This window comes from Poecilia mexicana, unplaced genomic scaffold, assembly GCF_051168715.1.
Source record: "Poecilia mexicana isolate PSO_F unplaced genomic scaffold, ASM5116871v1 scaffold_12, whole genome shotgun sequence".
Taxonomy (NCBI): domain Eukaryota; kingdom Metazoa; phylum Chordata; class Actinopteri; order Cyprinodontiformes; family Poeciliidae; genus Poecilia; species Poecilia mexicana.
This window is the reverse complement of record NW_028263381.1, coordinates 9,546,078-9,832,669: the sequence shown is the minus strand read 5'-3', so window position 1 is coordinate 9,832,669 and position 286,592 is coordinate 9,546,078. Positions and strand designations below refer to the sequence as shown.

Genomic DNA, 286,592 nt, shown 5'->3' with positions numbered 1-286,592 from the left:
CTGCATCTTATGCTCAAATCCTGATCCTTTTATCAACCTTTCCTTTTAGCGCTCTGGTCAGCAATTTATCCACAATCTTATAGTCTATAAATAAGCCATATCTCCAGACCTAATTTGATTATCCATAGTAAAATGTTGCATTTATATGCACTATCGTTTCTCCACTCAAATATATTTTTATTTAATTTGGGCTTTTGTGACAAAACCAGTGTTTTCCTTTGCTTTGCAGACTGCCCATATGGGACCTATGGGGTTGAGTGCCGCAAGACCTGCAGCTGCAAAGGAGGCATTTGTGACAGGGAAACTGGAGCTTGTCTTACCCTCACATTCTTTGCCAAAATTGCCAGCAAGCTCAAAACTGGACCACAAACAGGTGAGTTTGTGCTTTCCGACAAATTGCTCTCAAATTACATTATATCACATTAGAGCTCAGTATGTGAAAAGAGGAAAGAAAAAATGAACTCCTTCACTTGTTTTCTCAGGGTCTGAAGTGGGATCAGGACAAGTGGTTGCACAGAGCACAGACAGATCCACGGCTCCAAAAAGACTGAACCCTCGCTGACAAAAAGAGAAACAGCCCTCCAAATGTTCAGTCCACATGTAGCATTAATTTATAAATAAACCAAAATGTATGTTTTAACTAAAAACTTTTTGACCAGCATTTGAAAGCTTGTTTCATTTTTTTTCGTCTTTCATATACATATGCAGTGTTATCTCTGCTCTTTAATTATTACTTTTCTTTTTCTTTTCTTTTTTTCTACTATGAAGTTTGACAAAGCCTGTTGTAGTATAAAATTAAATCAAAATGCAAAATGCACATTACAGTTCCTTATATTGCATACTGGCTTGAAGTCGTCAGAATGAGTATAATACATTTACGAAGCCAAATTTCATGACACCAATAAAATGTACATAATTGTAAAAGTAGATTGCTATACTATAACTAACAACTTGATAGTGGAAATGTCCCGAAATTTCCAGGATTACTAGGTTTCCATGTTGCAGATGTAACATTTAGGTCAAAAACAATATGCCTTCAAATCAGAAAGGCTAAACGTGACCTTAGATGAAGCATAAAGTCCATAAAAGCAAAATTGTTAGAAATTTTTACAGGATTTTTACAGGACTTATCTTGTAGAATTAAAACTCTCTTCAGAGATTTAAATCAAAAAGAGAAAAATACATTCTAAATCCTGACATTATGTTGTTAATTTTTTCCTACCACTATTTTAATAACTTTTTAAATGTTGATACATACTGACAACATTTCTTTGTCTGGCAATGTACAGGATGTGTTAAAGCAAATCATTGGTCAGAAGCAGGTGAAATAAGTGCTGCTTCATCCCACAACGTTTTGGTTTCTTTTGGCTTATAACTGATCTTGATGATTTGGTTGTTTCTTTTTGTCACATTCAGCAAATGGCTGAAATAAATATAAATGAAGGAATGTTTGATTCATATTGGCCTTTGTGTTTTCTGCTGATCTCCTGCATTGTATATTGTTTCTGATTAAATGTAACTTACAGCAATATTTTTTGTTCATTTAACACTTATTTCCATGATTATCCAGTTTTTATTGGAAAAAAACATAATATGTAGCTCTCTGTCCTTGTTTGAACTTACTCTACAATAAAAACTTATAACTGACTTGTCACTTGATGTCTTATGTCTTATATATTCCTGGAGCTTCTGGAGTTTGCTGGTTTGCAAGTACCTCACATCCATGAAAACTTTTAGTCAAACATTTTCAAACATTCTTGTAGTATTTCTGAGTTTTCCTGTGCCAAACTTTAGTTTTGAACTCAGATATAGTTGAACAAATGTCACGGGAAAATAATATCTCTGCAGAGAAACTCTAAAGATCTGCTTCACAGGCAAATAAATGATAGAAGCTTTGGATCTTAACAAGCTGTGCAAAAAGATGGCAAAGAAGTGTGCACCCTGAGGAAGAAGAATTTTTTTTTTATCCATCAAATTCTCATGCCATGACACTGAAGCTGGGTTTTTTTTTTCCACATTCTTGACTTTTAAATAGTGATGTGGCCTAACATCCACAAAGGTAGAAAATCAAATAAATTGGTGTTCCCAGCAAAATGTCTCACTAATGTAAAAATCTGCTAAAAGTACTGAAATACAAAGACATTATGAGAGAAGTGTTATGAACTTTTACTTAACCTGGAAAAAGACACATTTCTAAAAAGCTTATATATTCATACAGCATGTTGCCGATATTATAAATGATTGAATAAAATATTTAACAAGCCTTTCATAGTTTTAATACTGTAAATGTTGTTACTTTATAATAAATTGAGGCTTCTCCACTAAAATGAAGTGCAGCATTGTTAAAATAATTCAATTTCAAAAAACTAATTAATAAGTAATACCAGACAAAATTTCACAATAATTCTCCCTTAGCTATAAATAATTCCTATTAACCTCACCTCTCACCCTTTCTGGTAGGAAAATGTTTTCCCGTATTCAGGCTGTTTATTTCCTGTGCTTCCTGACACCTGTGAAAATGGTCCTTCTTCCTGTTGTTGTTGTGTCTGCCCAGGAATTTAAAGCAGGTCTTTTTTTTTTTTTTTTTTTCAAAGTGACACTGCAAGACCCTGGAATTTATCAGTGATGTATGACTGCTACGGCTCAGTCGACTGTTTGAGAGCTAGCTCTTTTTATTGTTATTGCCAAACTGAGAGCTGACATCTCAACATCAAGTGAGCAGATTGCGTCCAAGAGAAATCATTGGCATATCAACATTTATGAGATGTGCAAAATTATATGTAAATTCATGATAAAAAAGAAAATTCCTTTCAGGCGAACCAATGTTGAAAAGTTGAAATGTAAGGTTCTGAAAGAGCAGGAAGTAAAGACTTTCTGATTTTTATGTTTATCATAAACATTTGGTATTTGCTAACCTAATTTTAGGGATTTGTGTGCAAACTGATGATCTGAATTTTAGATTTAAAAACATATAGGAATACCATTGTGAAAGGATGAAAATTTCATCACAAGTGAAAAAAGGAACTGACAAACTAAAAGGACGAGAGTTAAAAAGAATAATGAAATACATTGAAACAGATTGTCATATATTACAATTAAACTCCCTGTAGTGTGTGTTTTTTTATTTTTATTTGGGGTTTTTTTGGGGGGGGGGTGAAAGGGGTCATCAAGGTCACCAAGCACATATTTATATCAGTTAATTAAAATGGAAAAAAGCCAACCCTGTCAGCCTGTTAATTTAGGAATTTTCTTTGGTTGACCACAATGTTTGGAAAGTTGAGTTCAGTTTCACTGGTCACACCCATGTCTGATTGATTATTGACCAGCCCCAATCTGAAAAAAAACAAAACAAAACAAAAACAAACAAAAAGAAGCTCAAAAGCAAAAGAAAATCAAAGCTATTGACATTTCATGGCCTGGGAGGGGTACAATGACATTTCTAAAGCTTTGGATCTTCAAGCACAGTGATAGCCAGGATTCACTGGAGAACAACTTTGAACCCTTTCAACCAAAAATAACTCCAGGAGAGAATCATCCAGGGGCCATAAAAAGACAAGAACATTTAAACCACAGCAAAACTCATAAACCTAATTGTTCATTAGTTATCAAAAAGAAAATACTAATATCTTGAGATTAACTTTAGCTTTGGTGGCTGCTTGTCAAAAATAGAGGAGAGGAGTACTGCAGTGAATTCCAGTGGATTGCAACTGTTATATTTAAAAAAACAAAACAACATTCACCCCAGAGATTTCGTTAATCTTTGAAATTAGATTAGCGTGCTTAGCCGTACCGACAGATATGGTGGTCGTCTATGTGGGGGCAGGAGCGTTCTCAAGTGCTCGGGCTCAAGTGTTCCTCTGACTCCCTTGAGAACCAGCAGGTCGAAGTCCTGCAACCAAAACAAAGGAGCCTTGAAAATAACAGGAAAGCATTGGTGAGAAAACCTCTTTATCTGACTCCCTGAGCACGTCACTGCGGCCGCTGTAAAAACAAAGGTGCGTGAATGAAGTAGTAAATAACACCGATTTACTAATAATAGATGCAAATAGATGTTCTGGTATTTACAGTGTGACCCTAGCCTCAACAGGTTGTTTACCAGAACGGTGGAGTGACAGGATTTATTGGAAACAACACATGCAATGTGCAAACAAGGAAATTAAAGTACGCGATTGATTACATTGATTAGAAACATCAAAACGGAGGCCAGTAAAGAGAAACAGGAAATGCATCATCTCACTGACTGTAATGATGGGAACTCAGGCAGATGGATACATTTTTTTTTTGGCTCCCTCCTTATTTTCTCTCCAACCCTGTTTTTCTTTTTTTTTTTCTGCTTGTGTTTCTCAGAAAACATTTAAGCCAGCAAAAAAAAAAAAAAAAGCCAGATTCTGTAGCTTTGACCTTTGTGACTTTGCAGATTTCTAACCTAAAAGTGACTTTTAATTTTGATTCGATAACACAAGGAGCAACATGTCTCAGTAGAAACATTGAGAGTAACTAGAAAGCAAAATGTTCCAAATCTCGACCCAAGTCTGTGGTGTTTCACGTGTTTAGAGACAATTTTTCTTTGAATTCAAGTTCTTGCATAACTGCAATGCAACAAAGTGAGTAAGCTGCTAACAAGAATATTCCTGTATGTAAGGGTTCGTTGTTGCTGAACAATTTACTTTTTATTTTGCCTTTTGAATGTAGCTGATTGCAGATAACCTCTAAGGTCATAAGAAAGATGAAGTTTGGTAAGAATTAGAAAATGTTACTTTTATTTACTCTTGCCTTCCACATGGTGGCATCGTTTGAAAAGCTGGACAGGTTGCCATTTTGGAAGCTGACGCTGGTTTGTTCGGATTCTGAAAAATAAACGGAGTCTGCGATTTTCCTTAAAGAAATCAACTTATTAATGAACATGCAGACCACAAATACACTTTGGGCACAGCAGGTTCAAACACGTTGCTGCTTTCTTCCTTAGAACTTCCCATGCAAACACAGTGTGAGACGTGCCTGAGAGAACAGCTGAGTTAATGGTTGCCACAAAATGACTACAGCGAGAACTCCCTCGGGATAAGCAGCCTTTTCTGTGAGGAGCATCTACATGTGGAACTTCCCACTTCCTGAATTCCTGAATTACTTCCTATCTGGTATCATTCTGGAGGCGCTATGCTGAAACATTTTCAAAAGTACCACCTATACACATGTGGATGCTTGCAATCATTCTTTATTCAATTCGATGGTATTATGTTTTGTTTTTACTTTAAATTGCAGGGTATGTTTTTCCTGTTTTGTCCTAGTGTCTTAATTGAGTTTTCATAATTCACTTTCTACAACCAAAATGTAATGCTTCTTAACATAAATAAACTGCTCACACATGTTTATTTGGATTATTAGAGAGGTATTGTCAGATGTCAGATCATTGATGGAGTCACATTTTGATCAGATGTCAAAATGTGATCAGAAAAATTGCCACTTTTAAACCTAGAATTGCAAAACTTTGTCAAATATCTTCCTCATTGAAAGAGTGAATGGTTTCCTGCAAAACCTAATGCTAACTGTATTACCTAATCTTAACAAAATTGTAAACTGCACAAATAATAATAAAAAAAATATTTATCATAATTACATGACTGTGAGAATTGCAACTACAAAACCCAGACAGACAACCGCTAACCCTTTTCATATAGATTTTCATATACAATTCTGAGACGACTGTAGTTTATTATGGGACATAAGAGCCACTGCTATATAAACATGTGTGCCAAGGACCGCTGTTGCAAAGACGAACATTCAAACGCAAACTTGAAACGTCTTAATAAATAATTTCATAATTCATCAGCAGAGGGCGCTGTTAAAGCATGCAAAAAGTCAGACGTGACCTTGAACGGAATGACAGCTTACCCTAACTCTGAGAGGATAATGGATCATTATTACATCCACATATAGCTGCTCATAGATTATTCATGTGCCATAATACGGGCATGTGTACACTTTATGCGTACAGAAATCCAAGCGGGTTGGATTTGTAAGTTTAACGCAAAGAAATGGAGAAAGAAATAGATACATTGGGTCAGTGAATGCTTTGATTTACAAAAACTTTCTACTATATATATATATTTCAAATTAAAACTAGGACTGCTTTGTTGGAATGCTCTGTATTAATGCATTTCTTGTTTTGAATCATTGTCTACTCCACTGGCCAGCAAATGTTGAGATTGCTTTGAATGCAGTTCAGCTGAGAGTCATGCAAGTTTTTTTTTTTTTTTTTTTTTAACAGCCTGAAATGTATTTAGATTCTGATTATGCCGACCAGACTGCAAGCAGAAATCCCAAGGCAAGCGTCTTTGAAGGTGTGGTGACTTTAGGGATAAAATTAGGTTTAGTTTATGTCAGTGGTCTGCAGAAAATAGGGTGTTTTATAATTGTTCTTGCTTTCTCTCTCTCTCTCTTCCTCTCTCTGTCTTTCTTTGATGATCCAAGAGAGAAGCTTATGTTGAGATACTGACTTTTTCAGCCTTTCTTGACATTTCAGCCTTTCTTGACATCAAATCCAAGTTTAGTCCATTTGGATGCCATGTTATACATGACACATTTTCAGTGTGTGTGTTTTTTTTTCTTTTCATTTTACACATTCAAACGTAAAATGAAAAGGTTTACGTTTGAATGTCATATGTTTACAAAGTAGAGCTTAGTGACACTCTCTAGTTTAGTGTAGTAAAAAAAAAAAAAAAAAAAAAAATCCCAGCTATGCTAAATATGTAGCTTACTACTTTATTCTGCAACATCAACTTCGCAGCGTTCGGTTGCTACGTTGTATTTATACTGGGATGTTATCCTCGGCCCCTCTAAAAATAAAAGAGTGGTGACTTGCAGAAGTCGAAGGTCTCCGAGTTCAGGTTCAGAGAAAGCGTTGTTGTGGTATGTATGAACTCTTGAGCCTTTATTTACAGTGTGAGCATGCTCATTGTCCTTCACAGTTCTTGGGTGTGATGTTACTCCCGCATCTACGCGCCCACTTTCAAAACTAATTAAACAGAGCCTTTGCTGGAAAAGCAGGAAAGCATTAGAATGATTGTTGTGCTTCTCACTGCTATCAACAGTAAATAGAAATAAATAAATGAGTGTATATCACTGAGAAAATATGATTATGTTGATTTTGAAGAACCATGCATGTCTTAGTTTTTGTGTGATAAACTTCCCCCACCCCCAAACTGTAACAATGAATTAAATACACAGCAGCCGATTTGGATGTTGAACTTGGATCAGATAGGGAACTATTAATTTCCCAAGTCTATATTCAGATTTCTCTCAGTTTTATTCCTCTCAACTTGGACCTCAGACTTCATTTGAAGTATAAATAATGTGAGTCATCTAAACATGCTGTGTGAAAGGTACTCCTGCTGTTCAGTGCACATCAAAAGCCTTTTGGGGATGTTCCAGATGAGCATGAATTAAAACAATATTTTAATTATGATTATATATCTCAAATTCTAAAATGATTTAATCAAAATAACTTTATTCCAACCCAACAGGAAAACCCTTTCGTCTGCTTGGATCTCCAAAAAATTCCTGTCATCTCTCCAGAAGTCACCGACTGTCCGAAACCTCTGACTGTAAGGCCATGAGAACCCCGAGACTCATTGGGGGTGGGTGGGGGGGATGCAACTCCCAGAGGCTCATTGTATGAAGATTCACTCATTCTGATCTTATTAGTTGTCCGTCGGACGAATTCTTTCAGAATCCTCACGAGAGAAGTTGCAGCTCCAGTTTGTTTACAGACGACCACTTCCTACGCCAATGAGGTCACAGCGCTTCGTGTTCAACATTCTTTGTGCTGCAAATATAATAAAACGTGCTGAAGGACGACTGAGCACATGTGGTTCTGAAGCCACTGTTGTTTATTCTCAACACTTAATTTGGAGTTAGTATGGGTGGGCTTCTTATAACACCCAGCAGACACACCCTGCGTGGGATAAGCTTGAAATAGTGGAACTATATTCCTGATTAAAATTGTGCAAATGTTAGTATAATGCAGTAACTCAAATCATCACACTCAAGAACCAGACAAGATATGAAAAAAATATAGATACAAATACAACTGATTTCACAAAAGCGAAGAGAAAATTAATAATAAGCTGAAAATGTAAGGTTAAAAATGCTATTTAATCGTATAGAGTTCCATCTATGCTCAGGTCCCATTGACTCAGATCACAAAAGCTCAGGGCTTAGATCTACACTGGCAGCCATCAAAATGTGAATGCGAAACATTTTTTGTGAATTGAAAAAAAAAATCTTTGTGCAGTGAGAGATGGTTGTGCTTGTTCTTAGAAATCAGCACCAAGCTGCAAACAGATGCAATATACAGGCGACCTGTAGGGGCACTGTGGAGGAAATGATCTCAGAACAGGCTTATGTCCTTCATTGAGGATCCACCTGCTGATACTCTTACCAACCACCAACTACAAGTACAAGCAATTGTGATGATTGTTAACAGCTTAGGTACAATGAGAAAGTTATGTTTTTGAAATTGCCTTTCTAATCTTTTCTCCTTTTTTTAATAAAGAAGGAAATGAAGTTACCTATACTAGTTTTTTTTACAGCTTGATGAGTGTAATTTTCCAAACTTGACTGATGTGACCTCTTATCTGCAGAATCTAGAATCTAGATTGAATCCTCAGCATCCGAGGAATCATAAGATGCTGATTCCTCCAGCGAATCATTTGATTTGAGGGTGAATTTATTTGTATTGGTCAACATAAAAAAAAGATTCTGATGCAGGAAATACTGCAACATCTAAATAAATCAGAGGTAAAGATAAAACATATGACTTCAAAATGGAAGATAACTCTAAGGATGCCATAAAAGCTGCTTTTTGTGATGAGCAGCCAACACAAAGAGCTGGTCTCAGTTTCATAGAAAATCTGTGAGCAGAGCACAGAATGTGTGGTTGAGCCAAGAGGAATGGGCCAAACCTGCAGCAAGTCACTGTAAGATAATTGTGCAGCATAACCAAAACGTTTGACCCAAGTCAAAATGTTTGAAAGTTAGGTTTATGGTTAGTTCTTCTGCCAAACACAAAGGAAACTTATGTCAACTTTGCAAGATGAAGAAATTAAAGTAAAAAAAAAAAAAGAAAAGAAAAGAAATCTCAAAAGTATTCTCCCAAAATTCTGGAAATTTACAAATTGACAAAATGTTATTGATCCTAATTTCAACTCTGTATCCTAACCTTTATCTTTTGTATGTATGTATCCAGACGTAAAATGCTGCTCCTCAGTAGAAATGTTCGCGAGAAGGAACCGTTGCATCACTATGGAGCGAGAAAACATTTAGGGTAGTCCCAAATAAACAAGACTGGAGTTTCCGTGGTGTGTATACAGCTGGGTTTTCACCAAAGCGAGGGCCGAGACTAAATAAATGTTTGTTGAGCTGCATTTACACAGCCATTAGTTCATGTCATCATTTTGAAGACACCTTGGAACTGTGCTGACTCCCTCCGTCTCCCTCCACTCTCTGTGTTCGGGGTTAGTGAATGGATGATGAATGGAAAATGGAATTTTTTTTTTTATTCCTCATGATTCATTGGAAAAAGAAAATTCTCGGCTGTTGATTCAGATGTTTAAAATGAGTGGAAGACCGTTTGAAAGGTCAAAAAGCTCCCTTTTCCGTCTGTTCATTGTGGAATACAAGAGAAAGTCAGACGCACTCGGAGCTGGTTTCCAACACAGCTCTCGTTCTAAGACTTCCTCAAACATACTCATGCACTCTTTCCCCCTCCCTCTTCTCCTTCCTCCTCCCTCCTCTTCCTCCTCCTTCTCTCTGTAGCCAACTACACACAGCCTGAGCCTCACCAGGCAGAATGACTGGAGGAGTTGGGGCTGCATTTTGCAGTGCCTGGAGTGAGACTTGTGAGCGTGTTTTTGTGACTGTGCAGGTCTCTGGGTGGACTTCAGCTGTAAGGGTACCGTGCCCCCACCACCCCATCCCCATGTGTGTGTTTGACCGCGACAGTCGTCCTGAGCACAAGGAAGACTTTTCTCAGAATGCAGATGGCGTGAGCAGCCAGGGTAAAAGTTTCTAACAGCTCACGTCTGAGCCTCGGCTAATTCAGTCAGTCCGCTCTGCACAGTCTGACTCAGTCAGGGGAGAAACAGCAGCAGCCGGAGCAGCTGAGAGGGACTCCTACTTGAGCTTGTCTCAGACTTGGATTTCTGTTGTTGATTGATTACCTGTCAGTGGACTGGAGACCCGAGCCGTGCATCACCAGTCAACAGAGCCGAAGGATTCAACAAGGCTGTCTGTGTAAGAAGGTGGGTCTGGCTCTGTTTCGGTGGTGGTTTTGATCTCAATTTCTGTTCTTTGGAGGCGTCAATCTCTACAATTCTACAGCATCGTAAGACTTATTATATGAGTGAGAGAATCCGAAAGGGAAATGTGTCATATTCACCTCCACTTAAAAAAAAAAAACAAAAAGAAAAAAAAAACAGCTGTGACACATTTTGCAGCATTGCAGCATCTGAGAAAACAATTCACTACAATAATTTAGTTGACTGAAAAAAATTGAGCCGTCTGATCAAGAGTTGGCAGTTTAATCGACTGGTCGATCATGTAACGGTTATGTGACATATTATTACAGATTAAAATCGGTGATGCTGCAAAAAGGACAAAAGTTATTAAAATGCACAACACCTGTGGCTTCATTAGACCAGAACTTTACAGGCTTCCAACAGATTTCCATATATTTCTGCTGTTTTACATGCAAGATCCCTACTAGATCCTTCCAAAGCAGTGACGTCTGTCAGGCTTTTGGGTAAGCTGAATATGCTAAAACTCTATTATCTCTGGATTAATGTACCGGTCGTGTACCAAGTGCCAGGATCTCACTGATTGCAAGTGCTGACAGGCTGGACTAGACCAAAGTAAGATGTGGAAAATTGTTGAATGATGTGAAGATGGACTGCAACGGACAGGTCAGAGATGTTGATAAAACGGCTTAAAGGATGGAAAATTCATCTCTGCAGCTTCTGTCCGCCGCCGGCCTCGCGGGTTAATGGAAAAGGGAAGATGTGAAAGCAAACAGGGGGACGGGCTGAGGTAAAAGGAGGGATGACGACCCTCCTGCACTAGGAATGTATGCAGCAGACACAAGCTGTGCTGCTGGAAAGCCACAGGGATCAGGTTCCCTGTGTCAGCTGCTGGGCTCGACTGATCCCTGATCTGACTTTATGATATCTGCTTATCAAGAGACAGAGGGGGAAGACTAGAACTTGAACAACATGGGGGTAGAGATCATTTTGGCGATATGGAAAAATAAACAAAAAAAAAAAACATTTTCGGAAACACTTGTTTGTGTCCTGTTAGGTGAGTGCAGAGGACAAAAAACAAAACCGAGCAACAAACATTCATGAGAAGGAGTTGAAATATGACACACAGGTGCCAGAATTTGAGAGGTCAGTTGATAATGACTGTGTTTCTCGCCTGTGTTTCTTCCTAGAGTGCCTTGCAAAAAGTATTTATAGCGCTTGTGCTGTTCTACATTTTATCACATCAAAAGCACAAACTTGAATGTATCTTATTGAGATTTTTTGTAACACAAAGGAACACATAACTTTGAAGTGGGGGGTAAAATGGCACGTGTTCTCAAAATGCTGCATAAAGTACAGTTTAAAAGATGGGTTTCTTTTAATCTGATACCTTTAAATCAAATGTCAATCAACAAAAGAAACCAACTAACTGATAAACTGAGTCCTCCTGTGTGTAATTTAATGTCACTAAGAAATGAAGCCGTTATGTAGATTTGTGGGAGAATATTAGTGAACAAACAAGATTCATCTAAGAAGTGTAGCCAACAAGTCAGGGAGAAAGTTGTGGAGAAGATGAAAGCAGGTTTAGGTTATAGATTATCATTTCAAGTCCTGGGCATCTCACAAAGTGCCGATCAGTTCATCGTCTGCAAATTGGAGAGAGTGTGTCACAATTGCTAAACCACCAAGACAAGAATTTCCACCTAAAAAGATGAATGGGGAAAGAAGTGACTCTGGAGGAGCTACAGAGATCCACAGCTCAGATGGGATTGTCTGTTGACAGGTGTCAGTGGGGAGGCATTAATTAAAAAAAAAAAAAAAACTAAAAAAAAACATGCCACACTTTTCAGGTTTTAAAAACTTTTAAAAGTTTGTAATGTTTTCTTTATTTTCCGCTCCACAGTGATCCTTTACAATGAGTTGCTCCATCACATAAAACTCCAATAAAATAACGTTTGTGGTTGGTGACAGAATGTGGTGAGGCTTAATGGTTATGAATTACTTTGCAAATCCTCATGTTGTCCATGGATTGTTCTCTTTCTACTTATATAATTGCCTCTGACTTAAGCTACCGTACCTCTTTTCTCAGCATTTGACGTGTATGTCATTGATTTGAGAAAAAGAGTTAAACTGTAATTTAATTTGCATTAGCTGGATTCCAATTGCATGTGTTTATATTTCTACTGGTGCTGGCTGAGAAGCGCGGCTGTAGCAAGGAACGGGATGGCACTAGACTGTTTATAAAATTTAAAAAAAAAAATCACGAGGGATAGTTAACAAAAAATAGCTAAACATTTTACTATATTATCAACAGGAAATGGTTTCATTAAAGCTTGTTTTGCTCTCTTTGCGTCAGTGCACTGTAGGATTCTTTTTTACCCTTTGGCCAAATATCTGATGTGTTTCACCATGTGAACCACTGCTGCCAGATCTCCAGGGGTGGCGGTGGACACATAAAGGCTAAAACTGAAAGGGAGAAAAAAAAAATACCCTGAGTAATTAAGCAGCATGGACAAACAGCGGGGCGTGGAGTCACACAGCTGAGAGAGAGAGAGACACATCCATAGTTTAAAGAAATAAAAACTTGAGTGCAGCAGCAGCACAGAAACCCAAACAGAGCTTAAAGGCAGAATGGCATACAGCATAAACTGTGTTCACATAGTGAGGCACAGCAGAGAAACAGGATGGTGAAGGAGGACAGGAAGAGAAGTGAACAATATTCATCAAAATAAACTGAGACGTGTAACGATGTAAGTCCTTGCAGTTTACTGGTTCCTTTGTTATTACCGCTGATAGATTGGAAGCTGTGGCTTATGTGCGGTTCTGCGCTGAATCAACAGTAAACATCTCTCTAATTTGCATTTTTTTTACAGATTCCCAAATGCCAAGTGAGGCGAAGATGCAGAGGTGCATCTCACAGTTTTAACATGCTTCTGCATTCACTCTGCAATTACTTTGTAAATGAACATCATTATTATTAGTCATGCTCCTAGCAGTCAGAGAGGACATATTATCCTATAAAACATCCCTTAATATAAGCTACTGGTTTTGTATGTGCTGTAATTACTTTGCTTAGCGATGAAAGGACTACCGTGGCTATTGGCACAGTTCTTTGTTGTTGCAAAGTAAACCTAAGATGTGAAAGCGTGAGAACTGTTCAGTGCAAATGCACCTCTATGCTTTGAGACTATTTGCTCTGCTTCACCCGCATCAATATTTGGCTTGCGCGTAATGGTAATGTGTGCTGCGCAGTTCATAACACTTAAAACTTGCCACATTTTAACATGTTATGACCACAAATTTCAATTTGCTTCTCTGACTTTTATGGTAGACTGATTTAAGAATTAAAGAAAATAATTATATATATATATATATATATATATATATATATATATATATATATATATATAGCAACCATGAGACCCAATATCTTAGATTTATGTTTTTGCATCCACCAGAATAATGTGCAGTTGCGCCACTGTGTATATATACAGTTTTGCTGTCTTAAAAACCAAATAACATATTGTTATGTGGGAATATCTTAGAATCACTTTGGTTTCTTACACACAACTGAATGCAATACGATCTCACGCAAAGCCTTTTTTGTTGGAGATTCTTCATACGTTTTTCAGTATTATCGTTTCAAAAGACAGCCACATCAGCAGTAATCTTCATTCACATGTAGAATGAGTCAGCCAGTCGAAGTCAAAGAGTAACCACTGTCTCTCCACAGGCCTGCTGCTCAGTTACCAGACATTCATTGACACATGGCAGGGCAGAAAATGGGAAAGGGTGAGCCGGGGGTGTCAATGTATCACCGCGGAGCTGGAGGAGGGGACACATGTGGCGTAGACAAAATAGACAGTGACTCATCAGTGAGCTTACTGGGAACAACATTCTCTATTGAATTGATCCTTCTGTGCTTGTGATATTAAGCACCTCTCTGCCTCTCATCTCTCTCCATCCGTCTACTTTATCGACTCACAGTGAGCCGTGTGGGTAGCGACTGTTCCTGAACGACATCCTCACCCCTAATGAAGTCCCCTCTCTCAAATCCTGACCTCCTCGTAACCTCCTCTTGTATTAAATAATACTGGACTTCATTTATGTCAGCATTAGGCGAATGTTTGCTTTCAATTGTAAAAAACATTCTCATCTGAGGATGTCCTGAAAGCCCTTCCTCTTTCACGTCCTCCCCCGATGATTAGCGGCAGCAGCAACAACACAGCAAGAAACCTGCTGTCGTCTCACCTCTGTGTCTTTCATGGCAGGAGTCTACCGGCAGCGGACTGTGCTTGAAGTGCAGCAGCTTTGGCAGGCAAGGTTTATATTTGTCTTTGACACATGTGGGTCACAGGGGCCATATTTTGTGCCAGCTCTAAAAGAGGAAGTTACTTGGGGATATTTAAAGCGCTGACAGAACTGACTGACAATGTAAGGATTATGTCTCCACTTGTGGTTTTTTCATGTTTTCTCACAAATGTTTTGCTGGTTTATTCACTTTCCTCTGTAAAATAAGGGAAAATGTAACTATTAAATATAGGCAGGGTCTGTCATTAAGGTGGTTCTGCCAGCTGTAACTTGCTAAGTATCTGAGTAGACTGGGTTTGCAATAGGACATTATTCAAGAAACATAAGGCTGTGTGCATTTGATTACTGAATGTATATGTAATGATAGTAGAAATTAGTTGACACATTTTGATTATTATGTTTTACATTTGGTGTGGACCAGTGTTTGAGCTTATGCAAAGTAGTAGCTTCTGAAATGAAGACAGTATAAGACAAACACTTGTTGCGTAGTTTTAAGCTGCTAAACTGTTTAACATCAATTATTAGAAACATTTTGAGACTATTAGTACGTTTCATGTCTTGGACAACAGAGAAAAACTGATAACTCAGCTGCCAATCAAAACAAGACAAGAAGCAGTGTTTACATCCTGTAAAAATCTGCTGCTGTTTGCTGGTTAGCCAATTCAGCCAGTTCTTACAAATGCCTCTTCCTCTTTATGGCTGAAAGGGGATTGGTGGTCTGTTCCCTTCTTCTCTGTACTCAGTATCCTTGAAAACAGGAAGTGAATGATGTTCCTCAGTCAGCTTTTAGACCGGAATTACTGAAGCATAAATAGTTGCATAAAGCTATGTAGGTGTTGCAAATAAATTGGCTCAATTTCAAAAGCAAACGTAACAAAAATGCAATTTTAAACAATGCAAGTGTTTATGGTGGGTGGTGGTGATGAAGGATGTCAGCTTAGATATATTAATGGTCAAACCAAAGCTTCTTACGTATAAGTATTTTATTTTATTTTATTTTTTTTTTACAAATGAATCCAGAATGAATTGTAAGTTTTCTTTTGAAACTGATACAAGGGCAACGTCATCAGCGTACTGTGGCACCATGAGGCAGATGGTGGAGCTTTAATCCTTGACCCTGAATATATTTATGTTTACAAGTTGTAATTACATTTTTGAATGAATCATGCACTTTCTAAATAAGTACAGCCACAACGGCACAACAGCAGAAGTATTGAAAGGTTGTTAGTTAATATCAGTCATCAGTCATTAAGTTTTACTGCTTCAGTCTGCGATGCGGCATAACCACCAATTCACTTTGCCCTCAGTTGCGCAATGTTTTGCTGTTGTAACCGGCCACTTCGTGTGGTCTCAGAAATTCCCAGCTTTGGCCAAACGATTGGAAAACTAACTTTATAGTCTTTTTAAAAAAAATGCTTGCACAAGTTTAATTTCCCAAAGGATGGGCTACTCTCTGCAGAGAGGCCTCAATCTACTTTCTCTCAGAGTCACACAATTCAAACAAAGATGTGTCAAACAGCAGGCTTTTGTGTGCTTCGGGCCACAGGACTTTCCCATATAGAGAACAAACAGTCTGTGTAAGCACTCAAACATAGCATTCTCTAGATGCTGCCTTTTTGCATGATCCTGTTGAATTATTACTGAAAGATCTCATTTCTGTGATCCATAATGCAGCTAACATCTGGCGCATATGATAATTGTGAACGTAGTACCTGCTTAATGGATGCTATTGCTTTCATTAAACACCATTTGTTACATCACAGATCGTTTTATAATCATCAACTGTAGAAGTCAAATATAGGATCTTTTATCATTACCTCAAAGTGCAGCTGTCATAATTACATAAGAGTTATTAAATCTCTCTATTTATGATTTCACAGACAGACGGTTATTTTTAAATCAGCATGCAGCAGACGTCCCCAGAGTCTGACACCAACCGTCCGCTCAAGCGCTGCCGGTTGACACGGTTAGACATAGACTTGGTCTTAATCCTGTTGCGCACAAATAGAAACAAAATGACGATGACTCGAAAGACATGTTGCTCTCAAAGAAAATGCTCTCCATTCTCTTCTCTTGCACTTGAGGATTTTGAATACGTCGGGTTTAATGTGACTACCGCCAAGCCACAAACTAGGGTGCACCCTGCAAAGAAATTGCATGCCACAACTCCTCAGAGGTCTGATTTGCAGCTAACTTTGTGCTGTCCTGCCGGACGCACAGTGTTTATGGATGCATTGGTCTCTGCTGTATACTGAGCTGTTGTTGTTTACAGAGAAGGTCAGAGTGGCTCTTCCCACAGACTTCTCGGAATGGTGAAAGTTCGGAGGCATGCTGTGAGAACATCCTGGAGCATGCTTTGACTCAAGATGTCACTGGATGCTGTTTCAAAGCTGCAACAGGGGAAAAAAAAAAAAAGAAAGAAAAAAGTCAAAGATGCTATCCAGTCGTGTAAAAGGAAACATGGATCTCCAATGCAAAATTTTGTAAAATGCAAAGTTGTTAATTTTTAAAAATTGCTGATTGTGTTTTGCTGGCGTTTGGGCCAATGATATATCCAAGGGACTGAAGAATCAATGACATGCTTTGATTTTTCAGCTTATCAGTGATAAGTTGATATTGATGAAAACTATACCAGATGACCAAATTTTGACTTAGATTGAAGTATGTGAGCTGATGTATTTAACCCAAAGTTTAATTTGGATAATCTTCTCCCATGCTCCCAAACTCTGAATTGCAAAGCTGAAGCAAAACAGTAATGATGACAGTAAGTTGGTTCAGATATTTTGCACAAATCTGTTTATGTCCCTGTTAAAAATATTTTCATCTGATTGGCATATGTCACCTTCAATAGTTATGGGATTTACCAGCAAAGTTGCACCTCATGCTGTCTGAACTGTACTCTCTAGAGTTCCCAAATCTTTTGGCTTCGGACCCAATAAATAACAGTGGAGAAGACAGTCTCGACTTGTTGAATTGCAGCCCAAGTGGGGTTCCAACCTCAACAGTGGGAACCACTCGTTTAGCTTATTGGAGCTATTGGAGCAATCTCTCTGTTTGAACGATGGCATTGTTTCTGCCTTTCACTTACCAAGGCTGTCTGCAATTAGATGAAAATATAGACTGTGCAGTAGGTATGTGTGTGGCGATGCTAACTGGTGGGATTTCGCTCATTAAATGTCTGCCTGTCAAGTTTGGTTTTTAAAGTTGTTTTAAAGTTCTGCAGGAAAAAAAAAATGTTGGTAGTTGCAAATCCTCTTTATGGAAAGCAGTGAACAGCGGAAATGATTTTATAAGAAGCTGATTTGAAAGTATTGCGGAAAATAAGTTTTCTGAAACCCCTGCAGTGTTCTAACATACGATTCAAAGGTTTTGCTGCAGCAATAAGAATACAAGTAAACAACTCTGAAAGAGAGAATTTGATTAAAAAAGTGTATTTATAAAGACAGCGCAGAACAAGTAAAAATGCATATGGACATACTAAAAATATGTGATATGTGTGCAATATATTGTGTTTCCAAAGATACGTGCATGTGGAAGGTTTGATCTTAAACTTAGAACACAATAACAAAACAAACAGAAAACTGACTGTGTTGCTGAACATGTGATAAAACACAGTGATTGATGGATGGATGGATGGATGGATGGATGGATGGATGGATGGATGGATGGATGGATGGATGGATTTTGAACACAAAAGCTTATGATTAAATATCTCATATTTGCCTGGTTAAGATATTCTCTTTCTGCTTTTCCAGTCTTGTAGCTTTACCACAAGACTTATTTTAAACTATCTTGTTTCACTGCTTATTTTGGAGACTGTGACTCGAGGGGGAAAACGCTGCCATAAATAGGCTGCACATACATCTACACACAGGTGTCTCACAGGGACGCAGCAGACGTCTCCAGCACGCTGGTTTCAATCTGCTGAGTGGACACAACAGTCAGGCCATTTTGGGTTTTTTGCAATTGTTTCATAAAAATGCTCAGAGCCACATCTGGCACCTTTAGGACGGTTCACTGGAACAAAGACTGGCTTTGTATAAATTAGTGTTTTGTAAATAGATCAGCCATCTTATCTTTTGAGTCTGTTAATTTGTAAACAAGACAAGATGATGTTTTTTAATTAATTGACTCGGGTAGTTAGTTATAAGCCCATGATTTGCAGACTAACTGATTTTCTGTCCTCAAAATATGTGTATGTGATTGTCCTGATCAAAATGCATACATTTCTTTCCACTGATTCCATTTATGCTGTTATTTATGCGCTCAACATGCCCACAGAAAATTTATGAGAATGTATTTCCTGCAAACAAAGCCTCAGTGTGATGTAAATTTGAACTTATATTGCTACTGTCAACCACCTAACAGTTATTTACACCAAGAGACGCAGGAGTTATTTATGGCTTCAATTCATACTGCAACACAGATCAGTCCCAGCAGAGCTGTTGCAAAGTCCTGTGCAGAAAACATGACGTTGTGGAGCTAAATGCTATACCTTCACCCACACATTGAAAATTCATATAAAATTGTTTACCTGATTTCTGTGAAGGTATGTATCTGTTTGTCTGGCATTTATAATGTAGTGGAAACAGGTGAGTTCCTCTGGTGCATGTTGGGTAATCCTATGAAATAAGGAATCATTTCTTCCACGAACTTATCCTACTTTTGGAAGAAGATTCCACCCTGCTTTGTACCCAACATATTTAAAGATTTCAAAAGAGAGGAATGGAAGATAATCTGTAGATTAAAACTCCACAATGTTGTCTTGGAGCAAATATTTCTTGGAGAAATTCAGAGGAGTGAACATACAGGAACATGTGATTCCCATTATCCTTCTACAGGGAATTATGAAAGTATTCCCTCCCCTTGACCGTTTGAAATTTTCCAAAATTTGGTCACATTAAAACTACAAACTTTGGTGTGTTTTACTGGGATTTCATGTCACAGAGAAACAAAAAGCAGTGGATATTCCTAATCACGCAACTAGATGCAACTCGATCCAGCCAATTGCCTTCTGAAGTCAAGTAATTGGCGAAAAAAAGTTCAACTGTATGAAATTTCACTTTGGTGCATTTCCAGCTTTACAGTAAAAGACTTAGAGGTTTGTGGGAGATCATCATGAACCAAGACACAAAGCTAACAGGTTATAGCTAAAGCTGTGGATGAATTTAGAGCAGGGTAAGGCTATAAACTGCTTTTCTTAGGCTTTATTCAGTGAAGAGTATAAAGAGTATAAAACAAATTCAAACCTACCAAGACATGACAAGGCACCTAAACCCACAGGCCAAGAAGTCCTTGACAACTGGAGTAACTAGAGAGATCTGCAGCTCAGGTGGGGGAATCTATTTTCAGGACAGCTGTCATTTATAGATGACGCCCACAGCTACTCTTTATTCAATTGCTCAACTAAGCTTGAGCAATTTTGGACAGGGGAAGCAAAAGTTTCAGGCTCTGGAAACATAGTCAAAAACTATAGCAAAAGGTACTTCTGCAGAACAAAAACACACTTTTCACACACTTTTCACACACTTTTCAGGTTATGTGTAAAAAGAAAAGAACACCTTTTCCTTTCACCTCACAAATATAAGCTACGTATTGTTGATCTGTCCCATTGAATCCCATCAATACACATTGGAGTCTGTGGCTGTAACATAACTGTACAATGGGACTCTCCATGACCACAGAGAGTTATGATTGCACCACAGCAGACGTGTCGCACTTGCTCCACTTCTGCGGAGCGGCATCTGGTCCTCATCTGGACCTGGGGGCTGGCTGGACATCCCCCAAGCCAAGCACAATGAGCGCCACTGACAACATGGCAACGCTCAGAGCTGACAGCAGCAAAACTCAGCACATGTCACTGACTAAAGCAGAGGTATGTGTGTTGATATGGAAACAAGATGTGCAGAATGCTTTTTTTTTTACTCAGTACGTGAAGGGCAATGTATCATAATTGCAGATGTGAAAAAGGTTAACTGTACCTAAATTATGCTAAGGTGAAAACAAGAACAAAACGTCATCCCCAGCTTGCTACATCTTGTACTTGCAAAGTAGAAATTGTATTTGTTTCTACTGACACTAATTTGAAGAGCTAAAATAATGTTAAAGCGTCCCAGTAAAGTTTGAGACTCTTGTGGTTGTCTGTTTCTTTCACTTTTTAAGCTTTTTGTTGCTTTAATATTACATTTTTTATTCAGTAACCAGAGTCACTTGAAGTATTTACAAAGTCCTGTCACAACCATAAGTACTTGATTCACCTTTTGGATAAAAAAAAAACTGCTATAATGGTGATTTTGAAGAATACAACCGTTTGTACTGAAAAGTTAGTAGACAGAGTTTAAGACACTTAGAGAAAAATAGATAAGCCAAAACAAAGAAGCCTGACAGGCCCAGCAATTCATGGGAAGAAAAAAACGGAAGGAGAGGCTTGGTCTGTGCACTTATTTGCTTTTAGTTTTTCCTCCTCCCACAAGTTCATGTCTGCCTTTGTGTCATCGTGTCTCTCAACCCACACTGGTTCAGCCTCCATAAAATGAAAACACACAATTAGACTTGCACAAAAGTTTGTGTCATTAACAAGCAACATTCAGAAGACAAACCCTTCAGCCTCTGCAAGTCGGATAACTTCTATTTGTTTTTAGATTGAAGCTGCCGCGATGGATGACCGGAGCGTGTCCCACAACAGCAGTCCTCAGCGCTCCGGAGGTCAGTCCAGCTCTGAGGGTCAGAGGTCAAACGTGATCAGGTGCGGTTGGCTCAGGAAGCAAGGAGGTTTCGTGAAGACGTGGCACAGTCGCTGGTTTGTTCTCAGAGGGGAGCTGCTCTACTACTACAAAGATGAGGAGGAGACCAAACCCCTGGTAAGACTCTGAAATTATGTCAGAGATGCTCACTGAAACTTTCTTATTTTGAGTTTTAAACAAGCAAATCAAAAAAAAAAAAAAAAAAAAGAGAGAGAGAGAAATATAACCCCACCAATGTTATCCATGACCTACTGTATCAGCTGTGCATATTTTGGCAAACCCATCCATCCAATAGGAAATGATTCAGGCGTTGTTAAATCAGTAACTAGATGTGAATACATAAAAAGGGTAAATGCTTAGAATGCATTTAAAAGCTTAATTCCTCTAAGCTTTCATTGACTAAGGTGAAAATGTAAGGACGGTTTGTTGCACGTTAGAGTCTGCATTCTTCTAATGCCACAACATAAAAGGTGTCAGGTGAGCTCTAAGAACTAACACACACACCCACGTCTAAACTGGTGGTTCCAGATACACTGAAAAACAATAACACACAGAAGGGCGAGCAGCAGCATATTTTTGTGTAGTAGTTTCTTTGCTTTTATCACACTGCAAATGAGAAAAACACTACACTTATTGCTATCTTCACTTAAAAAATAGTCATAATATTCAGCTCTTTATTGAGTTAGAATAATCTCACATTGAAATGTTTTGAAAAATACAATATTTACTTTTACGTGGCAAAACAATCTAACATTTTATCAAACACCATTTGTACAGTTACAGAGAGTTGCATCTTGCGGGTCATCAAGTCTCCATGACAACAATTAGCAACCTACATAGCAACCAGGAATGGCAGAAATAAATTTAAAAAAAAAACTATTTTGCGGCAACCTGTTGTAGAGTTACATAAGGAAGCAACGTGTTTGACATGTTTCCACAGTTGCAGCTCCAGTTAACTCAAATGTTGCAACCTACCATAATAAAAGCTTAAAAAGTTATCATTTAAGCTTGGGCAGTAGTGGTGATTTATGAGGTAAAAGCAAAAATAAAAATGTATCTTTTTACTTTGAGCATTAAACTAATTATTGACCAAATTATTTTAACAATTCTAACTGGCCTAAAAAAAAAAAAAAAAACATTCAAAATGGTAGCATGTCTGTCTGCACAGTAGCCTACGAGTAAATATCTGATTTCATGGGTGCAGTTGTGACTCTTCTATCTACATTCTCGTGCATAAAGACTGAAATTGTCCAAGGATATCCCAATTACGTCACATGTTGGCATCGTGTTGCACATTCGGCAGCATTTCAGCTGTCATTGGAATTCAATTGTAAAACCAGCCCTTCATTTATACCTTTAGCCTGCTTTTGTCTTTTCACACTCACTAACTCTTACTTATTCGTTAGGTGCTCAACGAGGGCTGTTACCAATTTGTATTTCCAACAGGCAGAATAACAGAACAGAAGCTCTTCACAAATACACAAGAGACCTCATCTTTCTCTCTTAGCTTTTCCATCCAAACAGTATGCTCCCTCTTCTAGAGGAAACTCGAGCGCAATTGAAACTTTCACGTTGCTCATCCGGACACACTCTTCTTTGGCTGATTTCCTAGCGTGAAGTTCGGCCAAGCCGAAGCCACATCGGCAGTAAAAGTCTCAGAAGGTTGAATCTGCAGACCTGAAGGCGGGCTGCTGGCCAGACAGGAGGGAGAGTTATTCTTCACTGTTAGTTACAGGAGCTCTGGGTCTCGGGGCGTTCATTTATAGTGGAAGGTGACTTTATACGAGGTCTTGGTGAGGTCACTGTCCCAACGCTGTCGCCAAAGTCGCTTCTAATGAACGCTAAAGCGAAATTGCAAAACTGCTTTTGTAGCCCATCTTCCGGTTTACTCTTAGCAGATTTATTACTGCACCTGCTCGCTTTACCACCTGGAAAACATGGTTTGCTGCTTTCCTCCTCTGCCCTACTTCTCAGCCAAAACCACATTGAGCACCTGAAACTGCTACGTTTTTGCAGCGAATAGAGGTTTGTACTGAAACTGGGTCAGGTGTTGAGGTAGAGGAGCGTTGAACATTCTGATACCAATGTGTCTTTGACCTCCAACTCAGAGCAGCATGGAAGGTAATAAAAGTCACATTTCTCACCCAAGCATAGTATTAACCCTTGTGTTTACAAATGGGGTCCAACCGACCCCACACACGTAAAATGTGTATCATTTGCCACAGTCCTCCACGTTTGCCTCTGTCCTCGCACGCACAAGGGTTAAAACAAATGCGAGAAAAGTAATCCAGCGTCATTACTTAAGAGAAAACACGTGTAGGGCAAAGAGGAGTCTGAGCAGCACCGACTGAAAAGTGTCCCATCATTTAACTTCCCAAGATCAGGGAGAGGGCAGGTCAAACCCACACGCACGAGCGCCGAAATCCGCCAAGACACACTTAATGATGGGCCTGTCACGAGCTACGAACTTGATAAAACGGAGGTGTGAAGCCATATCTAGATCAGCTATTAATTAAGTCTCTCCCCCGCTGTGACGTCTCTATTTGTTCTGCTTCACATTGCCCTAATTGCTGCCTCCCCCGGTCGGGGAAAGAGCAGCTGCCCTTTTCTGTTGCCATGTGGAAACACAAAAACATGAAAACTGCAGGTACTATCTGTTCTGCACTAATCTGATAATTTTTTTTTTAACTAGGGGAAAACAGCGCAGAGTCATAGAAGCTACTTCAGTGATTTATAATAATAATTTTGTTTTTATTTTTGTCAAAATGCTTTGAAATCCACTAAAATGACAACTGAAGTACTAAACTGTTTTAAAACTAAGGAGATAGTCTGTATCCCTATAGGAATGGTATTGCGGATTTTTCGGGGAGGATGTCAAAACGGCAACTCTTTAAAACCGGGGAGGAATCCATACCAACTCTACACTCAGCTAAATTAGCATAAACTTTCAAGAGCCACTTGGAGATTTAAATAGGAATTCAAATTCTTTTTAAAAAGACATGTACAATTACTCAGCTAATAAAACGACTCTAAGAAATAATAGCATTAGGCCTAAAACTGGTGGGTTAATAAATTCAAAACGAAATTCTGGGACAACTCGAGCTTCTTTGAGAGAAAAAAAAGAAAAAAAGAAAAAGAAATCAGCCTCTTCTCCGGTTTTATCTCAAAGGTATTTTCTTATTCAATATCATTAACATATTCATTGCAGCCTTACTGCGTCCAGGGATGATTCCTCTGAGGAATTCAGATCTGCGTGGATAAGGTTATTTGAGAAGATGTGTCCTTTTGACCGCTGTGGGCCGGCGCACCGGGGTCCTTTACAGTGGGGCCAAACCTCTCGGAGCAACGTGAGGAATCTGAAGAATGGAAGTCAGATGGAGGTGAAGGGTCACTGAAAAGCACGCAGAGGGCAGGAGCACGTGTAGGCTCAGCATCAACATGCCATCTGCCTGCCCTCACTCGTCCGTGGAGACGACGTATGCACGCTCAAGCAGGCCGCGCGTGCTCACTGGAGATCGCGAGGCGCGCACTCGCACGCGTGCACTCGCGTTTCATCTGGCTCGAGCACACAAACAAAGACAACCACTCACGCAGCAGCAGAAATGAGATGATTATTGTAATTTAAGCCACTCAGGATTGGACCCGGGTATGCCAGCGAAGCAAGAGGGGAGTTAGACGACATTATGACGGAACAGAAGAACTCTGGGTGAATACATTAAAACAATTTAATGGAATAAGGAATCAGAGACAAGTTAAAATTTTATTAAGATATTATAATTCCAGCCACAACAAGTCTGGGGATGGATAAATAATTAAAATTCACAGGACTGAGGAGTCACATTGAACTCAGACAAAATGAAAAGTAGCGACTTCTTATAATGAATCGGATCAAATCAATAATTCAGCAGCACGATGAAGCTCTGAAAGTGTTTTGCTTTCTCTGCATAAAATGGAAACTGCTTGACCTTGGCATTTAGCTGGGGGTAAATAAAATGCCACTGGAGTTGTAGGATCGTGAGTTGTGCAACAGTTCGTCTTTTCTCGCATTTGTCCGTATTAAAACAGTAACTCTGTTGTCACTTTGATGTTGACAGTCACAGAAGGCTATCCGCAAAATTTGACAGCAACATAACAAAGGCCAAGTGAAATGCTAAGAAACGAACATCCCCCGATCTGATCTGATTTTGAGCCACAGACTAAATTACTAAGTTACTAAATTCTCTTTAATTTAGTAACTGAATTCATTTTCCGCAGCAGCCTAAATACACTGTTGTTGGAAAGCCTTTTATTATCACCGAGAGACACTTCGCTTTCTTGCTGTCCATGTTTGTAGAACAGACCCTGAAGTATAATTACTGTTTTCAAAGAAACGTTGTCGGGGGACAGCTTTGTTTGTCACGCTCTGCATTTTTGTGTTGGAAGGAAACTCGCAGCAAGTTTGTGCAAGTTCTGCTTTGTCCAAAAGATGACGTGGCAAACAGTGTCAAATACACAGCCAGGTGTAGCATTTTTTTTTTTTTTCAGACGACGTGAATCTTATCCAAGTTATGTAACGTTGAATTCTGCGTGATATTCATCCTGCATTCCACCGGAGACATTTAAGTCACATCTTTCTGGTGGCGGCTGCTGACAATAACATATCAGCGGTGAAAGTGGGATCTTGCTTCTTCTATTCATATAGTGGAGCTATTTTTATTGGGAATATCATCAGATTATTAATTGAGCGGGACTGACTGGTCATTGATTTTAGCAAACCAATGATTTTGTTATTTTTAGTTTGAATTACAGTTGAACTCCTGCTATATATATAAAAAAAGTAACTTCACAAGATTCCAAGAAGAACAAGCAATTTCCATGGATTTATTTTGGTTCTATCCTTGTTGTACATTGCAGTATCAACTGTATAATAATATTTCAAATATATTTCATCCATATTTGGTCTTCCTTTTTTTGATTAAATAGAAAAAGAATAGACAGAAAGAACAATATGAAAGTCTTAGACAACAGGTTACATCAGTGGAGTTAAGGAGAAGCATTTATCTCTAAAATGACACAATTAACATATTAAAAATATGCAAACTAACATAAGGCAATAGAAATAGCGCATTAAATCTATGATAAGGTTTTGTTTTTGGTATTTTTGGCCGAAAAGCTGACTCGTGCAAGATATCAGACAGTAAAAAAAAAATGTCTTCAAGACATAAAGTGGGTATAAAAGTGGCGATTATTGCCAGGTAGCATTTGCACTGATACACAAGATCCCATGAAATTAATACTGTGCTGACAGGGTGGAATAAGAGCTCTTATGAAAGCTATAAATTTTCATTCTCTTTAAAACTCTGATATTTCTCTGGACCTAAACTGATCCATCACATGGCACTGCAAAAGGTGGCAGTCACTTTATGTTCCCCGGAGGTATTTACTGTCCCCAGATGAATCTTCTCACTGTAATAAAACCACACCTGACATGCAAATGTCTCAGAGTGCTGTAGAGCTAAGCTGTAGTCTCCTATATTTGTATAACCGTTTGGTATTTTTAGTATCTGAATGCGATTGATATTTGCAGTGTATGTACGTTCCATTTGAAATGTTTCCATTCGGCTTATGACGGTTGTTAGTGTGATAAGCGTAAAGCCTAATGATGCGGAGAATTACTTGTAGCAATCGCTGACTTTAGCGATTACACTCGGCCATTCCATTGTTGTGTCTGGACACATTTTTAACAGAAGGAAGAGTCTGGATCACTTTCATTTTTCCATTGCACAAACAAGTCATATTTAAGGGTTGAGTTGCACAGGGATCCATAGTGACTTTAGTATTTGATTATCACAGCAACATTGTCTTACAGGAGACGTATTTCGGTCTTTACTACGTTTTATTGACCTGTATATTTGCTACAGGTTAAGGCTACTACGAGGGACTCATATGATCATCTATTATTCAGTGATTTGGTATTTGTATCCGATCACAAAGAACAGTCTAATATCTTGCAGAGTATAAAATCCTCTTGTAAATCTATGGTACTGCTAGATTGAAGCAGAAAACTAATTTGTCCAGAAAACTATTGATGAGCAAGATCGCATTTCATTTAGCCAGTGCACTTGGTCATTCGGAAAGCCATACGTCATCCTGCAAGTGTTGTCTTACCGAATATGGAAACAGGAAATGCATTGACGAAAGTCTAAGTTTTACTTTGCAAACATTTTGATTTCATTCTCAGATCTAAGCAAATAGATTACACCAATAGTTTTAAGAAAATGGCTGGATGGGGGGGAGGGGGCGGCGGCACCATGAATGAGTTCTCCATCAGTATTCAGTTTCATTAACATTCTGTCCCTGCAAAGTGAACAACTCCAAGATATCAAGTCGAAAGAACTCTTTGACTCTAACAGGAGTAGAATAAATTATCAATTTCATGGCATTACACACTATTTAAGAAACTTCTGTGCTGTAGCGGGACCATTTATTTGTCCCCTTTTCTGTCTGTTTTCAATTTAATCATTAAATAAATCTTCAAAGGAGATTTTCTCTTATAGTGGAAGAACTGCAAACCCTTCAGATAATGTCCTTTTGTTTTATTCAAGGTTGCAATAATTGCTTTGGCTCAGTCACTGTTTTATAGAGTAAAATAGACTAATTTCCTATTTTGTGTGGCTCAGTATTTCCTTTTTATTTTAGGCTTCAAAAACTCTCCAGCTCTTTCTTGCAGAGACTTTTTCTTGGGATGCATATTGCTCTTCTGCACCATTATAGAAATCAATTATCTTACAACTGAATGGCAATTTGAAATAGTAAAATGAGAAACAACCGAAAGTGGGTAGAATAAGCAAAAAATGTGACTCAATTAAGAGGAGCACTACTTCAACATCTTCCTACTCAAGTAAAAGTAAATAGTAGAAATTCAAGAGTAGGAGTAAAAAAGTATTTCTTAAAAAGGCTACTCATTACCGAGTAACGAATCAGAACATCATTAAATGTTACAAGGATCAGGCAGACAGAGAAAAAAAAGTAATGTGCAAATTCTGGTACAAATAAATAATATTGTTACAAAATAACAGAATAAGGCAGAATAAACACTTTTCCAGTCAATATTTCAAAATATAATACTTATAAAGCTAATACTTAAGCACGTGTTAGAACAGGATATGGTACTTCTATAAACAATAAATAGTGTTGATTGTATCGTCTCGACCTCCAAATGGCTCGAAAGGCACAGCAGACAAAAAAATGACATTAGAGCAACAAAGCTTGGCTACAAACAAGACGCTGTAGGTTTGTGTCTACCTCTGGTGCATGTTTGTTTTTTAGCGACGTCACTCGCGGTGAGTGGAGTGTCCAGCAACGTGACTCAAGTAGGAAAAGCGATACTTCATAATAATACTCAACTAAATCTAAAAAAAAAAAAGAAGATGGTATGTAGTAAAATTGTACTCTTAAAAGGTTTTATGTTGTTGTTTTTTTAAGGTACTCAAGTGAAGGTCTCTGAGAAAAAGTTAAGAGAAACTACCCACCTCTGGAAACAACATATAGGTCAAGCACAATTGCAGTCCTTTAGTTTGCGGTAAGGAAACTAAAGAACTGAGATTCCTGCTGCTCTTGGTGACGATCTGAAAGGTCACGAATGCAAAAGAACAGTGATTACTGGATTAAAAAGACAGCTGATCAATGAACACTCAAATTACTTGTTACAGCCGAGGTTTGTGGTGTATTGACTTCAGCTGGAGATTTGATCTATTCGCAGTATAAATCTGGTTTCGCCTATAAAATAAACCTGTGCTTTTCTGTTTACTGCGTCTCTTCATTGGGGTCAAACCTTTAAATAAACTGAGGCTATCTCCACTTCTTATCATGACACACAGACGGTAAAAGAAAAACACACATGTCCATATCTCGATTATAATGATTGCCGTGATATATCACTTGATTACGTGAATTATCCACTGATGATGCAGCTTTAGTTTCACTGTCACCACTTTCAGGAATCAGGATCTTCTTTTTTTAGTGTAAAATATTAGTTTCACACCTGCTCTGAATCACCAAACAGACTGAGAAAGATAATATGTTGGGGACGGGTTGGGATAGAAATAATGGAGTATTTAACATATCCTACACAGCAGAGTCAACATTCGATTTTAAAAGGGAAATTGAGTCTTTTGAAATGTCAGTCCTACATCCTATTGGATTCCTGAACTTTAATGTATTGTTTATTTTCTATTGTCACTGTAAATATAGAACTTCCTGTTCTTTTTTATTATTATTATAATTACACAGTATATGAAGCCACAATATTCATTGCATTCATTGCAGCCCTTTGCAATACTGCAAAGGGCTGCTTGGATGGATTATTTGGGTGATAAAGTGGTATTTAAATTCTTTATGCCAACATAATATCTGAGCAGATGGATAGACTCGCCATAATTGATGCTCACAGTTTAAATATATCCATTTAGATTAGAGTGAGAAAACCATCATCTCAATATTTAACAGCAATATTATATAAATGTTTTCCTAACATTGTGCTGTAACATTTCAGATGAACCTGTAATATGTTTATTTTAATGTTAGAAACATGCCACAAACCTGTTTTAAATAGTTAAGATTTCCTCATTTCATCATCTAATTTGAAACAGGAAATTTCAAATAAATGTTTATCAAACTGCTGTGACTGACTTAAAAGAAGGAAATATTGGTCCAATAGAAGGACCGACCAAAAGTCACCTGGACAAAATTCATTAATCAAAAATCATCAGGCGATATCTTCATGCAGACTGTTGATCAGCTTCAGACAACAAAAGGCTCTAAATGTGACTAAATTGCACGTGTAGATGATGCGTGAACTCCAAAGCGCTTGTTTCGAGAATGCCAGGGAACGATTTAAACAAGACTGCTGCATTTTAACTCCACAATTATAAAGTCAGGGAAGAACTTCCTGCGCCTTCCAGAAGAATTCATATCTCATAAACTTTTTTTTTTTTTTTGCACATTGGCAACTTGCAATTACAAATGTGGCATGGCAGGGGAGAAGGATACATTGTTTCCCAAAGTGTTTACACATAAAAAATCTAAACTATGCTCCGGGCATTTTTGTTCAGCCCACTTTTCTCTAATCCCCTAAAAGATTCAGCTTAGATTAAGCGGTTCAGTGGATATTAAAAACTTACTAATTTAAGACAAATTCAGATCTTTTTTTTTTTTTTAATATTGAAAATTGTATTACTTCTCTATAATCATTTGAGTTCATCACATGAAACCTCAATGAAATACATTAAAATGTCTAATTTGATCAAAGGTAAATTGTTTTAAGATGACAGGTGTTGTAGATTAGTGCTTTGTAAACAGACTGATTTGGATTTAATCAATTCAAGGGGAATTCATATGTAGTGCCCTAAACAGAGGATTGGATTAGACCATGTTGAGGGTAGTTTCACCTAAAACATGTTTTATATGACATCTGCTGGTGAGGTGAAACAAAAGGCTTTATTCTTAAAATACATGAAATCAACCTATCAGTAACAGAGCTTTGAAAATTAGAAAAAGACATGGGGATAATAGCGCCATAATTTGCCAACAACATAAAACTTTTCATTCATTAAAAACAAAAACAAAAAGTTGTATTTGTTGTCAAGCAGTGCAGAGGCAAGGGGGATTTTGCAACAAGTGGTTACTTCAGCGCTAAAAGTTTTGTTTTCTCTTGTTTTATATATATATATGTACATCTAATTGCTCCAGTTTGAGCAGGACAGTCAGTTAAACTCGTGAACATGTCGTTAAAAGAACAAAGTCGCAGTCAGCATCCCGCATTAGCATACTTGGTTGCGGTCTGAAGAAAACACTGGATTTGTCAAAATGTGGAGCGAGCACGGTGCTGGACGCAGCCTCAGAGACAGCTTCCTGACGAGCTTTCAAGCCTCAGCCTCCTTTTTACGCAACATATTTCTCTGATCCTCATGTGACTGCTGTGCATGCGTCTGAAGTTTCTTTCTATTTCTTTTTTGTCTGAATATAAAAGATAATGAGTTTTGTGTCACTACACAGACTCACAAGATGATCTCATTCTACTTAACAACTTTTCAAAATGCACACACAAAAAAATAAAAGATAAACAGTTGGTTTGAGCTCTTTAATGAGTAAATATCACTCTGCCTGCGGTCGCAAACAAGAGGCCACCGGGTACGACGTATGGAAAGTGTGGCGGTGGCTTAAAGCAGAATGTTTGTGGTATTGTCGTTTTAAGGTTTTGGAGGGACGACAGACAGACATTTGTAAAAATCAGAGTCCCAACGTAAAAACGCTGCATTGAAGTTATCTCCTGTTTCCTCCCAATCGATTCAACGTGCGCAGTGAAAAGATCTGTGTTCAATGGAAGCCGGCCCTGCAAGCTCCTTTTTAATCCAGAGTTATTGAAGCAGAGCAGATTCTCTTCCCGGCTGCCACTTCAAACGGGTCTTTTCCCTCTTCTCTCCTCCACTCCGGAGCACGCCGGGCTCGTCTTTATGACAGCCTTTAAAGCACTTCATCTGGGGCCTCAGGTAGGGTTTCTACTTCCTGGTTGTCACAGTTATGGCTCATTAAAAAGGAAACTGACTCTCTCTCAGATCTTTATAATGTGTGTAAGTCCTCAGTACTGAAGTTGTCACCCAAGCACATCTTGTCTGAATTAGCATTAACCCTGATAGAGGTCAGTGTAATCACAGTCAGATGCTGCACTCACGGACTGAGGTTGTTAATAAAACTAAATTTCTGAGGGATTCTTCAGTAAAGGGTCAGGGGAAGAAAATGTTAAGAGGACGGAGCGAAATAATAAAAAAAAACAAGTTGCATCAGTGAGACAAACCTCATTTACATTGTTGTAAAGAACAATTTACGCAGTTCTGTAATTCAGTTGAAGTCGAAGAAAGCTGAAAAAGAATACAGACATTTTAAAAAGTCTGTTATTAGTCATTGTGATCCCCTTTCACACATTTGAACTTCTGTCTTTTGCACGTAAGTTCGGCGTGAACAAAACCATGGTTCGGCGTTGGAGATGGAGGACTGCGTCCTTAATAAATCCAGCAGATTTATAGGAAGCAGATGGAAAGCCGAGAGCAGCGGAGATACCAGCGGCTTATATGTATATGTACGTTTTCATTTATTTATCCCCCCCCACTGCAAAAAAAAAAAAAAAAAATTGTAGGTGCAGCTTATAGCATGGTGTGCTACGGTAATGTTTTTAAAGGAATAATATAAACAGCTGCGTTTGAAATCTTATATATTTAAGTAAACGCAACTAAAAATGTGAGACTGAATAATTATGCACTGATGATTTAAAACACACTTTCTGATTTGTGAAGCATTCACTGTGTGCGTGTGTGTGTGTGTGTGTGTGTGTGTGTGTGCGTGTGCGTGTGTAAGAAATGGATTCTAAGCATCCAGTCTGTTGAACTATTTGTATCAGGCAATACGAGATATTTATTTTGTTAGTCGCAAAGTAAGTTTAAGTAGCTACACCTTATCAGAGGACAGGGCATGTGTGTTTGTTTGTGAGATAGCAGAAGCAGGAGCTGCCCCAGAGAGAAATTTATGAAAAAACCACCACTGTTAGGTATAATAAAAGCTGGAACAGGTGCAACAAAAGATTAAAAATATATTTGAACTGATCTCAGATCTGGTATCACTGTTGAGTAATAGACCATTTATCATTCAGTTTTTTTTTTAATTATAAAACAATTGTCTTAAAGTATCCCCTTGCATGACTTTTTAGTGAAACTTTGTTTATAATTGTGGTTATTAGAAATCGAGATTGATAGATTCATGAAAATGAAGCAAAGAAATGATTTAACTTAAGGGGAGCTGACATGTTTTGACCAAGAGAGAAACAGATATAACTAATTAGATTAATCCCTTCAACATCAAGCTTTGTCACAAGAAGAGAGACCAAATTTGGTCATTTTTGAAATCTGCAATTCAAATTCGCTATTTGGTTGAACATGTAATGTTGCTGGATGTGTCCATTTCACACCCAGCAACCTTTATATCAGTACAGACTTTAAAACAACGTGACTCCCTCTCTCAAACACACACTCGGTTTCTAAATACAAAGAGAAAACTTCCTGCATAAAGCCAGCGGTAACCACATTTGCATTAGTCACCAAAACTGAGTTGTGCTGCAGAAAGCTGCTGATGCTCTTGTTATTTAAATTGTGTGATGCATCATTTTGGACAGAGCCGAAGCAGAGAGACGCATCCGTAACCACTTAAACCGATCATCCTGGGACGCCCCCAGAGGATCAATACAACCTGTACAGTGGAAAGAAATGTACATTTTTAAACCGAATTCCAGTGAGATGGGAGCTGAAAGCTCAGGAACTCCGGTTACTCACTGAAACAGCTGGATAACTCAAACAGTATGCGTGATTCAATTCGCGCAAGTCAAGTTGAAGGTGTCAAAATTGAAACCCCTGCAGTGGGACCGGAGGCAGGACTTCATCAATGAGCAATCAAGGGCAAACAGGGAAGTGTTGCTGATGAGTCTGTGCTTTGTTTTCCGCAGGGTGTCATCTCTTTACCTGGAAACAAAGTCTCAGAACATCCAACCAGCGGAGATGAAGGGGGGAAATTTCTTTTCGAGGTCATTCCAGGTAAGATCAAAGCTCACTTAATGCCTTTCGGGTTTCACTGAGCGGTGACGGTGATGCCTCGTCGAGCTGTACGACGCCCACACTGGGCGGGTGGGTAAACCCAAATGAGTACTGGAGCGTCACGCCGGTGCTATGACAAAAGTGACGACTCTACTATGTCTTGTGCTTACTGCAAACTGTGATGTTTATCTGTCTCTTAATTAACTGCGCGGTGTGAGGCCAGTAGCTCCACAGTAACCATACTCTGCCACTGATTGACACTGATGACCAAACCAATATAGTAATCAGAGCTACAGAGCCTTGCGAAAACTATTCATATGTTTATGAATAACACTTGAAGGCAGTTGGTTGCACTGGAATATATTTAATCCCTGATCCTAACATGCACCATTTTAGTTAAGAAGGAAACAAGGTGCATTTGCAATTATATACATGCCTCTGTGTTGATTTATCAAATAAAATCCCATTAGATTCACAGTCGTGACATTGCAAAGCCTGAAAATACTTTTGCAAGGCGACACAGACAACTCTGAAAAGTGGGTAGATTGCACCATAAACGAAAGTTGGCCTGCCCCACTGAGGGCAAGAAAAAGAAACTTTGTAAGGTAAAAAATAAATAAAAAATGTCAGAAACGTTTGTAGATGCGGCAGAAACAGACACGGCTGCCGCTGTCGGAGAGCAAAGCTGTGCGAAAGCCCAGCAGAATACACAGGATGTGAGCACCAACCACTTGTTCTTTTTTTGTATCAGTCTGTCCCCTCGGGTGTAGCCAAGCGAATACGTCTTAGATGACACTGACATGCATGTAGCAAGATGACTTCTCACATCATTCGTGACCAAACATGTGGTGTGGAAGTGAAAGGGGGCTAATCAGAACCGATGCAAACATAGTTCAGGTGTGCGTAGTGTTTTTTTTTTTTTTTTTTTGTCTATGGCAGTGGAAAGAAGGTTCATTTTCCACAGAAATATGAATAATTTCCTGTCGAACTTTCATCCTAAAATTCAAGCTTTTGTTTCTGATGCTCACACAGAAGGAGTTCTGAAGATGCTAGAAACTATGTTTCGAGGAATCAACGGATCATTTCTAAAGATAAGGACTCAAATAAAGATTAAAACATCAAATACAGTGGATTTAAAAAAAAATGTTCAGGTTCTTTTGTGTACAAAATTAGATCAATAGTAAGCAATTTAACAACTTTTTCTACATATATTGTAACAGACTCACTTTATTGACCCATTTGATTTGAATTTAATTGAAAACTCCATTTATTTCAAGGACTTCATCAAATTTCTGTAAACAATATAAAGAGGGTCTATAGATAGAAACGTCATTCATCCCTTTGGGATTTACCCTCAGGGAAATATCCATCTAAATCAACTATGGAATTATTTTGCCTGAAAATTTTGATTATAGACAGAAATGCACGAGTTTCTGCTGAGTAGATATTGTAAAGTCAGGATGTGGAATGGTGATAGACTTCTACAAAAGCAGATCTACTGTAACATGTATTGGTTTAGGGACTTAACGTGGTTTTACGCATGCAACATGTTTGCTTTTCAAGTGAGTTGTAGAATTTCAGCAAAGGTGTTTTGAGAGTCACGGTGCTTTAATGCCATTTTCTAATTCCTGTGAAAAATGTGGCATTTACTGTTGATAACACCGACTGTTTGTAAGCTGCTTTAAATCGCTGTTCACGAGATTAAGTGTTGCTAGCCATGGAAACTTTTGCTGAAAAAAATAGAGGTGAAAATGAAGCTTTTTCAAAACAAAACCTGATATTTTCACTTCTTCTGATTACCAGTTAAAAAATGACCCAGCTTTAATAAACCCTCTGAGCCATCGCAGGTGCAGCACTGACATGTTTCAGGCGAAGAAGTGAAACTCCACATGTAACTATTATGAAACCAGCTATATTAGGCAAAGAATAGGGCACAGAGTAATGAGTTCAAATGAGAAGCAACCTTGTGTTTGAAATTATTATAAGAGCCAACCCGATGTATGTTTTTAATCATCCTCTTAATTACAGCACACAAAGAGTACTAGCCTCGTTCACTTACTCTGATTTTTTTTTTTCTCAGTCTGGTTTTCAAACAGACTTTTTCAAAGGATTCATTTATTTTCTAAAGTGAAACATAATTTCTTTGTACATTAAGTCCAAAATGAAAATAAATGTCTTTGTCTCCTTTATGTAAAGTGGGGATATCTTACTTCAATGACATAAAGAACAAGGAAGTACATTTTTGTGTGTGTTTATATTTTGTAAAGATATGTCTTGTAAATAAATTAAAGATACATTTAGAGTGCAAATTATAAACGCAAAACATTTCTCTTGAGCTAAATTGACCACATTTCAATTTGTTTTTGACTTTATTGCTAGAGGGAAATTACTAAAATATGTTTCTGATCAATAGGAACCTGATTATTAGATGTTTCACAGTTTGTTTTTAAGGAATCTGGATTGCAGTTGGTCAAAATTTAAGATGGTTTGACCGGTCAAACCTGGACTGGATTATTTTACACACGCTAAAGACTCTTTATAACGCAATTTGTGGCTTCCAAATTTTACATTTTAAACAATTTTGGCACCTCAGAGTTTTGCTTGGAGCCTGGAAGAGAAAAGGCCGTGAATAACTAGAATCCAATCACTTTAAGTTCACTTCTAATATATATATTTTTTACATTTAAACCCTGGCATGTCTGTTTTTGCACAATCCCACACGTACCATTTACTCAAAGTGACATGTCTACATCGGATTGATCGTTCGCGCCAACGGATCGTGTTGAATACCTGCCCGTTAAAAAACTTCGCTCTTCCACAGACGTAAAGAGAGGCAGAGCAGCTTCCCCCCAGTTCGCGCCGTCTTCTGCTTCCCTCACACTGATGAGAATACAAGTGCATGACTTGTTATGAGACAGCTCATAAAAGGGTTTAAGAGACTCAAAGACAGCTAATGAAAGGAAAACGCCACACATTTATTCCACTGCTCTAAATGTGGTGCAGCATTTGGGACAAAACTCATACAGACGGGAAGTGGGAGCGGTCGATGGGGAGGATGGGGGGGGGGGTGACGCTAGAGATCCACAGAGAAGTCCGTTGTCTTTTAGTCAGTTTGGTGGGGATAAATATGAGCTGGGTGTCTGCTTGCTGCTTCAGGATGACTGCTCCTCAGATTAAAAACACGGCTCTGAATTCTCAGCTGCACCGGAAAGTCTTACCCCGCTCTCCTCTGTGCACTGGAGAGAAGCGGGAAAAAGTTTCGACAAAGCTCACCGAAAACATCTCTGCTACTTTCACTCACCTGCATCGAGAGCTCTCTCAGAAGCTATTTTTATTGCTTCCCCTTATTCACGGCTCTCCTGTTCCACATCTGGTTGATGTGTGTTAAACCTGCAGAAATGCACACTGGAAACAATGTTTAGACTGGAAGCATAGTGTCTTTTTTTATTTTTAGCTGTGTAACAAAACACCACAGGCACAACGGCTCTTTTATTCGCTCACCTAAAGTAAAACTTGTTTGTTTTTCAGCTATTGTCTTTTTTTTTCTCCTTTTTCTCTATGCCAACATGCTCAAAAAGTAAAATGCGAGGATATTCCTGCCATGGGTGATGTTTTTGTCAGAAAATGTATGCTTTTAAGATGAGGTTTACGTTTTAGAAAAAAAAAAACAAAAAACTATATTGATTTATAAATGAACCATCCACTTGATTACCCTCTTAGAAACTCATGTTCTAATAGGATTTTAGGGGAAACAAAATAGACTTCTTTGTAGAGTCTTTAATAAACAGGAAACAGGCCTAGGAAAACATTAGATATTTTGCTTATCTGAAATTCAGATCACAACTTCCTGCCACTCAGGTTCACTGTGCGCTTTCATCTTCAGCTTAATCCTCTGAAGAATGCCAGGACACATCAAGAAGAGGAACCTAAAATGAACTCCGAACGCCACATTGAGCAAATAAGGAATTCAGACACATGATTCAAACCTTTTTATTTCTATCATGCCACCAAATATAAGTAAGTAATGCTTATTTTCTGCATCCAGTGGTGACCTGAACCATCTTAATGTTGGCAATCAGCTGCTGCTGTGTTTTTAATGAAGAAACGGAGTGCTTGCTTTTACCCAAGCCTAAGTAAACTCTATGCTTTTGCTGTATTATGAGTTTCTTTCTGTTAGCCTCAGGCACAGTGTTTGGTTATACATCTCTTGGAAAGGATAGCTGGTGGAATAAAATAAAGTAAAATAGTGCAGTCTTTTCCATCTCATAATGCTGGCCTTCGTCATTTGATTAGTAGAAAAATAAAATCAGTTCTTAAAAAACAAAACAAAACAAAACAAAAAAAAAAAACCAAGAGACGTTGCTGTGTACCAGCAGCTGAAACATTGTTTGGCTCCAGAACATTGCAATAAACATAGAACAATACTTTTACCCATTTTGAAATTGAAGTCAGTGATGATTTGAAGTGAAAGGTTATACTGCCCTCATGTGTCTGTTTAGCATGTAGCAGCTCTAGTAGTTATTTCTGCTACAGATCTAACAGATCACCGCAAAGGCACAGCAGCAGCAACTTTCAACTCTGTCAGGTTTAAGTAAACAACAAAACAAACATTTACAGTAACTGCTAAATTTCATTTTATGGATTTAAGACAAATATAACCCCTCATTTGGCTTTCATTCAGAACTACTGCAAAATCCTGATGGTTCTCTCAAGACAACATTCGTGACCAAAGTGATAAACTTGGCTTCCTAAGATGAAATTTTGTACAATCAAATTTTAATGCAAATTTAACATGCAATCCCTGAACCCATCTAACACTAATCACTAAAGAATACTGAGTCTTGGTGACTGAATGACAGGTTAATGCAACAGATAACTATTGGAGACTGAAGACAGACATGCAATTTTCTAACCACAGACAAGGCTACTGTTTTTAGCAACAAGGTAATTTATAGCCTGGCTAAGCTGGCAGGATGTCTGAAAGCACCAGAAGCCGATGATTAAATGATGGATGGAAGAATTTAAATTAAACAAACCAGCAGGGGAGACCTCTAATTCTCAGAGCAATTATTCATCTTGTTCAGTGAGAAATATGACAGACTGAGAATACTGCCCTGCAGACGCCAGTGTGTTAGGTGAAGGAAGCCCCATGTGGAGTCGTGAAGAAAACATGAATCTGTCACGCTGACATTTAACTGTAGGGATATATCGAGGTGTTTTTCAAATCAACCCGTGTGTCATATTAGTTGTGGACAATGTGCATTGCTGACACTTACTGCACGGATGTAAATGTGTCTGTGTGTGGCCTTCGAGTTTAGCTTCCATAAAAAAGCAAGTACAGCTTAAATTTTTTTACCATCACTTATTTATACATTCCTCCACAACCCTCTACTGCACCGTCCTGCAGAGTGGAAACTCTGATTTTAACTACCTGGTTGAACTTTCTTTTTTTAATTTGCCTATGCCATGTTGAATAAGCACAATTGCCCCGGCATACCTGTATCATTTTGTTTTCACTTAACAGCTATGAGCGACATTGGTCAATCTCCTAAAATACTATAAAATCAAATTAAGTTGATTGTTGTAAAGTGTCAAGATCTGGACATTTGAAAGCCTCGCCGTATGCTATTGTATTTCAAGGAGAAATATGGTGAATAACATGTTTTAATAATAATCATCATAATGTAGTTTACAACAGCCACATCTTTTAAGATAAAAAATAATAATCAACTACAGTCTGAAAAAAAATACATTTTGAAAATGTTGTTTAATGTACACACACCCATTTATAATTTGAGAATGATTGATTTTAGAACAGTTATTAATCTACTATTGTGATTGTGATTTTACAGTTATGAAACAACAGAAATGTTCTTTATGTTAGATTTTATGACACAGTTACATGTGAGAGTAAGTTGTTCAAATAATTTTCAATAAGAAAAAAAATTATTAAGTGTTTTTAAATCCCACTCAAAACACAATCAGCTTCGATTAAATCAGTCTAACAAAAAATACGTACATGAAACAGACAACATGATCCAATGGACTGGATTAATGATCAGCCATATGAGCGACTTATCCACTCAGCTTCTGTTCTTCAGCAATCTAGCAGAGGCAGAAGCATATCTTCATGTGTGACTTGAAAAGCAAAATAATACATTTCTAAAATGAATAAATATTGCATTCCGTTGCTAACTAACTGCAGTTGCATGTCTCCCACTACTCTGTGTCCTTCAAACCTCTGGGATGTCTTTCCGGCTTCATTTTCTATTACCAAGTCCCCTCGAGATTTGACATTTTCCAAAAGGTCGCAAGCTTTTTCATTTTTCTTTTTTTTTTTTTCTCTCACTCTCTCTTCACCCTCTTCAGTGTGTATTATCGTGTGAGTGGACGTGTTTACTCTTATGCACATTTAATGTTTTCCCAGTGGACACGCGAGGTCAACAACCAACAGAGCAGTATTATGCATCCTCCTTGAGTTTGGCCAAGCACACGGTGCCTGACATTTCTCCTACGTGGCTCCTGAGGAGCTTTAAATCTCTCATCACATCTTAAATCTGTGTCCTTCAGCGGGCAGTACTGCAACACATCACATGTCAGTGCCAGGAAAAAGGGGGACACTAGACACATCTGAGCTGCTTTTGGATTTAATATAACCCAGAAGTAACATATGGTGGGATTTAGCTCTTTGTAGACGGCAACATATTTGCTCCTTATTGTAAAATCTACTGTTTTATCACAAAACAAACAAGAAGTGTGATTTATTTTTTTTTTTTCCCAAGCAACCCAGTGTTTCATCAGTGACTTTGTCCGCAGTGGGAGATGTTTGTATTAGCAGCTCACTGATTAGACAAAGCATCTATAGCCTGATATGAGAGGTTTTGAAATGACAGACATCTAAATGAAACATAAACTATAATTGTTAGCAGAAAACACTTATAGATAGCAGTGAAATTCAGATTAAACCAGCAAATAATTATTAGAGAAACACCTTTTAAAGATGACAGCTGAGCCATTCACGCTGAACCATATCGTACCTGCTTTCATCTGCTGGCTCAAAAACCAGACGTATTACCAGATCCTCTTTTTACCACCAAGGGGCGGTTAAAAAAGGATACCATTTGGAAATACCACCTCTCTCTTAATTTTAATCTAGATTCATAATCTCAGTATTATTTGAAGCTTCATTTTAGCAAATAATGTGGAATCCTTTAAAAAAAGACATTCGCTACCTTCACCACAATTACAGGTCAAAATATCCTTTGGGGCATGGCTTGGCCACATATTTCAACTTTGTTATGAATCACAGTATTAACTTTTGAGGTTGTACATGGAAAGTGTTTCCTGCAGAATGCGTAAGCGTGGTAAACAGAGTAACATATTAATTAGGACAGTAGTAGCATGTAAACATAGCAACATAACTTCATAGCCTCAAAGTCAGAAATTAAATTGATCTCCCTAAAAGCTGGGAAACATCTAAACAGAGGTAAACAACAGCTGTGGTTTATGGTCAAACAGATTTATGTTCAGATTCAAACTGAAGCTTGTCCAGATCTCTGCCATACATAAAGGGTTAATTAGGGGTGAAAAGCTTGTCAGCATTTGAAGCTAAAACTCCTGCTGTCGGCGTACTAGGTGCTGTCAGTTTAAATTACGAGCCTCTGAATCTATATAGTTCTGCTTACCGTAAGGGCTATTTGCAGGCCTTGTTGCCAAGCATGGGTTCAAACCAGAAACTGGAGACAGAGGGAAAAGATTTGGATTTCTATGGACAATTAAATATTTGCAGAGAGTGGTTTTGTGGTCTTTGACTTGAAACCTAGTTTGAAGTGACAAAGATCAAATATTGTAAGTTCAGAAAATATTTACTAATGATTTATGTATTAAAGGATTGGCGTTTGATCAGTTGCCTGAAAGGATTGTCATTTTTTTTTTTTTTTTGATGAAAAGCGTCTTTGAATATTCACAGCAGATGAACTTCAGACAGTCTATTGACCAATTAGATTGGTGGGAAGTGCAACAAGCATGTGGCTGTAAGCCAACAGATACTGTATGTCTGCAAGGGATCTTAGCAGACTTACTGTAAGTGAGGGGGACTCGATAAAATCCAGCAGTAGCATTATGTGACACATTTTCCCTTGTAAATGAAGCCAAAGTTAGCAGTCTAAAATGTCCCAGAAAGCCAGGTGCTGGGTCCAAAGGGAGACTCCGGTGTTTGGGTTTGTGGCTTTGCTTGGCTTTGGACTCTCAGGCTGGTTTTACTTGATGTGGGTTTTTTTTTTAAAAGCTGGTTTAGTATGAGCAATCCATCATGAGAAGAAAAAAAGCTTATAATACATACTTTTAATTATCAGGGTAAAATCGACACATTTTTGTTCTGTAACAAAAAAACAAAGTTGATTCAAAAGGCAGCGACATAATAATCTTAACTTCATTTGGTTGTGGTGGGTTAGATAAAGACCAGGCCCAGGTGTCTCACAGAAGGGGCTTTGAATATTTGGTCTGCCGTTGCTGCAGCTAGCTGTTAGTCATCATAGTCTGAACGTAGCTGGCATGCTTTTAATGAGCAGGTTGACTAAAGGGTGCGCTGGTCTCCATGATAAGGACAGCTTGTGTGTGGGGAATGTTCACACACTGCTCATTAAAGTCGAATATGAAGAGTGTTCAGTTGACTGTAACTACACTTACCTGCAGAAGAGTCAGGGACTGACCAGGAAAAAAAAAAAAAACACACTTATTTTACTTTTCATTTTATGTAGGTTATTTCATTAGCTGCATGGTGGCACAGATGTTAGCACTGTTACTTTGCAGCACAAAGGTCCAGTAGGTTTGAATCCTGGCCAGGGTCCATGTGGAGTTTGCATATAATCTTTTAATTTTACCAAAATGTGCTTTTTATGACTGAAGTAAATATCAATATTTTGGAAAGGCCCAGCCAAAGTTCAACAAACTTGGATCTCATTACAAAATATAAATTCTCAAAAATACCAACGAAAGCATGCAAAGAGCTGGTCAGCAATTATAAGAAGGGGGTGATTGCTGCAATGGTAATCAAGGCCACTAAATATTGCACAGAGTGTAAATAACTTTCAACATGCATATTTTAATTTTTATTTTATTTTATTTATTTTTTTGCAACAAATAAAAACTGAAATGTTTCATATGCGCAGTGTGGCTTAAAGGTCCCAGTAGGTTCACTGAGATACTGAGTGACGCTACATAAAACTTTCTGCTGACACCTGCTCTGGCAAAAATAGTTTAATCGTTACGGTAATGGCTTAACTATTTTTGCTTTAAGAGAGTGACTGGGTTAATGTTGTTGCCTCCCATAAAACCACACTGGCGTACTGGCATCAAGCTAAGCTCTCTTTTACCAGCTTGTAATGTGTTCATTAGCGTGTTTCTGCGGTGCCTGATGATCATCAACTCATAAAACACTCTTGGCTCATAGCATTGACACTAACACACATGACAATGCTTGTACTTGTGAAAGATTATCATATTGCAGAAATTCAAACAAGACGTTGAAATAATCTACCCGAGTGATACATCGTTGCGAAATATCTGCACCCTTGAATTTCACAACAGCGTGTCAGGTGACGGCCACAAAGTTGTAGTAGATTCCCCGATGAGCCGAGATGAACATGTCTTTATGACCCTTTGTGCAGAAAGCTGTTGCACGTATGGCATAAACTGAACACTTCACATTATCCTTGAATTTATAAACTCTACTGCAAAACATGGTGGTGGCAGCATTATGCCAGCCAGGCAAAATCAATGGCATACTGAAAAAAATAAATTGTTAGAGAGATCTTACAAAAGAAGCAGCTTCATGTGTAAATACTTAAGTCCAGACCTATGTTCAATTGAGAATTAATGACAAAACTGACTGACTCCAAAACTACTTGCAGAATTTAAGGTCTTCTGCAAATATGTTTCAAAATGTTAGTCTCTGGCTGATAGAGATATAGAAAACTTGCAGGCATAATTAGATGTTTATTCAGATTTTAATTTTTTGCAAAAATGTGCCTCAGCATCAAAATTATTCAATACTTTGTGTTGGTCTGTGACATACAACCTTACCTTAGTTATATTAATTTAAAATTGTTATTGTAACGTAAAAAGGAGAGAAAGGAAAAGGGGCCCTGAATAATTCCATGTGGCACTATCTGTCTACAATAATAATGTCTTTATCAATAGTCTTACAAAGAATTTTTTTTTTTTTCATTGAACCAATCTCACTTTTCAGCAACATTAAAAGGATATTTCCCCTGATGTTGTGTTTTATGTTTGGTGCGAGTTTGATCATTTAGGAGCTCACAGAGTCGAACTCAGTGAGCCATAACCAACTAATGTCTCGTCTAAGACACTCTTCGCTTTGAGTTTGTGTACGTCTAAAATGTGCTACTATTGAAAACGCTTGGTGACAAAAAGCAGATTGTCCATTCTGTCCAGACAATACGCTGCATACCTCTCATATGTTTAAAGTATCCGCCTCATTCTCATGGCGACAGTATTCCAGACTGTCTTCCTCCTTCTGTTTTGTGTCCATGAGTCATTATTGCAGCATGGGAGCCTGAAACACTGGGGGTCTGGAAGCACGGCGGGCCGGAGGGAGTTAAGAACAGGACATGAAGCTCAGAGGCTTTCATAACAGCCTTATTGAGGAGATCGGCATTTGACATGTCGCATTCCAGTCTTCGCTATCAGCCTCCTGCTTAGACCTCCATGCATGACCCCCGACCCCCACATGTATCGAGTTGGCCAAGTCTGGAGAAGAAATGGGTAAGGGAGCCCTCCACTGCTGCAGGGTTTCTGGTTCACAGTCTGTTTGTCTGATGGGAACTCTTGATGTGGACGTCCAGACGTTCGGTATGTAAACAAGTTTTTCTTTTCCTCTCTGGATAAATATTTGGATGTCTCCACATCCAGCTGTTTTGGTTCTCTGCATGAAAACAAAGAACGGCAGTGTTGGTGTTACGTCCTCCCGGGATCAGGCTGTTTAATGGATGCCGGTGATTTGAGGTTCAGATGTAAGACTTTAGAAGGCAGATAAGCAGCTCATTAAAGACCTTTCATCCAAAGAGAAAAGCCAGCGTCTCAGGGCTTCCTGGCCAACGGTAGCAACTGCCTTGCCGACCCCGAACGGCAGTATTTATATAGCACTGCAGATGAGTCATTTGGCTGAGTGCCCTCCCTTCGTTCACCAGATTTACAGATCCCCACTTTGGGGAGGGCGCCTTGATTTATGATACTCCCACCTCCCTCCAACCCCGTTACCTCCCACCCGTCTCGCTTCCTTCAGAAAAGAGCAGACACACCGTCTTTTGCCTTCAGCTTCCACTCGCCGATCCGTCTTTTCTGTGCGCGGCCCAGAAATATGCGTTCTCTGCTTTTTCCTTCAGCAGAAGTTTAGAGGGGACGACTTACCGAGAGGCAGACGGACTACCCTCAGCCTGACCTCTCCTCGCTCCGCTGCTGAGCGACGTATCGCTGTGACCTGCCGTTGACTTGCACAAAAAGAAGTTGTAGGCTTAAATAAAAAAAAAGAGAAAGAGAAAAGAAAAAGTTGCGAGAGCCCGAGGGAGAAGAAGGCAGGGGAGGGGAAGCTTGTGTAGCATTTTAGAATAAAACCAGAGAAGATAAACGTGCAATATTTGTGGCTTAGAACAGGAACAGATGAAGAAGTGGCACCTGGGGGGCAGCGGTCAGCAGCGAGAGCGTGGCTTTTTCTCCCTCAAGCCCAAGCTGAGAAGGGGGCAGGTCCACATATGCTCCCCATGGATGTTAACTCCAATCCAGGTGTGTCCTTTTTTTGCATTGCAGAATACTAAAAAAAAGAAAAAAAAATGCATTTGTTATGGAGTCTTCTATCAAGATGGCTGAATTATTGCTTTCCACTGTTTTTAGAATCGGTTGCAACTAAAGGAAATGAGTTCTTATGGTGTATTTCACAACTGTTTTGATTTTTCTCAGTGGCTAACACAGTCAGCAACTGATGTACCAAGTCTATAACTAAATCATCATTGACCATAAAAAAAAAAACGAAACAAATGATTTTTATTTCTTTATATGCAACACAATAACAAGTGAAGCTGCCAACCAGACTGGTCGCTAACTAATAAACTGTCACTTTTTTTTTTTTTTTTCCATTAGCTATTTACCGTTCAACAACGGTCAGCAAGGCAAAAGTGTAGCAGGCTTCTCATAGCCAGCTGACCGGCAGTGCTGGCTTGGTTATCGCTTCCAAGCCAGACTCTGTCACCTACTTTATTAAAATTAACTCCAAGCCTCAGAAAAATTTTATGTTTGTAAAAGCTTTAAATTGTTAATTAATGTCTTTTTCACTCAACATAACCTATAAACGTGCATTGTCAATGTTTTGCCGACCTAGCCCTGCCAGGGTTTAAACAGCATTCATGCACCATTAAAATTCTCAATTTACTGACATTCTTAAAAGCTGTATTTTTAAGTAGCCTGCTAGCACATCACAGCAATTTAAACACAGGAAGAAAAACAGCAGAAGCTCCTTTAAAGTTTTCACATAATTCAAGTTTCATTCATTTTTGTGGCTCTAAAAATGAACTTAAGTCTGAAATGTCTCCCACTCAAAGAAAGCTTCTGCTCTCCCCAAAACTGCATTCTCATGACGGAGTCGAATTTCACTCTGCTTGGCTGCTCGCGGCAAGATAACAGAACAAACTGCTGAATTCATCGCTCCCAGCCTGCCGGTAAATCCATCCCAGTGGAGATGTTCTCATGCGAAAAATCTGAAGCAACAGACGGGAGAGGAAACGGGCAGGAGTAATTCCGTTTCAGACAGAATGTTGGAGCGGGAACGGGATTTGACGGAGGTGTGGAAAGCAGAGAGAGGGGGAAAGAAAATTGAGGTTGAAAACAGTCTGTTAAATGGCGCAAAATCACTTGCATATAATTTTATAATAACTGAATTTTTATGAATGTCTATTTTTTTTTATGCAAGTCTTCAGAGAATCTGAAAGCATAAAAAAATACCTGTCATCGTCTTTATGTAAAGTCAGAGTTTAAGTTAAGGTCTGCAGAATGAGGCCAGTTGGAAATTTATTTAAATATGTTCTGGAATATATATCCCCTCATGGGAGGAACAACAAATGATGACTTTTTACAGACAATGGCTGGGTTCATAAGGTCAAATTTAACAGAGGAGTTAAAATGTTGGTGACTTTGGGACATTGTTTAAAGCATTTAACAAACCAAACTCCCTGAAAATTGATCAAAATAATATAGCTGGGACAGTTTTACAATAATGTCTCCACAGCATTGACTAGTTGAAGAGATGGTAGTAAAAACCAACTTGATTTTAGTTGGCATTCAGAGCAAGCAGCAATTTGTACATAAAATGAAAAGTACCTCATGCATATTCTGGTACCTCAGCTGCATTGATCCCAGGTTAATATTTTAAAAATCATTTAAAATGTTTAGTTTTTAACTTATTTTATTTTCTAAATGGCATATAAACAAGTTGGCCTCAGTCGATGCTCCCCTCCATCACTCATATCCCATAGATTTCCACATGTAGTTTTGCCACATGTTGGAAATGCTGAATGCTAGTACAGTCCTAAGCAGTTTACCAAGACCTTTTACTCGACATCAATAATATTTCAGTGTGTGAACTGCTTTTGTGATTGGGCAATTAGCTAGTGTGTGGTTAGGGTCAGAATATGAGTAATCAGTAAGTTATCTGCAAAGGATAGTTCTCTGAATGAGGTCAGCCTGGAGAGACAGGAGAGTTTCTCCAGACGATACTCATCAGTCAGAGCGGGGCCAAGACCAAAGTGTATTTCTGTGCTCTTAAAACAACTCCAGTATGAAAAATATCATAGCACTTTTCCATGTGTATATGGGCTCCATCTTGATGTTGCTCAGTACTAAATGGGTACTAAATTCATAACAGGCTCCCAGATTTGGACCTTTTTGCATTAATCATCTAAAACCCATATCAAATCAAGTCATAGTAAGCCTCATGTAGGTGTTTGGTAGGTCTCGAGTGGTTTTTCCCTCGGTTTGTATAAACAATTAATATGGCGTTGCAGATAATCCCACAATAATTTGTAGTCCATGTTTTCACCCCGTTTCCTACCCCATTAGTGAATTCCGCCTTGGCATAAGACTTGACCATACCATCAAATGTATTTTTTAGATAGTGTTTTACGAGACACTGACTGCTTACATACACTCTACAGAACCCCACTTTGAGGTAAAAAAAAAACAACCCCTTTAAGTAAAAGATTTATCTTTTAAAGCTGCAGTTTCCAAGTATTCAGCAATCTGTACTTCAAAGCACACAGAGAAAACGGCACCACTAGCATTTATCTGTCTCTGCTCCACCACCTGAAATCACACTCGCCTTCAACTACCCGCTCTATGCAGCACTCATTTTCGTTCAGCGGCTTTTTGACTGGTGTGGTCACAGAAAATGCTAAGAGGTGGCACCGTGTACAGCGCTGCTACCATGACCAAAATGAAAACATGCTTACTTTGCTTAAGCTAATATCTGCTGGACGTTTTTTTTTTGTTGCTTTGACATTTCACAGAAGCAGACACACAACCGGAGAAATATGAAGGCCTATGCTCTGGAGACACATCCTAATTTAATGTGTCATGTTTTACCTCACCAGTCGCTGCAAGGTGATGTAATGGAAGGCCCATAAACGTTGTGATGATTGATGAACGTCACTGAGACTTAGCTCTACATGTTATCAAAAATAATGCTCCCTCATGACGGGTCTTTCAATCTCCCAAAGCAATAATGCTAATGGAAAAAAGTTGATTAATGCTTCAGTGTCACACGACCGGAGTGAGTTTATTAAGAAAACCAAAAAGAGTGCTTTGACTGGAAATCATGTTTTTCATAGATTTGAAAATGTAGTTCAAGCTAGTTCTGTGTTTTACCCTCTCCGGGGGGGGGGGGGGGGGGGCTGGTTAGTTGTTAGTCACAGCAGACCAGAAGTGAGGTTATCCCTGTATGAGAGGTTCAAAGAGCTTCAGAAAGGGCTGACACAGCCTAGCAATTTGGTTTGTGGAGAGTGCAGGTGTGCATCCACCCTGAAGCTCTCATCAGTGCTGAAAGGCGATATTACAAGGTATTATTAGGCAACGAAGCAGATACTTTTTCAAGTCCTCTTGTTTTATTGTCTGGTGGGAAATAAGAGAGTCCACTCCCTTCTTCACATGCAAGGCTCATCATCTGAGTCTGTTTAATTTACAATCACGCAATGCATCTAAGAAATCCTTTTTGCTCTGTGAGTGTGGATCAAAAAGAAAGCTTATTTTTCTTTTGTTCTTTTTTTTTAATCCTTACGTTGTATACACATAGAATCAAATTTCAAAAGCTCCTTAGGACGATACCTCTCAGCTGTATTGTCTCATTATTTATTGTTACCGTGAAGCATGAGCCCAGGCAGTGTGAGTGTCAATACAAAGCATAGATTTCACCTGTGAATCTAGATTTTCTTGTTTATATTCAGGTTCTGCAACTTTGCAAACTTACTCAGCAGTCGGGTTGGCTTATATTGTAACAATTTCATCTTTTTTCAGCTACCAATGCAGGCAAATGTTCAAATGGCAGCTCCCAGGAATCACCAAGACCTAACTATCTATATGCATTGACAAACAGTCTTTTATTTACTATTCATTTGAGTGTAGTAAAAGTCTGACACAATACGGGCTTTGTATCTAAATTGTAACCCTTCATTTTCTTTTGAATTCAAAACTACTACGGCTATCGTGGAACCAGGAGCACATCTTTGCTTTTTTTATGGCCAATGTTTGTGGCTTTCAAATGTTAAGTGAAAAGTTTGTATAAGTGAGTTTTCATGTTTTAGTATTCATATAGGAGGACTTGTAGAAAAATCGTGAAAACTGGCAGAAGATGGTAAAAACCCGACTGTATAACCATAGTTTTTATCCACAGCTTTATTGTTAGAATGTTATTCATTACTCAGGGAACTTTTGTTATTGTGGCTGAGATTATATAATAGTAAATGTGTGTGCAACTTCCTTAGGAAAACGTTTATTTGTGCTCCTTATACAATCATCTGCCTGTGAACCACAGAAGAAACAAAATCCCTGAATGCTAATAAATAATCGCTGTCTTATTTTTGACACAATGGTCATTATTTCAGCAGCTGCTCTATTTTTTAGTTGGGGCTCTATGTGAATGATATCATACCTAAATTTAATACTGTGTCATCTGCATCCCAGTAAACAAGTACAACGGGTATTTGACAAGCTATGCTGTACATAAAATTGATGTGGAGATTTTGTTTTTATCTGTAATTGTTATTTAATGGTAATATGCTTAATATCATTTTAGAAAGATTTTCCCCAAATAAGAAAATTTAAGATATGTTCTTATGTAGTAAGCTTCTGTTGAGATAAGTTGTAATCCAAGAACTTTAACACAGAGGGGTTTTTTTGTTGTTGTTTCTGTAGCATAATTACTCTCCATTGCAACCCATATATTTTCCTTTTTATTTCATTTGAGTCCTTTTTTGTTTAGGTTGCCCTGCTTTATTTTTTTGCTCTTCATTTGTCTGTCATCTTCAAATACATACATGTTGCTTCCTCGGATCAAATCCTCTTCCATTTTATTAGCAGCCAATAAAACATAAGACGGCCTGTAAAATCCCGTCAGAATGTTGCCCGTTCATCATAGAGCTCGTTTTTATTGCACTTCTGTGACTGTTTTGTGTTTATTGTGCCAACTTAAGTTACAAGTTTGTTGCTTTGGGCCCAGTCTGAGCAGTGGCTTCTCTTTCTAAAGTGGAAATTGAGACCCCTTACATAATGGTATATTTACAGCATCACTGGCAGGACACACAGACATTGCTCTTCGGCTGGCATGAAATCAGAACGGAGACACTTGGCTTTCGGACAACTCTGTGACGGCAATGAACGGACTGACCCGAAGCGTACCCCGCTCGTATTCATGACAATCTACTAAAACGTTCTTAGAGGTAAACACATTTCACTGTTTATGCCAAGGAATGCTTTATACAGATATTAGTACAAATTTACTACCAATTTAGTCTGCTTGAGCTTTGTGGCTACAAATGGTTGAGGGATAATCTAAAACTTTCTGAATACAAATGTGGGGTTAATGTCACCATTCGAATCCATTTTCCTGTGCCATGATTACCTACTTCCCTAAGGGTACCAGTGAGAGACAGACGAGCTGAACGAACCTCATCCTCTTTGACCTCCCCACTGCTATTCACTTTATTTCTCATTCAGCATTGGATGGTAATGGATACCTATTGTAACTCTATGGAGTCTGTGTTCCCCAGCAGATAATGTCTTTGGGGACGCAGGTGGAGGCCGATGTTTTGGTGTCTGTCTTGAGATCATGTCTATTGATGAACAAGGACCACCATGACGCCAGGAAGACAATTAGCCATTGATACCTTACCGGGGGCCGGGTGAAATGGTAGAAGCATCACAGGCACATGGGAAGATGTAGCTGCAGAATGAGTACCAACATCTATATGCAGCAGAATAGGAGGCTTTTGAGTGTGTGTGTGTGTGTGTGTGTGTGTGTGGGTGTGGGTGTGTGTGTGTGTGTGTGTGTGTGTGTGTGTGTGTGTGTCTGTGCACGTGTGCATGTGTAATTCTCTCTTGTGGGAAAGGGCAAGAGAAAATCAATCAAATTTATTTGAATTAGCCTAAAAGCCATCTTTTAAGATGTCATGCATAATGACTTGGAAGTACACATCTTGCAAATCCAATAAAAAATCGGAGCAACATTAATTAAAGTGTCTTTTTCTGATGTCTTTTTATCAGACTGCTAGCTTAGCATCAATCCAATACTACCAATATGATAGTTACAAAGGTGCACCAATTCTTACTAATTTCCTAATGATAAATGTGCATAGGTTATGTAAGACTTCACAGTGACATAAAAATAAAAAGGATACCCTTGTATTTTTTTCATGACAAATACATTTATTTTACAAATTTCCGCTCATAGAAGCTAATGAATGGCTAAGGTGAAGTCAGAGTTGTTACCTTCTCTTTGTCATATCTAGTGCTAAAACAATAAGCTAAAGTGTTTCGGCATTTTCAAACTAACATTGTAAATAATAAATAGTTTTGCTTGGTGAAGTTAGTTTGGTAACATCGGGATCTGAGAGTGACTGAAAATGTGGGAGGTCATGGGCTACAGCACTGAGGGAAAATGGCTAAAAGGCAACCTTGGAAGCCAAGCAGAGCCTGGAAGAATCTACTAAATTAGGACTGTGAGACAATAATAAGAAATGCAGTGAGAAATGATAGAACGTATATGCAATAAGAAGAATACAAACAAAAGCGACGAACCCTGAAGTCCCTAAGATCATCACTATACCATTAGAAAAAATGCAAATAGCTGGTGTAAACTGATAATCTGTCATCCTGCCAATAAATGAAATATAAGCTTATATAAATTTACATATAATCCATGATTATTGTGCTTTTATTCACTCCTAATATTGTATATTTGTTCAATTACATTCAGTCAACTCCATGTTCAAAAGTGTTGACCTTTTTATGCAGCCAACAGTGGAAGTTCTTAACAAAGCACTGCAGTGCGAGTGAGAGATCTCGTGTTTGCTTATGGGGTCATGGCCTGTGTCAAAGCGTGGTGCTCTTAAGCTCAAGCCTTCAGAGAGATCTGCCTATTGTTACCATACAGTACTTCCGTGTGTGCGCGTGTGTATGTGTGTGCGTGCGTGGATACGCACAACCCCCGTTGCAAACCTCTCCTCCCTCCCACCTTCCCTTTCTCTTTCACACCCTCTCAGCTGTGCTCACTCACTCACTCTGAGCCGGGCCAAAAACCGGCAGCACAGATCCTCCACTCAGGACCTCCCGTCCTCAAGTTAACCGGGGCAGACGGGACTTTGTAACCCCATTCAGAGAGCGTCTTTTCTTGGGCGAGCGAGGCATGGAGGTGGTTCCTCAGGCAGTTCATAGTCTACCACAGTATGGAGTAACTGGTTTGCTGCCTTTACATCAAGGTAATGAGTCTTTTGAAAGTCCAGCTTCTCTTTATTATAGTTGAATACGTCAGATTTTTTTGTTAAAACGTATGTTTTTTTTTGTGTGTGTGTGTGTGTTTTTTTTAACAGGAACTGTCTAGTTTTTTAAGTGCAATGGGGTAATATCTGTGAGGATAGCTTCATTTGAAAGCAAGATGATTTAGATCGTAGAGATCTAAATCATCACTTTTGAGAGATCACTTTTGTCTCCAATGTTAATCCTCCTTCCACGTGAATGGACAGACATTCTGCTGTGTAGGGCTGCTTGCTGCTCAGTGAGTGACTTCCTGTTATGTTGGAGGTATTTATGATGCATGGACTTCTGAGAAGACTATCATTAGACACATTATTGAATCCCTACTTGCCCCTGCTTGCAGCAAACCAGACAACTCTTAGAGACAAGAGAGAATCGACCCTTTGTGTTCATTTAATCTCTGACTGCTTAAACATATCCACACTCGGAGAGAATTATGACACAGATTTTGTCATTTCAACAAGGTAGTTACTGGGTCTGCATTGTTTTCTGCGCCAGCTGCAGCTGCTTCCTCCTCTTGGCAGGCAACACAAGCTCAGTCTGGAAGAAGTTAGTCTTTCCACAGTACAAAGTGACTTGCATTTAGCAAATGCATGACATTGTAGGTCAAGTAGTGGTGGTGAAATTATGACTTTTAAACTACACAACACAGTCTCGAATGTTTAAACTACATATTTTGAAGTTAATTTTTTTTTTTTTTTTTTTTACAACTAAATATTAAAGGATTCTGGTTTTGGCTAATAAAAATGGTCAGTTTCTACTTATCAATGTCTTATTCTTTGTTGAGGCCATGACAGATGCTTCACTCAACTTTAACATGCATAACTTCCTTCTCAATTAGTTGGGAAGAAAAATCACATATTGGGAATGGAAGATAAAATTTGATCTACTTTGGGTTTTTACATTATTCTTAGACCGAGTGTGAACTGTAAAGGGGTTTGCAGGTATTTCACAGCACAGTGGGATCCTTTGTGGTCTCCCACCTGTTTTTAGACCATTAGTTAAAGTCTAGTCAGCAGCTGGCCACTTACTCAAGCCGGTGGTCACAACTGGAATGAACAGTTGTTATCTGAAGACAGACGAGCTCAGATAGCAATTATGACATGACGTGACATGATGGAGATAATTTAATTTAATAATGCCAAGTTGTCTGTCATCAGCTACTGGGAATGGAGTTGCTCAGATGCATGCTACATAACATGCTGTTAAATTTACTCGAGTTGTTCAGCTGTCAGATTCATTAAAAAGGTGGATTTGTCCCTGCAGGTCAGGGGCCAGTCTCTGCCTTAAGTACAGGACGTAAAGTACACTGGTGTTTATTTTGTTCACTAGTGATGGTAGGATGGAGCAGAAGATGGACAGAAGAATTAGGGGAGTAATGTTGGTGCCGCCACCATCTCTTGTCCAGAAGACTGAGCATGACCACCAGTGAAGTTCTCAATATACATGAGTACCAACTAGAGATTAACTTATACCTTGGTTGATAGAATGTGGATCAAAACCTGATGCAAGCATTTTATTAGCTTCCTTTGACTGACAAGACTGAGCCTTATAGGCGGAGTGAGGAGCCACAGGGGAGGTTGGAGTAAAAGAGGAAGACAATGGCTGAAATAATATTCAAGTGCAATATCTAGCTATTGTCACCACTGTGTCTGTATCTGTGGAAGTAATAAAAAAAAAGTTGAAGTAGAATGGCGTTCTGTACGTGAGAAACAGACAAGGACCGACTGCTTTTCAACAAGGGTGCGGCGCCTCTTCTTCTCGTTAATGTCCTTTAAGAAGAAAATGCTACAGTTTTTGTATATTGCTGGAACTTTTAATGCTTTTGTAAAGCTGACAATCCTTAACAATTGGATCAAGCTTTTTTTTGAGCAGTCTGTGGAATCATGCCATGTTACATATTGTAACTACTTCACCATTTAGAGAATTGTATGTCAAGATTCTTAACCGTCTGTATTGTTGAACCCATGAAATTTACTGAGTGGAGCATAATAAATGTCGAGGAATCTGTCAAAAACACTGTCCACTCATTTCACAGCGGTAGAAACGATAACCCCAGGCACCAGACTGAAATTTGAACCAAACATTATTCTGCATATATTCTTCACACAGACCTCCACAGCAGTCAGTTATAGACTATACTTTTCTCAGATTCCCTGACAGTGATTTCTAGTACAGACTAAATAAGTAATTGGCACTGACATGTCAGGACAGAGTTGTGAGAGTTCAGCGATCCAAACTGCAGTTTGGGATTTTTTGGTGCTTGCAACAGAAATTGGGTGGCTTCATATAAATGGAAAGTGTTTCCCTCATCTATAGAAACCCAGAGACAAGCTCTCTTAGACAAAAACAAAAAACTGAGCATCAACAGGAAATGGCAGCAGGAACAGAAGTGTGCTGTAATGGCCATGGTATGCCATTTAATCGTTTTGCTCTCTTGCTTAACAGCTTCATAATATTTTTTTTTTCTAGTGGAAATGGTATCTATCAAAGCAAGTAATGTAATTAGTGAGTGAATTTAAATGTGCTCGGAGGCGCACAAAAAACAATGTCTTTGTTTGCCAACTGAAATAAGCAACGCTCGCAGGGTGCGGTGAGAAACTTTCAAGTGAGAAACTTGGAGTTAGAGGTAATTAGTGTAACTGAGTGAAATAACAAATTCCCAGTTGTTGGGGAAACAAATTGTGTTTGCTTTACAGCATTGGGAGCAGAGAGAAATGGAAAACTGTTGTTTCTTCTCCAATAGAGGACAGGAGAGGTGTAAACTTTTCGTAAATGTTATTTACGTCTCTAAAGTCAAGAAGTATGTGAGTGCTACGTTGTTACCGAGCAGAAAAGTTTCAGCTTTCTTTTTTCTTAGACCTTTTAAACATTATTCTCCCATGTAACAGTGCTCTAGACTAAATTATTATGTTTAAAAAGTAAATAATTAAATAAAAAAGGTATGAGCTGATTTTAAAATGGGTAAAAAAAACATATCTATATTATATTAACTTTAACAGGCACATTTATGATTAAAATGTCAAAAAAATATTACTTTTTACAGCGCAACAGGACCCAGATGCAAGTTAGGGTTATGCAGAGCCTGCTTATCAAAGAAAGCATCACACCAACATAATTTTCTGGCTGATTTAAAGTGTAAGAAACATGGAGGGTGTAGATAAAAAAAAAATATTTGACACAAGACAAGAAGATTAATTTGGACTAATTTTATGTTAGACTTTAATTCAGATCTACATCAGTGAACACTGGCAGGTTGAGAACTTTGTCACAATAACAAAAGCCTGTAATTGTTGCTACATGTCTACAGACAGATTTAAACAAGTATGCATGAGGTCCTATGCAAAAAGGGGACTTTTGGAAAAGAGAAAGCTGCTGTAGGTCAGTCAGCTGTCAGCTCACTGTTGACCCACAAATGGTCAGTAAAATGTTGACCATCAAACCGCCAAGCTTTGCACTGGAGGTGATTTTAAAAGTTTTTTTAGTGGCCCACCAAGAACTGTTGCTGGAATCTGAAGGAGAATTTGTGATCATGAAAAGTTGACTTTCTAATCTCAAAGACCTGGGCCTCATCGCAAAAGAAGTGTCAAAAAACAACAGCAAAAAAAAAAAAAAAAAAAAAAAAAAACATGCAACAAACTGGTCAGAATTTAAAAGAAGCGATTGACAGAAAATGTAAAAAATTACATATTATATTTTGTTTTAAAATGCTCTTTTACATTATTTTATTAACATTTAAGGGGAATCATTTTATATTTAAATCTGCCACTGGTTAGAATAATGATTTACTTATCTTTACACAAGGCATTGACACAAGACACTGGATGCACCTCAATTCCATTTTTATTTAAATCCACAAAAAATAGAAACAAACTGCTTTTTTGGTGACAACGATGCTTTATAGCAGTGCAAAAGCATCAAACCACAGCTTTATATATTTGCAAATTTTATATATATATATATATATATATATATATATATATATATATATAGCTATATATATAATAAATATATTTAAACAAGTGAAAATGGATTAGAACAAATGTGGTGTAGCACAGCTTAACAAATTATTATCAATAATAGTAATTGGGGGGAGCTGCGGACACGACTTCTGGGCCCTGGAAAAACTTGCTACGGCCCTTGGTGACTATCTCTCCCGGCAAATCTGACAGTGTGGATGCGCATACTCATCGATACTTGATCGTTTTCTCATTCTACTGAATCCAATAACTGATCTGCCACCTAGCGGCGCTGATCACGCGGTGAACTCCGGGCTAAAGTAAACGCGGAGCTCCGGGTCGCGAACAAAGTAAACCTGGAGCGGCGGAGCTTTGAGAGCAGCTGAAGAAACACTCCCATGTGCGAGCACAAGTGAGCGGCTCTATTACCCGGTTAGTACATGCTTTACTGCGGGTTACTAGTTAAACTGAAACATTGTTCCGTGTCGCTGCTTGGAGGGATATGGAATGAAATGAAACTGTGGATTTGAGGAAGTCAGGAGGTGAGCCGGAGCTGCCTTTTGTTTGTTTTTCACAAATGGACGCGTTCAGTTATTACCGGGAACGGATTTTTATATGTTTAATACAGATAGGATGTCTGCTGGCATTTGGGAGGGTAGAGACAGGCGCCTAGTGAAGTTTAATGCCTCCACTGCAAGGTGTAGGCTAATTAATTAATGAGAGCGCTGAGGACAATCAATAGCTGGGGGCGACTAATCGCTGGACTAGAAGGAGAAACCATTAGACTACTTAGACTTGATTAAATACCTCCATCTTGGACACACAGCCATCAAGAAGAACAGAGCGAAATTGTTTTCAGTATTAAAGTTAATAAACTCGTTTTTTATTGTGAGGTTTGGCTCAAAAATGTTTTTTTAAATAATAGACTATATATATATATATATATATATATATATATATATATATATATATATATATATATATATATATATATATATATACTTTAAAAAAACAAAAACTAAAATATATGCATAAAAATATACATTTACAATAAATCCATTGTTTTTAATTTTATTTGCAAAACTCATGAGTATAGTTATTTTATTATTTGCATATCAATATGTTTGCATGTTAACCAATAAGGTGGTACTATTTTATGAACCATAATAATTAGGAATTTATTTGATATTTATGTGCTATATATGTGTATTTTCATTTCTGGAAATACATTAGAAAGTATTTATTGCATTGTGATTTATTTATTTACACTGATTTTTTTTATGTTTAGCAAAGGTTTCAAAAATGTTATGACCTTTGATCATGGATATCTCACATGGAACTCTTGAAAATGCATTTTAAGTTAAGTAAAAAGAACAACAAATTTCACCTGCCTGACAATGTAAATCAATATTTTATATAATACGCGAAACAGTTTTTACATGTGATAAACAGTAAAGTCTGACTCCAGATTAATTTTGTTTTGTTTTTTTTCTAACCTGGAGGTAATATCACTTTAAGTGTCTTATTTTGAAAGAGCCTAGATTGAGATTGTGAAGGGAGCCCTTGCAGATGTTAAATGCTTCATGCGGAGAACATATGGTCTCTTGAAACCGTTAATGAGATCTCATCAGGGCTGACAGTGAGCGTAAATTTCACGGTCAACGTTTACGTCTAAATTTAGTCTGGCTCTCCAGCCACTCAGGGTCTTTGAACCCCTAAGCTGGTATGGCGTAATGCGTTGTTGTTTTGAACCTATCAAATTAGCGGTATCATTTGCAAACAGGTTTCAACTGCAGAATTAATGACTCATCATGGAAATGTTGAGTTTTGAAGTTGTTGTATTCATTGTAACCCGGTGCCCTTCCCTGTTGTGTTCGTGTCTATAAATAGTTTTTGTTTGGCACCAGCAGACCCCATCCTGGGATACAATCAATGGATCAGGGTCCCTCACAGTCAAAGGCATGATTAATCCAGCTGGTGGTGGGTTGAGTTATTAGTTGATTTCACCTGAAGTGCATTCCTGTAAAAGAGCTGGGGTCCTTTGATTGTTCGCCATCTTGAAAAGCCACAAGTGTGTCTATGCTTTTTTAAAGCACATGTTACAAATGGACAACGTTTTGCAATTTTCTGCAGCCATGGTTGACATATAAAGATCCAAAACAACTTCTATATTTTAGTGGCATGTTCTCCTGTCATTCTCATATTTAAGAGTGGCTAAAATAAACGAGCCTCTGTGTCACATTATAGCCACACTTTAAGGAAACAGGAAGTAATGCATTAAAAATTAAACATTTTATTGGAAATGTTACAAATTGGGGATGTTTGCTCTGTCCCGTAAATCCATTTTGCACAAAGAGATCAACGATGATGATGATAGACACCAGATAATTAAGCTTGTTTCAATAATGTTACATGTTTCTCTCTCTCTCTCTCTCTCTCTCTCTCTCTCTCTCTCTCTCTCTCTCTCTCTCTCTTTTGTTTTTCTTGAACAGGAGGAGATAGAGAGCGGATGACAACCAACCATGAGACCTACCTACTTATGGCCAGCACCCAGAATGACATGGAGGATTGGGTGAAGACGATCCGGAGGGTCATCTGGGCACCTTTTGGTGGAGGTTAGCATGAATGCAGCCCTTTTTTTCCCCCTTTATCCTATCAGCAGTAAGTGAAGTTGGGAGCAACGCTGTGATACACCTGAGTTATACTTTCTGTTTTTGTCCTCACAACAGCTTTTCTTGACAGAAGATTATATGAGTTCAATGTCATGAGGGGGTCAGTCATGCAAATCTTAGTTTTTGTAACTTTTTATGCATATGCACATCACAGGACAGGAATAAAAACACAGGACAAATATCTAATCTGAAGTGTTGCGTACCTAAAGTAAGACTCTCGAGGTTTGTTATTAGTTGCCTATTAGGACTGTACTTTCTCTGTGTAGCTACTATTCAGTAATATTGGATGCGTCCCTTCTCCAACACACCTGAATCATCAAATAATGGCTCATCACCAGACATCTGCAGAGCTTAAAGATTGAAAACTGATGAGGGAATTCAGCTATTTGATTTAGGTGTGTTGGAGCAGGGATGTGCGGTTTCTCTATCTGGATTCTTGGAGATGTGGTTACTGGTAACAATCCTGTATTTTTGTTACAGTTTGGGAAATTGTTATAATTTTTAGCAGGTTACTTTGTATTTTTGGATGTTTGAGATTTGACTTTTTTTTTTATTGAGCGCACCTGAATTTAAGTCTGAATTCTTAACTTTTATTGGGTGAAATGTCATGTTATCTAGTTGAATTTTTACCTTTTGTTGATCATATCCCATTAATTAAAATGGGTTTTTTTTCTAAGATTTGGTTTAAGCATTATGCTTTTCTTTTTTTTTAAGGATTTAGTTCAGGAAGAATTAACTACTTTGTGTTGATGCAGCTAAAGTCCTTGGACATGCTGCTGGGCGTCCTAGGAAAAGAGTAGGATTTCTGCCTGTCTCAGGAGCTGGAAAATGTGCAGCAACTCCCGTTGGAAATCGTAGCGTCATCCATCATATTTGTTGGGTTTTTTTTTTCCTCCATCGTCTCTACCAAACAATCCAATAGGTTTTCAACAAATGTGTGTCAAATAATCAATAAAACCCTGTCACTGACAAAAAAAAAAAAAAAAAAGATGCCGTCCATTGATGCTGTAATTGTTCTGTGACTTTGTTGGAATTATTCTGCTGATTATCGAGTCTCCCGCTGCGTCGCCGTGGTTTGTTATTGACTGTCCTGGCAGACACTGGCCTAGATTGTGCATCAGCGGGGCACAAGTGCAGCGTTTGTAACCAGACAGGCAGTTCAGACGGCCCTTCATTGACCAACAGAATAGATGAGGCGGAGTTGGCCCCTCTGTTTTCAGTGCAGGGAGTTTGATGTCGATTGCAGTTGACTGCTTTTCAAAAGGACGAGCCATTTGTCAAAGATGCCACAGGAAAGGTGGCTCCATGTTTGAGCCTCGTCGGGCTCACACTGGCACGCCCACACACACACACACACACACACACACACACATTTACACGCAGACATCCGCAGAAAGATTACACACATCAGCCGTTAGCCATTTTGCAGCAGCAGCAGTTAACGACTGAGCCCTGATAGGCTGATTATGACTGCTGAAAATTCATGAAAAAGTTTGCTCCAACGAGGCTGCTGGAAAAAGAGAAAGAGACCAAAGTACTGACAGCTGGACAAATGCATTAAGTACTGCTCAAAGTGAGACAAGAAAGGACGTGATTGGGGGAAAATGTGCAGCTGTGGATTCTCTATCTGGATCCTTGGAGATCTATTTCATGGTAACTACCTTTTTGATGATTTGTATTTGGGAATGTTTTTTTGTGAGTTTTTTCAGTTGCAGGTGATTGGGAAAGAGATGTATGATGTTCTTGTCTGAAGCTATGTTTTTAATGTAGCTGAACAGAGAGTGACGGCTCTAATTATCTTTTTTTTGTTTGTTTCTCCCTATTTTTTCTTTGCTTTCGTTGTTTGCTGGTTAAGAAACACACTGCCCCTTGGAGACAATAGAGTTTATCTTATCTCTCCAAAAGAAAATTGTAATTTTCTAAAAAAATACTTTTAAAACAGCATTTGGCTTGAGTTTGCATTCAGTCTTCATCACCAACTTGTAAAAATCCTAAATTTTCATGAGTTGTAGCTGTTCAAGAAATGTAAATTTTAAAAAAAGCACTTAAGTCAGGAAAATTATTACTTTTTCACTTCAGCTCTGTTGCTATGTTGAAAATCAAACTTCAAGGTTCAATGATGTGAGAGCAGCTTGTAATTTCTTGTGTTACCTAATAGCCATCCTGGTCCCTCAACATAACAGGCCGGCTAGTTTCCCCACCTCTAATTGGAGAATAGGTATCGAGATGCTCCCATCTTTCCCAGGTTTGAATTTTAATGCAAATGAAACAAAATATAAGGGCTTCCACTCTTAATGGATATGATTAGGAATACATTATTGTAGAGAGATAGCAAGTAAAGGCTTCAACTCTTTTTCTCTGCTATCAAAGTTAAAACTTATATTCACAAAAGACTGATTTGGCTAGTTTATGCATAACATTGCAAAAATAATACAAAAAAAAAAACTGGCAGGACTCATTTTAGGTCAACATTGGTGTTGATGCTTGCTTCTTTTGTGTGACTGTCGGGGCCTGAGAGGTTTGACGGAAACCCTCGAGGGCTCGCAGGCTGTCTAGAGGTGTCACTCCTCTGTGATGGTCTGCGTTTTAAAGTACAACCTGTCCAGAAGGAACAGCAAACATGCAGGAAAATCACACTCAGAAGCATAAGCTGTTCAGCACACACTGGAAAACATTCCTTCACTCATGACCGGAACGTCTGGAGGGATGATCTCGTTTTCAGTCCCTTTTTCTCTTGCGCGGTTGTCGATACGGGAGGATCTACGATTTATTCCCAGGGTGGACGTTAGCTTATTTTTTTTTTATTTTGAAAGCAGAAACTCAACTTGAAGTAATTCTTTGAGGATATTTTTAGCGTACGTTTCAGCCATTTTTCAGTTAAAAAATAACCTAACGCTGTTTTAGCGTCTGATGGAAAAAGGAAATGGAAGCATTCTTTGCTTCATTGCTGCTTTAGTTTTCTTTCATAACTTTGTAGAAGGATTTTTTTTGGGGGGAGGGGGAATGCAGGTATGCATGCGCCTGAAGATCTGCAACTGTGTTGTCGTACCATAAATTTATTAAGACATTTTTCTCAAGAAACTGACTGGATCTTTAATTTTTAAGAGAGGTGAGTTCAATAACATATGTAATATTGTCAGAGAAAAAGGTGTTTAGTGCAGGATCCAGCACGAATCGACGAGTCTTTGTGATGCAGAGGAAAATCGAAAGGGAAATATGTTTTTAAGTGTTTTCATGAGTTATTCTGCTTTTGTATAGCTTGGGGTGTAAAATGTGTCATGTGTACATTGGCCCCTGATAAGCCTTGTCTAATTTGGTAGTGTGCCTGGTCGTAGCACGTCCACGTGTCTGAATGTGTGCGAGTAGCTTCTGTCTGGAGACTGAAAAATATGCAAATCTAAATCTCTTTGTGAGGCAGCCTTAATCTCCTCCTGTGCTGTGTTTACATGCGGCGGCTGCAAATGGCAGCCTGCCTCAGACAGAGGGGAAGTGGTGTTGATCTGAAAGTTGGACTCAATCCGTCCAGGTGTATGACTGATTTTTTGTTGTTGTTGTTGTTTTAATTCTGTTTGCAAGTTGGAAAGACAACACATGTTTTTGTAGCCATCATCAAGCTTTTGGCATAATTCAGACTGGATATTTGATAGCGCTTCTTGTCTAAATTTGTAGCGCTCATTTTAATTAGATGGTTTCCCGAGGCGGATGGGACTTTTAAGTAAAGTCCAAAAATTTTGATTAAGGCTTTAGTTTGGCTTTTGGAAAACCATTCCACAAACCTGATTTGTCCATTCCAAAACCAGACCAGGGATATATTTGGATTAATTGTCCTGGTGCAATGCTTCATTTATCCGTCTAACCCAAGCTATTAACCTCAGTGGTGGTGGAAAGTGGCTACTTTCTGCTGGAACATCAGTGGCAGCGTCTACTGTGAAGCAGAGTTATATTTGCCGTAAGCTGACCGAGTTCTCGCAAAGAAAGAAGCCTCTGATCCAAAATGGACAATTTGAAGCTTGACTAAGATTTGCAGCCGTTTGCAATGTCAACCCAGTTTCATTTTGGATTAATACTTTATTCTCATCAGATAAACATGAACCCATTTGACCAAAATGGCAAGAAGTATATTTGAATGACCCAAGGTTAGGGTTTCCAACCCAAGGCTGTGTCACAGTTTTCATTGTTGCCATATCTAATAACATATTTTAAAAAAACTCTTGTTGAGTGGGTTTAATTAGAAGACAGTTTCTAAAATGTCAACTCTTGTATCTCTGAAATATGTCTGAATAGTGTGTGAGTTTTAGGCTCAAGAGATCTTAGCCATGTAGTCACTGTCCTTTTTGTTTTTTCCACATTGAGTGATCAATTGCTCATCTCAAAGAGACATTTCACTGTCCTGTGCTTACTTACCCCCAAGTGGTCTGCTGACCATAAACTGGAATAATAACACTGTCATCAGTTTCACATTCAGTTTCAAGCATCCAGCATGTTGAGATGAGTGAAACATCTACTTAAGCGAATCGTGAGATTAAGTTAAGTGGTATTTGAGTCTCAGTTGGATTCTGTAGCATATTCTTCCTATGTATGTCTTTTACCACTGTAGGTTCTTCTCATAGTTTGTTTTTACATTTTAAGTCGCCTGTATTTGTCTTTATGTTGCCCTGTGGATTGACGAGCAACCTGTCCAGGGTGTACCTTTCCACTAAATACTAAATACTACTGATAGGCAGTGATGAATATTAAAAACAATTGTTTTGTTATTCAGCAAATATTTATTATAACAAATACATCTCCGCCACTTCTTCGCATTCTCCAGGGATCTTCGGCCAGAAACTGGAGGACACGGTGCGGTATGAGCGCCGGTTTGGGAACAAACTTGCTCCGATGCTGGTTGAGCAATGTGTGGACTTCATTCGCCAGTGGGGTCTTCAGGAAGAGGGTCTTTTCAGACTGCCTGGACAGGCCAATCTGGTCAAAGAGCTTCAGGACGCCTTCGACTGCGGGGAGAAGCCCTCGTTTGATTGGTAAGAGAAGAACATGAACGCAACTGACTACACTAAGACTTTCATTTAGTCTACACTGCTGTGACAGCATACTCATATTCCCAGTTTGAGTACAGAAGCATGGGCACTGGTCATTTTACGCTAAAGAGAAGTGGTTTAATTAAATGCACTTGCTAGCATAATCCTCCTTTGTGTAATAACTAAAAAACAAGCACACTTAAAAGTGCCTGATCATAATATGCACATTAATTTTCTTTAACCTGATAATCATCCATGCATCTTTCAGGGTGGTGGCTGAAGCACCTTTCATGTAAAATCCTTTATTGCATTTCAGTGGCAATGACTCCATCCATCTCTCCCCTGATTAGCCTCTCTAACCCCCTGCTGGCCTCGCCACCTGTCGCCTGTTGGATCGTTATCATCTCTAAACCCAAATCCTTTTCTTTTGTAGGATCATCTAAGCTTGCCAACGCAGCCTTCATTTCACCTCTCAGATCCTTTTCTCGTTTCCCTTTTCCCTCTGGTAAAACGCAGGGCTCTTGCATGTGTCCCGGATTCATGCTTTGCTTTTTAATCATTTGAAACTTAGCATGTTGAATGTTATGCTAAGACTGTATGGTGCTTCAATTTCAAGAAAAAGACATACTGTCTTACATTTTTTTCGTGTAGACGTTGCAATAGTCCATTGGCGAATTGAGCAAATTAAATAAAATATTAAATACAAGGGGAAAAAATAAAAACAAGAATAGCTCAAAGTCCCTTTTCAAGCTTCACAGCTTCATGTTCTTCATGCCTTTATTTCAAGTTCTGCACTAAAGGGACACTAAATATAATTCAGAGGTTGTAGTTGCTCTGTTTTAGTAACATTTAGGACAGGCGCATCAAAACAAAGCCAACTATATTGATGCCCAAATGAATTATGCTGGTGTGGCAGTCCATGTGTAAATGATAAATCCCAGGCAACCAAAGAGCACAAAGTGCAATGCTGAGTGTAAGATTTAAATATCTTGTGATAAATCTCTGTGGTCCATGATAAATAGAGTCTAAGATGTGTAAGGTGAGCAAATAGGATCACATACATGAATAATAATTGGCACACATTAACATGGTAAGAAGACACCGATCTTGGGAATCCACATAAGGTCAGTGACTGTATCTTATGTCGACGCAGCAGCAATTTGTTTGAAAACAATAAACCCTTGAATAATCTCAAATGTGACCTGCAACACCAGGAAACAGTGATTGAGTGACAGAAAGCAACTGCACTTAACAACATAGAGACGGAGAGATGCGCCAATACTATAATAAGGTCTACCTCAAAAAGGGGTCATTAATATTGAGCATACTAATTGGAATCCACTAAAAAAAGCACCATCTGGTTCCGTCTAAAAGCCTTTGACACAAGTATCATGATCCACCTTGTCAAATACTTCCGACAAATCTTTAAAAACTGTAGCACAGTAGGCATTAGCGTCCATTTTTCATATAAAATTATATAAAACCCTAGTGCTACGCCATTTGCTAAAAGCAGACTGTTGAGGAAATATAATTAAATAAAAACCACCACCTAAAGACTGGGTTTGACACAATAAGCAAAAACATCTCAGTTAGCAATTTTTTTTTTTTTATCTGTACTTCCTTGTTGTGGATTTAATGCATGTATGAAACAGAAACACGTTGATGTGGTGTTCAACTCTGAAAAGCGTCTTACATCTTTCTAAACAGTTACTTCTGTTTAGAAACATGATACCAAATAGGCCTTATCATAGCTTCAGAGTTACCACCGTCTTGCTTGTTGTCACCACTTTATCTGTCTACAGTAACACAGATGTGCATACGGTAGCGTCTCTGCTGAAGCTGTACCTCAGAGAACTACCCGAGCCTGTCGTCCCCTTCCAGAAATACGAAGAGTTCCTGGCCAATGCCAAACTCCTCGGCAAAGATGATGAAATGGTAGGAAATGAAAAATTATGCTTTTTTTTTTTTCTTTGTATATGTCCTGTCACAGACTTAATCCCCGTGTCCACGCGTAAGGTAGGTTACTGATATAAAGTGAGCTCTGAAAATCCTCGCTTTGGTCCCGTTAAAGCTGATTTATGTCCACCGCAGTCCGTGCACCGCTCTGCCTCACGCAGTGGTGCACTTTCCCTGATGTGGCCCACATAAACTGGATTTCTCTTGCATTGTAAAACACACTTTGTACCAGATGTTCTATGCCGTTCAAAACAGTTTATAAGTAAGTCAACATTTTTGGCTACAACATTTTTGTTTGCAAATCCCAACAACATATCCTGAACAGCTTCCCTCATGTTTTTTAGCCTTCTCCTGACTTTAAAGTTAAAAAGTGATTAAGTGGGGGAAAGCTCTACGTATACTTCAAACGTACTCCTTGAATGTTTTCACATTTTGTGGCGTTACAATCACAAACCTCAGTGTATTCACTGTGTGATTGTATGCAGCAGACTACCAAAAGTTCTTCATTATCCTGAAGTGGAAGGAAACCAGTCAATGCTTTGTTAAATCATATTTTGTTATATTTACACCTAGTAGACCTTTGGCATACACATCTACTAGCTGAGTAAGAGACATCTGTTTGATCATAATTTACATTTCACATATAGTTTTTTTTTTCTTTTTTCTATTTCTTTTTTGTTTGTTTGATATAGAGTTGTGGTTTTTGACATTTTAAGATTTTAACATGATCAACTTCTCTAACCTGCAGGGTACGAAGGAACTGAAAAGGCTTGTGGAAAGTCTACCTCCAGTAAACTATAACCTCCTCAAGTACATCTGCAGGTATGTGTTAACGATAGATGAAATTCAAGCCATTGGAAGTGGTTATGAGGTATATATGTTTGTGTTTTTTCATAGATTTCTTGATGAAGTTCAGTCATACTCAGGAGTGAATAAAATGAGTGTTCAGAACTTGGCGACAGTCTTTGGGCCAAATATCTTAAGGCCAAAGATTGAGGATCCGGTAACAATCATGGAAGGTCGGTGTTAAGAACGTCTGTCTGTTATGGTGTTTCCTTTATATAATGATCTCTTTTTTTTTTCCAGGAACTGTCCTGGTCAAGCAGCTCATGGCTGTTTTGATCGGCCACCACGACGTGCTGTTCCCCAGAGATGAAGACGAGCCCACAGTTCTCGAACTCGCCAACAACAACAACATCGAACCGCTGAAGGGGCAAATCCCCACAACTACCTCGGCCGTCAGCGCCCTGTCTCAGAATGCAGAGAACAACAACACGCAGCTGATGCGGCAGTGTGTTTGGGACACCGAGTCTCGGTCGCACCGCCAACAAGTAGACAACACCGGCTCGCCGCGGTCGGCGAGCCCGAGGACGGTTATCACTGGACGCTTTGAAATGACGCGTAGTCCGCCCCTCATGGTGAAGAAGAACCCAGCTTTCAGTAAAGGTAGTGGCATCGTTACTAACGGTTCCTTCAGCTCCTCGCCCCCAGCAGATTTCGATAAGACCCAGAACCTGACCGGAGGCGGGAGTTTGCCCATGCGTCGAAGCGGGGCGCTTAAAGGCCCGGGCACAAAAATGGGCACCAGCGGGGTGACAAGTGGAGGCAGTCCTGCTGCGAATGGGACGGGTGCTCTTCGACTGGGGATGTCGGGGTCCGACGTAATCACAGGAGGCCCGACCAGCCGCAACGGTCTTTGGGTACAAAACAGCTGCGTTGCACTTCGGGAGAACAAGACGCGTGACGTCTCCAACAACGGGGATCAAACGACCAATCAGAACCGCCTGTCCACGTACGACAACGTCCAGCTGAACCATCAGAACCTGCAGAACCAGATCACCAGCATGTGTCTGAACACCAGCTGCGAGGACAAGCAGAGCGTGGACAGCGCCACCTGGTCCACGTCCTCCTGCGAAATCTCCCTCCCTGACAACTCCACCTCCTGCCGCTCGTCCACCACCACCTGCCCAGAGCAGGACTTCTACAGCGGACAGTTCGGAGACCTGGATGGACCAGCTCAGGAGGGAGCGCCTCTGCAGTCGGGCGGCGGAGGAGGAGGAGGAGGAGGAGGAGGAGTAGGTGGTGGGAGGAACAGCAGCAGGGAAGGGAGCGGAGATGGAGCAGGGGGGAGCAGTCGCGGCACCAGCAGCAGTGATACCAGTGAAGGTTTCACCACTGGGAACGGACCTGGGAACCACAGCGCTCTGCACAGTCTGGTGGCCAGTCTGAAGCAGGAGATGCACAAACAGAAGACAGAGTATGAGGCCAGGATCAAAAGGTGCAGAGTCCATTTGTAACCGTTCTCTTCCATTAGTCGTTCAAATAGCTGCTTCTACAGCTTCATGCTATTTTTGTGATTTAAAATAAAAAATATGACTTTTTCAAAATCACAGAAAAAGAACGTGCAGTAAGCAGGTTCTATAAGTGTACCCTTAAGTTAATACTTTGCTGAAAGGCGTTAGGATTCAGTTTCAACATCGAGTCTTGGGGATCTAATAGGTTTTTGGTTTTCTACAAAATAACAAAAAAAAAAAAAAGTAGCACAGTTATTTAATTTTTTTCGTTGTTTTAAAATCATTGTCATGTTTGGCACAAATGAACTTTGAATCAGTGAAAATCTTACATCTTATCCCATCTGTGTCAAAAATTGCTATATCAAAATGTAATAGTCATGATAAATTAATTATAAAGTCTTTAGATTATAGACATTCCAGCATTTCCATCCATATGTTTACATTTTTCTGGCATTTCTGTTTATGTTGTTACCTTAATACTTATTTTTTGATACTAACTATTTTACAGTAACATCTTTATGAATACTGTTTATTTATTTAATTAGTCACTACTCACTTCACTTTTTTGGATTTTGCTTTTGAATCTTTCAATAAACAGCCTGGCAGTTTTACCTCCTGTCATCAAAAAGGATATAAACCAACATTGGAGGCTTCACAGTGTAAGACTAAAAACCCATGTCAAAGACACTTTGATGTCAAAGTGTGACGGGTGCCCTGATTTATAGAAATAATTAATTTCATGAAGAAAAATAGAATAAGTTCCCGACCCCACTGAGGGACAAGGGTGAAGGAAAATGGATGGATGGATGGAAATAGAATAAGTTGTAGATCACTTTCTTTTTCCACAAGTTTTTTTTTTTTTTTTCCTGTGCCGAGGTGGTTTGTTGATAGAGATTGCTCAGCTATAATTTCTCCCCATGTTATTATTTTTTTTTTTTTTTCCCAGCTTGGAGCAGCGCAACCTGGAGCTGGAGACGGAGATGGTGGGCCTACACGAGGAGCTGGACCAAGAGAGAAAGAAGTACACCATGGTGGAAATCAAGCTGCGCAACGCCGAACGGGCCAAGGAGGACGCCGAGCGGCGAAACCAGATGCTCCAGAAAGAGATGGAGCAGTTTTTCTCCACGTTCAGCGACCTCACGGCGACTGGCAGCAGCGCAGCCGCAGAGCCCCGCCGACCGGACCGAAACAACGCCATCTGGATACAGTGAACGGCAGACTGTGGTTCACTTATTCATTTCGTGGATGTGAATGCCGATGGGACTTGAGACAGGATTAGGATGCTGACTGAAGGATGTTTGGACCCGTTTTATATATTAAAAAATATATATAAAATAAACGTCTACAGCTATAAAAGGGATACCTGTGTAAATACAGACGTCACCTGGAGTGATGTCAGGCTTACCTTATATTTGTACATAGCGTTATTTAAACACCTCATGGACACTTTCTAACCTTCTCAGAAACTGCTGTGGTGCTCACTCACTGGGAAGTGGAATAAAGAAAAGCTTCATCAGTGTGCCAGTAAACTGTACATTTTATGTGGGGAATGTAAAATGTGAAAAAAAAAAAAAACATGGAAAAAAAATAATCTCAATCGTGGACCTAAAAATAATCAAGTGATGCTCCTCACCAGTTTTATTCATTTCTTATTGCCCTGTTGTGTCATTCTGCGTGGGCTCACGTTCATAGGGGGGAAATGACGCAGACGACTGCAGTCAAATGTTTGTAACTGAATCCGTCACTTAAATGTCCGTGATATTTAAGCAAAGTCGTCATGGTGACATGTTTTATATCAGGATTGTTTTTTGTCCTTGCACTTCTATGTTTGTCCAGCCTCCTCCAGTTGGTACTGAATGTTCTGTCAGTCAATCTGCAAACCATGTTAAACTGGTGAGTGTATTGTGTATTTGCTTGTACTTCTGTGTAGTTACATTTACTCATGACCAAAAAGGAAAAAAAAAAGAGAGAACCTTTCTGTAAATTTTATTTTTTATTTTTTTGCTAGGTGGTTGAAGACACTACTTGTTAGTCTGCACTGTGGTTTTGATTGTTGTTTAAATGGCATGATAGCAGTTCAAATGGAGGTTTTGTAGCTTTAAAAGAAAATGCAATTTAAGCCTGGCACAATTGGGTCAGTTGCATAAAGTGCCAGTTAGAAGTTTACTTGCGCTCATCGTTGACCAAGCATGGCATATTCATTTTTGGGCTTTTAATGATGGATTTGAATTAATCCTTCCTCATGGTGGAACGATTATCCAACAAGCCTCGGTAAATTTTTCTGTAGAAAACAAGCTTCTGTCAATGCCTGATTGTTTTATCAGCATTGCTGATAAAACAATGCTTCAACTTGCTTATAGTGGTATATTTCAAAGCTTTTATGTATAATGTTGACATGGAGTGAAGGAAATTCACAATAAATTAAAAGTTGTACATGCACTAGTAGAGTTTCAAGCTAGATAATCATTCCACCTTTGTGACAGAACACTGTAAAAAAAAAAAAAAACATCATTAGGGGCCCCACACTTAATACAAGATGTACGCCCGTAATGAGTGTAAACATCTGACTGGCACTGTCAGACATGTAGGCAATAAAAATTTGTCCAGAATACCGAATTTGAGGAGAAAATATACCTTTTCACTTCAAGAGATATGTAGCAAATTCTGATTTAAACTGATTGACTAAGATGCCAGTTGTAAAAGACGATTGTATATAAACATCCGTCAGGTGATTTTTATCCTAACCTACAGCACAAGCGCAAAAGGTGCAGCTGGATAATTAGCAACACAACTGTTTTTAACTGTGAAAAATAAAAAAAAATCTGACTGGAGCAAGAATTTCATCAGCACCAACGACATTAAATCTACTGGCAGGTGACGAACGCATGAAGGTGCATGGGGTTCACCAGGGGTTTGTGTACAATAACCGAATATGCGTCTAGTGACTTTTTCTATTCACCAAGTGTAATGTATGTAGCTTCAAACCAAACGTCTGCACACGGTGTGGATTTGCTAATGGGTACAAGTCCGGTCGTGTGAGTCGTGAACGCGCTTAACGCTTCTCCACCAGAGGTTGTTCCCCATTTTAAACCTGCTGCTGGTCATTGCAGGACATCCAGAATGTGTGCACAGAGAAAAGAAAGTGCCTGGACAACCAAATAAAGAGAGGGGACTCTACGCTTCTCACTTCACACTCTTCGCCGGGAAATAATAGGCTTTAGCCCAGCTGACTGGTGCCACCTCACTCTGTGAATTCCATGCAAAGAGCAGATAATGGACTGAGGTGATGGCGGATACTGAAACTCATGCAAGAAGTGATACTTGATGTTCAAAAGAACCTTGAAAAGACATGACATTATAAATAAAAATGCATTTCCTGTGAGTCTTGTGTCACTTCTGGGTGTCTTTCAAAGAATAAATGTGGACTTTTTTATAACTAGAAGACTTAGAGTTGGATGCTACTTATATATATATATATATATATATATATATATATATATATATATATATATATATATATTATAGTGAAATTTGAAAAATGGTGCTGTGTCACAAAGGCAGAAGCTCTAAAATGTCAAAAGGATGCAGTGCACACCTTATTATTTTTATGTAACTTCACTAATAAAACAAAAGCAGGACATTAGCTATTTACAGAACTATTAATCAAGCAACACAGGAAGCACATTTATTGCATATACATTTTTATCACCAATACTAAAGATTCTTATTAGATTTTGACATGAGGGATTGAAGCAAATAATAATAAAAATGTACATAAAGATTTTACACAGTAAAAATATTTTCTCACCATAATCCATTTCTCACAAATCCTTCACACCCTCAAGGGTAATGTGACTCAATATGTCTATTCCATTCCAAGGTGATGTACATGCTTTTCTTTTAAAAGTTATTGCACTTGCCTTGATGATATGATACGCTAACTGAAAACTAATTCCCAATATAAATATTGAAAATTGGCACCCCATTATGCTTGCTAATCACCAATGCAGCACTGTTTGATGCTGAGGAAGTGAAAACGATTGCATGTGGCACTTCTAACAACTTTACACTATATTGACTTTTCCAGGAATCCCAGGAGACGGCATGGAAACTTGTCTGCTAACTTAATAAGAGACACTAGAAGACTAAGGAATAAAATCCCTTTGCTTTGTGTATTTATTGTGCAATAACAGTTTAGGAGATTCTGCCGGACAACATGCATGATACTACCTTTCATATGAAAGACTTAAACTAAAGAACAACAACAAAAAATCAACCATAGTCCAAGATCAAAGGTTTTCTTTATTTTCAATCACATACATATACTATTTGTACATACACAGTTCCTTTAAAATGTTGTGTTTACAGTAACAGCTTTCAATATTTTTTTTTCATATTTTTTTGTTTGTTTTGTTCTGTTTTCATTTGCGTTAATTTTGACTTTTACTCGAAACGCTATATTCTGAAGCTTTGAGATCGGCGTGAAACAGATACAGTTTCTTTTCGTCTTTTTTTTTTTTTTTTTTTTTTTTTTTTTTTTTTACCTGACAATGTCAAAAAGAATGACTTGTTTAAAACAGCACGGAGCAAAAAGAATCAAAAGAGAAGGAGTCGGAAAAGAACCGAAGAACAACATCACCTGATTCAGATGAGCTATACAGGGTTTTCATTGTTGGAGACACTTCGCCTGACCCTCGCAGTAGCTTGCCTCCCTGTTTGAGTGCAATAAAAATGTTTATTGCATTTTTTTATTTTTGTTTTATTTTTTGGAGTGTTATTATTTACAGTTGAGCTTGTGAGAAAGAAAATCAGTAGGTCGGGGATCACTACTACAAGACGTATCCTAACCTGTGACGTGTACTCTTCTTTTTTTTTTTTTTTTTAGTAATTGCAATATTATGGCTAAATGAAAGGTCAGCAATCCTCAGAGTACAGATAGAAATCTGAGAGACATACACGTTGATTGTGAACACACAAGAGATCACTCTGAAATATTTCCGCAAAAATCTGGATCATGATTGACAAGTAAAGTTTTTGAATCCGTTGGTTGATGTGACTGAACACCAAGAGACGCACAAACAACTTCCCAAACACACAGCTGAGCTCGTCTTTGACATTCTCGAAACAGCTGCAGTAGAAGTCCAGATCAGGTCACAACTTTAAATTGTTCCTAATTTTTTATTTATTTATTTATTTTTTTGCTGGTCAAATTTTAGGACAATGACATGCATGCTTGTGAAACTCTGTTTCTACATTCGGTGTTGGGGGGGGGGGGGGGGACCTTCTTCTTCTTCAGGCACATTAACCAGGATCAAAAGCACCTTTAATCACAAGAAAACTGTCCAGAGGGATGTTGAATAAAAAGATGAGCAGTTCACATTCAGAAATGAGGGGGAGGGGAAAAAAAGACATTAAGATGTGTCAATATTTCTATATTCTAAGCAACCGGGAACATGTCAAGATATGGGAAAAAAAAAAAAAAAAAACAAGAGTGTTTTACATGGTTCAAAAATGCCTTGTAGAAAAACTGTAACACTACTGTGTGTATTTGTGGTATAAAGGAGCCAACTCAAGCTGTGGAAACTCCTGTAGGTGAAAAAAAATAATTTATTTGAACATTTTAAAACACAAAACATTTCAAAGTCGCACCCTGTTTTTGAAGGATTGCCCTGACCCCAGACCCTGAACAGAAAGCCAAGCTAGTCGTAGCTTACTCTGGAGACGCCAACCTCAGTCGCCCTCTTCTCTGTGGTGTCTGCACTGCCCTGGCGTCAGGAGTGTTAACAAAGTAGCTGTTCCAAGTCAGGATTTTTGTATGTGCACAATGTTGTGGATTGACTGCAGGAAAACAATTACATGTCGTACTGCTGAGATTGAGACTACACACAGGCAGATGCCACCAACTCAGCAATTCTCCACACCTCTCTGCGGTTACATGTGCAGTTTGTGACGATATGTATAGTGGAGACATCCTGCTGCCTTTTTATCTCGACAATTTATTCAACAAACGACGGCTTGAGCCAGGAGTTTTCAATCGGCTTAGTTCACACCGTGCAGTTCAAACGAGGTTGTGATGAAGAGAGCGTTAACAGTTATCTTGATGGGTCGCTATGCTAGCAGAGAAACAAAATTTCAAAAAGAATCCTAATGTAACCATAGCAACAAACAGCATACTTTTGGGCACATTTAGTTTGTTTGTCTGCATGTTAGGATCTCCATTTGCCTCTGCTGGGACAATATTCAGAACCCATTAAAGTACTGAAGTTAAATAATTTGCCATTTTGCCTCAATATTAAATAAACCCAATTTCATCATTGACACTTTGGATATTTATTCATATTCTTAATATCATAAGAAGCTAAATTCCTGTTAGCCAATTTTGTCTGATTTCATAAAAGTGGAGAGGCTGGTTGATCTTTTGACCTTTAACCTTTCATTAATATCGTCAAAGCCAAAGCAGCACAAACAATTTATTTATTTTTTTTTTTTGCTGCACAAATGTAGTCGAGTTAATCGACACCCATTTCGTCTGATTTGAAGAGGGTGGGGGGGCCAACTTCACTCAGGTAATGAGGTAATGAATGTAGCAGGGTGTGGCTGAACGGTACAGAGCAAGTACTACATCTCTAAAGACTCACGATGCGACAACTGTGCGTGCGTCGGAGACGAAGCTGAAAAAAGAGCTAAAAGAGCTCACAATTTGATTGGCTAAATAACCAGAGGCATCCTGGAAAAAAAAAAAAAAAAAAAGATGGAGGTTAAACAAGGCCTTCCCACATCCTTTCACCAAACTGTGGTTTAGGGACTTTTTTTTTACTTTTCTTCTTTTTTGGTGCAGCTGCAGTCCTTTACTCCAAACTAAACTAGCCATATTCAGATTCCTCCCACTGGTATAAATAAACAGATGAGCCATCCAGCCTAAATACCATCCAGTCAGGAAATATGGCAGTTGAATCCTATCCAGCTGCCTCTTTAAAGTGTGATGGTGTAGCGTGCGGTGACAATAAGAGCCTGTTTATTTGTCAGGTGGAGTCACAGCTTCAAAGTTAACACTCCTCGTTTGCCCATAAACCTCTCCGCTGTTCCACCTTTGTCTCGCTGAATGGTGTTTAAGGAGTCAAATAATTGGAAGAAGCCTTTTTGTGGTTGAACCGCAGTGAAACATTCCCACTTCTTTCAACCGTGATGGTTTACACAGTGACATGCAACGCCGTGGGTCGGCCCACGGGGTGGTGGCGGGACAAGTTGTACGCCGCCAGGGGAAATGGCATGGAGATTACTCACCAGTCTAATTTATTTCTGAGAACACCGACCATTTCAATCCTGATTTTACCATCTTTTCTGTCCTACTGAGACCAGACCCCGCCTCCTAATGTCTGTGGTGGAGTTAGTTTACATAGCACATGAATATAAGTCTCTGTACAGACTGCTTTTTTTTTTCTTCTCTCTCTAGCATACAGTGTGATTTGCGCAGTTTTAATCTAATCATGCACAACTACAGCGTTAGGCAGAGGGGCAACCGAGGTGGAGAGAAGTAATGTGGCAAGGTGAGGGCTAGTCAGACAAAAAAACAAAAACAAAAAAAAAACTCCCGGTGTACTGGCCTTCAGTCCCAAATCTGTCTGCCCTTCAGCTGTACAGAATTACAATATTTACAAGTAGCTGCGGGTGAGAGCGACTGCACATTCCCTGAAGATGTACAAAACCCAGTAAACGGTACAGGCAAAGTTACACTTCAAAACTCATGTTGGGTGGGAGCGACTCAGGAAATGAGTTGAGGTTCAGAGATGAATGCAGGAAAAAAAACAAAAAAACAAAAAAACAAAAGGGAAATTGCTTTTGTAACCAAAAGCGATGAAGACAACGGCAGCCCACCTTGCCACAACGATTAGCCACGGATGCTTGTGGAAGTAATTAGGAGGAACCAGCAGCTGGCCAAAATGCATTTTACAGGAGGCGCAGGGTTTTTTTTGTTTGTTTGTTTGGATGCCATATACAAGATGTGTGTGTGTGTGTGTGTGTGTGTGTGTGTGCGTGTGGGGGTGTGTGTGCGTGTGTGTGTGTGTGTGTTTCCGGGGCGAGGGATTATAAGCAAAGCAACTAGAGGATCAGTAACATATATCTCAGCTCATTATCTTCAGTTTAATGCCACTGCTGCTTTTTGAATGACAATGCACAGGCTTTGGGTTTCATCATGTCAGACTGCGTTTCAATAGCTTATGTTTTTGTTCAGAATATATTCATTTTGATCTTTCTTTTTTTTTCTTTTTTCTTTCTTTTCTTTTTTTTTTTTTCTTCTTTTTTTTTTAAACATCATTTCAATTTCGTCGGTCATATCTGTTGGGTTCTTCACCTCCGGAAGAACATGGGGTTGCGCAGGCAGGCGGATAGTCACCTGCAGCACCCCAGGGGTCCCGCGGAGGTCTCCAGGCTGCTGTCAGTGTCTGAAGCCAGGGTCTGGTCGGTGGACATGGAGGAGATGTCGTTGATAGAGGAGGAGGGAGGGAGGCTCTCGCTGCTGTTCACGGCTGCACCTGTGCTACGGGAATCAACAGCAGCAGGAGGGTTAAAACGTAAAAGAGTTCTGATGGGGGCGGATAAATAAAATATCTATATTTATATGTATATACAGCCATACACAGTTTGCAAGCATGGACAGCACAGGCGGGGGGGGGGTGGATGCTGGCTGCATTGCAGACAGAGATAACGACATTATTAACAGCCGCTAAGGAGGACGGAGTCACAGCTGCAGCTCTGATCAGATGTTACCAAGCAGCCTTTGGAGGCATGAATGTCAAGTTTGTTTTGTTGATGCATTTGAACTGCTGATAAACTCCTGATACAGCAAACAGCATTTTCAACAAGAATGAGGTGCAGAAGTTTAAATCTACTGTGGTGCAAAGTCAAAATGACACATTCAAGTTCAAATATAGACATACAAACAGACGCCCCGTTAATATTTGGTTAGACGTACATTAGCGTGTTTTTCGTCAAACTTTCAAAAATGTTTGAATTGCGTTTCGTTTCGGGCTTAGCAAAAGGCTTTGCCAAAGCTTACTGTATAGCCTGGTCCATCCGTTCTGAACAATGCTTTCATATGTGTCTTTTGCTCACTGTTTGAATGAGCATGTTCAAATTTTATGCCACTTCTTTGCTAGCATAAGCTAATCAGAGAGCTGTTTCAAAATCTTTAGTTATTCCAATATCTCCGCAGGCAGTTATACAAAGTTGCTGATGCTTGCTGATCAAAATAGGTTTTCTTAACACCTGAATTCGGTGACAGGAAAACTGCAAATTGATGAGAATGCAGGTAAAATAATCAACCAGAACAAGGTTATCGATTGCTACAAGTGTGCGTGCGTGCGTGCGTGCGTGCGTGTGTGTGTGTGTGGGGGGGAAGGGTTCTTGCAAGTCTTGAAGAGGCCTCTGGTCCTGCATGGATTTTGAGAAAATCCACATTATACTAAAAATGCTGCACCCAATTCCTGTTTTTAAGGATTACTGGAGTTTTATGTTTTAGCATTATTGCAGAATAGTTCAATCCCTCCCCCACCCCCAAGTTATTATGACATTCATGTCTATAAAGATTGTATCCGAGCATCCGACCAGAAGCATACAGTGAGTGTGATGTGACGAGAGTGATTAAGATTTGGGTTGTGTGGGTTGTAAATGAAAGGCCATTAATGGCTGCAGCTGTTGTAATCATTCACATGATATCAATAAGCTCTTTTATAGTTCTCTCTACGTTTCCATGACTTATGCCATCATAAAACACTCTGCTGCGCTGGCACAATTCATGTCGGTTCATTTGGAAGTCATTAAAGCAGTTTCCCAATTTTCTTTTATTGATCGTTTGTTGAAGTTGGAATCAGTCAGCAGCAAACTTTCAGAGACCTCATCAGAGGACTTTCAGTCTCACCTGCTGTTCTGTCGTTTCGTCATTAACACAGATTAAGTGATGAAGTTAAGGAGATCACGGACTGATCCACTTTCAGAAATGGGAACTAAGTTCACGTCTCGGCACTTGCAGCTCTGCCGGTAATGACGCGACGGGTGAGATAAATCGATTTATTTCCATTAATGACTGATAATATGGAACCGGTAAGCTTTTCTTTTAGACACGCCACCAAACTGTGAGTTTTGGGAAGCTGTTTCTTTCCACATGTATATAAAACAACATGTTTTACAACATGTTAAGTGCAGCATTTCAGAAACACGGTTTCCTGATAGTATTTCTTTCTGTGCCAATGATGGAACAAAATGTTCTACTCTGTTGGCTGTAGTTGACAATTAATACAGATAGAGTCGATTTTCAGTTTCTTGAAGGTGGCCACTAAGACCTTAAAAGGCATAGATCAATATAGTGTAGATTCAGAAAAACAAAAATAATATTTAAATTATGCATTAAAAAAAAAGATTCAGTCTGCTTTTTTTAATCGATTTTACTTCAAAGCACATAGGTCATTTAATAACCTATATGAAACCAGCAACTGGAGCTGTGCCTTCTGGAACCATTATAGTTTTGCACATATGGATGCTGGCGCAGGTTCATCACCTGAAAGCACTCCAGAGTCTATCACCTTAAACAGAAACTGATGTTTTCTTGACAAGAAGGATATTTCAAACAGGAATATGCCAATGGACGTGGAGAAAAACAATTTATAAAGAAAGAACGCTGAAAACATACAGGTGGAAAGTGATTTGAGTATAATTCTGATTTGTGCCATGTCAGCAAAAAAAAAAAAAAAAATTAAAAAATTAAAAATTAAAGCAGTATTAAAGATATTGTGTTTTCAACTTCTGACCATGTGCTTTCTGCTCCTCCACCTTCCTGCTGCAGTGAAATAGTGCTGCCTGCAGTTCCTGCACTGCGTCTGATACGCTCAGCATCAGACACTACGGAGCGGCAAGTCTGCTTAATTACAACAAGCTGCAAACACAGAAAAGCGTGGATATCGTGTGCTTGTGGGGAATAAAGAAAATAAGATACAGAGAGCAAAAAATAAAAAAATAAAGAAAAAAGAATGCAAAATGCTATATCTCTTCCTGCAATGAAAGAATTAAAGATCACAAAATTTAGGTGCTGTTTAAATGACCAAATGCAAATGATGGACAGACTTTATATTTATTTTTTTATAGTCTGAGGAAATTTATTTTACATTACATAAACTTTTTTATTAGTTACCCTTTCTTATCAGCATGCTGCTGTAACCATGATAAAGCTGTTTCTCTGAATTTACATAGGAGTGTGACTGGATTCTAAACATGACTCTTTACTGCCACTCTGTGGTGGAAAATGCAAACAGCACCTGCTCTCATTTCATGAATAACTGACGCTTAAAATATCAGCTGAAAACTGAAATTTGCAAAGGAAAACCACACAGCCCAAACCTTAAATCGTGACACATTTATATGCACAAATACAAACATTCACACATTTTTGTTTTATCAGATATTTTCTGTACCAGAAGGTACATTTAACAGTAGCAGATTTCGTTCTCAAAGTCTATTTATCGAATACACCCAAAAACAAACAAACAAATAAAACAAAACACCCACTATATTAAACAACACTTAATCAGAGATGCAAGAGACATAGACACATGGTCAACAGCACAATGGGAATCTCTATTTACAAGGGGAAACTCCATTAAGGTTATAGTAAATTCACTTACAGAGCGATTAGGCTTATGCACTGAGAGTACCTGAAGGTGAAGGCTGTCCCTTCACAACGCCATTCTTCGTTCTTTCCTCAAAGTTCATCACCTCTTTGTAGATTAGTTCTGGCGAAAAGAGAAGAGTCAGTAAAATGCAAACAGTGGCGAAACTTCACTTTTCGTTATCCGCGTGAGAAACGGCGGACAAAACGGCGGCTTGTGTACTTTGAACCTGCAAAGCAAAAGCACAGGCATTTCCCGACGCACTGCTAAACCCCGCATTTCCTACAGATTGACTTGACTCGTGCATTGTTAACATTTAGCTTTCGGTGATGGTTAAAACAGGCTGTTCTTACCTTTCCACTCATCTATCGAGTGTTCTCGTTCATCCAGCTGCTTGTCGTAAATCTGAGGTGGAGGCTAAAGTAAAAAGCAGGGAGAGCACAGGAAGATCTTTAGATGAACACACATGTGTCACATGTAAAAAGCAAAACTGGGTAGTGATTGACCAAAACACAAATGGACAATTCCGAGTTTCAACTACACACACACACACACGCGCACACACACCGCCTACTCACCGCCTCCACCTCAGCTGGATCGTACCACACGTTGATGTAGGGGTGCTGTAAGGCCTCGTCCACCGATATCCGCTTAGCAGGGTCGATGATCAGCATCTTAGACAGCAGGTCTCTGGCCTGGCTTGCTGAAGTCGGAAAGAGAAAACACAAAAGCGCCGAGCTGATTTCACGCGGACAATAAAATATCGCTCTGCGTTTCATATGTGAAATAAAAACAAATCAGGAGGGGGCAAAAGAAAATGAGATATAATTAAAAACAGAAGGTTATTAGAGGTAATTTTCATCTTACAGAAACTCATCATGTTCTGGATGGTAATGGCAAACACTGCGGCTTCAGACAAATATCAGTATGCAACAACTAAACACAGATGAGAGTTATTTGTTCATTTTACATCCGCCCTTATTTCCTTTGTATTCCAAATATTTACAGTTTTTACAGTGATTCTATGGTGATAATTCTCAGGAAATACTTATGAAACTGAAACCAGGTTGAGTATTTGCTTGTCAAACGCTAACAGGAGAAGGAGGCTGAAGGAGAGCAAATGCAAAAGCTGCCTTTCATAATAAATGTATTAAGATCCATAAATCTAGAGAATATCTCAGTTCCTTTTTGATCAAATCACTTCCTTTTAAATGTACTAAGTGTGCAAAAGCATTTAGCAGATCTTTGTTCTCAAAGCTTGGAGGATGGACTATTTTTTAGGCTTTCAGCTGTTTGGAATAATCAGTGAGGAAATACATAGGGAAATATCCAGATTACTCCACCTTTAATCTCACATTCCTCTGATTTGTTCTCTAATTGCTGCAAAATAAATACATTATTCTTTCCCGTGTGGGTATATTCTTTCAATGCAATCAAGGGGGAAATTTTCCTCCTCTTGTGAAAGTCCCCTTGAACCGATTTATCACTTTTTAACAGCTCCACGGCAGCTACGGAGTAAAGTGACTGCAGTCTGAAAACAGAAATGGAAAAATAGAGAATGGATTCTTCTCTTTATCAGTAACAAAAACAGAGCAACTCTATGGAGCGACTCCTATATGGGTTCCTCTCCTACACATCCTCCTCTCGCACATCGCTGTCACATCACAAATCCAAGATCCAAAGCACAGCAAGTGTTTCCCCTCCTTTCTTCAACCTGCTTTCACACCTTCCCACTGTGCCCCTCTGGGTGATTTTCCTTTAGCTTCGTCACCTCGGCGGCCCGCAACCCGCATACAAAACTGGTTCAAGACAATTTAACATCAAACTGGAGCTTTGATGTGGGAACACGCAAACAGAAAAAAAGTGCGCTGTCTCTTCTAAAACGGATGTTCTGTTTCCTGCTTTCTCAGCTGGGAGAGCAAAAGAAGACGCACAGGGTTGATCGTATCCAGAAGCAGAGTCAAGTGGGAGCTCTGATTGGGATTTCAGGACTCGGCTCTGAATTTTAACAAGGAAGGTAAAAGGCAACGACTCAGTCACTCTAGGAGGGTTGGAAAATCCTGGGGTTGCTTTTGATTTTCATGGGAATTGGGAATTTTTTTAGTTAATAGGATTTTGTTTTTGTTTTTTTGACTGGGTGTTTCGGGGGGTTAATAGGAAACGGGAGTTTCTGCCCAAACAACAAGATGTTTATACCTTTCTTAGAACGTGATACAGTTTGCTTAAATTACCTGATAATTCCTGAATATTAAGAAAAATATATTAAAAAATTTGGTAACACTTTATTTGAAGGGGTGTGCATAAGGCTGACGTTAAACAGTCATAAACATGACATAGCAATAGTCATGAACATGAAGGAGTCTTTATGAATGTCTATGACTGCTGTCATAAAGTGTCATTTGGTAAATAATGACACTTTTAATCAAAATAAGCATTACAAATTGCATTGAAAGTGCATTACAAGTGTCAACTTAGCAACATTTGGTAAATAATTACATTTCTATCCAAAATTGCATTAAAACTTACATTGAAAGTCAATTAAAAGAGTCAACTTTGCATTAAAAGTGTCATTATTTGCCGAGACACTTCATGACAACAGTTGTAAACATTCATAAAGACTCCTTCATGTTTATGACAGTCTTATGCACACCTCTTTAAATTAAGTGTTACCAACTTTTTTTTTAACTTGGACTATTTACAAAGTTCCTAAAAGTCAATGTGGAGATTTAAAGACTCCTTTGTAATTCCTTTATTTCTTATACAAAAAGTTTAGATGTGTGGAACTGTTCTGAAGTCCTTACACTGGCTCCCTGCAGCTTAGAGAACAGACTTTAAATACTTTCATTAGTTTATAAATCACTGAACAGCATAGCACCCGAATCAAAGATCTGTTGTTGTTGTAACAATCTTCCAGACCGCTCAGGTCTTCCGGTTCTACTCTGAATCCTAGAACTAGAACTAGAATCAAACATGGAGAATCATCATTCAGTTTTTATGCTCCACTGATCTGGGACAAGCTTATAGAAAACTGCAAAACAGCCGAAACCTAGAGTTTATTCAAAAACAAAGCAAAAAAAACAACAACAAAAAAAACACAACTGTCTAGAACTGCCTTTGATTAATAAGAACTGGAACAATGAATCAATATATTTAATGAATATTTGCTTCATGATTTTGATGATAGGATGTTTATTGCTTGTTTCAAAGTTGGTTACTGTATTATGTTTTCATGGTGTAAAACACTTTGAACTGCCTTGTTGCTGAAATGTGATATATAAATAAAATTGACTAGAAAACCATTTATGGTAAAATCAGCATTTTATTTATTTATTTATTTATTTTACTGCTCCTGTTAATCATAATATGCCAGGAATAAATGAAGAGTTGGCAAAGATATATCTTTGGAGTTAATGCCTTTTTTTTTGACCCCACATAATAATTCATCCAAATAATCAAGTCAAAATAAATCCAGGTATCGTTGGAGCATCCCGCTGCCAATAATAAAACCTTGACTCTCACCTTTGAGTTTGTTGTGCTCAGAGTCAGCAGGGAAAAGGCAGTCGGGGAAGAGCTTGGGGAAGGTGAGGCCCGCGTACTTTGGCCGGTTCTCCACGTAGTTCCTCACCGTGGGCTGCAGCTTCTTCATGAACTCTGGAGAGGGCGTGCCCAGCTGCTCTATCACCTTGTTCCACTGGTCAATGTCTGGCGTGGCAGGTCAAGGTTAAAGGAAACACACCTGGAATATGTAGCATCGTATCATCTCACAGAATGTTAGGGAGATGTGTCATAATATTCCAGTTTAAAAAAAAAGAAAAAGAAGAAGAAATTCAGTTCCTTATCGTTTATATAGACACAAATCTGCCGAAGAAACTTTCTGATGAGACAGTTGTGGATCATGAGCGGTATTCTTACTGTTTCTTTTCTTTTTTTTTAACCAATAAATATGTTGCATCATCATTTTGCCAGCTAGTGCTTTATTTAGCTGGGAGTCCTCATAGTAATACCTATTCACTGTCACCATTGCACATTGAGTGAGAGCCAGTAAGGTCCCATTTTCCATCTCTCACAGCTTTAATCCATATTCCTCCTCGCTACAGGTTCGGATTTGGTCAAACAGCCTGAGGTGTTTTTTTTTTGTTTTTTTTCCTCAGCTTGTCAAAAATGCTTCCAGGCTTCCATATGAATCAGAGAGAGGTGGTATGAAGAGGGTGGAAGGATACGGTCAGACCCAGGGAAGAGAACTGTCCCTCTCATCACCTCTCCAGAGATGCAGCCCACTGACCACATGTCCACTGGTGTCACACACACACACACGCACACACGCACGCACGCACGCACGTGCACACACACACACACACACACACACAAAATCATGTAAGCTGTGATGTTCTAAGACATCTTTGCTGCTTCCAGTAACTACTGAAGTTGGAAACTACGTAACGTCTCTTGCATTTTGACCATATTTATACTTTTAGAGGGAAAAAAAGAGAAAGATGTCTAGTTTTCAGTAAAAATTGAAGAATTAAAAATATCGGCAGCAGTGTGAGTGATTATTGGTGGGATCGGTCCGATGATGATCCTTGTACATGTGCATTGACAGGTTTAAGCTCGCCCTACGTCCCCTAATCTAAACAGAGAGTGGAGAATAACACAATCAAAAAAATCAATTGATGATCATCTGATGTCTGCCTATAACACAAGTACATAAAGCTGTATTTACCTCTGCAATTAAACACTCTACCCTAAATAATAACCTTCAGATTCTCTTTGACATTGCTAGTGGCCTACAGTACCGTGACCTATCTCAGCGGACAGATTGCTGCACTCCATCGTCATTTATTGGACAAAGCATAGGGTTGACTCAAACCTCAATAAGGTCAGTATACTTTAGGCCAACAGAGTTAAATATGAGGTGCCAATCCACCACTGCCAAACGAGCTAAAAATTAACCACATTTTTGTCTGAGCGCACACTGATTTGCAGTAAAAAGAAAAACTGATGATGGGGGCAGATACAGATGACAACAATTTCTGTAATAGCCGAAACAGAAGGGATGAGAAGGCGCTGAGCTCATTGCAGGGTTTTCTCGCTGTTCAGCTCATTAATCTTCCCGGAGCCGCAAGTACGGAGGCCGTAGAGTGAGGAATACCCCCCCACACACACCCCACTCCCAACACCTGGTGTCTGATCGCTCACTATGGCCATTTAGCTGCAGTAAGTCACCGTTTTAAATAGCAAAGATGGTCTTTTTTTTTGCATGTTGTCAAAATGAGACACAAAAATACAAAACAAATCAACTATTCCTGAAGCATTTCGACATGCTTAATGTATCCACTCACATGTGAGGTCCTGTGCAGGTGACTGAGCTGATTTGATTTACAATCAAACATAATGCTGCGAACACTGCAGCACAACCAGAACCACAATGGTTACTAATCAAACACATCCTAACGTCCTGTATGCTGCAACTGTATATGACATATATGGTTCGTGATTTTCTTCTTTGAGCCGTAATGAATCAGAAAGTTGTCTAACTCATTAGGAGCATATGTTTTGAGCGAAGGCAAAGAGGAGGTTATTTGTCCAAGGCTTCAACAACCTCATGAGCCATTTGTCACAAATGATATTTGAAGCACAAAGATATTTAAACGCCATCTGCAGACATGAAGCTCTTGTTCGGGCAGCATGGCTGCATGTGGAAATAGGCCAACTTCAGAGCAGTTGTTTGTCATATTTGAGTAGCCATGACAAAAAAGAGTAGGGTTGTCCTTTTTGTTGCTGTAGTTACTTTTTGAACTTTAAACATCTTGTCTTTGTAGTGCACTTAACTGAATACATGATTTGCAAATTATGGCATTGAGTTGTCATTTATGTTTTACACGGCGTCCCAACTTCATTGGAGAAATACTGGAATTGTTCAGATGCATGAATCCTCTGTGAAGACATCATAAAATATTCATGTCGTGAACACGCATCCTCTTCACAATGTCACGTAATTTAAACTATGCAATGACTAACAGACACTCAAACTGAGTAAGCAAATGCTGTGACTCTGGTATGTAGGCTCTCATAGATGGCAAGATGTCCTTCAAATGAAAAAAAAAAAACATAACGTTGACTATTTAGCAGAAATACTGACATTCTCACTGCAAGCACACAAACTTAGTTGCACTCGAAAACACACGGCGCACATTTTAAATATTCAGAGACAAGCAGAGAAATATGTATTTGTCAGGAGAGGTTTGAATTAAAAGTCAACACATATATGAAGAGGAAGTGCTACTAAAACAAATGTTGGAACTACAAAGAATAAACATGTTATATATAATGTTGGTCAAATGTGAGTGGTTTTAGTGCACCTCTGTGACATACAGCAGAAATCAGGTCTACTAAAAAAATCATGAAAACTGAAGTATATCTGACAATTTCCATGTAATCACAAAAAAAAAAACAAAAAAAAAAACTGTGATTGTTTTTTGTCTTCTTTTTTTTTCAGTATTATTTTTGGCATATTTGCCTTTAATGAAGTATTTAAAATGTGTTGTACTCTGAAAGAAATTCCTGCATTTCTGTTTGGTTATTTTCAGCCTTTTAAGATTGCTAGTGCTGATTAAACAACAAGAAAAAAAAAAATAATAATTCTATAACTTCTTGTCCAAACTGGACAGGATTATTACAAAACCAAATCAAGACGGTATCAGAGAAAATGTGTTGCAGTTCACTGTTTTTCCAGTACAATACTACAGATTGATGGTTTTTGTTTTCAAGGCACTGTGTCTATTTCAGCTGTGATATTTACTTTTTAAAGCAGTCCTGTCTAAGTGTTTTGAAATTAGGTCAGTTCATTATAAAACCAAATGTGTCAAAGCTACTTTAAAAAAATAAAAAAAAAACTCTACTGGGGGTACCATCACACAATCTCTCTCTCTCTGTATTAGTAAGGATACAGTCCCGGCCAGGGAAAAGGATTTTGTGGCGCACCATTTCTCCCATGATGCACCCCACCGACCAAATGTCCACTGCACGCAAAGAGGTGAAGGTGGCACAAAGAGGGAGCAAAGAGAAAGAGAGAGGGGAAACAAAGGTTAGAGCAGTCTACTGCGATTAGCAAGATTATTCAATATGAGGCATGTTACGACTCAGCGTGCACACACAAGATAAAGAGCTGACGGAGTAACAGTGAAAACGAAAGCAGAGCGTTAGAAGGACTGATTATCTGAGGGAAACTCAAAGCCCACAGGCTGTCATTTTAAGTTAGAAGTGTGACTAATGAGTCATAGCGAGGCTGGCATTCAGTCATGTGTCTTGATGTTCTGAGGGCTTTTAATCAATGACTCACTGCGCCAGCACTTCAGCTCTATTGCAATTCAACCAGAATGGCGTCTTTGCCTTTGCAATGCTTGAGCTCTCCGATCACAGCTGCAGGTGCTGGACTCTCGAAACTTTTCACTTAGAGTTGTCTTTCTGACTCTACAAACACCGGCAAAGCTCACCATTTTCTTTGTATCCCATTCCCAGGATGACCTCTGGGGCTCTGTAGTATCGCGTCACCACATAAGGGGTCATCATGAAACTAGTGCCCGCGGTTCTAGCCAGACCGAAGTCCAGGATCTTCAGGGTGCAATCAGACTTCACCACTATATTGCTTGGTTTGAGATCCTAGAGAGGAAAAAAAAAAAGAAAAGCACGTGCAATCTTAAAATTATTGAACATCATATTTCCTATTGAGGAGGAGCTGCTATGTGAGAGGGACACCAGTCCTCTCTAATCTAAGAGATTGTTTATTCATCTGAACAAATTAAACACAATTTTGTTTGTTTAGATAATGCAAATATGTGAAATTATACAAAAACTACTTGCTTATGTGGATGTATTTTTTGTTGTTGTGAAATACCCTAATTTGTATTATTCTAGTTCTTTAAAGGAAAAAAAAAGCAAATACTGATCTATGCTGGGTCACAACGGGAAGTTTTTTGTCCTTTTAACAGACCAACACAAACCAAGCAAATATATATTCTTTTAAATGTAAAATATATCTTATTTGCAAATCTGAAAATAACATTTTATTAAAGCTACAACAAACTATATTTGTGTTAGTGTTAGCACAACAGATCTTCTGTTATAAAATTGTCATAAATTTTATGTGACAAATTATTAATTTGAACTATTTTTCTATACTTTTGTCTATATTAATAATCCTTATTCTGTTTGGTTTCCCAAAAAGAGTTGGTTGTTTCTTTCACTTTCTTTGTTGAAAACGAGTTGAATATTTTTCCTGTGCGTGTTATTGTGTTAATCGCTACTTCCTGATTTGTGAAACGGTAAAAAGATATGTACAACTTCCGACTTAAAAATTCTAAAACATAAATGTTCAACTTAGCAAATAAATAAAAAGAAATCTCTCATTTACTGTCAAAAATATTGATAATATTTTTCAAGTGTACCTTTATCTATCGGATTTTCTCACAGATCAAATATGGCATCCACATTTCATAGTTAAAACCTATTTTTATATTTAAACCTTCCCATTTAACGTATGCTAACTTTGTAAATTTCCTCCAGTTGGGCTGTCAGAGAAATGCGAAAACAGGAAACACTGGATCCTGCTTGACATTTCACACAACTCGGCTTATTTGTAGAGACTTATCTGCTTCGAAAAGTAAATAGACTCTCATATTACAAACAATATGATCGCTGCCAAAATATTGTGCAAGCAGACTGTAGGCTTTACTACTTTCAACAATTGATCATCTTAACAGATTTGGAAGCACACAATGCAAAGCTAATTTAACAGGTAGAGGTGAAAAACAACACAAAAAAACCCCCTCTCACTGTCTCCTCTTACCCTGTGAATAATACCGGCTGAGTGCAGATGTTTGATACCGCATAGCATCTGGTAGAGCAGATAGGACATTCTCTCGTGGTCAAGCTCCATCTGAATCACCTGGCACAAGTTGGCATCCATAAGCTCCATCACGAGGTACCTGGGAAAATGCCATGACCAATTCAGTAAATGGCGCGACTTGTTTGACGTTTGACTGGTTAGTCGTTAACGTCACGCATTTTAAACGTTTCTGCATGGACTACAAAAAAAAAAAAAATCTGTTGACGCATGAGACGTATAAGTCCCCGAGTAGAGGAACTGTTCTAAAAACAAATGTGCTCTCATTTATGATTCAGTACGAGAACATGACGCCTCTATCGGCTTTCGCTGACTACCCCCGGAGCGGCTCTGCTCTGGCGATTGAGGAACACAGAATGGACACGAAATTTATACAACAAAGACAGACATTTTGCTTTATATCAAAACAAAGATGAATAAAAAATAAATAAATAAATAACAAAAAGGAACTCACACATCTTGGAATTCCTCTAATGATTTCTGTGGCGTGAAGACATTTAATAAGCTGATTATCTGAAAGAGAGAAGACGCAGTCAGAGGGTTATTATACAGGTAATCAAAAAAGGGAAAATAAACTAATTGATTCAAAGCGACTGTGAGAAGTTAATGACTGCTGAGAAGGACTCTGGTGAGAGAGGACAAAATGGACTGAAGAGGTGGAATGGAGGCAAGAGGAGGGGATAAAGGCTGGTGACAGGAAACAAAGAGAGGGAGACAAAGTGTAGCAGTGGGGATTACAGTCATCCCTCCAAGTGCTCTTGGTTTCACTCTCTCTCACCAGTTTGCTGCACTCCTGCGGGCGCAGAGTTTGGCACAGTCACAACATCACACGGGGGCTAGTGTGCACTTTGTAGCAGAGCGATTTGGCCAGAAATAGAATATATATATCTATATATCTATAGATATATATATCAATATATATCAATATATATCAATATATATCAATATATATATATATATATATATATATATATATATATATATATATATATATAAAAAACAAAAAAAACAATAACTTACATTTTTGTGATTGACACATTTCATGAGCACCAACTCCCGGTATGCCCTCTTGGCGTGGGTCTGGTTCTGGAAGGGTCTGCTCAGTTTCTTTATGGCTACATTCCTGTCCAGGACAGCATCATAGCCCGCACTGCAGAGACAGAGAGAGAGAGAGAGAGAGAGAGAGAGAGAGAGAGAGAGAGAGAGAGAGAGAGAGAGAGAGAGAGAGAGAGAGAGAGAGAGAGAGAGAGAGAGAGAGAGAGAAGAAAAACACATAATCATCAGCATTCTTTCAGCATTCATAGCTGGATGGTTATCCGGGTGCATGTGGTTGCACAGTAATTGCAATTTGTAGCACAAGAGCAAATAGAGGATTTTCTGCATGTTGAAGTTATCAATGTAAAGGAGACCTACAGACAGTTTCTTTCAAACATATTTACAGCTGAACCAGATATTTACATAAACTATATCAAAATACAGAAACTTTTTTTTTTTTACTAAATGTTCATCGAAAATATTTAGTCATTTGTACCTCTTTAGAAGGGGCTGTAGGAGGGAGGAACATAACGCCTGGAACAAATTCACAATGAAAAGGTGTAAAAATATTTCTCCATTTTTAGCCTCCAATGAAATAAACCTTAGGGTAATTAAAGGACTGTTTTCACTTCACAAAGCAAGCAGTTTGGCAAAATAAATGTATCCAGTAAGAAAACATGAGTCATAACTGGTTGCTTTGCTAGCACAGTGCAACCCTGACTCTGGAGACCTTTTATATTGGATCTCCTTGCAGTCATTTCTGTTGACTCTCAGAGAACAGGTGTGGAGGAAAAACAAGACATAAAAATGTCATTTAATATTCTGTATCTTTCCATATTGCCCTTCGATGCTGTAAAGGGACTATCAGTGTATTTTTATGTTGTCGTGCAGAAGATGCTGAGTGCAATGCACTGTGGTTTTAAATGCCTCTGTGGAGAATGCATACGATGGATTTATAAGCGCATTTGTCCAACAAGGATTTTAGCAAGTCATCACTTTTCCAGATGAGTGAAAGGTGATGTCATGAATAGCTAAACTACTTAAAACCTTGATCCATCTTTAGGATTCCCATATGAAAGCATGAAAGCTCCCTCTAAATAAACAATGAAAGAGCATTTTGAAGAAAGAAAACAATATTTTCTGTGCATTTTATCACCAACTAATGAACTGGAAACAATGAAACAGAGAGAGAGATGACTGAGAGAGAGAGATGGCTGCCTGTCAGCGCTGATCTTTTTGCTGCGTATAGAGCAGCTGATATATTAGCCTTCAAAGTTTTTGGCGTTCAAACTAAAAGTCTACGTTTATAAAGTAAGTTTTTTTTTTTTTTTAGCCAAATTTTTAATTGGAACTGCAACGACGTTTGTTGCAAGGTGAAAAATGTCAAATGTCATCAATTTAAATAAGCACGCTAGAGTTAGCTTAGCACTTTAGCAAACTGCTCTACATGTGTGGAAGACTAGATGTACATATGTCCCAAAAATATCTGTCAATGTACAGAAAAATGTACGCTACGCATCTACTACATCATTGGTGAGTAAATTAACAGGGATAAAATATTGGTGAAATATAGTATGCTAAAAGTAGCTTCAAATTGAAGCTACTGACTTTTCAGACATTACATAGCATATCACACTGTAACTCAGCATCAGCAAACACCTGATTATAACACCAATACATGAGTGTTTGTATGTTCTGGCATAATTACTGGCAACAACACTGGCAAAATAAATCTTGACAGAAAGCAAGTTTTTCCTTATTTGCATGTTCTCCGGCTAAACTAGGATAAATCCTAGTTTTTTGATTGCATAAGCAAAGCAGAATGTGTCCTCGCTGACTTAGGCATAATCTTTTAAATCTATCTGCTTGTGTGCATGTTGCTTATTTGAGGCTAGCTGTTGGAACTGAGTCACACAGATGTTTATGTAAATGTGATTATGTCACCCATCCGAGGTTCGCACCGAAGATAGCCAGCAATCTTTTTTTAAAATGTTTTATCACCATGTTGAGAGCAAACAGTTATTTCAACTTATACAAAAACACATTTTTCATAATATGTGTCAATGCATCTGTAAACATCTGAAAAAGATCAGTTTTCATGCTTGATGTTTCAAATCAGACTGTTTCTTTTTTTTTTTTTTTTTTTTTTTTGTCTGCTGTTACCACCAGATAACACCAGATGCTATCTGGGGGCAAAATCAAGAAATATACAGCTGGGAAGATACAGTTTGATCTCCTCTCTGCAATTGGTCTCTAAAAACATTCTCCAAACCTGCCCTCAAGCCAACCTGCAGCCACTAAGAATTGGTTTTGCTACCTTTTGGACCGAAGTAGCAAAAGGCAGAGTTTATGAGAGGGCACATGGAGAGCAAAGGTGTTGAGACGCATCCTAACGCGAAACACGTCAACTTGGATCATCGGTGCGGAGGATTCTGAGAGGTTGTATATTAGCACAATGACACAGCATTAGCATGAGCATGAGCATGAGTTATGAATGTGTTTGGTGGATCGACAGAGACGGTAAGAGGCATTTCTTTAAGTGGAGCTTTGGCAGTCGTTCCACTGCATTCTGACAGGGAAGGCGTGAGGTGAATTACAATGAAAGCTGCCTCCCTCTGCAATCTAGATTAAGGATTCATAAGAAGACTGTGGTGACAGACCCTTAAAATCCATTTATCTACAATGCAAATAGAAGATGTGATATCAGCTCACACCTGAGGAAAAAAAAAAAAATATCACAAATACTGACCTTGATCCCTCTAAGGAATGTCTTGTTTGTTTATATAGATATATAGTCATAAAAATACTCTATATTGTCATAAAGAACATTATGACAATGTAGAAGTGGCTGAAAATCAGCTGATGATTTTAAGACATCAGCTGCAACTTCATTTTAGCAGCGTTTTTATTACTTGAAATAGGAATTCATAAACTCTTGCTGCTGTCACATTAAAAAGTTCCATATCAGAAGTTTTGCTCAGATAATCAGACTATGAAATGAGCTTGTTTTTCTTATTCTTAAAAGAACAAAATGAATCAGAGAGCATTGAACATTCGGTTGAATCGGCTGCATAAGATGTTAAAAACCCTTGAAAAGAATTATAAATGCTTACTAAAAACAAAAGTTTGTCTGAATTACTAATAAATGCCTTAAAAAGCATGCTTTTATGCAGTTTCTAGATCAGAAGGCTGGAAGTAGAGTTTGTAAATGCTCTCTTTGGCCAAATGTGAAACCAATGACTATATGTCACAGATCTTATCAACATTTGAAGCAATAAACCACAGAACAAGGAGACCCAACAGTAAAACTGAGACAACCCAAACATTAAACACAACAAAGAGCCTCATCAAGCAGCTTGACGCTATTTAAGCCAGCGCATTAATAAAAAAAAAAAAAAAAAGGCGCGGCTGTGAACTTACCAGACAATTCCCTGAGCTCCAGAACCAATGGGCTTTAAATTCTGGTAGCGCTTTAGAACTGTGAAGGTGGAGTCTCCCACTTCCACACTGTAGAACTGGTTGTCCACTTTGCTTTTGCTCATGTTGTAATGTTTGGCAATATATGACACATCCACTTGTTTGCCAAAACCCTGCGCGAGTCAAATACAGCACAGTAGTGGAGTTAGTGTTGCTGAAAGAGAAAAGCATGGTGTACATTTACAGCAGGAAACCCCAATTACTATGTCCAATAAAAGGAGATATAACATGTATAATATATAGCATATATAATATGTGTATTTTTTCTTTCTTTTTTTTTACCATTTAACAATCAGCATTTAAATTGTTTCTCCACCTGATTACTTGTTTTAATTCTATGTTATACCATGTATTTCTGTTTATAGGCACACCAAAGGTAGCATTTGATAAAATAAATGTCTGATGTTGGAGCTCCTGTCTGAGAAAGAACTTTTTAATAGTCTCTCTTTTTTTTTAATAGTACTTTTTTAAGTACTTTAGATGTTTTATGGTTTTCTTAAGTATGGTACATTTTAAATCCCCTGAGCAGTTCAGTGGGATTCAATTCTAGGCTTTTACTCAAGTCTTTTTATTACTCAATTTTCTGCTATACTGCCGAGGTTTATTATTCTGTTGAAAGGTTCACTGTCAGTTTAACTTTTGCTTTTTCCTAGATGGCAGCACGTTGTCATCATGTGGTGCTTAACATCATTAAAAAGAGAAAAACGTAAAAGTTGTTACTCTTAAAAAAAAGCCTCAGCTTCGTCTGACAATATCGTTCCAAAACGGTCTGGCCTTTATTTGTCTGTTTTAGATCCTAAGAAGGTACAAGGTTACATCGCTTCACACTTATTGATGTTCATAAACTATATAACACAGAAGTAAATGATGCACATTTAAAAGATGTACTTCTGTTCTGTAGACACAACACTTTGACACCGATAGTTACAAAATTCACTCTCACAGGAGCTCTCTTCACTACCACGATCAACAACAAATCCTTAACCAGAGGATTATGTGTTAAGACTCAAAACGTTTGCAACGACGTTGCAATCGATCCCAGCACCCTGGGATTTGTGTGCAAGGATTTAAAGGTACACTTTGTGCAAAATCGGTTGTCGCCTTGCAGAAACATAAATCCTGTTTTTTTCTAACTGAAAATACAGGCAGCAGAATAAATACTGGGCATGTTATTACATCAGGGCCACTAATTGCTTCCCTCAGATGAAGACATTATTACATCTTTGTGCACACAATATTTAAGCTGCAATTGCGGGCATGGAAATAGTGGCACGACGAAATAATAATTACGTTAATTACGGAGTGTAATTACTCAGCAGTTCACAAACCAAATAAAGCCGCACTGTTGGGGCACGACTGTGTAAGTTCAGCCTTAAAGCTACGTCAGTCAGGAACCAGGAAAATGTACATTATGACATGAATACACATAACCTGCGATTTGATTCATTTTTAATGTTTGGCTTTATAGGAGTACCAACAGTGGCTGTTAAACATTAACATAAGATGCATGTGCAATCCAACAGAGCATGCAAAGCTCCTGAGTACTCTGAGCCGCAGCGAAAAGGTCCAACGCAGCTCTCACACACATACTACACGTATGGATTTTATGCATATGTGAAATGAGTTTGGCATTTCAGCTATACGAGGTCAACGGGAGGCGGGCAACTAAGCCCCGCTTTAGCCAAATGTCTCAGATACAGATAAGCACTTGAGGTATTGAACTTCAGCAGGAAACTAGGTCTGCACTGGAAATAGTTTTGCATACTTAATTGTTCACGGTGAGGTTAAAAGCTCTTCATTCGCTTTCATCTACTTTTGGAATTCCCACAGGAAATATACAGCGATTCCAGACCGTTATGCAGGATTTGGGTTTTTTTTTTTTTTTTTTTTACATGAAATGAGAGGTTTTGTGAGCACCGGTCGCTGCAGAAGCCTATCAGAAACACAGCAAACACAGCAAAAACACACATAGAAAATACGGGGAAATGGAAAGGATTGAATACTGTACCTTCTTTACCTGTAAGGAACACACACCTGACAAAAGGCTATCTTTACATCCAGGACTGGTTGGCTGCAGTTATATAAGAAATGTCTGCTCATAAATACCTGGAAGACACAAACAGGGGAGAAGGGGAGTCAGAGAGTGATTGCAAGGGGGCCCCGAGAGGCAGGGAAGTGCAAATATACCTTTGCTGAAATTATTCACATGAGTGATGGCCTCAAAATATGATCTGCACCTTTATGGAAAAAAGAAAAATAGCTGCACCTTCATCTGCATCAGCTTTATCTTAATATGCAAAAGAGCAGCTTAACTTATGATGGAGCGTCTCAGAAACTAGTTCTGTGGAAATTTGCAGTCTCTCTCGCTCTCTCTCTCTCTCTCTGTCTCTCTCTCTATTTCTCTCTCTCTATCTCTCTCACACACACACACACACTCTCTCTCTCTCTCTGTCTGTCTTTGCTGTGGTTCTGAATCCTCCAGGAACATTCACAGCTCTCCCCCTCCCGTTCCCATCTTTCTCAATAAAAATGAGAAAAACAGCAAGTCACCGCTACCCACACCTCTATAAATATAAACTGACCAATATATCAATTCCTCATCAGAGAGCAGCACAGCAGGACGACAGAGATCAATGTCTTATCAGCCTGCAGACGGAGATATAAGCAAACCTGGGGCTATTAGAGACAAGTACGGTTTATTAATGACTTGTTTCAAGTGCACAGAGACTGATTCAGTGATTAAATAAGAATATCTTTATATCTCATTACTTCTCGGTTTTTCTGCTTACTTTCATCTCTATTGTAAATCTTTTGAAAAAATAAATGACAAAGCAGGGCTTGCAGTGCTTTCAGAGCCAAGGCATGTTTTTACTCATTGCACAATTTATTTTGGAACAAAGACGAGGTACAAACCTAACTAAAGCAGACACATTTAAAGCAAAAATAAAACTCTAGAGTCGTTTTTTTTTTTTACAACATATTTATACAAATTTCAACTATTTTCTACATATTTAATTTATAATATCAACAACTACACGACCATGAAATCTTGTAAAAGTAGACCACAATCTAGTTCTTTTGGCTTCAGTATGCAATCAAGGAGAAATGTATTAAATGACGCAAGAATTATTTTTGTTTTTAAAATGCTTGTACCATTACCTTTAACTGCAGTATATTAGTTTGCCTTGGTAGGAAATGAAATGAAAAATATCTTGCCAAAATCTGCTAACCTGAACGAGTTGAATACACTGTATGATTTTTTTTTTTTTAATTTATTGTTCCAGCTGAGGTAGGATTAGACTAAATTATTTTCAATGTGTGGGGAAAAAAAATCACAATCCTGGTAGTTTCAAGACAGAATGCCCTTACATATTTTGGAAAGAGAAGAAAACATAAAGCAATTTTGGCAGAATAATGCCATAACTACGGCTGCGGAATCAAATTAAAACTTAATTGTTAAAACTAAATGTCCCAACGCAAAATACGTTGCATTGCTATAACCCTTCAAGAAGTCTAGGAAACTCCTGTGCATCATTCAGAGGCCTTAAAGGTAGATAGGAACAACCCTGTGCCTCCTAAATGTGATCCCTAATCATCAGCTGTACACTTCTGTCAAGAAAATTGCCAAAAAGAAACCTTGAGAGTATGAAAAGTCCCTTTGTCAGCTTCAAAACAGTAAAGCCACCAAGATCTGCCAGAGGCCCTGTGGCCATCTGATGCTTTAACATCATCCACAGCCTTTAGAAACCCAGGATATCTAAACAAGAATATCTGTCATATTTCGGCTTCGACAACACATTTATGCTAGTCGCTTAATTCACATATGCATTTGTGTTAGCTTGTCAAATTCATGAAACAGTAAGCAAACAAAAATGGCAACAAATATCCTGTTTAACATCAAGCTATGTTGACTTTTTGGTGTTACACTACGAGGCTTTAAGGAGACAATTTGTGTTGAGAGAGAGACCAACAAATACTTTGTCATGATTTCTAACAGTATTATATTAGCATTACTATCGAGTACAAAACGAGCTTCACAGCATCAGCGACAGCACTGACATTGTGATGACATAAACGTCAGAGGCTTTTGCAGTGAAAGAAAGAAAAATGAGTCAATTTGCCTAACAAGCAGTTTTTGCCATTTGTTTGCTTTTTTCATGCAAAGGAAACTAGATACAAAAAGTGCATACATTCATAGAAGAAGAAAAAAGTCTGTCCAGAGGGGAAGCAATGAAATATATATATATATATATATATATATATATATATATATGACGCAAGACACACATATATATATATATATATATATATATATATATATATATATATATATATATATATATATATATATATATATATATATATATATATGTATATATATATATATATATATATATATATATATATATATATATATAATTTTTTTTTTACTTTCAAATGAGAGGATGTACTTTCTGAACTTTCTGTATCACCTCGCTCCACCAGCGCCGTATTACAGTTGCTGCTCGTGCTTTTGATGTCTGTACTCAAAATGGAACAGAGCAGCTTTAAAAGAGGAAATGTGGGCCACAGAGGTTGAAGATTTATGCTGTGGCTTAATTTTCTGACCTTTAAAAAAGTGGCCCATTTATTTTATCCGGGTCTCACAAGGGGTAAAAATGTAGCATACTATGACGTAGAAAAGGAGAAAGGGAGGGCAAAAAGGAGTAAATAAAGCATGCAGGTGAAAGCATGAGGCTTTAAGGACACCTAGTCAATAAATCATTCACAATCTATCACTTGTTTATAATGATTTCACAAGCCAGTTGTCACCATGGTCGTATATCTGCTGATAATCTGACTGATCAATATTAAATCAGTTTTAGTAGCAAGACGAGGCAACAATCTTTAACCATCTGTGTGCCCCCCAAAAGATGAAAGATACAAAGGATGGCTGCATGGATGTACTGAATTGTCCTTTTCAATGTTCAGCACATTCCAAGGGAAATTTATACTGATTAGCACTCATGGTAAAAAAAAAAAAAAAAAATGCTTTAAAAGTAACTTCATTTAGCACAGCCTCACAGAAATACATTTATTAAATGATGGCTGGGGAGAGTTTTTAAGTCATTAAGAAAAATAATGTTTGGTTAATGAACAGTGCATGTAACTGAATTTACTTTTTTATGTTTAAAGCTAATCAGAGCGTCTAAGGACTTTTGATTAGTAGGGTATGACTTTTCATAACTAAAGGGTTGTGAAAATGTAATAAAGAGGCTGATTTTTCTCTCTCTCACTCTACAAAATAGGGAAAACAAAATAGTAAGTTGGGAAGGGCTACAAGAAAACAGAAAAATGTCTAAATTTGACCTTGTCTACAGTCAAAATGATAAATAAAAAGTTAAAAACGTCTGGAACTGTTGCAAGAAAACAAAAAAGTCTGGATGCGGAAGCAAGTTGTTCTTGCTTGTCAGAAATTCTTGAACAGTGTGGAGTGGTGTAAGGGAGGTCAAACTGCAGCAAAGAATGGCATCATGGGGTCACCAGCTCTTCACACCAACAATTTATGTTAAGGTTTTTGTTCAAATTTTGGTGCCAAAGTCTTTCAGTTTCTGTTCATCAGTGATGAACCGAATATTATCTTGATGTGTATATGAATGTCAGGGTCACTGCACTCAAAACGATTCCAGTTCTTTTCTTGGTTAAATTTGAGCAACTTGTTTTATTTAGCGTCTACTTTTAGCTTTGGAGTGCCTCAGAGGTCTATTTTTCGCTCACATCCTATGTTTACTAAATTCAGTTGCTCTATTATCTTTATTGTTTATAGATTTATTTGGTCATTCAAGCTCTCAGTTCTGCTTCAGCGATGTAAATACGGAAAAGTCGTAAAGACAAATCGTCTTGGATGGGGAGCAATTATTAAGGAAAATCTACGTAGCTTATTGCTAGGAAACTGCTCAAAATAGAAGGCATCCTGGATTCTCCATAACAAACATTTAGTGTATCTTTTATTTATTCCTTGTCCTTAAAGGTGTCATTAATTGTAGAAGGAGCTTGCAAGGACAATGTATGGTAAATATGCGCTTTCATTAAAATAAATTAAAGACTGTCAATATCTTTTAGAAACTGTGAATGAGTAAGGACAACTTACCTTGCTATTTTACTTTTTTACATAAATCACACAACTTGACATAATGAGAAAACAAAGTGGGTGACTGCTATGTCACTGGAAATGGGTCAAACAAATCTGAGCAATAATCAAGAGGAATTAATCACTGAAAAGACAAAACAAAAAGTTATGTCAAATCTTTCCTCCATAAAGTCGGACCTGAAGTGGACTCACTGAGCAAAATGAAAGCAGCCGATTCTGAGCTTGCTAATTCATTGCTCTCATTCTGCTGATGGTGGTTATGAGTAAAGTGCTGTTCTCATGTCGCTAAGGTTAGACTCAGCAGCCTTCTTCAAAATACCAATTTATCACTCCGGCTACATACACCTGTCCACGGAAGCTGAGTGAGAGATGAGATCAAAAATGCTTAGAGTTGTTTGTTTTTTTAAGCTCGGTTTAATACACAACAACGTTATGTTGCATACGCCATATATTTGCATATTTTTGCTAAATAATTTGCCTCTCATGATTAAACAAACATTTTTAAAAAAATCATTGGAGAATAATTACGCCTCTTTTATGGTTTAAAAGTGTCCGTGCCTTTCCCAATTGCTTTAATTGCTCACAAGCAATAAGTTAATCAAAGTTAATTTACTAAGTTGTCAAGTTAAACAAATGTAAAATAATTACGATGGAGAAAAGCGATTTATTTAAGTTGGAGCTGCATTCTTTTTTTTTCTGTGCATAGAGTAGCTGGCTACAGACTATACTGTTGTGCTGGAAACCCTACTGGAATGGCACAGTCAAACTTTCAAAATAATTGGGAAATGTTGCAAGATTTTGAAACAAAAAACATACTTGAGAAAATTTTCTATGTAGACTTAGAAATAGTTTCTGGATGTGCAAAACTTGTAGAGAAGTCCCCCAAAAGATTTTCAGCTGAAACATTCATGGGGGATGAATACATAAGTATCCACACTTTTCAGATGTTTCTTTAAAAAAAAAAAAAAAACCTTTGAAACCACACAAAATTTAATTCCTGTTCTTAATTATGCTCTACTTTGTATTGCATTAAAACTCGACAAAAATGCATAGAAGCTTTTAGCTGTGACATGACAAAATGCTGAAAGGCTTAATGAGTCTGAATACATTTGCAACCTTCTACAATCATTTTCCTAGCAGAGAAGCATTTACAGATTTTAGTCAATGCATCCATGACGTTACTATAAAGAATTACTCCTTGAACCAGTTTGTCACCAGTTACTGAGAATGGAGGATTCTCATGAAATCTAAGCATAAATCTCAGGATATTGAACAGAAATTTAGTAATTAAGCATGTTTGTGTTATTCGCAAACTTAAAAAAAAAAAATCAGCTCATCAGCAACAACAAACAACAACAAAAAAAACCAACAACAATCTCTTAAGTTGTAGGGACATTGGTATCTGATAGTTTTATATCTGCTTTTGGCCAAGATAACCAAAAAAAAAAAAAAAACCCTGTTCATCCCTGAAATGTGAATATTTTCAGACACCCTGCCAGAGGAGCTTTGCTAAATGATCCAAACTGAGATAAACTGCCAGCAACAGTGACAGTTTTACAGGAAGTGTTGGGAGTGGTGGGAGTGAGTTGGCAGATGTAGAAACCATTAGCTGGAGTGTGATAAATGCTCTTGATGCAGCATTCATATTAGATTTAACGGCATGGCAACAAATCAGAAAACTGTAGCACAATTATTCATATACGCAAACACAAAACTTTGCATCACACCTGGTTTTGAAAATTAAAGAAAATATAATGTTTTATAATGTTTTTGTTTTTTTACACAACCCAACTGTAAGTTCTGTAACTTCTCACTGCTGCTTCTCTTGGTTACACTAGGAAGACATTGGCAGAGAAGCTCTGCATGGCAAGAGCTCAGATTTACTTTGATTTTAAAAGTTACGGACTGTTGCATCAGAGTTTAAAAAACTGTGTACTGTAAGATGAAGAGGATTCAGGTTCAGCAGTATAGATTATATATAAAAGTGCCAATTTGTAGCTGAGGGAGAGAAAGGGGGGCTCAGCTGCATTGCCACTCCCTGTTTAGTGGAATTAACAGCAGATGTCAATTCTCCAGCAGACTCAAAGACTGAGTCATTTTGAGGCCAATTAGGAAGCCCCCTTCAAACCCACCCTGAGACCATGAAACTGCTGTGCCATCCATTGACAGGAATCAAGAACATCTGGGCCATGAAGTCTATTTCTGGATCAGACTGATGAGTGACAAGACACAGAAACAAACTAAAACATAAAACGTTACCTCCTATGAATGTGGACTCAAAAACATTAAAAGCTGTTGTGAAAAAGATATGCAAAATCAAACATAACCCAAATTAGTTCAGAAATTCTGACCTAAATCTTTCACAGATTCAGATATATATCATTATCACAATAAAGATTGAATTGGGTGAGGTTCTAACGACTTACTTAGAGCGAAATCAAAAAGCTAGTGGAATAAAAAAAATAAGAGGAAGTGAATAAGGAAGTAATTAGGCTCTCTCAAATAAACTAAACCATAAAATGACATCCACGTTTTGGCACCTTGATAGCGATGTGTAAAAATCCTTAAAACATGTTGCTAGTGAGCGTGACAGAGTTGACATCAAGAAATTAGTTCCAACACACAATCAAGAAGAGTCTTCCTGCAAACAAATTTCTACAGAGTGGGAAAAAAATGTCACCTTAGGAAAAAAAAATTTTTAATACAAATTTCTGGTGCTGTTAATATTGAAAAACTGAAAATTCCTCTAAAAAAGATTTATTATATATGGGAACTTGTTGAATATTAATCCATAGATTCTTCTTTCCCCATGGTATAAATATTTTGTACATACATTGTGTCTTTTTGCCTCATGTTATTCAAGTGTGGTAAATAAGTTGATATTTACATGTATGGAAATGGCCACAAGAAAATAGGTGTTTGCATGAGCTTGAGAATATCAACAGGCAAAGCAATAATATACTGAACTATGGGAAACAAGGCTGGGAGTAAACCCAGATGTGGTCCATCTTGCAACCACATAGAGGAGGAATGGAGTGGAGGCACAGAAAAATATTCCAAGCTCAATGATGGAGAATTTCAGGATAGAAAGGCATCTTAGGCACTCCAAATCTCCATGACAACCATTAGGCACTATTATTCTCAAGTGGTTACTTGGGAGTGAATCTATAAAAAGCTTCAACAGTGTTCTAAAATAACAAATCTAAGCTTACAGAGTTTGCTTAGCTCCTGGTGGATCTGGCATGAAATAAATGATGAATTTGTATAACGGTACCTAATGCCACTGCTGGGAATGACAGGGTCTCGAAGTCTCCATAACAATGATTTATTTCAATGGTTTTGTTGCTGCACAGTGGCACGGTAGAGCTGTTGCCTTGCAGCAAGAAGGTTCTGGGTTCGATTCCCAGCCCCAGTCTTTCTGCATGGAGTTTGCATGTTCTCCCTGTGCATGAGTTGGTTTTCTCCGGGTACTCCAGTTTCCTCCCACTGTCAGGTTAATTGGCCTCTCCACATTGTCCCTATGTGTGAATGTGTGTGTGTATGGTTGTGTGTCCTGTCTGTCTCTGTGTTGCCCTGCGACAGACTGGCGACCTGTCCAGGGTGAACCCCGCCTCTCGCCCGGAACGTTAGCTGGATATAGGCACCAGCAACCCTCCCGACCTCACTAAGGGACAAAGGTGGAAAGAAAATGGATGGTTTTGTTGTTGTTGCTGTTTATACATGTGCCAATAATTGTGGCACATGTATAAACTACTGCATAATGGTACTGTTGATAATTATTAAAGTCACCCTGGTGAAGTTCAGGTGGAAGAACAAACAACCTAAAAGTGTATTCCAACATTTTTATGCATTTCTTTAATGTTTTTTTTCACAATGCTTTCCAAAATTTCATTTGTCACATAAGCAGTATATAAATTAACTGTTCTTGACATTCAGCTTTGCAGATGTTCTCATTTGCACTGTCAACTTTTAAAAGCATCTCCAATACGACCAGTTGAAATTGTATCCATATAGCCAGTAATAGTATCATTGTATTGTTATATTGTATTTGATGAATAAATATCAGCTTTTGATCATAAGAGCATTTGACAGTGTAAGTATAATGTTATTTTTAGATGTTTTACTCCCGCACACCTCCTCCATACCAAGCCACAAAACAACACGTGTCCAAACTTTTAGAGAAGATCATCAGACCAGATTTTCTCCTTCTCCAGGACTTGTACAGTTCTTTGGGGTTAGGAAAAGGGCAGCTACCCTCTCTGCAGAACCCACACATCCTGGACATAAGCTGTTTCAAGTTTTACTTTCAGCACTATTTGCAAAAACTGGCCACCACAGAGAAGGTTTCTGCCCCCCGGCTGTCTCTTTGACAAAGATAACCAAAACCGTGCACCCTGAGTATTCAGCTATTCAGGAAAATAATAATAATTGCACAACCACAAGCTACCTTTTTTAAAATAAATGTCTATACACACACATATAAATACTGTTCCTATTGTTCTTTATGTTTTTTTCCCTCTAAGGTTTAAATGTTTACACACTCAATGTCTGTGCACTGTGAACAAGTCAAAGTCCTTGATGGTGCCTCCAGTTTTGGGTGATTAAGATTCTTTTATTTTGTTAGAATATGACCTTTTGCAGTAGGATCACAGCTTCAATAAAGAAAAATAAACGTATAACAGAAAGGTAGCTAACTAGATTTAAAATGTAAAGTTTGTTTATTTGAATCCGAGGTGCTATTATGAAAACATATTACACTCCAATGTATGAGGAAAATGTAAAGATGTAAATAAAAAGAAACGTTTTTCCACATGGTTATGTTTAGCTGTTTTTTATTTTTGTGAATCACTCAACAGAGAAATAAAGAAGCGTATTTTAATCTCATATACTTCAGGATGCTTTAAAATTCCCTAAACAGATCAGAATGCAAATGAGATACTTTTAAAAGATCATTTTTTGCATTGCGCGAACCATTTTTGGTCACATATTAATGGAAGCTAATGTTCTGGAAACCAACTATATAAATATTGTATAATTCCATGTTTGCATAACAAACTTGTGGTTCTGTGACTGTGTTCAGTAACAACACTGTGACAGTGGTTGAAAAATAGGGCAATCTGGGGATGTAGATGATTTGTGCAGGATTTCGAATATATTTAAGCTACAAGTATTTCGGATTTCTGGGTCAGCTTACACAAACTTTGCAAAATAATCGAGCCTTTCCTGTGTGGGAAGCACCTGGATTTTTATGGGAGGACATGCAGTCTCCTTTGAGTCATGAGACCACTTCATCACCAGTTGGAGAAGTGTAGCCAAGGGATGTAAGGTCAGTTTATTCTGCACAGTAATTCAGTACAAAATGTACTTGACTGCAGCACAATGGCACAGTGGTGGTCCTCCTCATGAGGTAAGCGCAACATTATTTTTTGGAAAACAAAGCAGCAAAGCCAAAACAAGGAATATGTAATGTAATGTAGTTTGTAGGGTGAATCAAAATGCAGAAAGGAGCTGGGAGCATGGATCATATTGATAATTGTTTAATGAAATAGTGACAGGGAAAAAAATTACAAAAAAAAATCACAAGGAGCACAGGGAGCCAGAGCAGAACAAAAAAAAATCAAAGGGACCACACAGAAGTAACAAGATTAGACAAGAAGAATGGAGAATGAGTTGTATATAAACTGGAAAAGTTGATTATTGAACAAGAAACAGATGACTAATTAGAAATGGGTTGCAGGTGTGTAGAAGGCAGGCTGAGGAGAGAGAGAAAAAGTGGCAGGGGGCGAGGGAGAGAACACAGGAGACTAGGAAATAAATCTAACACTGAGGAATAACTAGAAACATACCGGTAATTAAATTAGAGTAACAAAGAATAACTAGATACAAGACACAGACATAGCAGACTAGAATCACTAAGAAGGACTGAACTAAAATAAATCAGAAACAAGACTCATCAAAGAAAGAGACTAAGGGACACTAAATACTCAAACCACCAAACCAATCTAAGATCCTAACAGAGTAAAAGAAAACAAAACAGTACTTCTTGTTTGAACAAAGCATCTTTCATATTTCATCAAATTAAACTGAATCAAACTTCTCATAGTTATCTATCTTCGCAATTCATTGAAAAACTTAACTACTAAGAGAAACATACTGCTACGTAATTCTTTCAGTGCAAGAAAAAGGAAATACTTATTTATGGCCCAGTTTAGAAAAATAAATAAGAAGGGATGGAATGGCAACATGTGGATGCAAAATGGCAGATTAAATTGGTGGAGTGATTTGGGTTTTCAGATTATGCCATGCTTGTGCTGTGTATTCTCAAAAGCATAAAAAACTTTTTAATTTTTGTCTTGGTACATTTTCCCAAATGTTAATGAGTTTGTTGGAATAATATGTTGTGTGTAATTCCAAAAGAGGATCAGCACACAGTAATAAACTTCAAATAAGAAACCTTTAAAATGAGTGCAGCTATAGTATGATGACATTCAGATGAGTGAGTTTGATTTTATTCTAACCACCTGGGACAAATTTCTTACAAATTTGCATAAGCATTAATCAATCAATAAGTTGATGAATAATTTGAAAACAGCTCTAGCGTTGCATGGCTCATGGTGGCAGCATGTTGGAGAAGCTCTGTAACATGAGTTCTGATTTGTTCTTTTAGTAGTGCTATGTTCATATTCTTTTGGCTGAGGCATTGCATATTTGGATAATTACTCCCTCTGTTTTTGGATGCTGTCCAGCTGGAACTGGAAAGGATTTTTACTCAAACTTGTGTTTACTTTCGACAATTTTTATGATGCTTCAAAGGAGCCTTCCTGGATGGAGATTAGTATCAAACAGTGTTTCACTGCTTGGGTACCATCTTGGAAATAATCTATTTCAGGACTACTCATATTAATGTGCATCTTTTTATGATGGAGCTGAACAGGCGTTATCAGACTGTGCTGTCTTTTAAGAAAACGGACATATTTCCACCTAATGTGTATGTTCTCTCAATTTTCAGAAGCAGCATTCAAAATTGACTGGATTTGCAGAAATGGACGCTGCATGCTGTGATGATTACTGAATTTAGTAAAACTCCACAAACAAGGTCCTTGTTACGGATGAAGTGTGAGGTGATTGCATATTTTGTATGAAAACAAAAAAATGTGTTAGACACTTCCTATTTATGTAAGCATGTAAATATCCCAAAGAGAAATAATAAACACCATGGCATTACTTGATATCTGTAAAGGGGGGCTTTTAGGTTTTAATGAGCCAGCTAACTCAATGAAACATCCTCTGGCCTTTCGCCTGCTTGAGCTACTTTTGCTGTATCTCTCAGTTATTCTCACTGGCAATCTTTTTTTGATGTGATCACACAGAGTTTAATCTGTCCATCTTTTTTTGCTGACGGACGGCTTTAGTTGCAATGATGAAACACAATGTACTGGTCCGAATGTCCACAGCAGCCACTGTTATCATTGGCTCTTGTATCCATCATCTCTTCCTCTCCCCTCGTCGCTCTTCCTCCTCCTGCCAAAGGCCTGAAAGCTACACTCTTTGTGAATGTCACACAATGCACACCGCAGCATTGTCCGTATCCATCCATGTCTTCGCTCTCCCCTCCATCCTCGCCGATCAGGAGAACCTCCCTTTCCTGCCTCCCTTCTTTTGTCCCTCCCTCACTCCCACCACTCCCGCTACTAGACTCCCAGGTTGCATTGCATGCGCCTCCCCTCCCCCTCCCTCGGCGCTCCATTGTGAGTGCTCGGTTCAGCAGCCTCAGCCTCGCTTCTTCTGCAGTATGCAGCTCTGCCTCGCTGTTGAGACTGTGCAGCCCGAGCCAAGCGTGGCACGGCCTCCTATTTGGGCTCAGGGGAGGGGAAGGGAAGGGAAGGGAAGGGAAGCACATCTATAGCTGCAGGAAAACAAGACAGAGGCAGGACTCCGGAGCTCATCTACAGACAGAGAGACCCTGAATATTTACTGGCGTCTATTGATTTGTTTGGTTAGAGCTTCAAAAATGTCTTACTATTTACTGAATTCATCAGATCTAAGAGCTCCCATCATTTTCTGTCCAGAAATGCATTACCTAACATGAACTATATGGTGCACTTCTGTGAGTTTAATAATAATTAAACTCACAGAAGGGATAACCCTGTAAACGGTTAATTTTCCGTTGGAATCAAAAAGTACTATTTCTGTCTAAAATCCTGCAGCACTTTTTTTTTGTCTTTTTAATTTTTTTTTATAAAAAAATAAAAGAAAGAAAAATATAAATCAATCAAAATGGAATTGGCATGTCAGATTTTGAGGAAAAGAGAAAAACTCTGATGGTCAGAAAAATAATGATCTAAACATTTTTAAAAAGAGGACAAAAATTTACTTTATTTGACAAATATTTAGATTTAGATTTTAGACTTCCCTAAACAAAACCAGCAGTTAATGAGTCTGTATTTTATTTACAATTTAAGCTCTGGCTGCCGAAATCCAACATATATCCTAAAAACAAAGTGTCAACATACCTGTCGACATCTTGCATAAAACACTGTATATCAATAAGAAATATGAAAGGCTGAGAGAACATTTGGTAGTATGTTGTTGTTTCCTAGCGCTGTCATTTGTCTGGATTTAATGCCCCTCCTCTAAAATCCATCCAATGGGCCCTGAGCTCCTACAATCTGTGACCTTTGGCGACTCGTAATTCTCTCTGCAGATGTGCCCTTGGAGGATTGGAACAAAATCTGACACGGCTTTTAAGTGTTGCATTCAACCACCTGTAAAATCACACAAATACATGACGAAAAATAAAGCTGCATGTTTGGCAGACCAGATCTTTTTATGTAACTGTCCATTTCACTCCACTGGCATGTCCCTCTGTCCTTTTATTTTTTTTCATGTTTCTATCTACAGAAATGTAGAAAGACAAACTAACTCTCGTGCAAAGTTTAATATTTAAGTCTTTGGAAAGTAAGATTGTACAGAAATATATTGATTTATTAATTTCCTCAGTAAACATCATTGATCCAATTGTGTATGTACATCATCTTCAAAATAAAAAATACTCCTAGACCAACAATTTCATGCTTTCTGGTTGCTGCTCTATCATCTCAACCAACAGTCGGTTGTGTTAGATGGGGACTCCTGCTAAACCTGGTTCTGCTTGTAAAGGATGGTTCCTCTCCACTGTCGCCCAATACTTGGATGAGGGATTACTGCAAAGTCAATGAATCAACGAAACTGGCAGGTAGGTAAAACACGTTTTTGCTAACTGTGGCAATATATAATCAACTTAGAAATGGTGAGAAAATTTAAAACATTGAAAATCAATCTTCCTTGAATGATTTTAAAATATATTTGTTAAATATCGATACTGATACATTATAAAATATTGTAAAATATTGACTATTTGCGATATTTCTAGTAGAAATGTATAACTTCCAGTACATCACAATCAGAATACTTTTATTGTTAATTTAATTTCAATGCAGCTCATCCAAAGAAGACAAGGTATCTGGTCCTGCAGCCATTGAAGGCGCTGATCTTTATTTATTTGAGTCTTAATGAATATATTTCAGTTTTTCTGACACTGAATCTATCAATCCCTAATCAATATACATATTTTTTCCACTTTGTTCCATAAAATCTTTAACAATATTTAAATCTGAATTTTTCTGTATGACTCAAATATTTGTTTTAAATTAGCTTTATATATTTTATTTTTATTTACACTGTGGAACCACACTAAAGTACATCTTCATAAAAAATAGACAGGATTGCATTACAACTGAATTTAACTGGATTTAATTTTATTAAAAATTGGCAGGGCTAATGCCACCCATCATTACTGATCCCTAATCATCCTTCGTTTCATACAGCTTTGACCTAATGAATATCTTAAGGAGGAATAAACCCCAACAAGTGACAAATATAGGGAAAAAATGTCTTTGATCTTGACTACTATAGTTTTTAGTTGTTTTTTAGTTGCTCTTAGTGGTAATCTTATGTTGTTTGAGGTTTGGGAGAGCATGTTTTTCTAGTCTTTATCTGTTTTGAACTTTTTGAACTGGAGAAACCTTGCAATGCCTTTGATAATAAACATTTACAAGTAATTGGCTCCATTGCATGCATATTTGCAATTGTGATCTTTTCAAACCTGACTTTTCAGGTTCAAAATGGACCAACCTCCCTGCCTTGTCACATTATTGTCCACAAGTCAGTTTCTACTTATCTTAGGAATGCTACATTCTCACTTTGATGAGATTTAAAGTAAGGAACCAGGGTCTTATTGCTTCGGTAAATAATATTTATCAGCAATCACAGACTTTTTTAAATCTGTTTTTAATCTTTTCAAACAACAATAAAAAAAAACATCATAAATGGAAAAAGAGTGTGATGCAAAGTTTTAAGGAAATTATCCAAATCTGCTATTTGGATTGAGAAGACAGACAATTATTTTGGTATATTATAAGTTGTACAAATGTTACTGTATATTTCAGCCCATGTCTGAATAAGTTACAGATTAATATTGTTTATTTTGCTACCATCACCTATTATCATTCTATAACTAAGGATGGACATTCTGGTGTTCCTAAATCTGAAAAACAAAATGAAAATTAAACACAAGTTTTAAAGCACAGCATAACATTCCTTTGCTTGTGGCTGTTTCCATTAACGATTCAGCATTGCATAAACAAGCTATCTCTTCAGAAATCAATGCCATTAATTGCCAGTTTGAGCAGACCTGCAAAGGCAACTTAAAAAAAAATTAACATCAATTTATATTCACAAGAAATAGCTAGTTTCCAATATTTGGAAAGCACTATTCTTCATACACTTTAAGTAGGCCAAGCACAAAAATGACAGATAGACGTCATTCTGGTCAGCTGCTGCAGAAACAAACCATGTAAAGCTTTGGTGAATCTAGATCCGTTCCCTGCAGCTCTTTCCCAAGCCTGCCTTCTGAATAATTCAGCAGCCAAGGTCATGGCGCTAAAAACCCGCTCTTATCTGTCTTTAATGCAGTTTGTTTTGACACCTTTAAATCTTTATCAATATCCCAGCAAGCCTCCAATAATGACCACAATGAGAATCTTTCCCCAAACAATAACCATTTAAGAGCAGGTTTAATGATGCAGCTGCAATGATATGCTCTATTTCTGTACACACGTGCAATCAGTGTACTATATCAAATGATTTTTTAATTTTTTTAAGGTGCAAAGGCACCTTATTACACTCACAGTGATGTGCAATAAAATTCCCCAAACAAAGGTAATTCACACAACACTATGTAGAACACAACACAAGACTATGGTTAAAAAATGTCCTATCCATTTTACATGTCAAGTTTTCATAACAAGGCCAAAGAAATTCACATAAACCGCGAACAGTAACAGCTGCAGCATCCAAACCGCAGCAGAGAAGGAGAATACCAAAATAAAATGTCCCAAATCAATCTTTTTTCCATTTAACCCAACTGTTTGACTGAAAGCACTACACTTGTACTATCTATAGTTTTCTGAGACTTATGAAAGATCCAAAGCTGGTCCGGCATCCTGGAGAGGTAGTGATGCTCTCTGCATAATGCACAAGGTGCGCAGCTGACTTCTGAGGGGGTGGAGAGACAAGCAAGCCCTGCATGATGGCCTACAGTACTTAGACTTGTGTTATGAAGAAGATTAGTCATCCAACGGTGCCTAATCAAAAATGCAAATTGTGCCTTTTATGTTCAAATATTGCAATTTTGTAAAAGGTTTTGAGTTATATATCTATAGATCATGACTAACTGCAGTATTTTGTATTTTGTCTGCTTCTTAAAAGGATAAATTTTTACCCCATTAGGTGATGTTCCTTTTTTTTTTTTGTCTTTGTTTGCAAGTAGAGTTCAGCCAATGAAGGAGCTCTGTGATGTTTTAGGCATTTCCATAGAGACGCTTGTAAAACAATGTCTATGGGCGGATTTCTGCTTATTATTAAATCCCCTCACCAAGACAACACTACAGTGGACTTCATTAACCTTCCATTTGCAATCAATATTCATCACTCCACCTTCCTGGCGACTATAATGCGGTGGAGGTGGAGGTGGGGGGGATTCACAATTTGCAGCGGCCTTACCATTCCGTGCCAGCTGATGACGATCCCAGTCCGGAGCCAGTCCCTTTCAAAACATCCCGACGAGAAACAGTGCAGTGACCATCGCTGGAGGCGTAATAAACACGTTCATGCGGATGAGCAAAAGGCGTTTTTCCCCCCTCTTTTCTTTTCTTAAAGACGAAGGAGCGATGAAGAAAGAAAACCAACTAAAAAAAAAAAAAAAAAAAGCAGGGATGGACGGAAACTGAGGTTTGCTGATGCTGAATCACTCTTCCCTCCCAGCTCACCACCTTGCAACCATTGTGCTGCAAGATGCTGGCCGTACCATTGTAAGCCTACCAGAGCTCGGAGGACGGAGAGGGAGGGATGAGAGAGAAAAAAAAGGGGGGGAGCGGGGAAATATGTTGCCATAGCAACCGCCCAGGAGCACGTCTGACGTCAAAGCCTCGGCAGAGGGAGAGAGACGGTGCGGAGAGGAAGAGATCACATGGAGGCTGCCCCTCCAGATGGGAGGGGTGAAGAATCTCCTCTGTTCTCACTCTGCGCCGTCCAGCCATTCAATTAGGAATTTGGAGTTGGGTGGTGCAGCTGGTAGTGGGGCGGGTGTGTCCAAATGTTGATCAAGAAACAGCAAAATCTTTGTTGTACAAAGAAGCAAAGTCCTTCATTGGAGGAAAAATGACATTTCATAGCATAAAATATATTATTATCATCAATATTTTTGTTGTTTTTGTTTTTTTGTTGTTAGTTTAATTGCATAGTTTTTAAAAGGCAATATAATGGGATGACTATAGTATTCCAGTCAAAAGGCAAGAAAAGAAAAATATTTTGAGCAGAACTTTAAAAGAATTAAATTGCATCCAGAACATTGGAAAGTGTCGATAAACATGCCGAAATAAATTTGCTATATTATAAACTTGCATGCAGCACTTAAATGAAGATTACAAAAACATTCCTATTAGAAATCTTTTTTTTAATAGATGCTTATTAGAAAATATCAAATTGTGCTATTACAGTCCCCTTTTACAAATCACAGTGTAAATCAGTTACTGCCTTATGTAAGACTTGAACGGTCTAGGTGACTAGTACAATAATTACCCAGGTGAAAACTGAACCCACACATGCAATAATAAGTGTGATGTCAGTTTTTTATCCCTGCAGAATGATTTATGTAGATAGGCTGTTATTTCGGGGAAGGCTTGATATTTACTCCATTTACCATGCATGGGCAGGGTCAGCTAACTCCAAAACGATGTGAAGGGCCATGTAATAATGACTAATAATCACTAGATGGCGATAGACAGATCATAAACAAACTCAACTTTGAAGTACTACGCGGGAAGGAAATACTCAGCTGTGGATTGCTTCCTGAGTGTGCCGAAAATGAATCACTTTGATGCTGTGGGAAGCCCACAGTCTCGATTTTCACTGACTTTCAAAGAAATATCGGCTTCCACAACCACAGGATGAAAAGAGATAAAAGCATGTTTTCATAGAATAATATATCTCAACATGAACAGAAAGTGGTGATCAGATCTTGAACTATTACAAGAATAAGTTGGTGAAAGGCATATATACACCACCAACTGAGAGAAATATCTTTTTATTCAATTTATATATTCAATTTATATAGACCATATTTTTTCTTTACAGGCACCAGATGGATGGATTAATATTTTTATTTATTTATACTAAAGAGGCAAACATAAAAACATACACGTACCACATACAATACCACTCGAGTGTAGCTATGTATATTTGTTTGCTTCCACTGAGAAAAAATGAACTTAATATTGAATGTATACAAAATAAAAATCATTAAACAGACAATGAGTAAATGATTTTTTAGATAAATAGGTGAACATAATGTGACTACATCGCTTAAGGTACTTGCTGAAATAGTAATGATAGTTTCGACAAAGAAATCTGTGATAAAAAATACTCTAGCTCTATATTCTAAGTGTATGATAACCTTTCTGGTGATATGAATAGTTTAATAATTGTGGCATCTGTAATGACTTTCAAAAAGGCATCTTTCTGAGTAAGGAAAATCTTTAGAAGCCTTTCTTCTAGGCTGTCAAGAATGGTGCAACAACAGGTGTAGAGGTGGTATGTTGTGTTACTATATGTAATATAATCCCCAGGAAAATTGAGGAGTTTTCTTTCTTTTTTTTTGCTGCAATTTTGTTTTTATAAATCTGTATACAACTTGTAAAATGTTGCCTGTTGATGTTGTTGATATGATCCTTTCTGATGTTTGTCTGAATACTATGAAGATATGAAGATACTTGTTTGCTTACAATATTTATAATTAAACCAAAAAATATGAATCACTTCAAGGTAAAAATACCTCCCCCCGCTACCCCCATCCAAAACAAACAAACAAACAAACAAACAAACGAAAACAAAACATTTAAATTTCGTACATAAGCTAGAACGCTGCCAACAAACGTTCCCATCTGTTGCTACTTCTTTTGTGTTTGTATACGTTTTATTATTTTGTCTCATGTCATGCTACATTTATGGTAATTAAAGGGAGGGGATTTGTAGACCACAGAAAATTTAATAAACCAGATTCTGCTCAACATTTCCCTCCCGGTTTTGTGTTGCCATGGCAGTGGTTAAAATGACAGTCCCCCAGGAGCGAGCCAATCAGCGGCCAGTCTTAGGTGTCCGGTTACTCCCAGTCAGCCCACGCTAAGCTGGCAGAGGGAGGGCTTATTCCGCTGCTCCGCAGAAATGGTAACTTTGTTTCGCTGGAGGAGAGCTCGTAACTGTGCCGAAGCGAATAGACTGGATTCCCAAAGAAATAGAAAAATATTTTAATGTAACTTTTTTTTTTCTTTTACTTTTGGCTGAAGTTAATTCCACGTAGAGGACCATTAACGTGGAATGAGTAGCATGACCTGTTGCCTGTCTTCTTCGCCGTGTAGTTAACTACAATCCAAGATGTTGCTTTGTGGATGGGATGGCGTCTGGTGCAGTTTGTGTGCGGACTCGTAGCTTCGTCGGAGTACGAACATTTGCCCCTGAATTAATTGTCTGACTCTTCTTTCCTGGTAAGCTTCGTTTTAAACCCACTTAATTTTCTCTCTATTTTATTTACGTGTGTTTTGGCTAACTTTAGCCCAGCTGTGAAACCTGAAGGATTGAGTCAGCTGGAGTGAGACTTAAGTCTTTCTTCAGTACGTTGACTAGGCAGGTAGCTTACCTACTATCCTTTAGATTGTTAGAATCACTTTAAAGTTTCTTGTTAAATGCAACGTTATGTGTATATTGTTGGCTGCCCCACATCACTAAAGTAACAGCATTTTAATTGGGAGGGAGGGAACACTACTATAAAAATAACATGCCATGTAACTGTTTCTAACATCTATCACTTATGTAGCTTGGCTAATGTTGATAAAATAAACCACAAGTTTAATGTTTTAGCACGCATTCTGTCCCTGTTACCAAAGCATTTAGAGCCATATAATCATTATTGACTAAAGGTTTTATGGATTGGCATGTGAGAAGGTAGTTTAGACCCCCTCCCCCTTCATTAACATCGAAGTATACTGAAGTTAACTCAAAGTGAAAGGTCAAGGAAAGCTAAGCGAAAGAAGACTCTGAGGCTGGGTGAACATTCTCATCTAAGCTGTCATGGAGAAGGTGATGTGAGCATCATTCATAGGAAAAAATGAGCAAAATAGTTAAAGGGTAGGGTTTGTGTGTCGGGCAGAAGGCAGGCTAGAGTGAAGTTTTGCTTAAACAAAGAAAAAAGAATGCTCTCCATGTCACAGTTCTCATAGCAAACCTGTGATTAACAAAACTGGAGCGGATGAGGTCCAGACCAAAATGAGAAATAAGGCTCTGTTGGTCCAGAGCTGGGCTGATAACCAAGGAAATAGTCATAGCACTTCAAGACAGGCTTCACTGAAAAACAAAAACACTGAGTGGAGCCCACTGGTTTGTGAAGAAGGAAAACAACCCCCTATCTAGAATGTGCAATGTTCATCGCTGTATTGGCCTGTGTTTTGTGTAATCTGGAAAAGTACATCCGCTAGATGGTATGTAGATCACAAAGAATGTGAACTCACCACTGGGTTTTCCCTTTTATTTAGGTGAGTCACTGCTGATGCTAAATCCCTACTACTGTTTTGTTCACATGAAACACATTTAAGACCCAGCTGGGAAACGTCAATTCTATTTTTGTAACATAATATTAGAGTAAGAAAGAACTTGCTGTATGCAGAGCCAAATTATTCTTGACTTTAAGCAAAAGGTTCCTCTAATTGGCTACAGCTCTGATCATGGAGTGTGTGTGTGTTTTTTTGTTTATCGTTTTGTTGTTAATTACATATAAACATTTTTAAAAATTCCACCATAGCCTGGTCTAATGTACACCAATTGCTCTTTTACTTTAATAAAAATTAGACAAATGTTAGTGGCAGTTCTGACATAAATATGAAAATTTTATGATCACATTGTTTTTTTCTTTTTTGTCATCAGAAATATTTTGCACATATTTTTGCTCCTTTTGATATAGTGGTTTTTAAAAAAGGGTCAAAGTCAGAATTGGCAGTGCAAATTAAAAAAAAAAAAAAACATAAATCGTTTTTAACTAAAGAAATTTCCTAACTGGTCCGACTCCAAAGTAATTAACAAAAAATAACAAATAAAAGCATACAAACATTAGAACAGATCTTGGTTGTATTTGATGATGTGTGTGTTGTCATTTTACCCCTATTTTTATTGACTTATAATAATGCTCATATCTTCTCAGTTGATACTCACAAGCCTCTTTTACTCTGAATAACAGACCTTGTAAATAATCTGAAGTGCCCACAGTTTGATAAACCACATTTTATAACGTTGATCTTTCATCTCGGCAACATCCAGTTGTTTTGCTTTATGATGCCACATCAGACACAAGCAGCTAGAAAAAGAGACACGTTTGAGATTTGCCTTTTACTCGGATCTATAAAAAAGTTAATATAAATTAAAACTAAAACTCTCTTGCTGCAATTAACACACACTTCGGTAGATGTGGTGAAAACAATATTTGAGGAACCAAGACAATAATGCATTGCATCTCATTTGTTTGCTTTTGCAAGGGATTATAATCATAGAGACTTAATTCCTTTTAGCCAGCTATTTGTTGAAAAAAAGGTTTGCTGCTAACTTGACTCGTGTTGCCGAGGCTATAAAAAAAAAACAATAACAAAATTGATGCACTGTTTGCGTTTATGTAACAATATTTCTATGCAAATGTAGAGCTGCAATATGACAAATGGATTGTGGTCCTTTTTGTCCCTCTTTTGAGTACAAAAAGAAACCGTCTGTCAACAGTCACTATATCAGGCCTATGGTTCGCACCGGTTGCTTTGTGCCCGCTGTAATATCTAAAAAAGTCTCCTTTTACATTTTACTAATAATATTTTATTTTATGTCAATCAGCTGGCTGAAACATGGATCAGAACCAAAGTCATGGGAAATAATATGGGTGATTTTTTTTTTTTTTTTTTTTTTAGCATTTCTTGTGTGTTACATAAGATTCCCATCATGTACTAATGTGGGAGTGCTCATACAAATCTTTGTGTTTGATACTATGATGCAACATGCAAACACGGAAAATACAGTTTTTATATCTGTTATAAATTATAAGATTTAATTTCAGTGTTACATAATTTGTAGCATTTGATTGTTTGCATTTCTCCGTTGTGATGTTAACATTTCTTACCCAAAATTGTGAAGAAGGCGAAAGTCACTTTTTACCCAAAGCGACTTTCTTTGAATTTTATTCCAAGAAAAGACTACAATGCATATATACACAACATCACTTCACTGTAATTGTCAGTGGACATTCCAGATGTGGCTCTCCTTCAGGTTGCATGATAGATATAATAGTCCTGTGTTCCCATTGCAGTAGTTCAGTGATGTTCAACCTGCTTTTGATTTGGTATGAATATGAAATATTACCCTTATACATCTCCCAGATATGTTGGCTAAGATCACAACCTTATGAAGGCCACATGTGCCCACCGTCTTTCTAATTCTAAGAATAGTTGGAAGTAATGGCAATAGTTCATTTTAAGAATAACCTTAGGAGCATTTTTTTAACCTCTCTGTTGGCACACTTCGCTGCTTCTGCTTTTTCCCTCCAGATGCGCTTGCCAGCTCAGAGTACAGTTCTGACCTTTGGACGATATCAAATTCATTCTCATGGCATGTATGCTGCATTTCCCAAAATTAAAAGCTGAATCTCATGTAACTTCTGTGGGCTTGTCTCTTTTAAGAGTTTTAATGGAGGGAATTTTTTTTTTCTGTTTCTTGAAAGTACGAACTGAATAACTGACTTATGTAGCACTATGAAGTCGAAGGACATTTTTAGGAAACTGTTTTCAAATCCATCCAATGGGTTGTAACTCCAATGGGTTCTGTCACACACAGGAAAGTGGGTGGAAGTGCCTAGTAAAGATCTCTGTCACGTTTCCAGGCTTATTTCTTTAAAATCCTTGTGACTGTAGTCAAAACTCTGAAACTCTAACCAGCAACAGCAGTAGTCTGATCTTTAGTTGGTGTTTTTCTTGTTTGTTTTTTGAAGGCAGGATGTTTTAATATACAGAGAGACCCGGGAACAAAAAAATCCAGATAGTTGGCAAACCTGAAAGAGCAAGAGGCTCTGCAGTGGCGAGGGCTTTCTGCTTTTAGATTGCCGAACACCCTCCGTAATGAGCAGAACCAATGAGAGTAGTTGGCCTGTACGGCGGTCTCAGCACGGATAAAAAACATTCCACTGTAGGTCTCTGCTGAAATAACAAGGGTCACAAAACAATCAGCCCTCACAGCACCCGCTCTCCTCTTTCTCATGGGTAATGAAGTAGATGGTTGGTGTATCCCACTTGTCCTCAAACTTCACGCCTCCCATTTACTAGAATGGTTAACCTGCATTCCTGCATAAACATTTCGGCTCGTGACAGGTTTACTCATTAGCTCTCTTCTGAAAACTCCAATTCATAGAAAGGACATTGTTTCGCATGTTGCTTTCAGAAAAGCAAAACAAAACGGGGGGGAAAAAATTTGACTAATTAGTTCACTGGCCCAGTTTACGGCAAGGATTTCTGGATGAATGATATGCACACATTTAGCCTGTATGTCGGATGCAGAAAAAGTGTTTGATCGCCTCGCTTTGTGATGGATTTTCAGGAGACAGCAGGGATTGTTTGAGCCAGACTGAAGTATGTGTGCATTGATTTGATGGATTTTCATGCAATATCTGGAGACATTTACAGTCCTTGGAGATCTCAAAGCGGTTCTGATTCACCTAAATACAGTGCATGTTCACATGATTACTTGATTACACTTTAACGTTGCTGACGTCTAACTTTTTTACTCTTCATATTAGACTCTGAAGCTTAAAAAGTAAGTTGAATTTGGGGTTTTGCAAACCAATATCCATGTAGCGCTCAGAAGATTGGTTTAGAACAGGGGTGTCCTCTTTAAGAACAAGCCTGACATTTACATTTCGATCTGACAGAAAATTCCAACATCGCTGTTCACAGCGTCAATTTACAGTTTTGGCTTTTTATGCTTGTGTGACCCATTAGATGTAACAAAATCTGTATTTGTTGCTTCGGATGTGCAACTTTACCGTGGCTTGGATAGTTTCTGCACAGCCTGTTTGCAAAACTGGTTTGCTTACATTGGTGTCATGCCATTGATGAATTGGGAAGATTAGAAACCATTGTCACCACTGCAGAGCAGCGGCTGGAGTACAGACAGAAACTGTGACACATCGGGAACAACTTTGCATGCGTCTTTTATCTCATTCACGTCCCTCCGTGAATGACGTGACTGGGACATAGAGCGAAGCACACACATCCTGTTTTAAATGGGGGCGAGGGGCATTGGTTGGATTACCATACAAATAAATTAAAGGCATGTTGAGTTTCCTAATGTAACAGTGACATGTTGTGTTTTGTCAGCCGTTGAGGGACTGGTTTTGTTCTGAGCCTGACCCAGTTTCAGGCTTTACAACATGTAATCGGAAAACAGAAGTTTACATAAGACACAGCAAAAAAACAGCTTTAAGATCGCAGTAAAAAGAAAAAGTCATTTATATGACCTGATCAGGTTTATTTTTGAGCATGCAACCGATCTTTGTCTTATCTGCAGCACTTCAGTGGCACAGATAAACTTCAGATTATAAAATATAAAGGACAATATATGCATACATGTGTAAACTTCCACATTAATATGCCCAAGTTTTCTGAGCTCACGGTATTATTAATTGGTGCCTTTACCAATAAGGTTTGGACTTTAAGAGTTGGAGGGATGTGTTGATCACTTGCTTAAAGGAAACCTCTTGAAAATTGATTTTAATTTATGGTTGTAAGGCAATAAAAGAAGAAAACTTCAAAAAGGATTTTCCAGAGGCCGTAGTTGCTGACATGAACAGAACTGTGACTCGGAGGTGCTGCCTTTGCATTTTCTGTGCTGCGCTGATCTGCTTCGAGGTTTCCTTCCCAGTGCTCTGAGGGGTTTTCCTTTTCTTCGAACAAGGCAAAAGTCAAAATTATATATATATTTTTTTCTGCTTGGTGCTGCTTATTAAGGTAACAGGACAAAATGTCAACTAACTTGGAAGGAAGAAAATAATCAATGGCATTTTAAACGAGAAAACAAAAACTGTGCACGTTGAAGAATGTTTGTGTTAATGTGTTTGTAGGTGATAACTGTGTGTTTCGCTGCCTGTGCAGGGAAGATGCATGTGTCTCTGGCAGAAGCCCTGGAAGTTCGAGGGGGGCCGCTCCAGGAGGAGGAGGTATGGGCGCTGCTCAGTCAGAGTGCAGAAAGCCTCCAAGAACTTTTTAACAAAGGTATGATGTGCAAAGACAATTATCATTTTTTCCTTATTTCTTTCTGTTGCGTGGGCCAACTTTATTTTTCATGCATAATTACTTGTAAAGAAAAAATAACACTGAAAAGCCTTTTTCTGAGAGTTTTATACTGAAGCAAAGCTAGTAAATCGTTGTAAATCAGAAACAGAAAATGCAAACTTACATGTCATGTATTTTTTAAATTTTATTCTGATGTCTTCATTTGCTCATTTTTAATGCCTGGTAGACTGTGAGGTAGCCCTGGGCATTTTAATCTTTCTTGTCACTGCCGTGAGGCTATCTTAGTTGTTCTTGGAGGCACAGGCAGATAAGGTTTTCAGCTTCCAGAAACACTTTGTTTTTTGAGAAAACTCAAGCGGTGGGTGACCGAGGCAAGTTTAACCTTAGAGATGCTGAAGAGGATGCGAGCCTGCAGAAATCTTGTCACTTTGAAAACACTTTAGGGGGCTCCTGGTTTCACTCATCATTCCAGTACACCTGATTACACAAACTGAAAGTATTGTCTAAACAGTTGACCATTAAAATTTTCCACTAAGCATTAACTTGTTTCCAAGTCTCTGTTTCTGGGGAAAACCAGCTTGGCTTCACTTTCTGGTTTTGCTTAGTGAAGCTTGGTGATGCATATCCTATCATGCTGCAGAAAAGCTTCCTTATCAGTGAACGCTTCCAAATATTCCTCAGCAGCCGAGGTCACATTTATGATGAAGGGATTTTGCAGAAATGATCTTGAATAGTGTCTTTCTGAAGGCTTCTTACATAAACCAAGGAGCAAAGCTGGATACTTGAAGGTTTTCTTCATTATTTTGTCTTATGTTTGCTGCATTCTCCGTTGTATTTAAAGCACAATTTTATCCTTTCAGTGTGTAGTTGTACTGTGTAACTTGTGGCTGCTGGTGTGTGGAGCTTTAAACTGCTGAGTGAAGCTAAAATTTGAATAGCAGATGTTGGACCCAGTAATTATAGCTACTGAAAGTCTGTTTGGAACAAGAATGTGTTATTAATGACAAATATTCTAACTTTAAATTTAGCCTTTCTTCTGTTTTCTTGTCATCTGTTTACACAGTGAAGGTGAGCATAAAGATTAGGAGATAATCTTCAAATATGAAACTAGTTGATTTTTCAAGTGCAAACTGCAGTGGCTACTGTGTTTTTTCTTAAGAAGGATTTGTTTTAGTGGTTGATATGAGTTTGTCTGATTAGTGAAAGGATTTTCCCAGTATGCTTCCATGTTTTGTTTGAGTATGTGGTTACATTTGTCTGCTTGAGTGTTCTTATAGTAGCTTGCAAAGCCACTTATGTCTTTTGCAATTTTACGTTTTGTCACATGCAAACCACAAATGTCATGTATTTTATGTGACAGAAGGAGGACGATGCATAGTTTGAAAAATATATTTGTACACACACCTTTTTGCTGCAATCAAAGCTGAAAGATTTTCAGGTTTTGTTTTTGTCAGCTCTGTGCTTCTTTGCAAAAAAAAGTTCAGTTCAGATTATATGGAGATGGAATGTAATGGCACATAGTGTTTAAAAGTACCCAGATCATTAGCAACTTCTTTAACTTTTTCTGCTATTTCTACAGATTTCCATGTGAATTTATGTCTGGATCAACTCATTACATGAATATTATTTGATCTAACCATTTTGTTGCAGCTGTGAACATGTTTTTAAAGCTTCTGTCCTGATGGAAGGCAAACTTTTGGATTATAACTTCATAAACGGAAGTTATAATCCGTTTATGATTTTTGTCGCTTAAGTTCTAACGAGTTTTCCTCCAGGATTTCAATGTATTTAGTGATTTCCCAGCTGATAAAAGGGATCCCCACAGCATAATGCTTCTACCTCTGTGTACACAGTGTGGACAGTCTGTGTGCCTTCCTTTTTTTATGGACTATTTTGCATGCAGACCAAGAAGTTTAATTTTAGTCCATCCACTTTACAGTTGTGCAAACGGTCCATGAAATCCCAATAAAACACATAGAAATGTTTTATTGTGTGGTTGCGTTGTGTAGAAACTCTAGGGGTGTGAATACTTTTGTAGGGCACTGAAAGTCTGTCCAGATCTTTAATTACTCTCCAGATGCGCTGTTGCTTGTCAGTGTAGCAGTAAAAATGACCTAGAATGTGTGAACACTCAATTTTATAGAGCAGCGATTCAGAATAACTTCCTGTCAGTAATACTTTAGTTGCTCGTCAAACAGCAACAGCATATTTTTATCACAATTATCATGGTAATTTATCAAAAATCATGATTACTTTCTCAGAAAATCTTTGTATTTGATACTTACCCATGTCAAATATACAGTAAGATCTTTGAATGATCAGATGGGTTTTAAACAGGAAACCTATATTTACTTAGTAAATTCCAGCTTTTGAAAGCAATTTTTTTCCCCCCAGTTCTTCAGATTGAGCTCCCCTTTTCCTCTGCTCTTCTCAGACTAAAGTACGAGTTGAAGAAAAGAATTTTGCAGCACTGCTCAAGCATTCCTCTGTATATTTTTAAAACGGTCTCTAACCAAAGCACTGCCTGTGGCTTCGTAGGAAACGAGAATTGTGCTGTGTAGTCATTCCTTTTTGCTTCCATGCTTCAAGATTTTATTTTATTTAATTTTTTTAAATGCAGGCCAGGAAAGCAACATGTGTTTGTGTTTACTTCAGTCAGCTCGAATATCAATAAATGCCGAAGCCCTTTGCAAGAAACGGCCCCTGTGGTTGGATATGTCTAAGTGTGAGGCATTTGGGCTTTAAATGTCTGGACAGAATACGATACTAACATTGAGTTCTAGAGCATTGTTTTTTAATGCTGTGGGTCTCTGAGCTTGTTTGGCACCATCTAAAAGTTTATCTGAAGAAAGCCAAGTTCCCTTTCTGTCTTACATCCATGCTCATGTTTTGAATTGTCTGTTTCCATCTCCAGACCCAGCAGCCATGGGCTTCATCATCTCACCCTGGTCCCTCCTGCTCATGCCCTCTGGCAACATTTCATTTACAGACGAGTATGTCACCCAGGAGGACTTAAGAGCTTTCACAGCCCCAGAGGTCATGGAAGGCAACCCCTTGAATTCAGTTTCTGACATTGAAAAGGTATTTCATGCTTAGATCGTTCACACTGGGACAGAAACATTTAACATTCTTTGTTATATCTTTGTCTCGATGCATTTCTAGCCAAGGTCTTTGGTGCTCTCCCTTAAATCAACCAGAGCAGAGATGTACCAATCAAAGCTTTCTGAGCCATGTCATTCTCTTTTACCTTGAGAACAAAGATTCTTGAGATTCCCAACATTTCCAAACCCTGCATAATTCACAAAGGTCGAAAGCTTAAAAGGATAAAACAGAGCAATGCTGCTGTGAAGTTTTCATCGTTCTGTTATCTGCTGAACATTTTCCTCCTTTAAGCAGTAACATAATTCAATGGCCACCATACCTCTGTAGAAAATGTGGTTTCTTTTTAAACAGCCTCTGACATCTTTGTTCTTCCTTTTACTTTATTCATTAAAAACATCACAGATATTGAATTTAGTAAATACCCAGTAACACCTTCCACTTCAAGGTGTATTGTCATTAATGCTTTTGCTGACTCGAAAAAGGATGGGAATTTTGTGCGTCTGACTGGCAGGATCCGTTAAGCAATCAGCTGATTCCGGTCACCTGGTGATTCCTCGTGCATAAAGTCAGAGGAATCCTATGCAGTTGTAGGATGTAAAACATGATTTTGCCAGCTTTTAAAGTCAGGGAAATTTCAATTTTAGGTATTTTATTTGTTTGTTTCTTCAAATATCTTTATATACATCTTCTGTCTTAATTTTATATGCTTGTTAATTTGTTGCATATTGTGTTAATCCTTTTTCCACTTTAAGCCAGCTACTTCTGAACTGTTCTCAGCATATATTTGGGCATTTATAATAAAAACATTTGTTACATTATCCACTTTTTTATAAAAGGTCGCATGTAATAAGGTTTGTTATAGAAAATGGGGATTTCAGCTATTGGCAGAAACCTGTAGTTACTGGTTACTTGAAGACGGGTTTTAAGTTTGGTAATCTAGGTATAAAAGTACTTGACTTAAATGTCATATATAAAGCTACCAATTTAATTTGCTCAAGTTAGTTTGTTTAGACTTTTAGTGGGAAAATTGGTCTTAAAAAGGACTCAACATTTCTTTTAAAGAAATGTGTGGTAACTCTTTAAAGAGAGCGCTGGAACATCTCATTCTTTCTTTGACCTATGAGCTGGCCATGATGTGGATTTAAAATGTAAATTAACCCTAGCGTTTGTCAACAGAAAGTAAAGCTGTAAATGACTCTCAGTTGTGCATCTATTTTTAGTGGTGTGCGTGTGTATGCAAATGATAGACGGTGTAGTTTGGTTGAACTTGTCCTGACGTAACGTGCCAAACTGACACGTTGGCAGAAGCCGGAGTTCTGAGGAAGCACGCCTCATGTCTGTAGTTAAAAGACTCACTGCAGCCCTCCCGCTTCAAATCTGCCACTCTGGTAGAATAACTGAAAGCTTGCATGACTGAAAACCCATCTTTGGCTCAGCCCCACAAACCTCAAACAGCTTTGTGCTGAGTCAGTTTTCCAAGGCTGGATCTGCCTCTCCAGCTGAGTTATTTCAGTGCAGAAGTTATAATCTGTTTCCTTCATTTTAAGACTGAGTGTAAATACATGTCAGCTGCAAGAGCCAAAGCTTTCTTTTGCTGTTTTCAACCTGGTGTTCTGTGCTCGCTTTAATTCCTCACTGTCTCATCTTGCAGATTTTCTGAAAGTGTTAGTGTGTCTTTAAATTTGCACTCTGTCTATTCCTGAAGGACCTCAAAGGGTACGGTGCATTCTTTGGCAATCCCTGAATTATTCTTTCCTCTACCAAGCCCAACATTCGGGGGAAGTAATTTCTCTCCAAAGCAATGAGTATATGGTAATAACAGGAAAATGGAAAAAGATTTTGGAATTTAACGTGAAAGACCTCATCTATGTTCTGTGTGGAAAATTAAACTTTAATCCTCTTTGTTTGTTTGGCCTATTTCTCCTAAATTTAACCTTGTTTTTGTCTACAGCCATCAACCTTAAGTATTTTTTTTTCCATTTTCACCAGATTGTTTTGTCTTTGTTTTTTGTTTTTCTTTTTTTCTTTGCACAGATAGATTTATTACTAGTTTTTTTTTTTCCTTCCACAGATGCATATGTATTCACTGGGAATGACATTATTTTGGGGAGCAGACTATCAGATCCCTCAAAGTCAGGTAAATGTCATAAGTCAAATAAACACAAAAAAGGCTTCTGTCAATATTTAAAAACCTCTTTTATTATTTTTTCAAAGACTTTAGAATCTAATATCTGCCGTTTGTCAGCAAAACTATTGTAGTTCTATTTCCTTTGGTTAATATTTTTGCAACTCCAGCCTAAACTTGTTGCTTGCCTGATCACACTGTCACAAATACAGCGAGTAAAAACTTCAAAACAGTCCAGATGCTTCATAACGACGTGTACCAATATTTATTTTTGTTCCCCTATGACGCTATCTTAAAGTCTAATCTTGACGAGAAAAAAATGCTGCCTGGAAATAATGTCTGGAATGTACTTGCAAAATGAAGATGGTCAGGTTTTTCCCCGCATCTTCATGACATGTCAGTCAAGTGCGAAACACGTCAACATTTATGAGGAAATGCCTCCCATGACCAGCACTGAGGTTGACTTCATTGCAACTGCAATACGTGTCATGAAACAAACGCAGCGTCTACTTTTGTCACCATTTAGTTTACCTAAAAGCAATCTGATCCAATTTGCTTAAACGAGAACTAAATGACAACTGTTTTGTTGGAATGCCCTCCATCTGTTACCTTGAAACTAAAACTAAAAATATCAGGAAAAGGAATTTGAACATTACTCTGATGCGTCGTTTATTCTGGGAAAAGGCATCCTGTGAAATACCTGCCTTAATTGAAATAGTTGCATCTTATTTCATATGGTAGAATTATAACACAGATGATGTGAATGTCATAAGCTTTCAAGCAAACAGTTGTTACTGAAACCTTTGATTCTGAAGACAAATGAAGTGCTTTTACAAAATGATGAGTTTATACCTCCTATAAAGACCTTTTGGGTTTGCAGTCCTTTATGATCAGTTTGGGAGAAAAAAAATACTTTTTTGTCACCAGAGTTATGCTTATAATTTTAGTTGTTTTTTTTTTATTTTTATTATTATCTAAAATGCATTTTAGATTACTCTTTATATGTAAGGTACATTTAGTCATGCGTACAAGATGATTTAGAAAATGAATGCTGATTTACACTATCAGATCAGATAAAAGTCCTGCCTTTGATAATGGTTTCATTCTTCGTTGGGTTTCCTGTGCAGCCCATGAAGCTGGGGGAACACCTCAACGGCCTACTGCTCAACATGTCCGATGACATTACGTTGAGTCGGATGTCGCTTCGCACGGTGCTGGACATCTGCAGCAAGCACATCAGGAACTCCACCTGTGACCCTCCTTTCTCCTACATTAGAAAACTGGTCCGGCTGGTGCTTGGCAGTCTCTCTCAGGTACACACTTCAGTTTAAATCGTGAGGACGATTTGTGTGTCAGCTGCAGAAAAATGGGTCTCTCAGTCATGAAAAGATTCATTTTTCTCCACCAGTTCCACCATGTTATCATTATATTGTTTCTTCAACTCTTCTTTTCTTAGCTGGATGGTCTGGTGACAGACAGAGAATCTCTTCCAGAGCGGAGCAAGGAGATTCGAGAGAGGTTGAGAGGCAAAGGCTTGCCATCCGGTAAAATGAGCTACATTTATACACTATGAACACAAATTAGCTAAAGTCTTCTGTGCCGTTTGAGTTGCCTAAGTCACATTGCAGTGGCATTTGGAGTTATAATCGAGGTCTTTTTGCTTGTACAGAGGTCCTTCTGTTGTATTTGGCATTGTTGGCCATAAAAACTTACCATTATGCAGTCAGATAGGTATGACGCATGATATGTTTTAAGTTTAAGCTGTACTTTACGTTGTTGGATGGTTGCAATAATGTTATTTGCGTGGCAGACTGTCTTACAGTCGTACCTCAAGGCTAAGCACTAGAGGCCTTTCCTGAAGATGGGCTTTAATGGAGTGAAACTAATAACTTCATGATCTGTTTTCTTTTCATTGAGTTACGAACGGGAGTATTTTTCCCTTCAAGAGCTTAGTTTAGCTCAACAGATCTGTAGCAACAAAGCAAATAAATGCAGCTTCCACGACTTATATTCTGAGGAATGACTTTTAGAATAGAAAAGACCTACGAGGAAACACCAAAACCTCTAATTTAAACTAAGTTCAGGAAAATATGACTGAACCTCCTCGGTGGTTTTTGAGCATTCCGGCATTTCTCCAGGCCATGGAAAGGACAGCCAGAGCGCACTCCAGATTATGTAAGCACTGGATGATATTGATTAGATTCATATTCTTGAGTCACCAGTGAAGCTGCTGGTCTGCTGTTTGTATCAGCGCTTTGTTTGTCTGGTTGAACAAAATGCAGCCTCAGGAAAAGAACATGCAAAAGAGGATCACTCCATTCCTTAGCATCTTTCTTTTAATGGAGCAGATCACTCCCTCCTGCATCCTAGTTGTTTCAAGTTGTAGCTGCTGCTCAGGTTTCTGATTATTATTTTTTTTTTTTGCCCAGATAGACACTGTATGTCTGCTTTAAAAAAGTTTTGATACCCCTTGAACTTCTCTAAAGGTTCTTAACTTAGAGACACGCACCTTTTTTAATATAAAAAAAGTATCACAAACATTTGTATTCTGTCACTTTTGCTCTGACACCAAAAAATAAATTCCAGAGCAACAAACTGTCCCAATATAAATACAGGTGTCTCTGTGAAGAGCACAGGCAGGACAGGAGTAAAGTTGTCTAGAAGTTTTATAGGAGAGTTAGGTTATGAAACATTATTCCTAAAGTTAAACATCTCACAGAGCAATGCTCGGTCTTTCTTCTGAAAATAGGAGTAAGGCACATCAGCAATTAGGACTGATAAGAAAAGCACTAATCAGAAAACCAGCAAAGAAGATAACCGAAAGCTGCAGAGATCCACTGCTCAGTCTGTTAGCAGGGCAATTATTAGTTGTGTACTCCACAGTTCTGACCTGAAATGAAGGAGTGATGAGAAGAACGAATTTGTTCAATAGAGACCTAAAAAGTTGTTTTTAGTCAGGTCATAATCAGAGAAACACACTGAAGCACACTGAACACACCGTCCTCACAGTGAAACATGGTGGCTGTAACAGCATCAGAGTTGGTAGGAAGACAGAAATGAATAGCCAGCGAGAGTGGAAAAACAAACAACGTGCTGGAGACTTGAGGTTAGGATGGAGGTTCACCCTCTAGCAGGACAGCGACCCTAAACAAACAGCCAGAGCTACAATGGAATGGATTAGATCATTGCATATTCTTGTTAGAGTGGCACAATTGTAGCAGGGCTTGAAATATGTCGGTATGAAGACGTATGAATACTTTGGCAAGGCATTGTCTTAAAAGCCATATGGCAGTGACATCTGAGTGGTGCAACTGAACAGCCATTGATGGAAAATAGACGTCCGAATCAATTCAGCTTAAAACAGCAACCTGCCTTGAGCATCCCTACCTTTTAGACCGGAGCATAAGGCTCCCATCCACAAATTTATGGATGAAAAATATATGGAAGCTAATAATCACTTTTTCCTGAGTTCACTTCTCCATGTAGACATAGTCTAACTTCCTTTACTTACTTCTAGCTTTGGTTATAAGACCAACATCTGGAGCAAGTTTACAAGGTTGTTCTGATTGCTACATTTATTGCCTTGTCTTTGCATTTACATCATCTAGAATATCAGATTTAAAAATTGGGAACATTTAACTGGTTTTACATTTTAAATTAATGTAAAGTAATTAATAGCAGAGCTAAGTACTCATTGTGAATATATCTGTGTTTTTTTATTTATATCCGTCTGTTGGTTGTCATCGATGCTTAAAGAATGAGTAATTCAGCGTTTTAGAAATGTGACTAATTTGTGTTCTTCAAAAGTTAACGACATTTTCTTTCTCAGGGAGGAGTGCCGCGCCCAGAGTTTTGGAGCGCTACAAAGCCAGAACTCAGGAGCAAGCGGCTCTCAACCGGGGCCTCAGTCGATCTATGGGCTCGCTGCCGATACAGGACTTACTGAAGGGAGACGAGGGTGCAGCTCCCCACAGTTCCCTGTCCGACTATCACACAAACTCTGACTCTTCCACAGATCTCTACCCCAGAGCCCCCTCACTCCAGCACCAGCTTTCTTACCCCTATCTGCACCCGCTGCACCCCCAGATGAAGGGCCGGCCTGTGGAGCTGGACCGTAGGTCTTTACCTTACCAAGTCACAGACAGAGGGCCGAGTCAGCCCAGAAAGACCTGGGCTTCCTCTGTGGACTTGGCTTACATTGACCCAGAAGCTCTTCGTTTTGGAGCTTTGGAAGATGCCCGGAGAGGAAGCAGCGTCTTAAGCACGCATTCTGTGGGGAGGCGGAAATCACCTTTGTCTGTGGCCAAGGAGGTGGATTATCGGTACTCTGAGTTTGGTGAGCTGAAGGGCAGAATGCCTCATCACTTCTCTGCCCTGTCTGTCGGCTCTGGGCTCCCTGCCGCATATGACAGGATCAAGGAAAGACAGAGGAAACTCCAGGCACTACAACAGGCGGTAAACGGTGAGTAATGCTGTCATGAATGAAATATATATGTACTGTGCTCTGCACAACTGTGAATCTTCTGCTGTCACACTGTTTGATTCAGTCCAGATCCTTGAGTTCAGCTCTAGAGAGGGAGATTTTCATAACTCCTTCATGTTAAGAGGGTTTTCAAAAATGCAGAAGTGAGTCATTTTAGTAGTTATTCATATTTTTAAATTGTTTGCAAATTACTAGTGAAGTATTTACCCGGGTTATTCCATGACCAAGTACCGATAAGACTGTTGTCAAAAATGTGTGCTACTGCTCCTTTTCTGCAGAATAGCTTTATTTAAACCAGGCTTTCGTCATCATGTGATTAAAAACAATCACTCTTTTTGCCAAAGGGTCATTTATAAAGTTACAATATACTGTTAGAATCTCAGCCAACTTGTGAGACTTTGTGTCTGAGTCTCATCTTTTTAAATAGATCATCGTCTTGAAACCAAGATGCTCTTAACTTTTACCTGGATAATACAGGTAGTAATAAAACTGTCTATATCCTACCTTTGAACTTTGTCTGTTCTACAGCAGTGTTATTCAAAAGAAACAATTATTTTACTCATTTATGTTTTATTAACTTATTCATGTTCAGGATTCACTGTGTACTGTGACTGTCATTAGTCAGGAGCTGAGCACATGACACATTTTTTGAAATGTATTTTTAAATATGTGGTTTTTATCACTTCTAGTCTCCTATGCTTATACTACATCTGGAAAGTATTCAGTTCTTCACTTTTTCCACATTTCTTCAGTTCATCCTTTTTACGGGTCATGTTAAACAAATCTTCAAACAAATGCCCATTATGGCAATTTAAGATGTTTTTGAGTGTTTTGCAAATTTGTTAAAAAATGTAAAAGTCAGAAAACACATTTGCGTAACTATTCTCAACCTTTGCTTAATACTTTGTTGATGGAGATGAAATTTGAGCTGTTTTCACTGATCATCCTTGAGATGCTTCTGCATCTTAAATAAAGGTCACCTGCAGTAAATTCAGCTGAGTAAATTCAGCGTTCCTCTGGACAGAGAGGAACGCTCTCTGGATTGGTGGATTGGCCTTCCAGAAGGACAAACCACCAATCAGGCCACTCTGTATGGTAGTTTTATCAAATGGTATATGAAGGACTTTAAAACCATGAGAGACAAAATGTTCTGGTCTGATGAGACAAAAATTGAACTCTTTGGTGTGAATGCCTGGGTCATGTTTGGAGGAAACCAGGCACAGCTCATCACCAGGGCCATACCATCCCTACAGTGAAGCAAGGTGGTGACGGCATCACTTCATGGAGATGTTTTGGAGCAGGAACTGACAGACTATTCAGGATAGAGGGAAAGATGAACACAGCAATGTACAAAGACATCCTGGATCAAAACCTGCTCCAGAGAATCTTGACCTCGGATGGATAATTTTTCAGCAGGAAAACGATCCAAAACATATGGTACAGAGCTCAAAAGAGTGGCTTCATAACCACCCTGTGAAATGTCCTGGAGTGACCAAGCCAGAGTCCAGAGTTGAGACTCATTAAACATCTCTGGAGAGATATAAAAATGACTGCACAGACGAATCCACCCAACCTGATGGCGCTAGAGAAGAACTGCAAAGAAGATTGAGCCAAACTTCCTAAAGTTAGGTGAGCTAAGCTGGTTGCATTATATTGAAAAAGACTGGAGGATGGAATTGCTACCAAAGGTGGATCAACTAAGTATTAAGCAAAGGCTTTGAATACTTGCATAAATGTGATTTCTTGGTTTTCTATTTTTAATAACTTTGCAAAAATATTTTACCCACATTGTTTGAATAGGGTATTTTTGTGTAGAATCTGAGGAAAGAGGTTAATTTAATGTTGGAATAAGGCTGCAACATCAGAAAATGTGGAAAAAGTGAAGCAGTGCGAGTACTTTCCAGTTGCACAGTAATCAGTCCCTTGGAGATCTTTCCTGCCTGGAACATTACTCTATCCCAAGTGAAGACAGGATTTCCTTCATTTCCTGTTGTATATTTTATCTATTGATTACCCTCTCTGACTGCTTCTTCTTCCTCTAAATAAAAATCAGTTTTCTTATCTAAAGAAATGAAACAAAACAACTATTTAAATATTAATTGCATAGTTTTTTTGTTTTTTTTTGGAAGATTTCTTTTTTTTTTTTTCTTTTTGTAGCATCTTGTTTCCATTAGACAGTGTCTTTGTATTTCCGAGTGTCTTATTTCACAAAATTTGATGGTCATACACCATCAGTCTCAGACGATAGTCATGGAAGCCTTTGTTTGAATTTTGTGAGGCTCTTAACGTTTGACGGGTCTCCTGCTAAGTCTAAATCAACACACTATTGTTAGCGTTTTCTGAAGGTTGTCACCGGTTACACGCCGCTAAAAATCAGAAAAGGCACAAATGACGTACATTAAGTCTTTCACCACCTACCTTTTGAATACAGGCACTGCATCACATCCCTCATAACAAATGCTTTGTCATTATATTGCACAATATGTGTTTTTTTGTGTGAAACACCGTAGCTAGGTCGTGTTATCATTTTGTAATAAGTGTTTAACAGAACATTGTCTGAACTTGAACTGTGATCCTCAGCATTTCAACCCATAAGCCGTGTGATGTTTTGCTTCAGCCCTGAGACTTAATCTTTTATGTCAGTCTTATTCAGCGTAGGAAAAATGGGAAATTAGACAGTGTAATTAATTGGCAATTTAAAGCTGGTTATATTTGACAGATGGAGAGAAATGTGGACCACAGTGGGATGATGTGAGCAGCCAGGCACTTGGCTACCAGCTGTGTATAGGAGTTGAACTGCTATATGGGTTCAGAGCTGGTTATTGGCTTGAAGGGAGTATCATTAACATTGGCCGCTCAGCGGTGTTTAGACAGAATGAGTCAGTGGCACGAAGGTCACCCGAATTACTGTTCTAATTAAAGAACAGCATAATTCTAGCCTTTACCTTATTGTCACACGTGTTATGTGCAGCTATTCCTTTGATGCACCTCTGTTGCTTACTAACAGAGGTATAGTGGAAAAAACTGTACCGTTGCATGCTTGGGCAAATCACAATTGCTGCAATTGTGTAATTACCTAGTACAAAGCCCCCCAGAGTTTCTGTTTCTCTCAAAAGCTTTTTGTGTTCTTGGTAAAAGCTCCATAGGGAGGCTGCTTTCAGTCACTGACTCACATGTACCTGTGTGGGTTTGAAGGTCATCTGGTGACTATGAAGAAAGGATTAGGGTTCAAACGGGCATAAACTAATCTGCTCTCTTCTATACTTTCCTTTCATTTCCTTATTTTTTCCAGACCCCCACCACTCTTTTTACTGTTTACTTGTAGCCTCCTGACTTTGCCGGCAGCTACTTCTAGCAATACAGCATTATTTTCTATAGATGTGCCTTGGGGCCTTTCTTTTCTCGTCTTCTTGATCGCAATTGAATTCCGCATTGATATGACAAAATGATAAGACACAATTCATTTTTATATACATGATAAAGGAAGCAATCAAACTATGGCTACTATATTTGTCCCGTTTTTAATACAGATTTCAATAAAACCAAATGTTTGCGCTTTACAGTGCTTGTTAAACATCTATCACTCTATTACATGTCGAGCCCCAGCTCGTAATAGTCAACTTTTTACTTGACGTAGGTTCAAGCACTGGTGTTTCTCGGTAAATAATTGAAGATGTTACTAGAAAACTGCAAGACATCAGAATAGAGAAGATTTTTACACTTATTTCAACGAGATTGTATTGGAATACTAAAATCCCTAAGTATCACACTCAGTATTTTATGAATGCTATCTATAACTTATTAAAATTCTTCCATCGCTGCAATGTCACAGCACAGGTTTTATGCAAATGCCGCTCGAATGTTACAGGAATTGGCTAAAATCACTTTGTGTCATCCTGAGCTGTGCAAACACTCGGTTCAGGTCACACGGATGAAAATTTCCTCACCTTGCTTGGTTCAGCTCCTACTGACAGAAGTCCAACTTGCCTTTTGATTAATTCAGCTATTAACTTAACTGGCACATTTAAACACTTATACAAGGTATATAGAGCTTTGAACTTTTATCGCCATTTCCAGAAGTTATCATTAAATTTGAAAAACTAAATAAAGGGTCTGTAACACCATGGCAAAAGTAAAGGCCAAGACTGTTTTCTCTAAGGTGGCAGAAACAAGAATGGTGTTCTTTCTCGTCAGGACATTTCATACTTTACAAGAATTCAAGTGTAGAACTGCTGGGAGGACATTATAGGTCCTGACTACTTGTGCAATATGTCTTAAAATTTGATGTGGTAGTTATTACACTGTGAGTAGCTCAGCATTTGTAGTTCTTCACCATGCAAGAAGAAAATTGTGCTTGCTATTAGGTAAAAAGTGTTGAATATTTTTTTGATACTGTAAAGCATATTAGGTTTCATTTGTAGAGACCAATTGACATTTCTTTTCATAATGCAGGTAATACACAACTTATGTATTTTTATTTTGTGTTTACTGAAATGAAAACAACTGAGCTTCACAGAAACGTCAACCACAATGACTTATTCCATCCCTAATATTACAATTTGATATTTCTGTTTCTATGAGCAATTATTATTATTAAGAGGGAGTCATAGAGATGTACTTTCTAACTTCTAGCAAATCAGAATTTCTCCATATTTTTTATGTACTGTAATAATTTAATTAATTTAAGCACGATATTGTCTGTCCTTTGCGCTGACTCCCATCACTGCTTTTGGAGTAACTTGGCGACTTTTACCAAAAGTGTGTGTTGGATTGGTTACATTTAGTTTTTACTTGGGCAAATTTAAACCACTACTTTCACTTGAACTTGAAAATTGCAACACAGTATTAGTCCGCCTTTGCAAAATGCCTGTGCGTCATTAGGGACACACACCTCATGAACATGATGGGGCACGATATTTTAAAAAAAAAATTTTTCTAAAATTACAGCAGCTTAAGAATACAAGTTGTTCTGTTGAAGGCCACAAAAAAGCATGAGCAAGGTTCCTACAGAGTCTGGAAAAGCATTCAGTTTGATCAAAGTGTTTTCAAGGAGTGCATAAAACAAAAAGGGAGGGGTTGAAAAAAATACTTTTATTTTCTGTCTTTGTTTTTCATCCCCTGGTCAGCATAATACATTTGGACCGTTGTAGGTGGTATAGTTCTTTTTACCTTCAAGCTGCTTTGGGTTCCTGGGCTGTCAGAATGGAAAGAGTTGGTGAAGGATTTGGCACAGGCTCCAAACCAGCCCAGCTAAAACAGCATAGCGCCACAGCCATAGGAGGCGGTGGTGCAGTGTATTAGACAGAGTACCATGACGTTTTTATTTAGTTTTTATTTTCCTCAAAGGAAAGTAGAAATAGTTTTATTTCAAAAAATCAGTTTTCAAAGAAACCCGTTTTATTTTTTGTTTGGAATAAACAAAAGAAGGAAAATTGGAAGGATTAGATGTGTGTATTCAAAACATTTAAGGAGTTGAGGATGTTAACTGGAAGAGTTCCCCATGTTTTTCTTGTTTCTGTTCTTTTCTGCAGTAAAGTGATGGCACAGGCGTTTGTCTGTCTCAGTTTGCACAGAGACTTCCTCAGAGCTTCTTTTCCTCCTCCTTTGCTCAAGTCTTTGTGTTGTCCACTTGCCTGTATGTGCAGAGGCATGTTTCTACCTGGCCACCTCTTTGTCTTCCAGCACCTTGACGACTCCAGCCGCTCCCCCCCTTTTTACCCAAAAATGCTTTAGTCTTCAATGAGTAGAAACTTTTCCTCGCCTACCCTGAAGCTGTAATTGGAGTCATGCATGGCGGATGAGGGAATTCCTAAGATTATTGGACTTTTCCGGCTCTTGGCAGCAGGTTATGCAGCTTTGAGCTGAGGTCAGGTCCAGTATGGAAAATGATAAAAGGAGACTTGTAGATGAAAGAGGCGAGATGGTTGTTCTGAGTCAGTGTAATCACAACACTGCCGTGATTATTTTCCTAGGCCCCTTACTTTGAAGATTGTACTGTGGAAATTGTTTGGAAAAAATAACAGATATTAATAAATGTTTTGTAACTATTTAAGCTAATTTTGTAATCTTAAATCATGCTAAATCTTATTGTAATGCTCTCTACAGCATTCCACAAACATTGTGAATTTTGTGAATAGACATATACTTACTTATGTGATGCTTAAAAGTAAATGTATATAAAACCAAAACTATTTTTTTTTTCTATTCAGCTGAACTTCTTTGGAAGGGTGAGGTTTTCCTTTTTACATTTGTGGAATGAAACTTAAAATAATGCCACAAGGAAGTGCTATTTCATGTAACCTGTTTTAATGCGCTTTAATTAGCAGTTTGCCCTTTCAGCTTTTAACAAGAGCGGAGTAGTTATAAAACAGCACTCACTTAATAAGGGTGAGATGGTTTTTCTGAAAGTCGCAGTATTTCAGCCAGCTGACCAGCAGTAGTTTAGATGAGAAAACTCAGTTTTCTGGTTAATCTGCAATCTGACAACCTTCTGCCCTGACTTGAAGCAGTTCATTAAGCTCAAATTAATTGTTTTTCAGTTGAAATTGAAACATTTTTCTCTTGCATGTGTTTTAAAATCCCCTTTTGGTAGGAGCTAAACGGGTTTAATTCTTTGTCTGCGTTATATTTTTTCTTCACCCATTAGGTTTTTAAAGAACTGCCATATCAGGTTATCTGGGCAAGTGACTGCATGTGTGGGTAACTGCATGAGTTGGTTTTTGGGAAAATGTACATGTTGTTTTTTTTTTTTTTTTTGTCTTAACTGCATGGGAAAAGCGCACAAATGAACCACCCTCTGAACCTTTTCAACTGCGTGATTGTGTAAAGGGAACTCATGATTCACTGCAGTAGAGGACAGGAAAATGATCTTAGGTGACTGTTTGACTTGCTTCTAAGATCAATTCAGCTGCATTTACTTTAAATGCGCTTCCTGAAGCCGTTTGCCGAACTGAACAACCATTGTCGTCATGAAGAGAAGAAAGCTCGGCTGTATTGTGAAACGGAACAGAAATTCTTGAGCAGTGACTGAAGAATGTGGTTTATTCAGGCTGTGCAGCTGACACCGAGGAGCAGGACTTTCAGGTTCTGTGAACTTAGCAGAAAAACACATGACACTTTGGTTAGGGTTCAAAGTTTATTGTTTGTGTTTTCTTCTTACATCTGAGTTACGTTCATTGCAGGGTTTATGAAGCAATACCTTTGCGGAAACATGTGTTGAGCTGGTCTCTGCTTGCTGTGGTTCTACCAGTTAAGCAAGAGAAACGCTAAAACCCTGATTAAAAAACTTGACAAGAGGCACGCCTACACACACGGGGTGAATCCACCTTCCTGTAGAGCTTCATATTCCTTCTTATTAGCAGTGTTTACCAACAGCATGACTAATACCTGTATCTGTTCTTCGTTGTGCTGTCGTGTTCAGTGTTACGGAAAAATCTAAATGTGTTTTCGAATGGCTTCAGGGGATGAAAGCATGAGTCGCTCATCAATTTGTTTGTCAAATTCCCATTATAAAAAGCGACAAGGTTTTTGTTATGGAGTTTCTGTTTGATGTGGAAGTGCAATCGGCTTCATCCTAACATAAAAATGTACCAAACACATCAGTGTAACCATTATGTAGTGTCATATGCATGGTGGTTGTGTTTTTCCCCCCATTTGATTCATGATCATGATTGTTTTATTGTTTCTTATTGAGATAAATGTTCTTTCAGACCCTGTTCACACCCACCAAAGGTACCACAGTGACTACAGCTCATCTAGTGAAAGCCCATCAGTGGCCTCTTCAGATCCAGACTACAGGCTAGGTAAACAATCCTTAAATCTTTCAATGTTTTTGCATCGAACATATAAAGAGGCAAAAATTTATTTTATTTAGCTTTATATACTTACTTTAAACCTATATTGAATTATTAAACTAACAGCTGAGAAGAGTTAAGAAGCAATTCCGAAACCAAACCCTGTTTTAAATTTATTCATTCCCTTTCTATTGAAATATATTTAAAATCATGGCAACCGAGATACGGAAAAGCTTACAGGGTTTAATTTCTCTTAGTGTGCTGCTGTAACGTCATGTCACTTTACTCACACATGTTCAGTGGATGTCAGCAGATTTTATTCATACTCCCGGCTTTGCCTGACTTAAGAGTTCTGAAACCACGATTCTGCTCAGACATGTTGTTGCAAGTTTAATCGCATCACCTTGTGGGTGTCGGAAGAGGTGTGTTAGATTGATAAAACTAAACGTGCTGCTTTGTGCTCGCCTGTGCAGCTAATATTCCCACATCTCTTGCAGCTAAGAAACCCGGCGAGGTGACGAGGTACGGCTCCCAGCTGGCGCTCGCAGAACAAGACGCCCTGTCACTGAGAAGCCACAACTCACAGAGACACAGGTAGTAAACACAGGCCCGGTGCAGCTGTGCATCAGAAGACGTATTGTCCGTCACAAATTGACACCCTGGAAGTTACTGCTGCTTGGTATTCCTGCGCTCAGGGTAACTCAATCCTAGCAGAAGTTGTTTCACGCTGATCCTTGTCAGCAACCCCTCTTTGCTCTCCAAAAGGTATGCGAAGTTCTGTGGGAAACAGACTTCACTGTTTTGTTGAGATTTTCTCTGACAGGTGAACACAAAGTAAAACCTAATTGTTTAGTGGAAGGAACAAGATGCATGCATTGAAACCTGCGGTAAAACAGTTTTCTCCCAGGTTGCCACGTATTTCGCTCCATCCATCTTCCCATGAACTGTGACTAGTTTTCCAGTTTCTGCTGAACTAAAGCATCCAAATTGCATGATGCTGCCACCACCATGTTGATGTGCAAAGTTGACTTTCTGCAAAGCACAGCATTTTTTTTTTTTTTTTAGTCTCACCTGATCAGAGCAGCAGCATTCCTTCACGTTTTCCTGGTCTCCTGCATGGCTGAGCAATCTTAATTGACATTTGTGGTCGTAATATTGCAACATGTGAAAAAGTTTAAAGGGTCTGAATTATTTTCAGTTTATCTTTGTGTAAACCTATTCCTAACTGGGCATACACCTTAAAGCCATATTAGGTTTCATTTTGTCTGAGCATTTGGTTCATCCTGGTTATTCCATAACACTGAGATTCAAAGCCATGCAAACTAATTCATAGGCCAGAATTGAGAATAGCACACAACTTTGAACTTTGCCAGGAAGAAAATCAAATGCAAACACAAGGAGATGCAAATTCCACACACACACCCAGAACCGATTTAGTACGAGCCACTCTGCTCCTGGATGTACTTGGCGTCATCTATTGTTTTTGTTCTTAATGAGTATTGGGAAGTCAGAATTTCCTGAGTAAATGGTAATATTATGAATAGACTGCTTTTTGCACATTCAGGGTTAATTTACTGATTTTTGTGTGAACATCCCTGTCCTGAGAAAACATGATGCGTCTGTGAGTGAGCCTGTGTTGACTAATGAGTCTGTCTGTTGATGATGATGATGATGAGCTGGTATCTGCCCTTCCTACCCTCCAGTCAGCAGAGCAGCATTAGACAAAGCTGTCCCATTTTGGTTCTCTGGGCCACACACAGCTGGTTTGGCACAGCAGGATCGCCTCATGCCTCAACAGTGAGGTCATCTGATGTGACATTTACATTCAGTCCTCTTGATCTCTCTAATCTCTGGCATCACAGGCCTAAACAGCCTGCTGTTGCTATGCCTTCTCCCAAAGAGAAAATCATTTTGATCTGTCCCTCTGTTGCCCCCCGACCCTGTTGGGGTGGGGGGAAAAAAAAAAAAATCCTATATTTTGTGAAGCTTGTGTGCAGTTTGCCACAGACGCCTACAAAGGCATCAATCACACAAGAAACTGCTGAGCTAACCAACTAACATTTGCTTCCCGTAAGGCAAAATGAAGGGCCTGCTGATGAAAGTGCCGAGATGCTCCTCCAGAGGCAAGAGGAGGAGGTGCAGCGGCTGCAGACGCAACTGGCCAATAGGCTTTCCAGGGCCAACTTGTACTCTGCAGACGAGCCCCTGCTCCAACCTCAGGCTTCAGCACTTGACCTTCAGGACCCTCTTTACGCTCCTCTATCGCTCCGCAAAACCAAGGTTTGTATACATTGTGAGTCAGTGCTTAAAGATATGCACCAAAAAAGATAACTGTAATCCATCATGAAGACAGCTTTTAAGATACTAATCCAGAAAGCCCTAAAAGCCATCATTTATACACCTCTCTTTCAGCTTAGCCCCCCTCCCCCTCCCCTACATGCAGGCAGTTTGAGGCTTGTTTATAATGCAGTTTTTGATGATTCGTGTACAAATTTAAATTGCATAAGCTCACTTGCCACAAACTTGTTGACTCCGTGCTTATTTGATGTTTTGCAAAAGCCGCTGACTGCAGTGTATAATTCATTCCGGCCTTTGTGGGGTTAATTGTAAATACATGTGGGAATTTAAGAGTTTGCTCAGATTTATTCCATCAATTATTGCAAATTTAGTAAAAATGTTTGTTGGTAAATGCAAAAACAAATTTGCTGATGTTGGGAACACATCCATGTGTGAGACATTCTTCCTCACATGTTTGTGGTGTGTTTAATTAATGTGATTTAGGATGTCGGAGTTACCAGTTGAAAACTCGAGTTTGTGCACAGCCACGAAAAGCTGCAAAATATAAACTGAGTGAATACGGCTTTCTGTGATTGCTTTTTCTCTGTGCATTACCGACAGAACTATCATGGACCCGAGTTTGTGAAGATGGCCAGCGAGCCATCGGTAACCTTATCTGTGCCTTCGTCACTCATGGTGAGATTTTAACTCTGCTCTTTCTTCAAATAAAAGTTTAACTATCCGTTTTGGTAACTATTGCCGTTTCATCCCTAGCAACCGAAACGAAGCAAGGTGGAAGAAGTGCAGAGGAAGGTGGGTGTTGTGCTCCTGAATGGGCAAAAACTGGAGCTGGGCTGTGACCTGAAGGCAGTTTGCAAAGACGTTTTTGATATGGTGGTGGCTCACATCGGCCTCGTGGAGCACCATCTCTTTGGCCTTGCATACCTCAAAGGTAATTTGGAGATTTTGGGATTTATATATTTGTAGTTGTATAGCTCTTGTCGTTTTAATCACAGTCACCTGTCTTGTGAGATCTATGTTTTTTTTTGTTTGTTTTTTTTTTATCTATCTTGACACTAAATTAATCCTCTCTTTAATACAAATATATGGTGCTTTGGAGAAGTATTCATACCCCTTAAACATTTCCATATTTTGTTACATAAACTGGAAGATGAGTTTATTCTACTGGATTTTTAAGGGATCAACACAAACCAATCATCTGTCCACAAAGGACATGAAATGATTGTCAGCATTTTTATTTATAAAAATCATAAAAGTCTTGTCTGTTGTTGTATTCTGTCCCCTTTTCTTTACCACCTAATCAGGTTATTGTCAGTGATCACAATCAGACACTACTTTGTTTTTTCAGTCTGATTTATTTTCCATTTTCAATCTGTCACCTACTTTAATCCACTTTGTCTCTAAAAAAAAAAAATCCCACACAGAAACTGAGTTTTTCTTCGTCGAACCCGATGCCAAGCTCACCAAAGTAGCTCCTGAAGGATGGAAGGAGCATCCCAAGAAAAGAAGAACCGACGTGCCTTTTAACCTTTTCTTGCGGATCAAATTCTTCCACGATGATGTCAACCTCATACAGTAAGCGTATATTTTTACTCTGAGTAACTCTGCTGCCCAATATATGATTCCCTGGGACAGCACAATTAACATTATATAATATCAAGATCTATTTGACACTTTTTTTCTTAAATCTGTGTGGAAAACAGGCATGCTATGACCAAACATCAGCACTACCTACAACTAAGGAAGGACATCTTGGAGGAAAGGATGCGCTGCAACACAGAAAATGCCTTGCTTCTGGCTTCCCTGGCATTGCAGGCTGAATTTGGTGACTACCAACCTGAGGTAACCAAGATCATGTTTGAGTAGTTGAAATGGAAATGTAAACCGAGTTGGATATATAGAATATACATTTTTACCCTCTTATTCCACGTCACAAATTCACATAGCTACATATCTTTATCTATATGCACCTGGTGATATAAGTATTGAACACATCACCGATTTTCTAAGTAAGTGTATTTCAAAAAGGAGCCATTCACATGATATTATAACCAGGTGTTAATGTCTGTGCTGCAGCTTCATGGGAAGACGTATTTCAGGCTGGAGCACTACCTGCCAGTGTCCATCTTGGATAAGGTGGACCAGACGACTCTCCGGGAAGAACTGCCTAAACTTCACAGTAACTACTATGGCGCATCAGAATCAGAGGCAGAGTTTGAGTTTCTCAAGGTTAGGATCGTTTTATATGAATATATAAAGTGCTCTAACGCATTGAATTTGAAACTTACTGCTATTTGGATTCCATAATGTATAATAAATAAATAAACAAACACAATACTAAGTAAGATAATGATTGTATTTCTTAGTAAATAGCTGATACTATCTCTTAGTAGCTCAGTAAATATTTAAATATATAAATATTTACTAAGAAATACTAAGTACATACATTATAAATGGAGTTTGGTCTATATATAAAATCCAAATTGCTAATTCTTCTCAATATTTGACCTTTTTGTGGATCTTTTATTTGTCTCAATTACTTTATTTATGTATTTATTTAGTGTGTGTGTGTGTGTGTGTGTGTGTGTGTGCGTGTTTTAATTTTGGGGTATTTAACATTTAAGAACCCTCTGTGTTGTTTGCCTTAAAGGCGAGCCAGAAGCTGACTGAGTATGGAGTCCATTTCCATCGAGTCCTTCCAGAGAAGAGGTCTCAGTCAGGCGTCATGTTGGGGATCTACTCCAAAGGCGTGCTCATTTTTGAAGTCCTTAATGGAAATCGCACCCCAGCGCTGAGGTTCCCCTGGAGGGAGACCAAGAAGATTTCCTTTGCAGTGCGCACTTGTCTCTTATTTTGAATCTCTTTAAATAATATCAGTTTTTTTTCTGGAAAGATTAGATTGAATGTTTGTCTATTTCTTTCTTTCTTCCTTAAGAAAAAGAAAATTTGTCTTCAGAACACATCGGATGAGGTCAAACACCTTTTCCAGACCGACAGCAACAGGACGTGTCAGTATCTGCTGCAGCTGTGTTCGGATCAGCACAAGTTCCACCTGCAGTCGAAGGCGCGACAAAACAACCAGGAGCTGCAGGATCTCGGTATGTCTGAAGCAGAGAGTCACAAACATCTAAATGTCAATCTAGATGGAGTTTGCAAATCAATTTGGCTAGCTTATGAACCTGTCGGCTTGTATTTGTGCAGCGGGAATACAGCTATTGTTTTAGCACAACTTTAAAAAACTGTATTTCTGCAGCTTCAGTGATCTGGGGAGAGAGGTCTCTGCCAAAAGCAATGAGAACATTATTTAAAAAGCTGTGAAATCACCTCTTAGTTGTCAACAATCTCAGATGTTGCATATTAAAATAGTTTTGAACATTAATCAATCTTTGTGTGTACCATATTGAATAAAACAGGCTGAGAAAGAAAAATGAGCTCCAGCTAGTGAGGAAAATAAAATGCAGGAATGTTTAGTAATGACTATCAAAACTATGAGCAATAATTGTACTACAATAGCTGTGCCTTATAGCACACCAACTCCATGGAAACAATCACAGAATAAAAGCTGCAAGAGCTGTCATAAAGGAGCACTTATAAAATACAAAATTCTGGGAGTTTGCTCTATTTTTTATTTTTAATTTTAATTTTTAATAAACACAATGTAAAACATGTCCAGTAACATTGCCAGTCTAAATCTCTAGAAAGTGACTTAATCTTTTACTGTCCTCTCTCCAAACCTGAATTAATTCAGACATCCATGCGTCATTTACCATCCACTGATATTCATCATGTTCTACTGGGTTTAAATGTTACACTTGCAAACAAAAACACCACTTAATCCTGACGTATATTTAAATGTTGTCAGAACATATCATCTGCAGAGGAGATTTACTTTAGAAGTAACTGAAATAAAAGGCTGGGAATATTCAACCAGGTAGAAACATCCTCTTATACGGCTTCACCTCGAAGGCTCAGGATACTTTCAAAAGTACAAACCTCCAACGAGCAAATTTCTACCCAAGTAATCCAATTTGGTTCTGAATTCTCCAGTAGAAAATATTTTGCATTTCATCTTCTCGTTCATCAGAGAACTGCCCCTTGAGCAGCATGCAGTACTCCGTAGACTCTCAGGGTGGAGACACATCAGCCCGGATAGCACGGCCCGTCAGCCTGGCCCAGAGCTTATCCACGCGCTCCAACCCGGACCACCTGAAGAGGATCTCCTACTCGGAGGTGGCTCTCAACAAGACGCCGGCCGGCTCTGTATTAGTCCACGACGAGCTCCACCTTCCAGGTTACAACCCGCTGGCCTCCACCGCCTTTACCAATCCACGGTTGATGAGTCGGTCCCACCACAACCTGGCGCAGATGTCGGAGCCGGAGCAGAGCCCGGTGTTGGATTTGCTCCGTTCGCCAAACGCCAGATTGACCCAGCCCCAGTTAAACCAGGCAACTTCCAATTTCCAGCAACGTCAGCGGGCAAACTCAGACACCGACTCAATTTCTCATCTTCAGGACAAGTAAGTAAATAAAATGTAAATGTTAAGAGCTAAATGCTTTTTCTGAACACACAAAAGTGCATATTCTGAGGAGAACCAGTCAGATTTTGGATTTTTACAGCTTTATTTTATGAATCATTTGTCCAAGTTACTTATTTAGATGGGTCTCGAGTAGGGCTGGGCAATAAATACATTTTATCGATTAATCAAATTTTCTATTTGACGATTTATTTTTTGGAAAATGAAGTTTTTGTTTTTTGGTTTGTTTGTTTTTGTTGTGTTTTTTTTATACCAATGCACTCTGAGTTTTTGTAGTTCATAGTGATATCAACCTGCCCTATCATCTTGTTTCACAAGCATATTTCGTAGTTTGTATTTACTTCAACTTTAAATTCAGGTCAACTTCCACAAGAAATAATTGAAATAAAAATTAAGTTAAGTTTCTGTCGTTTGTCATTTATTTCTAAGAAAGAAAGTGAGGGGAAAAAATGATTAGAGTCAGACTTGTTGTGAAAAAAATCCATTCCTCCCAGGCCTAGTCCAGTGTGTGTGTTTGTGGGTTGTTCCTTTAAACCCCTTTGTGCTGACCTTAGCACACAGTAAGATTATTAAGTGAGGATTTGTTTCAGGAACCTAACCTGTGCTTTGACTGTAGAGACACAACAGACGGGTCTCTACCTCTGCCTAATTGGCTCTCTGGGGGGAATCTCTGTGTGTGGGGGTACACAATCCCCTGTGTCCGTGGGAGGCTGTACCTGGCTCTGCGTTTGCTGGTTTATTTAGGGCTTGTCAATTTCACGTTGCCAGGAACTTCTAATGCATTGAGATTGCTTCGAACATTTTAAATAAACAGCTGGACTCTGAGAAACGGTTCGAGTAAAGCACATCGCTTTATATTGCATTTGGTTTCAGTTGTTTAGTTTTGCCTCCCTTGTTCAGTGCTGAGCACAATCAAAGATGATTAACACTGGAAGGTGGAACAACATTCCCTCCCACCACATTTTGTTCCCTCTGGCTTCAAACGGATCTCTGCAGTTGTGAAACCTTCATAGAAACATTTAGCTGAGTTTTATCTCTTCAAATAGAGATTAATATTATTATTATCTGGAGAACGTTATTCATCCCTCTATTACTTCATGCTTGAACTATTTCAATTCCCTACATGCTGGTCTGTACCAGTCTTCCCTCCACCAATTACAAACTTTCCAGAATGCAGCGCTCTCATCTTCTGAAGGCATCATTGCGTCCAGTGCCTCCCAGTCCATTTTAGAATCAATTATAAACTTTTATTGTTGGCTTATAAAGTTTAAAATGGTCTTGTCCCACCATATTTATGTGGCCTTCTAAGCATTTACACTGCAGTCAAACAACCAGTTCCTTTTTAAATTCTTCAAGGTCTAAAGTGAAATAAAAAAAGCACTGAAGCTTCTGTGGAGGCTGAAACAAAACTGTTGAACGGAGTCTGGGATGACGTTCCTTCATTTTCCTTCAAGTATTTTTTGTTAAAATGATTTTTAAAGCACTTTGGCAACCTTTTTTTTAATGTGCTGTATAGATAAACTGGCATCTTTCTGTCTTTCTCAGGTCTTTGGGTTCAGTTCTCCAGAACAGCCCATCATGGCACCTCAGTCAGTCCAAAAAGGAGTCGGACTCATCTTCCATTGAGGACAATGGCCAAGCATATGTAGTTGGTAAGATTCATTTTTAGATGATTGCAAAGAAAACAGAATATGAAGATGTTTTCCTCTAAAGATTTATTGCTCAGTCTGTAGACTGGATCTTAGTCTTACTCCAGCATTTACATGGCTGAAGTAAATTTTTTCCACATTATACTGAGGTAAAACCTACTTAATTGTTTCTTCAGTATCAGAAGAAACAATTCTCTAGACATCAGTTTTTTCTTTTTCTAGTATCCAATAAGAAGAGTGAGCAAATCTACATAAAAATCCTTTATTGCAGCTCTGACGGAGTCCCTCAATTCAATAACAAACTTAATTTACTTAAATTAACTAAAACTAACCAAAAAATAATAATAATAGAGATATATTTATATTTAATATTTCCTGAATGCAAATGTGTTTATATATATATTTTATTTAGAAAAAGCAAGAAAAGTATTGAAATATTTTCCTAGTGCACTGCAGGACTATTTTAAAAGCAACCATAGCCTGATCATCAACAGAAAAACGTATCTCCTGTACAATAAATAAAGAGTGAATCACTAATGGCTGATCTCTTGTTCGCAGGTGTCAGTATGCTCAGTTCCTCTGGAGCTCCTTCAACTCCAGCTTCTGCTAATGGTATGCATGATGTATAAAAAAGGATTTGGGAACCTGCACTAAAACATGACCATTTTCTTCTTCTGTCAGTTGACCGTGCATGACGGTACAATCTGGATACAAACCAAATATAGACGTCTGTAAATCTGACTTATATAATCTAAAATTGAGCCTTTGTTCTGATTCTGCTGCTGGCCTGTGGATCTGACCTTTGGCTACAGTCCCACTATTTAATAGCTTCATGCACGTCTCTCATTTCTTCTTTATTCTACGGTCAGGGTAGCCTGCAGTTGATCTAGCTAATATTAAGAAATGCCTAATTCAGAGAAGAGGAAGTGTCTCCTGACAATGAAATATTTAACTAAAAATGCTAATTTTCATTTTACTTTATTTTATTGTACAGATTCTTTGAAGAAAAAGCTGAACGAGCTGCCATCTCTAGAGAGAGAGATCACAACTGTAAACTTAAAGAAAGATGCGAAATATGGGCTGGGTAAGAATCCATATTCATATTAATTTGTGATGTTTACTTCACCAAAGAGAGAGTTTCTCAGCATACAGATGAGCTCCACTTTTATCACTTTAATTAATGGGTTGAAATAGTTTAAACTCAGTTGGATTGAATGGACTCTGGAAGGCAACATCAATTTTTTTAAGCCTTTTTTAAGTTACAAATGCTTAAGTCTGGACTTTGCTCATTCTTTTACCTGTTTTAGAACATGGCTTGTGGTAAACTTTGTTGAAATGTGTGTGATGTGGGGAAACAAAATAGGAAATATTACTTCTGCAAGTCTATATTTGTGCTTGTGGATGTTGTAGGATTTCAGGTTGTTGGAGGGGAGAACTCTGGCCGTACAAACCTCGGTACTATCATTAGCTCCATCACTCCTGGAGGTCCTGCTGATCTGAACGGACTTCTGAAACCTGGTAGGAGTCTCGTTCATAGAGACCTTATTTTTATACCCTGCTGTAAATTACTCCTTTGCTGTATTACTTTGTTGTTAACACTGACTAATTGTTTCAGGTGACCGGCTGATATCTGTGAATGATATAAACCTGGACGGCTATCCTCACGATGAAACGGTTAACATCCTTCAGAGCGCACCTGATGATGTCACTCTGGTTGTGTCTCAACCAAAAGAGAGGCTCTATCAGGATAAACGTAGGGACATAAATCTGTTTAGGTTGCAAGTAAAATGTCTGATTATTTACGTTCCTCTCAGGTTTACATCACTGCCCTTTTCTCTTCTTTTGTCAGATTCTTCTCCGTTTCTTCCCCAACCACCCAAATCATATTTTAATTCACCTAAACCTGCTCAGAGACCAGAGCGAGAGGCTGACCCGTCATCAGAGGAGCATCATGGCACGGTCAGCTCCGGTCTTCCTCTCCACTGCACCGGCACTCCCACGTCTGCCTCCTCCCCGGCACCTCAGCGCAGCGGCCTCGGCTCTCAGGATTCCAGGATGAGCAGCTCTGCTAAAATCAACCAGCCGCCTCGCGATAGAGTTCAGCAGGCCTTGGAAAGAGTGAAAGCTGCCGCCTCCTCTGAAACCACTACCGAATCTCGAGGAGCGGAGCCAAAGGCTGAACTGAGTCAGTCGCCTCCGGCTCTGCCTCCGAAAACTAGAAAAGTCAAACTTTCAGTAGTTCCTCCGGTTTCTGAGCAGTCCGACAGGGGGGATACGGACATGGATGAAGAGACTTATTCCAGTAGTCAAGAGAAAGTGAAGGCCAAAAAGGTGCGGTCCTTGTTGTTATGAATTTAGTGCTTTTAATAATGTTTGCCCGCCATTTCCCAACATAATAGTCATCTGTTTTGAGAGAACCATAAATCATCTCTTAGTTTTGTTGGAACAAATCCTTCACCCATGAACACAAGCATCACAGATTAGCTGCCTGATGCTTGACACCACTAACTGCCTGTGGTTAACCTTTGACCTGTTGTTTTGGGTGTTAGTGGAAAGCACTTTTTAGTTGTTTTTTTTTTTTTAATCTGTATACTGCATGATATGCATCTGACTCCAGTAACAAATTTATCTTCTTCTCTTGGCCTTGATCACCCTTTCCTCACTGCATGTTCAATTCACCTTGATGCCATGTTCTCTGTTTGCAGGAAAACATCACGGAAAATTTAGATGGTAATGCCCCAGGGGTCAATAGTCTCCGTCCAGGAGATCTATTTGACGTTGAGCTGTCCAAAATAGACAGCAGCCTGGGCATAAATGTCACGGTACTGTTCGACAAGGTTTTCACCCTCTTTGTTTTGGCTCCTTTCTGGCTCGTCCTCCTCACTGTCGCTCTTCTGTGTTTGGTTTGTTTTTGGTTGGTTCTCTTATTGCTTTCGTTTGGAGTAGCTTCTGGTAATATAACTAATTTTGCATGTGTGTTTTTTTTAATCTTTTCATTAAAAAAATGCTAATAAAGTCCTAGTATCTTTTGCACTTTGGCAATAATGACCAACAACTGCATACAAAGAGCTGCTTTGTGGGATTTTCTATGGCTGGCTTCAGTTTATGACTGATTTTTTCTGGAGCGCCATTAATCAAACTTTTCTCTCAGAAAATTCAGAAATTGATTTGCTGGGATTTTTACTTAGAGACGGCAACATTCAATTTACCAGTTACTAGATTATGTATATCCCCATAAGCTGTCCGCTATGCATTATGGTTAGTAATCATTTATTGTCTTAACATTTCTAACACGAATAGTATTTATTTAGGATCTGATTATGCACATCTTGAGCTCATAGTATATTCATCGAAAGGACAAATTGTTACTCGAGTGTTGTTGATCATTTGTGTTTTATATCTCTAATGTAAATTTGTCAATAACATCATGTTGAATAATGTATCATTTTCAGATACATCTTTGCTGAACGATAAATGCTCCAACTGTTGTCTTAGAAAATCAAGACTTATTATTCAGTACCCCAGTAGTTAGTACCGCCCTGCTAAAGCCCTAAAACAATTTGACCCTTTTACTGCAGCACTCCGCAACTTTCTGGCTTTGGAGATTTATTATACAAAGTCGTAAGTTTGGCTTTCGGATTTCTTCTGTTTTTGCTTTAGATTCTCAAATTAATTCAAATGTTAGACAGAGATAATCTGAGTAAATTAACAATGCAGTTATTAAACTGCATTGTTTATTAAACATTGTTTATTAAAGGTGGAAAATCGTCCTGACTGTATATGGCATGTTATTGTCTCCCAAACCTAAAAACTGGCTGTGCCCCACTGGCAGCAACAACTTACAATTTTAAGTCCAAACTTTGACTAGGCCTCTCCAGAACCTTTTATTTTTTTCAGAGGTAAAAGTCGTTTCAACTTCCCAGACTATCACATTACAGCCATGTTTGACAGTTGGTGTAATGTAATTTCTCCAAAACGTTGTTAGTTTGATGCCAGATGTTGCAGGACGCACTCCTTCCAAAAGTCCCTGTTTTGTCTTGTTACTGCAAAGATTATTTTACTTAGAGCTTTACGGATCATGTTTTTCTGCAAATATAGCAAATATATAGCTGGGCCTTTTGTTGTTGTTGCTCAACGGTGGTTTTAGACTTGAATTTCTCTAATGGGTGTCTTTTTTTATTATTATTGCGAACTATGGACAGGAATGCTAACCTAGCAAAGTGAGGCCTGCAGTGTTTTAGATATTGATCTGGTTTCTTTTGTGGCCTCCTGGATGAGTTGTTGTGAGAGGTCATGCACTCTTAGGATCAGTCACAAGTCTGTGTTTCTTCCATGTCTAGATAATGACTCTTATTGGAGTTCATCATAGTTGTAAAATCTAAGCAATTACTTTTTAACCCAGACTTGCAGATGACACTGGGTCTATGTATGATGATTTGAGTTTTCTTAGCTCACATTGTCAGATGGCTTATGGCTAAGTGATTTGTTTTTTCATTCAACCAGTTTGGCAGCCAAAGCTGGGTGTTGATTCATAATTTAGTAACTTATTCACAATGGCTTGTTTTTTTTTTGTTTTTTTTGTTTTTTTTGTTTGTTTTTTGACAGCTGTTTTCACTGAAATAATCCAAAAGCTGTATTTTGTATTTACTCCCATTATCTTTGTCTGATTTAAAAATCTGCCTGCTGTTAAACCTTTATCTTGGTCTAATACTAAAACAAAGCAACAGCAGAAGAAATTTTGAAGGAGTTAAATACTTTTTCCTAGTGCTGTGCCTCCTTTGCCATCCTCCTGACTGTGCATGACAGCTAAATAAACTCTGGTCCTCATCCAGCCTTTTTTTGGCCACAGTTCCAGTTGTTTTAAACTTATTAGCTATTGTTCTGGCTGTACAGGCAAATCTAGGCAAGTAGCTAGAAGTAGCTACAAATGAGCTGATTTAGATCCCCAAACATTTGCTTTACTTTAATAACATTCTCACCCATTTTTAGGAGTGCCAAGTGAACCGTCAATGTCAGCTTTACACCTCGGAGAAAAAGAAAGCCACGGATCACAAATTTATAGTGCTATATATATAGTTCAGGCTAAACACACTGTGATGCCATGATTTTGTTTAAAAAAATCTTTATTTGTGATTTTTTATTTTTTTATGATGGGGGGGAAAAAAAAAACAATTTAAGCAATTTTGACATCTTTACCAGAGGTGTTAATAGTTGCTGGCAGCACTGGAAAAGATCCAAGACTTGTTTAAGATAATTAAAAAACTCAACGTCTAGACATTTTTATTTGATGGAACAATTTTAAGGTAGAATAGTTAAAAAAAAAACTTAACATCAACCATTAACCCAAATAGAAAAATCCTAAAAGTATCAACTTCCTTTGGCTAAAGAGTTTTTTTCATTTCTTAGGGTGGAGCTAACACAACAGTGCGACATGGAGGCATCTATGTCAAAGCCCTTGTACCTAAAGGAGCTGCAGACCTCGATGGGAGAATACAGAAAGGTGAGCGGCTAATAACCGATGCCACATACATTACAGTGGAGATAAATTAACTAATTACGGGTGTGTCATTGGCGCAGGTGATCGAGTATTAGCTGTCAATGGAAAGAGTCTGGAGGGAGCCACTCATCACCAGGCTGTTGATGTCCTCAGAGACACGGGCCAGGTGAGGGCTGGCGCTTACATGGATAACAAGCTGTTCAGCAGTCGTCCAGATGGCTTTGGTCGATATGTAAATCACGTTTTGTGTGTGCAGACGGTTCACTTGCGCCTGGAGAAAGGTCTTTCACCTGAGAACGGCAATCAAGCTCCCCTCACTCCTCAAACCAACACCCGCATCTCTGCCAGTAACCACTCTCAAACCAAGGACAAGGAGCAGCCACCAGAGGCCAAAGAGAAACCCGAGTACAGCTTTGTCACACAAGGTAAGACTTAATGAGGAGGGTTCTCAGCTGGTGTGTAGCTTCACAAGATTTTCCTTGAAAAGCTCATTAGTTTCCACAGACTGAGGTTGTCTTATCTTGAATACCGCTGATTATTTGAGGCAGCAATTTTTCAGAAATATTCACAATTCAACCCTTTGTTCTCACTCCCGGCAAAGTAACTTGCCATAGATAATGTGATTTGAAAGGAAATGAGCATGTCTGAACAAGGCATTAGCTGTGCCCTGGTGCCTATTCAGGGCTGAGCCGGCGGTCAGAACAAGCCGAACTTCCTAGAACCAACCGGAGAAGAAGCCGAACACATTTTCTCCTGGAATGACTTTGATTAAACATTAAAAAAAAATTACACAGTTGTTTTTATATTCACTTCGTTTTTAAGAAAATGTACTAGAAATATATTTTTTATCAAACACGAAACACCACGAATAGTCGCATCAGCAGTTGTGACTATGCCTCCAGTTGTTTCTTAATGGGTTTTACTGAATGCTTCCCATTGTTATATTGCATGTCATTCGTTTATGCTAAATTACATAATGTAGGGCAGCTATATTATCCTAAAATTTCACCATCTCTACCATTTCTTTTTGTTTTGCAAAAAATCATCAGAAAACTCAGGCTGTAAATATGGAAAGCTTGCAGATGTTCCCCAAATGGACTTGCAGCTGCAATTGCACTGAAATGTGTTTTTCATGAAGTACACTGAGGAGGGATTGAATACGAATGCACACTACATTTTTTCAGATTCTTCTATGTAAAAAAGAGGAAAAACTTCTAAGGGTGTAAAAATGAAGGATTCAAATCTTTCACCTCTAAGAGTCGGGTTTAGATGTAAACATGCAGCCTTGAGGCAGGACTTTCAGGGCATAATTGTGATTAATCAGACAAAGATTATCTAGTCATACTTTAACCAGAGAACTGAAATGGCTGAGTAGCTTCTGATTTACTTGATAATCAGATTTGTTTCTCTAAGAACATTGTGCACCCAAATGGAAATTTCGTGTAATATCACAAAGTAAGAAGAAAATCTGATAACAAGTAACTTTCATTCTTTATTAACTGAACCTTAACCCGACACTCGACGTGGTTCTTACTGCAGATTAACATCTTCGTTCCAACAGATAACACGTTTGACGTCCGTCTGCTGAAGAACACTTCTGGACTCGGCTTCAGCTTCAGCCGAGAAGAGCACGCCCCCGGTGAGCCCAACGGCCCCAGCCTGGTGAGGGTGAAGAAGCTTTTCCCGGGCCAGCCGGCCGCAGAGAGTGGCCGCATCAACGTGGGCGATGTCATCTTGCGAGTCAATCAAACCTCGCTGAAAGGACTCTCACAACATGTTTGTACTTTGTTTTTGTTTTTTTTTCTTTTTCTTTTTTTGTGTGTAATTGGAATTCAAATTTCTCTGCAGCGTTATTTTGATCATTATGTTTTTTTGTTTTTTTTTTATCATACATTGTTTGCACCTAGGAGGTGATATCAGCCTTACGAGGAACTGGACAGGAAGTGACGCTGCTGCTCTGTAGGCCTGAAAAAGGTGTTCTTCGAGACATGGACGCCTCAGCTTCGGTGAGCTGCTTTAAAAAAAACCAAAATGGTTTTATAGCTACAGTTTGCTAAATAATTACAAATTAAAAATGACATATTCCTTCTTAGACACCCAAGCCATCACCCAGGAAGGTCCCCATAACCATTACAGAACCCAGTCAGAGCTTGAGCAGGACGGCGACGCCTCCTGAGACGACTCCGAAAACCCCCGTGGAAGAGGCTCTGGCGAGGCTGAACTTCAGGAGCCCCGGCCGACACAACAGCTACAGCGACAGCACCGACGGCGATGAGGAGGTGGAGAAAGCTTTCACCTCCAGTGCCTTTGAACACAGCTTGCAAAGCTGGGACAGGAGTGCCTATCAAACGCCCAGTGGCAACGCAGAACTGGGACGCTTTGACAGCTCTGGTCATCTGGACGGCACCTTCCACTCAGCTTTTTATTCTCCGAACCTCTCAAAGACAAGATTGGACCTCAGCAACAGGTACCTGATCTGTTATGCACTCCCCTACAATTGCAGACAGTTTTCTACATGACCCTCAACATTACTAAAAACGGCATATTTCGTCACAGGTGATAAATGAAACTGAGAAACTTTTCAGTACCTTTCTGTTATCTGCTGAAAGTCTTGCTTTCTCTCGCTCTTAACATTCTGTAGCTTCCTTCGTCTCTGTGCTTCCTTTAACTTTATTTTTAGACACCTCACTGATTTATAATTTCTAACTTATTTTTGTTTGACTGATGAGGGTCAACGTATCTGCACCTGTCATCACGTGTTGTGCATTCTCTGAGCAGGAAGTTATTTAAGACCCGATTTCAGTCACTAGCCAGTTTCTCGATGCATCTTTTTTTTCTTCTTTTTTCAAAAGATATTTCCTTAAATCTTTGCAAATGTTTTGAAAGGAGTTCTTCGTCACCTGTGGAAGTGGATATGGAGTCATCTCCTCTGCCTGTGATATCCTCCGCCTCTGCCCCCAGTCCTGATCCCCTTCCCCCTCCAATGTCGCTGCCCTTAAAATTCAAATTCCCCAGCAATGGACAGGATGTAGAAGAAGTGATCCCGGTAAGGACTTGAGAAAAGAGGAACGGTGTAATTTAAGACAGCTGCGCTAAAATAAGGATCTAGATCTGTCCATACATGGTCATTCCTATAATAGTGTTTTGTTTTTTTTTGTTGTTTTTTTTGTTATTAGGAAGCAGAGCTGATGATTTCTTTGTTGAAGTCAGAAAAAGGCAGCCTTGGTTTCACCCTCACCAAAGGCAACGATCAAGGTTGTTACATCCATGACATTGTCCAGGATCCGGCTAAAGCAGATGGACGGCTCAGGCCTGGCGACCGAATGATCAAAGTATGAATTCACAGCAATGTCTTTTTTTATTTATTTTTTTGTCCATTTGAATTAAAAAAATACTTAAATTTAACTTCTAATTAGTTCAGATTCAGTCGCATCTTTTTTTTTGTTTTGTTTTTGTTTTGTTTTGATCATTGCTGTATCAGTTTTGGATAGATGTTTCAATTTATTTTCAACTATTTCATTTTGTGGATGCATTCTTTTCTTCCAACAGGTTAACAACACAGATGTGAGTTCAATGAACCACACTGAGGTGGTCAGTCTAGTCCGTGCTGCCCCTCCTCTGGTTGATTTGGTGGTGGGAAGGATTCTGGAAGCTCCCAAATTCCCAGTGGAAGCCCACCTGCTCCCTGATATTTGCTTCAGGAGCAGCCAAGAACCACTGGGTAAGAAACGTCCCTCTTTTAGACGTTAAAATATGTTCAATTTGTTGTTGGACTCTTCAAATTTTGTATTCTGAATTACTTCCTGTGTCTAAATTAACTTTTATCTCTTTTTTTTTTGTTTCTTAGGATTGGTCCTAGATGGGGGAAGGGACAGCATTTATGGGGTCTTATTTGTAAAAGATGTCATACCAGGTTCACCAGCCTCAAAAGAGGGAAGCTTGAAACCACTTGACCTTATCCACTACATTAATGGGGCTCCAACCCAGGATCTAACTCTGAGTGAGAGTACCAGACTCCTGGAGCTCTCCCTGAATGACCTTTGTCTGAAGGCCACAAGGTATCACACACTCAACGTTGAATCTATCCAATGTTTAGCTTGTTCTGTTTTATCTTGACAACTTGTGATATCTACAAAATAAATTCAGAAACTACAATTTTTTTTACTTGTTCTGTTCTTTGTCCCTCAGAGATGGAATGCCTGTATCTCCTGAACATAAACATGTCACTTTTCTGGACAACAACCTGTCCAAGCTGTCATCCGGCATGAATGGTTTGTATTGCATGTTGAAGACTTTTATTATTATTATTATTATTATTTGGGACTTCATTTCATCTTGCCTTTTTTTTATGTAACAATAGCAATTTTTTTGTTGTTTTAAGGGTTTCTTAAAAGGAACGGTTCCAGGGACACTGAGGATCTCGCCGGACTTTGTCCTGCAGAGGTGAGCCACGAACCTCATTTTAAGTTTTTGTGGTAAAACTTTAACTTTTGTTATTTATTTGTAAGTAAGCCCACACAATGTCCTTCAAAGTTTTTCAGGCTCCTTGAGCTTTCACTTCTTTATCTTGGTGTATTTAAATGAAACCCAATGAAATTTATTACAGTTTATTGTTTTAATCTGACAAAATATGAAAAAGCTCCAAGGAATAGAAGTGTTTCTGACAAATGGAGTCACAGTGAGTTTCTGTTAAAGGGAACCCCATATGTTTCTTTTTGTGAGTGTAGGAGGAGATTATAACGTTGGATCTGGAGAATCCACCGTCTGGAGGTCTCGGTTTCTCTCTAATTGGAGGGGAGAGGGGGATCTTTGTGAAGTCCATCACTCCAGGTGGCGTCGCAGAGTCCTCAGGACAGCTGCAGGTTGGAGACAGGCTGCTCAAAGTGAGTACTGTTAGACTTTTGTTGTTTCCTATATAATCTTGGCTTGTTTTAATAAAAAAAAAATTTCTCTGAATTTTTGAAAACGTATTTCACACAGAAGCCTCAAACACAACATGCAGCCTTTTTTGATGGTTTTAATATGGCCGACTGTCTTTCATCTTCCAGGTGAATGATGACCTGATGACTAATATCTCCCACACCAAAGCTGTCACTACCATTCGAAAATCTAAAGGCCTGGTGCATCTGATTGTTTCAAGACCACCTGACCAGAACCCAAACACATATCTGGCCTATCTACCTATAAACTCTGACAACTGTAATGGTAACACAGGTACAAGTCAGGGCTTCAGTTCTGCTCTTCAGGTTTTTATTAACAGCTGCTAAACTTGAATTTAAATTTTGTTTTTTTAATCGTTTTTAGATCTGAGTGAGGATAGTGGAGTGACCACTAAGCTTCGGATGTTGGTTGAACAGAAATCCACCAACGTCCCTACTATACCGCCAATAGGTACTGTAGATGAAACAATAGAACAAATGAACTCGGAGGGTAAAAAAACTGAAAATTCCCCTCTTAATGTTTCTAATCTTCCTTGACAGACTACGACGATGGTCCTCTGGAGGAGAAGAAAGACACGGAGCTTTCAGAGGACACGGACTGTGATGGATGCTCTTTACCTGAAGACTCTCCTGTGGTACAAATTCAACATCAAACTTAATAAAACTCAGCCATTAAAATGTTTCTTTATTGTTAAATTGCTCGTTTCTAATTCATGCAGAGTTCTCGGAAAGCAACGTGGCAAGAAGAGAGCGCCGACAACCCAAGGAATGAAAAGTACGAGTTTGGATTTGGATGTAAACTTTAGCAAAATGAAGGTTGTGTTGCCATGTTTTCTGAAATGCGTGCACCGTTTCTGCTCGAAACAGCAGCTACCTGCAGATGAGTGCAGTGCAGCCAGACGATGAAGACTTCACATGGGGAAGTGATGAGCTCCCCATTGAAAAGATCAGCTCCCAGTCAACAGATGGTAGAGTTTAATTTTTTTTTTTAAATAAATGAAACTTGGGATTTGATTGGTTTCAGGAAGGAGAGCTGAATGATTTAGTTTTGGATGTATCTTTTTATTTCGCACAGACAAGTCAATCATCACTAAGGACGAGCTGACCACTTTACCCCTCGTCAGAGTGGTTCCCGGTGGCCAGTACACAGGAACTAATCTCCACTCTAAAGTCCGTGTGATAAAGGGGCTCCTGGACCAGAAAATCCCACTGCAAGAATTTGAAGTAAGTTTGGATCTAAATGCCTGTAGTAGCTGGTACAGGAGCTGTTTTAAGGAATATAGGGGGTTCGTCTATTGGCCGGAAGAATGTGGGATTTCATTCTTTAACACGGTCAGTTATTCTTCTAGTACTTTAATTTCCTCCACCAAACCAGAAATATGTTTCTGTTTATGAAGATCTAACTGCAAATATATTTTTGTCTACTCTAATTTGGAATCCTCTCATTTTCCCAATTATCACACCTCGCAAGTTTAGAGATGTTCACCCCGAGTTTTAGTAAAGCACAACAAATGATTTTTGATTAAAAAAAATAAATAAATGTGAAAACATTAGTTTTTATCTTTCTATCTGTTAGAATCTTCAGAATCTACAGCCGCTTGATGACTGCTTAGTCGGTCAGACCAAGGAGAACAAGAAGAAGAACCGCTACAAGAACATTATTCCATGTAAGAAAAGCATCGCAGCTTTTTCCACTTGTTTTTTTTTTTTTTTTTTTTTTCAATTAAAACTAATAACACTAAACTCGTATCTTCTAGTTGACACAACTCGTGTGGTTATTGGCAAAGATGGCGGATACATCAACGCCAACTTCATCAACATGCAAGTGAAGAACGAGCACTTCAAGTACATCGCCTGTCAGGGACCTCTGCCCACCACGCTGGGCGACTTTTGGCAGATGGTGTGGGAGCAGAATGCCAACGTGATAGCCATGATGACTCAGGAGATCGAGAGCGGCAAAGTGAAATGTCAGCGGTACTGGCCGGACACGCCGAGGACGGCGGAGATGGTGGACGACAGGTTGCAGATAACGCTCGTCAAAGACCAGCACCTGGACCACTTTGTCATTCGCCTCATTGAGGTCAAAGATGTCCAGGTGAGCGTGATTTTTATGCTGATTTACGTCTCAGGCAGATTAAGTGGGACCTTCAACATCCGTGTGTTTCTCTTTTAAGACTAATGAGACGAAGCTTGTAACTCACCTGAACTACACCGGATGGCCTGACCACGGAACGCCCTCTCAACCCGAGCATCTGCTCACATTTATTTCCTACATGAGACACATTCATCGATCAGGACCCATCATCACACACTGCAGCGCAGGCATCGGTCGCTCAGGGGCCCTCATCTGCATCGACGTGGTTCTGGGCCTCATAAGTAAAGACGCAGACGTGAGTGTGCAAAGTTTTGTTCATGGGGCAGGTTTATTTCATTAGTGTAATCTAATAAAAAAAATATTTTTTTTTTCCTTTAGTTTGATATTTCAGATGTTGTGCGAAATATGAGACTTCAGCGACATGGAATGATCCAGACAGAGGTGATTATCTCTGATGTATTTAGTAGCTGAATTTGTTATATTTTTCTCTACGATGTTTAGCTCATCTTTCACTGCTTGTTTTGTTTTTATAGGAGCAGTACATTTTCTGCTATCAAGTGGCTCTCTATGTCCTCAGATGCCTTAAAGCAGAAGAAAACATCTCAGGATAGCAACCATATCTTCTAGATCCTGGGTGACTAGTCGGAGCAAAGCAGAACAAGTCAATACAGGCAAAAATGGCCAAATTACACTACTTTTTAATGCCTTTATCTATTCCCCCTCGCCCCCTTGAGAATAAATCATTTAAGAAGTATATTTTCTATTTTTGCTTTTTGTTCTCTGTAGCTGCTGCTCTTTTTCACTGCATTTATGCAAGCTGCTGATTGTATTTCCTATCAAACAAGAGAACGTTAATGTTTTATTTTTCCTTTAGATTTTTTTTTTATTATTATTGATGATGAAATGATTTTATATTTTATGTGGAACATTTATGTGTATTTTGATGCTTGAACTGGCCTTGACAGAATACTGTGTCAGTATTTGCTATGTAAATCTATTATACAGTTATTACATACTGCCTGAGGCAAATGATAAACTGAAAGTGTACATATTATTAATCTATGGAAAAATTAAACTGGATGTGTTTGAAATATTATGTAGAGGGAAATTTCTTTTAAATAAGATCAAATATTAAAAGTTTTATTTTGTCTTCTCGTATTTTATTGTTGAGCATTTTACAGCTGTTTCGGTTGCATTCATGCCATGTAATACGATTGCAGTCACACTCCAAGCTTCAATCGTTTGATCCTTAAACACGACTCTAGCGGATAGCACGCTCCCAAAATGTCAGAAGAAGAAACGTTGCTGTATTTACTCTGTTTGTTTGCTTCATCTCTGCGACATAGATGCCATAAAAGTGACTGCATTCTAAAAAAAAAAGTGTTATATGGGCTGAACTTGGTATGTTGTGCTCTATTGAAATGTTATTGTTCGACTTCAAGTTTACACAATAAACCTTTTTGAGTCTGAAGACTATGAATGATGCACATTGCGACCTTCACAATGCAACAGACTTTATGCATCATTGAGATGCATTCTACACATATTTCTTTGATCTAGTTTTGTATATTTTAAGGCATTTTAAACCTATATACCAGATTGCAATCATTCGAACATTTTAGTTCAGACAGTAGCTGACGACTTCTACCACTATGTGGTGCCAAAATATGGATTTTTTTAATTTTTTTTTTATCTTTAAGCTAATTGGAAGCATTTATTCTGGCATATTTTGTAATATTTGGAAATTACAGTGCACAGAGTTCCTCTGTAGTCTGGAAATGTATGGAATATAATTTTATTTTCCAAGTGTTCAAATGTGTTGAAAACATTTGTATTTCTTTGCATTATTCTTATTTCTTATTTTGTGGTCTGAAAGTTGTCCTTCCTTTGTTCCTCAGAGTTCCTGTCATTTTTCTTTTCTCCCTTCATTCCTGTCTAGTTCTTTCTGCATTTCTTCCTTGTGTCCTACCCTCTTCTATCCAGTCTTAGTTTCTTCTGTCCTTTTTTGAGCCCTTTGTCCTACTTTCTTTCCTGCCTTGTTTCCTACCTGCTCTCCTTTGTTCCCTCCTTCTATTTTCTTGTTTATTGCATAATGTATATTTCTAGGCCTGTATGTTGTTGGCATATTTACTACAAATTTATAGTGAACTGTAGTATTTCATATAAGTCTATGCAAATGATTTGAAATTGAGAAAATTAGGTCCAGAAAAGTGGATTTTTTTTCATGAAAAGTATGTAGGAATCCTGTATGCTAATGCGTATTAAGAACAATAAAACTTGTTGCTAAAAATGTTGGCTAATATTCACTGATATGGCCATTTGTTGAAGGGTTCCATATAACTCTGCTTTACCTTCAGTTTTCTAATTTATTTTTTCTGTTCAACAATGGAGGACTTACCAGTACATTAAGTCTAAGTTGGGTGTAAAAAAAAATCTGGCTTAGTGTTTTGAAGCTACAAAAGAATGCATAGGGATTCTAATTTTAGCAATATTTATTCAATTCAATTACTACTTTTTGGATGAGTGCAAAAATCAACAATATTGTATCTGCTCAGACTGTAAACTATTTTCTGTTATATATATATATATATATATATATTCTGTTTGAAATACACTCTTGGACACATATTTATGTATGTAGATATGGATATGTAGTACTTTTGCAGAATTGTTACAGAATACTTTAGATCAAAACTTATTCAAAGTCCTAAATCCAATGAAGTCGCTGTGGTGGGCAGGAAATTGCTTTTCAACAAATACCCACCATCCAATTTCAAAAGTCTGAGCTGTTTCAAAATGAGTGGGGCAGAAATGTCAGTATTTATATGTCCAAAGCTGATTGAGATGGAGGTGAAAAGTTTCTTAGACTTAATTGTAAAAATAAATCTTTTACAAAGTTCTCACTCATGCGGGACATTAAAAATATTTGCTTCTGTCTACTGCCTCACTCTAAAAACATTTTATTCAACTGATAAAGATTTTCTCTCTCATTTGTCAACATTTATGGAAACCATATCCTCATCACAATAAAGCCTTGGAGAGATCTGGATAGTCAAAAACTTAGATGCTTATAGTTGAGCCGCATTGCCTCCTTGTGGCTAAATATTTAAATCAGAGCAAAACTAAAACACAGCCTACTTATTTAAATCCTCCTTTGCTTTCATAGTATAATTGATAATTTCATGAGCAGAAGCTACTTTGTAAAACTTTTTAATTTAGCATAAGAAAAAAATGGTTTCATTAAAATGTTTACAGATATGTTTAATTTTGTATGTAAATCCGTCAAATTTGGGCAAGTGAATTTGTAATATAATAGCTTAAAGTAGAAATCCACGCTCCTACTTTTCCTAATTAGACTAAGGAAAAACAACAACAATCACACTAAAATAATATATGGATCATCCATAGATTATGCACAGGCTAGTTTATGGATCAAAATCCATCAGGAAGAATGTATAATGTTGATAGTTAGACTAACTGGAGTCAATAAAATTTTTGTACAACATTCACTATAAAAGAACTTTATTTACTTATGAAAATAAGTACATTTTCATAAGTAAATATGAATGAAAATAAGTAAATAACTCCATGTAAAACATTTAAAACAGTGATTTGGGACTTCACTTTCAACACACTCAAAACACAGAACAGGCAGCAACAATCTCAAGGTTGCAAACACTGTCAATTTGAACGATATATTGAAATCTGATTGTTCTAAAGTTCTCTAAAATATGACACAATGCGAAAAAAAAAAAAAGAATCACTACTGTCCCATTATTTTTTGGAACACGGGTCATTATTTCATTATCTTCTCCATTATCTCATTATCATCTCCATAGCAACACAGTTAGTTTGACTAGAAATAATCTCACTATTGATTTAAAAAAGTTTCGAGGAATGTATTTTCGGTTATGTGATATAACTGTTGTCAATAATCTGTCCAGTAAACGGGAAGCGGAAATGACGAGGGCGTAGACGGACGTGACGTCGGCCCCCGTGTTTTGTATGTAATGGCAGCGTACACATTGGCCACGCTTGCCTCATAAAAATAGTTTTTTTTTCCTCCTCCTTAATTTTTGACGCGTCTTGGTTTGAACAATCTGTGGTCATGCCGGGGAGGCAAAGCAACAAATTACCCAACAACCTGCCGCAACTTCAGAATCTCATAAAGAGAGACCCGCAGTCGTATGTCGATGAGGTAGGTGCTGGGAGAAAGCACACCACCATGGGTTAAAGTTGTGTGGTGATCGCTTTTAATGCTTCTCTTCTGCTCCAGTTTCTCCAGCAGCACCGCCATTATCAGTCCAATGTGGAGATCTTCAGGCTGCAGCCTGACAAAGCCAACAAGGACCTGGCGGAGCTGGTCATGTTCCTGTCTCAGGTATCCCAGCAGCATTCACTGTGAGACAACGTGGACAGCAGAGAGTGGGTAGAAATGTGTTGAAATGTCTCCCTGCTCTTCAGGTGGCTCACTGCTACACGCAGCAGCTGTCCACATTCCCCCGGGACCTGTCTGAGTTATTAAGGAGCTACCACACTATCATAGAGCCAGAACTGCGAATGGTGAGAGGCCTTTAAAAAAAAAAAATAATAATAATAATAATAAAAAACATGATGTGCAGCATCATGGGATTTTAAGATGTACAAAGATTTTAACTTGTTGTTGATGGCGTCCTTTTGCTCTTGTCAGACTTTCTGCAAGGCGCTGATTCTTCTGCGGAATAAGGATCTGATCGACCCCACGATCCTCCTGGAGCTCTTCTTTGAGCTGCTGCGGTGTCATGATAAACTTCTCAGGAAGGTCAGCATGGAAAATATCAACACACCCGTCAAAGCTCTTCACGTTTTTCATTACTGCGACGATGTTGTTTATGTGGTAGACCAACCAGGAGTGGGCAATATGGCCATAAAGTTATAGCCATCCTATTGTGGTACAGTTGTAATAACAACTAGAAAATTCCGCAGAAATTTTGAGGGGCATGCCAAACTGTGCCCGTCGCTTTTTAATCAAGCCTTCTGATGCAAAAAATTAGCATTAATGCTAAAGAAAGCTGCAATGTAGTCAATAACCTGTGGTGAGTCAGAAACATGTTGACTAAACTGCACCTGTACCATTCAGTATGTTGAAATTAATGCATAAGCCAAAATGCTAATATTAGCGTGAAGACTAATATTCATGTAGGATGTGTGGCATCACTAGCATGTTTTCTGTCATTGATTTACTCCATTCAGTATACTGAACATCGCTAATAAGTAAGAAAATTATCTAATAGCTACCTTTAGGGAAAAGGCTAATGCTAATGGGGGCAGTAAAATGCTAAACTTGTGCTAATGTTAATGAACTGCCTTGCGCAGCAAGGCAGTTCACTATCCTGAGGAAAAGAAATTTGAAAAAAGCTGAATATTATTGCAACGCCTATGGCGTTGCACTAGCATGAGAGGAATATGCAGACTTTTATTTTGAAACTTTCAGTAGGCTTCATTTTAACCACCACACCAATTCAATGTGTAACAGTAGTTTGTTTAAACATTTCACATAAAGCCCAAAGCTGATGTGAAAAATATCAAGGCTTTTATTTTGAAATTTTCATTTTAATTGACCACAGCAATAAAACGTGTAACAGTGGTTGGGTTAATCCAACTATATAATGCCCAAAACAGCAAGTAGTTCTAAATGCCAGTTCAGCCCTAATCTGTGGTATCTGAGAGTTCCGCCATGTTGTAGTTCTGACCTTCAGTCATTGTAGTTCTAAAGAGCAGCTCAACTATCATGTTAGTGAGACACACAGGGAGAGACAGAATTCTAACTGTTTGAAGCAGTTAGTTTTTCTGATCAAAGCGGCTTACTGTTCAGCATCCATAAGAGCAATCCGAAAACTTTTTGAAGCATATAAGATGGCAGCGATTTAAATCTGTAGTTCTCTCTGCACTAACCTGAGAGAAAAACATAATAAAGGCCTGAGAGGAATATTCAGGCTTTTATTTTGAAATTTTCAGTAAGCTTCATTTTAAATGGCCACACTAATCCCATGTCTAACAGTGGTTGGGTTAAACCAGTTCATATATAATGCCCAGAACATTCTGCCCTGTCTGTAGTTATAACATTCTGCTCACCTTCTTTCTGTAATAAGTCAGAGTTCCACCATTATTTACTTCTTAACTGCCAGCTCAGCCCTCCTTTGTAATGATTGAGGGTTCCACCATGTTGACCTTCCGACCTTCTGCTCAGGCCTCTGTAGTAAAGTGTTCCATCGTGTTTAGAACTACAAAGATGGTGTTTTTGTAGTCCTAAGGAGCAGCTCTGCTTTTCTGTGTTCTGTTGCTATAGTGATCAAGCCTCCCCCTGTGTTTCTCCAGACAGGGGGAGAAACAATTCTATCTGTTTGAGCCAGCCAGTTTCACTCCCAAAAGCTGTCCGAACAACTCCTTTCCATTCGGGAACCGTGATACGTATTCGAAAAGCGTTTGAAGCATATGAGAGGGCTATTTGTCGTCTCATTTAGTACCGCGATTCATATCTGTAGCTCATTCACAGTAATTGCAATGATGAGAGAAAAATGGTGTGCGCAGAGCTCAGAACTTTTTGCAGAAATGTATCTAAAAAGAGCAATTACATGATGTAAAAATTGTCAAGGCTTTTATTTTGAAAATTTTCAATAAGCTTCATTTGAAATTGCCACACTAATTTCATGTGTAATAGTGATCAGGTTAAATCAGTTATATAATGTTCAAAGCACAAGTAGTTTATAATACCAGCCAACTCCTCCTCTGTAATAATTGAGTGTTCCGCCATGTTGTAGTTCTGACATGCTGCTCAGGCCTCTGTTTTAACTGAGTCTTGGCCATAGATAGAACTACAGTTATGGCAGTTATGGCTGCTGGTTTGTAGTCCAAACCAGCAGATCTGCCTTTCTCTGGATTCTGTTGCTATAGCGATTGGCCCTCAGCCAACTGCTGTGTGTGTGAGACAGAAAGCTGGGGAAGGATTTCAATCTTAGAGACCCATGACATGCTAATGTTAATGAACTGCCTTGCTGCGCAAGGCAGTTCACTATCCTGAGAAAACAAACACAAAAAAAGATTTATATTATTGCACTGCCTATGGCAGTGCACTTTCGTGAGTGGAATTTGCAGAGTCTTATTTTGAAACTTTCAGTAAACGTCATTTTCATAACCAATGTGTAACAGTGGTTTGGTTAATCTACCTGTCTAATGCCAAAAACAGGAGGTAGTTCTAACTGCCAGCTCAGCCCTCCTCTGTTCCACCATGTTGTAGTTCTGACCTTCTGCTCTGCCCTCTGTATTAAAGTGTTCCACCTTATTTAGAACTACAGAGTCTTTGTAGTCCAAACCAGCAGCTGTGCCTTCCACTGTATTCTGTTGCTATAGTGATGAAACTGCCCTGCGTGTGTGTCAGACTTATCTATCTTTATGAGACACCCAGTCAGTTTTAATGAAAAAAGCAGTCCGAACAACTGCTTCCCGTTCAGGATCCGTAAGGCCGATCCAAAAACCGTTTGAAGCATATGAGAGGGCTATTTGTCGTCTCATTTAGTACCGCGATTCATATCTGTAGCTCATTCACAGTAATTGCAGTGATGAGAGAAAAATGGTGTGTGCTGAGCTCAAAACTTTTTCAGAAATGTATGTAAAACCCTGGGGAGGAGCGTCAGTTAGTCCTGTCCCAAAACTTTGCTCCGAAGCACCTGGACCGAAAACCGTAAGCCCTAGGGAAATTTTGAAAACATTTTACCGGAGCAGGCATACGTATCAATGTCATGACCGACTTTAATACCGATAGAGCAATTTTTGCACCCATGAGAGCGATTTCAAAATGATTTTGGGGTCAAAATTCCACTCTTTTTCTCACTCTAAAAAAGCGGCAGTTGGTGTCAGTTACACTCTGCGTTTCGGCAGTTGGAAATTTCGCTCGTTTTTCACTTTTTATGTCGCCGTCGTAACTCCGATCCCCAATAAAAATAATAGCTCCCTTCTCGGCATCAAGCCGCACGATTTGATACCACTTTTGTGGGGGTACACGCAGAGGTACGAGCCGCATTAAAGGTGATGGAAGAAAAATAAATAATCTATAATAAAGAGACATTCTATTAGGTGAAGAACAATAGGTGCCTGCCATGCAATGCATGGAGGCAGTGACTGACCTGCGAGACATTCTATTAGGTGAAGAACAATAGGTGCCTGCCATGCAATGCAGGCACCTATTGCAGGTCAGTCACTGCTCTCCTTATGCATTGCTAATGGCATGCCCCAATAAAAGTAACAGTGATAGCTATATATTACTTCTTTTTTTAGGGAACTGTCTGGCTGTGACTGCATGGCGTAGTGCTTACAGCCCCACAAACACAAATACTACTCTTGAAAAACATACCCATTTGTAATATGCTTCTTTAGGATAGCAGTGATTTTTTAATCATTCAAATTCATTGATTTTTTTTTTTAATACTCCCATTAAATAAACAGTGGGGAAGAAATGTAAAAATAACAACCCCTACAATGGAAAAAAATAAATCTTACGTTTAAAAAAATGTACCACCATAAATGATAAACGATGCGATAGATGCCCACCCCTCAGACTAACATGAGTAATGCATATGTGTGAAATGGAAATGTATATATATTTTTTTTATCCTCAGACTCTTTACACACACATCGTGACAGATATCAAAAACATCAACGCAAAGCACAAAAACAACAAGATCAACACGGTAAGTTGAGTGTATCTGAGTCTGTGTCAATTTTCTCTGATCATCCAGCTTAAAGTGATCATCCCTGTTGTATTGTGCTTCATTACAGACCCTGCAGAACTTTATGTACACAATGCTGAGAGACAGTAACCCCATAGCGGCCAAGATCTCCTTAGACGTCATGGCTGAGCTTTACAAGAGGAACATATGGTGGGTTTCATATAAGATCCGTGAAACCCGGACGTTCCTTGTGAATTGCTGTGTCTCATAACCTGATTGTATTCCTACTCAGGAATGATGCCAAAACGGTTAACGTCATTACAACGGCATGCTTCTCCAAGGTGACAAAGGTAGGCTTTTCATTTAGGGGCAAGGAATACATTTCACAATCTGTACCGAGAAATAAATAAACATGACGTGCCTCTCCGCTAGATTATTGTCGGAGGCCTAAAGTTCTTCCTGGGCAAAGACGAAGATGAAAAAAACGAGAGCGATTCGGAATCCGAGGCAAGTTTGACACACGAGGTGGTCACCTGTGCAGGTGAGACCGTCTCTGAAGCCTCAAAGTAAAAAAAAAAAAAAAAATCTCTTTTTTTCTTTTTTTTTTTTTTTTTTTTTAGAACGAAGGTACATCTGCAAGAGACCTGATGGTGAAATACTCGACAGGCAAAAAAAACACCAAAAACAAGAAGAAGCTGGAAAAAGCGATGAAAGTCCTCAAGGTAGCAGTGTCGTGAAAACACAGAAGCACGTATTATATCTTTGCTCTTCAGTCAGGACAATTCTCATTCAAAATACTCAGCATTGATGTGCACCTTGTGTACTATGCAACTATGAGTGCTTCCATTTTAAGTTGGAATAAACACAGGGGTGTCCTAATTTAATCCTGACCACAAACATGCGTTTCATTTACACATGTTGTTGCCGTTTGACTGTTAATTTGGTGTCATTTTTTTCTAAACTCCCTGCAGAAACATAAGAAAAAGAAGAAGCCCGAAGTCTTCAATTTTTCGGCGATCCACCTCATTCACGATCCTCAAGGTACGCTCGCCTACTGTCTCTGTACTCTTATGCACTGATTGGCGTTCTAGTTTACCGAGCGGCTAACCATCAAGTCAATCTTTTGATCAAGATTTCTCAGAGAAGCTCTTGAAGCAGCTGGAAAGCTCCAAGGAGCGCTTTGAGGTGAAGATTATGATGATGGAGCTCATCTCTCGTCTGGTCGGAATCCATGAGGTCGGTTTCGTTTTCGATTCAGCGCGTCTCCGACATCTTATGAAATGACAAATATCAGTGTAATCACTTTTACTGTTTGGCTTCTGCAGCTCTTCCTCTTCAATTTCTACCCCTTCATCCAGAGGTTTCTGCAGCCGCATCAGAGGGGTAAGTGTCGCTCGGTGTCAAGCTGCGCTTCGTTTTTCGGGGATTTTTCGTAACGGTGCGCTGCGGTCTCTGCAGAGGTTACAAAGATTCTGCTGTGTGCTGCCCAGGCTTCGCACCAGCTGGTTCCACCTGAGGTACGTCCTAATCTCACGCTGCGATTTACAAAGATTACACATCAGGGTGTGAGATTGTTTGTGTGTGCTGCTTCCTGCAGGTCATTGAGCCTGTGATCATGACTATCGCCAACAACTTTGTGACAGACAGGAACTCTGGGGAGGTCATGACTGTCGGGTAAGAAGTTAATAAATGCTCAAATAATGTCCTTTTTCACCTCTTTGTGGACAACTCTGTTAAACTGTCAGGTTTTTGTGATGCAAAAAATAAAATGAATAAATAAAATTAGACGATGTTTAGTCTAATTTCCTCCATATTTATATTTACGTATTTCCTGAACAGTTAGCTAAGTCATAACTAATCCTAAAGGGAAAAATAATTTTAGTTGTTTGGTTTTAGCTTTAAGTATGCACCCCTTAAAGTAAAAGTATGTAACTTATATATATATATATATATATATATATATATATATATATATATATATATATATATATATATATATATATATATATTTTTTTTTTTTTTTTTTTTTTTTTTTTTTTACATATGAGACAGATAATCTGTGAAAAGATTAAGTCCTCTGCCTTCTCCCAGTTCTCCCAGTGCTGTCTAGAAGCAACCAATGAGGTCTTAGCGATGTCAGTCATCTCTGATATGCTTTGCCATAGTTTTAATTTAAGGATGCACACAGTAATGCACCAAGCTTATTGACACATTTGAGAGATGGATCATATTTGCACTTTTTAGCATCAACGCCATCAGAGAGGTGGCAGGCCGCTGCCCTCTCGCCATCAATGAGGATCTGCTGCAGGACTTGGCTCAGTACAAGACCCACAAGGACAAGAGTGAGCAGATTTTCTTCTATTTATTTATGAAATTGTTTTGTTTTGTTTTTTTTAATACAATTTCCTATTCTATTCACACTGTCTTATGCTGCATTTTCAGATGTAATGATGTCTGCCAGAGGATTGATTCAACTGTTCAGAAATCTCAATCCACAGTTGCTGCACAAAAAGGACAGGGTGAGCTCATTAAGTGTGTCAAACCCTGACGCTCATTAGCCCAATACAGTGTACTCAGTAAGGAACAAGAGGGACAACACAACATCACATTGAATTTATAATGCATGCTAAAAAAAAAAAATAAGTTGGAAAACTTGTTCCATTGCTGCTTTTTCAGCTCTTAGCCCTAAAAATAAGTTGAGTATCTATAACAAAATCAAATCTGTTGTGTAGGGGAGGCCAACAGAAGCCTCCACAGAGGCCAAAATAAAAGACTATGGAGAGCTTGAGGCTAAAGACTACATTCCCGGAGCTGAGGTCCTGGAGGTGGAGGAGGAAAACAAAGAGGAAGAGGAAGGTCAGCTGCTGTTGCACTCAGGAACTAGTGGTTAATATAGAAATGGCATCCAGTGTTGTCCTGCACACGCTTGAGAGATTTTTGATTTTACCGGCGATGTTGTTCCCTACAATTCATCAGATGGTTGGGAGAGCGCTAGCATCAGTGACGACGACGAGGACGGAGAGTGGGTTGACGTTCACCACTCATCTGATGAAGACGCAGGAGAAGTGGTGAGAAGTGGGACACACAACCAGTCAGGCTGCAGAAACCTGGCGATTTGAATTCATTTTAAGCACTTCCGACATTTCTCCAAGGCTGAGAAACTCCAGAGTATTCCGGCTGAAGAGAGAAAAGTGAAGGCAGCGGCGGTCAGTGGCAGCCGGCTCCTCACTCAGGACGACTTCAAGAAAATCCGCCTGGCCCAAATGGCAAAGGAGGTCAACGCTGCTCCAGGGAAGGGTCAGAAGAGGAAAATGGCAGACAGTGACAATGAAGAGGATAAGTGAGTAACACAAAGCAGAACAATATTTAAGTTCTGCCTTTTAAAATTTTGTATCTGACTTAAAATCTTTTTTGTTTTTTGACCTTCTGATAACAGATTTTAACCTAGTTCTGTTCAAGAATCTCAATAATATACAAAGAAAATAAACAGCATTCAACAGAGTTCTGTCTAACCTTCTTACTTTGAGTCTTGATCCGTTTTTTTTTTTTTTTTTATATATTAGGATTTTATATTCACACTGTGTGAGAAAACCATTACTGTAAAGCAGGGTTTTATAATAATCTATAAAATGATCTTGATTTTACGTATTGAAGAAAAAAATATTATTTTAGAGTTTATCATCTGTTTGCTGTTAACATGTGGATTTACTAACCTAGATTTGTTTTTGTTTTTTTTGTTTCTTTTTGCAGCTCAGAAAACAACAGAGCAAAAATATTGAAATATTTTTTTTTTCTCTTTTTCGTCAACATTTCAGAGGGGAGCTGCTGACGCTGAGACACATCGAGAAACTGCACAAAAAACCAAAATCAGACAAAGAAACCCGACTTGCAACAGCCATGGTAACGTCTTACGCCTGCTTTCAAATTTTACACCGAATCCGGAGTAACTGGATTACTCCGGATTCAATAAGCAGTTATCGATGACCACTAAAGGTACGTTTGCTGTCTAGGCCGGACGAACGGATCGAAAGGAATTTATGAAGAAGCGGACCAAGCTGAACCCGCATGCCAGCACCAGCAACAAGGAAAAGAGGAGGAAGAAGAACTTCATGATGATGAGACACAGTCAGAACGTCAGAACAAAAGGCAAACGCTCCTTCAGAGAGAAACAGGTAGCTCAAAATATATATAATTTTTTATTTCACTATGGCTAAATCACCTGTTTTGGCTGGAAGGAGAGAAATATTTTGACTTTTGGAATTGCAATTATTATTATTATTTTTTTTTTCATCCAGCTCGCGCTCCAGGCCGCCCTCCTGAAGAAGAAGAAGCAGTACAAGTAGGACAAGCAGGAGGCGCTCATGCTGGCTCCGACGGCCATCACAGAAATGTACCTTCGACTGGGTCAAATAATATTGTACATCCGTTAAATGGCATGTTAACTTTCTATTTTCATGTATTTGTGTGCAAATGTACATTATCTTACACTCTTTTGAAATAAATAACCAAATTGCTGTTGATGTTTTGTGACTTAATTTTTTGAACATCCCAAATTGTAATTATAAAGAAAAAGTTTTTGCAAAGATGTTACATGTACAGAAACAGTAATGATTGTTGCTTCCTTCAGTATCCTCCTTTTCATGCGAGTGTAATTCAGGTTAGTTTCATGACCTCGTTTCAGGTTTCCTCATTTTTACAATCGCTCGCAGGAATTTGCAGACACAACTCGGATATACTGTAAAGACTTATGCCAAGGTGCAAAAATGTTAATGTGTAATTTTATGAGACTTTATTGCGCAAGTCAACTATGTATGTAATTACATTTTAACTTTGGGTTTTAGTGCTCTGTACAGGAAGTCCTGTTAGGCAGACTCAGTTATTTAAATGTCAAGATGAACTACTGACAGAATATAACTGGTACTCTGGTTCAAAGTTGAATTTAGCACCGTTTTATCCACTGATTTCTCAGTGATACCAATTTTGTTTTATATTTCAGAGAGAAACTTAACAATGACAAATTACTTTGGGATTTGGAGATATTCATGGTCCAATAAAATTCAATGAGTTAAAATAAAATGCCTTCAATAAAATGTCAAATAATTATTTTTACTATAATAATTGTCTTGTTAAGCCTTTTTGTGAAATCGGGGGAGGACAGGGAAATTTGAGAAAATACAGTAGCCTTCATAAATCTGAGTCTGGGTAAATGTCTAGTCTGTTACAGATGTCATTTTCTGAACTACAATACCCATGAAGCACTTGCGGTCATAACAGCCGTGCCAAACGTTCCACTCAAAGAAGCCGGCATTTTAAATCGTTCTGCGATATGAGGTATCTAATTTATATATGTTAGATATAACTTAACTTTTTTAGAACAATTTACTGTAATTTCTATCATTCTTCTATGAGTTTTTTGATAAGTTCATGGTTAAATCCTCGCCGTTCCCTGCCAAGCTAGCTGTCATGCCGTTGCTGTTAGCAAACAAGCTAAGTGTCAACATACCGTTAGCCTAGCTAGCTTAATTTATCACGTTAATGATCGTCGAAGCGATTAATTTGATCAGTTGACGAAGAATTACGAAAGCTAATGGTCTAGAAATAGGGCTGTAAACTACGTGGTAACTAGTTTATAACCATACATGACAATCTGTGACGTGCAGTTTAAGCTGTGATTTAATTTTAGCTTTCGTGCCCTGTCTTAACAAACCCTTTATATAGCTGCAGTACCTTTGTATAATATATGATCTATTTTTCCCCCCATGAGTCTTGAATGACAGTCGGGGTCAGATATGCTAAGGATCTTTTTAATCATATTGATTCTTAACATTTATCAGCATTGAATAAATGAAACTAAACAGTTTACTGAATCCCAATGCACACACTAAGCATAAATATGAACTTATAGAAGGAAAAACTATAACTCATCCTGCTAAGCTAGCGACAATGTTTAATGATTATTTCCTTTCTTCAGTTAAAGACTTGGCATCAAAGTTTCTGCCAGCTCCAATGGAAACACACGGTACAAAACCGACCAAAAACTGTTCTGATTTCTTTGAGATTAAGGAAATTCATTACTCTGATGTTCAAAATGCCATTGATAGTTTAAGTAACTCTCACGCAAAGGATATGTATAATTTAGACGCTATGTTTTTAAAGAAATATAGTAACATTTTAGTAGAACCTTTAACTCATATAGTTAACATTTCCATTAGAACAGGGCAATTTCCCGATGCATGGAAAAAATCTTTGGTGAAACCGATTTTTAAATCAGAAAGTCGACATGAAATCAACAACTACAGGCCAATAAGTCTGGTTCCGGTCATGTCAAAAGTGCTGGAGAAAATTATTTTGGAACAACTAATACTGCATTTAGAAAGTAATGATCTTCTGCATCCGCTTCAGTTTGGTTTCAGACGTCAACATTCTACAGAGACCGCTGTAAGTTTGTTGCTTGAAAAGGTTAAACAATCACTTGACAAGGGACAAATTACTGGTGCAGTTTTTCTTGATTGGAAAAAGGCCTTTGATCCGGTGAATCACAATTTACTGATCTCAAGGCTTTCAACATTTAATTTCTCAGAACGGTCATTGTCTTGGTTTAAATCATATTTGGAAGATCGTTGTCATTAATAACAGCAAATCTGTCTTCTGTAAAATTGTAACAGGGATTCCACAAGGAACCATCTTAGGTCCGGTCCTTTTCAGTTTATATGTTAATAGTCTTCCTGAAATTTGTCCTGAAGTCAATCTGCAAATGTATGCTGATGACACCGTTGTTTATACATCGGACCAAAGCGGTATTGTTGTTAGTGAAAAACTTCAGAACAGTCTGCAGATATTATCAACATGGCTAAAGGATTCTTGCTTAACTCTCAATACAACGAAAACAAAGTGTTTTTCAATTAAGAAAACATCATTACAGTCCTTGAATATTCAGATCAATGGGGACCCTATTGAACAAGTATCACAAGAGAAATATTTAGGAATAATTCTGGATGCTCAGTTAAATTTTAGGAGCCATGTTGATAAAATCTGCAAAACTGTTAGATCGAATATAAATTGTTTTAAAATTATTAGACATTGTTTGACACTTCACTGTGCCGAGATATTTTTAAATTCACTGATCCTCTCACATTTTACCTACGGAGCTACTGTCTGGTCTCAGACTAATCAAACTATACTCAAACCACTAGCAAGTCTGTGTAATCGGACCTTAGAGGTTTTATATCAAAAGCCGATTAGATTCCACCACTGTCACATTTTGGTTAAATTTGGCATTTTGGATTTTACAAATTTTCTAAATTATAATGTTTTAAAATTGATTTTTAAGTGTTTAAGTGGACTTGCACCAACACTATTAAACGATTGTATGTAGTCTGCAGGGCAACAGGAGATCTACCAGAGCAGCTTTGGATGGAAATTGTAAGGTTCCCTTTCGAAGAACCACCTTTGCTCAAAGTGCTCTGTCTGTGAGAGGATCTACAACTTGGAACTCACTTCCTGTTTATTTAAAGTCTGTAACCAGTTTTAGAACGTTCAAAAATCAAACAAAACTCTGGTTATGTCAAAAACAGACCTGTACCCATTTTTGATGTTTTACATTTCGCTGTTTGTATATATTATGTTGTGCTATTTTAACTGATTATCATTTCAATTTTTAGAGTTACTTTTTAAAAGCCCATCTAGGGACAAGTGCTGCGAATTAGCTGTTGCTATTGCACCATGATGCAAACATGGGACTACTGTTTGTCTATGTCAATGTGTGTCTGTCCCTATCAAATAAACTTGAAAGAAAGAATATGTCCAATATAGGACATTTGATACTTCTAGCATACTATTTAGAGGAAAGTGTAGAGCACACAGTCTGTAAACAGATAGGTTTGGTTTAAAATGGGTAAAATTTTATCCATTTTATGAATGTTATTTGTGTCACAAGTTATTGAAAAGATGTGAAAAATATGACTCATCCTTGTCAAAAACAGAAATACGTGTAGCTGAAAAAGTATGAAAATCAATTTTAGCATTTCCATAAGTCTGGATTGACATGTAAAAAGAAAACATGGAATGGAAAAATATTTGGATTCTTTATCCAAATATTTTTCATCATCCAGGATAAATATTAAATTTTTAGAAAATAAGCCATTTTGTGGATTTAAAATTGTAGATGGAATAGGAGTGCTATATTCTTCCAAACATCTGCCAGTGTGTCTTTCCATCTCTTAATGTAAACTCTTCATCATTCCATTCCTGTCTCTCCATCCTTTCCTCCATTTTGCATTTCCAAGTCTCCTCTTGGTGTTTTATACATAATTAGGCAGATTTTAAAAGTGGATGTTGAATTTTTGAATAAATTTGAGCATATGTACAACATGAATTATTATTTTTGTTCACACAGCAGGAGTCTTTTGGTTACCTGTGAGGCTGAAAAGTAGATGTAGATGTAACTTAATGCCTCAACATGTCGAGGAACTACAAAGTGAAACAGAGTTGATGGAAGTCTTTTGATCCTCAGTTTGTTTGATGGGTCTTGATGTTTTCTGCTCTCATAGCTGAGAGGACTAGTGATGAGGGGTGGTACACTGAGCCTATTCAGAGTCAGGCGTCTAAAGCTTAAAAGATACAGTACAGCTGCCATGAGGTGTGGGTGAAGTTTCCACATTGTGTTTTGTTCTCTGACTCTCAATGACGAACAAGTCTTAAATGGTTTTGGCTAAAGGCTAAATAGTGTTTTCATCGGATTTATCAGCAGGTAAGATTTTTACGTAATCTTTTGTTGCAAAACAAACAGCTACTGTAATCACTTTTTCTTTTTTTTTTTGCTTTGCCTTTACCACAGGGCATCACACTATAACCCAGTTTCAGTTGCACATAAGTTTACAATATGTTATTGACCTCTTCAAGGTGCAGTTATAAAAACTTTAGTCACATTTAGGATGTTTTGATGACTGCAATGAAATTTAATACTTGTATCAGCAAAGAAAGCCTGTTCAAACTATAGCGCTCACTTTATTCAGATTGTGAGGTGACAAATATTACTCCTATCCATATCCTTCAGCTGCCAAGCTGAAATATTTAGTTTGTTCTCATTATTATGGAAATTCCTCAACCTGACCTCTTCTGTATTTGTGGGGAAATGCAGCAGAAGGTTGCTAGATTTCTTTTATATACAGTGGGGAAAATAAGTATTTAGTCAGTCACCAATTGTGCAAGTTCTCCCACTTAAAAAGATGAGAGAGGCCTGTAATTGACATCATAGGTAGACCTCAACTATGAGGGACAAAATGGGAAAAACTTTTGAGAAAATCATTTTGTCTGACTTTTAAAGAATTTATTTGCAAATAATGGTGGAAAATAAGTATTTGGTCAATAACAAAAGTTCATCTCAATACTTTGTTGTATATCCTTTGTTGGCAATGACAGAGGTCAAATGTTTTCTGTAAGTCTTCACAAGGTTGGCACACACTGTTGCTGGTATGTTGGCCCATTCCTCCATGCAGATCTCCTCTAGAGCAGTGATGTTTTGGGGCTGTCGGCAGGCAACACGGACTTTCAACTCCCTCCAAAGGTTTTCGATGGGGTTGAGATCGGGAGACTGGCCAGGCCACTCCAGGACTTTGAAATGTTTCTTACGAAGCCACTCCTTTGTTGCCCTGGCAGTGTGCTTGGGATCATTGTCATGCTGAAAGACCCAGCCACGTTTCATCTTCATTGCCCTTGCTGATGGAAAGAGGTTTTCACCCAAAATCTCACGATACATGGCCCCATTCATTCTTTCATGTACACGGACCAGTCGTCCTGGTCCCTTTGCAGAGAAACAGCCCCAAAGCATGATGTTGCCACCCCCATGCTTCACAGTTGGTATGGTGTTCTTTGGATGCAACTCCGCATTCACTTTCCTCCAAACACGACGAGTTGTGTTTTTACCAAATAGTTCTACTTTGGTTTCATCTGACCATATGACATTCTCCCAATACTCTTCTGGAACATCCAAATGCTCTCTAGCAAACTTCAGACGTGCCTGGATATGGACTGGCTTAAGCAGGGGGACACGTCTGGCACTGCAAGATCTGAGTCCCTGGCGTCGTAGTGTGTTGCTGATGGTAGCCTTTGTAACATTGGTCCCAGCTTTCTGCAGGTCATTCACTAGATCCCCCCTTGTGGTTCTGGGATTTTTTCTCACCGTTCTTGTGATCATTTTGACCCCACGGGCTGAGATCTTGCGTGGAGCCCCAGATCGAGGGAGATTAGTAGTGGTCTTGTAGGTCTTCCATTTTCTGATTATTGCTCCCACAGTAGATTTCTTCACACCAAGCTGCTTGCCTATTGCAGATTCAGTCTTCCCAGCCTGGTGCAGGTCTACAATTCGGTTTCTGGTGTCCTCCGACAGCTCTTTCGTCTTCACCATAGTGGAGTTTGGAGTGTGACTGTTTGAGGTTGTGGACAGGTGTTTTTTATACTGTTAACTACTTCAAACAGGTGCCATTAATACAGGTAATGAGTGGGGGAAAGAGGAGCCTCTTAAAAAAGAAGTTACAGGTCTGTGACAGCCAGAAATCTTGCTTGTTTGTAGGTGACCAAATACTTATTTTCCACCATTATTTGCAAATAAATTCTTTAAAAGTCAGACAAAATGATTTTCTCAAAAAATTTTTCACATTTTGTCCCTCATAGTTGAGGTCTACCTATGATGTCAATTACAGGCCTCTCTCATCTTTTTAAGTGGGAGAACTTGCACAATTGGTGACTGACTAAATACTTATTTTCCCCACTGTATATATATATACTTTCCTTAGAAAATGGTCAGTGTTGGAGAAAAAAGGGCTGTGGTAACATTGATGCTAAGCAGAGATGTCCCAGTCTGGTCCTCAAGATCTACTATGCTCCAACCTTTAGATGCATTACTGGCTTGTTACCAGGCCTCTGTGGAAGAGAGATTTCAGATGTGTTGGAGAAAGGAAGCAGGGTAATTTCTTGAGAATTGGACATCCCTGTTGTAATGGTGTGAGTTTTTTCTTTTTCTTTTTTTTCTTATTTCTTTATAAATCTCTGGGCAGCTTTGATCATAACAGTCCTCTTTAAACGCAGACTCTAAGGTCCGTCCAGTTGAAGTTTCCCACTCGCCTGCTTTCTCATGCCAGGATCTCTTTATTCGAGCGGTTTATGATGTTTGTCTCTCTTCACCTTCGCAGGTGTCATTTCCTGTAGCCCACCATGGCACCGGGGGATGTGGTGCCAGAGCATGCCAAACAGCAGAAGTCCAAGGAGAAACGTCCAGGAAACAAGGCGCCAAAGTCAGAATGTGAGGCGGACGGATCATTTGTGTTTGAGGCTCACGAAGCCTGGAAGGATTTCCATAACTCTCTCAGGCATTTCTACGAAGTCGGCGAGCTGTGTGACGTCACGCTGAAGGTAGACAGGGACATTTCCTCTGTTTTCTCGCCAGCATTAAGTGAAATGTGCCATGTTTTCTGTGTCATGTATTCTGTGTTTTCTCCTTTTTATAGGTTGGCAGTAGGTTGATACCGTGTCACAAGTTAGTTCTAGCTTGTGTTATCCCCTACTTTCGGTAGGTTTAGTTTTTGTCTTACATACACAAGATATCCTTTGGCTGCTTTTCTGTTTGTTTGAAACATCTGTCAGCATTTCAGTTTTCACGTGGAAACAACGAGCCTGGTCCGTTATGACGTGTGCCATAATAAGTGGTAGTTTTTAATGAGGACAAATTTATGGGTCGTTTTAATGTTTCTGGTTGAACATGGTACCTGAAATCAGTTGCTGCTGTTGTTTTAACTCTGTATTTTCAGTGACTCTGTTGAGTCACTGTTCCACCTTGTGGTATTATGATGGTAAATAAGCAATACTAGCTGGCTACTTATAAACAACATGCGAAATAGCAGTTGCAACTTTCTTTTTTTTTGTTGTTGAGAGGAGTTTCTTTTTTTAATTTTAGGTAATAAAATTACACCACAAAATGAACCATATTGGTCACAGATTAGTTGCTTTTTGCTTTTTGTTTTTTTTCCACATCACGCATATCAAAGTTTTAGGGCTTTGTTTCTCTCCTCAGGGCAATGTTCCTATCAGACATGTCTGAAGCCAAACAGGAGCTTATAGAGATTAAAGACTTTGATGGAGATGCCATCCAGGACCTGGTGCACTTCGCCTACTCCTCCAAACTGACTTTGACCGTCGACAACGTTCAGCCGCTGCTTTATGCCGCCTGCATCCTACAGGTAAGCGGAGAACTCCCTCTCAGTAAGCTCTTGAGTTTAACCGAATGTATGATTTTGAATTTCATGCCACAACGCGTGAATGCCCTTCTCTGCTCGTCTGTGTCAGGTTGAGTTGGTTGCCAGAGCTTGCTGTGAGTACATGAAGGCCCACTTCCACCCCACCAACTGCCTGGCAGTGCGAACCTTCGCAGAGAGTCACAACCGAGTGGACCTGATGGACATGGCTGACCGCTACGCCTGCGAGCACTTCACCGAGGTGGTGGAGTGCGAGGATTTCACATGCGTGTCGCCCCAACACCTGCGCACGCTATTGTCCTCTTGTGACCTCAACATCCACTCAGAGACACAAGTGTACAACGCAGCTGTGAAGTGGCTGAAAGCGAACCCACAGCACCATGAAGCCTGGCTGGACCAGATCATGTCTCAGGTTAGAGGACGGAAGATTTTAGTGGTGTTTTTATGACGGAAAATGTTTATCTTGACTACAGTTACTAATAAAGGTAGGACAGTAAGGAATTTAGTTTAATTTTCTCAATTTGTATGGAAAAGGAATGAATTAAATGATTTTAGACTTTATTTCGCATGTCTAGAAGTTGTTTGTTCTTCATTCTATTCAGTCATCTTTACATTTTTTTTTTGGCTTACTAGTGTCCTTTCTTATCCGTTCTTTCCCTTATTGTGTTTCCTTCTGTCCTTGTGTCTCAACACTTTTCTTTCTGGCCTTTTTTCTTGTTTTCTAGTCCAGTTCACTTTTGTTCATTCTGTGCGTCATTCCATTAAATTGCCTTCCTCCTCATCCTGTGCTAATAAATTATTTTACACATCTCCTACCTACTGTATTTATTTAATAATAATAATAATAATGATATAAAATCTAGCATTTATAGAAATATTTACCACAAATTTAGATAGATTTCTAGTACTTTAGATTTTAAACTGGAAGGAAAAGAACTAACATCTCAAAGCTTGCCTCTCAAGAAGTCGAGGACAATTCACCTTGAAAATCTGTATCAGCTCTACGTGTAGTTTCATTTCTTGACTCAGTCGTTGGATCCACTGCTCTGTCCAGGTGCGGCTCCCGCTGCTGCCCGTGGAGTTTCTGACGGGAACCGTGGCAAAAGAGGAGATGATCAAGGGGAACCTGGACTGCCGTGACCTGATGGATGAGGCCAGGAACTACCACCTCCACCTGAGCAACAAGGTGGTTCCGGACTTCGAGTATTCTGCCCGTACCGTCCCACGGAGGCACACCGCAGGTACCGCTGTCACGGCAACACTCAGTAATTTCTGCCGGGCTAAAAAGACACAGCCACACACGAGAAACGAACCGGGTTTCTTTATGCCTGTGCAACAAATTCAAGGCCATGCCTATAGCGCCTTTAAAAGTTTGATGAATTAAATGTTCTTCTCAGTTTGAAATTTTGGTTTTTTTTGCATATAAAATCTGAAAAGTGTGGCTTGTAATTGCCTTCAAACGTCACTTATTATTTAGGTGGCTTCTGAAGGTAATTTGTTGGACTGAATTTTATTTAAGAATATCAGAGTTTTGTAGATTTTGAAAAGCTCATCAAAGGTTATAATCGTAATGTGACTCGAAAATTTTGTGTTCGTCTTCAAGCTCAAAACTATCGGTTATTTCTGTTTGTTGACATTCGTCTCCTTGTCTAGGGGTTCTGTTCTGCGTCGGGGGACGGGGAGGTTCTGGAGACCCATTTCGCAGCATCGAATGCTACTCCATTACTAAAAACAGCTGGTTCTTTGGCCCTGAAATGAACAGCAGACGCCGTCACGTGGGTGTGATATCTGTCGGAGGTGAGAAGAGATTCTTGTTCCAATGTTTCAGAAAATAAAGCAAAACATGATAAACATTATGTAGCTCATACAATACGGAACTCGGTATTGATAAAGTATTTGTCACAAATTGGAAGAACTCCCATTGATGTTACTTTCTTGCCTGTTTGTTGTGAAGTTCCTCCTGCATGTTGGGTGTTTCTTTCCTACCACAGGTAAAGTGTATGCCGTCGGCGGCCATGATGGCAACGAACATCTGGGGAATATGGAGATGTTTGATCCGCTCACCAACAAGTGGATGATGAAAGCCTCCATGAATACCAAAAGGTACACACACAACCTGACGCATCCCAGAGCGCCGTTTCATTCATTTCCATTTGTTTAACTTAAACGCTCCCTTTTTTTTTTTCAGGAGGGGAATAGCACTGGCAGCTCTCGGCGGTCCCATATACGCCATCGGAGGTCTCGATGACAACTCCTGCTTCAACGACGTAGAACGTTACGACATCGAAAACGACAGCTGGAGCGCCGTGGCTCCGATGAACACGCCCAGAGGAGGAGTTGGATCTGTGGCTTTGGGGGTAAAAGCACGAGGGAAAAAAAAAAAAATCAATCATTTGTTCTGTTTGTTAGATGATTTGATTCTCAGCACGTTGTTTATTTTCTGTAGAACTATGTGTACGCAGTGGGAGGAAATGATGGCGTGGCGTCACTTTCCAGTGTGGAGCGGTTCAATCCCCACCTCAACAAGTGGACGGAGGTGTGCGAGATGGGCCAGCGGCGCGCCGGGAATGGCGTCAGCAAACTCAACGGCTGCCTCTACGTTGTCGGTGAGAGAAGCACGGCGTCTCTTCGATTCTTGTCGGGGTTATGTAACGTCGCTTGCAGCTGTAAACAGCATGTCTTGAGAAATGCAGCTGAGATGTACAGAAAGTTCCCCCGTTTTGATGCACACTCATCACATGCTTTCAAAGGCTTGAATTGAGACAAAAGTTCATGTTTTGTAAAGCTGTTTTGGTCACTTATTCACAGGCTGGGTTTTTTTATTGCAGAGGTTGAAGTTGAAGAGTTTCTTCAGCATTTATGGTGTTAGATTGCAAAGTTAATTACAATGTTATTTTGCTCAGATTCCTACATCAGTTTCGCACATAACTGTTTATGTTATATACACACTCGTTCTACATGAGGGCAACCATCTTTTAATAAATGTATCTTTTCCGGGGACGTTTCTAAGGTGGCTTTGACGACAACTCCCCCCTGAGCTCCGTGGAGCGCTTTGACCCCCGGATGCACCGCTGGGAGTACGTGGCAGAGCTCACCACCCCGCGCGGTGGAGTCGGGGTCGCCACCGTGATGGGCCGAGTGTTTGCAGTCGGGGGGCACAACGGGAACATTTACCTGAACACGGTGGAGGCTTTTGAGCCGAGGATGAACAGGTGAGGAGAGAACATCGCTGCAGCATCCAGAGAGACGTTCTGGATGCTGCAGTATCTGTTTTTCTTTTTTTTATTTTTTTTTTCCCCCCAACAAAAGTTTGTGTAAGATGAAGATTTGTGAAAAACATGTCTGATTCGACACTAACAGCTGAAGTCTCCAATAAGCAGAATGTTTGGAGCGGTTTGGTTGACTGCGTGGCTTAGGCGTGTTTCCTCTCCGATCAGGTGGCTTTTTAATAATTTAGCTTGCTACATATTTCAATGTGCTTCACAAACTTAGCCCTTTGCTTAGATGGTCAAAAAAATGTTTCAGCTTCTCTCAAAGCACAGCATGTGATGTAACAGATGGGTTCAGGAAGACAATTGTTTGCAAAGCAAGTGAAATCCGAAGTATGTCAAGTTATGATCTGTTTACATTAAAACAGGGCAGGACATTATCCTTTTGAAATTTTACTGAGTATATAAAGTGATTTTTTTATTGTAAAAATTATTTTGAGAATCGTATTGTCCTTAAGTGTTTTCTGAGTTTTATTCTTTTTTTTTTTTGACCTCACGTGGATTTGTTCAGCTGCAGACTTTTAACCGGCTCTATAAATTTCATTTTAATTTCAGATGGGAGCTGGTGGGCTCCGTGTCCCACTGCCGAGCCGGAGCCGGAGTGGCCGTGTGCTTGTGTCACGTCAGCCAGATCAGGGACGTCGGCCAGGGCTCCAGCAACGTGGTCAACTGCATGTGACGACCGCCCCGCGTTTGACAAGGTGACCGACCGCAGCGTCACCGTCAGATCCAATCGCAGCACAAAGCACATGGCGAGCGAAGCTACTACTCGCCTTCACACCGAAGGCCGATGTTCGGTCAGCACACCGTATCCGAGGATGATTAGGGAAAAATAACAGACTTGAATTAAAAAAAAAAAAATATATATATATATATATAGATATAGATATATACATATATCTATATCTATATATATATATAGATTTTTTTTTTTTTTTTCACAGACAAAATTTTATGTCTCTAAACTTCTGGTGGTATTTGCAATCTTTAATGAAGTATTTTGTACTTATTTTTTTGTTTGTTTGAGTGGATATTATTTACTGAGCTCTTATTTAAAGGAAGGATTAACGGAGTTGGTTGCTGACCAGAGGATTAATGTATTCAGAATAAAGACTGCAACAAGGGCCAGTATGAAAGGATTTAAAGTTCTCTGAGAAGACGGCCGCTACTTTGCTGCATTTGCTCCGTTTGTCCGGATTCGATGTGACTGATCAGTATCTTACTGGCTCGTTTTTATCAGTTAGGATGTGAAGTTGCTTTCCTTTACTCTCACTCCCAAGTTTTTGTCCCAGCATTTTCAATTTTTTTCACGTTCTCTCTAGTTTTAAGCTGAACCAGCCGACATTTATCCTTTGACTTATCCGATAAGGAACAGTGCCGGTCAGCGAAGCCTAGAAACAAATCAGTCCTCGCTTTCAGGACCTTTTAACGCTCGGGGACTCACACTCCTGCAAGTGCCAAACAGAACAAGCACTGACAAATCCAGTTGAAATCTGCTGAATTAATATTGCTTCTCCATTGCTGACAGAGGCGCCATAAAGAGATCAGAGCAATACGTTTCACCGCTTCAGTTCGACAATATTTCCCTTAAAATTTGAGATTTGTGAATGATGATAGCTGGACTGTCAGAAATCCTAATCGTTTTTGATGTTTTAGACGTGTACGCTGTTCAGACGAGTTTTGTATCTGGAAAACGGTTCCATTATATTTCAATATACATATAAACATTTAATCGAACATTTCCTAACTGTGTAATCCATTGCTGTTCTCTATTTTCCTAGAATAGACGTGAGGTCTGAATATATTTTTGTCCAAATTAGGAAATTTCATGTTATATGTTCATACAAGTATGTCAGTTTAGCCATATGCTAACTTCTGTTAGCATATGGAACTGTTAGTTCTGCCATATGGAAGATTTCAAATATTTATAACCTTTGGCAGAATTTTCATAATAGGACTACAAATGACTCTTTCAGATATGCTGTTTGTACAAGATAAAAATACAAAGTGTTGCACAAATCTTGTGTTAAATTTAACAATCATTTTTCTAGCAAACTTGAAGCCAGTTTTGTGTTTTTAAATGTTAATGTGTGAAATGTGAGGTGTTTGACAATATTGTGCTTTATGAACATAGTGTTGGAATGAAATTATTAAATAAAGTTGTTTGAATATTATTTAATGGGGTCCGAGTTTTCTTTTCTCAGTCTAACTTGCAGTAGTTGTTGGCCATATGCCAGGAATATTTCATAGTGTTTTTTTGTTTTTGTTTGTTTTTAAACTATAAAATGTACTAAAATTTCCCAATAAGATATATTTTTTTTACAAATAATAATAATAATAATAATAATAATAATAATAATTAAAAAACATAGTTCTGGTTATTTTCTCAGACATTCATCAGGGACTTAAACATGACTTAAAAATTTTCAATGTGGATGAAAGAATTTGAATGAACTTTAAAATTAAGAATTAGGTGCACACATTTGATGCAAGTTTTCTCTAATCCACAGGTTTGAAAATGAAACAGGCTTAAATGATACACAGGCTGGCCCTCAGTTAAGCGGCTCTTAGAAGTTATAGAGGAGCCGTGATGCTCTTCTCGCTGTTTTGTGATCTTAACCCCACTGAGAATTTTTTTTTTTTAAATGTACACGGTTTGTTCCAGGAAGTTAGCAAATTTAAATTAGCTCTCCGATTAAGTATCCAGCAAAAGTTATACCACGGGACCTTGCTTGTATATAGTTGTCAGGCTTTTGAATTACAAAAGACACATCATTCAGTGAGTGCTGTCTCTTTGTACAAAAACTGAAAGGAGAAAAATAAATTAGAGACCTGTGTTTTCCGGAAAAGTTCCTCGCTAATAAATTACTAGGCACTTCATCCATGTGAAGTTGTATGAAGAAGAACAAATTACATTTTCATTTTAAATGTTTTGCAGCATTTTATGAAGCCTTGTTAAAAAGTAACAGGTGGAAGCCGATCAGAGCAGTTTAAGTTAATTGGTGTCTGACATGCGGTGGCTTCTGGACTTTTGGGTCATCCTGTCAAAAGTATTATGTTTATTCCTGCAATCATCCTGTAATTACATTATGTAATGTGTTTTTTTAATTTTTTTTTTTTTATTATTTGTTTGCATACAACAAAGGCTTGGGAGTTTTGAGGAAAAAGACTTAGCTGTATTTTACTTCCTGTAGGTTTAAAGTTCCATTTGCAATTTTCTGAAAGAACCATCTGTTGCTCTAATCGAGTTACTTTCTGTCAGCTTTTATCAATTTGCAACAAGGGTGGGCAGAACTGTTTTGGTGAGGTAAGTGTACATTATTCTTCAAAAGTAAGTTTATTTGTAAATGAAACATCAAGTAACACAGAGGAAAGAAGAATATTAAGAAATAAACACAAATTGTTTTATTTCACGTATTAAGTTATTTTTCTTATTCTTTCTTGCTGATTCATGAATTCTAAGGAATTTGTTTGTAGAACAAAATCCATTCTTGGAATTTCAAATCAGGCCATCCTTAATTTGTGAAGTCATGACAGTATGCCTTTGCACACTGCCTTGTTTTTTCGTCTGCTTTATTGCTTTCAGTCTTTGGACTCTGGACAAACGCTGAAAAGAGGAGAACTAAAGAGAAGATGCTCAGAAGTCTGAACACTTAGAGATCCAGCACAACACACACTGATGAGCTCAGGAAGGCTAAAAAAAACAACAACTCAATACTAGGATGTACAGGGAATCACCTTGAAAGCCAAACACAAGAAATTAAACAATGGACGGAAGTATTCTTCTGAAGCTGCTCGTATTTGCTTCGTTTCTTGCTTGTGGTGAGTGTGTGTGTGTGTGTATATATATATATTCATTTCTTTTATAAAATGTGTGAATATATTTAGTTGTTTGAAGTTTTGAATCTGATTCAGTAACTTTCTCAAAACCATACAAATGGAAACAGATTCAGTTGGATCATTTATGTCTGTTTCTGCAGGTTACAAAAATGACAAAAAAGAAAATGAAACACATAAGTAACTGTAATTTGAATAAAGGATATATATTTTTAAATTTTTTTTATATTACAAGAGCAACTTAGTTTATTTCAATTTTTTTCACATAAAATTTTCTCTTTTTTTGTGGCGCATTGTAAATTTTCTCTGATAAAATGTCTTACATGAATGCCTTCTCTTCGATTATTATTCAGAGGGAAATGGTTTCATTCTAAGGAACACAGTTGTTAAATATTTTAGCTTTTATGTGCCTGCAGCGGCGTAGCGCTTAGCTCTGTTGCCTTGCAGCATCTGAGTGGATTCCAAATCCAGCGTTTCTGTTCGGAGTTTCTATGTCCTCCCTGTACATGTGTGTAATCTCTCTGGATACTCCGGCTCCAGAGAGTATCCACACCCCAAAAACATGCATGTTAGCTTAATAAGCCACTCTGAAGTGCTCTTAGATGTGTTTGTGTTACAACTTGTCTAGTATGTGGAATCACTTGAGACATTGACCGTCATGAGGAGTAATTAAAGAAAATTAACGGCTTTTATTGTTCTATAATTTGTACGCAAAACACGAAAAAAAACAAAAACAAGTCATTGTCTCACGATGATAGCCAAAGTAAATGGTCAACAGTAGACTAAAGAAAAAATAAAAATAAATAACTTCTATGAGGTGACTATTTCTATTTTCCTAGGTGGCCTTTCAACCAGTTAAAGTTCTGTGCAAAACATGTGATTCTACTATATTGTCTGTAAATTTGTCAAACATTCACCTAAAGATCTGTGTGGGAATCCAAAGTTGGCTGACAGAGTCTGTAAATGCCAACCGGTCATGAGACTTTTACGACTGATGAGCATTAAAATGATTTACTGGCTTTCTAAAAACTACGATGTGCAGCATGTAGAATAATCAGAGTATTTAGTGAACATTGTTTAAGCCGACCTGTTGGAACGACAGACCTAAAGTTCAAAGGTCAGCAACCTGCAGCTGCAGAGCCACTCTTTTAGGCTCTTAAAAACATTGCTGAAAATTATTGGAAGTGACCAGTGTTTGAAAATAAAGAGAATAGGAAAGACTAGTTTTATTTATATATTTTTTTTAAATCTGGTTTTAAGCAATATCTTTTAACTTTTGACAATATAACAAAAATTACTCTATGTAATTACAGAAAAAAAAGGGAGAATGGAAATGTTTACATTTTCTTCTCATTAAATCTGAAAATCCCAAAGTAAGTTTCTGTAAACAGATAACCTAGGTATTTACTTCCACCTGGGACAAGGGTTACAATAATGTCAAATGTTTCTTGCCTTACTTATACCCTTAAGTTAGGGTATAGCAGTCTAGGATATGTTTCATGGATTAATGAAGACATTGTGACCTCCTCTTTGACTTTTAGGCCATGTGTTATCGACGGGCGGCTCTTTGATGCCACCCTGGCAGAGCACCTTCTTATTATTCACCGTTCCACCTGAAATCACCCAGTCAAACATAAGTTGACAATTGTTTTATCTATATTTTAAATCTGTAGCTCGTGCACTTTCAAGTTTAACATTGCTCTGGGCCGGTGTAAAGTGTTGCAATCGAGTGCAGAAAAAAATTCTTGAACAAAAAAGAAGAAACTTTGATACCAGAAAAAGATGTAAGTCTAAACATGACAGGATGACACTTGAATACAGGAGCTAAGTTGCTGATTGAGTAAAAAAAAAAAAATTCCAATGTCTTATTAAAAGGACTATAAGGAAATAAGTTCCATCACTGCAATGGTTTTCCTTGCTTCTAATTTCAACAAGTTATTTTTTAACATTTTAACTTTATATACATTCAACAGCATGTCTTTACTGGTTTACTGATACTTACAAGGATTTTATTAATCAAAAGAGTGACAGATGCTGCCGCAGCTCCACAACAAAGATCTCGCTTTTCCAATCTATGCTTTAAATCTTTTGCCAACCAAAAATTTAATTCTCCACCTTATATGAAGCTTTTAACTTTCATTAAAACATGGAAATGAAAAGAGGAAAAAACACTTTCAGATAGTCCAATCAATAAAAAATACCTCAAAGTAAAATATGGATTGTGATATCGGCTTGTGAAATTGTGTTGTTTTTAAAAACCAGTGGCCGCGCTGTCTTTTTCCAGATTAATAGTCACTACAAGACTAGACAGTGATCAGAGTGGACCAACATTCAACATTTCTTTCTCTCTCTTTAGCTCACAGCCAGTGTCGGGAAGGTTGGAGAGAGTACGAGAGTAAATGTTACTTCTTCTCCACTGACAACAAGACGTGGACTGAGGCGAATGCCTACTGCATAGAGCAGGGCAGCAACCTGATGAGTATTCAAGACATCCGTGAAAGGGTGAGGGGCTCTGACACACATGATTGTAAAGTTAGTTTCAAGTTCGTTTTTAAGCCATTTTTTTTTTCTGTCTCTTTTTCTAGTTATGGGTGAGAACACAAATTGGCACAGAGATCTTCTGGATCGGTTTGAACGACTTGGTCGTAGAAAACGTCTGGGAGTGGAGTGACGGGAAGCCTTTTATAGAATATTTATCGTACGTGTGCCACTGCTTCAAATTTTGAAGCCCAATCTGTTTAATGGTACTCCTTAAATGAATGAATGAATGAATGGATGAATATACTTTAATAATCCCAGAGGGAAATTCGCAACATCGAGGGTCTAGATTTTATTTGTGAAGCTTTCAAGAAAACAACACCATCCCTGCTTCCTCAGGTACTGGATGTCGGGCCAGCCTGATAACTATAACGAGGTGGAGCACTGCGGTGAGGTGGTGGGATACGACTTTGGACACTGGAACGATGACAACTGCAGCAACAACAGGAAATATATCTGCAAATACATCAATGGTAAGAAAACTTATAATGCCACTTCTACATGGCTTATTTTTATTTTATTTTATTTTATTTTTACCATTCTTTTAATGTTATTTTAGGTGCTCTGTTCTGCAACAGTTTTTACCTGATTACACTTCTTGTGGTGTGATGTTTGAGCTAGATCCAGTGTTTGATGAAGATCTATGATGCAATTGCGCGCAAAACCTAAAATCATCTACGAATATAGTCGAGAATCAGTTTCTTCATTAATTAACATTATTAAATATTTCTGTACTAGATATAAATTCCTCAGCGAATAACAAACATAAATATTTCAAAGATCCCATTTTTTAATCCAACACAGAACCAAGTAATCAAAGATAAAACATTGCTACATTAAAGGGAGCGAAAGCGTCGCTTTCTATATACGCTTTTAACTTTAATGTATCATCTAAATATCATTTGTTTCTGGGTTCTGTAGAAAATTCATTCTCTTATCCTATACTGATGGTGTTTTCAGATGAAGTTTGTAAAAATGCTACAAATGCTAGCACTTTTCCTCTGTTTTGATATGACCTGTTGATATTTTAACTTGTGGCATTTCAGTGCATTTATGTGCAGAGGATATTTACAGGGGGGGGAAAAAAGGATGCTCCCTGCCTCAAAGAGCTTTTCTTTGAAAGATGTAAAATGTAATGACATTTCCCACACCTGAAGCCTTTCCCCCCACCTTTATTCCTGCCTTGCAGCAAACCCAGCCCCCCAGTGTGACTTAGCCAGCGGCTGGAGGCAGCACGGCTCCAACTGCTACAAGTTTAAGTCCGAAACGATGAAGAGCTGGTCGGCAGCCAGGCATGACTGTGTGGAGGAGGGAGGAGATCTGGTTTCCATAACCTCACAGGCAGAAAACACCTACGTGATGGGAACGCTGTCGTCGACACATCTGGATTTCTGGATCGGTCTGTCCACACTGGTGAGAGGAACTTGTCGAGGCAAGGAGAGGCTCGCCTGCCTGTCTGGGAATAGATGACCAACGCAGCGCTACGTGAATGTGAAGATGAACTTTGTCTCTCCAGAAATGCAACAAGATTTCGTGTCAGGTTGACCCCGGGAACAGCCAGTTTGCCTGGTCCGATGCAATGCCGGTGAGCTTCACCAACTGGGCGGTGACCTCTACAGTGTAAGAAGAATAACCCATCTTCACAAATGACATCTTCTATTAGTACAAATGTGATGAATTTAGGATAAAACTGTAGTTGTCTAACAGGGATCCGCAGGTGGGCGGGTGTGCTGCATTGGTCAAAGACTCATCAGAAGCGTTTGGAAAGTGGAGGTCCCATTTGTGCCGATACGAGCGCCCATACGTGTGCAAGCGTCTAATCAGCAGTAAGCCCAGCACTTTGTCATCCCCTGGCGATGATGTTTTTGGAAGTTCACTCGAGCTGTCTGGATTTTCCTGATGTGTCTCGTTCAACCCGCTCTCCTCCCCGCCCAGCCATCTGTCTTCCAGGGTGGCAGAGCTTCAATGGCAGCTGCTACTGGATTGTCAGCAACGTCAATCAGCTGACCACCTGGTACGAAGCGGTCACCAAGTGCTCTGCGATGGGGGCTCACCTGCTGTTCATAAACAGGTAGAGGATGAAGAGCTTGAACAAATGGATGAACAAATGTGCCTGTCGTCTACGCGGGTTAGAATTGCTTGACATGGACGTTATCATCATTGCATGCATGATGAGTTGAAAATGGTCACTGTTAGCTTGGAGACACAAATTAAGTAAAGCAGCTTCGGATACAACTCATTTATTAAACTATATGTATTTTTAAGTTTTTCGTAAATTTCATGCAGCATGATACAAACAAGACATTTGTCTTTTTTGTAAATTAAGCAGCAACCATAAAAGCTCTGATCACTCCGACCCGTTCTCAGCCACCTCACTTAAAGGACTTTAAATTGTCGGAACTGTTGAAGCCGCATTCTTTGAAGATCTGGATGCATGGCTAAGCTAAGCAATTCTAGTTTCACTCGTGCGTTTGCTGAGCATGTAACCTTCTATCTGTTTGTTAATGTTTCAGGTGTGTGCAGAAACTTACTTTATACACGCATGAGCAAAATGAAAAGTCTTATCACTCAGTATTTATGGACTTTGCATAAAATTGTTCTGCTCCTGCAGCATGACATTGTATCTTGTCTCCATGGTGTAAGTGGCAGTTTGCAACTTTTATGCCACTATTTTCCAAAGTAGCATTTGTAACTCATGCAGTTTACATTTTTCTGTTTTTGCTGCTGTTTGCATTTTTATATGGGAGTGGGATGCATCTTCTTGTTTGTCTTTTGCATTATAAAGTCAAGAGGAGCAGTTTTTCATCAATGGGAAACTTCCGGACTTTCACCAAGTGGACATTCCTGATATCTGGATCGGCTTCTCAGGTTAGGACTTTGAGTAAATCCTCTTTTCCTAAACGGATTAAAAAGCCAATTTTTAGGCCATGACATACAGTTCTGATATAACCTTCTGGTTATTTCCCTGCTTTTTCTGCATCCAGACATGTACCAGGACGGAGACTTTAAATGGACGGACAAAAGCAAAATCACGTTTTCAAACTACGGTACTGGCTGGCCCAGAAACACTGAAGACACTTGGGACTGTGGCCAGATCTACACAGGTGGGGTCTTCACTCTGTCACTCCGTTTATAATAAACGGTTCCTCTTGTTAGCTTCTAGAATAAGCCCTTTATTTCAGGGAACTATGAGGGCAAATGGGAAACAACTAACTGCTTCAAGAGCCTGGGTTACATCTGTGAGATGACCGGTGGACTGAACCCTCAACCAACTGCGTCTCCTGGTCAGTTAGTTTTCACGCTCCGTTCCCCGTTCCTATTCGCTGGTTTAATGTTTTAATAGCTCCACCAGTGACCGCGGTGTTGTTTGCTTCAGATGGCCACTGTGACCGTGGATACTTGCTTTATAAGGACTTCTGCTACCACTTTGAGACTGAGCAGGTGAAAAACTGGCAAGATGCCGAGGCTTACTGCGCCGAACAGCAGGGTCATCTGGTCAGCTTTCATTCAGAGGAAGAGCTCAGTTTCCTCACCGGTGAGCAGCTGTGACGTAAAATCACTGCGGTTTAAGAAAACATAGCGGCTTGCACAAATATTCTTACTTACACCTCTTTGAATTTGTTCGAGATACAACTGCAAATCTCAGCTCATCCTGTTGGGATTGTATGTGATTTGATCGACCAACAAAGGGCGGTGCATAATTGTGACGTGGAAGGGAAATTTCGAAATTTGTTACCAAGAAAAATCTAAAAAGTGTGGCGTGCAGCTGTTCTGACAGATTCACAGAAGAGCCGGATAAATTACACTACGACTAAAACTGTTTTTCACTGTTTTTTATTTAGGGATGCTGGAGTAAATAGAGCTGAACACCACACTGTTTATATTTTTATGTGTGAACATTTTAAATGATTTTGATTTCACTTTACAATTTTGAAGAGTCGGAGCCTCTAAAAAATAATAATAAAAAGGAAGAAATCTGACTTTAAACTTTGAATTCTAATTCTGCGTCAATCTACGTCAGAATCCAAAGAAACTTTCAACCTGCAATTGAACCTGTCCCAAATTTACTTGATAGATTTGAGTTTTAAGACTAAATTTGCCTGATGGTGCATTAACAATTCAAACAATTCTGATTGTGGCAAATTATTTTTTTTCTTTTTTAATTTACCCTAATCCTCTTCTATGTTTGTGCTATTATACATTTGAATAAATAACACTTTGCAGTTTGTGGTCTCAGCAGGGTTGAATACTGTCTGTTGACGTACTTGGATGTGCTTTTCTTTTTTTTTTTTTTCTCTCTTTGCAGCTCACATGCCAGGTGAAGCCTGGGTGGGTTTGAATGACATCAATATTGAAAACCAGTTTGTGTACACTGATGGATCAGACGTAGTAAGTAGCACAACCACAAGGAATGTCACCCACCACACTCCCGTTTCCTGCTGAAGATGCTGACTGCCACAGTCAGAGCAGCGTCTCAGTTTGTGCCGCTCTCTGCCGATGATCTCAGGATCTCCTGCCGTGGGCAGAAAACCAGCCAGACAACTGGGAGAACAACGAGGACTGCATTCACCTGACGGGAATGACTCACCCTGACCCTGGGAAGATTAACGACGACAAATGCACTGCCACTAGAGAATTTGTTTGCAAAAAAGGTGAGATGCTCATATACATTTGTACCTCCTCTAGTCTTTCTTCTCCCTTTGCAGTAAATTGTTGCTTTCTGTCATTGTAGCGAAGGGTCAAGGGGCTCTTCCTCAGCCTCCGACGTCTGGACCAGGTTAGCTTGACGTTATTCTCCTCTTAGATCTGAAACGCATAGTAAACGCTTCGGTGTTTCCATGCATGTGAATGTCTGAGTTGTTGTGTTTGCTGCAGGATGGAATGAGAAATGCGGCTCGTGGACCTCTGACCCTTTCAACGACTTCTGCTACCTGTTCAACTACCTGTCGATGAGGACTTGGGCGGAGGCTCGAGCTGACTGTGTGAACCAGGGAGGGGACCTTCTCAGTATCACTGAACCCTTTGAGCAGGCTTTCATACAGGGTATTTAGAGTTTAAAGTCTTTCCCTCCCACCCCCCAAAGTTATTGTCAGTTTGCATTGACAAAAAAAAAACTAGTAAGGCAAATCCCACTTGAAGTCAGGTTCGGATTAGTTTTATTAGGGTTTTTTAAACCACACTTTTAGGACTTTCAGTATAGTATTTCAGTGTGTGGATTCCTTCTTGTTGCTCCACAAACAAGTTGCTAAACTTATTTTTAATGATTTAAAACTTTATGCCATCCTTACAAAGAGATCCAAAGAGGTGTGCTATGCGACGCTCACACACCATCGCTGTCATTGGTTGATCAAATAAAGCACATACTGGGTCCAGAGCGATACAAAAATGAATCGATCGCTGTGAAAAGCAGCCCATTGAAATGTTCTTGTTCAATCCCAGGCCTGATCCAGCAGGCTCCCACTGGGATCTCCCTGTGGATGGGGGGTCATGACTCCATCACGGAGGGCGGCTGGGAGTGGACGGACGGCTCTCCGTTCAGATACATTCGCTGGAACGCAGGTCCATATAAGACTCTGAGGAAACTCTGAGTTACTTCTGAAAAAGAAACAAGACAAAACAAAGCAAAAAAAACACAACGTCAGACAGCAAGATTTGTGTTTCCCCCGCAGGTAGCCCAGATGATTACTTCGGTGAAGACTGCTTGTCGATACTTATTAACGGTGGCTACTGGAACGACGACAACTGCCAGAACAAGAGAGGATATATCTGCAAGCGGAGAGGTGAGGATTGCTGCTTGAAACGTTGCTGATGGTGAACTGCAACCAGATCAAAAGAGAGCTTAAAACGAGCTTCTTCCTTCCAGGGAAAACACCCAAGCCTCCTCCACCACATGACGGTAAAAAAAAGACATCTGTGTACTTTTGCTTTCCAACACGATTCGTCGACAAACCCAATTAAATATCCCGAGTATTAATTCTTGTTACAGGTTTCTTGACGGCAATCGTGTGCCAAGAATCCGCCGCTGTCCTTCACTGCCCTCAGGAAAGCGTGATAAACATCCAGTCTGCTTTCTACGGCCGCAAGAGCGACGACATCTGCCCTCACTTTGAGGGATCAGAAGGTTCTGCTACAAATGAGTTTACAGCAGATGAAAATAGCCGACCACTGCTTCTGCTCGACACACTGTAATCAGTACCATTTAATAAGAAAATATGGATATGATTTTATCTGTTTTACAGGGAGCTGTACAGTCGAAGGAGTTCTTCCCCAGTACAGAAAGGTGTGCGATAACCGTGCTTTTTGCTTCGCGTACGCCCACGTTGAGAATGACCCCTGCCCTACTATCTCAAAATATCTGGAGATAGTATATAGCTGCGAGCAAAAAGGTAATATATTTTGTTCCTCATTTTCATGGGAATGGTCACTCCATATTGACATTTAGAAACAAAATATTAATATCTGTCCAATCCTGACTAAGCGTTGTCCTCTTGAACTTAACCTTAGCTCTACAGACACCATCCTAATCGAAATCCAAAGAACAGGTTGAAATTGTTGATGAAATGAAAATGTTGCATCAATGTACAATATAACACTGCAGTAAAGCCATGTATGCACAAAACGTCCACACAATATTCCTCTGCTTAATGGCTCCACAGAAAAATAAACATGAAGTGAATTTTAGTTGATTTGGATGCATGTCAAATGAAAATGAAACAGATCTAATCTAATGTGAATAGGCATTCACATTAGATTTAAACCACAAAGTATATAAGCCTTCCAAATCAAATGATAACGCACACAAGTTGCTTCAATGATAACAAATAATGTTACTGTGTGACAGTGGTTCTGGAAGAATAAAATGCACAAAAAATACATTAGGGGGTGCAAAAACTGCAGAACAGAAATTGCCTTATTTTCTTCACAATACTTTTGATACATGTTCATTACACAAACTATAACCACAGTGTGTCTGCACGGCCTGGGTGTCGAGGATGGGAACATCACGGACTTCCAGCTCTCTGCTTCTTCTTCCATCGGCGCCTTTACTGCGGACAAAGCCCGTTTGAATGGAAACTCCTGCTGGATGCCCTCAGGAAGTGGTCTGAAATGATTTTTTTCTACATCGTTTCTTCAACGTGACAATAAGGATTGAATTTAGACTTCTGGGGAAGAGCCACTGATAGATTGATTTCCAGGTGAAACATGACCTCTTGTGTGTCCACTTTCAGGATCTTCAAGCTGGATCCAAGCGAATCTGGGTGAGACCAGGAAAGTAACTGGGATTGTAATCCAGGGTTGTCCTCAGAATGACCACTGGGTCACTAAATATAAGTTGCAGCACAGCATGGACGGGGCAAGCTGGACTTACTACACTGCTGATGGAGATGTGAGTAAGACAGGGTTTGTACTCCGTCTGCTGCGAGAAAACATTTGCATTTCCAGAATTGATCTTTTTCTTCATCTGAAAATGACATCCATCAACTGTCCGGTTTTCAGTCTCCCTATGTGAAGCAGGATGACTGTTTGTAATAAATGTATTAACTTTTATGTTTGAGCTTAAAAATGTAATTTTATGGACTGAGATGAGAAAATCTGACTTTTAAATGGAGTGGAAGGAATTGTAATCTGAAAATGTGTATAAACCTTAATCACCATCTGAAAAAAAAACAAAAAAACCCTCAAAGTAATCATGTATTAAAGGCTTTCTAGTTTGGAAGATTTAAAAATGTGCTTTTGCTTTAATCTTTATTATAATCATTCTTTGTTGTACTTTTACTATTTGCAGTTTTTCCCAGGCTCAATAGACAGAAACATCCCTGAAACCCAGCTGCTGGGCACCCCTGTGTCCGCTCGGTATGTCCGCCTCCGTCCACTGGAGTTCAGCGGCCAGGCAGGGCTCCGGTTTGACGTACTGGGTTGCACCCCTGACTGTGAGGAAGTCATAAGACTTTTAATTCCAAAGAACACTGGAAATGTTGTTTTGGTTTCTAACATTTTTATCTAACTCTGGTTTCACAGACGCAATTACATGTGCCAATAAGCCCAACTTCAATTTTTCCACTTCTCAAATGACGTGAGTCAATTCCAAGATATTTCATTGATGCTGCAGCATTTGGCTGACTATACTTTATGCTATAATCTCGCTGTATTTTTAGGGTGCATTGTCCAGCAGGCTGTGCTAACACAGATTACCTGGTGTACGGCACATCGGTATATCGTGGGGTATGTAATTATGTTCCATTACCTGCGTCACTTTAAGATATTTGGCGTATTGGTGTATCTAGATTTTATTTTATTTTTTTCTTATTTGCTTGTTTTCATCTAATTTTGCAACAGGACTCGAACATCTGTGCAGCAGCCATCCATGCTGGAGTTGTTCTCAACGAGAACGGAGGAGACTGCACTTTGTTAAAAGCGCCGGGTCAAAACTTTTATCCCGGCTCCACCAGGAACGGCATCACCTCCAGACAGTGAGTTTTATCCTTTAACTCTCAGGTTTTTTTTTTTTTTTATGTAGCTTGGCGACAGCTAAAATTTTTTTGTCTGCAGGTTTGATGGAGACTATGATGTATCGTATACTTTTTCAGATGGGGGTGAGTGAAGATTTATTCGTAATCAGTTTGATTATGTCCAGCGTCCTTCATTCTTTCTGCTGAATCCTTTTTTTTCCCCCTTCATCCTTCCATCAGAGCTGAGATGCTCCGGGCCTGACTGGTATGAGTTCGGAGACTTCTGCTACAAACCTTTCGGAGACAAAAAGACTTGGCACTCTGCTCGGAGTGTGTGCAGGAGTCTGGGCGCTGAGCTTGTTTCCATTCATTCCATGAAGGAGCAGAGCTGGGTGGAGAGCTACCTCTACATGGGTGTGGATGCAGATTGAAAGAAAAAATAAAATTAAATAAAAAAACATAGAGCTGGAGATCAGAGACCAATCTTTCTAAATGTGTGATTGTTTCGCTCTGCAGCCACCAGTGACGTGTGGACTGGTCTGAACGACCTGGCCGTGCCTGGTATGTTCATGTGGTCCAATGAACACATCGTAACTTTCACCTATTGGGCTCCGGGAGAACCCAACAACCATGACGGCTTCACCGAGGACTGTGTTGAAATGTCACACCAGGTGAGAACTCCTCTTTGTATCCATGCAACCAGTAGGTAATATTTATATTTGTATTCTTTGCAGGTAATTGAGATTTATTTTCTTGCAGACCGGCAGATGGAACGACGTGTCCTGCACAGAGCTTAACACCTACGTATGCAAAATGCCCAAAGCGCATTACCCTCTCCCATCAGTCAAACCCACCATGTATGGATGTCCGCAGGTAGAACCGTCTTTTCCTGTTGTCTGAGTTGTACTTTGTTCTTTAAAGCGGCAGTGCGTTTATCCACAAGATGTGCTCTTGCCGCACGTCAGGGTTGGGACGCGTACGGCTACTCCTGCTACTGGATGGAAGAGACGGCCAGGAGTTGGTCCGATGCTAAGGCCTTCTGCAAGGAGCAGGACGCCGTCTTGTTGCACATCGGAGACATGTGAGGATGAATCTGTGGTTTTTCAAACAGCAGATATCTGAATGAACGAGTAACGGCATCTTCATCAGGGGAGAAATATTTGCCATGCAAACGTATTCATAACTTCGAATCCTTTTCATATTTTATCACAGCATCATGTTTCAGTGTATTTTTTTTTTCAATTTAGAGTATTGGTTGCATTTGTATATAGCCACCTTTCACTCATTTCAGTATGTTGTTCAACCACCTTTCATTGCAGCTACGACTGTGAGTCTTCTGTGCTATGGCAATGGTTTTTGTAGAGGGTAAAAAATTGTGCCAATTATTGCTTGCAAAATAGAAAACTCAGTAGTTAGATGGATGAAGACCAACTATGAACAGCAAATTTCTAAGTCATGCCCTAAATTCTCATTTAGAGTAAGATCAGGACATTTGGTGTGCACTTCACTAATGTTCTCCACAGGACAGAGGTAAACTTTTACTAGGCAGTTGGATGAATTGCATCAAACTCAAAACAGCTGACTAGATTAAAACAAAACAAAATCAGATATTATTTTAATTTCTCTTCAAAATAGTGCTTTGCCTTGTGTTGGTGTATCACATAAAACTCTCTCCGAAGAGATGAATCCAAACAGGATGTCTTTCATGTTTCACTGCAGCTACGAACAGTCCCATTTTACAGTAGCCCTGTCAGGAAGAACCAGTTTCTGGTGGATCGGACTGCGCGCCCAGGGAGACATGAGCGGAGGGGTCGACTACGTCTGGGACAACGGCTTACCTTTGACCTTCACTCACTGGGACAAAGACCAGCCAGGTACTAAAACCAACTGTAACCTCGCCTGAAAGGGAACATGTACCAAGGCGAGAAAACATTTACTGTCCTTCTGTCTTTTACTAGACAATGGAGATGGCACCTGTGTGGCTATGACAACGGGACAGATTGGTGGTTTCTGGGACGACAAACAGTGCTCAGAGAAGCACGCCTTCATCTGTGAAAAGACCAGACCCGACATCACTCCACCTACGAAGGCTCCAACTCCTCCTCCGTCTCAGGGCTGCGCTGACGGCTGGACAGCTTTGCCCCACTTCAGGAACTGCTACAGGGTGATGACAACAGTAAAATAGAGATAAAAAAAAAAAAGCTTAAAGAGGATCTGTTATCCCAAATTTACCTTTCACATGCTTTTGCACTTCCATTTGGGTCTGAGTTGCTTCGAATAACAGCCCAAGTGGTGGTTTTTGGCAATAAGTTAATGTCCTTGAGCCGATTCAAGAATGAACCGTTTCCAAAACCTCCCAGTTGTTGAGTCACACTCGAGGGCACCGCACTGTTACCTAGCAACCCCAGCCAAGCCCAACCCAATCCTAGCAACCCAAGCAGAGCTCCAGCATGTTTAATCAGCTGGTTTTTACCGCTGTACAATGGCTGCTGAAAATACAAGTGTTTTGTTGTTGACTTACCATCTAGAAACCACTTTCTGCATTCTTGTTGATTGTACAGGAGGCTCCACTTCTGCTTTCCAAATATGTAGTTATATAATTGCGCAGCCATTTTCATAAAGTTGGGCGGCGTGGCCTTCAGCAGCTTATTTGCATTTAAAGTGACAAGAGTCCATAAAACAGCTGATTATGAACGGAGTTCAAAATAGGCAGAACTGATCAGACTAAAATCTCATTATCTAAGAAAGATTTTGTGCAAAAAATGTAATGGACATGCTTGGTATGGCCCTTAGGCCTATCCTAATTTGTTCAAGGAAGCATAAAAGGGAGAAACCGGGGAGAAACTGATTTTTTTGTGTCCGTGCGATGCAGCTTTTCCACAATGTGGACTGGTCCCAGAAAAAGAGCTGGGAAGCAGCACAGGAGGACTGCATATCCAGAGGAGCTAATCTGGTCAGTATCCACAATCATGAGGAGGAGGAGTTTTTGTCTGTGTACAGTAAAGGCAGCTCCAAGTGGATCGGCCTCAGGCACAACCCTATAGAAGGAGGTGAGAAGAGACCGTGTTTTTCCAGGAGTTTTAAATGGAATCGGAGACGAGAATCTAATGACTCTTCATTTATTACAGGGTATTCCTGGAGCGACGGAACGCCCCTGTCGCACACAAACTGGGGCCACGGGGAGCCAAACAACCACGAGGATCGTGAGGAGTGCGTGGAGATGGTGAGCAGCAATAACGGGACGTTCTCCTGGTGGAACGACCTGAACTGCGACGCGCATCAAGACTGGATCTGCATCATTTCCAAAGGAAAAACCCCAATCATTCCCCCAGTGCCTCCGTCTCCTGTCCCAGGTAAACCATCCCTCCAGGGGAAAATCGTCTAAATGAATAATCTCTCAAGACATGTTTGTCTTCACGCATCCTTCCCACTTCCAGCTCCTGACTGTGGCTCCAACCCTGGCTGGAGGAAGAACAACAACATCTGCTACTACTACAATGACACCGATATAGTCGACTTCCACACAGCCATCATGCGTTGCTACGCAGAGAAGGCCAGGCTCGTCTCCATCCTCAGCAAAAATGAGCAGGCATATGTCAACAGCATGGTACGCCTTGTTTCTTTTTCTTCTGCGGACGTGAAAAATAGGAACAAACGTGTGATGTTTTGCTCTGCCAGGTGGGGACAGGGAAGGTGGTTGCAGCCTGGATCGGAATGAGGATGTTTGGCATCGCAAGTGGACAGTACATGTAGGTAGATGGGGAACATGGAATAGAGTAGAAACAGGCTTTATTGTTCCACAGAGGGAAACTACAGGTCCAACAGGGAAGGAAGGAAACGAGATTCATGTACAAGAATTAAGGAGATTGGTTGTTTTCTCTTCTCAGGTGGATAGACAACTCCCCTCTGACGTACACCCACTGGGCACCGGGGGAGCCAAACAACGCCAACGGGGAGGAACAGTGTGTCCAGATGAACAGACATCAAGGTACTGGGGAAGCTCTTTTTTTTTAATTTACTGTGAAAACTTAGCAAGCCCACCCCCGTTCTCACTCGCCGAACAATGATCTCTGGATTGTGAAGGTGGGTGGAAAGACGCCAACTGCGGCCGAGCCGGAGCGGGTTATGTCTGCAAGAAGTTCCCTGGAGACGTCCACACACATCCGCCCCCCACACAACCCTGGGAGGGCAACTGTCCTGCAGGTAATGCCTGTCGATGACAAAGGCAACATCGGGAAGATTTTCTCTGTCTTTCTAGCATCCTTCATTAAATCTTTAGGATCTGGATTCATTGGTTCCCTTCAGAAACTTCTGTTGTTGGTTGTGGTCAAAGATTAGCAGAAGTAAATGGGTGAAGAGGTTAGAACGCCGGTTTTTCTTCACTCATTTCCGTCCTTTCGTCCTGCAGGATGGATGCGTTTTAAGGACAAATGCTTCATGTTTAAAGGGAAGAAAGACGACATCAAAGCAAACTGGTCTCACGCTCGAAGCTGGTGCAGAGATCAGGGAGGGGAGCTGGCAATTATTGATAATCAGTATGAAAACGGTAAGCTCCACAGAGAACCAGCAAAACATTTCAAATTAGCCTGTCAAGCTCATTCTTTGTTTTTCTCCCCAAGACTTTGTGGCTAGCTACCTCAAAGACCTGGAGCTCCCCACTTGGATCGGTCTGTCGGATCTCTTAGTGGAGAATCAGTACGCCTGGAGCGACGGGGCCAGTCCGGTGCTCTACACCAACTGGAATGAACACGAACCCAACAATGCAGGAGGAACGGTGAGCTCTTTTTGCTTTAAACTCTTGAGGATATTTAGAGGTTGCTGTGAAACGTGTTCATGATCTTAATTGTTGTGCGTAACAGGAACACTGTGTGGCCATGACTCACGGCACTCTCGCTACCGGCAAGTGGAATGATGACGCCTGCCACAAGGATCACAGCTTTGTCTGCTACAGAAAGAAATGTAAGTCAGATAAAGGCACTTTTTTTTTCTTTTTCTTCTTTTTTTTTTTTTTTAGAAAACATTCCCAACGATTTGAAGCTGGCAGCCAAATATTTTTGTCCTGATCAGCAAGCAGCATCGAACCTCCTCCTCCCACCAAGAGCCCCTGCCCTGCTGACTACATCTCCTGGTACCAGAACTGCTACAAGCTGGTTGAGGAGCCGGCGACTTGGGATGCGGCTCAGGCGGCCTGCGAGGAGCAGGGTGGCAACTTGGCCAGCATCGACATGAGCTACGATCAGGCCTTTGTGGCCGGCGTCGTCCTGCAGGGAAGGGCAGATGCCTGGATCGGATTAAGACGCAAGGTTGTACAGCAGATAATATTACCTACAGTAATGTTTATATGGTGTCTTTTTCTACCCCTTCAACTTAAGATTTTGTCAAATTACAACCACAAAATTTTATGATTTTCATTATCTGTGAGATATGATGATAAAAAGTACAAGAATCAAAGGCATGAAATATGTCACTCCACGTCTAATGAATCTATGTAATCTATGAGTTTCTCTTGACAAAAAAAAAAGCGTATATTTAGGTTTTATTTACTAATTATGTGAGTAATTGGAATTTATTTAGGGGTGTCAGAATAAAAAGGGCTTTTTGTGACAAAGTCTCCAAAAGTTCAAGACATACCATTGTCTTTGCAAGTAAATAACAAGAGTAAAAACACATTTCCTGCAGCAGAGCACCATCCTGATTTAAGTCAGAGATAAATCCAGAGCTGTGTTGTGATGCAGGAGGACAGCTCCTACATGTGGACAGACGGCTGGCCGGTTTTCTTCACTCAGTGGGGTCCAGGAGAGCCCAGCAACGTCCAGGATGAGGGATGTGTCAGCATGCATGCTTCAATCTGGTTCCACGGGACCTGGAACGACACCAAGTGTGACCTGGCTAAGCCCTACATCTGCAAGATCTCCTCCGGTATAACAGACCTGAGCGGCGCATGTACTTTATCTTTTGCAAATAGTTAATTATACCAATAAGTCTCGAATCGTTATTATTAATGTCCGCAGTAAAACCGCCTCCCACTCCCAGCCCCGGCGACGGGAAGTGTTTGTCTTTCTTTGTTCCTTACGGCCAGTACTGTTACTTCATGTACGACGGGGCGGAGGGCTTCTCCTGGAACGACGCCCGACACTACTGCCAGTCGGTCAGGACTGAGCTGACCTCCATTCACAGCAGGGCGGAGATTGAGTTCATCAGGAACCTGAACTTCACTAAAAAGCACAACATCTGGATCGGCCTTACCCGCGACAGAAACTGTGAGTTAGCAAGGAAGCAGAAACGGCGACAGTGATCTTACAGAGTCCAGCATCTGCAGACAGCTCACCGGTACACATGACATGTGTTTGCCACTTAGTTGGTTGGGGCTGGACAGACAAGACGTCGTTGGGATTTGTTAACTGGGCTCAAGGCGAGCCCAATTCGGCCTTCCATCCCGGGGACATCGCCGAGGAGAACTGCGTGGAGATGTATCTTGACGGACACTGGAATGACAACAACTGCCTGCAGAAGAGAGGCTTCGCTTGTCGCCACCGCCAGTGTAAGGAGCTCCTCGCGACATTTCCGTGGATTTTGGATTTTGATTCAGAGTTTTTTGGGTTTAGATTTAACAGTTTGTGTGTGAACCTTTCTTTCAGATTACACAACAGATGATGGCAAAAATCCCATCTTCCCCACCGACAGCCCAGGTGGAAGTAAGTAATGAAGTGGATGACTGTGTATGCGGTTCTTTTAACATCATAGTGCATGTCTGCTTTTTAAAATTAAGACCTTCAAAGTGTTGAGATTTGATAATATATCTTGCACATCAAGGCATTCTAATCTCATCTAGAAACCATTAGTTGAGGATTTCACACCTTAAATTAGTTGTTGAGGCCCCAACGTGATAAGTCAGCTGTCTTTTCTTCCTAAAATATAGTTTTAAAGACTAAAGATATTAAACAGATTGGTATATTTTGGATATATTGCAGTCTGAAGATCAAAGAATGACTAATAAATTGACAATACACTGTTACAATAAAAGAACCGGTGGCTTTAGGTGTGTTGATCCCTGTAAGCCACCAGGGGCAGCAGAGTTCCTTCTAATTTGTCTGTACGTCTTGTTCTACTATGACGGCTTGAATTCTGTGATGCAGGACAATGTCAGAAACAAAAGGCAATTTGTTAATAAAAATTAAATAATTAAAAACAATGTCGAAACCTGAACAAAGTTAAGAACAGTAAAATTCATGCCTCAAATAATTCAGGCTTTTATCAAGCAACAGGTGAAGAGGGTCTAATGAGAATGCTTACAGGTACATAAACATTTTTCATATTTTGATAAAGTTCAATAAATGTTGTCACTTATTCCACAAAGTGAAACTCATGTATTATACAGATTCATGACACAGAGTAAAATATCCCAAGCTTTATTTCTTGTAATTTTGTGTGCAGTGTGCAGATAGTGAAAACCCAAAATTAAGTGTCTCAGAAAATCTGTTAAGTTACAGTCTTTGTTGTAATTGTGTAGCCTGCCGACCCAGACTGAGAGACAATTTAGAGCCTCAGAAACATGTGGAGGTGCTTAGAGTTCATTTGTTGATGTTGTGCGCCATCATTAGCTCCTAATAGTAAATGTTTTTTATGGCGTTTGTCATTTTGAGATGTACTTGTACCTAATTTTAAAAGCTGCACAGCAGAAACTGACATACCTGCTGCGTCTGCAGATACCGGGGTGGTGGTCGGCGCCGTCATCGGAGCCATCGTCTTCTTCTGCTTGATAGTTGGACTGCTGTACTACGTCTTCAGAGTGAGGGGATACAAACTGAGCAGCTTGAGCTTACCAAAGAGAAGCACCTCCCCTGTTGATGTGGTAGGTAACAAATCAGCACTTCTACAAGGGTGAAAAAAAAAATCCAGTTTAATTTGTATAGTTTTAATGCTGAGTTGTCTTCCCCCCCCGCCCCCCTTTTTGTTTCAGCCGGCTTTCAGCAACCCGAACTTTACAGGAGAATCCGACACGTAAACCCTCCTCCCATTTCTGTGAAGTACATTAATGAGGGTCTATTTTTATTTTAAATCAGTCTAGTTTGAAGCTTCTAATAAGTTTGTTTTATAGGATTAAGGAATGTTGTGTGTACTTTAATATGGCAGGAAAAAGAAAATTTGATCCCTTTTTAGCATAGATCTTTTGAGTGAAAAACCTTAAACTTTAAAACCTTTTTGTGACAAGTCCACAAAAAAAAAATGCCAGTGTTGTTAAATCCAGCCAAAATGTTAAATCCAGACTTAACAAAAAATACAGCTATATTTTAAACAAAGTTGTTTTCTTGCTTCTTTATTTCATTAAGAAAAAAAAAAAAAGAATGTATCCAAAATTGTGTCACCTCCCCGATAGTGGAAATGCCTTACATTAAGTCCTCTTCTCTTAAGATCAGCTTCCACACTGAAGAGGGTTGTGGTTTGTCTGACCTGTTAGTTCTTGGGGACGTTATGTTTACTTACCATGAAAATATGGAAATTGAGAGTTTTTGATTGGTCGCGGTCAGTGAAACTAGATTATACATATTTTGATTCTGGAAACCGTCTGATTTCCTGTGCATCTCTAAAAACATATATTATTTTGTAGCTTTTACATCCACACTTATGTACTTATTTTGTTCAAGGTAAACCAGAATAAGCACCCACCACCCTCTACAATCATTCTAATTTAGTTTCCAGTGTTTATTCATCTTTGTACACTGCAACACAGTTTCACAAATTTTCACGAAATGAAAAAGAAACATCTTTCAAAAACCGCTCTGAACATTTTGTTTCCAGTCAAAACACAATTGGACAAATAGTTACAATATAACTTATAAATTAAGCAGCAAAAACAAATGATGAAATTAGAGCCACAGGATCTGAACAGAAAAAAAAAAAAAAAAAAAAAAAAAAAAAAGAAGTAAAGTATCGAACATTGCAGTTTCCCTTCGTGAGCAGGGCAGACATCCATCCGTCCCAAACTGTAAAGCTTATTTGAATGACATCCTGCTGAAGGTTCTAACGTTAAAAAAAAAAAAAAACTCCCAAATTACATGGCACTCTGTTCTTAATTAAAAAATATGAATTGCATAGATGAAAGCAATAAAGCTAGGAACAATTCTGATCGCCGTTCAGCACTTTTATTTTAAGTTAAGAAACGCCAAGTGCTATTCCTACGCTAGTCTGGACTTTCTCTACCAGCATGTCATACCAAAAGCATCTCCCCTGCATATAAATAAAAAAAAATTGTAATAACAAAACATGTTATTGCTTCGAGTCAAACAAGCACAGTCCAGCCAGTTTAGCACGGCCTTCACCAGGCAGATATACCTAAAATAAATTACTATCAAAAATGTAGAGAGAAAAACTGCATTGTTTCCTAAATTGTCCTCACCTCTCACTTATTTAGGCGGGATGTTGCAGCTCTATAGAATATGGGATATATGGCAAAACATAAAAAAAAATGGAAATGACTGCAGCAAGAGCCTGGCTAAAGTCCACAACTATGAAGATATAAAACAAAATCTACTTCTTCAGTTAATTTTTACATCTATATAGATGTAAAAATTCATCCAGGCTGTAAAGGCAACTCGATATACAAATTTGGTGTTCAGAATCTCCAAACTCTCTCTGTTAAGTTCATCGTCCGTCATTACTAATGAGCGTTTCGATCAAATCGGAATTTTACAACCAACAGCTGCTAAGGTGGTTGTGCACACGGAAACACAAAAGCAAGTTTTTGATATCGTAACTTTTGATTTTGTAAGAGAGGAACTACGACGTACCAAAACAAGCCGAGTTTTGGCTGAACTTTCAAAGTTGTTTCCACAATCGCCACTGCAAGGATCTTTTCCTAGCCTGAGCCGACGGGAGGAACAACAGAGACAAGAAGTTCTTCATCAAAACGATTTCTATAGTTTACACGGAGAATCTTTTCTTAGATTTGGTCAGACGGATCTGCCGTTAAAACCCAACACCGCAACAGTGAGCTCACAATCAACCGGAGAAAACTTCATTGTCATTATGTACACCAACGTTCGACAGCAGCATAACAAATTAAGACAAAGAAGAAGAACTGGTTTATGCCACCAACACTCCAGCTGCACTTGTTCCACAGAGCTTTCTGCACCTTACAGTGTTTGACAGCTATAGGCAGGTCTCCTCTAATTCAACTTCTTAGTAAGGCACCTGATTACCGTTATTCATCGCTTGCGATTATTGCACATAAACAAAATGTGGAACCCCAGCCAGACGTTTAGCTAAAATAATCAGTTATTTTAGCTGTGTGGCAGAATGTGTGGCACTATTGCAACAAACTTCATTGGGTCACAAGTCATCAGGTCAAGCCGACGTTTCACGATGAGACGAAGAACATGATGCTAGCAGAGACAACTGGAGGTTGGTGTTAGTTAAGTGCCGTGGTTTTCCAACTACCATCTCTTCAGAGATTGTAATACTAACAAAAGTTGTGAAAAAAAAAAAAAAAAAAAGGAACAATAAAGCTCACAATACTTGGACCACAAGCAGATGATTTAAAGAGGACAAATTCACAGAGCCCCAAAATTGGCACTTTTGGCAATATCTGATTTTCTTCCTTCCATGTTTGTTTACAACAGACACACACAAAATAAATGAAAATACGCATGATGTATATGAAAGCAGATGTCTTTGTCCTTGGGAGAAAATGGGGATTTTCACATGAGCCACCTCCACAGCCATCTGCCATCCACTTTGTTAATGAAATAAGGTGATGTCAGAGGCATAAACATGCAGATAAGTCTGAGAGACACTTCTGGGATAAAGCGTAGGCGTCCAGCATCAAAGCTTTCGGCTGTCCAGCCTTAACCAGTTGACACCTTGTCTGACGTAGCAGACCATGAAGCTCATATTTGACATCAGGCTCAGAGGGCCCATGGAGGCGTCCAGCTCTGCGAGCACACCTGAAACACACATTTAACGGAAACAAAATATTTAAAAAAGATCATCGTTTGGTGCAGAGATGTATTTTTTATATATATAAGGTTTATGGTTTAAATGCTATATGAGACATGTTAACACTGTGGAACAATGAGTCACTGTAACCGAGTCAACTTCCTATTGAGCTCCAATTACAAAATGTGATGCGTAGGATATTTTATGCAAACATCCCACGGTCACGCACCACAAACCTTATATTGGTGTGTATTCACTGTACAGTTTTTGGGATCTGAGTTTTAAATGTTTAACATCTTTACAGTATGGACTTAAAATCAACATAAACATGTTTTTCCATCTGAGATAATCTTATTGCTAATACAGTTACTCTGTCTAAATAAAAATGTGTTTTAAGAAAAAAAAAAGTACATTAAAAACAATTCAGAAGGTGAAAACCACCTTGCTGTCATGGAAGGTAAACAACAACAGCATCACACCACACATCACCTAAGGCTAAAGCACAGCAGAAATAAAGACTCAGAAAAGCTCATTTTTTGGATTTCCAGATGTTAGCTAGCTAACCAACTAGCTGGAGGGATTTTTCTTTCTTACCGCTGCCTTTTAATGCCAGTTCCTCTGCCTGCTCCCAGATGTCATGAGCACTCAGAAATAATGTGGTGATGTTGACGTAGGAAAAGGCCACTTGTTCTATGTCTTGAGGAATCAACACAGTGCTGCCGTCTGCAGAGCCACTGTGGTTTGAACCGGTACCTGAGCTGGTGCTGGCTGGAGACGGCACGCCGGGGGATGGGTTTTCTGCTAGCCTAAAAGATGAAATATAAAAAGCTTAAACCCGATGTAGGGTTGCAAACATTAAATATGTTTTTATTTTTATTTGGGGGTGGGGGGAATGACTGACTTTGCTGACGAGGGCTGTTTGCGTGACACCTGAGCGAAGTTCTGAAAGACAAACCGAATATTTTACAATACGACTACAAAACAAGCAGAGATGATAATAAAGCATGTATAACTTACTTGAAAGTGATCCGTAAGTGTCTTTGAAAATTTTGTTGCAGCTTTTTGTTTGTGGCGAAACATGGCCATGTGAAGAAGAGACTGGCACTTTAAACTGCAGGAAAGATACAAAAATTACTCAAAAAATGTGTCAGAAAACAATGAGAAAATCATGAGGTGAAGACATGGCATTTCTGCAGTTTAACCACCTCCCATAACGCTAAATTAAGAGAAGGGGCTTCAACTTACCATAAAGCTAAAAAGTCGTTTTCTGGGGGTGAAGCTGATGAGTCCACTGGGTTTTTAAGTTTCAGAACAAATCTGTGAGAATGAGAGATAAACACAGCACGAATCAGGACAATTTTTTAAATCACACCGTTACTGGAAGCTTGCCTCACATCTGTAAGAAGATTTCAGTGCCAAGTGTGTGAAAAGCATTAGAGAATCGGCCCCCAAACTTTTCTGAAAGCATCAGTGTGCATTAAGCCCCTGAAGCAGTGTCAAAGAAACATGAAGTCTTACTTGAGCAGCTCCACCGTCTCTGCAAGCATCGTATAGGAAGACCCTGAAATCTGTGGATCTTTCTCCATGGCAATGCCACTCTCAACAAAGAACATGGCTGCCTCCAAGTAGGTGAAAGCTTTACTAAGCTTATCCTGCTGCACAGACGTAACAGAATACGAGAGTAAAAAAAAAAAAAAAAGCAGCGACATGCTGTATGGAGTGTGGTGCATTTAAAAAAAAAATTAAAAAAAAGAATAAGACCAACTTACCTCAGCGTCTGCTTTGTGCTTTAGTTTTTTTGCCTCTTTTATGTAATGGTTCACTGGATACTGCCTGTGAAACAAAATTATTTTACTCTACAACTCGATGTGAGTGACTCTACTGACGCTACGTGCTCATCCAGTAGGAGTGAACGCTGCAAGTTAATGACTCAATGCAATCTGCTGGATTTCATTGAGCAGATTGAGCAAACTTTTTAAGTTTCTAAGGAAACTTAAAAAGTTTCCTTAGAAACTTTTTAACCTACTTTGAATAATTAACTGAGCTTGATAACTAGGATCAATGTGTACTTGACTTTGAATCTGTGTGATCGGATTCAATTTACTGTTTTTACTAAGCGCCTTGGGACACCATGTGTGGTGAATCTATATGAATTTTAAAAACCAATCAAGTCCACCAAAACATCTGACATCGTGTAGGAAACATAAAAAACAATAAACACAGTCTCTTGCAAAAAGATAATGTACACCCCTTTGACATTTTCTACATTACCACCAAAAACTTCTAGTGTATTTTATATAGTTTATAACCCAACTCTGCTTTTCTAGCGTTCTCCGACAAACCTCTGAGGCCAGAACAGAACAGCTGGACTTAATTACACAAAGGATGAATGACTTTTGAATTTATTTTTGGGTAATCAGGGTAAAGGAGACTGAATGCAAGTGCAGATCACACTTTAAGAATTTATTAGTTAAAAAAAACAAAACAAAACAAAAGAAAACGGTGACAAGCATATCGCAGCGTAACGTCCCACTAGAATGCACTGACGTGTGGCTGTAAAATTACAACATTTAGGAAACACTATATAAGATGACTATAAAAACTATTTCCAAACTGAGTGCAAGGAAAACTTGGAATTGTACCTCTTGTCGAAATGCAGCAAGGATCTGTTGCTCACAGCTCCTCTTTGGGGCTTTAAAGTTGATGGCACTTCAAGGCCGCTCTTTGGGGTCTTGGCCTGACACAAGGAGACGCATTAGGTTGAAAACTTTAATTCATATCTTACCACTTATGGTAGTGTTTGAACAATTACCTTCTTATGAAGTGAGGGTTGCGGGTGTTTTCCTTTAACTGTCTTGTGCTTGTTGGAGTCCCTACCCTTGGCATTCTCCTTACTGGTCTTTAGTACCATTGCCGAACAGGGATTCTGTACCTTTGGAGCTTTAGTGGCGTCTTTGGATGTTGCCAGGTCCTGAGATGTTTTCTTAGCCTTCTTTTGCTCCTTGTCTGGTTTGTTGGAACTCCTGTGTGAAATATAGATCACAAGAGTTAGAGCAGCGATGTCTTAGTATGTTAAATTCAAATTTTTCCTTTTGGTTTCACTGGACGTACTCTACTCTCACAGAAGCACGACTTAATGAGGTATTCTTGTTTTCCAACTTAAGTTTCTTCTTGGGAGGACTTTTAGTCTCAACCTGAAAAAAAAAAAAAAGGAAAATAAAAATCACAGTAAAATAACATTTTCTGATAAGAATGAGCACAATCTCTTCCGTGCCGCACAAATTCCTCACATTTTGAGACTTTTTATTGCTTTTTCCAGGTCTGTGTGCTTTAGAGGACTCTCTGCTTGCTTCATCCTTCTCTATGGCCAGCGCTGGTCTCTTTGCATTGCTGGAAATCCCTTTATTATTACGGGATTTCAGGGGGACTCTTGAGAGCAGACCGATATCAATCCTCACCAGCAGGGATTTAGGAGGCTGGTGTTGGTCCCACCAACCCTTTGCTGCCTCAGAGGCCTTATGCGAGTGCTTGTGGGTTGATTTGTGAGGCACCTCGGTCTCTGTATTGGTTTTGGGACAGCTGACTCTGACCGGAGCAGCAGGCTGGGCGGGGCTCTGAGCTGAGCAGCAGCAGGATTTAGGAAACTGAACGCCACAGGTTGGACAGCGACCGTGCAACCCAGGAGCGACTTCCGATCCAGCCTTCTTATGTTTGGCGTATTTAGATCTTTTAGCATCTCTTTTAGTGTCCTTTTTGTGTTCCGTTGTTTTCGATTTTACTTTGGGATTGTCTGTGAAATGTTGCTCCATTTTTGGGGTTGCGAGTTCCTCAGACTTAACACCGAGCGCTGCCTCAGTGCGATTCGGGCCCCCTGCCGCTGAGGGCTTTGAGAGTCTCTTTGAACTACTGCTGCTGCTGCTGCTGCTGCTGCGCCTCCCTCCATCAGAACGGCTTGTTTTGCTATTGTTCTGGCAGAAAGAAGCATCCTGAATGCTTTCGCTGCTCTGCTGAGTAGCAGTCATGTTGTCTGTGAGCACTTTTTGCTGAGAAAAGGCCTTTGATTCCTCACTGGCATCTGCACTGGTCTGCTTGGGGGTCTGACGACCAGTACTGAAGGTCTGCAGATGGGAGCCAACCCGCTCTCCCAGCTCCCAGTCCCGATCGCTTGCTGTCGGAGCATCAGGCTATAAAAAGAACATAAAAAATATTTAAAATAATAATAAGAAAACATAAGTATGTGAGTAATTTATTTGGTGATAATTAAAACAGTAAAATGAGCCAAGACCTCTATTTCAATTAGTTTGCTCTCTGTGGGTTTTGGAGGCTCTTTAATGGAAATGTCGCTGTCTGACTCCAAGCTGCTGTCACTGGAGCTCCTCATCTCTGCATCACTGGAATGTGTGGCTTCTAAGGAACTGAAAAAACACAAATGCACGCAGACTGGTATTAAAAAGTAGCCATTAGTAATCATCAGTACATGCAACTGAAACCAGATGTTTTTATTCAATCAATAAAACATTTTCGCTTCAATATTGGTTATTAATTCAGACTAAATTGGTCCTAATTTAGGTCAACAAGGACAACCAAAATCTGTTAAATGCCAGAATATTTATTAATTTTTCAATCAGAAGTTTACACATATCAACATTACCATGCCTTCAACTAACTTGGGGAAAGCCTGGAGATGTTACTAATGTAGGGGTGTGCAAAGTGTGGTTCGGGGCCCGTTTCTGGCCCTTGAAAGAAATTTGTACGGCTTGTGATCACAAGTCAAGAATGGTAAAAAGGAGGTATTGATGCACTCCACAAAATGTATAGCATGGGTCACTTTCTTTAAAGTTCTGTAGGGCAAAGTTAGCATAAGATGTGTATTAAATAATAAACCAAGTTCTCAGGCATATAACAGCTAATAGCTCTGTTATTGCCATCCAAAAATGCTAAATTGCCAAAATCTGAGGGAGTTGAATTTCCTTCCACGACACAGATTTAAGAATGTTTTGAGGTAAATTCTCATATATATATATGTGTGTGTGTGTGTGTGTGCGCGCATGTGTATCTTTGATTATAAACAAAAATATGGTTGTGCTAAATTTCATATTATATTTATGAAATGAGGAAGCTGTCATTCTGAAGGATTTCGGTACTCACTTTGAGGAGTTCAGCCGGTTAAAATGAGATGAATCTTTACTGGAGAATTCAAGGCTTTCTGAAAAGAAACAGGGACGGTTAGTTTGATTGTGAGATTTTGATAAACTAAAATAGTAACTGATCAGCAACAATGTGAGAGATTGGTAATAACAGAAAGCAATTCTTCTTAGTGGCGCTATAGATGGATATATAAATTATTAAACTGAAGTTTTACTAAAAGCTCTTTTATCTTTTTAGTCAACATGTTGATCTGAAATTATATTCCAATGTATTTTAATCTGTGTTTAAATACATCTAATATTTTAAACTTCACCATACCCATATAAAGGCCTGCCATCCAAAACAACAACTCCAGATATAATGGATTCATTTAGCTGTGCCGATTGCTAAAGACAAGCCAAACATTACTCACTTTGTTCTGGACATGATGAAACTTGTTCTGCTTCCTGCAAGGATGGAAAAATAAATATGAATTGTATTACTCATCTGCAGATTTGTTTTGGGATAAACCGTGTAGTTAGAACATAATAAGAGGAAAAAGCTTGGAATGCTAGAAAACATATGAGCATTTTTTTTCCAAAACATGGAAAAAATTGAATGGTTAAGCTTTGATTTTTGACCTTGGCTGGGACTGGAGACTTGGATGGTTCATAGGTTGGAGTGTGTATTGCTGTCAGCAGAGGGGGCCATGGGCGAGTCATTTCCTGTCAAACACAAACATGTCGACATTCATTCATTTAGAAAAAAAACCAAACGTGGTTGATTCACAACCATCTGTTTTGAACAAGTTCATCTGTTCTATAAAGTAAACTAGAACTGGAGAAAATGTTATTAAAGTAAGACTGGAATACAAAAGATTTCGAAATCTTATCGGTTTTTATTTTGAGTTCACATTTAAAGATCCTCAAATAATGTTTAAAGTCAAGCCTGAGAAAATACAAAAGGCTGTTTTTAAAACATGATTTTGTAAGTTTGGGCAAATCGTTCTCCAGCTGCACTCCCTACATTGCAATTCAGTTTAGTGGCTACTACAAATAAAGGCCCAAATTTTAATGATGGTGTGAAGAAACCACACACAATCTGAAAGTTGACCCAGACTTTTGTTTCTCTTCTTGACACCATTTAAAAAAAAACAACTAAAATTTCCACAAATACCAATTCCTAATCTGGTATAAAGCACAAAAGGGAAAAAAAAAAACCCAACAAAAAAGCAGAAGTAGATCAAGGCCAAATGCGGCGAAAACAATTTTTGCATTTCAACTTCAATTTTTTTCCAAGTACATTCAGAAAATCTAAGAAAAATTTAGAGCTCATCTATTATTTGCTTAAACATGGACATAAGTGGCTGCACGTACCCTTAAGATATCTTCCACACACAGAACTTCATCAGATGGAGCCTTTAAAATCAGGAAAAAAGATATTGAAGCAAATAAAAAAACTAATAAGTGTAAGTGAAAATGACACCATTTCTAAATTCATAATTAGGACAATAAACAAGTGATTTATCAATATATCCATGAGCATATTGCAAATAATAGTGATATAATAATTAAGTTTATTGCTTTAGTTTGAATATTTTCTTCCATAGTAGGTTCCATTAGACTCAATAAACATAGAAATTTGAATGATTTGGCTGAAATACTATTAAGGTACTATGTTCGATTTAGAGGCACGGTTGGATTCTTAAGCGGCATCTTGACAATAGCTTCAGTTTTGTAGAGCAGCATTTGTTCTATATAAGGTTCTGACTGTATGCAGGGATGCATTCTACAACATTTCTTTTAATCACCACTTCTATACTCGCAATAAATACCATAAAATATTGACCAAGGGAAACAGAGCCAGAGAGGAATGGTCAAGCATTCCTCTCGCTCAATGGTCCAACCTTGTGAAATGCTACAGGAGAAGAAGTGAAACGAAAAGCATATCCACTCATGAAAGAAAAAGCGTAAAGCAGCAGAAGGAATTTTCATTTTGTACATCACAATCTGCTGATAGTTCCCATCCAACTTCATTTCAATGCCAAATTTCAAATTGTTGTAAATACAGTTTTTAACCACTATTGCAATGATTTTAGGTACATTTATATTCAATTACAGACGCAAAATCTCACCTCAAAGAACTGAGGCACTTTCATTGTTTTGGCAATGTCCGTTTTGTTGATCAGCTCTGGTAACGGCGCATAATGCTCTGGCGATGGCTTCAGCTCAGGTGACTTCTGGACCACCTGGTCCTGACCATCCATGGGTCGCACGTAGGCCGTTGGCTTCTGGGTCATGACCATCCCGGCCTGCTTGGACGACAGCAGAGAAGGGAAGGTCTGGGAGGGCAGTGCGTTGGTCTTGGCTTGGGGTGGAGGTGGATTTATAGGCGAAAGCCTGCTGTTCAATGTGAAAACAGACACACTGCCAGTCAACCCTGAGGAAAGATCTGGAGACCCTTGAAGCTGATCCCTTTTGAACGTGTCCCTGGTGTCCGTATTAGCATTGTGGTCACAGGAATGTAGGACCGGAAGAGGCTTAGCATCTGGAGAGGGGGCAGACACTTCCTGGGGAAGGCCTACTGCCCCTCTGAGATCTGGGAAGACTTCACTCTCCTTTATATGATGTCCTAAGCGACTCGACTGACTGTGGGTCGAAGACGTAGCTGGAAATCTAGATGAATGTCCACGGTAGTTTGGAGATGAGGAGTAAACACAATTAGATGTCCCTTTCTGGCTTTGTTGGGTAGTAGACATGTGAAGGTCCTGGCTGCGGGAAAGAGTTTTGTTTGATTGCTCTGCAACTGGCTGGCTCTGATCCGACTGCGATAAGGAAACGTAGGAAGGAATGGGTAAAACCTCCAGCGAAGGCGGCACGGGATTATTCACATCTTCGTAACTGCCCAGCATCCTCTGGATTCGATCAGAGAGCTCATCCGCTTTGTTCGTCTGGGGAAGAAAAAAAAAAAAAAAAAAAAAAAGAATATTTCTACTTTTCTGAACAAAATACAGACACCACCACACCGCAGTTCTGCGAAAAAATTAAAACTCCACAATAGGACTGAAATGATTCATTCGTTTAGTCGTGTTGAATCAATTACTGAAATAATAGTCAACTAATTTAGTAACATAAAGTGAATTTTCTTCTATTTAATACTTGAATTTGTCAGTATTACTAAAATGCAAAACTTGGTCTTACCATTTGCTATTGAAATCTTTATTGAGTGAATAAAACGATAGACTCCATCAGCTGCATTCAAAACTAAACGATTAATGAGTGCAGCAGAGTCTTGCTCAATTATGATTGTGTCCTCACAGAATGAATCCTCTACAGCAGTGGTCCCCGACCTTTTTATTATCGCGGACCGGTCAAGACTTGAAAATTTTGCTGCGGCCCGGGGGGGTTGAACCGTCAGATAAGACTTCTGCATGTTGGTGTTCTCTGAATCTACCCAATTTGGGTTGTCTTAGCCCTTTTATCGCAGCCTGTGGGATTTACCCTGACTGGGAACGAGAATACAACCTGCTGAATGTGACAGGTAGCCAATCAGAAAGCGCGGTGACGTAAGAACAGAGGGGAATCCCAAACAGCTGACATAACACGCAACTGAGAGTCCGGTGGACATCGGAGATGATCTGTGGAAATGTTTATTATTATATGTAAAGGTCATTATTATATATGTTTATGTTTATTCAGTTAAAAATGTTCACTATGAAAAAACAGTCACCTCCAAATCATAGTGCAGCAAATAGAGCGGCTGCTCCCGTCGTCTTTTATCCACCGCCTTTTCTTTTCCTTACGTCTTTTATCTCTTAAAATGACTCCACAAACTGTCACTATTGCTTCTACATCGTCATCCATGTTTGATTATTCTAAATTCCTGTATGCCATGTTGGGAGTTTTGTGGATTTTCTTCTGGAATCGCGAGGTTCGTGACTGGAATCGGTTCGTGTGATTTGTTGCTCCTGCCTTGTGGCTGGAGATACGAACCGATCAAACCTGTTGTACTTTTATCAGCTCTGTGGTCACAGAGGTTTGGAGAATCGGCCAACAATCCTTAAATCTTGCCGTCTAAACCAGACTTAAGACTCACAAGCTCTACTCATCTCCTCTCGACCACTGCCCAAACGCTCTCTGACTCTGGTCGCTATGGTAATGTTTACATATCCCTTCAAAATAAGATACAGATGCGCCACAAAAACGAGCATTTTACTTTTGTGAAAATTTTAGCTCATGATAAAGACCAACAGGAGCCCTGAGCTTGTTTCTCTGCAACGAGACATCTGGGAGTGATGGGAGACAATGACACCTGAGGTGTTGCTTATATCCACAGCCTGCTGGGTCTCTACGTGGCAAAGCAGCTTGAAGCTTCATTGCCTCATTAGCAGCCGGTTGCTACATGTTACGCAGAGTGGGCTTGAAATGTGGGACTCACCTACTGGTCCGGGATTAATCCATTCTCCTGTCTCTTCTCTGGGCCTTTTCCCCTTTGCAAAGAAACTTTCCAAAGAGATCTGATCCGTTTCTCACTCATTTTTCTGCATGTGGGCTCAGTGTTGGCGCGCAAGTAACAGAGAATCCGGTTAAAGGATTTTCAAAATAAAAGATCCTCCAGACTCAAATAATACATAAAACGGGAAATATTTAATTATTTCTTGTGCGGCCCGGTACCAATTGGTCCACGGACTGGTGCAGGTCCACAGACCGGGGGTTGGGGACTACTGCTTTAGAGAACCAGCTAGTGTTTCACTGACCTTAAGGCCCCTTGGTTTGCCCCACAGAGACTGGGCTATTTTAGCTGCAGAGGTTATATAGGCCATCAGCAGGCTCAGAGGAGGACGGCAGACTCTACCCAAGTTTTTGTCCTGAACTTTTGAAACCTTTTTGAGCAAAGCTAAGATGAGCAAATAGCTATTCATAGAAACCATGAGTCAAGAGCCCTACAAGGGGCTGCACTTCTGTTTACATGTACACAGATCCAGACCGCCTGGACTGATCTACCAGATGGTCGAGTGGCAGCCACTGTTGTCCTTTAAGCATTCTGTTCCCTCTCTAAAGGCAGCTCTTACCTTGTACGGTTCTGCAAAGAGTGGCGCGTTTTCAGCGTCAAGTTCTTTGGTTTGGCTGGTTTCTTGGACTCTTTGTTCCCATGCTCGGCGGCGAAGAAGGTTCCTCTCCTCATTGTGTGCGCTGGAAAATTACAAAGAAATACAAATGAGCTAAATTAACAGCCCGTTCACACGACCATCGCCTTGGGACAAACGATATGGAAATCTAAAACAAAACAAATAGTTACAATTAAATTCCATTGCAAGGCAAAGCAATGATACGCCATCATAAAATTTCTGTAAAAACAGAAAATAAATACTGAAAGCGTATGACTGACTTCTTAAACCCAAGGGGAAAGCAGCAGCGTCAGATAAGATTAAATCTGCAGATAAGTGTGAACTGACTCACAGGTGCAAGGGGGATTCACTACACATCACATCTGCCAAGTCTACAAAGTAGATTTATTTGAACTTTTAAGAGCCCAGTAACTGTAATAAATAATAAAAAACACATAAAAATGCAGAAACGTCTATGGGCACGTTTTAAAAATATGAACAGGAACACTGCAGCTTCAGTTTTCACATTTTTCTTCCCAAAACACTGTGCTAATCATTCTCCCCGACAACAATCCCAGCAGGATGCTGCCATGGCAATGAGAGGAGCAGCAAAGATTTGGGACCAAGCCAAACAGATGAGCACCTCCTCATTAATGCAGCAGATAGACTTGCTAAACTCCAAGGAAAGCACAAACTGGCACGGCCAAGTAACAGGCTCAACACCCATGGGTGAACAACACAACAAGCGTTTCATAGAATCACACAATATTACGTACAATATATGCATAAAAGACAAGTTATGGCAGGGCCAAATCAGTTCATTTGATCTTTTAGGCTGTTTTCCGTCAAGGTGCGATGTTTACATGTTTGTTGCATTTACATTTTCACAGAAGTTGAGCATTTCAGATCTAGATTTAACGGTTGATTGCATTGAAGTCCCAATCTACTTTTCAACTGACAAAATACAAAGATCAAAATAAAAGATTATGCGAGTGATTAAACTGTCTGTAATAAAAAAAAAAAAAGTGTTGACACAGCATAAAGGTTCACTTTTAAGGGCTATCATATTGATCGGCTTGCTTGACATTAAAGCAGGAAACGGGTCCATGTCCAGAGAGACAACAGGACATATCAATCTGTTTGTGTTGTCTTTCATATGGTTGTCTCACTTCACTGAAGGAACTAGATTCTCCGCAGCTTTCTTTAGGTTCAGGCAAAGTATTTTAATCTGGCCGTGGTGCAGACTTTGACCGGGAGAATTGCAACACATGGACTCTTTTCTAGTCCAACTAGTCTGTTGCAGTCTTGCTAATGCACTTAAGATGGATGTACTGTTGCAGGACAGAAATTAGACAAGCTTATGCTACTGAATGGTTGACCAATGTTTTTATTCCAGGATAGATGATGGGTAACAAATGTCAAGTCTGCAAGGTGTCAAATTCTTTGGCCAATCCATAATTTCTCCACCATATCTGCTTGATATATAGTGTGTGAGTTTTGGAAAATATAAAGCTTTTTCACCAAACACCTGCAATTTGATATACTCTAGTCAGAGAGTGCTAAACAGTGCTGGTAAGTTATTTGCAGTGAGAAAAAAAGTCATCTTGGCAAATCTTCCTAACAAGTTTACATTTTCTAAGACCAAGTAAATATAGACATGGATTTTACACTTTACTGACTATAAAGGTGGAGATTAATTATTGCTCTGTGTATCCCCCTCCCCCATCTTAAACACAGAAGTTCTAGTGTTTCAAGTTTAATAAAGATACAAATTCTTGCAAGTTAATCCTGGAGGTTACAAGAAGATTAAACTGTAAATACAAAGCAGAAAAAACAAACAAACAAACAAACTCTGAGACCACTGACAACAGAAGAATTTGAGGCAACATAAAAAGAAATCCATAAACATTGAGAACTCATCTGGGTCCTGTAAAAGGACGGCTAGGAACCACGGCTTTAATCTTTACATTTTAAGCAGCTTTTTACATCTGCTGGCAGGCCAATAACTGGTGGTACAATTTATCAGAAAAAAAAAGACGAAAAGCTTGTATAATGGCCCAACTTGAAACCTCAAATTACATCAAAGCCTACTAGAACAATTAAGTAAAGTTAGGCAAAGCAAAGGATGAAAAGTTGAATAACGTTGACAAGGGCTGATTTCATGTCATGGAATGGTGACCTATAAAGGCTGTACCCTAAGTCTCGACCAGTGATCGATGAACCTACAACCTAGCAAGGTTAAGCAGGTATAGATAATGGATGTACTGATATCTACAGGGCTAGGTTGTAGCTTTTTAGTTCCAGAAGCTCTTGATGGTCATTTCCTGTCTGATTTGGGTAAAACTTGAGTTTCAGTCAAGGAAGAAAAACAGTAGAAAGCACAGCGGACCAGAAACGGGGGTCACCGGAGAGTCAAGGGTTCTCTGGAAAGCAAAGGTTGCACTGGGGTGTTCAGGAAATATTCCACTGGGAAAACGGCTATTGTTCTTCAAAATGTGCAGCCATTCCAACATCAATATTCCCAGAAATGTCAGGTGGCAGCTTCAACATGATAATGTGGCCCTAACTTGACTTTGTGCGATGTTGAGGAGAAAACTGCTGCTACTAACAGTCTGGTGCCAAATTCTGCAGCAGACTTTCAGAGGTCTACAAAACCCCGTGTCCGAATGAACAATAGAACAGTGAAACTACTCGACACCGGGCTGCTTGTCTTAATGTTGTGGCTTATTGACTAATACTTTGCGAATGCAACCCAGACTGTACCTAATGAACCTACAACAGTGACCACCTTGTCTAAACTCGTGAAGAGTCTAGAAAGAAAGCGACTCAACACAAAACCAGTCTCTCCTCTTTTACACCATCTTATGTGGGCAAGCAAACTGGTTTTCATCCAGCTTTGTAACATCTTATGCAGATCTGAATTTGCATTGGAAATTTAAGAAGTACAGGAGCAAATCCAGAAATTTCTCTACAGGTTCATTCAGGAAAATGAGCTTGTAGATGAGCTGCCTGGGAACACATTGGGATGTACCTAATGATCCCTGTTCCCAGGCAGGGAAAGATTTCCCTTTTATGTTCTGGATCTGCCAAGAGGGATCTCCCCAAAGATCGACTTGCCTGGAAATCTTCTAAAAAAATATATGGAGGCATGTTGTTGAGCCATTTGCATCACACTCCTATTGATGTTGCAATAAGATCAGATTTTGTTTGTTGCTTTGGAAACAACACAGTCGACAATGATTATATACAAAGCTGAAACAATTTGCCAGGAACAGGTTTCTTTGGTCTTTGCCAAAAATAAAACACTAATAAGCCTACAGGGATATATTCCTTTCTTTTACAGCATTCCACCACCAGCTGCAATGACTCCCAGTACTGAGTCATCACTGTGTTTTACAACAGGAATGACTCAAAACATACTTTTTGACTAATCTGTTTGCTTGTAGTATGCAACGCAGGGACAAACTGAAGGTATATTTGTGATGATAGTCTGAACAAGGCAACAAATTAAAGAAAAACAAAGAGAGCATTTTGATGTATTCAATTGTTTTTGTGTAAATATTAACATAAACTTTGCTTTTTCTCAACAACTGAACAGCAAACGTTTATCATGAGAGAAATTGTGTGTTGCAGGTTGAGTGACAGTTCCCCTAGTTTTGAATCCAACTTAAAATTTAATAAATCTAAAGTTGTTGTATCAGAACATGCCACTAATCTTGACCTAATTTTCAAATTCAAGGCACAAAAAGGACTTAGTTTTTTAGACTGAAAAAGTAGAAGTTTTTCAGTAAAAATTTTTTATATTTTTTAACCATGTAACCTTTCAATAAGGAAAAAAAATTGTATATTATTAATTGATGCATCACTAAGGATTATACTTCTTTAGTAAAGCCAATCTTTAGGTTAGGTTTTCTGGGAACGTCTTTGTAAATCCCCAACACTTCCACCAGTGCTGAAATTGCATCCTATACACATTTCAAAAACATCAGTTTTGTGATAATGATTGCTAATGCCCCTACAGTAGGGATGGACACAAATAAATTAAGGGAGGAATCACATATGAAGGAAAGAATATGAAAAAAGGAAGAATAGAAGAAAGACTGACAACAGAGGAAGTAAAGAAGGACACAAAGAAGGAAAGGACGCAAGGACTTAAAGGAAAAGCAAGAAAAAAGGGTAAAAAGGAAGGGCTCAAGAAAGGAAGGAATACCATAAGGCAGGAGCAACATAAAGTAGGAACAAAAGGGTGTGGAAAAACACAAGATAGGACTCAACCAAGGAATGAATGAATAAATCAAATTGGGACTGGAAGTAATGTCTGGAATACTTTGTAATACCCTCTTTCATACTTATTCAGACTTTGAAAAGACTGGATTCAAATCCCCTGCTTTTTCTAGACTGTGTGTATGGAACCCTATACCTGACTGTACCGTCTTACATTTTTGACTGAATTGGACAGTAAATAACGGGCTGCTTTACATTTGGACATTAACGGTGACACGTTTTCTTGCCAAGTGTAATAACGTGACATTTGTTGTAAATTAGAAATGTGTAAACAAACCAAACTGATAGGAATGTTTTTATTTTTTTTTCTAAAATGTGTGTCACTCTTAGTTGCATTTCGTTGGGCTTTGTTTAGAAAATGTCTGCGTTTTTGAACAAATAGGAAACTATTTATCGCTACGGCTCTTTATGATGAGTAACTTGTTGTCAAACGCCATTCTTTGCAGCTAATGTTAGGAAGCAAAACACTGCTAGATGGCAGTAATGGGAACATAGTTAAAGGGACAATCCAACTAAAGCCAGATTTATCAAACACGACACTAAAAAAAAAAAAAAAAAGAGCATAGTCCAGGTAATGATATTGACCTTGTGATCTGAGGTTGATGTCCATTTAAATAACATGCATTAACCCCCCCAGCTCTGGCTCGCAGCTGGTAAAAGTCACACCAGCCTGTCGTTTCCAGCTGATTCCACCTCTCTCTGCTTGCCTGTCGACCTGAAAACCTCGCACGTCTTCAAGTTAGTTTGACAGCACAATGTTCAATTACCAAACCCACTTCCATTTCCCCCCTGTTGTACTCGCATAAAGTATCACTAGAAAACTGTAATCTAATTACAGGAGATCCGACGCGCTGCCACGGGACAGGCTGGCCGCCACCAGCAGAGAAACATCAACTGGGTTTACCCATCGGCTAAGCGGGGATAGCTGCTAGCGGTTAGCCGCGGAAGGTTCTGCCTACCTCGGCTGGGATGCCATGGTGCAGTGCGCCTCTCGCAGCGAACAAAGTTCGCCGTCATGCGTTTTTCCTGAAGGTCCTCACCGAGGTGGTCTTCACGCTTGGTCACATTGTTTACCGGTAAACTTAATTTAATTATTTCGGCTGCAAAGTTGTTTTGCAGTTGTCAGCTTTCTGCGCGTGTTTTGGGTTCAGTCCAGCCCGTCTGCCTACTGGACTGTTCTACCCTTCGCAGCCACTCGGGGACCAGGCTCAGGTTTTTTATACTCTTAATGTTGCCGAGAAAGTTTCAGAAAACAGCTCTTTCACCGCTTTTGCCTGTAATGTCAAAAAGAAAATTAACAATAATAACAGCCGAGTTCAATTGGGTGTATGTTTTGGGACTGTTTTCGCCCATTCGCTGCAGTTTATGTAAACTTTTGGACATTACCCCTACGCGACGAAACATGGTACTGCCATCTGTGTTTATGGACTGTCAGTTTTAAAAACGCCAATTAACTGTGAGTGAAAAGTTACTACAAATTCAAAAAAGCCTACAAACACCATTTCATAATAATTTATATTTACGCTTGGCAGCTGTGAGTATCTAAACCTTTATCCGATAAAATCTCTGATGGTTCAACATAAAGGCAAGATGGCTTCACATAGCACTTTGATTCAAAATTCCACGTTTTAATAGCTTAACGTATTTAACCCATTTAATCCCATCGGCAACAATTGTTGCCAGACATTTTTTTTCTAACTTCTGGAAGCTCTAGAAGAATTGTTTTGACTTTTGGCAGCTAATTGGAGTTTTAAAATCAAATAACAGTGTGTCTACTCTAAGCAATATCAATTTGATGTATCTGGTGTGAAAGGTCACACGACCAGACTTCTTCATTTTCTGCCTGTGACGCTGGAGGTAAATGTGCATCACAAACCTGTACAAGAGGAAGTTGGTAAAATACTTTAATAAACAAATGATGCCACGCCTGAAACTCAAAATATTTTGAACATATGTTCTTTCAAGTGTCTTCTACTTATATATAAAGAAAATTGTATCCCTTCATTCATTATTTGATCATAAGAAGAGCGAATGTAAGCGTGGCAACAATTGTTGACTCTAGCATAATACTTAGACAGCACTAAGCTATGTGTCGATGGTTGCTGTTTATTCTATATGCCCTGCTGTTCCCACACAGCTTAAAACTATCAGATATTTTAGATCTTCTAGACCTGAAAGAACCTCAAAATGATGTCTTCTACATCCCACAGTTGAAACCCTCTCCTATTTCACCCCCCAAAAAGGCGATCCATTACACCACCTAGGTGCTGCCCTAGGAAACGCCTCCTATTTGCCATATTATATCAACACAGGGATAAAGATGTGGAGATGTTTAAAACAGAGGTGAGTTATGAAAACAATATCTCAAACTTTGCACTCAAAAATCAAGCCTTAATAAAAGAGGCAAGAAAGCCATTTTTGAAAGAAATCAATAGCAATTTTTTGTTTGTTGTTTTCCACAAGTCCTATAGCTAACCATTAAAGGTGCTCTAGTCAGATAAAACCAATTTGGAACTTTTTGACCCACATGCAAAAACTGTGTCTGGAGGGAAATGAATACTTCATCTTACCTTACCCTGAACACACCATCTCTCCGATGAAACGTGGGGATGGCATCATCATACCGTGACGATTTTCTTCTGGAGCTGCTCAGAGCTGAAGATAATAGGCACAGAGCTAAATACATGGCAATCCTGGAAGAAACCGTGATGCAGGTTTCCAAAGATAATTGACTGGTTTATCTTCCCCCAGGACAACGACACTACACAATGAAATGGTTTAGACCACAGCATATCCATGCCTTTGAATGACCCAGTCAAAGTTCAGAACCAATCTAGTTGAGAATCTGTGACTTTGAAATTTGCTCTTTGCAGAGGCCCTCCACCCAGTTGACTGAACAACGTACATAAACATAGAAGTGCGGATCTGGCAGAGATGTACCCCAAAAAACCTTCCATTTATGTTTATTTGTCACATAAAAATCCCAATAAAATACAGTGATGTTTGTAGTTCAACACAATAAAATCTAAAAAAAAAAAAAAAAGTATTGGGTACAGATTCTTATTGAAGAGAGTCATTTTGAAAACACTGAGGGTTTAAAAAAGGAAAGGTAATCGATATGGCACATAATTAACATAATTATACTTTCTTCTTAACACAATATCTTGTCTACACTTGGTCTTTTTTACGTTTACTCAATAAACAAACAATCTGGGCTGCTTTGTGGCATCCCTGTTACCCAGTCGTGGTTTGGTGTTAAATTCAAGTTCCCTTAATAGTTTACATTATGTCCAGCAGGTGGCCCTATTGCAGAATACACCAGCAAATGTGTGTATTCTACAATAGACTGAACTATTTGAACCTGGGGTGCAGAAAAACGCTGGTCGATGTCTTCTTTATATCATTCAGAGAACTGTTTACTCGTAACAAAACGATGGAGAATTAGGCTTGCTTACTGTACGATTGCTGTTCTTTTAATCACCACGTTTACTGTGGCAATTCTTGCAATTAACCTTACCTAAACAGCCAAACACTGCAGAAGAGTAAGGAGAAGTAATTGCTTGCAAAGCTGCAAAACCATCAATGTACCAAAGTCAAGGAGTCATAAGTTAGGTTTTCTGTTGTGTTTACGTAAATTACAAAAAACAGCACACACGGATATTTTTTGTTTCTCTTCACATCAATGCTACAGTGACATTATAGGCTTTAAACAGAAGGAAGAAACAGCTGAAATAACACCAAGGAAATTTAAGACCGATAATGGTCTAAAAATTAGATAATCTTACAAACGAAGAGGCTCAGGATGAAAACTGTAAACCGAGTATCCGAATTTATTCAGTCTTTGAAGAATCAAAATGAAAACAGACAAGCAACTGATTGTAATCTGTCAATAAAATGACATTAATATGTTGCATTCACATAGCAGCTTAGTTTATTGAAGTAATGCACACAGTAAGGTTCGGAACAAATTGTCTGATTAAAATATCAAGCATAAATCACACTGAATTTCTTTTGCATTTTGACTGAGCAGCTTCTATTATTGGCACATTGTTTCTAATCTAAAAATCCCATTAAATTTACAAACCTTTTAATGCATATAAAGGACTTTTTCAGTTCAGCATTTTCAGATGGAGTGCACAGGGTATTTTTAGGTAGTTAAAGCACAATTTAATTAACCTTAAACAATCAAACATATGCATGGGTACTTCAATATGCCTGTTTTGTTTTTATTTATTTACAAATAGAAGTTGTCTGTGTTATGTTTGAACAAGATTTCTTCTTACTTCTTTCATAATAATGTCTTGATTATATATTTACATACGGTTTATACAGTCAATCTGAAATGAGAACCTTTGCAATAGCATCATAACCAATTAAATGTGGCTGTGATTTATCCAAGACCTTGTTGACTCGGTTGGTTCGGATTTCTTTGCCAGAAGGAGACCAGAAAGGGTGGACAAGTAAGAAATCTGTCCCCCGGCTCGTTTTCTTGGGTAACAACTTGCAAGCAGAACGACGTCTCTGCGGCTGGTGTGGTGAAATGTGGCGTTACTTCGTAAATTTGTCCGCAGCTCTCTGCAATTGTGGTTGGCCTGTTGTTGGCATGCAGCGTTGTGGCAGTGGGACCGGTGGTTTTGACTTCCAGTCGCTCGTTTTCCATTGCTGATACGTCCACAGGCAACACCACATATGCGTTTGCGAAGCTGTCTCCTTCAAGGCACTTCAGCTTGGTAGACCAGCAGTATTCCCCGAGGTCCCCTGTTTGTGGAGAAATAAAATTATGAAGGATTTAAGTCTTAATATAAATCAGTGTGGATGCAAAGCATTGAAATATTATCATTTGATGCAGGCAGCTAATAAATTACAGTTACGTATTGTAATTTTAATGATGTGTCTCTGTAAATAGAGACAAAAAAACTCCCAAAAAACAGCTTGGTCAAATATTAATAACAATGAAGTCCAGATTTATACAGCCATGACCACTTAAAGTTGGATTAAGCAAACATATGAAATATAAAAATGTAAGCTAAGTCAGCATTGGGTTGCAGACACTTTTAACTTTTTATGAATTTTATCGTTTATTATGTGTAATATGTGCAAAACCATATGAATCAACTACAGTTAAGTGAATGAGATAAATTGGCCTTGTAAAATAATAATGTCTAAATAAAAGCTAAACTGAGGATTTTTCTAGATTAAAAATAAAGCTTAGATATGTCAGACAGTTCTTTATTAAAGACTGTTTGGTTCATATTGATTCTGCATTTAATTTAGGTTAAACAAAAATAAAAACACACAACTCAGGATTTAGTTTTGCATCAAACTCTGCTGAAGTCGCTTTGTGGCCTCTTACCTTCTGTGGAGTCTGTAATCCGTATGTTGTGATTGTCCCGGAGTTGCAGTTTTTTAGCGTATGTCATTGAACTGCACTCTATCAAACAGTCCGTTGGCAGTCTCATGGAGCTGGGCTTCGGCGCCAGCAGCGTTTCCTTCTCGGTGCACTTAGCCGCACCAGTGGCCAGCAAAAGATGGGAAAGCAAGCCAAAGGCCAGAAGGCACACCGTAAGATATCCTGTCATTCTGTCCACCGACAAGCTTAAAAGAATACAACTGGCAGTGTTCAGCTGTGAACCCGGGTCCTAATCGGCTGACTCTGAAACTATGCACAAATGCCTTCGCCACAAGTAAAAACATCAGCAGCTGCCCAGAAAGACAGCAGCGTATCATCGTTTCCCTCAGCACCACCTGATCTTTTGAATCACACAGCCAACGTCTCTTCAGCTCAGATTTCCCTCCTTCTTGGCATGACTTCACAAATTCCTGCTTGTCAGGCAGGCATAGGACTGGATTGATGAAGAGTTTCATAATATTTACTTGTATTTTTTTGTGAAAGGACATTAAGGCCATGTACAATTAAGTCAGAGGAACAAAAACCAGAATGAGTTTAAAAACATTGTAGCCATTTTTTTTTTAATTGAAATAATCAAGAGCAAGAAATCACACAATTGATACAAATGATTTCAAAAGCAAAGCAAAGTCCTAAACATTGGATCTAAATGTGTTTATTAAAAGTAGTTGCACACTGTGGTGGGGAAAAAGACATAAACTGTGAGGTAACTTTGTGAAGTTAGTACAAAACTACAATTTTTTTTTTTTAAATAATAATGAAAAAAAAAACTGAAATCATTAAGAATTGTCACTACTCGAGAAGTTATTAAAAGTACCAGAAGAGAACATTAAATCTATTTAAAATTTGTGAATATATATATATATATATATTTAAACAAGTGTTGTTTTTGTCATTAGAGCTCAAACAGAGAAAGAATAGTCTTTCCAGTTAGGATAAGCTTGAAAGTTTTGATGATTAAAAATTTCAATAAGCCAAATCCTAACTCTGGCAACAATGGTGAAAACGTCACACCGACCAAAAATTGTTTAAGAAAAATTTCCAGGAGGTGTTCTTTGGATAGCTTGAATCTGGAAATGGTGCTTTGCCAGAGGATTGTTAGGATCCAAGTGAACCTTAAAACCGTGTTTTAATGGTAGGGTGTTTTCCTGTAAGCATTTTAGACGTACAAACACTGCAGTGTAATTATTCTAAAAAAAACATGGAGAGTTCCTTGAAAGCTGCATGCCTTCCAAAGGTCACCTAGTGCTGACTAAAATCATGTTTTTTGAAATCAGATTTGATCAAGGTAAGTGCATTCACATGACGCTTTAATTTCATTTAAGTTAGTGATAAGTGAATAAATACACTTGCATTTTAGATTGCCTTTTGTACTACATTACTGCGTGTTGTTGGTGCACAGTACAGTTATTTTATGGCTAAAGCTCCCTCCAAATACCGAGGCTCCTAATTTTACAAGGTTTCTGAAAGATGAATAAATTTGGGAGCTTTGTAGCCATGCAGACTTTAAATCTAGCCTTCACAGGGCACTATAAAATTTACACCCTTATTTTTCTAACCCTGGTTTGGCTGCTGAGAATAAACCAACATCCTTCCCGTATGAAGCCATGGTGGCCTTACAATTCAGTTAAGAAATAAAACTGGCCAGTCAAGAATTTGGCAAGACTCTCTCTCACATTTTTAGAGGGAACACAGAGTAACCGTTAGCAGCTATAAATAAATGACTCGAGCGCACCAACTACATAGATGACATCTGAACCACAGTTCTTTTCCAGCTAATAATGTTGAAAAATCTGAGATTAAAAAAAAAAAAAAACCTACAATATTTTCTCATCTAAGCCTACCTCCTAGATAATGCTTCTTTAAAAAAAAAAAAAACATCCCAATTGTTGTCTTTTCCAGAAGCAGTGCCTAATTTTCAAGGCGTTCAGGCTCAACAAATCTGTTTTTGGTATACGGAAGCAGCAGGAATGCAAAACTGAGACGCTGCTTTGATTCCCACGATCAGTCCTGAGTACACAGAGTAACAATTTAAGATAGAGGGCAGTACAGGTGGGTGATTTAACATCTGAGAAAACAAGTCTGTGTACAAAGATATTTTGGATATGCCAGGTGGCTCGGATCTCATGCGGGACAGACTTCAGCTCACTCCGTGCTGGGCTGTGGGGCGTTGCCAGGACCACAGCCGCAGCTGCGGTTCACCTCAATTGGGGAGATGACGATGGTGGCGGTTTCATCCATGTAGACGATATTCAGTGTTTCCTGCACGGCTGGCTGGCAACATGGCAGAGGATCCTGCATGCACAAAGGGATCTGAAGTCAGTCTATATAGCACACTATAGCACACTAGAAATAGTAAACATTTAAAATATAAATTATAACTTGATTTTATAAACATGTATGGTGTACTAAACAAAACGCAGAAAGGGAAAATTTCAAAGCATTACATTTTTAAATCATTTAATCTTTAATCTTTTCATTTCCTAAACACATTTTTATCCAACAGGGCCATGCAGGGTTACAGCTACAATGAATAGGGTTGTAAACCTAACAACTTAAAGTACATTTATTACTTTTGGAAGTTGAGAATTGACGACTACTACCTGTGAGCTGGCACCTTGGACACTGGAGGAGGATGAGGGACATTGCACGGTGCCATCTGCAGGGTTGCACAGGGCACACTGAACAAAGGTCAGGCTCAAAGGATGGATCACCCAGCTGTCCCAGCCGAGGTCTGAAAGGTTACAAAATATAAGTTTTACAATTAAATAACATAAAAAATAAACAAATAAAAAATAGTCCTGAGTACATTAGAATTTTTAATCATCATTCCGTACCTTTCATGGAGATCTCGGAGGCCACAGAGCAGCATGTCAGGCCCGTTCTGTTTCCACTGTCGTGCGATACAGAGTAATCAGTGGCTGCTGGAGAAAGAGGGACATTGTCAGCGTTGGGTACAAACTACTGTCACATGGGATTACATCTGACCACCTGGAGTTGATTCTTTGTAATATGAATTTCACGTACGTGCCGTCTTTTTTGCAGCCTGAGGAATGACGCCGATTGTTCTCTGCCACTGCTCACGGACGCTGTCTATCCCACCAGCAGGCAGCTGTGGCTCAGCCTGCAGGTTGAGAGCCCTCAGGAGACCCTTCCTGATCGACTGCAATGACTCGTCCTTGCACCTGAATATTAAAATCATTATGTTAGATATGATCAATCAAAATGAATGCATCCACTAAGGTTTTAATTTGATTACTATTATTTTTTTTAATTATTGCTCAAGTGAACTTATGCAATAAATGAAACAAAATAGCACCGCAGAGACGGTTGGAAGCAAAGTGGGCTGATGCTTGAAAAGAAAATGTTTGCAAGAATGTAAAAAGAAATGACCCTGAATCACATATGAAATCTGTTATTCATTTATGGTAAATGCTCACACAATGTTTCACATCATAGAAAGACTACACACACACACATGCACAGAAGAATATAAATCACAAAGACTTATCGAAATCAAGTTTTCTAAAACTGACCTTTGCTGAGACAGTGAAGAAATAGCTGGGGCTGCAGGCTCCTCATTGGATGGCTGCAGGACAAATGCAGTCGTCTTCGAAAAACCAAGAATTATCATCATGCCAATGAACGCAAAAGACATGCTGGGATGTAGAGTGAAGCCCAGGCTGGTTCCAAAGGAATAAAGATGGCAGTTTCTTCACAGACGTCTTCTTGGACGAGGTGTGGAGACGAGGATGCAGCGCAAGGTACTGTTACACGGGGTCTGGGAACCTGGGCTTTTATTTGCATTCAAGCCAGTGTGGCCTTGAGATATTTAACATTGTTGTCTTGTCCCAACTCTGTGAAAAAGTGCAAGGAGGACGGTCCAACAGAGGAAGACTCGTAGACTCAAGACAAACACAGCAGAAGGAAAGGTGGGAAGAAGACAAAATTAACAAAGCCCCACATGTTGCAGTATACACTTGAAAGTACAACAGTGTCACAGGACAGAGCTGTGACTGTTCCAGCTGAGTGACTTAATATAATATCAGCTCCTGAAGTCACATTTAAAGGTGATGCTCTTTTGATGTTTTGGAGTTTGTTCTGCGAAAATTAGTGTAATTACACTACCTTGCAAAAGTATTCACACCTTTTGAGCATTTTTTTTTCTCCCCTCGCTATATATTTTTTTTACATATATTCAGGTTCCAAACACAAATGTCAATCTATTTCAATAAGATTTTATGTTACATCCAAAGCAAAGTGCCACAAACATGAGTATAAGGTGATAAGCATCCTTAGAGCATGATGCTGACTTCCTTCGATGTGCTTGGGGTGATGTACCATATGTATACATACTAACATATACAACTCTGGAAAAAATGAAGAGATCACTTAAAATGATCAGTTTGAACTTTTTATAGGTATATGTTTGAGTAAAATGAACATTGTTCTTTTATTTTATGAACTACTGACAACAAGTCTAATCATAAATGTTGTATTTATTTGCAGAAAATGAGGAATGATTAAAAAAACCCCAAAAAGATGCAATGCTTTCAGACCTCAAATAATGCAAAGAAAACATCCATCCATTTTCTGTACACCCTTGTCCCTTAGTGGGGTCGGGAGGGTTGCTGGTGCCCATCTCCAGCAAACATTCCAGGAGAGAGGTGAGGTTCACCCTGGACAGATTACCAGTCTGTCGCAGGACAACACACAGACAGGACAAACAACCATGCACACACACAAGGGGAGAATTTAGAGAAACCACTTAACCTGACAGTCATGTTTTTTGACTGTGGGAGGAAGCTGGAATACCTGGAGAGAACCCACACATGCACAGAGAGAACATGCAAACTCCATGCAGTTGAACTCCCTGGGTTGAACCCGGGACCTTCTTGCTGCAAGGCAACAGTGCTACCAACTGAGCCACTGTGCAGCCTGCAAAGAAAACAAGTTCACATTTACTTAGACACAATAATACTAATGTTTTCACTCAGGAGGAGTTCAGAAATCAATATTTGGAGGAATAACCACAAAGTTTTCGACGGAGTTCAGTGCAGTGGTCTCTTAATTTTTTTCCAGAGCTGTATATGTAGGTGTGTGCGTGTCTGGCCTTGTATTTGGTGCATTGTGGGTACTAACTGCTCCCTATGGAGCCTCCTAAGAAGAAGTGCTATTAGGGTTTATGCTTAGGAGTAAGATGTGACTTGAGTTTAGATTAGATTAAGGTTCATGGTAATGGTAATTGTTAGGGTAAGTATCAGGGTTATGCTATAGAAATGAATGAAAAATGTAAGTCAATGTAAAGTCTTTCTGAAGAGAGAAATACATACTATTAGTGTGTGTGAGTGTGTGTAGGTTAATGCATGTATGTGTATGTGCAATGAAACAAAGATTGAAAAAAGATACAGATAAAAAATATAGCTATTGTGAACATATATTTATGTTAGCAGTTAAAGATTGCTCCTGAGCTTTTGGTTTTATTTGTTAGTTGAACTTTGACATGTACAGAGCAGTGAAAGTCAATTCCCCATTGCTACTGAGGAAAAGAATACCTGGAGTTTGCTTGGCTTAGGTAAGAGTGATCATAGTTGTGAAATTTGAGGTTGATTCGCTCAAGTTAACAGCTAAATCTCCTGAGACTCCTTTCAGTTTTTTCCTAAGTCACAAAAGCATATTTGTACAATAGCCTAAGTCATCCAAACCTCCTGATTAATTATTATTAACTCAGAATGTTAATTGTACTTTAATAATAACTTTCTGAACGTACATGTATATGTGAATTTTTTACCCAATAGCAAGTATGCTATATTATGTTAATTTGCTCCTATTTCTGACAAAAATAAATACATTAAAATAACTCAAAGAGGGGCAGTATTTTGTATTTTCCAATTTAGAGCATAATTAAGTTGTTATAAAAATTCTACATTTCAAATGTAACTTAAAAGAAATTTTAGTTCACAACTGGATGCTGTGAAATTAGGCCTCTGTATCTTTAAGAAGGTTCTGGTCCTTTTTACATTTCATTGCTGTCCAGTTTGTATTTACCACATTTAAATTCCAACCTCTTTTGAAATACCTACCAGACGTTTATGGTGGACCTTTGCATTTATACTTATATTATGTAACATGAATAAAAATGTATGTAAAACTTACAATGAATTGAGAAAAATTATTAATTTTGACATGGAAAAAAATGTGTATATATGTCATTGGTTCCTGGATCAGTTTCCAGGAAAATGGTATGCCAAAAATAAATCAATTCACTTCAATTCAATTTCTTTATATAGAGCGAATGCACAACAAATGTCGTCTCAAGGCACTTTATGAAAAATCATTTCAATTCAATCACACATACATCCCAATTAATCCCAGTTATCAAACAGCACAATTTGCTGAATTAATTATTCAAAGTAGTTAAAAAGCCACCATCTAAGGAAACCCACCAGACTGCATCAAGTCACTGACTTGCAGCATTTAATCCTCCTGGATGAGAACATAACAACAGTCACTGCTATATGTACATATTCTGCTTAAAATAAAGTAATTATCTATTTCCTATGCCACTACTCATTCTTAGGCTGTTTTATTTTTGATTAACAATACAGAAAACATATTTTTATTTTTTTATTTTTTTTAATGGAAAGAAAAACAAAAAACCAGCGACCATTCAGGAAGCACAACAGCTTTATGTCATTTCTTATTTTCCAGTTTGAGATCCACCCCGATGTGCTGATGATGGCTCCTAGCCACACGACTTGAACAAGCTCGAGCTTGTGTTATCTCAGAGTTTAACCGGGGTCAAACTTGTGCAAGACTTGGACGGGAGGCACACAAGAGGTCACAGAGGCTAAGGGGGCAGCTGTGCCACCCTGAGCGGGGGTGTCTGCAGGTGCTCCTCTGTGTGAATGTACAACCAGATCCCTTGCATAGTTTTAGGTTAAACCAAAAATACCAAATAACGTTGTGATGGATTCCATGTAGATTTAAAGTATGTAAAGAATTGCACAAAACCGTAGACCGCAATATCTGCGTATGCTTAAATTATCTGCTTTTATGCATCTCTTATTTGTTGGCTTGAAATAACAGTGAGCTGCCTCACACGATAAACACAACAACATCGCTATTCCTCTGCAGTCATTTATCAAGGACCCGGTAAAAAATGCAACAAACAAATCCGAAAAATTGCTGCAGGTGATGTTATCTGAAAGTGTGGAAAAAAAAAAAAAAAAGAGCGAGACGTCTCGGAATTAGTAGTTGCAGTACACAGTGGCGCTTTGTCCTCAGGTTCCCTCAAATAAGATCCCCTTGCCAAAAAACGAAGCACCAGTAAAAACTCTCTCATGAGGCCCAAAATGGGGCATTTCTCAGGTGTATTTGATATCAAACCATATTTCACCAGAGAGCCAGAGGAATGTCTGCTACAAGCAGAAACAAGACAGAAGAAACCATGAGAGGAATTTTAAGTGCCGACCACGATCAGAATGTTTCGTGCTAGATTTGGACCTGGAGAAGTAAAACCAGCGGAAGCTTTGCAGCAGTTAACGCTTGCGCATCACAGTGCTGTACACTGTTCATACCCTGTAAATGTTCACATTGGGTGAGGCTAAAACAAATATTTGAAGAGTAGTACATAGTCAGACATTAAATCCAGTCTTCAGAATTACCAATTCATGAAATATAGACAGCTTGTTTTTAACTAAATTTTTAGCTATTCTATAGCAACCAGGCCATTAGAAGTCCTGCTGCAGTTTGCCACAAACAATGAAGGAATACATCATCTGTACACTGTACATAATCCATCCCAACTCTAAGAGACGGTGGTGGCAGCTTTCTGCTTTTGCAGGTTGCAAAAGGCTTGAGTTGGGCAGAAGAAGCTTAAATTTGGGAAAGAATAATGAGTAAAAAAGTAACAAAAATATTCAGAAAACTGTGATCGAGAATTTAAGTATTAAAATAAACTCATCGACACGCTCTTATTGCAAATACTGATAGACATAAAATATTATAATATATATATAAAATATTTGATCAAGTTATTTAATAATTAAGAAAGGTTGGGACCGTTGACATGTATGTCATATGATCTGTTACCAACACATATATATGCATTCAGTTTTTGGTGTTTACCTTCAGGGAAATATTTTCAAGTTGCCATTTTGCCCTTTATGTTCATCTAAAGAGCTCAAATCCTTTAACTAATGTTGTGATATCCGATATTGGTCTTATGGATTTGTACCAAAGCTAAAAATATTTGTTGGGGTTCTGCATGAGAGGCTCGACAAGTCTCAACAATCACAGCTATCAATATGTCCCATTATCTGCAGGTCTGAACTTCTCCCAGCATTGGCATAACTATCTGTCATGATAGTATGACTGCTAACACGTGATGTTTGTTTCTTAAGATTTCCATTAGCAGCAGTAGAGCTACAGCTATTCTTACTGGGGTCCAACAGAATTATATTTACATAAAAGAAAAAGTGCATACATTTACCTTGAACAAAACAAAAACAGAGATGTTTATACTTTCCATTTGCTCGACAAAGTGCAATCATTATTTTCTACATTCTGTAATACACATCACGTTTCAAACATAAATTTACAAATAGACACACATACATGTGTATGAGATGCATCTGTACACATACAAACACATATACTAACCTATAATTATACAATACCCCTGCACATTGTATAATCATTGTGCATAGAGTGATAATAGTCCTGTAATCACACTTCAGTGTTGTATGCAGAGCTCTGTTTTGCATACATCATAATTTGCGAAACATATCTCCAGTAGCATCTGATGTAATCTATATAGTTCATGGCAAATGAACAACACTACAAATAGGTATTTACTATTTGTTTTGCAAGTACTGAAGTTATTTTTCTCTTCCAAAATAGTTTCTCCTTTTATTTGCTCAAGCTATGGCTGTTTGTGTATTTTGCACAGACTCAAAAACATGTTTTGCAACAGCATTTTTAATGAAAAATATGTCAAGGAAACCCGATGCTTTACTTCCTGCCAGATCTATGCCTCCCTAGTTCCTACCCTGCAGCATCTTTCGTTCAGCTCTTGAAAGGTAGTAATTAAAGTTTATTTTATTTTTCACTTGCATAACTCCAATGTTCCCCTATGTTGAGATGTCCTCCTTAAACTGTGACAGGATGAGAATCCCCTAAGGTTGAAAAGTGATTCTACATATAATAAATGGGAACAGGCTCCTGCAATAGTTATGCATGTTCTGAACTCGTCCATGCGGTTATATATTCCAGCCGGGACCTTGATGCATTGAATTTATTTGTCTGTGGGCACAGGGGGTGGTTTGTGTGTGGTTTAAGTGCAAGTTGTTTGTCGCAACGATTTTTTTTTTTTTTTTAATGGATCAATAAAATTTAAAAATCCTAAGCTTTGACACAAACTGAATAATGAGTCGTCTGTTTTATGTAAATGATTTATAATTGGAGTTTATTTTGAAAAAGTAATAGTGAAAAGCTGCATTTTGTTACACATTAAGCTATTATTTGGAGTCTTCTCTTAGCCATGGGGTACTTCAAGGCTCCATATCAGGACTTTTCTCATTATATATTCTTCAAAGGGCATTTTTGAAAAAGCATAAGATCGCCTTCTGTTGTTGTGCTGGTTTATTTAGACTTTATTTGCTTTTTCCAGCTAACAAAGATGCATCTACTCAGACTTTTTTGGATTGTTTTAGAATGCATGTTCAGATATCAATGCACATAAACACCATTACCTTAACAAAACAGATTTTTGCTTTAACAGTCCAACCATGTAAACAAACATAGATATACTATTAGCCCATGCAATTATTCTTGCAAGGAACCTTGGAGCAATATTTGGGTGACAAATTAGCTCAGTTGTCAAGCTAAGTTTTTTTCCACAATGCTTTAAGGTTAAGACCCACATTCCATTGTAAGACTTTAAGGCAGTAAGTCATGCCTTAATTACATCTTGTTCTGATTACTGTAGATATTTGTAACCTGGTCTTGACCTGTTGTCACTTTGGCGCCTGAAAGATGTTCAAAATTCTGCAGTAAGCCTTCTGACAAAACATAATGGTGATTATTAAAGGTAATGGCCCATGGCTGCTACATTTCAATTCAAATCTTCATACAGTATGAAAAATGTGTAGTATGTTTTTAGTATCTTTGATATGGCCAGTGCTGTTTCAAACTTTTTTCACATCCTGTCATGCTGCAACCAGAAATTACCTAATCAATTGTATGATATACCAAAGAAAAGTTATGCACAGCTGTGAAGAAGAAAGAAAATTATACAGCATATGTATTTTTTTATTTTTTATTTTTGCAACAACTAAAAAAAAAACAAAAAAAAAAAACAATGGTGTGAATTTCTATTCAGACACCCTGAGTTAGTACTTTGTACAACCCACTTGTGCTACAAGTGTTTCCAGCTACATCTCTATCAGCGCTACACATTCGGAGAAATACATTTTTCCCATCCTTCTTGGCAGAAAAGATAAAGCTCAGGCTGCACGGAGAAATCCTGTGAGCAGCAGTGTTCAAACGGACTCTCCTCTGGTTTTTGGGCCTGAACTGAGTGACCCTTTCTAACACATGACTATGTTTTGTAATCCATTCCATTGCAGCTCAGCTTGTACGGCTTTTGCAGCCTGTAACATGTTTTCTTCCGGGATTGGCCTATTCCATCTTCTCAACGACTCAGACCAGTTTGTGCTGTGCATCCTGATGGATGAAGATGAAGTGTTTAGAGTGATGAGCAGCTTTTCTTATGGGTCAATCATTGCACCAATAAATCAGAATGTTATTGAACAGCTTGTTTGTTTTAGATTAATTACGCAAAGACATGTTTTAAAACCTTTATTTCTCTTAATGAGGATGATCTTCTGCTTCCAACTCGCAAAAACACAACACTGAAGTTTAGAATATTACATCAAATAAAAATTAAAAATAAAAAAACAAAGAGTGAAAAGTTATGTTGAGAAACCGCCTTAAATGGTTTTCTTTTCAAATCGTACTGTTAATATGACCCACAAACCTGTACATAGGCCAAAAAATTCAATCTGGCTTGACCGCTCAGTCCAGGTGTTGTCAGTGCTCTGCAGTAAACAAAGTTCACACAGGGACTTTTCATGGCCTTCTTTCCAATAATCTCCCTTATCAGCCAGATTTGTGGAATCCACAAATAACTATCCTGTCAACATATTTCCCACCTGAGAAGTGGATCTCTGGAGCCAGAGTTACAACGGGAATCTTTGATTCTTCTCAGCTCTCCTTGCCCGGTGGACGGACGCCCTCGGTCTGGGAAGGTTTTCAATTGTGCCGTATGTGTTGTCATTTTAAAACGACAGATTGAACAGAGTTCTATGAGGCGTACAATGCTTGAGATGTTGTTTTATTACAACTTTATCCCTGACCTGTTTGTTTGCTCTGTTCACAAGACTAGCTGTTCACTCATATCCACTAACAAAGCCCTGAAGCCTTCAGCTAAAGAACTTTAGCTATAATGTCAATGAATTATGCACAACTGCATTTAATTAGGCAAACTCTGAAGAAAATGAATTGCACTGGATATTTCTTTAGGGGCATCATATTAGAGTGGGTTCAAGACAAAGGCACCCCACAGTTTTAATTTGTGAAATATATTTAAAACAATTCACCATTTTCCCTTTACTTTACAATTGTTGCTCTGCTTTGTGTTGCATATTACATAAAATCCAAATAAAATAAACTGTTTGCTGTTGCAATGTATTAAAAATGTGACAAACAAATAAATAAATAAATAAATAAATAAATACTTTTGCAGGCCAGTGCACATATTTTTATATGGAGGCTGTTTTTAAATTTGCTACATTTGAAAACTTTTTTGGTTGACTTGATTTTCTTTCCTATTTATTTTTTTTTTGACCGTATAAGGAAAACAAACCACCCACACAATACACCAGACTGCCCACACACAAACAGACACGTGCACGTCTCTGTGGGATAGCGCACCTTCGGCCTTTTGAAGCCTTCCGTGAATAAACCAAGTCCTTGAAGGCCAGACGCCTCCCACAGAACCGTTGTTGTAGCCGGGAGTCGCAGCACGGCCAGCTGCCGGCGTCCGGGATCACACAGAGCCTTTATGGGTCTGACGAGTGACTTAGAGAGAGAAAATATTTTCACAGATCCAGCAGCGGATGATTCCAAAATGCAATTCCAACACATTCCCAGTGAGGGGAGTATTCATCGGTGCATTCAATGAAGCTTGAAGTGCAGAAAAGATCAGGGGAGTGTGGGAGATTTATAATTAAATTGGAAAAAAAAAAAGACACATTTAGATAATTTAATAACAAAAGGCAAAAAAATTTTCTGGTGAAACACATGTGGATAGTATTTTTATTTACGTATCAGACAAGTCAGGGATCAGTGCCCAGATTTGTCCAGTGAGTCACAACAATAACTCAGCCTTTTGAAGAGCTTGCTGCCCTTTAGCGGAGCCCTTTGTCTGTTTGTTCAGGGTGGATGTGAGCTGTAGTAAAGTTTAATCCTAATCCATCTGCATCTCATTGTGAGTGAGTGATTACAGTAGCCTGTTCGAGACACCTGGCTCTGATTTGCCCCGGGGCTTTGACTGATGCATGGATGTGTAGCTGAGAAGAGTTACAATATTACAGGCACCAAACCTGCAGAGGAAGGGAAAAATGAGATAACATATTTTAATCTTTGTTTTTTTCATAGCTGTATCATTGCAGCCCAGGAGTTTTTTTTTTTTTTTTTTTTTTTTTAACAAAATGGACATATCTGCAAGCTGAGGAAGTCAGAGGAGGTAATGAAAGACGGGTGACTCCTATAGGTGAGTTTTTTTTTAAGTCATATTGGCTGTTTTAAGCCAAAAAAAAAAAAGAGAAACAATATGTCCATTGAATGCACTGAAATAATAATTTTATCTTTGGTCCTTACATTGTTTAGAGGTTTCATTCAGCATCTGTTTAATGAGTTGGAAATGGTAGAGGAGTGTGCTACTTTGTGTGTAGATAATTTATTGCTGAATAGTTGAGGTTGCAAAACCCAAGGTCACATATCTCAGACTTGATCTTTCTGACAGGGAAAGCAGCAAAGGATCATGGGATGCGGCATGGGAAAATCCAGAATCCAGCCGAACAAATGTGACAGAGGTGCAAAGTTCTTTTCTTTAGTCTTTTAATTGAACACAACTTTAAACAAGTCCTCTCTTTTATTTCTGAACCTCAATAATTTAGTTTTTTTTTTTTGTGGTCATTTTCAGTGAGCATTTCTGTTCCAGGTAATGTTATTTACCTTCGTCAAAACCTTAATTAATAAAATCTGTACTCAGACTTCTCATTTTGTGTTTAATTGCTGTAATCTTATTCCAAATTTCATGCACTCGGAATAGCTGCTACGGGTAGGTCGTTTCCTTTCCAGAATGATATTTACTTTGAATTGGTACTCCTAACACACAGAGAGAAAACACTTGTTGGCTCTTGCAGGTGTTTTGTTACGTTTAAGAACTTTCTGCTGAAGCCTAACAGCTTAGATGTCCTAAACAACTAGCTGAAGAACGTCCCCTTGGCTGAATTTCAGTGAAACAATGCCACTTAGACACGTTCCTGATGTCCCCTTCTGCTGTTTCTCAGCAATTAGAGCAGCTTTGCTGATCCAGCGTTGGTATCGACAGTATGTTGCCAGGCTGGAAATGAGACGCAGGTGCACGTGGAACATCTTCCAGTCTATTGAATATGCAGGCGAGCAAGATCAAATAAAGGTGAGGTCAAATGTTTTGCACAGAAAACATTAGCCTCAGTACAAATATTTAAAAAGCACCTTGCAAGAAAACAAACCCCGTAAACTTTGGTCGCCGTACAACCACAAATTGAATGTGTGTTGTCAAAATGTCATGTCATAGGAAAACACAAAGTGGCGTATAAATGTGTAGCTATAATCTGAAAAGTGCGGCCCGTTCAATACATCCTCTCAAAATGGAAGGGGAACGTCTCCACCACAAGGCAATTAAAATATGGCTTCCCAGCAAAGCTAACGGGCTGGGGAAGGAGAGCATTAATTGGAGAAGTAGCCAAAATGCCCATAGTTACTCTTGAGCGGGTGCAGCGATCCTCAGACCTAGATTGGAGAATCTGTGATGGTAACTGTAATTTATACACTCTACAGATCTGAACTTCATTGCAAAGAAATAGCAAAATAGAATGGCAGTGCTGAAGGAAAGTCATAAAAAAGTTTAATTTTTGGAGTTTGCAATGAACCACATGGATGACACATGGAAGAAGGAGTTATGGCCAGATGAATAAAATAAATAAATAAATAAAAAGATTCAGACTTGATTTAAAAAAAAAACAATTTGGGATGTCTGCTGTGAGTAAGAACTACAGCACTCTTTGGAGCCCCCTGCTGGTTTGGAGAACCCAAGCAGCAGTTTACTTCAGGATCTGCTGTGAAAGTGTAAGGAAACAAAACAATAATAAGTGCATTTAACTGTTTCTTTGTATGCAACATGTGTTCTGTAAACAAGTTCATGCTCTTTGTACGATTGGTTGCCTTAATGTTAGTGAACTGCACATTACAATGAGTGAGTTTAAGTTTAGAGCCATCTTCATGCAAATAAACGCTGAACTTTGGCATTTTCTTCATTAAAACATTTAAAACTGTGATTCCTCTCACAGCTGTACCATTTCTTTGGCTTCTTGATGGACCATTTCACCCCAGCCAGCAGCGAAAGTAAGACCATCATCTATAAACACTTTAGCCCTCCTGTGCTATATCTTTAATTGACCAACAATCTGCTCGTTGTTCCAAGATTTAGACTCACTTTCATATTGATCCGCTTCCTTTTGACTTCCTCTCTGTGTTTAATGAAGGAAACCTAATATCTCACATCTTTCGTGAGAATGAGGTCTGCCGTGACGCAGACTGGGAAAGATATTTCTGCTACAAAGACATAGAGGTACCGGACAGCTACTGCGGCCCCCACCTGGCTTTCCCCATGACGTTCTGTGGGGTGTCCAAGCTAATGGAAGCTTTCAAGCTGAAACAAGTAGGTGCATTGGTTCACGAAGATCTAAGATAATAGATGGGGAAAAAAAGCCCAAATGAGAAAAGATAAAAGTAGGTGTTTGCAAGGTTTTCTTGGATAATTCATACATGTTTTTCTCCCAGTAGCAGCTCCACGCTCGTTATGTTCTGCAGATCCTTGGAGAAACTTGGAGACTTCTAAGGATCCTTCCTAACATCAATCATGTGTCGGTCTGCCACACTAAGGAGATTACGATATGTGGTACACCGAAAGCGGCTCTTTCTAGGATCTTCCACTAACGTTTTATTTTACTGCCTAAGTAACATTCTGTTTACTACAAATGTTTTTTTTTGTTTGTTGTTGTTCTCAGGGGATTTGCATGGGCAGCTTGAAGATCTGCTATTGATATTCTATAAGGTATCAAAACATATTGAAGACCCTCATATCTACAGTCAGGATGTCCATCTTAATTTCTTTCTTTATTTTTTTTTATCAGAATGGTTTACCCTCATGTGAGAAACCTTATGTCTTCAATGGAGACTTTGTGGATCGTGGCAAGAATTCTTTAGAGATTCTGCTCATCCTGTTTGGGTTCCTGCTTGTTTACCCCAATGAAGTGCATCTGAACAGAGGGAACCATGAAGATCACATTGTTAACTTGAGGTGAAATCTTCACTTTACCTTTACATTCCCACTACCTGCACGTTGCTTAAACTTATAACATTTTGTCACATTACAAGCATAAACATCAATATATTCTACGACGCTGCAGACATTGGTGGAGTAGAAGAAAAATAATTCAGAATTTTATTTTTTTTAATTTATTTATTTGTTTTGTTTTTTTTTTTTTACAAATAAAAGTCTGAAAAGTGCCCCCTTTACTCTGACACGCAAAAATAAAATCTAAAAACTGAGTTCACTTAATACGGATGTCCTGTGGAGGCGGTCAGAGGTTTTCTAGTGAAGAAACACTGAAGACAAATCAGGTACAAGTTGTGAAGAAATTTAAAGCCAAGTTGTGTTATAAAGCAATATTCTGATATTTGTATATTTTATAAAAAGAATTGTTCAAGCCCTGATCCAAAAATAGCCTTTTGTAGAGGAGTGGCAAGAGGACAGTCATGGTTGAGAAATGGCAAGTCCTGTTTTCAGGTTGACACACGTCACATAGGGGACAAAGGAAACAGGAGGAAGATGGTGCTCTGGTTAAGATTAATGTGGTACAAATTGAATATTTTTCAAAAACCCTGTTTACCTGAGCACACGTAAAACATGGTAGAGACAGCATCCTGTTGTGGGGATGCTGTTCTTCAGCAATGACTATAGGAAAGCTGCTGACATTGTCGTGGAGTTGCTGCTTGCAGCCCCACACTTTCATTTCTCACCTCCTTTAAAAATTTCAAATGAACACGTTGCATATATAATTTGCACTAGACTAACGTTGATAATCCTTGTGTGGTTTTATTTACGTGTTTTCTTCAGATATGGTTTCACCAAGGAGGTCTTGGGAAAATACAGAGTGAGTACGCAAATTGACACAGCCAATAGCAGCATGATGAAACCGTGGATTTTAGAGCAGGTATAGTTGAATTGACTTTCAGGTGCACGGAAAGAAGATCCTAAAGCTGCTCCAAAAGATCTTCAGCTGGCTCCCTCTGGCCACAGTGATCAACCATAAGGTCCTGGTTGTACATGGAGGGATCTCTGACTCAACAGACCTCGACATGGTCGCCAGGATGGACAGACACAGAGTGAGAGAAGCTTCCAGTTCAAGTCAGATTAGAGTGTTTTGTACGACACAAACCCAGGAAAGCTGAAACTGTTGAACCTGTGACTGCGCAGTACGTGTCGGTCCTACGGCCTCCTAAAGCGATCCGTCCCACGCTCAACGGCAACAAAGCAGGGAGCGGCAAGGACGAAGATGCGTCCGGACCAGCAGAAGGCCGCCGCCGCCGGGTGCGCTCGCTGACCAACACCTCGGCCCCGGGTCAGAGGAACAACATCCCGCGTCGCTCCCTCCACAACCTGCCCACCGGCGGCGCCCAGCTGAACTGCTCGGTGGAGGACGAGCTGAAGGAGAGGCGCAGGCTGGCTGGGTTCGATCAGACCTACAGAGAAGTGAAGACGTTGGACTCTGACTCGGACCCGGAGTTTGGAGAACCCACAGAAACACACGGGCACGAGTGGAAACAAGTAAGACAGACATGTACAACAATTATCTTATAACAAGGGAAGGGATAAGACGGGTCTTAGTGCTTGAACGTCAAGAAAACAGTTTTTGTTTTTGCAACATAGCGTCCACCATAGTAGAGGGTAGTGTGTATTTAACCACTCAATAATTGAAATGTTTTCTCTATCATTTAATTCTTTTGTTGTATTTTTTAAGTGCTCATTGTGATTAATATATAATTTTTTTCCATTTTGCCCTGATATTGTGATACTGGGAGCCTAACCAGCAGGGCACGTTATTATTTTCCGTGCGGTGGAGTGGCTGACCAAATTATTTTCAGACCTCTTTAATGTTTTACAATCTCCTTTCTAAAGGCCCCATGACTCCTGCAAGTCATTCTGACTTCAACACTCAGGCATGCACCAGACTAAATGCTGCTTCAAAATGCTGAGCGTTGATGTTTTCACTGTGTGCACTTCAGATCATATTTTATTCCTTGAACTGATTACATTATACAGACATTTTTGTGCCATTTTTAAAAACGATTTTAAAAAGACCCATATGTCCATTAATCAGCGTCCTATTTTTTTTAATGTTATTTTTTTATGCGAATGTGTTTTTATTTAACAAGTGATGTATGCGCTCAGATAGTGAACCTCCTATGGAGCGACCCGATGCCTCAAAATGGCTGCATTTCCAACGAGGTGCGAGGCGGAGGCTGCTACTGGGGGCCAGATGTGACTGAGGAGGTGCTGGGAAAACACAACCTTCAGCTTCTCATCCGCTCCCACGAGTGCAAACAGGACGGCTACGAGTTCTGCCACAATCGCAGGGTGAGCACAGAAAGAAACACGGTAAAAATAATAAAAATAAAAAATAAAAAAAGCAAAAACTCAAGTTCTGGAGGGAAAAACAAGAAGCTCAGAGTGTTTCCTCCCCCCTCCCTCCCCTCCGTTGTTACGACAGGTGCTGACCATATTTTCAGCCTCTAATTATTACGAGGTGGGCAGCAACAGAGGAGCCTACATCAGAATGGGTCACGATCTGGTCCCTCATTTCATTCAGTACCAAGCCAGCAGGACATGCAGGGAGCTGACCCTGAGACAAAGGTCAACAGCTTTAGCAAATGATCCAACTAGAGAACACCAATCAGGCTCAAATTCATGAATATCAGGACTTATTAAGCAGCACAAAAGCACAAAATCAATTAATTTTAACAGTGAATGAGAGAAGTAGATAATATTTTATACTTTTGGTACAGTAAAAAAATATTTTGTGTTGAAATTTCAATTTTATGTTCAACATTAAGGATTCTTTTTTTTTTTATTATTTAATGAATTAGAATTTTACTAAGCAGATTTGTAGATTCAAGCAAATAGCCAAAGGAAATTCAATTAACTAAAACAAAGTTTTTTTGTTTTTTTTCCCAAGAAAATTATGTTTCTTAAGTCTTTTACTCCTATTTGTAAACTGAAAAAGTATTTTGATGGTTTTTCCACCAGCGTTGGCTGGACAGAGAGATCAGCCCTGCGAGCGCTAAGGCAGCAACTGTTTGTACACAAGTCGGATCTCGTCGGTGCCTTCCAGGAGTTTGACCCAAACAACACCGGTACAGAAGCAGCAGAACCATCGATCTTAACACCCGTTAATGTGGCAGTATCCCGAAAAGCATCTCTTATTTATTCCAGGGGTGATTTCTCTACGCCACTGGGCGACAGCTACGGAGAGAGTGCTGAAGCTGGGTTTGCCTTGGAGGGTGCTGCGCCCGCAGCTCATCAACAGGGCCCAGCACGGCATGGTGGACTACCAGCAGTGGATACGAGAGCTCTCCATCACTGAGCCCAAACCAGAGGTGTCTGCTTCAAAAACATCTTCCGCTCGCTGCTCGCTCTGTTCTCACGACTACTTGAAACATGAAAGTAATTTCAAACTCCTGGCAGGTGTCGGATACCAGCATCATGGAGACGATGTACAAAAACCACTCCAACCTGGAGACCATCTTCCGCATCATAGACACGGATCACTCAGGTGAGCTAGCTGCTAGTGGTTGGAATTCCCTCCTGTTAAACTTATGCAAATCAACGAGACACCAGCCCGATCACAACAATGGCTAAAGGGTACAGCTCTTCCCGTTCTTATAGGTTTGATCTCTTTCGAGGAGTTTCGTCAGACTTGGAAGCTCCTGAGCTCTCATCTTAAAATGGAAATCAGTGATAAGGCCATCACTGACCTGGCCCAGAGCATGGACTTCAACAAGGACGGCAGCATCGACATCAATGAGTTCATGGAGGCCTTTCGCCTGGTCGACCTCTCCACACACGCCTGATGGAGAGAAGTTGGGAGTAATAGGTTAGATTATTCTTTTTTTTTTGAAAACCACCAAACCAAACAGTCTGAAGATCAGGCCAAACGCCTTGTTAGTTGTTTTTAAATGTGCTGCGTAAATAAAATGGACGTTTGACAGTGTTGGTTTAGTTAAATCATCTGGACCCACATTTTCTAATGGGTAGGTTATCTGGGTGCATTATTGTTTCTCCATCTGTCCAATAGGTGTTTCCTACCTAGTGGAGTTCTACCGTGATTTTCTACAATTTTGTACTTAAACATTGCCTATTTAGTTGGTGAAAGAAAATAAAGACATTCTCTGATCAACCATTGTATATATGGGTGCCAATTTGATGCCTAATATGACTTAAAGCTTATAACTAAGCGTGCAGTTGTTCAAAATCATTTATGTTTTTCCAAGTTGTTCATTCGACAACAGACAGAGACCCACTTATCTCAGTCACTCTTCAAAATGGGAAAGACAAAACACCAGTAAGTCAGGAAACGTTGACAATAGCTGCTCACCTAAAATGATCTGCATACAGTTCAGAAAAACAAAGAGGAAAAGCACCTCTGACCCATTAAACACAGTGGAGGATCTGTGATGCTGTGGGCCTGTTTCTTCTCCACAAGCCTTGGAAGACCGTTTCAGGATAACCTGCTAAATATTCATATAAAACATCCAGAATTCTTACCCTTGAAGACCAGAACTGACTTTCTATTGGAATATCAAACATCCCATTTGTAAGGTTTAAAAAGAAAAGAAAAAAGATTCACCTTCCTCATGTCTAATTTTCATTGACTAGACCTTTTTGTTTTGAAATGTTTTCTAAGAGTTATTTTGTCTGTAGAGGTAGTTGCTATTAATCTGTTTCTGTATTTTTTTTTTCTTTTCTATTTATAAACCACTGAAGGCATTCTACGGTTACGTGTTGCTTCTACTGCACATCTGACAACATGTTTACATCTTCATGTGCGCTGGATAAATTACAGACCCTTAGCATGTGGGTGACCCTGTTGCATGAGGGGATGTAATCGGTTTGGAGGAGCCTAATAAGTTCAACTGCCAATCAGCCTTTTCATTCCAGTCGCGGATGCAAATCCAGGACATAAACCTATCAAGTGAAGCCCTGCTTTGATGAGATGTAGGAAAGCACTAATCTAGAGAGGTAAACAAGAAATGAACCCACATTATTACAATAACGACGCAAATCAATAAATGCAAACAATACAAGTAACGAAAGCAGCCTGGAAATGTCTCCACCACAAAAAATAAAACAAAACAAATAGCTTCGTATTAAAAGGAGATGTAATTGTTTAAATCCAAAGATTTATTAATATTCTACTAGCATAAAAAAAAGAAATACAAATATGTATTTACATAGTTTTGAATCATGCTGTGTACTCCCACAGCTTACTTGCTAGATGCGTTCACAGCCCCACATCCATAATCTGATTTAACATGAGGGAAGCCTGCTTTTATTAGACACTGTTGAGTCTTCTTTAAGCTGTTTAAATCGGCCCAGACAGCAGAGAATGACCACTCATCCAAACACTCAGTTATCACACCTGCAAAAAAACATGAGATTTTAATATCCTTCTGTGGTGAAGGTTGATCTGGGTTGAGAAGTGTCCCTTTTCAGCCTGACAGAGGGTCTGAACACAAGTTGAGGGTGGACAGGTGTCCTCAGCTCAGGATGCCCCCTCTCATGTGGCCGCCGTCGCTTAGTCCATGTTCTATGAGTTTGATGTCCTCCAAGTCGTCTTTGATGACGCTGATCAGGTGACTTAAACCTTCTTGTTGCTGCTTTAAGTGCTGGAAGTGTGAGGTAAGATGAGAGTGTTTCAGTTAGGAAAAAAAAAACAAAAACAAACATCTCATATTATGCAGTCGGTGTAAAACAGTCAAAAATATATTTCTGAGTAACCAATCTGATAAATAAAAGCCTTAGATTTATAAACGGGCAAAAAGATATCCTACTTGTTTGATTTCTCGGAGGAGGTCTGCGTCGACGTTGTAGCGCTCTTCGGATCTCACGGCTCCAAAGTGGTTCTGCATTCGAATTTGAGACATCAGCTCATTCAACCGACCCTGGATAGGATTAAAAACAAACACAAATTACACATGGAATAAAACGTGTGTATAAATTACATCAGGAGTTTGATCCCTGAGTAAGAAAGACTAATACACTGCTTTAGATTCACTGTTTAGATTTAACTGCTTTAGATTCACGGTTGTAAGGCTGGAACTAACAATATTATTCTATTGATTATTCAGATAATTAATGAGGTAAAAAGAAATGAGCTGTTTCAGATTTTCACTTAAGATGTTATAGAATATTAAAAATACATTAAAGAGATACAAATAAGTAATCCCATTCCTTTTATTAAATAAGAAAACATATAGCTTAATGCCCAAAGTGCAACAAAAAAGCATTCCTTTAGTGAACACTTGATCATTAGCATAAACCAATTAATAATTAGATGCAAAATATGCTCCATAGGAGAATTTGGTTTTTACAGGATTTGGACCAGGAGAATCTAAATCTATGACACTTTCAGAGTTCTGGGTAGAACATACTTACATTTTTTTTATTTATCTTAGACGCAAAATGTATATATTTTTGTGCAGTTTGGGCATAATTACTGTTCTGACGGTGTCGTTCTTTCAGCAACTGGCCTTTTCTTGAGTCTGCATGCTTCAGTTAAAGACTCATCAATCAATACATTAGCTGACCATAATTGATTAATCACGATTAATCGTTTCAGACCAATACTTATGTATTCAAATTGTAAAACCTACAAATGTGACAATATTATAAGTCTACTTAAAATGAAACACCTTAAAAAATAAGGACAAATAAAAGGCTTCTTATTGGACAGGACACACTTGCCTTGAACTGTGTGGGTGCATTGAGTTCTGACTGAATGGTGTCCAGCTGCACCCTCAGATGCTCCTCATCCACTTGGATGGCATAGCCACTTTTTCTCTGAATCTCCTGCTTTATCAGTACCTTCCAGGAAAAATATGCCAGAATTATTGAAGTTGAATTTATAGAGCCGGGAGAGAAGCGGACGGCGCCAGGACATTCCAACTTGATGTAATTTACACATGCTGATCGATGCGGTTTTTGCTACTTGTGGGAGAAAGAAGGGATCTGAAATCTCCCTGACAGAATATGGGGTCAGTAAAGTGGGGGGGGGGGGGGTGCTTAAAAGTTGTGTCTGTGTCATTGGCAGTTTTATGTTTTTGTTAATGAGACAAATGAAACGCATTCATTTTTTAGTTAAAGTGAATGCAGGAGCTACCTGCAGCACTCTGTGAGACAGATCCATCAGCTTCCTCTTGTATTGAGCGATCTTGGCTACAGTTGTCGCCTGGTTCTTCTGCAGCTCACTGATGTCGTTGGAGATTATCTGAAAGTAAGTGCACAAAAGGCAGCAAACAAAGATGTCTCATTAGATGTTTTTTTTTTTTACCTTTAGACTTTACCACCTCCCTGCATCCATCCCCCATTTTGGCCTTCACTCCTTTCGGCTTGTGCAATAACGAGAAATAGAAAAACTCTTGTTTGTTATGGAAAACTCCCAAAATTTGGCAATAAAAGTTCTCATGTTCTAATCCTGTCTATGCAGGTGCTTTCTGAATGTTTTTCCGCTTCAAATTAGGTTTCTAAAGTAAAAACCCAAATCATCTGTAACTAAACCCAACTTCGTAGTTCTTTCCCTAAAGTCGCATCCAAATTAAACCACACTAGAGTTACAAACACAAGGACCCAAGGTTATCCAAGGCTTTCAATTGAAGTCTTCAATAAGGAAACATTTTCTGAAACACTCTTCCTCCCGCTGACTGCTCTGGTATTTCTAATATTTCATGATGAAAACCAGCAGCTGGCAGTGAGGATTGACTGGACATCTGCGGACCGGCCTTGACACCAGAAGTCTGCCTCAGAATTCCTTTTCTGATAACCAGGTGGCTTTTTGTCCATTTTCTTGCCTTTTCTTCTAAACATTTGCTAAATGTAGAAACAAAAAGCAAGAGATATTTTTGCTTACATCCACTCTGGTCTGGTGTTGCTTGGTCATCTGCTCCTGGATCTGCAATCTGTGGAGCAGCTCCTTGAAACCCACCATGGGCACGGGGATTAACCTGAACATTTATGGAAGGCAGTTCACGGACGAAACCTAGGACCATTTATGAGCTCTTTGGATAGAAGCAAGAAAAAAAAAAAAAAATAATAAAACCACATTCCAACTTACTTCTCTGGGTCAGGGTTGTCCACCTTAGCTTGTTCCCAAATGATGGGATCCACACCTGGTGACGGCAAAGAGGAGGTAACGCCGTTAGCTGATTTTAGCAACAAAACGACCAAACATATGTGCACACACTTACCTGCAGGAGCGTTTTGCAGCAGCTGCTTCAGCTGTGCTGGGGACAGCTCTGTGCGTGTTACTGACATGACCACTCCAATCTGGGTGAGCTGAGCCTTGATGCCGGACTGCTCCAGGAAGGTGAAGAGTGTGGAAGCTGGGATCCTCTTGGAGGTGCCGTTGGGGGAACGCTCCACCAAATAAATGATCACTTCTGTCCTGCAGAACAGATGAAGCAGGAGGTAATTGTTCAGGGTGGCTTCATAGTCTTCAGGATTTAGGAAACCAGGTAAAGTTAGAGAAACTTACTGATCGTTGGGCAGAGCTTTAACACCCTCTACGTTGACGGTCAGAATCTGGTTGCTTCCCAGAACCTTGTGCAGCGACTCGACCAGCTGCTGCTGCTGAGCACGGACGTCAGGTTCCTTTTTATTCAGAACCAACACCACTAAACCATCTTCGTCCTTGCTTACTGGGACACAGCTATACCCCACTGCCTGCAAAAAGACCAAAGATTAATACAGGATCCTAGGGCTGCTAGGTAAACATTTTTTAATACAGTATTAGACACAAATGGTCAATGAAACACACGAAAACATGCACATATTCTGCCTCTGGATATTTCCTTTTTCCTTTTACTCATCTGAACCTGCAAAACACATTTTTGATTTTTCCAAACTGCGTATGATTAGTAAGGAGTAGAAATGAGTGAACCAATTATCCCTAGTTTACCTTGAACCTGCAGAAAGGGTTCTCCTGAGTAAAGTCCACTGGCAGGTTGTTGTTAACATAGTAGCCCTTCCCTGTTCCCCAGTAGGCCTGCAACTGGTTCCACTTGGCAAGTATGGAGTCCCGTTCGTCTCCCAGCAGAGTTGGGGCTGACAGAGCGGTCACTTGCTGGTAAAGCTGGGTTGGCTGAGCTTGACCCTGCTGCTGGGCCAGCTGGCCAAACAAGCCTCCTGCAGCAGGAATAATAAAAGAAAAGGGGAGTCAAACACACAGTCATGCTGAGATTTATGTGCAACCTAGTTAATAAAATGTAAAAATGAATAAATAAAAATTCTAATACAATCATTTTATTTCTTACAAAAAAACAAACATTTTGAAAAAAGCTACGGTTAAGGTGCAGCTATAAATATCTGCATTTGCACAGATATTCTCAAAAACCTATTTATCTTATTATTGACCTTGTTGCTGTTGTGTCGGCTGGATGTTAAAACTTCCAAAGCCGAGGCCAGCTGTTCCTAATCCAGTTCCAAAGCCCGTCGCTCCAGTAGTGGTACCAGTTCCGAGTGCAGATGGGAATCCAAACCCTTTGTTCTGCGTGTTACCAAACAAGCCCCCTGAAAAACAATATTAAGAAAATGATCACCTACAAGAAAACCATCTTTAAGGTCGGGAGTGTTTAGAAAATATGTTGGCTCTGCAGGAGGATCGCTAGATCAGCCAGGCTTTGGTCCCATGTTCTGGGAGACAAAGGGTGACATCCAGTGGCAGGTTAGTGTAATTCATCGGATTGAGAGTCTCGGAATGATTGGTGATGGACAACATAGTCTTCTCTGATATAATTTCACAAGGCTGGTTCAGAGAGAGCGATACAAAATTACAGGAGCACCAGCTCCTCTAATTTTATGACGAGTGCAACGTTTTTGTATAGAGACAGCTAAATATTTTACATCATTACCCTGACCAAATTTGAAACGCTATATGGTTTATATTTAACATTTCCCTGTATTTTTTAAGAGGTCATGATGCCTTCCAGTTTAACCAGGGCCTTCAGAAGAGAAACAGGCCCCCAGCATCACACCACCCAATCATGTCTGAATGAAGTCTGCGTGTAGCCTGAACAGTGAAGTCAGGTGTACTGCTCAATGGGACCGCTCCATTACTTTTGACTGGCTCTGCAGTGACCACGTAATATAAGGCGTTGTAGAAACAACTTAGATTTACTGTCCATTGCCATGATTCCAAATTTAAATTTCGGAAAATGTAAAGCTGGATGTTTTGAGCTCCGTTACTGACCTGTTGTGTTGGAGGGGGCAAAGTTGAAAGTGGATCCTGGTGCGGCAGCAGTTGTTGTAGCTGTCCCAAAGCCACCAAACGTACCTGTGAAGCAACGGGAATGAGGACAAGTTAGATGAAAGGAATGACAAAAAGAGGGTGAAAGGAAAGCAAGAGAGCAAGAAAATAATTTTAAAAAAAACACAGCATGTTTGATGGGTAGCAGAGAAGAACAATCATGACAAAACTTTCACAATAATTGGAGAAGAATTTGACAAATGATTTCCAGCTATATTTTTTCCTCCATAAAAACACATTCCTCATGGGCATCAACAGGCATGGGTGAAGAACTCAAAAGTTTTCATGCAAATGTTGTGACTTACAAACACCAAGTGAGATGAAAGGAAAAAAAAAATCACTGCACCGCACTGAGGTGGAAAAACTAAAGAATAATCCATGATTGACAGGCACAAAATGAACTGAATCACAAAGATCCTCTACCTGTGCTAGCCAGGCTATTAGCAAAATTGAAAACAGAGCCAGTTGTGGTTGCTGTACCGAAGCAACCTGCACTGAAGCTGACTGCTGCTGGGTTTGCATTTAAACCAAAACCCCCAAAGCTGAACCCACCAGCCGTGGTGCTTCCAGCTCCAAGCCCCCCAAATCCTGCAGCCAAAGCAGGCAGGCAGCGAAGAAAGAGAGAGTAACATGAAGGAGATAAATGTCAACGCCAGAGCTCAAAATGACTCTGTATTATTAACAACCTCCATATGCCTAGAAGGAGGGCCATCTAAAGAAACAACAGACACATTTGAGGCTTGAAATAGGACCTTTGTCTCACCTGTGTTGGAGGGACCAAAGCTAAATCCCGTGGCTGGTGTAGCTGTAGTCGTGGCTGCGCCAAAAGCAGGAGCCGTCAGAGCTGAGAAATTCAAACAAGTCGGTGTTTAAAATGACACACAAATGTAAATACAAAATAATAAGACAAAGATTCATGAACTCATATCAAATTTTATACATTTTATCACGTTAAGAGTGTAAGATTTAATGTGTTGTATTAGGATTATGTCATGGACAAACACAGAGTATAATTGTTCAACTGAAAAACCTGAAAAGTTTTTGTATTCGGCCATTCTACTTCACAATCCAGTAATAGTAATTTGCTTTAGAAGTAAGCTATAAAGTCCACCAGTGTGTACTTCTCATCTCAGTATCAAATACAGTTGTTGTTGTGTAAAGGCCTTTATTGAGGAGTGAAGAAAACCTTAAAAACTCCTATTTGCCACAATATATGTAGTGAACAAGATGGTGGATGGCCATCTTGTTCACACTTAAACCCCAATTAATTATGAGATTAAGTGCGGAGGTTTTTGTAGACAATTCAGGAGCTGTGGGGACTTACTGCCAAAGCCTGAAGAAGCGGTGGTAGTGGTCGCTGTCGGGTTAAAACCAAACGTTGTTGAAGCTGTGGTTTTGGCACCAAACTGACCAAATGAAAACCCGGACGTCCCTTCAGAAGAACACATAGAGTTCAGTTACAATTACCTTGTGTTAAAGAGAGAACAAACTCAAGAGAGGCATGGTTAGTACGCAGCAAATGAAGACGGGTTCTAAACCTTCTCAAGCAGCAATAGAAGTCAATACATGTATTTACTACAAATTATACTTTTTCCAAGCCATATGTGTAAAGGCCACAAGAAAAATCCAGTAAGTTTATCGTTAGCTTGGTTACCGCACTGCTAGAGACGTCGAGGGTTAGCGGTAAGTTAGCTACAACGTTCAGCCAATCAGTTACATGAACATGTTCTAAATTAATTTCACGGCAACCCGCGTTCGTAACACACATGTGACATATCCTGAGTTTAACAAAAAACTCAAAACCTTAGTAAATATTGCTCATACCTGGCCCTGTGTTAGTCGCGGCACCGCCAAAACTGAACGCCATGTTGACGACTGTCACTGCAAGCACTCTTCTTCGCCTTGTTCTTCAGCCAGTAGTCACTCTACAATGTGGGGAAGTACTACCATCTTGTGGTCATAATTCAGATTGCTACTACCTTAAAAATGAGTCGACAACAAACTAGAATAGAATAAAACAGAATACGGAAGCGCTCAAATTCACATAAAATAGGGAATAATAATGAAAATAAATTATAGAGAGTAATTTAATACGACTTAATGACAACACAGTAATATAAAATGTCAATATACTTATAGAAAAGTCCACTGTCTGCTGGCACTAGTCATCAAAATCCTGTGACAGTTATGTAGATATTGCAAACTATTTCTTAATAAAAGTAATAGTTGTGTTGTGTGCAATTTACAATCTCTTAATTATGAGTTAGTAATTGTCATTGTGACATTCATCATAATGTGTTTGTCTTTGAGACACTGAACATCTCTGTTGCTTATTCCTAAAATATAGAATATCATTATAAAATACAAACAAAGCCAATACTCTGAACTTGTCTTACAATGTTGTCAGAGATAGATTTACTCATACAGCAGCCCTCAAACTGTTGCTTTGTTTATTAATGTTGCAAGCAGCTACAAATATTTTTCTGTAAAGTGATTTACACTCACAGTCTTCTTTAACTTTTTATCCATTATAGTTTAAAGAAACATTTAATCTTTATTCAGTTGTACAACTTGTGAATGCTGTTCAGCACTGAGGAAGTGGGCAATACCCAAACGAAAGTAATCTATCTGTGTCCCGATTTTGCGATCTATCTCACAGCTTTTAAGTCTTTGCTAAACAAAAGGGCTATGTTTCCATTCGTTCGTCTATCTGTCCATCCGTTGATCCAGCTATGCATCAATCCATCAAATCCATGCAACCTATCTCTCAGTATTTCCCTTCAAATCCGGTAAGCTACAGACTCTTCATCTTTGTAACTTTAAAATGACCAAACTGAGAGGCAAACAGTGAATGGTGCGACGTAATGAGACTCATCTACTGAAACTATGCTTTATTGTTGTGAACACAGTAAGAACATTGCTAACAAGTCAACATTTCAAATGATTACAATCAGAGCAATATGTGGTTCTAGTAGTAACAATAATTTCACAGAACAGAACAACATGATCAAAATTTGGTACAGAGAATCCCAGACTAGTATCTACATTGTCAGTGTTTTGGTTTTGTAAGTGTAACAAAAAAATAATAATTTACCCTCTTTCAGACTTCTGACAGATTTCCATTTTATAATACTGCTTATTTTTCATTACAAAAGCAACAACATTTCTATCATGTCTCTCCAGATATGCACTGCTCACATGAAATAAAAACTGCAACAGCATTGGAGCTCCATTTAACTTTTTCAGTTGTCTGTAACTGGTTTGATCTATCCTTTAAAAGAAAATAAAATGAAGAAGACATAAGCTCTCCACTGTTGTCTGATATGTACATCATGATTTTTCATTTATGTGCATAGGGAACTCCTTCTCAGATCCCTCCTGACATGTTTTAGGAGCAGTCATCACAGCTGGGGCTCATCACAGTTTCACTTGAATCATTCCACAGCATTTTCAAGATTGCATCAAAATTCACATCAAATAAAAACAGCCTTGTGTCTCTAATTTGATTACAAGAAAAAAAAAAAAAACATTTCCATGAGTCTTATGTTCTGCTTTTGCTTGAAGCTGGAAGAAAACGACAACTCCGTATGGGATAATACTCCATTTGTAGAGAACAAATACAATAGAAGACACACAACAGTCCTGATCTTTATAAAGGAACAACTACAGCAGTTAAAATAATTTTCTGAATAACGTGCTGGTTAGTAAAGGCAGTTGAACAGCGTATATCAAAACTTCCTGATGAAAGGGATGGTTCAGGATGTTTGAGGAGGAGTTCTGCTTCTGCAGTAGATACTTCCTGGCGTCTCCATTTAATATGAATCCAGTTTAGTGGCACTAGAGAGTGAGGTGTATAAGTAACAGTGATCTCCCTAAACGCAAAAAAATGTACAGAGAATGTAACGGTAAAAAAAAAAAAAAAAAATCAAAGTTATTTTTACTCTGCTTGACTTTTCAATTATGCAGCTACTTTGACTTGAAAAGCTTCAAATGTGCCATTCCTATGTTGATTTCTTGTCAAACTAACCATATAGTTTTCTGTAAATAAATGTCTGATGTAAAATATAAAACAGTTTAAGAGTTCTCAAAATACTGTTAGGGAGTGAAGGGAGTTTTTTTGGGCTTGCCATCACCTTTCGCTTCTTGTATTAATTAATCTGGATTCACTTGAAATAAATACATTAGGATACTTATCTACTGCAGATTAGATGCTAGCGAAAACCTTCAAGCAAAACTTTTTCCGCAAAAATCCTGAGTTATCACTTTAAGGGCTTGACATGTTCTATACTCAAATATTTCTACATAAACATTTACAGTAAAAACTGCACGAAATGCCTAACTTTACAAAATCTGAACAATCCAAATACACTTTGTTTTGTTTGAGTTTTGTCCCGGTCACACGCTAACAACAACAAAAAGTTGTTCAACTCCCCCAGTATATACAAAAAACTCACTTCACATCATGACCATATGTACGTAGTCCTAAATTGACTACATATACATATAAAATAATAAATGTTTTTGCAACACTGAGTGAATCAAAGGGAAATTGGACAAAATGACACTGAACTGATTGAAATGTCTTTAGAAAAACAGAGATTGCTTGCAGTTTTGTGTCTCTCAATAATGTTTGACAGCAGCTTGGCAGGAGACCCCCTGAGAGCGACGACTCTGGCTTACAAATACTACATTTACAGATACCAATGAGCTGCTTCCCTAAATAACACTTGGTGCCTGGCTTAGGAGCACGTCATAATCTGACAGCACTGAGCTCTGACTGAGACAAGAATCCAGCCAGCTAAAAACAGATTGGTGGCACATAACCTAAAAAGGAAAGCTTTTAGGATCCCGGTGGCTACACCTGGACTGTAGGTGGCATGTGCTTAACCAAGGAAATTTAATACATTGTGCTTAAAATGAAAAAGGATGCCACACCGCCCTGTCTCGCAGCTCCATCCTATCCTTCATTCCCAGGTTTATTGCTCTGTTTTAGTCGTCATGCCAATGTAGTTTCCATTTTGGCTATCGTCCTTCTCCTTAGTGTTCACTGGTGAATAGGAGGTGTCCTCTTCATTTGTGGTCTGCATTATTGATGAAAAGAAAGAAAAACATATATCTTCAGTTTCGATTTTATGTTTTGTGTCTTTGACTAAAAGGTCTGGTGTTGTCTTTTGCACTGGATAAGGATTTAACATTTCTTGTAACGCTCAAGCATAACCAAGCTGTGTTAAAAGTGTTAAAACCGGGAGTGACGGTGGTCTTTACTGTGTGCTGAAAAAATGAAATGCATTTCCAGAGAGAAGTTTTTAATCACTCATCATGGGCAAAAATGTAATTATAATTACATCTTTATTTACGCTAGTAATTTATTTTTTTTTTCTTCTAGATTTCATCAATATGGTGCATGAAGAATGTTCTCCGTGCTTCATGGGCCGAGGGTTTGTTCTGCTTCCTCCCATAGTCAAAAAATACACATGAAAGATTGAATAATCTCTCTAAATTCTTCATGCATGATTGCATTTCCTATGTGTCTCTGTGTAAGCGAGTATAGATAGTGGATGTGGATGTTGATCTATTTATTATTATGTAAATGTTACGTTCTCGTGTACGCCAATTATTAATTAGTTATTAACCCTTCTGTTGTAACAGATGTTAACAGCAAAATAAAACACCTGAACCTGTACCCTGAATTCAAGTTTTGGTATTTTACTCCGAGATTATAACTGACCCACCTCTTGCCACCTCATCTAAAACGTGCTTGAGGTGTTGCTATATTCTAGTTGGTTATTCAACCACTCTCATTGGCACAATTGTTAGATTTCATTTCAATAGTTTTGCTTAGTAACAAGCAGTAAGCTTTAAAGAAAATCCCTATTTTTTTTTTTTTTTCAGATATTAAAGGTTGCAACTTTGGGATATTCACAAAATCTGCCAAGATGAGTAGTCTAGTATCCAGCCAGAAATATCAGGAAAGCTTAAAAACTGTCTGGCCCAAGTAAATCTCGCTAAAAGATGTTTCACGTAGTTATGTCGTGTATTTATTTGAGGCTGTATTTATAATTTTTACCTCTGCGGATTATTAAAAATCCACAAAATAATTCAAAATTGTGCAGCCAACTCTTGTTTCTGAAGCTTACTGATGTTGCACTTCTTGCCAGTCCTGCTGGAAATAAGTGAATTGTTGAATAAATAATTTAAACCTCAAAATTCATCCCCACAGTGAGCACAAGTAAACTTCTCACTAGAACTGTGTGTCATGCATTTAGGCATTAAGTAATACACCAGAGAAATGAATGGATTGAAACAATGCAGCAAGACTTACAGCATAGGCAGCCTTGGTAAACACAATGCGCTTAACTCTTTTCTGCACAGAGATAAATGGTGATAAATACATGCATAGTGACATTGGTGAGGGGTTAAAAATTGAATTAACAAGGATTAACACAAATTATTTTTTAGGATCAAGCAAACTGCGAGGTGTTAGAAAGATGCCTGGGTCGAGGAGGATGTGTTTTACCTTCTGTTGATGGGCCCTGATCAGGAGGACGATGAAGACAATAAGCATTATCCCGCCTAGTCCCACAATAATGAGTGGGAAGTTGGAGCCCACATTGACAATCATGAGCAGCTTGTTCACCTTCGCTGCTGAGGCATCATCGATCTCCACACTCTGAGAGTAAAGAAGTAGAGTTAAGGAGTGGCTAAATGACAAAAAAAGGAATATGGCAAAAATAATCTATGATAGCAGCTGCGACCTGTTTTCATCAAGTCAGATAAGGACAAATTATGTAATTTTGTTGTATTAAATTCACTGTTTAATTTGTGATAGGAGCTCTTACCCTTAGCTAGGTTAAGGGTACTGAACGTATCTAGTTAATGGTATAAATAAACTAGTTAATGATATAACATATTCTGATTTAAAAAAAGAGTCACTGTTTAACTTAAAATTTGTTGATTTGGTCCGTGAGAGTAGAAATCTAGACAAAAACACTTGATCAAACTGTGTGTGTGTGTGTGTGTGTGTGTGTGTGTGTGTGTGTGTGTATGCGTGTGTGTGTGCGTGTGTGTGTGTGTGTGTGTATCTGCCATTTCTCACCTCATTGAGGAACATAACAGGGAAGATTGTTTCTTTCAATGATTTAGTGTCTCTGTTGAAAAAAAAAATTAAAAGAAGGTAAAGATTCACATAAATAATATATAGGTGCAAAAAGACTGCGGCGTTTAGTCTAGACTGGGATGCAGATACTCACGGGTATCCAGAGATTCTGTTGATCAAGATGTTAACCTGAGCTCTTTTGCTTGCACGCACAATCACTCCAGTTGTCTGTCGGCAAAAAAAAAAAAAACCTCCAAATATTTATTATTACTATTATTATGTTAGATAAAATGCGTAGGTGAACCTGAATAAATTTGATTGCATATAAGTGAATGTATTTCGGTAAATAAGTTCAAAAAGCTGCTTTTTAAATTGTATATTATTTGGAGTCATTTGCACACAGTCATTGACTGAACTTTTTTCATGTGTTAATCTAGACTACAAAAGTTTATAGCTACTGAAATCCTAATATTCATCTTTTTATAAAATTAGACTGTTACGTAAGAGAGTATAAAGAAAGTAAAGAAACCTGCATTTCAGTTTGAAATTGATCCATTAAAAGTCGCTTTGATTTGTCTTGTGCAATACTGTAATTTTTCCGAAAATCTGAGCTTTGAGTTTTCATTTTCTCTAAGCCACAATCACCAAAATGAACAGAAATAAATGCTTGAAATAAATTTGTGTATGGAAAATGCAATATATATCTTGCACTTATTGAACTGAATTAGTGAAATAAATTGATTTTCAATGATATTCCAATCTGCAAAAGATTGTATTCAAATGATTTTGTTTGCATGACTCTAATTATGTCAAGAGGGGGAAAAAATGCTTTATGGTATTTCCTCTGATGGTTCATACAATGGTTGCACTACTGCTTTTGAGCCAATAGGTGGCGTAGCAATACATCTTTTTGGTATGAATAGAAGACAGCGGTGCGTTCTGGTAGCTTACCGGGTTGAGGTCTAAAAACGTTTGGTGATGATGCCTTTGAGGAGACATTCCTCCAATCGCTTCTATATATTTATCTTCTCCCAGGTAGAAATGAGGAAAAGAGGCAACAACGGGGGCACCTACAAGAGGAAAAATGATTGCTTTTGACAATTTAGGAGTATTTTCACCACAATGCTTTTGCTGTATTTAATCACTGATTAAATACAGTGTATCCAAAAAGACATTCACTGGCCAATATGTTAGGTCTATATTGCAAATTCTAATACATCGTCTTGCTGGAGGTAGCCATCATAGGATATATGCAATGTGGCCATAAAGGAGTGGATATGTTCAGCAACAATACTCTGGTAGGCTGAGATGTTTAAACAATCCTCGTTTGGTGCAAAAAAAACAAAACAATATGTTCCAAGAAAATAATCCCCACACCAAAATGCCGCCACCGTCAGTCTAAGATAGGAGGCAGAACAGATCCATGCTTTCATGTTGTTTTCACTCAATTATCACCTTCCCCACTACCTGAATCATGAAGCTGAATTCAAGATTCATAGCACCAGGAAACACTTTTTCCAACCTGGTATTGTCTAATTCTAATGAATTATTTGACCTACTGTTGCCTTTCTATGATCTCAAACAAGTGTTCCCATTCTCCCCTTTTGTCAACAAGGAGCTATCATCCACACAACGGCTGCCCAGCGGATAATTTCTCTCTCTTTTTTTTTTTTTGGCTCGTTCTTCTTGAACGATACACAAAAATTCCAGAAAATCAGCAACTGTTGAAATACTCAGACCAGCCTGTCTGGTACGGACAACAGTACCACGTTCAAAGTCGCATCATTCTTCCCCGTTCTGTTTGCAATTGAACAGGTGTACTTAATAAACTGGCAAGTGAGTGTATATGCTAAGCTTAGATAGAAATGGACTTAATGATGGCTGTTTATTTGTAAATCTGAGCTGTATCAGATTGTCTTTTAATAATCGTAAGTCATATGAATGCTCTCCAAGCTGATATTGTTCTTTATGTTTATGTGTCTACACACACACTGAGGTCAGGAAAACTGAAGGCACACAGACACAAACACACACAGACATACACACACACACGCACGCACGCACGCACGCACGCACGCACGCACGCACGCACGCACGCACGCACAGCTTGATAACTGCAAACACTGTTTTATTTCCTTACTTCTTTAACGCTTGATTCGATCAGAATGTAACTTGGCCTTGGAAGTTAGAGATACAATCTGTCCTCAAAAGTTAATGCCCAAGATAAAAAAAAAAGGCAGTGCACAAAGGGGCAATAAATCAACTTGAATAACTAATTAAAGGCTGTCTAGATAAAGAAATCCTTTCCTCTTATTGTCAGCGGGGTCCGGTACTAGATAACATGGCGTAAAGGTAATTACTGCATTACTTTTGCTCAGACTTAATTCTGAGCAAAATGAATACATTTCACAGTCTGCGCACCGCTCGTGTTTGCTGACAACAATAACTGGGGGAAGAGGGTGAGGTGATGACAAAGTGGGGCATAGGTGACAGATTTCCTTCTCTTGTGTTTGGCAGTGGATGCTGGACAAAAACATCGGCCCACCCGCAGTCACCTGAGAGCAGTCTTCACGTGACAACTTGCAAGGTCACTGTAGACCAAGCACGGCACTCACTTTCTTTCTTTTTTGTTTTTTTTTTCCTTTTTTTTAATCAGCACAGCCACAGGGTGACCTTAATCCTCCACTCCAAGACTCCTTTTTGTTGGTGGCTAAACAAAACTCTTGACCTCAGCCAAAAGCATTGGCTATTGGCTTTGATAAACTTTCAACATGTCTTCCAATGTTTCACCATTTTTTACTGCTGGGGGGATTGACAGCAATATTTCATCTCTATCCATATGAGAACACAATATTCAGATTTTTTTTTCTTTTTTGCTGTGAAGTAAGTCAATACAAGACAACAAATGAGTGACTTATAGTTTTTTTTTTTCTTTTTTTTTTTAAAGAGTCCGGAAACAAAGGCAGTAAGGTCATTCCTGATCAGATTCAAGGGTACAGTCAGGTGACAGAGCTTACTGCCACATGCTGCAGGCCCAGTCATGGTCAGATGGTGCCTGAGGTGTGGCCTGGGCTGGAGAGCTGCGTCACGTGAGTCCGTCAGGCTTAATTTTATTGCCGGTGATATAACTGAAGCCCTAAGCCCCTTTGTTGGCAAGGAAAATCAAAAAGGAGAGTAAAAAAGAAGAAACAAATGCTACAGTAGAAGCTCTTCAGTCTCATGTAGGAGTTCAAACACTACTAAAGATAAATGTGGCACAGGGTGAAAATTACCTTGCCGACAGGGGCTGACTTTGAGGACCCCAGTTCCCAGGCACTCTTTAGGGGTGACGCAGAAACCTTCGTTGGCCGGGTTCTCTTCCTTGCTGGCCAAAACAGAGCGGGGAGGTGTGAAGCGGTAGGCGGGGACTCCTTTCACCTCAACGTCCTTCTCAAACTCCATGTAGATAGTCCTAGAGAGCAGAGAAGAAGCTGCAGTTTCAAACACAAGAACTGAAAAGAATGTTTTTAAAGTTTATTTTTTATTACTTTAAGAAAATAAAGTAATAAAACAGCAGGATATTTCAAATCCTCTTGTTTCGTAATCAGAAAGTCGATTTCTAAGGCATTCAGCCTGAACATAATATGACAACAATTAGGTTCTTTTGGTATTTTGAGTTAGAGGTCCAAAATTCATTCATAACCTCTGGCAGGTTTAGATTTGAAATAATTTTCTTTCAGATGAGAATTTTGTTTCTGATAGGGTATGTGAGCTATTTCTCAAATTTTTTATTTTTTGTTTAATAGTATTCATATGGCATGTTGAAAACTTTTAATATCACTGGACAAAATCTTTATTATCTTTAGAGCATTCAAACTCTTCCTATAACTTCCTATAACCTGATTGTGCAGCGAGTTCAACAGCATCAAATCCTCCCTAATTTTCCTTTTACTTTCTCCAAGCCCTGTTCAGAAAGTGCTTTCAGCTTATCAGCTTCTATTGTTGCTTTTTGGTAATTCACACAGACTAAACAGAAGAAGCTCAGTGCGACATTAGAGTGCGCTCCCACAAAACGAGTCGTTCAAAGTTACAAGGGTCAGTAACAACGGTGCCATTGATTTATGGATGTACTTTCACACCGGGAAAAAAAAAGAAAAAAGTGCAGAACAGGCACATTAAACCTGGCTTGAAATGTGATGTGTAGCAATGATTGGCCAGCAATTATACATATTTTCACATGACATCCTACACAGCGGCTTGAGTGTTTTTCACCTTTTGCCAAGTTACAGCCACACATTTCTTTGCGTTTTGAGGGGAATTATGCTCAAAACAGTGGGGAATTGTGATGTGGATGGCAAGATAAGGCTTGTTTACAATTTAATCTACAAAATAAACTCAGTGGTTCAATTACCCAAAACTCACTTTTAGAAAGGTCTTCATCCTCAATGAGTTGGATGAGTATAGGAGCTCAAAAGACAAACAAAAAAACCTCTGACTGGAAAATCCCCACAAAAATTGAATTCTTTCCCCGTTCTCTGTCATAGTGACTTTTTGTGCTAAAAGTACAAAATCAAATGCAGCTATCCACTTCCCAAAACTTGTTCACAAAGCCACAAAGCATATACGACTTAGGCCTTGACCCACCAATGTAACACCACACATAGTTGTGATGCCAGAAAACTACTTTTATAGAAGAATTTGTTGAAGTTTAGTGAGATTCCTGCTGGATCTGATATGTCTAAACTGTATCATTCTCTCCAAAAGTACATTTGGATGAAACCCTGCATGCATTCTCAAGCTGAGGCTTGTCCTCAAGCATCAATGCCAGTTTCCTTTGGAGTCTCAGTTAACATTTCTAACATATTTGAATGCATTACTTCAAATGGTTTAATAGTTATCATTTAATACGTAGGAACATAAATAAAAGCACCACTTGCCGGAGCCCACACGCAAAAAGCAGGGCCATTTAACCAAGACCGAGCTTCTTAATGAAATTAATCATATTTTACCTTTACTTGATCTTATTAGGGTTTTTTTTCATCTGTATTTCAGATCTGTTTCTTTATGTTAAAAATCTTACAACAGTTCACAGGAGAATCGCATTATTGTGAGGGGCCCATCCCTTTTTCTGTGAATAACTGCAGTTATATGGTGTGAGGGGAATCTGGACCATCCTCAGCGAGAACAAAACCCTCCATACACTGTCTGCCAACTGACTGGGAGGAAACACAGCATACCAGTAGTGCAACAACACTATGTAGACCTTTTCCCTTGACCTTTGGGAGAGAAGCCAAGGAAAGCACCTAAAGCGTTTCTGCTTTCCAGAACTGGACTGGGAATTTCTGTCTTGTAGTCATAATGAGAAACAAGCACCAATCTGAAGAAAGCTTAGATCAGCTGAGCAAACATTTAAGCTTCGGTCGATTACATTTTGCCGTAATTGCAGCAGTCTTGTTGGTATGCATGCCCCAGCTTTGTAAACATACGGATGTTTGCCCATTCCTCTTGGTAACTTCGCTCCAGCTCAGTCATATTCTTAGGAGAACATATCCAAACATCGATTTTCAACTTGGACCTAGATCCAATTTTCAATTGGATAGATCAAATTTCCAATTGGATCTAGGTCTGGACTTTTACTACGCCATTACAACACTTACAGTATCTTCACAAGCAGTGCTGATTCCATGTTTATTGTTGTCCTGCTGGAAGATGAACCAGGTTTCCACCGGGTGGCTGTGTGTTCAGGAGGACGGCCGACTTGTCAATTTATTAAGCAAATTCTTCTTGTGGCTTGTGTCAAACTTTAAACAGGACTTGTGAAGTCTGGATCTGTTAAGTGTGTGGAAAATAGCTGCCCTGTTGAATAATCCTCTCCATGCCTTGCCTGTCAGTTTCGGTGAAGGACCTTGTCTTGGGAAGTTTGCTGCTGCGCAAGCCTACCCTCAATCCTTCAAATTGAATATTGTTGTACAACCCAGTTTGCTCTTCAAATTGCTAATAGTCAAAGATGTTAAAAATGTTTCTTTCCACTTCACAATTATGCTGTAGCAAAAAAAAAAAGTTGGTTGTAACTTGACACAATGTGAGCAAGTTCAAGGATTATAGATTATTTTTCAAATATTCATACTTCATCACTTTACAAAGTTCTAAATTGGTTATTTCAGATTCAGGGGAATCCAAAAGGGTCTTTAAAAACCCTTAGTGGCTATAGGGGAAGATAAGCTTCAGATAGAAGACACAATGGTATTTAAACAACAACACCTGTCTGCAGTTTGTCAAAACTTTGCAGCTTTTGCAGGTCAGCTGTCAGTTTCTGGAGCAAACGGTCACTACCCTGTGAGCTTGCAGTTGGGAATCCTGCCACTTTTTTTTTAACCAGCAGATGAGTCTCAGATGTCATTCAGCACATGTTTTAGCCACTCAGCTCCAGGCGTCACGTCATAGTAAGTGTGTAAAGGGTCAAAACATAAGTAGACTAAAAGTTTCCTCTTCAAATTAATCAAAAAAAAAACAAACAAAACAAGCAAAAAAAAAACAGGAACAAGGAGGGAAGCCTCCCCTTTGGTCATTAAAGCACAGTCAGACACAATGACACCATTAGGGAAAAAGTAAGTGTGTGAAAGAGTTTTGAAAATTTGGGTGAGGGGTCTTCGGCACACATCCAATCAGAGCAAAAGGTGCTTGCTCTATTACTCTACCAGATTCTTTCCACACAAAACAAAAAGAGGAAGATGTGGGCCTCATCACAGATAAGCACAAGGCGCATATGTTTTGCAACAAACAAGGATTAACAGTGGTGAAACCAAACTCAAATGGACTTGTAAAAGTAAAAGGTTATTCTCACAGACCAAGCTTTGAACACAGAGGTTTGTCTACCAAAACATTTGTTGTGGAAATGTCAGGCTAGCACATCAAAAAAAAATAGTCTTTGATTGATACTAGGTTTTTATTAAATATGAAACGCCGCCACTGCATGGGACTTATTTGTATGTGATCAGAATGCTGCAAATGGGATCCAAAACCGGTTCCAAGAACAAGACGTATTGGTATTTCCTCGCAAACAATAATTTGAACTCAATAATGTGTCAGGCAACGGGGTACAACCCTAATCTGTTCCTGTTGATCACATTTCTGGTCATTAGAAGAGATGTGGCCTTTAATGGAATAGAAGTCCCTATGCAAAGGAAGATATTGTGTAATTTCTCTGCAATGCAAGTTTACTGATGGTTCCTATATATTCTAATAGTTTTTTTGTTTCGACTTTAGATATCAGACCCATCTCCTGTGGAACCAGCCCTTATTTTTCTGCCAAAGCTAGACACTCAGTGTACTTCAAAAACTAGACTTACAGCTTTCCATTAGAATGATTTGGATTATCCTTTGCTGTAACTGTGTCTACTGACTGCTGACGAATATTATGACCATCCTACTATCTTTCCTCCCTACTTTCTATTAATGCACTATTTGCAATTACTTACTTAAGTTTTCTAATTATCTTTCTTTTCCATAGAAAGTCTTCCTGGTACAGTGCTTCTGTATTTCACTCCCTATAGAAAGTGAACGTGGAAAGACCCTGCCAAAGTCTTTATTTCAAAGCACATAAAAGGTCATGCAGGAGGGTGGTGTGGCCCTGAACTTTACCTGCACAGGTCTGGAGAGAAGACATAAAGACGTTCGCTCTTGTTTAGCAAGGGATGGAAAGCACTTCCGTCTGATCCAAGGATGCTGTTGCTCTCATTAGTTGACCAGTATTTGAGCATCCTATAAGACAAATTAAATTAACATTGTTCTTTGTTGCCAACAAACCAATCACAACTGTTCATATAGCCTGTATTTACATCTTTACAGATTACTTAGGCTTTTGTTAAATTCAGAACATAGCTCAAAATTAATTACTTAATTTAAGAAGTTAAAAAATACATCGTTTTCTGTATTGTAGCTACTATCTCTATTGTTGCCAGGTTTAGCGAGCTATTTTATTTTTCACAGACAAAAAGTGGTCACAGAAAAAAAGAAAAAGCACAGGATGTTTTCCAAAAGCCACATTTGTTACATCAACATGTTCGCTGTGCTCATTTTAGAAATGATCAAGAATGGTTTAATCTACAGCACTTCAAAACGCAGCTTCCCTAGTGCGAACGGGTAATTATAGCACTTAAGGATAAGAAATCTGGATAAGATAAGGCTATTTAAAAGCCTTTAGAGTAGCAGGATGTTCCGTCCAGCTTTCTGTAGTAAGAGTTGCAGGCAAGACCAACAAGAAAAAAAAGCGAAAGGCAGAGATTACCCCACACACCCATTCAAATTCAAAAATACGTTATTTATCCCAAAGAGAAATTAAATGTCGCAGCTCATATCATCCCAGTGTCTTCAAAGTAATTTGTGAATTTCTGGGCAGCAGAGACGACATTCCACAGTAACGCACCCTGGATGACGCCATCAGCTGTCTAGCTAATCCTCCTCATTTGCTTTTGCTACTCCTTTTTCTGTCTCAGTCTGGCTATAAAGCCGGGCAGAGAGATGCTGGGGGTCGGGGTTATGAGACGGTTTGAACCTTCATCTTCTCTCTCTACTCATTGGTCCTGCTCTGCATCCAGGAAGACTACTTTTCACACTCTCTGGTATTTGAGGTTGTAATTCAGGTATTGAGCTTAGATGCTCTTCAGCTGTTCCCAATAGTTGCCCTGATTACTCATCATAACACTAAGTAAGAAAGTAAAGGCAAAACTTCTTCCAGCTGCACTGCAGCCAAAAGCAGAGGGAATAATTGTCCAACTAACCATGTAAGAATTCAACCAAAGAAATTATAAACAAAAGTCTACAGAAGGAACAAATCAGAACCGCTGTAACATCTACCCCAACATGCTGCCACAATGAGAAGAGCAATTCTGTTGTGTCCTGGGTGTGTTTGTGTGAGACTGCATCAGTGTTACCTTTCCCCTTTATACGTTTCGATGCGTGCGTAATCTAAGTAGTTCTGCGTTCCGGTGTGGAAGACAAATTCTCCGTCGCTGCTTTCATTTTTCTGTGCCAAACAAACATTGAGCTCATTAAAATTACATTTTCCTGTGTGATGGTAAGAGAAAGTTCATAAAAAAAAGTCACCTCTCTTTTGTAATATTGCTAAAATACAGAAGAGCTTTTATTGTTATTATCGTTTTTTTTTTTGTTTTTTTTTGCTAAACCTGTACATACCTTGTACATGAGGCCAAAAACCCTCTCCACAGCAGTACCGGATGAGGCTATGCGGTTCAACAAAGCATCTTCATAACCCCAAAGTAATTCCTGAACAGTTCGAGTGGTGAAGGGACGACTTTTGGTGCCTGTTATCATGAGGTTCAAAAAAAAGCTCTTGTATCCCTGGGCCTTGTTCATTGCAGCCTGGAGTCAAGGATTTGAACAGATATGAGAAAATACAACCGATTTTGCAGGATAAGCTGGTGGTGAGCAGCGCAATGCAGTGGAAGCACACAATCCCCTTTAACCCAGTTGGATTTCCACTTATCTCCAACCTTTAAATAAGGACTTACCCAAAGGGGGATGTTGACAGTGGTGATGTTATCGACATCTGGGTCACCAACAGACTTATCCCTCAGAAACACAAAGCTTTTGGCGTTGTACGCCGACACCTTTGTGTTATTGTCCAACATGGTGACATTGTCCTTATACCTGTACTCTCTGTACAAACAGTCATTTAAGAAAAAAAAAAAAAAAAGATTACTTTTCTGTTGAATTAAAACTTGGAATATTAAATCAACCCTTTATCAAATACATCAATATTAATTTAGAGAGAAAAAAAGGAAAATTTTCAGTTAGGAATAAAAAAAATCACCATCAGAAATTAGTTTGACCTTCTTTTAAAAAAAAAAAGTTGTTCAGTGATTCTTGGGAATTTTAATCTAACATCATATCTTATGTTTCCCCAGGTTAAAAATGTGACGTAACACACCTTTGTGTTATGAAAAATTAGGTGACCCAGATAACAAGAAAGGTGGAACAGATCTCCAAAGCTCAGTGTTAAAATAACCTCAGCAGGAAGTTGCATGTTTGGGTCAACTACATCTTTATAAATGCATATTAATTTGTCTTGATGCCAGGAAGTGCATACTAACTATAGGGGAGGATATAGGATATACTCGACAAAAGCCTTAATTCTAACTTTAATGCAGATCGACACCTGGGATTCAAACTCTGGGATTAAAAATCTGATTTTTTTTTTATCTATTTTTTTTTTTACTTTTTGCTTTGCACATTAGCTATTGTTAAACATCTTTATAAAAAATTTTGTAAATTGTTTTATAAAATGGTCCACATTACTTACATTTTTTTTTCCTATTACCACAAAATAAAAAGGATATTTTATCGCTTGAGCAAAATAAGCATGTCACTCTGCAAAAAGACATTTCAAGTTCAAAAGTTCTTTTTTCTTTTTTGACTTACCTGTAGGTGTAGGGTCCAATCTGATTGACTTCCGGTTTTTCCCCTTTAAGGACCTCTTCTACATTGGTCACATTAAAGAAGAAAAACTCCATGAAGACAGGAGGGGGAGGGGCTTTCCATGACTCGAACACGCGGCTACCTTCCACTAAAACAATTTCCTGTTGAGAAGAATAAACAAAAATCACACAAAAATAATGAAATTATACTATCCTTTTTGTAGATTTTTTCTTAAAGTTCAAACCAACAAAAAAAAAAAAAAAACATTCCCAAACTACTTAAAATGTTGTGTTTGTAGCTATGGCTTTGCATCTGCCGCTTTTCTAGGTCATTATGCCCAATCGTAGCAAGTTTGGTGTGCATTTTCAACCGAACATCAGACACTATTTCATTTTCCATACGTCCTCTGAGCAAAGAAAATGAGCTGGTTGAAACCTTCCACGCTGAAGCATACAAATGATTCGTGGATGAGTTTTAATCACATGACTCTGTCCTTGCATGTTTTGAATCTGAAGTTCTCCCAGTACACTCGCAGTGAAAACAACCCCAAGAAGAAAAACATCCTTCTGGGTGGGTGCAGGGAAATGTGTGCATGTATGTGTGTGTGTGTATGTGTGTGTGTGTGTGTGTGTGTGTGCGTGTGTGTGTGTGTGTGTGTGTGTGTGCGTGTGCGTGTCCACGTGTGTGTGGGAAGGGGGAACGGCTGCGTTAGCATCGGACAACAGCATTGGCTGCGAACATAAATGGTGTGAGAGGGGACCCTTCCACCACCCCATTGTCAGCCGTTTCCCTTGACGACAGGCACTTGGAGAGAGCGCCTCTGACAGATCATGTGATGCATGGAGCCTGACGCCCGCTGTTTGTGGGGGACCTTGATGATCTGAGCCACATTCCTCAGGATCTAGCTTTTTGAGGCCCCACAGGAGGAGCGCTGCCGACCACCCTGTTTGATTATACAGTACGATGAAACAGAGAGGTATTTTTTTCAAACTACAACACAAGGAATAAGAATAGAATTGGGGATGGTCTTTTTCCAAACAACGTGTAAGGAGAAAAGATTATATGACCTAATTGTGTCAAATTTATTGTAGGCACCAAGCAACAAGCAACTTTTTCAAGGGAATAAAAAATCCCCTTCTTTTTAGAGTCCCTTATTGTTTGTCCTATGAGACAAAACCTTAACCGAGTAGCCAAGGATTACAAAGTTGTCGCTTAAAATTGAGAAACAGAGTCTGTCATCCTTTTACGGTCTGAATAATCAATAGTATAACCCTCACAGCATGCTACGCGAAATACATGGGAAGCAGGAACAAAAAATCCCTCTCATCTCTGTATCTCTGTACATCGCTACCTTTACACCACACCCGATACATAAACACACGTGGCAGGTGAATACACAAACATGCATAGAAACCTGCGCTTTGATGTGGCGATGTTCAAATACATACATAGATGTGAAAAACAGCTGGAGGCGGTTCTTAAAATCTTCCAGTCGAGCCACAAAAGCTTTACATTCTTTAAAAGTGTTTGCCTCCTCCTGCTAAGCAAAATAATCTGCAGCATTGTGGAAATTAAATTTAGTAAAATAACCAAATTTATAATGGGTCTGATTCAGAGATTCGTTCTTGCCTTTGGGGTCCGACAATAACAACAGAGAGATTGAAGCTGGAGTATTGGAACAACACTTTGTGAACAACATTTGTTTTTTTGGTGTTTCAGAGTTGCAGACATGATTTAACAAAGCCAGTTTTCAAAAGATGATTTTTGAAGGGAATAAATAAAATCCATTCAATTTAACCTGACAGCAAGAAAAGGCCTCAAAAAGCAACACAATATGTTTTATCTACCAGTAATAAAATAAATATTTCTAAGGATTTGGCAGTATGAGTGACTGGCCAACTAAATTACTCCAAGAGGGCATCAACTCATCCAGGAGATGGCTAAAACATCCTTATAATACACTGCAGGCCTCACTTAATTATGACCAAATTGCAGTTTTTAAATAATTATTTAATTTACTAAGGGAAAAACAAGAAATGCGGTATAATGTGTAGTGTGCTGTTCAAAAGACACCAATGTCATTTTGGTATATTTTCAACTCAAAATGTTTTCTGTAAACATATTCTCGACAATGCAAAAATAAAAATGTTACACCAACCAGTAATGGTCTAAGTAATGAAAATGAAGAAAATATTCTTATAACTCTGTCTCTGTAAAGAATCATTGCTTGCTGACGTCACACTAAAACACAGAGGTTGCCTAATAAATCTCAAACAATAAAAGAGACTGAGCAAACAAAGTGAGACGAGGGCTTGAAAGACACATGTGGGAGGAGATCCTCTACGCTGCTTCTGGTACCGTGAAGCAGTAACTTGATACAGCTACAGAACTTCACACTGGCTGACAAATAACTGGGCAAAGAACGCAAGTTTCCTGCACTGATTTTAATGTGTCAGAGTTGGGGTTTTTTTTCTTTTATATCATAACATAAAAAACACTATATGCAAAGAAAATTTCAAGTACAAAAAAATCTGATTATTTGAACACTTCCAATCTGATTTTTCACTTATTCAAAAATGCCACTGCCATGTTTTTTCTCTTGCCACATTTTGTTCTTAGAGGAATGTCTGATCTAACTACTGAGGGTCCCTTCATGCTATGCTCCACTTGTCGCTTGGACACACAAAAAAACTGCTTTTTAAAATAAAGAAATTTTAATATTATTAATATCATAATTAATATTTTATATTATTAAGTTGTGTGTTTGTCATACAAAGCAACTTTTCTTAAAAATGTTTAACCCTCAAATGTGGGTGTTATTTATAAAAAAGTATTTTCATTTTTAGGAAAAAAAAATCTGAAAAAGTAATCTTATTTCCTCCGATAGATAATATAGATGAACTGGTAGTTTTTGGTAGAGTAGATGTAAAAAAATAGTCTGACTATGTAAAAAAATAAATAATAATAATAATAACTCAGATGCAATTAAAACTGTTAAAACAAAAACAGAATAGCAAAAGAATTTAAAATTGCAATTTATCCTATGCACAAAATGACCAAAATATATGCCATTTATATCAGCACAGCCAATGTTATGCGAAAATAAAAAGTTGAGGGGCACAGAAGAAGAGTTAATAAAAATTATGTAGTAAAATATTTTCCAATTGAATCTTTTGCAGAGAAGAACTGCAACAACACAAAACCAAAAGATAAAGTTCTTGATGTCTTGAGTTCATTTCATTAAATAATTCTGCTAATAAACCTACATTATTGACTCTCTGCAAACAGTAGTATTCAGTTATTTTCCAAAGGATGATTTAATAATCTCTCACCTAAAAGCAACCTGATACTTGCAATGGAGAAGCAGGCTTGATTTGAAACTAAAGATGAAGGTGTAGTGTGTGATAACACTAACATCAGAGTAAAGTCGCTTTCCTGGCTGCACCGTTTTCATAGTAAGGTGAAGCTTCTGGGAAAGTTTTACAATAATATGGAGACGTTTCAGCATCTTTAAACTCAGGGAAACTGCTCAATTTTTTAAGGTGGGAGGGGGGAGGACTTTGCTCCTCAAAAAATATTGATTGGGTGTAAAGAACATTGCAAAGCTGTTCATGACAATTTATCAATGAATTAGTGCAAAATTTGAGAAAGTCATGGGGAAGAAAATGATTTTTTTTTTTTATTTGTGACATTCACCTCTTTTGCTCTAACACCTCTACTTCCTTTTGTAAGTTTTGAATTCAGGAAGTAAATATTTCCATCTGTCATCAAAAATTTCAGCAAGGGTAAGGTAAAGGACTAAATGTTCCAAGTGAAACATTTGTTTATATGAAAACTACATATAATGTTTTAATTAAAAAAAATATCAAAATAAAGTCTGGTGCACACAAGATAATATGTGAGCACCACATACTATCTCATGGCTGTGGGAAAGTTCATTTATTTTTATTCTTTTCTTCAATGTCTCTTTAGGGGCTCCTCTTTAGCCTGCCTTTAAGAAAAACAGTTGCTCGATTGTCCAGTCTGGATGCAATAAATATGTTTTTGTTTCACTGGCTCTGAGTCACTTAACATCTTAACTGTTATCTTCAAAGTCTAGATTGTATACGAGTATCAGTTTTCCCCTCCAAATCTTGTGGCTAGTTTTGTGGTCTGTCAGCAGAAAATCAAGACTGATTCCTAGTGGGAGACGAAACTAAAACATGGACTTTGGTGTGTCAACTGTAGACAAAGCAATGAATCAATTCTGCAGCCTCTACAAACGCAGTCACAATCGCAACTTCACTTCACCATTTCTGGAAAGTTTTTAGCTGCTTTTGCTGTGATTTTGAATTCCATCAGGCTTTCTTATCCATATTTACAGTAACTTCAGGAGACGTTGCCAAGTTGAACAGAAGGAACTTCCCATGACTCCACTTATTCCTGCATCTACCCACATAAATCTAAGCCCACTCCCCCAGAGGGTAACTATTTTGTTAATGTCATGATTTAAGAGGAATTTCTCTGCTAGAATTTTAGGCCATTATTACAAGACATATTTGCATCATGATTGGTTGATGACTTTCAACAAATAGTACTATTCTGATTTTTAAAAAAAATATTCCTCTGACACTGATCAGTTATAACATGAAGAACACCTCTTGCCACAGGTTCTCTGCTGGATTTAGGTGTCATTCCTGACTAGCCCACAAATAGTTTTGCTGACAGATTCCTTCACCTGAGCAGTGCATGTTAGCAGGACCTTCATAGTTGCCAAGGTCAGGTGGTGACTATAGCTTGGGCTACGGCTGTTGTCTTTTCTGTATAATTTTAATCTTTTGTTTTGCAGAAAGGAGAATTTTTGAATATTTTTGCTGTCTACTACGAAAGAGCTTTGGATTAGCCATCCCATATGTGCGGATCTGAGAGTCTTGTGAAAACAAAAAACAAGACGCCTATATTGCTCTGTACACATGGCTCATTGAATCGGCCGCCTCTGGGAATGAGATCAAACATCTGCAAACCTCTTTGAACCAAAGCATTGGAAAAGTTGAGCCAAAGGAGGCAAATATGTGTAGATGGCAACGTTGATGTTCTCTCTTCTTTGAACAGCAGAGATAAAACTGAGATTAGAGCTACAGCCACTAATCCTGCCAATGAGCAAATGATATTGTTAGTTGCAGAGGGGATCACAGCTGAGATTTCATTACTTCAATGCCTTTGAGGAAAGGAAAAGCTTGGATAGCAAGTTGTTTACAACTGATTAGAAATGAATGAGATGTAAAGCGTTACAGCAACAACAAAAGCAACATCAAAACGCAACCAGACAATAAAAGATGGGGCAGAGGAGAGATGAGACATGACAGGAGGAGTCTGACCAACTTTATGATCTCATCACAAAAGGATTTACCAGCTTTACGGCTAGACTCCCTCTACTGGTCACTTCCATGTAGCATCCTGCTTAAAATCAGATCTTTCCAATAGTAACACAACCAAGTGCCAAACAAAGTAGTGCAGACAACACAAAGCAGATGTAATAACTTTACAAAAGATGGTTAATTAACAATTAATTATTGGTCTACTTTTCACAACTATTACACACTAGAGACAATCTGTAATAGTGGTAGACCCTGCTATTGTTTTGAAGAAATAAAAAGGACATTGTCCCTTTAGTTCTTCTTTTTCCAGATGACAATGGGTTTGCATTATAGGTGTACGATGGTGTCTTCAGCTCTGACTCCATGGCATTAAGCGAACTGCAGGATCCAACATAATCTTTCCAGGATCTGGGATGTCAGGGTAACAACAGTCATGGAGGACTAACTTTGTTTGGTACAGGAACAAGGCAGAATCTATTCAACAGTGTCGGAGCTTCCCAGGTTTTCCAATAATTCCTGCCTCCACTATGGCTGATCAACTGCAAGAAATTAGTCCCGCTCCAAAAGGTACAATATCAAAAATATGCAACCTTTTAAGTCCAATTAGACTCCTGGGCTTAGTTGTCTTCGCACTACTTGGTCTGATGATCTTAACCCAGAGATTGATAATGAAATATAGAAAACTACTCTAGAACGTTTTCACTCCTCATCAATTTGTACCCGACATAGAATTTATTCAGTACGACTCATACTGACTGAGTCCTACTTGTTCTGGTTCGGTAGGACTCAGTCTGGCAATTCATACTGAACTCAGGGAGTATCAAGTCTGAGACTCGAGTATGACTTGAATGTCTCTGTAAGGTGTTCATTGTTGTGTTAAAAAATAATAAATAGCTCTAGTTTGCAGTTTGTTGCATTCAGATCTAACAAGGAAATAAATGTTTATGAGTTTAATCTTTTATTTTTATGTGAATTTGCCTTGACCTGTGATGTAATGGGAGTAAAAGAAATAGTAATTGTATGTTTAATCTGAGATTTAATTAGAAGCCCCTAAAAATACCTCTGACATTTAACATGCCATAAAATGTTCTGTCACATGAAAGTAATCTGATGGTTGGCAAACATATACAGGGAATATGCTGACAAAACTTGACTGGTGATAGATGTGGTTATTCATACCGCAGCATCTTAAAAGTTGAAGTGAGATAATCAACTAAGCCACTTTCAGTAAAACTCCTGACAATTTGCTGACTGTTGGCTCTGTTTGACTCGACCCCTTGAAATGTGTTACAATTATGCAGCACCATGAAAAACATGCAGAAATATTTTGCAAAAATAGGCTCCAAGGCAAAGTTTATTAACACAACACTTTTACTGCATGCTGAAGGAGAATAAAATAGGACTTTAATCAGACCATTTGAAGGCATAAAGAAATGCTGACTGGTTGCACTGCACCGGCCACTGAACCCACAACTCCTAGTAAGTCATCCATCTGCAACTTCTTGTAAAATCTTCTACTACTACTTGGTAACAGTTTAACAACTGTAATTCCTTAAAATGTGTCCCTATGAAGCTTATGTTGCAAAAGTTCAGTGTATTTGCTGCTTCGTTTTATGACACTTGAATGCTTCCTCTTATGTTTCTAGATTAGGACATTTGTGCCCAGTTGAACCTTTTGGCCAAAATGCTTATCAGCTAACCATAAAAACAAATACAACACAGAGATATTTAAATGTTTAGGGTTTTTTTTTAAATTCTTTTTTTTAAATAAAATTAGGATAAAAACATAACAGTTCTTTGCAAATGTATTACCAGCCATTGAACTTTCCCACATTTTGTCACATTACACACCCTGACCCTTCCACTGTTGCTCTAGATGTATATCAAGGGTGAACGTCTGACTAAGTCTCGAGAATTTTCCAACTTCTAACAGGTTTTCTTCCAGGAGTCCCCGGGAATTTGTGCAAGGATTGCACAAAATACTGCAGGGACTGCACAAAATACCAGTGCACAAATCTACTCAGTCAGCTTCCCCTGTAGAAGAAAAGCATCCCTCAAATGATGCAGCCACCTCCTTGTGTTTCGCAATGTAATTGATGTGTGGTTGTTTGGCATGTAGCCCAAAAAGTTAAAGATTTGGTGTTGCCTGAGCCGAGCACCGTCTTCCTCTAGCGTTGTTACAGCTTTCACGCCACAACAAAAGACAGTTTTGTAAATACAAATGTCTGGAATTTTCATCCCACTGAAATATATTGAGGTTTTGGGTTGCAAGGTGATGAAAACATGGCATTTTTTTGTTGTTGTTTTGTTTTGACAGAAGGCTACATTATCGTTTCACATTTGGCTTTCATTTTAATATGACTATCTATTAAACCAAAAACTAAAAACTGCCATGCTAAGTGGAAACAAACATCATATCATAATGATTGCGTGATTACAATCCAGTCATTTGAAATCCCTGTGTCCCAGCTGTATATAACTGAAGACAGAAGGGAATCTGTAGGGTTGGTTCACACAGTCACATCATTGTCAGGCTTTTACCACATGCGGCAACGAGTGAACTTTACTCTGCCGCTATATAAGGAGGCAGTAAAGTTGCTAAATAAAAGTGAAAGTCAGAAGATTCAAGTTTTCTACCTTTTTCAGGCGTTTGTGCATCAAATTGCGGAATACTTGAGCCACCATCAAGGCGATTCCACTGACCAGCAGGAGGGCGCAGATGGCCCCCACCGTGTAGATAGCGCAGGACCTTCGCGTCATTGTTGGCAGATGCAAGCAGCAAGACTGAACGTTGGAGGGATGGATGGACAGGTTAACTTCCTTTCACCGAGAAAGTTTTATGCCCTTTCTCCAGCAAACACACACAAAAAACTGTGTTGTTTTTTTTTTAAGTAACTTTGCCCAGTAGAAAAGTTGAGGGAAAGTTTTTGAACAGGGTTTGCGAGAGGTGTCCCACCACGAGTTACAGGCTCTGCAGGGAGGCACTGGTATGAGTAATGAAACCACGCGGTTCCTTTTCTGTGTCAGACTGAAGCACATGAATTAAAAACTGAACCACGGAGTATTTGTAGCGGGCTGGGGAGCCTCTCCCTCCTCCAAGCCACGAGCCCTCTGATTGGTTCCAGCAGTGGGAGCGCAGTGGGCTGAGGACGCTCTTCTCTCTCGGGCGCAACCTATAATAACCTTACAACTCAACCCCCCCTTCCGTGGTAACAATTTCCCTGGTCGGATTCAATTTGCTCGGTCTGCTCTGCGCACAGAGCATCAGAGGAACGGGAGCTACACATAAAAAAATAACATTTTATGAAGTTGGTTAAACAGGTGTTCATCTTGAAATTATGTCTCGCTTTCATTAAAGAATGTCGACGGTACCTAGAGATGTGAATCCCTCTGTTATAAGTTTGTTCTGACACTTTTCTGAAGAGGTAACAGTAACAAGTAACAGGTAAAAATCTATACTCGAGTCGTGCTCTAAAAATATGTGCTGTATGTTTGTAAATGCAGGAATTCAAGTACTTCATTTCATTTCAACTCACGCTTTTAAAACTCATTTTCGGTTTATTCGGTGGCGCTATTTCCACGCGAGGCTCGCGTTTCTTAACTGGATATCTTTTATACAACGGGAAGGGGAAAAAATACACACATAATATTAATGCTGCACTCAAAGATTATGTACACTGCTCTACATTTTATCAACCAAAGATCTCCGTGTCTTCCAAACACAAAAATACTTACAAAGAAAAAAAGTTTTTCAAGGTACAAAACATAAAAAGTACATTTAGAAAGTTCATGACTCGTTTACTGTCTCCTTTATCTGAATTCTTGTTTATGGATGGATGAATCATGACTCAATTCACATATTGATTATTATTATATATTGATTTCAAACCTGGACTCTACCTGCTTACTTTCTTTCTATCTCTTTATTCTCACATAAGTTGCTAATGAACATTAGAATTCCAACATGCTAATATAATATACCCAAACTCTTAATCTATTGTAGCTAGGCCTCATATTTTAATAAAGACAACAACAGCTTTCATTGCCATTTAATGAAACCAAGGAGGACTGCGTTCAGTTCAAGTCTGTCGGGTAAAAAATAACTAATTTGAATGCATTCGTTCAAAACATTTACAGTTTAATATCAGGTGTAATTTTAAATGTAATTGGGCATCATCTTGTTTTTTGGTCTGTTTTATTATATTTGTTCTCATTTTATAGACTTTTTACTTTTTGGCCAATGTTGACATGATTTCTGTCTGTGTTTTTCAAAGTTTTTTGTTTGTATGTTTGCTTTCCACCTTGTCAGCTGCTGATAGATGCACAATCACTGTCATTACAAACTAAATCTTCCCCCAGCTTAAAGGGTTTCCGATGCTCTAATAATTTCTGAAAATGTGTAAAGCAAAGACAGATGTCATAACACATCATGTTAGTGGAACTGTGGCACATCCTCTACAACTTCAGAAAGTTGTGTCCATTGGGAACAAGTTAAATCACTGCCTTCTACAGTTCAGATTTTATTTCATTTTTTGCAAGTGAGGGTCTGGAATTTGAGTGGCTCATTTCACCACCTTTATACACTATTATTAAGGGAGCTATTGAAGATTTGATGGTGTGTTTGGAATCATTTTCGAGTAACATTTCCCTGTATTGTCTGTGGAATCCTTTGGGACATGGAGGAGGCCACGGCTGATTCAGTGACCGCGGTGCCTGAGTCCTGTGGATGCAAAAATAAGTCTGTTCCCTGCTGCTGTGGAGGTTTGTTTTGCTGTTCAGCTCACTTTATTTCCACCTGAATATAATTTGTCCAAAATATGCTGTTTCTTAAGTTAGGTGATTCAGAGACAACTATCCATATCTAAAGTCTGTATCATTGTTTACGTTCGATAGTAGGAGAAAACGGTATATCCAGGGAAAATACTGACACATTTAGCTATTTTTTAAAACATTTTTCTTCTTAAATTATTAAACTTTTAAGACCTACTTTTTTTTTTTTTTTTAACTAACACTGAGCCATACAGAAATCAGAGCATGCCAAAATATTTGAGGTCTGACATAATCCTTGGCAAAACTCCAGGCCTTAAAAAGCCTACTAGACCACTGGATTTGAACCTTTTTAAAAAAGACAAAAACTACAACATTCTGGCACTTTAAACATCTGGAATGAGAACATACATTATGTGAAATAAGAAAAGTAGAGTTTTTGTTGTAAGAAACCAAGAGTTTTAGTTCCAAATTGTGCTGAAAACCTGCAATTGAAACCCAATGTTTATGTACACTGTACGAACGGACGCACAAGCTTTTACTGACTCACACGTATTTTGCTAATATTTGATCATACATTTGTTTATCCTTGGTCAAGCATTTTACAGTAGTTTGCTGAGATTTCTGCCCTTTCTTGGGACAGAACTGGTGTAAGTGAGTCATGTTCATAGGCGGTGGTGAAAATGGTGGACATGCACTGTTTGTGATGCACAGAGGCATCACAGCGGTACATTTCTGATGCAAAAGTAATTTCTAATTTCTGTATTTAAAAGCTGTTTCTGCATGTGTAAATTTTGTGATTTATAACAGTGGGACTTTATGTAATAGGTGCCTTTGAGGACCCAGAGGCGCATTTTTTTCTTTTGAATCATTAAAAGGGAGCTAAACATTGAGAGGCAGAATAGAAAACTTTCATGAGCACAAAAAAAAAAACAGAAGAGGGAGAAGGTTAACGCATGCCTACAATGTTTCCACATTGAAATTATGTAGTTGTGCCTCTGCTTGTAGGCTGCCTTTCTCTCATGCCTGTTTTCCTCCTGCTTCCCACAAAGTTTCCAGTAAATTCAGAAAAAAATAGACTCTGAAAAATCACCATGGTGGTCTTCAAACTGCTTTCTAATTAATTTAGCATTACGAATAAGGTCATTTTCATGTCGGATGTCTTGGTTTACTTCATCAGCACCAAACAAAACACTTTTCTTTAAGGCTGTGCAATGTCAGGAAGAATTGTTCTCCTACAATCTTGCAGAATACCGCAGTGGTGATGTTGTAAATATCCAGTTAATGGACTTTTCTCAAGATGCCATTCATTTTGTGAAGATCTCCCTTCCTTTGCAGCGCTCTTTTCAGGTCTCCAAGCTTTGACCTTTCTCCTCAAAATGCAATTGGTCACTATGGTTTTTCCCTTTTCTTATAGTTTCATCAGACACCAACACAATGGTCATTTGCAGGACTTTCATAAAGGTTTTTGTCCAAAATCATGCTTTCTAAATCTCGATGATATGTCGTGTGTGTTTTTTTCACAGCTTCAAGGTAACTGGTCTGATCTTGAATATCCCTGCAGGATAAAAAAAAAAAAAAAAACTGGTATTTTAAAAGGAGCATGTTAAGATTTGTAGATTTTCCAAAGAAATAGTATGGTATAAAAACCCTCAAGTAAAATAAACACTTTTTTTTTTTTTTTTGCTATTGCTTAAGAACCTTATTAAAATGGAAAACTACATATTGCTGAGCATGCAACTCTGCTATTAGACATCATTTCCTGATATATGGAAAAATGAACATGTTTCAGCCAGTCCTAGACCACCAACATGCCCTTTTGACAAGATAAAACTTTCAACATGTTCCACTGAAAATATTTCTTTGACACTGAAAGAACCAAAGGAGTGAACATGTCCTTAATGTTGTGGTAATTCACATTGTCAAGGCTGATAATGCAGTGCAATGCAAGACTTGTGATGTTTTTGATAAGAATAAGTTGGTTCCCTCTTTTAGTGAGCAGTAGGTCAACCGTGCAGTTAAAGTTGTTATGTAATTAACATTTTTCCTGCCCAGAACTCCACTTTGGTCAAAGTTCACCTCTTTATCAACACGCCACTGATTTTATCATCATTAGTATGATGTTGCATGTTTATTTTGCAACTGAATCCTTTGCAAACTATGAGACTTCTTCTTTATGAAAAAAAAAAAATAGGAAGGAGCAGAATGACTCATACATGTTGCAATGAGCTCTTACACATTCACATTTAAAAAAAAATGCTATTTTTATGAATTTGTCTGCTTTAAATATGGTCAAAGGTGGAAAGCATGAATCTTAATGTCTTGAATCTCTTATAATATCTGTTATTAAATGATAGTCATGCTATATAATTTCTAAAGGTTGCTTGTCTAGCAGCTGCTGTAGATTTGAGAATGTAAACAGCACAGCTGGTGAACAGGTGCAACCTCAAACAAAGACAAAATATCTCTTCAAAGATCAAACCCTTTTACAGGCCAAATGAAAAGTCCTTTTTCATCTGCTGGCCTAATTTTAAAAATAGATTTTAGGAAATGACCATTGTCCTACAGGAGCCTCCTGTGGTTTGCATTGTATAGGGTACTAACACCTAAAACTCGTGGAAGCATTTTTTTTTTTTTTGTTCCATCTTCAAACATCAACTGCATTTTCCATATAACAAGAAAATGTAATCGCTGGCTAACTGAGCCTCAAGAGCGCGTTTCCTCCCAGAATTGCCTTTGTATGAAGAAACAATGCTCAACACACACTGTGTAAACATATGTAAATATACAAGTGTCTGAGTTGAAGATCTGAGAGAAAGTGGGGTCACTAGTCAGGCAGAAGGCAAGCTCTAAAACCATTATTAAAATGTACAGTATTTAAGCATGCGTGCAACATATGAACATCCTTAGATCTTGTGTCTGTGTCAAGATGTCCAAGATTGTTGTGCTGCTGAAAGGCAAATCTCCGCCCTAGCCCAGTATTGCATTTTACAACTTTCCTTCCAGGATTTCCCTGTTTTGCTACATCTATCTTCTCTATAACTTTAGCCAGCTTCTCAGTCCTTCCTCAGAAAAAATGTCCCCACATTATGATGCTCCTACTACCACCATCTCCCATATTTTCCATTTGTAAAAAACAAAAAAAAAAAAAAAAAAAAAACTGAACTTCACAATATATTTTAGGTTGGTGTTTTAGATACAGTGAAATTCCCGTAAAACCTAGAAGTTTGTAAATGTCATGTGACAAAATGTTGAAAAGTTTAAGTTCAGTTTCCGTTCTTGCTTATCACAAGGAAGGAAATGACTGTCTTTCTAAGTACATCTCAGACTTGCTTCAGCAATGAGACAAAGGTTGAAGTCACGATCAATTTATATGATCAGTCGGCAAAAGGGAAGCTAATCATAAATGACTTTGACCTAATATCAGTAGCATGCTCAATT

General features: G+C 38.8%; 12 protein-coding genes and 1 long non-coding RNA gene across 24 annotated transcripts in view; 7 read left to right on the top strand and 6 right to left on the bottom strand.

Moving 5' to 3' along the window:
• esm1 (endothelial cell-specific molecule 1) overlaps window positions 1-1,654 on the top strand; it is a 3,400-nt gene extending 1,746 nt beyond the window's left edge. Inside the window, exons 2-3 of the mRNA XM_014987399.2 lie at window positions 230-373; window positions 483-1,654. Coding sequence (XP_014842885.1) covers window positions 230-373; window positions 483-562 — 224 coding nt within the window. The 3' untranslated portion in view covers window positions 563-1,654. The remainder of the gene's footprint in view (window positions 1-229; window positions 374-482) is intronic.
• An 8,165-nt stretch (window positions 1,655-9,819) lies between these two features.
• arhgap24 (Rho GTPase activating protein 24) lies at window positions 9,820-72,330 on the top strand. 4 transcript variants are annotated; one of them, XM_014987392.2, is made up of 10 exons: window positions 9,820-10,298; window positions 21,245-21,463; window positions 33,876-33,963; window positions 59,504-59,626; window positions 64,494-64,701; window positions 66,501-66,633; window positions 67,403-67,476; window positions 67,552-67,673; window positions 67,741-68,932; window positions 69,895-72,330. In XM_014987392.2, exons 2-10 carry the CDS (start codon window positions 21,260-21,262, stop codon window positions 70,157-70,159), a joined length of 2,409 nt encoding a protein of 802 aa, XP_014842878.2. In that variant the 5' UTR covers window positions 9,820-10,298; window positions 21,245-21,259; the 3' UTR covers window positions 70,160-72,330. The 4 variants fall into 4 exon arrangements, with proteins under 4 accessions (XP_014842878.2, XP_087867013.1, XP_014842881.2 ...); XM_088010887.1 differs by lacking the exon at window positions 9,820-10,298 and adding an exon at window positions 14,510-14,610; XM_014987395.2 differs by lacking the exons at window positions 9,820-10,298; window positions 21,245-21,463; window positions 33,876-33,963 and adding an exon at window positions 41,621-45,765.
• A 900-nt stretch (window positions 72,331-73,230) lies between these two features.
• mapk10 (mitogen-activated protein kinase 10) lies at window positions 73,231-96,599 on the bottom strand. The gene is made up of 12 exons (XM_014987385.2): window positions 96,057-96,599; window positions 93,966-94,135; window positions 90,531-90,660; window positions 89,965-90,023; window positions 89,454-89,592; window positions 88,102-88,267; window positions 87,556-87,627; window positions 84,128-84,310; window positions 81,187-81,311; window positions 80,962-81,025; window positions 80,654-80,731; window positions 73,231-77,482 (listed from the first exon to the last, which is right to left on the bottom strand). Exons 1-12 carry the CDS (start codon window positions 96,120-96,122, stop codon window positions 77,340-77,342), a joined length of 1,395 nt encoding a protein of 464 aa, XP_014842871.2. The 5' UTR covers window positions 96,123-96,599; the 3' UTR covers window positions 73,231-77,339.
• An 18,337-nt stretch (window positions 96,600-114,936) lies between these two features.
• On the top strand, window positions 114,937-161,922 carry ptpn13 (protein tyrosine phosphatase non-receptor type 13). Of its 5 annotated transcripts, none has more exons than XM_014987379.2 (49): window positions 114,937-115,292; window positions 120,975-121,094; window positions 124,030-124,196; window positions 126,289-126,354; window positions 127,470-127,655; window positions 127,799-127,886; window positions 130,172-130,804; window positions 138,535-138,627; window positions 139,116-139,212; window positions 140,694-140,898; window positions 141,517-141,591; window positions 141,670-141,847; window positions 142,341-142,491; window positions 142,620-142,758; window positions 142,993-143,145; window positions 143,567-143,749; window positions 143,852-144,014; window positions 145,001-145,433; window positions 146,997-147,103; window positions 147,659-147,712; window positions 148,095-148,184; window positions 148,511-148,618; window positions 148,716-148,853; window positions 148,950-149,431; window positions 149,806-149,937; window positions 152,507-152,600; window positions 152,678-152,763; window positions 152,854-153,022; window positions 154,159-154,373; window positions 154,505-154,603; window positions 154,691-155,064; window positions 155,484-155,643; window positions 155,774-155,929; window positions 156,147-156,318; window positions 156,445-156,655; window positions 156,786-156,868; window positions 156,979-157,040; window positions 157,325-157,480; window positions 157,646-157,811; window positions 157,902-157,988; window positions 158,078-158,172; window positions 158,257-158,312; window positions 158,408-158,505; window positions 158,613-158,761; window positions 159,114-159,204; window positions 159,295-159,632; window positions 159,712-159,927; window positions 160,011-160,073; window positions 160,166-161,922. In XM_014987379.2, the coding sequence occupies exons 2-49, from the start codon at window positions 120,980-120,982 to the stop codon at window positions 160,241-160,243; spliced, it is 7,710 nt and encodes a 2,569-aa protein (XP_014842865.2). In that variant the 5' UTR covers window positions 114,937-115,292; window positions 120,975-120,979; the 3' UTR covers window positions 160,244-161,922. The 5 variants fall into 5 exon arrangements, with proteins under 5 accessions (XP_014842865.2, XP_014842864.2, XP_014842866.2 ...); XM_014987378.2 differs by having other exon boundaries at window positions 158,405-158,505; XM_014987380.2 differs by having other exon boundaries at window positions 114,938-115,292; window positions 149,806-149,922; window positions 158,405-158,505.
• Window positions 161,923-163,593: 1,671 nt separating this feature from the next.
• Window positions 163,594-172,857, top strand: sdad1 (SDA1 domain containing 1). The gene is made up of 22 exons (XM_014987375.2): window positions 163,594-163,830; window positions 163,909-164,013; window positions 164,097-164,195; window positions 164,323-164,433; window positions 168,287-168,358; window positions 168,447-168,547; window positions 168,630-168,687; window positions 168,770-168,844; window positions 168,958-169,059; window positions 169,309-169,378; window positions 169,470-169,573; window positions 169,663-169,720; window positions 169,796-169,854; window positions 169,935-170,011; window positions 170,582-170,679; window positions 170,780-170,856; window positions 171,070-171,193; window positions 171,314-171,405; window positions 171,490-171,677; window positions 172,153-172,237; window positions 172,348-172,509; window positions 172,633-172,857. The coding sequence occupies exons 1-22, from the start codon at window positions 163,741-163,743 to the stop codon at window positions 172,678-172,680; spliced, it is 2,055 nt and encodes a 684-aa protein (XP_014842861.2). The 5' UTR covers window positions 163,594-163,740; the 3' UTR covers window positions 172,681-172,857.
• A 722-nt stretch (window positions 172,858-173,579) lies between these two features.
• Window positions 173,580-186,028, top strand: klhl8 (kelch-like family member 8). Of its 3 annotated transcripts, XM_014987377.2 has the most exons (13): window positions 173,594-173,668; window positions 174,740-174,775; window positions 179,527-179,746; window positions 179,842-179,903; window positions 180,405-180,570; window positions 180,677-180,997; window positions 181,640-181,826; window positions 182,239-182,382; window positions 182,577-182,688; window positions 182,774-182,942; window positions 183,032-183,191; window positions 183,596-183,797; window positions 184,410-186,028. In XM_014987377.2, exons 3-13 carry the CDS (start codon window positions 179,549-179,551, stop codon window positions 184,531-184,533), a joined length of 1,845 nt encoding a protein of 614 aa, XP_014842863.2. In that variant the 5' UTR covers window positions 173,594-173,668; window positions 174,740-174,775; window positions 179,527-179,548; the 3' UTR covers window positions 184,534-186,028. The 3 variants fall into 3 exon arrangements, with proteins under 3 accessions (XP_014842862.2, XP_014842863.2, XP_087867012.1); XM_014987376.2 differs by lacking the exon at window positions 174,740-174,775 and having other exon boundaries at window positions 173,580-173,668; XM_088010886.1 differs by lacking the exons at window positions 173,594-173,668; window positions 174,740-174,775 and having other exon boundaries at window positions 179,134-179,746.
• A 1,593-nt stretch (window positions 186,029-187,621) lies between these two features.
• LOC106917991 (uncharacterized) lies at window positions 187,622-206,979 on the top strand. The gene is made up of 50 exons (XM_014987372.2): window positions 187,622-187,676; window positions 190,048-190,193; window positions 190,277-190,389; window positions 190,569-190,702; window positions 191,419-191,642; window positions 191,746-191,849; window positions 191,937-192,055; window positions 192,165-192,300; window positions 193,015-193,097; window positions 193,214-193,333; window positions 193,412-193,513; window positions 193,606-193,764; window positions 194,536-194,618; window positions 194,737-194,881; window positions 194,962-195,006; window positions 195,105-195,272; window positions 195,669-195,788; window positions 195,899-196,009; window positions 196,093-196,125; window positions 196,216-196,350; window positions 196,469-196,615; window positions 197,195-197,329; window positions 197,459-197,616; window positions 198,016-198,160; window positions 198,249-198,303; window positions 198,386-198,452; window positions 198,567-198,700; window positions 198,780-198,823; window positions 198,920-199,093; window positions 199,196-199,350; window positions 199,439-199,552; window positions 199,645-199,760; window positions 200,399-200,553; window positions 200,638-200,843; window positions 201,552-201,729; window positions 201,808-202,032; window positions 202,117-202,286; window positions 202,358-202,428; window positions 202,567-202,667; window positions 202,763-202,882; window positions 203,088-203,225; window positions 203,299-203,453; window positions 203,539-203,638; window positions 203,747-203,982; window positions 204,415-204,598; window positions 204,691-204,939; window positions 205,038-205,220; window positions 205,318-205,374; window positions 206,386-206,531; window positions 206,640-206,979. The coding sequence occupies exons 1-50, from the start codon at window positions 187,622-187,624 to the stop codon at window positions 206,682-206,684; spliced, it is 6,498 nt and encodes a 2,165-aa protein (XP_014842858.2). The 3' UTR covers window positions 206,685-206,979.
• A 382-nt stretch (window positions 206,980-207,361) lies between these two features.
• On the bottom strand, window positions 207,362-225,326 carry aff1 (ALF transcription elongation factor 1). Its single transcript, XM_088010885.1, has 19 exons — window positions 225,092-225,326; window positions 219,813-219,933; window positions 216,876-217,691; window positions 216,118-216,159; window positions 215,383-215,466; window positions 215,175-215,208; window positions 214,763-214,820; window positions 213,900-214,029; window positions 212,905-213,798; window positions 212,726-212,808; window positions 212,427-212,637; window positions 212,257-212,351; window positions 211,384-211,447; window positions 211,133-211,269; window positions 210,860-210,931; window positions 210,632-210,725; window positions 210,516-210,556; window positions 210,209-210,420; window positions 207,362-209,622 (listed from the first exon to the last, which is right to left on the bottom strand). The coding sequence occupies exons 1-19, from the start codon at window positions 225,106-225,108 to the stop codon at window positions 209,501-209,503; spliced, it is 3,327 nt and encodes a 1,108-aa protein (XP_087867011.1). The 5' UTR covers window positions 225,109-225,326; the 3' UTR covers window positions 207,362-209,500.
• Window positions 225,327-227,937: 2,611 nt separating this feature from the next.
• LOC148155983 (uncharacterized) lies at window positions 227,938-229,903 on the bottom strand. Its single transcript, XR_015764859.1, has 2 exons — window positions 229,486-229,903; window positions 227,938-228,890 (listed from the first exon to the last, which is right to left on the bottom strand). It is a non-coding gene; the product is annotated as an uncharacterized LOC148155983 (long non-coding RNA).
• Window positions 229,904-230,085: 182 nt separating this feature from the next.
• On the bottom strand, window positions 230,086-233,312 carry gsdf (gonadal somatic cell derived factor). Of its 2 annotated transcripts, none has more exons than XM_014970070.2 (5): window positions 233,076-233,312; window positions 232,567-232,724; window positions 232,377-232,463; window positions 232,143-232,273; window positions 230,086-231,834 (listed from the first exon to the last, which is right to left on the bottom strand). In XM_014970070.2, exons 1-5 carry the CDS (start codon window positions 233,195-233,197, stop codon window positions 231,685-231,687), a joined length of 648 nt encoding a protein of 215 aa, XP_014825556.2. In that variant the 5' UTR covers window positions 233,198-233,312; the 3' UTR covers window positions 230,086-231,684. The 2 variants fall into 2 exon arrangements, with proteins under 2 accessions (XP_014825556.2, XP_087867010.1); XM_088010884.1 differs by having other exon boundaries at window positions 232,377-232,460.
• Window positions 233,313-242,635: 9,323 nt separating this feature from the next.
• On the top strand, window positions 242,636-249,295 carry ppef2b (protein phosphatase with EF-hand domain 2b). The gene is made up of 18 exons (XM_088010883.1): window positions 242,636-242,699; window positions 242,810-242,827; window positions 242,939-242,947; window positions 243,180-243,307; window positions 244,221-244,275; window positions 244,416-244,591; window positions 244,717-244,831; window positions 244,941-244,987; window positions 245,067-245,233; window positions 246,053-246,089; window positions 246,172-246,321; window positions 246,413-246,763; window positions 247,388-247,573; window positions 247,707-247,849; window positions 248,243-248,349; window positions 248,429-248,592; window positions 248,681-248,768; window positions 248,882-249,295. The coding sequence occupies exons 1-18, from the start codon at window positions 242,648-242,650 to the stop codon at window positions 249,064-249,066; spliced, it is 2,178 nt and encodes a 725-aa protein (XP_087867009.1). The 5' UTR covers window positions 242,636-242,647; the 3' UTR covers window positions 249,067-249,295.
• A 1,083-nt stretch (window positions 249,296-250,378) lies between these two features.
• Window positions 250,379-257,441, bottom strand: nup54 (nucleoporin 54). The gene is made up of 14 exons (XM_014970078.2): window positions 257,340-257,441; window positions 256,840-256,947; window positions 256,279-256,359; window positions 255,459-255,542; window positions 254,624-254,779; window positions 254,169-254,395; window positions 253,746-253,933; window positions 253,459-253,655; window positions 253,326-253,380; window positions 253,122-253,215; window positions 252,375-252,482; window positions 251,960-252,079; window positions 251,047-251,157; window positions 250,379-250,881 (listed from the first exon to the last, which is right to left on the bottom strand). The coding sequence occupies exons 1-14, from the start codon at window positions 257,380-257,382 to the stop codon at window positions 250,753-250,755; spliced, it is 1,701 nt and encodes a 566-aa protein (XP_014825564.1). The 5' UTR covers window positions 257,383-257,441; the 3' UTR covers window positions 250,379-250,752.
• Window positions 257,442-258,391: 950 nt separating this feature from the next.
• On the bottom strand, window positions 258,392-281,687 carry LOC106905314 (lysosome membrane protein 2-like). Of its 2 annotated transcripts, XM_014970071.2 has the most exons (13): window positions 281,022-281,687; window positions 273,031-273,188; window positions 272,121-272,268; window positions 271,786-271,971; window positions 271,524-271,615; window positions 270,232-270,351; window positions 265,884-266,062; window positions 263,563-263,681; window positions 262,766-262,839; window positions 262,612-262,663; window positions 262,033-262,185; window positions 261,838-261,879; window positions 258,392-260,596 (listed from the first exon to the last, which is right to left on the bottom strand). In XM_014970071.2, the coding sequence occupies exons 1-13, from the start codon at window positions 281,142-281,144 to the stop codon at window positions 260,492-260,494; spliced, it is 1,551 nt and encodes a 516-aa protein (XP_014825557.2). In that variant the 5' UTR covers window positions 281,145-281,687; the 3' UTR covers window positions 258,392-260,491. The 2 variants fall into 2 exon arrangements, with proteins under 2 accessions (XP_014825557.2, XP_014825558.2); XM_014970072.2 differs by lacking the exon at window positions 261,838-261,879 and having other exon boundaries at window positions 281,022-281,685.
• Between the last annotated feature and the right edge of the window lie 4,905 nt (window positions 281,688-286,592).

Coding starts and splice junctions, on each gene's coding strand:
- aff1 (XM_088010885.1), bottom strand. Junction 215,467..216,117: donor GTGTGGAAGATATCTTAAGG/GTACGTGCAGCC, acceptor TGTGTTTGACAG/GAAATGACTCGCCCATGGCC. Junction 214,821..215,174: donor TTCATCATGTCCAGAACAAA/GTGAGTAATGTT, acceptor GTTTCTTTTCAG/AAAGCCTTGAATTCTCCAGT.
- gsdf (XM_014970070.2), bottom strand. CDS start 233,197: ATGTCTTTTGCGTTCATTGGCATGATGATAATTCTTGGTTTTTCGAAG. Junction 232,464..232,566: donor GGCTGCAAAAAAGACGGCAC/GTACGTGAAATT, acceptor CTCTTTCTCCAG/CAGCCACTGATTACTCTGTA. Junction 231,835..232,142: donor TCCAAGGTGCCAGCTCACAG/GTAGTAGTCGTC, acceptor TTGTGCATGCAG/GATCCTCTGCCATGTTGCCA.
- arhgap24 (XM_088010887.1), top strand. CDS start 14,557: ATGGCAGGAGTCTACCGGCAGCGGACTGTGCTTGAAGTGCAGCAGCTT. Junction 64,702..66,500: donor GAGAAGCCCTCGTTTGATTG/GTAAGAGAAGAA, acceptor ATCTGTCTACAG/TAACACAGATGTGCATACGG. Junction 66,634..67,402: donor TCGGCAAAGATGATGAAATG/GTAGGAAATGAA, acceptor TCTAACCTGCAG/GGTACGAAGGAACTGAAAAG.
- ptpn13 (XM_014987378.2), top strand. CDS start 120,980: ATGCATGTGTCTCTGGCAGAAGCCCTGGAAGTTCGAGGGGGGCCGCTC. Junction 140,899..141,516: donor TATCGCTCCGCAAAACCAAG/GTTTGTATACAT, acceptor CATTACCGACAG/AACTATCATGGACCCGAGTT. Junction 142,492..142,619: donor GATGATGTCAACCTCATACA/GTAAGCGTATAT, acceptor TGTGGAAAACAG/GCATGCTATGACCAAACATC.
- klhl8 (XM_014987376.2), top strand. CDS start 179,549: ATGGCACCGGGGGATGTGGTGCCAGAGCATGCCAAACAGCAGAAGTCC. Junction 182,383..182,576: donor GGGTGTGATATCTGTCGGAG/GTGAGAAGAGAT, acceptor TTCCTACCACAG/GTAAAGTGTATGCCGTCGGC. Junction 182,943..183,031: donor TTGGATCTGTGGCTTTGGGG/GTAAAAGCACGA, acceptor TATTTTCTGTAG/AACTATGTGTACGCAGTGGG.
- LOC106905314 (XM_014970071.2), bottom strand. CDS start 281,144: ATGACGCGAAGGTCCTGCGCTATCTACACGGTGGGGGCCATCTGCGCC. Junction 272,269..273,030: donor ATTGGACCCTACACCTACAG/GTAAGTCAAAAA, acceptor CTGTTTGTACAG/AGAGTACAGGTATAAGGACA. Junction 266,063..270,231: donor TTCTCTCCAGACCTGTGCAG/GTAAAGTTCAGG, acceptor TCTGCTCTCTAG/GACTATCTACATGGAGTTTG.
- sdad1 (XM_014987375.2), top strand. CDS start 163,741: ATGCCGGGGAGGCAAAGCAACAAATTACCCAACAACCTGCCGCAACTT. Junction 168,359..168,446: donor AAAACAACAAGATCAACACG/GTAAGTTGAGTG, acceptor GCTTCATTACAG/ACCCTGCAGAACTTTATGTA. Junction 169,060..169,308: donor AAGCGATGAAAGTCCTCAAG/GTAGCAGTGTCG, acceptor AACTCCCTGCAG/AAACATAAGAAAAAGAAGAA.
- nup54 (XM_014970078.2), bottom strand. CDS start 257,382: ATGGCGTTCAGTTTTGGCGGTGCCGCGACTAACACAGGGCCAG. Junction 253,934..254,168: donor ACCCTTTCTGCAGGTTCAAG/GTAAACTAGGGA, acceptor GTCTTTTTGCAG/GCAGTGGGGTATAGCTGTGT. Junction 252,483..253,121: donor AACACCAGACCAGAGTGGAT/GTAAGCAAAAAT, acceptor ACTTACTTTCAG/ATAATCTCCAACGACATCAG.
- mapk10 (XM_014987385.2), bottom strand. CDS start 96,122: ATGAGCAGACATTTCTTATATAACTGCAGCCAACCAGTCCTGGATGTA. Junction 81,026..81,186: donor ATCCAGCTGAGGTGGAGGCG/GTGAGTAGGCGG, acceptor TTTTTACTTTAG/CCTCCACCTCAGATTTACGA. Junction 77,483..80,653: donor GGGACAGCCTTCACCTTCAG/GTACTCTCAGTG, acceptor CCCGTAGCACAG/GTGCAGCCGTGAACAGCAGC.
- ppef2b (XM_088010883.1), top strand. CDS start 242,648: ATGGGATGCGGCATGGGAAAATCCAGAATCCAGCCGAACAAATGTGAC. Junction 244,276..244,415: donor CACCCCAGCCAGCAGCGAAA/GTAAGACCATCA, acceptor TGTTTAATGAAG/GAAACCTAATATCTCACATC. Junction 247,850..248,242: donor GAGCTGACCCTGAGACAAAG/GTCAACAGCTTT, acceptor TTTTTCCACCAG/CGTTGGCTGGACAGAGAGAT.
- LOC106917991 (XM_014987372.2), top strand. CDS start 187,622: ATGGACGGAAGTATTCTTCTGAAGCTGCTCGTATTTGCTTCGTTTCTT. Junction 194,882..194,961: donor AGAATTTGTTTGCAAAAAAG/GTGAGATGCTCA, acceptor CTGTCATTGTAG/CGAAGGGTCAAGGGGCTCTT. Junction 198,161..198,248: donor ACTGGGTTGCACCCCTGACT/GTGAGGAAGTCA, acceptor CTGGTTTCACAG/ACGCAATTACATGTGCCAAT.